This window comes from Phyllostomus hastatus, unplaced genomic scaffold (assembly GCF_019186645.2).
Source record: "Phyllostomus hastatus isolate PE091 unplaced genomic scaffold, TTU_PhHast_1.1 phas_contig_86, whole genome shotgun sequence".
Classification (NCBI taxonomy): Eukaryota; Metazoa; Chordata; class Mammalia; order Chiroptera; family Phyllostomidae; genus Phyllostomus; species Phyllostomus hastatus.
Window position 1 is genome coordinate 45,876,569 of NW_025333977.1, and position 288,358 is coordinate 46,164,926.

The following is a 288,358-nucleotide window of genomic DNA, read 5'->3' on the forward strand; positions in this document are numbered from 1 at the left end:
ATTAACTAGTATGTATAAACTAATGGATCTGATTTGTTAATTAAGAAAATAGATGTATTTAATTTTCTTCTATATCACTGATAACTTTTCTTGTAAGCCTCTCCATATTACAATTCTCTGCAAGTTTTTTGTTCTTAAGTTTATTTTTTTTCTTTTGCATTCTGAGGTTGTTGTTTATACCTTTCTGCTACTTTTGTGCTAGACCAAAATTCTTTGTAGAACATAGCTTTTAATAAACTTCCCCCTCCTCTGACCCGTAGCCCACCAAAGGGGTGGTAAATTTTTCCCAGAGATCTAGAGAAAGGGCTTCCAGTGGAGAACTGGTGACTCCACCCTCCCCTCTACCTGCAGATGGTTAAAGAAAGCCTGAAGGATACCAGACCAATGTTTGGGACAGCAGCTCTCAGACATTCAAACCTGCACTCCCCAGACACTGGCTTGAGCTTGTGCTGCTCTAGTCAACTGCATACTTTTGGAAGAAAGTAAACACTCCTCTCTCCCAAACGATTGACATTCCCTAACGGAATACTGCAAATGCCACCATTTTTTCTTAATGTGTCTCCTATGCCTCTACAGTCCAATCTGCCAAGAAATTAAGCCCTACAAATTGGTGAGATTTTGCCATCCTGCTGGTAATGAAAGAAATGTGTAAAATTTTGAACTCATCTAGAAACAACAGCCAAGGGAAGTTCAGGTTCTTTTTCTATGTCAAAGTTCAAGGAAATGCAACCCAATCCTCTAAATCAGCCATTTTCAACCGGTGTGCCATGAGAATTTTTAAAACATGCAATACTTTACTATTTAGTCAGGTGCACTGACCTCTCTCCCCTTAGACTGTCAAATAAAAAAATGACAACAATAGCTAATCGGGTGTGAATGAATCAAAATTACACCTATTTTTTCTGTCAGATCAGCAAAAAAAATATGTTTTTTTTTTTGGTATGCCACAGTGTTTTAGTAATTAGTTTACATGTACCATGAAATTAAAAAAGGCTGAAAATCACTGCTCTAAATTATTTCAGATCTACAATGTAGGGATTAAAACAGAGTTTAAACCAATTTTAAAGTTTTACGAGATGTTTTGCTCCTCCTTCTAAAGTATTTAATTTTATTAGAGAAAATATTCAGAATGTAAAGTTTAGAAATAAGGATAATTTTCCAAGCCCCCCAGGGTTTGGGGCGGGGGAGTTGTGGTGTGTGTGGCTGAGAAACTCTGGACTCTCATGGCTCCTTCTAGGAACAGTAAATCTTCAAGGATCTTGGGGTTCATTTTCCAAAACTCCCTACCACCAATTGCACTGAGCATTATCAATTCCTCACAGTTCTCCCCGTTGTTCTCTCTTCCTTAATCCACTCCCCGTCTGGGCTGAAAAGTCATTTGTAAGAGAACTACATTCATGTGCCCGTTTGGTCAAAAAAGAATGTGTTGACACCACCCAAAATAAACTTTTCTCCACTACCAGTTTTGTTTCCTAATCATTTTATCCACCTTGTTTAAGAAAAAAAGAAAAAATAAAGAGAGAGAAATGTGTATCTCACATCTAATTGTCTTCTATTTAACCAGCAACTGGCAATCACCCGACATTAATTTATACGGTTTGTACAAATACCTAAGCTATTTAAAAGGCTCCTCTGGGTCGTGTGTGGCAGGGAACATCTATCTGGTGAATAGGCGGTGTCACACGGTAGCATGCTCCCTTGTCAAGGCCGATTGTGTTTTAGGCAAACATTTGCGCAAACATAAAGGCAAAGGTCAAGGACTGTTCAGTCCCAGTATGTGCTAATTCACCTAGCGAGCCAATGGGGCAAAAGTTGCGTTTTATATGCTCTCCCTCCAGCCCCAAACACAGGAGTCGCGCCTGCTAATGAAGAAAATCGTCTCGAATAAAGGATCAACTCCCCTGTCAATTTCTCTCCGGCTGCCCAGTCAATGGCTCCTTCAGAAATAACTGGCAAACACGTGTTGGCCCACATCTGGATCAGCTCTGCTCAACCTCTGGCGCGGCACAAGTTCCTTCCACGTTCTTGAGTAGGGGAGCACCGATAATAAATAAAACCTGCTAGCAGGTCGCTGTTTGGCGATTAAATGAACACCCACTCCGCACGGGTGCCCAAATAGCCATGCCGTAAAATACACAGCAGACAAAATAACTTTAGAACCGAATCCCAGAGCCACGGGTGAGTGGCAGGAAAGGGTATACAAATATGTATTTGTAACACACGTCTGTAGAAATGTGTACGCGCGCTCTGGGATCCACCTTTCGATTTTCTTTGAGGCCACTTTTCTATAATTCAGCGAACACAGGGCACCACTTGGCGAGAAAATATGCCTCTCACCTAGTATGTCTGCACCATAGCCACAGATGACTTCTACCTATTTTCCCAGCCCCTGAAAAAAAGTACAAACGATTTCGAGAGGATGTCAACTTGAAGCAACTCGGAAGTGGAATACTTTTAGGGTTAAACAAACGCTCGCGCGCGTGCTCCAACCCGGAGGATTGGAGGATTTACTTTGCATCAATAATCATCTGGCGAGAACCAATGGCTGACTTTTTCCAAATCGTCCATTTAAAGGAAGAGTTTTTTCCCCTGATAAACCCGAGGTTCACAGCTGTGCGCGTCCACATGCAAGTAGTTTACTCGTGCAAAAATCATTCCTGAGAATTAGGCGATCCACTGGCTCAGCTGCGGCGCGGCGCTCGCCCGGGGCTAACAGCCCAGGACCTGTTGCCTCTGCGCCAACCGCGGCTCTCCAAACCCCGCTACTCTAGGCTCTGCGGCCTTAGGGGCTGTGATAACAAGGCTTGGAATGCAAGTATCTCTGTAAAACATCCGCAAATCCAAAGCAAAGTCGCAGGACGCACCCCTCCCTGGTGGGAGCCTGGAGTTACTTTCTCATCCCTAGAAACAACAGAAAACTCTCCCGAAGTGCATTTTCACTGCATTCCAAAACCAAAGAGAAAACAGGAAAAAAAATGTAAACTTACCCCACCTGCCACAATACTATATTTTGAGCGTCCTTTTAACACTTTTGATTCTTCCTTTAGTGCTGAAGGCTTTTCTTTCCTCTTGCCAGAAACCGTTTCAAACTAGCTGTGGCTTAAAAAAAATTTTTTTAACTAAATAAAACCGGGTTTTACACTTCTCACATTTTGCTGGCTAGAATCAGCCTCAAATACTTCTTCCTTCATTCTTTCTTTAACAAAACTCCCTAAACACCACCTGGGCAGCTTCATAAGACTTAAAGTTTGTGTGGTTTGTGTGCATTAGTGTGCTAGTGTGTGTGAGTGTGTGTGTACGCACGCGCGCGCGCGCGCTCCCGCTGGTGTGAGAGTTGCTTTTAAAAAGACGTCGTTGTCATTCAGAGCAATAAAAATGTGACCCCCATCTTTGGGTGTGGGTTTTTACGTGCGCCTCTCATTTCAGTTAATTTTTTTCGAGCTGAGAAAGCTGCTAGCTTACTTTCGGGAGACTTGGCTCGTTATTCATCTATTTAGTCTCCTCAGAGGCACAAAAGCGGATCCACAGCGTTATGAAAAATGGCCTGGGCGCGGAGAATGTCACAGTGGTCGGCGTATTATTTTAGCCTTCTTTAAAAAAAAACTCAAGGAAAGTTTGCTTTTGATGAATTCAATAAAAGCAAAGCTGCAACGGAAGAGATTTTCAGCTAAAATCATACAGCATGGGGCAGAGCTTAAAACAGCCAGATGGCCAAAGGTAGAGGGACCCTCTCCATTTCAAAACCCAGATCTAGAATTCCAAAGGGCTGAGCTTCTTAACTTATTTAATCCCGCATGTATCTTTATTATTTTTTTTTCAATTGATTTCCCCGCCCTTTTTTCCACCTCTCTTTTGGTCCCCCACCCTGCTCCCCCCTCCCCCAGAAGTTGCTGGTGGGCCCCTCCCTTCCTTTGGATTTGCAGAAGTCACTTTTCAATTTACTCTTTGATAATAAGCAAACTTTGGAGCTGGCGCAGCCGGGTGTGAAGCTAACTCTGAAAGCCATAGGCCTGTTCTTTGCGAGCCATCATTGGGTTCTTGGTTGAAACGTCTGGGCCTTTGACATCTGGGGGCAGCTGGGGCTTTTGAATATAAGTACAAATGTGTTCCATCAATCCACCCTCCCCACTCCTCCCCACCCCACCCCACCCCATGTAACCAAGGAAAATCAGAAGATCATGTTCACCCCTCAGTCTCACACCCTCATGGCTCAATCCTTTTCAATATCAATCAGCAGAGCACTATGTCACCGATAAATTTCTTAAGGGACCCCTATAACATTCTTAGGGTGAGAGACATGCAGATATGAGTGGCCACAGTAGCTCCATCTCAACTTTGGAATTAGAGTTATGAAATTAATATGCATCCTATTTGAGCCACATTTCTTGGAGTCAGATATTGGCTAAGAAGAGAAAAGGGGTAGGCAAATAAAAACAGATAATGGGATTTAACACCTGGGGCGCTGCCTCTGGAGATTGGGGAGAGGGTGGGAAGCCACCCAGGATCCCATCCCTCAGAGTTAACCCTTACAGGATTTAGTCCAGTCTCCGAGTTTGGCCACCGCCACCTGGAAGGCCTTCAGTTGGACTCCACCCTACCCTGACTACAACTATCCAGACTTGGAAACTGGGTGCCGTGAAGGGATGGGGTTTCAGAAAGTTTTGGAAATTTAGCCTTCCAAGCCCAATTCTAAACCCAGAGGACACCTACCTGTCAACAAGGGAGTGTGGAACGTGGCTAAGAAAGTGGACTGAGAGATCAGTGAGAGCAAGGATTAGCACTGGGTGTCTTATCAACTTCGGGAGCCTGCGGCATGGGCGGGGGGGGCAGAAGGGGAGGTAACATCGGAACTGCCCCAACCTTTCCTTAATGGAGATGCAGCTGGAGGAAAAAGAACAGTGGGCCTTTTAGCGGCATGCTTTTTCAAGTACCTGCTCTGCCACTTTCTGGCTAAAGGACCCTGAACAAAGTCCTTTACCTCAACACTCTGTTTTCTCATCTCTAAAATGGGCACAAAATAAAACGTGTTTCAAGTGGGGTTTTTTGTTTGCTCGTTTTTTTTAAGTAAGACTAAATGCAAAACGGGTATGAATTGGATGAAATAAATATGTTACTGATGTGCTGTCAGTGTTATCACTGCTGTTGCTTTTACTATAAATACTGGCATTTGCTCTGCCCTTATGGTACATCTTGACCCAGGCTCCCAACAAGCGGTTCTTAAGACCCATGCCCTAATTCCCTTGGCTTTGGATATCCAAACATGCCCAGATCGGTACACTTGACACCCGACAGAAATCCCGATGGTTCCTCATGAGAACAGCTCTCTCTGTCCAGCGCAGCCTGACCCCAGTGGGTGCCTAGGCACTCCCTTGATCTCTCTGTGTGGGGCTTCAGAACCCCAGGTATCTCTGGGGAGACCTAGAGTATTCCCAACCCTAGTCCCTCAAAGGTGACCTGACCCTGGAAAAATCCTGCAAAACCAGACTAGAGAAGATTTGGGGGGAAAAGATGCTCGCTTTTATACTTTTTGGAAGCAAAGGAAAAACAACCAGAGGAGAACTGGAGGAAGATGCCCCACTGGCTGAAAGGGTCAGGCCAGTTACCCATCGCACTCCAAGTTCACCATTGTGGTCTTCCTGCCCAAGTTTTTTTTTTTTTTTCAGAGGATGCCAGGAGGAAACCTTTTCCTATTCCCCAGCCGACCTGCAACCTGTGACCTGCGGGGTGGGGTGGGTGTGGGGAGAGGAAGGGAGTATGAATGTGTCCCTTGAGTGAGAGTCAAAAATCCCCCATTGTTCCAGGGCCTTGGAGGAAGAAGACTGTAGCAGCTCAAAATCTAAGACATATCTCTGAAATACGCTGTCAAAATCAATGTCCTCATCTTGTAGGGGAAACAAGCTAAAAATCTCTAAGACTGGGGCTGACCCATATCAACCAGTATTTACTGGCATGTATGTGAGTTCTTTGTCACTTGAAGTTACCCACTTAGCTGAGATGTTTGAAATGCAGTAAGGTGATGCCTGGTCTCCACCCAGTTTGAGGACCAGACTTTCTGTCAATGTTTTCACTGCCTTAGGCATTTCACCCCTCAGCGCCACATTTGAACACTGCCTGACACCTGGTACAAAGAGGGCAGGTCACCCGTGTCCTCAGGAGAAGGGGGGTACCAACAGTCCTCTTGCTCCTGGACTGGACCGGAAGCTGGAGTCAGGGTATGCTGCCTTAGGGTGCAGTCCAACTCCCCCTGTTTCAAAGTCTCTTTAATGTGAGTGTGACAGCATTTCCAGCTGCTGGTCACTTAGAATAATTTAGATGCTCAAGAATAGAAATGAGAGAGAACGACGAATTCCTAGAGATAAATTTGTGTCTTGGTTGTTTGTAAATGGCGGGGGGCGGGGATTGCTAGGGTTTCACCTGAAGGTTTCTGTAGTTTTACCTTAGAAAAACAAACTGCCTGTGGACAGTAGATGTGTGTGGAGGTAGAGAGCATCTCATTTAAATAGCTGTCTAAACACACCCCTGACCTTCTGAGCTAACGATTTTTTACAAGTAATGAATGGGCTTTGCTCAGCACTTTATCATTATAATTTATCTAATAGGGACTCTGCCCACTTAAATATGTGACAGGAATTGTCATCTGTCCAAAGCAGAAGTTTTGCCTCAGCTTTTATAGCATCCCAGTCAAACAACTCTGTTGGGCAAGAGTTTGCCCCTGACAAATCCCACCCCCACTGCCCCACCCTGGACATCTTTCATTCTCTCGTAATTCTCATTTGTTCTTGGCTTTCTGAGTTGGGCAAGTATCATTTGAAAGGAACTTGGGTGCAGGGTGGATGACATCCCCACCCGAGGTGGAGCTTTCCCATTAATTGTCCCAATAAATTGAGATATAGTGTGTATAATGCAATGGAGCAATGTGGTTAGTTTATGTGTATGACTTAATTAAGCTATTTGCAGCTCGATGCTCCCAGTCTATGGGTGTGCAAGTGGATTAACAATTGCCCCCTCCCTGTCTTCAGGATGGTGCATAATTATTTTACTAGCAGTGCATATCAATTTTTGATGATTGTGGAAGCAATACTCACTTCACCAAGAAGCCGCTTAATAATTCTCCATCATATATTTTTTTAAAAAAATAGTGTTTGGAAATATTTTGAAGTCACTCTTAACATTTTTATAGGTTTTGATTGAGGCCCTTAACAGGCTGCTGTTTTATTCCTGATGTATATTTCATAAAAGGGCAAAGGCTAAACTCTAAGTCCGAGCTTCAGTAGAGAAATGGAGTCCCCCTCCAGAGATTGCCTTGTGCTTAGGCTCCAGCCCAGTTGGCTGGAGAAAATGTAACGGACCAGTGTAAAGGCTTGCAGAAGGGCATCCAGCCACCTCTAAAATGCTTGTTCTCTCTCCCCCCCTTCCTCCTCCTCCCTCTATACACACCTTACACACACATTTCTGTCTACTTAAAGATAACCCAGGGTGACTATGAATGCCCCCTCCTTCAGGCAGCCCCTTCCCACCACCACAAATGCCACAATGTCCCAAAGGATGCAAGGCTAAGGGAAGAAAAACGTCTGATGGACTGAGAGTGGAGGGGGAGTAATGTGTACTAACATGGGTTGATAAAATTTGCAAGAAAGCTAATAAAATTACCCAATTTGATGGCAAAGACATTGACATTACAACTTCCTGGGCTCTTTGCCCTTTGTTTAGAATAACATGGTACCAAAACACCAGCTCATTTTTACCGTGGCTGGAGATGAATGTCAAAGATGTGCATTTGTTCCATGTGATTTACTATTTGAATGTTAAGTCAAAGCTGATCGTTTGACCTCTGTGTATTGAACTAAATTCATCACCTATAATTTTATTTAAAAGCCCTATGGTTATCAATCATAATGAGAGCATGGGGAGTCAATATCTTTCAGGAAAATGTATCAACCTCACCAACACGAGACACTTACACCATCCTTTCCTGTCCAGGACTAAGCAGGCATATAACTAACTGGATTTTTTCTGAGGATCCAGGGTCACTGCAGCACCCAGTCAATGGGTGGTGGCATTCTGGAAAAGGAGTTCTTTGCTTGCCTAGGACTAGAGCCGGCTAAGACGATGCCCATCCCCTGATTTAGGCCAAGTCTAAATGAGCCCTCTGCCTTTGGACTAAAGAGGTGGTTTATGAGCTGCATGTCTGGCCTCAATCCAAAGGAAATTTCATAAAATTCCAAAAAGTAAAATCCTGAGAGCTGCTCACCCTTCTTCTTGACAGCGCTACTGTAAGTCATGTTGAAATTACAGTGTATCTCAGCTGAACCTCTGTGAGAGTATCCATGTGATTGCCTGATAGTAAAATAAATGTAACAGCAGACTCATTAAAAAATTTGAGAAGGGTAAAATTTTCCACTGATATTTTAAACCCAACTCGACATTAATTCTTAAAACTAAGAAAATTTCCTGGTTGAAGTCGATTTGTTCTTGTACCTGAAGCAGGTGATGTTTCTACAGAGACATCTGAATGACAGCAGGAGTGAAGGACAAATCTAATAAAGCCTAATCAAGCACAAGCGTCAAAATGTCATTAAACTTACAAAGATGAGACTCAGAATCACCAAAAAGGTAAATGTCTTCATTAGTCTGATCTCCAAAGACTGTCGAACATTTCATTAATTTATAATTTATGATTGTTTGACAAATATTGAAAAGTATGTAAATATGAGCAGGATAATGTCTTTTCTGCGGGAGATGAGGAAATGACCCAAACTGTACGTGCCTGCAAGATTACACACAGGACCCAGCTCTCTGTTATCAAACTGTGCCGCCCCTTTAGCCAACATATTGTGCAAGTGACAAGTGAAATAGTGCAGATAAACCAATGGTTTAAAACGTAATAAAGACAACAGCCATTTGCATTTTTTACATTTTATTACAAAGGTAATTTACTATGACACATTTCTGAGTGTAATTTATGAAAACATGTTAAAGCAATTACATCATGTGTACAGCCCTCAGAGCTACAAAAATCAGATAAATAATAATATTATAGATCTTTAGAGAGTTTCACTTTTGAAAACATACAATAAAGAGAATCCTTTATTTCAAAATGGATTGTACATGATAAAACAATGGAATTAAAATTTTAAGTTAACAATAAAATCCTGAACAATAGCAAGCAAATGAATAATATTCTTTGTTGGGGTTGCGAAATTAATTCTTTATAATTACAAGATTTTTCCTTCTGAAGTCAATGTTAGGTACAAAGTATTAAAGGCTTCTTGGGAAGAAGATACAAGAAAAATGGATGTGTGTTTTGTCTTTCAAAACTTCTGATCTCATTCCTTTTCTCCATGTCTCCTTTCTAAAGCACAGGGCTGTGCCAGCCTTGCAAAATAAAAGAGAAATTCATTACCAGAAAGTCAATATTATCTGAATGCATTATTCTTCAAGCATGTTTCTATACCAGCCTGCCATAAGTTACCAAAATGGGAGAAAATTCCATGGGGAAAAGAAGGAGAAAAGTTGACATAATAGGGCATGATATAAAAAAAAGACAGATATTTGATTTCTCCTCCCATTTCCCCTTATGTTAATTTATTTCATAATAACTTCATAAAGTATGATTAGATTAGATACTTTAATTCAGCCTCCAACTATTCTTATCCACTCTTGGGGTGGACAAGAACTTTCCTTCTGCGTTTATAGGTGCAGTGCTTTGCAACTGTTTTGGCTTTAAAAGTCCATCATAAAGCATTAATAAAATGGGCCCTTTTCCTACCTGTGAAGGACACACCCTGGGTTTATTCCACTACCTGAAACTACCTGAAAGGACTTCTGTATGTTTGCTTGAAAGATCTTTCAGGGAGTGTTCAGACTTACAGCCACAAACCTCCTCCCAGCCCTATTAAATCTTTCCTACCTAAGAAAAAAGGTCTTCAACACAATTCAAATCCGAATTTGTGGGCCACAGGGAGCATAAAATAATTGTCCTGGCATCTTCTCTCTCAGTTTGGGGTCCTAGTAGCCCACAATAACTGGTCCCCAAAACTCCTCACTCTCCCCCAGTTCAAACACCCAACACCCCAAGTTGGATGTAGAGGTTCTGGGGCTTTTGAAGTGTGCCCATAGAGCCTCCAGTCCAGCTACAACAGTACATCATCACAAACGCGGCCAACTTTCTCAGAGCAGTGGGCAGGTGAGCCCCGGGGCATAGTGACCAGTACTTCTGAAGTCCCTGCCCAAGAATTTTCGTTCAACCCTGCCTTCTGCTAGACATTTGGTGTCATAACCGACCAAAGGGTTGACACTCCTAACACTTTCCGCGAAGCTAGCGCCGCTGCTCTCCCGCTAAAGGTCCCTCAGGTCAGCATTACTGGCTTACAGACCGGCAGCTCTATGGGCTTTAGCTTCGGGACGGAGGGCTAACCCCTACCCTACCCCTTCAGCAGTGTGGGTCTTTCACCCTGCTTTAGAGCAGATTCTCACTTTAACGCCAGGAATCGCCTCCACCGATCCCTACCCCAGCGAGGGTTAGGGCTTAATTCTACTAGCCCTGGCACTAGCCGCGCCTCCGCGTCTCCGGTTGCCTCCAGCGTTGGACTGGGGCTAGGAGGCTGGCTGTGAGTTAGTTTTAACCAGGGTTAAGTCAGTCCTCGGCTCCAGCCTTTGTCTCTGTTGGAATGTTTAGGGGCTGCATATGCTTTTGTGTTACAAACAGCAAGCAGGGTCCCCAGGAGTCCCTGACCCCGTGCCTCGCTGGGAAAACGGTTTCCCTAGACAACTGTGACTGAGACGGCCTCCAGGCGGTGGTCTTGCGCAGGCACGCTGCCATGCACCCCCATGGCAGTGCAGACATCAAGCGTCTCCCGCACTTACAAAGAAAGTTGGGAAAGAGAGGGAGAGAGGGAGAAACGAAAGAGAGAGAGAGAGACAGAGAGAGAAGGATGGAGAGGGAAAAAGTTGCACTTGCACTGATGGTGAACTACCTAAATGTGTGGACTAGATGAAAGAAGAAATAGGAAAGAGAGGATGGATTAAGAGAGGGGAGGAGACTAAAAATTATACCTGCTGATGTATCAATTTCAATGGAAAAATAATAACAAATGAAACAATGAAAAAGAGCTGCAGTTTCCTGTTAAGCTCTCCATACATGGCCTTGTTTAGATGTGCAAAGCTATGTTTTGATGACTTACAGTATATGCAAAAACAAACTTTCCCGCGGTGTTTTTTTTTTATTCTTCTCTGCTTGTCAAGCTTGTCTTTCCGAGCAGTCAGATGAATTGAAAAAGAAGGCAAAAGAGAGGAGGAAAAAAGCCTCCACTAGCATCACCACCCAAGAAATGATAAATAGCATCGCATAGCTAATCGCTGGAGGGCGCGTTTACCAATTCATAATCATTTATTCTTGGTGATGTATGGCTCTTACTCTTAAATCTGAAAAGCTTCTATTTGAAGGTGTAAATAGCTTTTTTTTTTTCCTGCAGTAAACCTTCCTGCGTTAGCAGTGATTGATCTCATGTACAATTCGTCCCAGAGTGCTATTTTACAGGGGGAACACTAGCTTTTGGAGATTAACTGGGGAGTCTGTTACATATTAATGAAGCTGGGAGATATACTAACGTTTTGGTAATTTAGTTATTTGTGTCTATAGCTATCGTTGTTATTTTCTTTTAGACCCCTGCGGTTGTCATCCATCGAATTAAAAAGTGGTCCTTAGAATTATTTTTTTTTCCACTGGCAACTAAATGCCATTTAATGTGAAAAACAAATGTTGACTTCTCTCTTGAAGGAAGTGTGTTTCTTGGCAAGACATCAAAGTGTTTAAACTGTATTAGTGGGTTATGTTAGTTTTCTTACTCAGAACCTGCACTAGAGTAATAACTAACAGAAGGAAAAAGAAGTCTTAGACTGCCTCTATCTTAGAAAAAAAATTACTTGGTCTTCTATGAGAAGAAAAAAATTAAAAACTCTAAGATAAAAGTGTTTCTAGCAAAAGGTCTCCCAAAACATGATAATTAATAATATCCCACCAAATGAGACATCAGAGTCATTAATGCCTGTGTGTTCTTAGAGAGAAAATTTGAATGAATTGCAATCCTGAATACAAGCCACATTCTGCAAAGAGGTTGCTTCATAGCCCCGGACAAAATGGCACTAATTCTGTTTTCTTGTGGTATTTTTGTTTTCTTTTTAAAATGCTTTGGCTCCCCACAAAGGATCTGCCGGCTTGTCTGCTTGTCTGGGGACAAGAAACCTCTCCAGATACCCTCTCCTAATTCCCCAGGTTCTGTGGAGGACACAGAACCAATGTTGCTCCAGGGGTGGACTGAGGAGAAGAGAAAAGCAGTTTTCAAATGCTGTTTTTAGAGAAGAGTGAGCACCAGCATCTGCTCTGTGTAAAATACGAGTGGATCGCCTGTTTCTAGTCCCACAGAACCCCAAACTGCCTGCTGAGTTCTGGAAAGGCCAGGAAGTAGAATAACACCCAGAGAGACACATCTGCCCCTAGGTCCTGACCACATGAATCTTAGTCCCCTGGTGCTTCTGATAGCCTACCGTAGGCGGGCTCCTACCCCCGTCCCCCAAACAGGAGTCCCTCATACAGTTTCCTCCCACAGCCATTTACCACCCTCCTCACAGAAACCTGGGGCTGGGTATCTAGACTGGGGCCTCCTAGCCCTGTGTCTGTGAGGGCAGCTTCAGGAAGCAACAAACTTTCCAGAGCCACGAAACACTGAAGCGTGATGGCGCCAGTTGGCTGGGGCGTGCCCCTTTTGTTTTGGGGGGGCGATTTATGTTCTTTATAAATATGTGGTTTGGAGAAATAGAAAGAGCCTTGAAAACATTGTTACAATGAAAAAGGGACAAATTAGAAGACATTTTCCGTGATCAAAGGCGGGAGGCAGAGCGCGCATGGGCATTCACAAAGCTTGACTTATTCACTCCCCTCTTTTGCAAGCCAGGGCAACAAGCGTGTCCCCCATTGACAAGGCACCCTATTCAGACTGCAGGTGCGAAGTGGGCCGGCGCACTCGGCCACATTATGTCAAGGTTGTTGGAGATTAGTGTTCGGCCTTAATAACTAAAGCGCTTGATTTACATTGGAAAAAAAAGCCCCCTCAGCCGTGAAAAAAAATCGTTGAAAGCGTGATCATTGCGAGGGCGGCCGATATCCTAATACTGGCATTGTTCTCAGCTGGGCCCAGAGGCACCAGGCCTCCACCAGGCCTCCTGCAGGCCTCCTGAGCAGGACCAAGGCCTGGGTTGCTGGCCAGGGACTAAATCCCTAATCACCCACACACCCTAACCAGATTCTCAAGAAAAAGGTGATGGCTGGAAGTTTTACTAGGGCCTAACAAAGATAGAGTGGAGTCTTCCCTGAGATCCACCTCTGGGATCCCAGCCTTGGCAAAACCTGGATAGAAGAATTAAGGAGGACCCAGACCCTCAGATAGGACCAATGGTCTAGTGTCTTGAGGCTGGAGTGGCTCCAGCATTACTTTTCCTAGAGGGCTTTGAAGTGTCCTGGGCAAGAACAAATTTACCCACAAGTGATGGTTATTTGAAGGTAACTGGAGAGCTGAAGAAAAACATACAGACCATGACACTCACTGACTTGGGTTTCCTTGCCTCCAAGGAGGCAATCATGTTCAGACAAAATCTCTTGCTTCAAGAGGAGCCCATTTCAGAAAAGTTGCAGAACTCTTTGCAGTCCCTGCATCTCTAGTTCTCTTCACTTTCCCTGTTATATTTCCCTAAGGGTGGAGGGAGGTCTACCTTGGCCTTTGTTCTGCTTCCCTCTGTGTGGGTATTTGAGGGCAGATTCCATTCCCCATACACTAACCATGCCTTCCAGATACCATTCCTTTGCCCATGAGAAAAGATCCAGAGGACTAGAGCTCTATGGTTGGGACCTAAAAACAGGCATATCAATATGGATATGTATCTATTCTAACTTGCAATATCTTGTGGCAGTCAAGCTACTTATGGCAATTTCCATAAGATCTGTCCTAGAAGAAAAGGTTCAGTGGGGACAAGGTGAGAAAGCTGTTAACTATTGTTTGGCCCTAAAAAGGTCCTAAGTCAACGCCTTGGTAGATGACCTGTCAGAGGAAGGTATAAAGGCTTTATTCATGCAGTTGCTGCAATGTTCCCAGCTCTCACAAAAGTGTTTATATGATTCAATTTTCTTACCTCTTTTCTTAATTAAAAAGCTGAACCATTAGAATAGCACCTGCATCCTGTCCTGACAGTGCCTGCATACTAATTCCAGGGCCTTTACAATCAGTAATTATAACATAAAATCAGAGATTGAATAAAACAGGATTTTGCTTCCAAAGCCCTGCTAATCCCCTTTTAAAAGGGGCTGGTGAAATAATTCAAAACAGTATCCGGAAGTTGGATTACCGCTCCTCCCCCCCCCATCTTTTTACAATGAAATGATATTTCACAGTTAAAGAAAGCTTTGTTTTTTCAACAAGTTTTTATTTTTTAATAAGAAAGTTAGCAGGGTTCTCTCTCTCTCTTTCTCTCTCTCTCTCTCTTTTTTCTTTACCAATAGAAAGAATTTGACTATGGAATCTTTGCTTACTAAATGCAGTGGCAGAAAATGTAGGGGAAATTTTTATGTTATGTTTGAAACACATTTTCTCAGGTGAAAGTGAGTATAGTGTGATTCAGAATTGTGTATGTGCATTGTGTATCAGGTGACTCTCCTCATGTCAGAAGAAATAAATAAGAAAAGCTTTTGGGGACAAGTGCCTATTTTTTTATAAGTCAAAATATGGATATTTCAGGCCAAACACTTTTTACTGAGATGCTGGTGTATTTTCTTAACCCTTAATGAACACATTGATGAGCACAAACATAGAGGCCTTCACTTACAGCATGAGTGAGGCTTTGCAGTGGCCCAAGCCAGGGACCTAGAGCTGTCTGCAGTTTCTCCTCAGTTTTGGCAAACAATACTATCTTCATCTGGCTCATCTGATCTTGCGTGGGCCAGTCAGCATTCACAGACAAGAAAAAAAACTAGATTATTCTTCTGATATTCTGTGTAAATCATCTGATAATATTCTTTTTCTCCCCCCTCCTTCTTTTCCTCATTATTCTACAACTTTGCAATACAACCAAACCATAGAATTTTGTTTTTTTCCTTCTGCAGACATTTTTTCAAGCCTGCTGATTCACTGAGGTACAGAGCCATGCACATTCCTCTTCTCCTTTTTTAATTAATCAATGTTCTTGTCCTATTTGTTGCCTCACACAGAGTCTACATAGGTCCTAAGGAAGTCATAAATGCTGAACAAATCTCAGGTCCTCCTCTCTGGTCATTTACATTTGGTGATTTTTCACCCTGAGGTAACTTTTTTCTTCATCCTTTTTTTTCTATGCAGTTGTGTTGGATGTTTGCAAAGCCATTGGAAGATTCAGAGGCAAACCCCAAAGCTCCCCTGAACTGTCCATTGTGTTTCTCTTCTTCCTGCATAGTTTTGGGATTCAAACTTGATAAACTTCCTTAAAAATTCTCAAGCATTTTCCTCATTGAAGATATTTCATTAAAAAGGTAAGCCCCCCCACACACCAGCCCATGCCTAGACATAAAGTTGGTGACAAATGAAACATATTATTGTGGGATCCTCAGCCACTTGGTGACTAGGATGTTATTAATTTTCCCAGACTGAGGATTCAGTATCAGAAAACTATTATTATGAAACAGGTGCTGATGCCATTCTGGGAAGAATGTGCTTTTTATGTCACTTTTGCCCAAATGCTCTATACTTGGTCAACCACCAAACCCCCTCCACACCTGGGTCTTTAAAAACCCAACACAGGACTCACACTAACCATAGAGAATTATAATAAAAATAAACCAGCACCTGTACTGACCAGGCCATTCTATTTACTGCAGTGCTAGTCATGGGGTAGGGGGTGACATTAAAATAATCAGGTTTTTCTAGCTTCTTTCTGTACCCCAAAACACTTGATTCCCTGCACTTTTTCTTGAACCCTTTAAATATAAATTGTCTCTGCTTCAGTGCCCTACTGCACAGAGATCTGAGACTCTCCCAGAACATAAATTCAGGAGGTTTCAGGACCCTCAGCTAGTCTCTGGGCTCCCTGTAGAAACACACCCTGTTACAGAGCTTGAGGTCCCTGAGAATGCCACATTTTCTAGGAAGGCCTCAAGATCTTATTCAGGAAGATGGTAGGACATGTGTCTAAAAGATGGAATCATGTAAACAACAACAAGCACTTAACATGTAGATTCTAAATGCTTCAAGGGTTATCTTATGTAACCATCAAACAAACTTTTAAATTCTATTTTACTAGATAAGGAAACAAGCAAGGGAATGTTTCACACTTATCCTGGAGCGCAGAGCCATAGGTGGACAAGCCTGAGAGATTGGCCTCTAGCCAAAGTCATCCCACCGTGCCAGCCTGCAGTTCTACCTGGAACTCTTAATCTAACTAAGCAAGAGGAGAGGCCCAGCAGAAATCTTTAGCAGGTGAAGATTTCCCCAAACTGCCCTCGGTGCTGCCACTGCGGGGTGAGAGGTGTGTAACTTCCCCCAAAGAACAAGGGAATTTGTCTCTGGGGTAAGGCTAGCCAGGGGCACTTGAGAACCAGTGAATTCAACCCTCTGCCAAAGGTTATACCGTTCAAATCTCTGCCAGAAATAATGGTTCAAAGGAAGTCTGAGCTCTCCTGGTGCCTAGGGGCGCTGAGGCATCCCAGAGCACTCCCTTTTCCTCTCTCCCCTAAATCCCTTGATCCCACTGTCCCAACTTTAACTAGAAAGGTTCAAAGGCAGACCTGTGCATCTCCAAGGCCAACGCGGAGGCCCGGCAACTGCCTGCCTTCAGACTGTCTTTTCACCCCACTTCGGGAAATGGTCGGGACCACCACTCCCGGTCGCCCAGGCAGCACTGCGCTGTGCTGGGCGGGATGGAGAGGGGCAGGTGGAAGGACTGGGATACAACTACCGGCGCAGCCTGTGGACCCGAGGCAGCCGGGCCGAGAAGCAGAGAGCCGAGCGGGAAGAGCCCTGGCCGGCAATGCCCGGGTTACCTTCTAATTCCTACTCGCTCCCCACCACACCCATTCTGTCCGGGAAAGCGCCTTAAGGAGAGCGCTCTCGCAGAGGCCAAGTCGAGGACACCAACGCAGCTGGAGATGCCTCCTCCAACTTGTCCCGGAGCCAAAAGAGTGGGCTCCCTTCAGCGACAGAGACCGAAGGGGGCGCTAACCCCAGCACTAATGTCCAGTGACCTCCTCCCTCGTGGCCCCCACCCACCCGAGGTGTCTCGGCGGCTCCAGGGGCCTTCCCCTTGAGGCCGCTCTTTTCACACCCTCACGTCGCCCTTTCGCCTTTGCGCACTGTGGTCCCTCCCCCCACCCAGTCTTCGGCACTGCAGGCTCGGAGCTAGGAGCTGGGTCTCCAAGGTGTTCTAAAAGGACACCCAGCATTCTGACCCCCAAGTGGTCATCCTTTCACTAAGTGCAGCGGAGACCCCAGCCAGGCCAGCGGGAATCTAATTCTCCGGAGTGGCACACCGACCCGGGCGCCGGACTCCGCGCCTGCGCAGTGGGAGCGGGGAGCGAGGGTTGCAGGGGCCTCAAGGCTCCCTGACCGCCGCAAGGTGGAGGAATCCTGTAGTGATTCTGGTGGCTCTGGAAAACCTGAGATCGTTCCTCTGGTGGCAGGGTCAGAAAAGAGGGCCCCTGCACCAGATGCTAAACCCCACTGAGGATCCCAATCGGAATCCAGGAAAGGGTCGCGAGGGCTGTAGCTACAGAAGCTCAGGGCTCGGCCCTTCGCAGCTCTCAGAATGCCCGCTACTCCCCCACTCCCGGAGGGGGTGGGATCCAGCTGGGACCCCGCAGCCAACCGTGCACGCCCCACGTACCCCTTCGGGGATTAGGCAGGGATTGGATGCAGCCTGCCTGTGTTTTTCTTTCCTTGTTTTTATTCCCGCCAACTACGAGGCTTTTCTCCGGAAAGGCAGAGGTAGTTGGTGAGAGGGTACCCCGGGAGGCAGCCTTTCCCGGAAGACACTGAGAGCATTTTGCCTTTTTTCTTTTCTGTAATGGAAATCGGCTGATGAGTGCCAATGTCACTGGGGTGAAAGTGGGGGTAAGAGAGGTCTCCTCCATGGTGTCCACTTTGGTGGATCTCTCCGGTTTTCTGTCCTGAACGATTGGGCTTCCGAGATGTTCCGGTGAAGCCCTGAGGGAAGGCAGGGAAGAGGACTGACTGGTCGCAGTGAGAGGGCCCCAAATCTCCCGGGATGATGAAGCAATAGCAAGACACTCAGATTCAAAAGACGAAGAAAAACATCACACTCTTTATTTCCAAAGAAAATAGCAAAATGGAGCTCCATGTACACAAAAGTCTTTGGAGGGAAAAACAATCACATTTTAATTTATTTTTACATATTTACAGCAAGATTAAGCCACCACTTTCAACTGTGTTTTCATTTAACAAACACTTTCAGTCAAGTACTATATAATAACTTTTTTTGTTTCCAGTTAGTTCATAATTTAGGATGCTAAAGGGACAGATGATAAATCACAAACAGCATGGATAGAGAGGGTACTAAACAGTCTAAGGTTTCAGCCAGGTCTTTGCATGTGTGAATTATGACTACAAAACATTTGACTGTCTATATAATTCACATTTACTGTAATCATTACATTTTTCCCATAAATTAACAATATAAATAAACATTTGGGGACCTCGAGTAAGAAACTAAAAGTCAGTATAAGATACAACATGTTGTTGTAACTATAATAACAGCATGGGTTACAGCTCAGGGAAACTTCTTTACAAATCATTTAGTCAGCACACGAAGCAGAAAGACCAGAACATCCTTGTTTATTTAAACCACCTCTAAAACCACGTGACGGAGGTTTGGGAAAAACTGGACAGGGTGAACGTTTCTTTCCTGGGCACAATATAACATGAAGAACTGCTTACGTGGATGGGGGGGGGCATTTGCATGCATTCTAGGGGCACTATCTTGTAAACTGAATCTTCTGAACTCCAATTGCCAAGATTCTGAAGAAAACAGGAAATTATAAAAAATGTCTCTCCCTCAAGCCACTCTCCATTCTATTAATGGCAGATAAAGCTTGCTGATTGCTGCTAGTGAGAAAAAACACAAACTGATTCTATTTTTAGCAGAGACTGTCTTTTAAGGAGTAGGAAATATTAACAATAACTTGGGCAACCTTAGGTTCCAAGGATCACGGGCAAGAATATTGGGAGCCTGAGGAGTCCCTATAGGAGGCACAGGTGACCTGACTTGGACTGATTGAGTGCAAGCCACAGCACACAGAAGCCTACATGCATGTGTCAGAGACTTTGCAAAGGGCCCCTCAACATCTGCACACCTCCACAGGCCTTGGACCTTACGTCTCTGCATTATTTTTGTTTTCTCCTTAGTCCTAAAGTTATCAGTTAGTGTGCATGTCTTTTTTTTTAAGAAGTTTGATTTTTATCTCTTTAGAAACGGTTTGAAACTAACGGGGCAGACGGAGTTTGACAGAGAGGAGAACAAATCGCTGACAAAGAACCTTTTACGTTTCATCAGCGTTGTTAGGACGACAAGCAGGAATGTCTCAGATAATAACTCCCACTTCAAAGATTTCTCAACTCAATAGAAAGCGGACCATCCTTTTTATTCAACCACAAGGACTGGCACTAAAGAAGACTCCACTGTTTGATTTTTTTTCCACCGTGTTTATTTTTCCCCTATTCACTGGGGTACTTGGATAAAATAAACAACATGACAATTAAGGAAACATGGACTTCTAACTTTCCTGCTATCTTCCCTATTCCCTTGGCTTTGTGCTCTTGAGCTCGTGCCCAGGGCCAGCCAAGGCCTGAGGGGTACCATACACACCACTATAGAGAAAAGTAAGTTTGGGGGGCCCCAGGAGACGTCTGGGATAGAGGGTATGAATGGGCTGTGCTGGGGCCAAAGTGGAAATGTCCAGAAGCCACAGTCTGAACTTTCCAGACTTATCCAGGGTGGCTCTCTCGCCCTGCAAGTCCCATTCAAATTCACGCCTCCACCTTGTTCAAGATATAGAGAGGTGCTTTGCGCAGAATGAGCTGGGGATGCTCATTTGTTCAGCTTCTGAGGTTGCCCTAAAGTTATTTGCTCCTGACCTTGCAGCCTCTTTGAGGAGCAGCCAAGGTATATTGAGTCCGGCTCCTCCCTTTCCTGCAGTCGTCCCTGGCACCAAATCGCCCACCTCCATTAACATGCAGGAGGAACCCCTAAACATCGGTGAGGCAGGTCCTACGGGGGAAGTATACACTGGAGAACATAGTGACAGTATTAAATGGCGTGAAAGCAAAGGTCAGTGCGAATGTATCTTAATAGAGTGTCTGTAGTGAAGTGTGCCGCCTTTGAAGCGGCCGCTCCCCGCGCGCATTTCCATGGCGAGCCTAACGCGGCATGCTGATGCACCGTCAAACTCACACTTTCAACCCCAAAACCCAACTCTTTGAACAACCCGAGCTTGATTAGACCTTTCTCCTTTTCTTTCCCTCTTACAAACCATTTCCTCGCCTTTAGAAACTCGCCATCAAACCCAAATGCGCCCTCTGATCACCGCAGAAAGCAGAAACAAAGGGGGCTGAGCGGCAATTCAAGCGCCCTTTTTCTTCCCTCACATTATTATCCATTTTTATTATGATCGGGAACAAGTGCCCATTCGCGTGGGTTTTGTTTACCGGAAATTAAATGAAAATGATTTAGTCCGCGTCAAACAAAAATATATACTTGTATACACAAGAAAAAAGGCCTGTTAGACGTAAATATTATGTCCTTAATGAAAAGCCTGGACGGGCTCCAGGCTCGGCCTTTCAGGATTTCAGTGCGACTTGCCCATTGCCATAGAAATCCTAACTTACCATGAAGATGCACCGTGGCGAAGAAACATTGCTTTGTGCGCGGGCCCTTTGATGTCGCAAGCGTGAGATGCGGGCTCTCAGCTGCGCTGGGCCAGATTACCTTGCGAGCAAGGAGGTGGACATCTGTAACAAGCAAATGAAAAATTAAAGGTGATTAGTGACCGACCAAACATTTTTATTTCATTTTATTGTTTTGGATGGGAGTGGGCGGAAAAGTAGGGTGTAGAAATAGAAGAGAAAGAAACAAATCCAGTGTGGGGATGGGATAATTTTTAAACATCATCAGAAGATGCAAATTCCCCAGATGCCCTCTGCACATAGGTGGAGACCAAGGTTTGCTGTCCACCCAGCCCTTGACCAGGCAGTTGCTGAGCCCAGTTGTAGTGGGGCAAAGAGGGGATTGTAGTCCCCCTTCCACAAGGACACTAAAGATGTACTGGGGATATTTTTTTAAGGGATAATGAAAAGAATCCCATTACAATCGGGAAATTATTTATCTGATGGAACTGTGGGGCTGTTGGGCAGGAGTGAGAATTGTCTAATGTATCTGAAGAGGAGAGAGTAGAAAATCCAACAGAGTGGCCAGGCCAGGACTGGTTTCCTGGGCTCAACTTTTAAAAGTAAGCTGTTTAGGGGCTCCCCCTAGGTGAGAATATCATAACCCTATTTATATCCAAATTCTTAGGGGACTAGGATGGGTCTGCTCAGGACTCCCCCCCCCCTCCTTTTCTTTCCTTATTCCTCTAAATCTCAAGTATTTCTGGGAAGCCTCATCCTTCCCAAAGGTGGCAGACTGGAACATAGGCTCCAATTTTTCATTATTGGCAACAACGGCAAAGGCTTTCATCTCCCCTGCCCCCAATATCTGGTTCTCTTTCTGGGGACTGAGAACCCAGCACATAAAATACACATACAATCTAGACCCATTAGGTGTTTGCCTTTACAACATTTATTATTGCAGTTCATCTCTTAACCCCCTTCTTCACCCTTGAAAAAAAATAAGACCAATATTGTGCGATTTTTGACCATCACAGAATCGTCGCGATTTATCCAGACACTGTGGACTTGGTCAGATGCCTTCGCAATGGAGACCTCGGATCAGTGACGTCATCGGCTCACTGCACTCCACCCCAGGCAGCCACAAGGTTCCACAGGCGGAGAATGGACAAGGGTGGAAAGTGAAGGGAGGATGATTGGTCTGGGGAAGCCCCAGAGCCTTGAATATTAAAGCCCCTCTAGCACTCTTTTGTCTGTATTTCCACCTCCTGCCCCAAGTTTGTAATGTATACAAGAAGCAAGTGGACAAGTAGTCGGACGTATCTGTGCGCTTGGGCCAGTTCATGGGCAAAGGCATGTGAACTCAAAGGGCGATGCTGACACATTCTTTTCTCCTTTACAGAAGTAACTGGAAATATTTGAATCTGAAACTTGTGTATCTTTGTTTCAAAGGATAGCTGGGAGATGGGGAATTGTAAGGAAGCAAAAGAGGAAGGAAATAGGAAGTTAGATATAAGTGATCCGAACTTCGGACAAGGCTCCAACTGGGAGCTGGGAAAGGAGTGGGGGTGTGGCAATCCCAGCGGCCCAAGCCTCAAGGAAAACAGTTCCCATCCTCTGAACCACAAGGACTTTGTGGTCTTAGGTTTGCCACCTGAAATTTCCACGATTGCACATAAACTCTCCTAATATATATTTTTCTTTCTGCCCGTCTTTATCCCAACACTAGTCATGACAGAGCCTGTGTGTGTGGTGGGGAGGGGGGGTACTGGGTGTGATTGTAGAACCACATTTAAAATGTAAATATGAGTACCATATCCACATTTTAAAATAATGGACATTTGCCAACCAGCATCTTCAATGAGCTCTATTAACTGTAACAGACCTTCCTTCCTTCCTTCCTTCCTCACCTTCTCTTCAAGCCTCAAGGACCTGGCCTAGACTAGCACTCAGTGTGCGCAGAACAGCAACCACAGCAGCAGCCCTAACACTAGAGGCGGCGGCGGCAGCGGCAGGGCCAGGTGCTGGCGCATGGCTTGGGGAAGCGGCTCAGGCAGTCGTGACCCGGCCTGCGCCTTGACACACATACCATTCGCTCAGTTCCGCGCCACGGGCCGCCACCGCCACCGAGGAGGCCACCGGGAGTTCACGGCCGAAGTCCGAGGAAGGAGACACCAAGGTGGATGTCGTGGCCGAGTCGAAACCAGAGCTCGGAGGCGGCGGTGAGCGCCCGTGCACTTTCATGTGTTTACGAAGTGAGCTGGGGTGCGTGTAGCACTTGTCGCAGCCGCGTACTTTGCACGTGTATGGCTTGTCGCTCGTGTGCACGTGTGAGTGCTTCTTGCGGTCGCTGCTGTTGGCGAAGCGCCGCTCGCAGCCCTCGAACTCGCACCTGAAGGGCTTCTCCCCTGGTGGAGGCAACGCAGAGACATTAGTGCGTGGGAGCCGTGGCCCGGCTCGGCCTCACAAACCTCCCCAGATTTCTCTTCCATTACGTGGTAAAGAACCAGTAAAGATTTTCAGAAACCTTTGTGTTTGGCTCCTCGGGCCCGGCACCACCTTCAAGGCGCGGAGGGCGCCTCCTGTGCGGCCTCTTGCAGACCTCTCCCCCTCCCCCTCTCCTGCCTGGGTCTGCGGGAGGATATGGAGGAGGAGCGAGAAAGACTCCATCTTAGTTGAGTTTTCACCCTGAAAAATTCCGATCTATTTCAATTGTTTTCCTCCAAATTTTCTCCACTCGGAGGCAGAAGCTCGTCTGCCCAGAGAACAGAGTTGACTGAGGGCTCTCATCTGCTCAGTTTAAAGTTGTTCCAGCCAAAGGTCTATTTCCTGCCCAAGGGTCCACCCCACACATACCCTACTCCTAGCCCAAAACTGTTTCCTAAAGTAGGTTTTTCGTAAACGACAAGGTGATGGAATGATTTAAGGATGCGCAACCGATTCACACGGCATGTACATAATGTGGATTCTTGCAGTAGAAAAGGGTATTCTGAGCAATGATTCACTTCAGAGGCGAGTTTTACGGGAAATGGAGCCTCCTCCCCCTTCCCTTCGACCCCCTGAGGGCAAACATTTAGCAGCATTCTTCAAATCTTGCCTGAACCATCCGGGATCCCGCTACCTATGCGCGCCACGAATACTATTTTATTATGCTGCTCCAGCGGCCTCCTGGAGAAGCTACCGCGAGCAGCCAGCTCTCCCAGTCCCCACTGCCTAAGAGGTTGACTGCCCCCCCCCCCAGGCCACCACACCCGGGAGTCCGGCCTCGCCAGCCTCAGTGAAGAGGCCCGCGCGGCAGGATCCGCCCGGGACGGGCATGCTCCGCAGTGTATCACGCAACCGCACGATCAAGGCGGCTTCGGTGTGAGAGCAGCTGTTGCAGCCAGGCCAGGCACGTCCCCACGGACCGAGGGCCAGCGGACAGCCTGTGTAGCCCCGCGAGGGACGCCACTCCTGGTGCGATGCTCTGCAGAACCGCGGGAAGGCGCGAGCGCACATTAGGGTGGAAACACTGGCCCACGACCAAGCTCCCATCCGGAAGCTCAGCGCCGGCTGGTTCCGCAGGCGTGTGGGGGAGGAAAGAACCGCGAGAGCCCGGAAGCCCGGGTCGCGGCTGGAGCTGCAGATGTGGCGGGATGGAGGGGAGGAAGTGTCCAGGCACTTTAAACAACTGGATGTCGCCCGGCGCTTCTGGCTGAGGAGAAAGGTACACGGCTGGAGAACTGTTGCCTTTGTGGTGGCTTCTCCGCGACTTCCAGGAAAGCCAGGAGCTCTGGGGACAGGTTTGCACAAACAAAGCCCCTGTTCCCTATCCTCGCCTACGCTCAGGTTCAGCCAGAGGTTTGCGCACAACCCTCGCCTCTTTGCAGCAGAGGTTTGTGAGTGGGTCGCTGCGCCCTCCTCCTGCAGGACTAGTTCTAGTGCAGCGGCGCACCGAGCAGTGCTGGAACCTGCTGTTTCTGGGACGCCGGTACAGGTTTATTCAAGAAATAAATAAATAAGCAAGCAAAGTAAATCAGTGTCTCTATTGACCCCTCGTTTTCGTCCCTCTAATCCCTGCCAAACTAAAACTTTTCTTCCTCCTTTTTTCTTTTCTTTCTAAAATCTTACAAGAACCATGCATTTCAGGGCCTGCCAAAGAAAATAAGATTTGCTAAGAAAACAGAGGAGGACTGGAATTTAAGGTTGATTGTGCTCCCCCCCCCCCCACTTATCCCATCTTGTGAGTGCCTCGTTGTACATTCATGTTAAACAGAAGCAGTAATTTCGTCCCAGACGAGGAGTAGAGGCGGAAAAAGGCCGGGCACGGAAGGTAATTCGGGCAGCCTGGAAGTTCCGGGACCCCTGGGAGGCCAAGTGAGGCTGCGCCCCAGCGGCCTCGCGGCCTCCCCCAGTGGCTGGAGGCGCCCGGGTCGCCTGGTCCACACTCGCCCTGAACCTCCGCCCCCGGCACCGCCTTCCGCTCGCTCCCTTTCGCCACGTCTGGGCCCCGAGCCCTGCGGGTGCCTGTGGGGAGGCCGAGGGAGTCCTGGCCCCTGCAGCGTGACCCGAGCACCCTGGGCTTGGGGCTGAGCGGTGAAAGGCCCGCGGTCTCCTCCCAGAAGCCTAACTACGGAGAGAGGCCCCTTCCCAGCCCCGAGCGGGTCCTGCAGGACAAAGTTCGGTGGCTGCGGCGGCGGGGCAACGCGCTGGCGCCATATTCCCGCGCCAGTGGCTGAACCGGGTCGTCCCGCCCCCGCGCGGTCTCCGCTCTGCCTCGGACCCCCAGCCCTGCCTCTCGCTCAGTCCGCTGCCTCGGTGGCTGGGCGAGGCCGCAGCGCGGGGGCTGGGAAGGGCTCCGGGTGCGGGGTGCGGGGTGCAGGGCCGCAGGCCGGAGCGAGCGGCGGCACCATTGTTCCGGGGCTGCAGCGACCGCCGCGGGGCGAGCCCGCCCGGCCCGGGATTCGGATCTGGAAGGATTTTAACTCCGGAGAAATCTTCAGCTCCTCTTCGCCACTTCCGCGATTCGAGGAAATGAAACGCCATTAATATTTGAAAAGGCAATTATTTTCCTGTTGAATCGAGAACTGTCTTCATGAATAATTTGTAGTGAGGTCTATTGCCATTTGAAAAACATTTTGTTGGTTTTCTCCGCCCCCCAACTTTTCATTATTTAGGAGGGGGGTTGAGAGAAACGCCTGAGTAGACCAAGAGAGACTGTAGATTTTTTTTTAACTGCAGCGATAATGAATCAGGACTGCCAGTGGAAAAGACGTAGTTAAAATTCTGTCCTGAATAGAAGTAAGCCTGAGCCAGCCCGGGCACACTGAACTTGCTTCTCTGCTGTAGGTCGATTGCACTAAGAATTTAACCATTTTCTGCTTCACGGACTTCAAACAGTAGGCCGGCAAAGAGCAGTACAAGTTTGTTTGTTTAAAACTCCCCCGTCATTAAAAATGAGTTCCTTCTCTGGCTTAGGACAGCGTGTCTACCTTCGCGACGTGGAACGCCGGCTTGCAGAGAAGCCGGCCTGGGGGCGGTGATCAGTTCCTTGCCTCTTCCCGCCTCTCCCCTCCCCCCACGAAACTTTGAGGTGGGGGCAGGAAGGGAAAATGCTCGGGAAGGGGAGGCATCCTGGAAATAGCTCCGGGAAACAATACGTTTCCAGACATGCTCGGAAATAAAGTGGGAGACTGACTAAACGTGGACTTTGGTCTGGCCTCCGCGTGTGCCTGGGTCCTGGCCACCGACCTTCCCCAAGATGGCAGGGTTTGTAGCAGAATGCGGGATTTCGCAAGCTTCTTTCCCAAGCATTGCCAGCCTGAGGGAGCTTTTTTGGTTCTAATAATTACCAACAATTTTCACTAATAATAGAGGTGAGTAAAGCAGAGTCCAGAGAGTAGAAGTGGGGCATTAGGCTAGAACAACGGTCCCCTTACCTCACCCCCAATTCACCCACCCCACTGCAAAAAAACCAAAACAAACAAAACAAACGCACAAAAACAAACAGGGGAGGGGAGATGTTGCTCAAACTTGGGGTGGGAGGGAGCAAGAAAATCCTAGCTAAGTAGAGTACAAACATCTGGCTGCTAAACTAATTAATGTAACTTCACAGTCTGTTCTGGGAAGTGTGAAAACTTTCTCCCTGCAATCGCATTAATTAGAGATGCTTCTGGCCGGAGAAGTTCAACTTTGCAGGCTCTTGCCCTGGCTCCTTTTCTTTCTGTTAACTAGAACTAACAGATGTGGTTGACACATGTCCCCATTTCACTTAACAGCTCCGTAAATGACATTTAGGGTGATGAGTCTCCTTGGATCTCTGCTAATGCAGAAGGGAGAGTTTCTCAAAGGTCCCAAGTGTCGAGTCATCGAGACTCCAAAACAGGGCCAAAGGCAGCCATGGACCCCAAATCCTAAAGAAGGCGCCTAGGCCCGGATGACTCAGTTCAGGTGGTGGTCAGGTTGTTAGGCTGGAGGAGTGCTCGCCAAAGAAACCAGGAAAAAGTTAAATTGCTCCTATGTCTTTAAGACTTTGGGAAACAGTGCTATTTTAAATACCTTAAAATCAAACTCAACCAGTAGCAAGCAGACATTTGCACACCCAGAGACCCAAGCACGTTCATCCTCGCTCCCCAGAGCAGAAATCCCGTATTATCCTCCTCACTATCAGCTTTGAGGACTTCTGTGACTCTAATAGAAGGGTGTAATTAATTTTTTATGAACTTGGCTTATGGAAACACCAAAATATCCCCCCTCTCCTCTGGTGGAACTTGACGAAATCCAGCCCGAGGTCCCGGAAGAGGCCGCCTGCTTCCCCAGAGGATTCGCCTGAGATAGTACCGAATACTGACCTGTGTGAGTTCTTTTGTGTATTTTGAGATTTTCTGATCTAGCAAAGACCTTCCCACACCCCGGGAAAGGACAGGGAAAGGGCTTCTCGCCCGTATGCACGCGGATGTGATTTACAAGTTTGTATTTGGCTTTAAAGGGCTTGCCCTGGCGCGCACACTCCTCCCAGAAGCAGATGTGGTTGGCCTGCTCCGGGCCGCCGACGTGCTCCACTGTGACGTGCGTGACCAGCTCGTGCATGGTGCTGAAAGTTTTGGAGCAGAGGAGTCGGGGCGCGGGGCCCTCCGCAGCCAGCCACTTGCAGATGAGCTCCTGTTTGATGGGCTGGCGCATGTAGCGGAAGAAGGCGCCGGGACCGTGGGGTGCTGCGAGGTTCACGGTCAGGTTCATGCTCCCGTAGCTGTGCAGGGCCGCTGCAGCGGCCAGGGCATCGCTGCGGGCTACGGGTCCCGGCGCGAAGGGTTCGGGCCGCGCGTACATTTCTCCGGGGAGCCCCAGACGCAGGAGTCCGTTCAAAGTGCTGCTGGAGGAGGCCTGGGGAGGTTGTTCTTGAAGGCCAGGGAACACCGAGGGGCTGGAGGCTGCACCAAGCTGGGGGCCATGGTGTCCGAAGCTACTACCTGTTGTCGAGACAAACAGCGAGAGTGAGAACCGGGAGCAAGAGCTGAGCGTTCCACCTGGCCCCGGGGGGCAGGCCCAGCCCAGCCGCACCACGGCCCCTGCCTTCAGCGCCGGGACCTGGAGCCAGACAGCGGCGACTGCAAACTGGGTAGACCGCGCGAGGCTGTGCGCCTCCGCTGAGGTTGGGCTGGATGGCTGTTGGGTAGAGCCCCCTGGCGCTCCATGAACCTGAGAGGGATAGGTGGTGGCGGCACAGCAAGTGAAAAGGACGGTGGGGCGTGCAGCGCTGAGTCTGAGGGCTGTTGGGAGTCCCCGGGCTCTGCTCCAGGGAGGTCCGACCTGCTCGCCAAGCGCACTTCGGCGACCAACTCTCTGGGGCGCTCGGGGTCCCAGCGCTCCGAGTGGTAGTGGGGCTGAGGGCAGTGGGGATGTTGTACTTGGTGGTGATAGTGCTGAAGCGCCTGGGCCATATATACTAATTTCAGCGCCCAGCTCCGCTGGGAGTGGGCGGCCTGCTGTATCCGGGCTTACACTCCCCGGAGCTCTCCACGTCGGCCAGTTCAGGCCACCATCACCTGACAGTGTGGAGGGGAAAGAACAACCACGAAAAGCTTCTGCGAAGTTTCCGCACCCCCCCCCCCACTCAAGTTTTGAATTGTGTCTTCCACCCAACCCCCTCTCTCAGTCTTTAAAGCCTACTTGAAACCCGTACACTACAGAGGCAGCAGCGGGGCGCGTGAGGGTGTGAATGGAGATTCGGGCTGCTGCCGGGGCCCGCGGAGAGGAACAATCGTCTAGGTCGCCCATTGGCCTGCCGCCCGGCCCGACGTCAGCGATGACAGGTCTCGCCGCACCCGGACACAAACGCGCGCGCGCGCGCGCGCACACACACACACACACAGACACACACACACACAACTCCTGCTCCTCCTCCAGCCTCGCCCTCCTTCGCCCCACAGCGAGTATTGCTTCTATTGCTCATGCGCTCTGACCCGAGTACGGACGCTTTTCGGTCCTCCCGAGCCTCCTCCCCCTCCGCTGCCTAAAGCTGGGTGGGTCTGCTGTTGGAAGTGAGTGGGTCTTGATTATGCCTTCATTCTCCACGACTTTGGGGAGGAGTGTTGCTCTGCACACCTCCTCGGGGCAGCCCTAGTGCACCCAGCCTTGCCTGGGCTGATGGGCAGCACCCGGCCACCTGGCGCACTGGGCAGGTTTCGGCGGTTTGTCCAAGGGGCAGGGAGAAAAGATCGCTGCAGCACAGGCGGTCGGAAGCAAAAGAGCTCCTAGGCTAGCAGCCTTTGAGCTTAATTTTATTTTCTTTCTCCGAAGTATCTCTTTCTCTCTCCCCTTCTCTTTCACTCTCTCTCTTTCTCAAAAAGACACACTCACCCCTCTCCCAAAGCCCAGACCACACCACGCCTTCCAACTTGTATCCTTTCTTCTCCCCTCCCCCCCCCCCTTCCCCTTCCCATTCCTTTTATCCGCTTAGCCTTGGCGGTGCTTCCTCCCGGTGCCTGGCGCTCTCACGGAGGTTTGAACCCAAAAACCGTGCCCTGACCAGAGCCAGGAGTGGGCCAGAGGAGGTGATGACCTGCAGAGCCTGACTTCAAACCCACACAGACCTCCAGATAGGAGCTAAGAATCGTCCCAGCCACAAACCACACAGAACCGTGGGCGGACTGGCCAAAGAAACAAAGGGGAGGGTAGCAAGAAGGAACATTTCCTCACTTCCCTGTTACTGTCTGTCAGGTCTTGAATTCTGTAGACCCTTCCGCCAGACAGAGCCTTTGGGAAAGGGGACTTAGGGGCCACTTACACTCTCAACCCCTGCCACTTGTTGCCCGTGTCCAGAGTCTCTGCCTTCTTCCTGTTTGCTTCCAGGGCTCTAAGCAGAGTGGACGCCACGTTGCTGGACCTAGGCTGTAAAGAGGGACTGAGGGTCCATGTCCTCCTATGGCAGATGCACTCCCTAGCTTCAGGTTCCACAGTCTTGGTGTGGGGGGCGGGGTGGCAGGTGGGAAAGAAAGTTCAGTTCTGGCCCAGCCCTGTGTGGCTAGGAGGGATGAATCCTTTATTTGTGCTGACCCTCTAGGGCTGCCTATATTGCCAGGCAATTTGAAGGCCTGCTGGCCTCGACTCTTGCCTTGTCTCCAGCCAAAAATGCCAACCTAAGTATTTGGGCTTCCCTGCTGGCTATTGAAAGCACCCCAACTCAGAGAAAAGTTTTTTTAAGAGAAGTTTAAATGGTTGAGTAAAAGATCTTGAACCCTTAGTAAAGGTGAAAAGTTTGGACAGATTGCAGGGAACTTGGACTCAGGGTTTATCCAGCTGCCCCACCCATTGTCAGCAGCAAGGACTATTCTCATACAGATCATGGTCAGTGAATAAATATTTCTTTTTAAAAAAGTAATGAACTAATTTATAATGGCTGGCAGGTTCTTTGAGATTTTCTTCACCTAATGCATTGTTCCCCTTTGGAGCGCATTTTGGTGATTAACTTTCACAACAGCTTCCCCTGGCTTTGACAAGTGCAGGTCTTTCTGCTGCTCTAGCCAGAAGAGCTTAAGCAATGCTACCCAATAGACACTGTTAACATAAAAAAAAAAAAAGTTGAAGGAGAGCATTTGACAACCCACTCCTGGTCTGTTCTGGAAACCAAGGGCTCCCACAGAAGTATTGAGACTAGACTTTGAGGGATTTGTCTGCTTTCCTGGCCTTCACCCTCTCCCACACTCTCACTTTTTGGGATTCACCCCTCAGCCTACAGGCCCCTCCTCTCTTTGGTCACCTGCCCTGTTTTTCTTTCCTCTAAGCCGGGTCAGGTGTGATCTCTACCTCTTGCGAGGTGTTCTTAATGTCAGTGAGTGGTTTCAAGGCTCCCCACTGCTCAGGTGTCTGTTGAATGATGCAGTTTTCTAGGCCAGTGGGGGCTGAACCCATGCAGGGCTCCAAAAATAACAAAGATCAAAACCAAAGACCCAAGCGTGTGTGTTCCTCCCTGGGACCCCGTGGCCAGCTGTTTCCCCTAAGCATCCCTCAACACAGAGCTTAGTCATCTCCTCCTGCAGCACTCAGGCTTCAGCACAAGGCGCATCTGCAGCAGCTCAGCAATTAAAATATTTTATTTCCCACCTGAACTTAGCTGATCGACAACCTACTGTTTAGATGTTTGTCAAACTCACCCTCCACTTTGACTACCATTAAAAATCTGATTTACACAAGTATGTATCTCTTCATATAAACACCTTGACCCCACCTGCATCAAAATCTTTGAATAACTCTACAGAACAAAGACATTTAAGTCATTTTAGTCTGCATATCCTTTTGGGACCCTGGTAAATCTAGTGAATTTTGATATTACTGTGTTTCTTGCCCACATTTGTAATAGAATAAAGTGATTATTTTCCATTAAAAGGTGGTGAAAATAAAGATGCTTTTTTTCCCTCATTCAAATTTGCAGTCCTTGAATTCTAAGCATTGAGTCTGTGGACTCCAGGGATAAGAAACAGGGGTTTTATACACAGGAACTGTTAGTACACTACATGCTCCCTTTTAATAACTTTACCCTGAAAAACTTTGAACATGTGTATGGTTTTCTGTGCCAACAGCAAAAGGGTAGATACATCTGATTCAGCCAAATTCACCGACAGTTACCTGGCCCCATGGAACTCCCTCCCAGATGCAGCCTTCTCTTGAAGCACTGAAAACATCTGGACTCATCCTGGGTTGATGCTTCTTGAGTAGTCAGGGGTCAGTCAACCTGCAGGTCAGTGAGATTGCCTGATCCTTGCAAGTTCCCCGGAGCCACAAGGTTCACTCCTTGGTTGGCTAAACATAGAATGGGACCAGACATTCTCTAGCAGGGACATTTCCCAAGGGACAGAGATAGGCAGGAAAAAATTTATTTTACCCACTAATATTTCTAAACAGGGAACTTTGCATAATTGCATGAGGGTCTTCAAGGCTTATCTCTGAAAGTACCACTAAAGCAGTATCCAGCTAACCACAAAAGACAGGTGGGGCACCAATGCCAGGGAGGCATATTTTAGTTTTTATACACACTCCTTTTAGTTTCCCAGTGCTCAGGTATCAAGGAGTTCAGGTGTCACTGACTATTTATTGGGCAGGCTGAGGAGTAGTATCCCCCTCAGTGGTCATCAGAATTTTTCTTTCAGAAAGTTATCTCATCACACTTACTCCCAATATCAAATGCTTGGCTGGAACATTCTTTTCCTAACAATTTTGGAGTTTACAGCATCATTCAGTCTACTTTCCAGCTTGATTTGCATTTTAAAAAGACATTCTTCAGTCCAGAGATCTTTCAGCAGAGGTCAAAGAAGCTCTGGAGGCTTTCTTGGGTACCTGTTCGAAAAACATTTCACCAACAGATCCTAAACATCCCCCCAGTGCCCAGAATCATGCCCTCACTACCCTTGTTTGTCCCAGCCAGGCCAATGCAACAGCATAAACTAAACTGATTTTCTAGTCCTGTTGTATAGACATATGACATTTGATGATGCTACCATCTGCCAGAACTCCTCACATCAGTGGCTTAAATGAGAAAAATGCCTGACTTCTCCCTTGGAAAGGAAAGAAATGGGGGAAATTTCAGAACCATAACTGGGCTATTTTTCAATTTTGTTCTTTTAAACAATGCTAAATAATGATGATCTGTTTCAGGTTATATACTGGTGTGAACCAGTATTCTATTAGCTGAGGGCCATTGCACAGAGCCTGGCCAAGCATAAGCCATTTTGTATGAATGTTCTGTATCTAGATCTGCAGTGACTTGTTCAACCTCTCCCCCCCCCCCCCCCGCCTTGTTTCTGACCAGGTTACCATCCAAAAATGAGGGCCAAATCTCTTCATAGGCTATTCACAGACAGACTTCAGGATTTCTACATTGAGAGTTTGTCTCTTTTCTTATGGCAAAATAATAACTTAAGATCCTAGGAGTCACTGTATGTCCAGGCCCAGATTGTACAAAGAAGATGAGATCTATCAGAATTTGGAAGACATTCCTTCCCTTTGCTATGCAAGTTTGGGTTTGGTTCATCATTGATGGGACTGAATATGCAAGAAAATATACTTGGATAGAATTTAATTTTCAAGCAATGGTTCTATAAAACATCTTTTAGCAAAAGATTAAAAGCATGACTAAAAGATCTTTCAGAACAGCATTGAGGAACTAAAATAACTGAATTTACATAATAACCACATTTCTCTTGGGAATTCTGCCATCAAATCAACCCAAAATAATAGAAGAGAGCCATTTCCTGAGTTGTCATTTAACTTTTGTTAAGAAGGTTGCTTTTCCTATCAACAAAGAAGCATCTTGGGGGCAACCGTCAGCTGGTGGTGTGGTTGAAATGAGGAAAACTATATGCCTGGAAGGGGAAACACCCAACCCTAAATCATATGCTTATTCTAAATGGAATATTAAATTAAATTGTTCACAATGAAGGCATTCCTGACCAAGCGGCTGTCAGTCACTCCCTGTTCAGACACCACATTGTGGGAATGTCATCACCACCACATTGCAGAAGGCTGGTGTCCCTGGTAAAGATGATGCATATCATGTAAACCCCATCACCAAGATCAAAGTCTGCTTCTTTCATGGAAGCCAATACATGTCAAACCTTATTCCAATCAAATCGTCTGGAAATGAATTCAAGATGAATATGTCATAGAATAATGTGACAGTGGAACTGCAGAAGGTCAGGGGTGGTTGTTTCAATGAGAGAGTCATCAAATATTAATTCTAGAATGTCCAGATGAGTAGGCATTGAGGGAGGTTAGTCAGATGCTGGTGGGACGTTGAGTAGCTGATTTGTGTGCAAAAGCATGAAACACCAAGATGTTGTTCGAAGTTTCATTTGAACTCAAGAAACATCCCTAAACTCACAACCAACATAAGCAAAAGATAAAACCAAACTTCCTACTTAAAAAAAAGTAACTTCAGCAAAGCAAAATTCAAAATAAGATTATAACTTACTTGACTCTTTCAGAGCATTTCGGTAAAGTCTTAATCGTTTCCTCATCACCAGAGAAGTCTTGTATCTCATTTTCTTACTTTGAGCCTATTAGGGAAAAAAAAGAGGGTCAGTCACTAGGTGAATAATTTTATACATGTTTGTATGACAAAATTTTGTAGCCTGCATGTGTGAGTGAAAGAAAGTGTTGATTTGAAGTCTTTCAGTCTGTCTTTGAACATTTTCAAATTTGGCATTAAAAGAGAGAGAGAGAGAGATCTCCTCTTATTTATTGCAAAACAATGTATCATTGATGATAAAAAAATAGTAAAGTCATAATCTCCCAATAAGATTTTTGTCTAAAATACATGTATTGATCTCCCTTACGTGTAGAATTAAGCACCCTTTCGGCCAGTCAGTGTTCAAACATCTCTAACTTTTAGAATTTGAATTTATTTTATGAGAAGCCTTCATTTTTTTTTTTCAGTTTATGGAGTTTAGTGAGATGTAATGGGAAAGGCTGGGAGGTTAGCCGATTAAAAATTGTGTTGTAACTATTGAAACTGGGAGTAAAGGAATTTCTTTGCAAATGTCTAGATCCTGTTCTACCCTGGTGGTATGCAATCCCTTACATGGCTTCTTCCTCCAGAATTCATCACTGCTTGATTTTTCAAAGTTAATATAAAATTCCCCACATGGGGGGGGGGTATCATTTCTATCATCTGGCCCTGGCTGTCTCATTTCTTATTAAAGAAAGTCAGAAACAACCTGACCCCTCCCCTCAAGATATTTACATACTTTATCAGATTCACTTTGCTAATAGAACCACTGAGGCTTTGGCCATCTTAAAGCCTGAAACCCACCCCAGCGACCTCTGCATCTGTCAGGAGAGGAAAGGCATCAGAGCAGCAAAACACAGGCAATCCACCCATCCCCAGCCCTCAATTTGGCCTAGAAAGACAAACAGTCATTGAAAAGGTCTCAGGCTGGACAAACACAGCTAGCCCTCTGTCAATGAGGAAGTCTGCTTGTCTTGACACTCCAGCCCACAGAACAAGCAGTTGTTTAACTTGTTGAACCACAGGCTAAATCCAAGCGGGGCTCTGCTATCTCAAAGACTTTCCAGTTCTCTATGTTCAAAGATCTCTTTCCCTCAACCCCCAAACCAGGCTTGAGATAGCTTGGTGTTTTCACCCTTTCCTCTCCCTTCTTTTCTAGATCTAAGCCTGAGGGGTAGGGGCTGGGGTAAGGGTGTAGACTCACCGGTTCCCAAAGGGTTTTATTTATTTTCAATTCTCTTTAACCAAAAGGCATTCGTCCCCAAAGGTATTAAGCTTCTTCCCCGCACAAATCAGGAGAGAAAGGAGGCTCAACTTTACATTCTTACAGAGTGGCATGCTGGGTGCCTTTACTCTAAAATTTCCTCATGGTAGGATATCTGGTGTGAAAAATGTCCTGGTTGGTTGGAACTAATAGAATTTACTTTTTGCTTCTGAAGAAAATGGGTGTGAATTTCCCTGGAGAGTTCTGTCCACCCACAATGCTGCCCAAACCCTGCATTTAAGAGGCCTGTGTCACTTCCATTCCCAGGTCCTGCAGTCTTTTGTGCATTACAAACCCACAGGCATGCAAACAAGTGTTGCAGTGGCTGGACTTCAGGCAGGCAACTGGGACCTTAAGCTGCTCTCTGTAACAGCTCCATCACCAGCCAGAGCAGGGAGCAAGGGTAAATATCTTCTCCTTTGGTTCATACTCCGACCCTACTTAGCAAGCTACTCATCCCATTGAAGAAGGGGTGAGTGAATTGGGAGCAGACCCTGGGCCTCTAGACCTGAGATCCCCACCACTGTAAGAATTTAAAAGCCTTGAAAATGCTAGGCTTGATTATCCCTCCAATGACTCCTGACTTGTCTTCTCACACCAGCCCCAGCCACTGAATCAACAGTCAGGAACACAATCTGGAGATTTATTAGAATCTCCCTGCTTTTCCATACCTTGAGAGGAGGAAGAGGTCCCAGCAAGCCCAAGTAAATTAATCATGCTGGTGGAAAGCCAAGAAGGTAGGCCAGTGGGTACATGCAAAGGCACAGTTTTTCTTGTGAAACACAGAGGCTGCATGTTGTGGGTTTACCTTAGCATGTGTGGCTTATTCAAGGTCTGAGGTCACCTGCAGCCTGCTTCTCAAGCTAAGCACTCTAGTCCCCAAACCTTCAATGCTGCTCCACACTGATTGACCTGCAGGCTCTCCCAAGAAGCAGCCATGCTCCCCTGTCCGCCACAGCTCAGCAGATGCGGATGCAGAGCAGGTGCCCTTGTAGACGGCCCAGGAGCTCCAAAGCCAAAGCCAAAAGGTCTCCCCACCTTTGTCAGCTGCACCCCGCACCTCCCTGTCTCTCCTCTACCAGGCTCTCCAATACCAGGAAGTTGGGGTGCGAGGATGGGTCTTGTGGTGGCCTTTTCTTATTCTTCTGTTTCCTAGAGGGAAGATCTCGGGTTTCCTCAGCCCGGGGCTGAAGGCTAGGCGACTTCCCTGTGTCCACAGTAGAGTTTGTATTAGTCGCCTGAAGCACCAGCCTGAATATTTAACTATCCCTTGGAACCACCGCCCCCCCTCCCAATCTGCCCACGGCTAGATCGAGGAAGGGAAGGTGGTACCTCCCTGTGGATTGCTGTGCTGCCAGTGCAGTCGGAAATTTTCTCCCCAAGGGAGGAGAAATAGGACCTTGAAATCCAAAGGGGTTTCCTGGCAGATGGTGCCAGCCAAGGTGCAACTTCCAGCTCCCCTTCTCCATTCCTAAGATCTAGCTAGGTCCCAACCGTCCCCATGGACAATTCATCAACCCCAAGCTTTCCCCGTCAAGGCTTTGATGTAGTCCTGGTTTTCACAGCCGACCCCGTTCGGGCCTCCTTTCTTGTAATTTACAGTGTCCCGCGTTGTCTAGGGCAGTGCCCAGAATCATAGGTGGCTGTGGCCTGCTCCCAGGAGAACTAGTCCTAGCCTTCGTTTGCACTTGAGAGAAAGAAAGCCAAGTCCCAAACCCGGCAGGCGGCGCGCAGAGAGCGGATCTCAGCATTCAGCGTCCTGAGGCAGGACCGGGAACAGCGAGGGCAAGGATCCAGCCTCGCGGCTGACCCAGCCAGAATCCGCGGTCACGTTGGGGCGGAGAAGTTCCATCATCTTTCTGCCAGCCAGGCTAACTTGGCTTCTTTGACCCTGGGGAGGAGAAGCCGAGTTCCTCCAGCCATCCTCCCAGGGGCAAAGCAGAGAAGCTGCCTTCTCGGGCCCGCTTACTCGGCGCGAGGGAAGTTCAGGGCCACTACTCCCATTCCCGTGCTCACGGTGGGACACCCAGGCAATTTACAAGGAGATGAGGTAGGGAGGGCGGGCCCGCAACCAGCTGCTCTTGGTCTCCTTGCTAGTGGAAGCTCCATTCCTTCCCCTTGCCCCCCTCTCCTGGGGAGAAGGAATGGACTCATCCCCATCGCTGCCCCCAGGCAGAAGAGCCCCCTCCTCCCCTCCCTGTCACTGGGGTGGGGCCAATATCCACGGTTGGGGGGCTAAAGAGGGAGGGGATCAGGGGAAAAAGTCTAGATGGGCCTCCCCCCCAGTGGGGTTTGGGTGCCAGTGGTCCCGATAAGGGAGCTTGTTAGCCAACTGCTGAGGGTACAAGTCCTGTCTGCCCCGTGGACTCACGCACTTACCTCGCTCCACCTGTTGCTGGGATCGCCTCATTTCTGCACATCACTTTGGGGTGGCTGAGGGGGGACCATACACCCCTCCAAGCCTCTCTTTTGTGGTTCCAGTGAGGCAGTCATCCTTCATTTCTCTTTTTCCAGCTTTCGGGAAGCAGTTAGGAATGTATGATGAAGCAGAAATGAGCCGTCAGGATGATATTTTAATGGCTTATATGTCACGTTGGTGCATGTGGCTTTGAACTGGAGCCGCTTTGGTTTCCTGCAGAGAGCGCCGCAAATCCCACTTGATAACTTCTACAACCCACAACTTTTCCCCCCTCCCCACGCATTCACTCGTACCCTGAATATTTGGACTCTTTTCCTAAAAATACTCTCTTATCAATGTCCCCATTGGATTTTTCACGGACTGGAGAGGAGAAGACTGACTTTTCTTTTTTGAAGAATTATTTTTTTCTCTCTCCCTCCCAATGGCTACCCTTCCCCCTCATGTTCCCTCCCTTGTTTTTTTTTTTTTTTTTTGAGAGGGAGGAGAGGTGGGTTCAATATTTGTTCTCCCTAGTGAGAGCAGTACAGCCTCTAGAGAAAACTTCTAGCAGATAAGGTTTTTATAACTGCATTGGAGTAAAGATCCAACCTCCCCTTGTAGGCAGTAGAAATCACTTGGTTCAAAAAAAGATATATCAAAGCTACTCAAAGCGTATAATTTTTTTAAAAACCACCCCTCAAGCCTGAGCCCTTTTCTATCATTCCCCATCCCTGGTCCAAAGTTGGTGGGGAATGCTTGGCTGCTGCGCTCCGACTTGTTGCTAGGAACAGAATATTTGATTTTTTTTTTCTTGCTTCAATGTCTCTTTCCCAGCACAAGCACAAATGCTCCCCCAGGTCCTTTCAGACACGGGGAAACCACCCCAGATACACAAGTCGAGTTTTGATCGGGGAGAGCCTAGAGAAGGGAAGCTCAGCTCGCCAACCCCAGGCAAAAGTCTAGTTGATGAAAAGACCAGAAAACCAGAAAGGCTAAGAACGGCCAGCTCCGATCCTGCCTTCCTCCAGCCTGTGCAGCTAGCTAAGGCGGGCGACCGGGCAAAACAAATTCATTTTCATTTTCTTCTCTTCCAACCACTGGTGAGTTTTTTAACTGGGCTGCCTGTGAAAGGATGAGTTGAGATTTCTTTGTCTGCGAAAAGAGTTTAGGGCTCCGATTCAGCTGCAAATAAGCCAAATGAAGTTAGAAACAAAGGGCAAATTGAAGGATTCCGACTCTTGGCTTTTTGTGTTTTCCTTACTAGAAAATAATTAGACCTAATGAATATGCAGACACTTGGACTAAACCCTCAGGCCGGGCTGCTGGGTTTTAAACAGAGCTGCGGAGAAATGCAACCTTTATCCCCCCCAAACCCCCGCATCCGTGTGCATTTTTTGAAATGCATAAATGTTACTCGCCTTAATTGATTGAGTCACGGATTTTTTTCCCCCTGCTTTTAAGTGCCATACTCTTCTACCTTTCAACAATCATTTTAATATATGGTCAATGGCTCTTTGTGGACGGGACAAAAAGCAACTACGCGCAGTTGTTGAATAGACTTTGCGCTGGGCAAAGACAGGTTAATCGAGGGCCGCATCGCGAAAACAAGCGAGTGTTGTATGTTTGCACTGAATCCAAATGTCTGCATTTTCCTAACTAAATCAAAGGGAGTGTTATTTCTTTTTCTGCTCACTCATCTGAAGGTAAGTAAATTTTCTCTGGCGATCAAAAGCCTGGTCGGCAACAAAGACCGCGCCCGCTTTTTCCACCGTCCTGGTGTGGCGAGTTGCGGAATTTCAATAACTGTGACAAGGGTGACTGATTTGTGAACTAAAAAAGGTTTGAATGTCACAAAATTTACATTGGTTCTATCTATCGGGGATTTAAATGCTAAAAAAGTATTCGGGATTTCTAGGGAGCTTTGGACAGTCCTGAAGAACAATGGCGCTTTGGGAAATTTACAGTTTTACCTGAATGAAAGGGGCCCCGGTTGGGAACAGGAGTGCAGAAGGAGAGGGTCATTGGGGGCAGACGAGGGAGACTAGGGAAAAGGGAGAAAAGAGAAGAATAACACAGGAGAGGAAAAAAGGAAAATCAGCAACAGTGTTTCCAATTTGCCATTTTAAAAATAAACACCCCAATAATCTGGAAAGTTAAGAGCTCTCATCTACCTGTGCTTATTTGGGAATGGGGGATAGGATGGATGCAGGAAACCTGATTGATTTGATAAAAATAAGAAAATCAAGGCCATTGGTTATCCTGAGGAATCCCATTTCTAGAAAAGAGAGAGCGGAGTGTCCATGTGTTCCGAGATCTTAAATTATAAACAGGAGGGGGACGAGGCATGAGGGAGGAAAACTTCAAAAGGAGCAAATAACAAAAGCCTCCTTTGCAGCCCTTGAAGGAGGGGGGGGGGGTGCGGAGAGGGGAGAACCAAAGAAAAGAAAGTTGCTGAATCGGGACATTCTGGAAGTGTCTTTGCTGTGTTTACCAACCCCATCCCCGCCTCCTGCACTCCTGGACGCCCGAAGTCGCTAACCGCCCCGCAAGAGCAGGTTTGAGGAAGGACAAGATAGATATAAGACAGGGAGAGAGAGAGAGAGAGAGAGAGAGACAGAGAGAGACAGAGAGAGACAGAGAGAGACAGAGACAGAGAGAGACTCGGACACGTAGAGACAGAGAGAGAGGAGGAGGAGGAGGAAGAGGGATAAGGAGAGAGAGAAAACGTATGTGACTGCGAGATGAAAAAGGAACGTAGCAAAAAAAGAATTTTTTTTTCATGAGAAGAGGGAGAAAAATTTTTCTTTTGGCCAAAAAAAAAAAGTTGCTACTCCTGGCAGCCGGGTTTGTCAAAAGAGGATGTCAAGTGCTTTACAATACCTGGGATTGATGAGGCGGGCGGGCCAATGAACTGCGCGCGGCGCCTCGGCGCGCCCTCAGTTGGCGCGGCGGCTGCGGGCAGGGGGGAGTGCGGACGCACCAATCGGCGCCCTCGTCAGCAGCACGTGACACCTCCCCCTGCTCCCATTCATCAAGGGGGGGACGGTGTCTTCCTTTCAATTCATTTATCTGCAGGAATGATTGCTGCTATCAGTCTCGCGCTCACCGCCCGGCTGAGGAGGTGAAAGTTTCTCCCCAGGAAGATAAACCGCAAAAGACAATATTGTGCATGATTTGAGCCTTTTCTTTGGCTTTTTCTTTCTTGCTTTTTAGCTCCCCCCTTTTCATTATTATTATTTTATTATTATTATTTTTTTGGCAAAAAGCAGAGGGGAGAAAGGAGAGTGAAGGAGCGAGAGAGGCGAGCCTGAGAGAAAAGAGAGAGAAAAGAAAGAGCGAGGGGCTAGTGGAGAAGTGAGGAGGGGCGTACGGCGCGAGGCGGAGAGAGAGCGAGCAGTTGCGGCTCCTGCGCTCACATTCCTCTATGCTACAAATCCGGGAGGAAGTTTTTTGGGGGGGCTGAGATGCTCCATGGTTTTCCCTGGGCAGCTTTGACGCGGGGCACTCTCGGCAAAGACTGAGCGGCGAGAAAGTGCAAGCCCGGCCGGCAGGGTCTGCTTGGCGGGCAGAGCCCGCCTTGCTCGCGGCCCGCAGCCGTCCGGCTTCCCCGCGCTCGGCCAGGCGGGCTCCCCAGCGCGCAGCGCAGCTGCCTGCGGGCTAGGACTTCGCGAGGTGGGTCGACTCCTCCTCCCTCCTCATCTTCTTCCTCCTCTTCCTCCGCCTCCCATTCCTCCTCCTCCTGCTTTTCCCTTCTCGGCGGGCGAGGGTGGGGGGGGCGGGGGAGGCCGGGGCTCGCCCGGAGCAGCCACGATGCTCCTGGACGCCGGCCCCCAGTACCCTGCAATCGGCGTGACCACCTTTGGAGCATCCCGCCACCACTCCGCGGGCGACGTGTCCGAGCGCGACGTAGGCCTGGGCATCAACCCGTTCGCCGACGGCATGGGAGCCTTCAAGCTCAACCCCAGCTCGCACGAGCTGGCTTCAGCCGGCCAGACGGCCTTCACGTCTCAGGCGCCCGGCTACGCGGCGGCCGCAGCCCTTGGCCATCACCACCACCCGGGCCACGTCGGCTCCTATTCGAGCGCTGCCTTCAACTCCACGCGGGATTTTCTGTTCCGCAACCGGGGCTTTGGCGACGCGGCGGCAGCAGCCAGCGCTCAGCACAGCCTGTTCGCCGCTTCGGCCGGGGGTTTCGGGGGCCCACACAGCCACACGGACGCCGCGGGCCACCTCCTCTTCCCTGGCCTTCACGAGCAGGCGGCGGGCCACGCGTCGCCCAACGTGGTGAACGGGCAGATGAGGCTTGGCTTCTCGGGGGACATGTATCCGCGGCCCGAGCAGTACGGCCAGGTGACAAGCCCGCGTTCGGAGCACTATGCCGCGCCGCAGCTGCACGGCTACGGGCCCATGAACGTGAACATGGCCGCGCATCACGGCGCTGGCGCCTTCTTCCGTTACATGCGCCAACCCATCAAGCAGGAGCTTATCTGCAAGTGGATCGAGCCGGAGCAGCTGGCCAACCCCAAAAAGTCCTGCAACAAAACTTTCAGCACCATGCATGAGCTAGTCACGCATGTCACCGTGGAGCACGTCGGTGGACCTGAGCAGAGTAACCACATCTGCTTCTGGGAGGAATGTCCACGCGAGGGCAAGCCCTTCAAAGCCAAATACAAACTGGTCAACCATATCCGCGTACACACGGGCGAGAAGCCCTTCCCCTGCCCCTTCCCAGGATGTGGCAAGGTCTTCGCGCGTTCGGAGAACTTAAAGATCCACAAAAGGACGCACACAGGTACGGAAACCTCTGTCCTTGACCCCCCCGCCCCCGTCTCCCTAAGGGTCCCGGACATAACACCCGAAATCCAAAAGTCAGTGGTCGGGGCGCGAAAATCGGGCCTCGGTTGGGTCTGGGAGTTAGGTTCCAGCCGGTAGGCAGAGAAAGTTACGCAGATTCGTGCTTAGTTTCGTGCTTAAATTATGAAAAAGCATAAAAGGAGCGCACAGGGAAGATCCTGGAATATAGACTTTTAAAGGAGGAATATAAAAGCCGGGAGAGCCAAGAGACACACCCGGTTTGCAGAGCCTTGGCGTGCACGAAGCCGGGAGAGGTGGCTGATTCCCGGAGGCTCAGGCAGCGGCGGCGGCGGCGGAGGCAGCCTCCGCAGCTCCAGCTGCAGACAAATCTAAATCTAAACATTTGCTTCCGGCCCACGTCCCCCTCTGTGCACCTTAGTGAAGTCTTTCCCAAAGGAAAGACCTGAGGAAATTGAAGGAGATCGGGTGAAGGGGCACCAGAGAGAAACAAAAACAGAGAGACAGAAAGGAGAAAGGAAGTGGTGAAAACAAGCAAGGCGGACCAGAGGAGGCTTTTGGAGGCTGGTGCATATTTAAATCGTCCAGTTTTAGTAGTGACCTGTTTGTGAGCAGTCTTGAGGAGTCGGGAGTGTCGAAGAAAGGCAAAGATGTCTTTTTCTTTCTTTCTTTCTTTCTTTTTTTTTTTTTGGCCAACTAAATCCTATGAGGTGGTTTTCAAAACTCCGAATCCCTTACATCGGCCTTTAAAATAGAAACTGGTCGGGAACAGTTAAAAGAAAAGTTCGCGGCGAGCTCATGACTGTAGTCTGGGTCAGGCAGGCCATCCTGGGCCCGCTGCTCCAACAACGCTGGGATCAGGTCTGCTTCCCTGTTCTGATTTTCCCGGGTGACTTCTGATAACCGCATATGGATCTTTGGGTTTATCGTCGCAGCCAGGGAAGAATTTTCGGCGCCGAGCTCTGGGCCCAGATTACATTATAAAATGTGTGTGTAAAGTGTAGGGTGGGGGAGGCGAGGAGGGGGTGCAGAGCGTCAGAGAGGGGTTTTGGGGGAGGAGAGAAGAGCAAAACAGCAGGAGAATCAGCCCGGAATGTGAAAATTAGAAACCAAAAGGTAGGTGCTGGCTCCCGAAGTCCTTTGGATAGCCACCAGCAGAAAAACCTGCTAGTGCTAAGGGATCTTAAAAAAATAAAACAAAATAAAAATCTAACAGGAACAATAATAATAAGAGCAGCAACAATAATAAAAATATAGACTTAATTGGATTCGTAGTTAAAAATAATTAAGATATTTATAAATCTACTGCATATATATGACTTTACTGAAGATCCGGGTGTTTGAGCTTGCAACCTTTTTAATTTTTTTCATTTGTTTGCATGAAAAAAAAATGCAACCACAGGTCTTGTTTTAATCAGTCCTGTCTCTTTCTCACTTTTCACGCCAGGGGAGAAGCCCTTCAAGTGCGAGTTCGAGGGCTGCGACCGACGTTTTGCCAATAGCAGCGACCGCAAGAAGCACATGCACGTGCACACCAGCGACAAGCCCTATCTCTGCAAGATGTGCGATAAATCCTACACGCACCCCAGCTCGCTGCGCAAACACATGAAGGTAATCGCCCAGCTCCTGCCACCCGCCTTCGCGCCAGGAGCCCACTCTGCTCCTCGGCCGGGACCGGCAGCGAGTGGCAGCCGGGAGGTGGCAGGAGCCGGTGGAGGCTGAGAGGCATCGGTTCCACGCTGCGGTGAGGGGCTGGGCAGAGAGGGCGGGGGTAGAAAAGAGGGTGGGAGGACCCCAGACCGTTCTAAATGTTTTATTTAATAAGAAAAGCAAAAAGGAAGTGAACACTCGATCAGAGGCAGCGACTGAATTTGAATTTGGCCCAGACCGGGAGCTAGGGCTGCGCCAGCTGGAGGACGCGGCCGAATGTGTCGCCCTTGTGGCTGGCAGCGTTGGCAGAAGAGTTGGGGTCTTGCCCGCAGATCTGAGCGAGCAAAGCAGTGGCTGTGAGGTGGGTGCGGGGACATCTGCTGCTCTAGCCTCAAATTCAGTCACCTCCTTCGCAGGTTTGGTTTTCTTTTGGGAGCCCCCGGGTCACTATCGCTCTCTGGAGAACTGCCTCTGCCGGGCCGGGGCAGGACGACCCAGCCCAAGTCAAGTCCCGCGAGCGAGGCCTCCGCGGAGGTCGAGGGGTTGCAGCGCTCCCTGGAGAGGCGGCGCGCTGCCTTCGCGGGTCCTGGGCGGCTGCTGCTCCGGGTCTTCATCTCCTTAAAAACTCGACTTTATTCCCGCAGGTCCACGAATCCTCCTCGCAGGGCTCGCAGCCTTCGCCGGCAGCCAGCTCGGGCTACGAGTCCTCCACACCGCCCACCATCGTGTCTCCCTCCACAGACAACCCGACCACCAGCTCCCTGTCGCCCTCCTCGTCCGCGGTCCACCACACAGCAGGCCACAGCGCGCTCTCTTCCAATTTTAATGAATGGTACGTTTAAAATCAGAAACAAAACGCCGATCAAAAACCTATTTAAGAGACTGAACACACGTATGCAAAATGTTACTGAAAGAACCCTGCGAATCAAAACAGCTCCCCCATCCCGCAATACTATTTTTTTGAACCTGCCAGTAGACCCAGGACCGAGTAAGAGATAAAGCACCAGACCTTTAATTTCCCCTCCTTTTTCCATTTTTCCCCCCTTTTGGCAGTGGCTTGGTAGCCAAGGGGCGGGATGGGGGTCGGGGAGAAGGCGGCCGCCTGACCAAATGCTGCCAACCCGGTAGGCCAGTTCCTCATCAGAATTGGAACAGGCTCTCTGGGCTTCGGCTTTCTTTTTTTCTTCTTTGCATTCTTGTAAATACAGAATTATTAGCTTAAAACTGTACTGTTGGATTCTGTAAATAGTTATATCTCAGTTGGAACGGGCGGGTGGGATCGTGGCGTTGTGGTCTTTGCATTTGGGGGGAGGGGCCGGGAGGGCGGGGTTGGGGGGAAGGGTGGGCGGCCAAAAGCCAACTGTTTGTACTGAATGGCAAGAATGTTCTAGTAAATGTGTACCAAAATGTGAATTACTTTGTACGATTACAGTCTCCACGTCGACCTAACAGAATATTATTGGTATTAATGTGGTTTTTTTTTTTGTATAAAGTGCAAACATTTCGTCCCAAAGTCTAAGTACTTTAGTGCAGTAAAATGTTGTTTCACGTTCTGTCAAGATTTCGTATAGTAGGAGCCTGGATCTGCGTGTCAAAACTGTTCCATTTGTTTATGTAAAGTGATATTAAAAAAGATATAAACTATAACTGTCAGTTGCTTTTGGCAAAAGATACAACCACATAATGTATATAATTCCTAGTTTCCATATTTATCCGCATGTAAAGGGCCGGTTTATTCATGTTACAGCTATTCAATATTTATGGCTAGAAGAACTCGTTATGTACACTTTAGTTTCCAGAACTGTTTGGTAACCTTTCGTACCTTATTAAAGATTCTTAAATCTCAGTGATTGTGGTAGGAATTTCTTCTTCACTCTTCCTCTCCCCGCCACCCCAGCAACCTGCTGCCTCTTCTGCCAGCCTTAGCAGTCCTTGGGAAAAAGCTCTCCAGTCTCCTTTGCCTTCCCTTTCTGTCATCGCAGGTTGTGTAAACGTGATAAATGAATGCTACCCTGCTGGCTCTCCGAGAGGGTGTAATTAGTATTTATATCAAAATTTATGAAACAAATTTTAGGCTGCAGTATAATTTAAATGACCTTTGCAGACGTGGAATAACAACCATAAAAATAACAGAAATAGATTGCACAGACGACATCAATATTAATGTAGACGAATTGTCAGAAGCTCAGGGCTCACTCTGTAGTGTTGCAAATGAACTTGCAGCAGAGGGTTCGACTGCCCCCAAATTAAATTCCCCAGGCTGAAACCAAGTTGCAGATTTACAATATCATATTTTAAATTGCTGTCTTCAATTAAGCCATTTATGGCTATAACTAATTTTCAGGATGTCAATGCATGCTTTTCCAGACCTTCCTTCTTTGTATAAAAGTAAATGTCCTTAAAGCGGTTTACTTATATTTCTTTAAATGTGATGCTAATTTAAATTAATTACTTTCTATGATATGTTATTATTACTGTAATTTTACTGCTGTTATTAGTTCTCTCAAAAATACATCTAGGGAAGAGAATTATTTTATGTAATTTTATTATCTTTCTATCTCTTTTATTTATTTCTCATTTACTTAAGAAATTCGTTCCATTGGCTGGCATTGATACAGTAAATTTGTAAATGAGGAGACAATATAAAAAATCTAAATTACTTGTGCTTAATGACTGTAGCGGAACGCCTTTTCTCTAAATCAGATTGTCTTTCTTGCAGTTTAGTTTGATAGATTTGCAAGCTTTGCTGCTCCCTCTAAGTTAGCTGTGCTGGTAGGAATGGGAGCTTCTTTGTCTCTGGTTGTAGCTTGCATGATCGCCCCATTAAGCAGACAACGTAGCTGGAGATTACAAATCAGGGCCTTGGCTGTGTCAGAGCAGGAGTCAGATATGGACTCACTATGGACCAGGAGGAATCTGGACCTGCTTCTTTAATACACTCTGTGAGTTCAGGAAGTGACTCTGAGGAGAAAAACAAGTGGGGAAAACCCATGAAAGTATGATAGGCCCTTAAGATCTTCACACCTATTTAAAAGTGACAATTTTTAAGAGTGTGCAAAACCAAAATGTTAAATTCTCTTTAAAAATTATTTGTTGACTTGTACTTTCATCTTCCTATTTGCTATTTGTCACATTCAGCCTACAAAGTTTTGGTGGCTGAGGGGACTTGGTGAATTTTTGTAGCTCATTAAAAACTGGAAATGGTAGTGTTTAACTTTTAAAAAATGTTATTGTGATTATAAAAGTAAACATCTACCTTTCACGAAAAGAGCGCCACCTTGCAAGATTTTGCCAGAATTAAGGAGGTTGAACACCTAAGCAGGAATTGCCGCTCACTCCAAAAATTTGTGGAACCTAAAGCTGTCAGTGTAGCATTTGAAATGATCCTAGACGTTACACCAATAATTAACAAAAATAGAAAGAGAAATAAAGATAGTTCATCTCTCTAGGAAAGAAAGATAAACACCTCAGTTAATACTCTGTCCCCTTTCCATTAGAGATCAGACTGTCTGGGAGCATGATATGAGTATGATAATAATAACCATAACAACAACAACAATAGTACTTTTGTAACTTTGTTAGTGTTTTTAGAAAGATAGTAAATGGGGGCATTTTTCTACATCTAGTTTATTTCAAATTTGAAAATATGAATGTCTCATTTATGTACCCAGTGCCTTTTTAATTTTAATGTCATAGTAGTGATTAAAATCATACTATGATACATGATTTAAGTAGGATATTTTAAAGATAAATTTTAGGGGTAAATGTATTCTTCAAAAATACTTCATATTTCAAACATATTTTTAAGACTTTGAAGGCCAAATGATTTTTTAAAAGCATTTTGAGAAGTACTGTGCATGTGTGTGTTTGTGAACAATCTCACTCACAGAAAAGGAACTTTTATACTAGAAGCCAATATTTATGCCAACCCACCTTATACATTCTCTTCTGTAACACCCACCACAAAGAAAAAAGTCATTAATGATGTAGGTCGCCTAAAATCATGCTTCAGACTTCAATGTAGTCTATTATTTTTGCTGGTACCTTTAATGTCTGCTTCTTGAGATGTATTCTTCATACTTTTCTTCATGGGCTATTAGGTTCTGAAATACATGAATGTGAACAGCAAAATATATTGTTAGACCCTATTTAGCAGAAGCTGAAGATGCTGCAAATGACTGGTTTCTGTGTGTAGCTGTGGATTTTGATTTAGGCAGAAAGCCGTCCTGGTTCATATTTTGACTGCATTGTTTTCTGGGTACTGTCAAATGATTAGAATAGCTAATAAGTTATTAAAAAGTTTTATTGTATCAACAAAAATGCCTGAGTACAAGCAATCATATTCAAGAAATGAAGAGGGATGAGCTGTCGTATGTATGTACATTTACAGAGTTAGCATATAAATATACAAGCACCATTTATATGGAGGCTAAGTAATTTTCAAACATTTCAGACCCTTTGTTTTGTTCTTCAAAAGCTACCCCCAACTGCTTTAAGCGTTTGCAGCTGATGATTTTGATTTTTTAAAGTCAAGCATTCAAGTTAACCTTTAAGAAGCAAACCACCTCCAAAAGAAAGATGTAACCTTTCAATTGCCCCATATGCTTATCCTTTTTTTTTTTTTTTTTGCTTTAGCTGACAATGAAAATAGCACTAACCTTCTTTACTGATGGGCCTGGCATTTAGATGTTTTTATTTGTTGATTGTGAAATTTTCCCAGAACTTTTAAAGGCCTGGCAACAGAACCATACCCTCCACGTACCTTGCCCAGCCCTGAACCTTCCAGACATTCCCTTTTGAGGCCAAAATGTAATCAGTGTCCTGGGCCCCTTGTGAGTCAGTGCTGGCAGTGTTGGTACCTGAGCACACTGCCATCCAAGAAGCAGCCTAGAGAAGGCTCAGACCCTTAAACATCATCAGTTTATGATAGGTTGAAAACTAACCATACGTGGTTTGACAAACTCAAAATGAACATACTGAGCATGTATTTTGGACCATTTGTGAACTAGATATGAAGCCATCAGATTTTAGACATTTCCTACTTATATTTCTTTTTTTCCTCAAGTTGAAATTACATATTTATCTTCTCTCTAAGCACAGAATTCTCACTTCCTCCTAGCATCAAGTATAGATCCTAGAACTATATGTTCATACTAGGGAAAAAAGCGTTGCTTTCATTAAGATGGTTACAACTTATATTCTCTGGTTTTAGAGTTCTTGGAAATAGAGTCACAATGGAAAGATGTGTCCATTCTATGCTCATCAAGCCACTAAATATTCATATTATTTATGGTGTTTTATTTATCTGCTTTTTACAACCTATCTCAGCCTTAGTAATATGTACCCATTTAACTTGGTTAGATATAAAGAGTAATACGTTATGGGGGTAACTATAAAGTAATCTATTTTTTGGGACAAGAAATAAGAAAACTGTTAACTTCCTGTACCATATCACAGTTGAGCCTTTTCCTCAAAGTTTATTGCAACTATAATGGCATAATATACACAAAATATGGGCAATGTTTTCCATTAATCTATGCAAGGCTGGTTCACTCCAGAGTCTCTGTCTGAGCAAGAGGAAACATGATAAGGCTAAGCCAGGGGCTATTTTTACCATGCATGCTGAATTCTGGCATTAGTTCCTAACATTTATTTCCACTTTAGAATGAGGAGCTAAACTAGTATAAAGTTTCCAATTGATGCTACACTGGAGATGGGCTTTTCTAGAATAAGAAATTGGATTTAGCAATCTAGAATGGAAATTACATTGGCAGTGAAGATGCTAGAGACTTAAGACTGTCAACAATGTTTTGGCTGCCTCTGATGGTTTGCAGAGCATCTCCACAAGCATATGCAGAATTCATGGGCTGTGAAACTTACACAGTGTAGGAATTTTTACCTACAGCATACTTAAGAATCAACTATTAAGTGTGAATATAAACATAAGGGAATCACATCTTTTTAAAAAACACCCCAAATTTAGAAGGCAAGTGACCTTAGCAAACAGATATAAAATGTATCTGTTTTTTGTGTAACAGTTCCCATTAAGCTATAGAAAACATTAGTATCTAAAAACGGTGAGAGAAGCTCACATCTTGATTCCTTTAAAAAATTTTTTTAATGTTTATCCGGGAAAATCCTAGCCCCTGGAAAAGAAAACTAAAAGTTGTGAGGGGTAAAACCGCGAGAAAGGGTAGGGGCGGGTGAGGCTGTAAGTTAAGGGAGATTTTTTGTCCTGGAGAGTTTCTTGAAAATACATAAACTCAGGCTTTGGGTGTGGGTGTGGTAGGGGGAATAGCATGACTTCCCTAGGGCACCTCCACAGAAGGCCGGATGGTCAGCTTTTGAGAAGCCCTCTGCGCCAATCTTCAGCTCGGCGGAGTGCTGTCCAAGTCCTTGCTACCCGCTGGAGCTGCTGCTGGGAGGGCAGTGCGCATGCGTGATTCGCGACCCGCGGTTCCACGCGCTTATGAATATTCATACGGAGCCCCCGGCCCACGGGTGGCAAAGGGAACAGCTCAGAGGCTCTGGTCTGTGAAACCCGCTGGTCCTGCTGCCAAAATAGTGTGGCGATGAAGCTGCACGTGTTTCTTTACAAACCGCGTTGGTTGAAGTGACTTCACAATGCCTGGCAGACAGCGTGGGCTGGAAAAATTTGCAGCTCCAGCCATCCAAATCGCGAGCCCGAAGGGCCCTCCCGACTCCCCCGTTCCAAGAGCCGCGGACTGCGAGGTGCGAGAGCCTCAGTCGACCAGGAGTCAAGGCACCGAAAATTCCTCTTCCTCCTGTACCCTTCAAAGTTGGAAATGGCACTGTGGCTGTTTTTATATCCCTTAGCTCCTTGGAGAGGACTTCCCCTCCCACTCACCTGGCACCTAGACAGAGCCCAAGCCTGAGGTGTGCGTAAGGAGGGGTGTGTGTGGCACTCTAGGCAAACACCCCAGTGCCACCCTTCTTCTTTGCACAGGCCCAGGCCTGAGTGTCCACCTGTCGTTATTTCTCATCTATGTATCATCTATCTACTAGAGTATCCATCCTTCTATTTGTCCATTCATGAATCCACCCATCCACCCAGCTCTCTCTCTTTCTCTCTCTCCTTTTACTTTCTCTCCTGGTTCCTGTTCCTGTCTCTGGCTGTGTCCCAGGCTTCTCTAGGGTTTTCACTTGACCCTTCCCCAATAATACTTGTCAGCTCTCAGGCTTGTGAACTGGTGTAAGCCTGTCGAGCTCAAATGCGCAGGTATGTGGTGCAACCATGATGACTGGTGGAGGAAGGGTCCTGACTTAGAAACCTAGGTACTGGGGGATTGGAGGAGTTCAGGTGCCAGGCTTTTGCCTCTTCTCCTGGTGACATTTTTTTGGGGGGGGGGGGGTTCTGCACATTGCAAGATATTTTGTGGCCGATGTACTGACATTTCCAGAGCAGTGTATAATCTGTATGATGGGATTATCAACCCTTCTAAACAAAGGGAAGAAATGGTGGTGGGTCCCTGGGTAACTCTAGCTTTGCCTTTGGGTATTTTAGTCAAAATCCTAGGACCAAGGCATCAGAAAATGGCTGCTGACAAGTTTCAATCCTCCTCTGGATATTATTTTCAACGGAATGAGTAGACCCATTCCATGGTGCCCACCCACTTGTTCCCCCCATTGCCAACAGGAGAGGACTTGTGTCACTGCCCAGTTTGCACTGCAGTTTAACCCAGGGCCAGCTCCAACCTGGCCAGTTTCAAGGGCCAGAGCATCATTTCACTTGACAGCCACCACCTGTCAAGTCTTCAACTTGGAACCAGAGGGTAAGGCAGAGGGCTTTTAGAAACGTGCCTGCCAGAACAAAGACTTTCCTCCTACACATCCTCTGAGTTGCAGAGAATGGTCCCAAAAGAACCGTCGTCGGGACCTGGGCTCAGGGAAGCTTGGCAGAAGCTGCTCATCCCCACTCCCTTGGACCGGCCTGAAAGGTGAAGGGAACACAAGCGTTCTCTTGTCCAGGGCACACAGATCGCAGGGCGCAGAATCCTTGTACACCAAATCCCTGCCAGAAGGGCCACCCTTCCGGGAAATCTCTCCCCAATTTAGGTCCTTTTGTGTTTGAATATGTTGAGGAGGTTGCGATCTAGACTCTAGGGACTCCATGCTAATGACGAAGACAAGAGTCGGGCTCGCTCCGGGCAGAAAGAACCAACTCAGTCTGGGTTCCTGCGTTCTTTCCCAAAAGGCCAAGGCCCCAAGAACCCTTTTCATTTGGCGAGGGGTTTGAGGAAAGGGAGGGGCGGGGGCGGGGGCGAGAGCGGGCGGGGGTCTGCAAGCTAGCGGACGTGGCCGCCAGTATCCGAACAGGAGGTGCGGTTGCCCTCTCCCGGACCGTAGAGTGGGGACGGTCCTTCCCGGCTCCCCCCTCCGCACCCGCGTCCCTGGGGATGGCGCCGGAGCCCCGAGGCTGGGAGGCTCCAGCTTGATGGCGGCGAATGGGGCTCTGGGGCCTCCTCATGCCAGGCCATGTTTAATCTGCGGAGGCGACAGCTCGGGGCGCAGGCCGGGGCCAAGGGAAGAAGGACCCCCAAACCAGACAGACACTCTCCTTCTCCCCACTAGCGCCTTAGTCCCTGCCCAAATTGCGTGTTTCCAGTAGGACTGATTCTCTTCCCGGCCTCTCTCTGCTGCCAACCTTGCCAGAAACCTAGACCCCAGACGTGGTAAGTCTCATTCTCTCCCCACCCCGCCCAGCCACCTTCCCAGCCGACTGGGCCCGCGACTGAGTGCGCGCGCGTGGCCGCAGCACGCGCCGAGAAGTTGGGCTGATGTGGAGCAGCCACGCCAGTCTGGCCTGTGAGGTTGGTGTGCATGAACACCGAGGACCCCAAGGTAGTCAGAAATGTTGCGGGGCTCTCCAGTGAGGCGGGAACGCAAAGGGTCCAGCCTCGCTCTCCTGGATCCTCTTTGTCCCTGTGGACACTAAAGCTGCCTTTTCTTTCCGTTGGTCTCCAAAGTGTTTGGGGGGGGGGTGAGGAGGAGGTTGTGGGGGCGGGGGGGAGAATTGTCCCTGTCCCTGAGTAGTTTCTAATCCCTAAGGTCTCCAACAAAGCTTACTCACTGTTTTCATTTCAATTCTGCGAAGTTATTAATTATTATTATTATTACTATTTTAAGTGAAGATTTCTAAGAGCCACAACTTCTGAAATATTTGTGCTTCTTGAGGACATTTTGACAATTACTTTGTCTACTAACTCCAATCCCTTCTCACCGGAAAAAAATAAACAATTTTCCAGTAGTTTCCTTAGGATACATCGTTTACATGTCACTAATGTGAAGAAAGAAGGAAAGAAAAACAACCTTGGCATTTCTTGTGGAAACTCTGTGTGCTCTATTATAGAAACGTGAAAGATGGATTAGTGTGAGGGGGTGGGAGGCAGGGCGCTGGAAGAGTGCTTTTGAACCGTGCTGCCCTGTTGCACAGGGCTGACCTTTGGCTGACACGGCCACGGAGCGAGCCGTTAGTTAACGAGGATTTGATACATTAGACATTTGAGCTGGGCGTGTAAACCCACACTCTGAATCCAGATTTCGCTCAAATTAGTGTACTAGGAAATGATCTTTTTAAATCCTGAGGCTTAACCAAGTGTCAGGAAGGCCAATCCCCACCTGAAAAGGCCAGTGGAGGACACCGGGTAAAAGGGACATTACTAGCTCCTTAAAAACAAACAAACAAAACAAAATAAATATCTTTGAATAATTCCTGAAATCCTCCAAGTTGCCACTTCTAGGCAATGTTATAAATAAGGCCAATCATCTCATTCTAATTAATTCTGTTGTGTTAATTCCTAATGCCAGACAGGGATGTGAAGACAGTGTCACAGTATGGCAATACTTTTTCTGTGAATGAATATATGTATATATGCATGTATATATACACATACATACATGCATATATATTTTGTTTTACTTGCTGGAGATACTAGAGTATGACGATTTATATCAGACAGGCATATACAGAGGGGCATATACAGAGGGGAGCATCACTAATACTAAAGCTGGCTCAAAGTTGACCTCTCTGGATTTAATTTGGCTCAACTTGTCTCCAGACTTTGGAGCCCAGACAGGGAGGGCAGGTGGACCACAGGAACACTGGCCTGGTGCTCTCGGCTGAACCTGCAGCTCCTTGGCCTCACAGATTAGGCTAGAACTGGGAATTTCGCTGCAGCCACGGAATCGGAGGCCACTCGAAGGGTGCGGCAGCTCCCGCAGTATTTATTGACTGGTTCTGGAAAGGTGTCATTTTATTTAAGTTGACATTAAAGCTCTAAGTTAAAACACACACCCACACAGACCCCTAGAAACTGCTTTTCTTCTCTTTCCCCCAGTAACTGAACACGCTAACTGAACACGCTGCTCTCAATTGAAGAGGGGCAGAAATTCGCTCCTGCTCGAGTTCTCAGCCACACTTAGAGTGCAAAGGGGAGGACGAAGCGAAGTCAAGTTCTTGGTCTGCGCCCCGCAGACCTACAGCCGCCGACTTCCTTCCGCTTCCGTCCGGGAGAGCGGAGCGCAGCGGCAGTGGCAGTTTTGTGCATCTAAGTGTTGGCTTTAGCCTCCGGGTTTTGCTGGAGCTGCACAGGGGCTTTTCCTGGGACCCAAATTTATTCCAGGAGAAATGTAACAGGAAACAGTTTTTGTCGTCAAATCTCTGCTCAGGAGAATCTGCCTTCACTTTCCATTGTCCTCCAAGAGTAGATGAAAGGATGGAAAATTACACAGGAACGGTACCTACTATCATGAAAAAAGCTGAAAAATAAGGATTCTAGGGGAGAGAAATAATTGTCCAGGAGCCGAGGTTGAAAAAATTCAGATAGGACCCAGCAGAGCCACAGGACTTGTTTCCTACCGAGTTCTGTAGTCTCGGTCCCACGCACAGGCCCACCGCTCTCCAAACACGGGTCCCCGACCCTTAGGACAAGGGCAAGTACGCGGGTTGAACACTTTTCTGAAAGACAGCGGCCCGGGCCGCCTTTTGGAAAAATCACACCTTTCCATAATCTTGAGAACTTCCTAGCCTTGAAATATTTGCAAAAGCTGCTCCAAGGGTGCAGAGGAGAGTAGAGAAAGGAGGAAAATGTTGGGAAAGGAAGGAGAGAGGAAAAATTGTGGCGATATGGAGTTCACTTTCCCCGGGGGCGGGCCCCAGCACCCCTCCCCCACGTTGCGTTCTCCAGAGACGGGTGTACGGGGAAGGAACTCCCCAGGATCACCACCTTCCAAGTTGTGTCAAGTTGAGGTAGGTGCGGTGTATCTATTTCTATCTAAAACCCACTTTTTGGAGCCAGTGGAAACAATACAACGTTGATTCTCAAAAGAGCGGAGGGAAGAGAGCGCTCACTGCTTGCAGACTTACACTGAATTTCTTTGGCTCTCTTCTCTAGAACCGCCCCCCCCCCTTGCCTAGCCCCCGGAAATACACTTGGGTTTGGACCTTCAGACATGGTCCCAGGTCTGGGGTGACCTCCAGTTCCTCGGAGCCGAAAATGCGGCGGTTCTGAGATTGGACTTTTCGGTGGGCATGGAGGGAGCTCCTTTCTCCCTCTCTGGGGTCTCACCCAGCCCTGTCCCGGGATCCTTCCCTGCCGCCCCCACTGTCCAAGTCCAGGCCACCCGGGGAATGCTTGGAAGACCTGACAGAGGCGGGATGGGGGCAGCTGACGTCAGGTGCTCAGGGTGGCCAGAACCTACAAGGCATGAGGCACGGGCATCATTAATTATTAGGCACCAAATGCCGAAAAGAAAGCCCAGTTATTGAGATTCATGTGGGAGCTAATAAATAAATAAATAAATATATATATATTTTCAGTGGGGAAAAGGGAAAGAAAAGTATACATGGAACGAGAAACAGCGATTCGATTTCTCAAAGCAGTTACTAACTTCGCACCCTCCTGCGCCCAGGTTAGTCTCCTGGGCCCACTCATTTGTAGGTCTGGGCTTCTCACTTCGCACATGATTTGGGGGATTCTTGGTGGAAGTGTCAATATTTGTTCATGTGGGATCCTCAAATCACTATAACTTCCCTGTAGATTCAAGCTTGAGGGAGCTTAATCAGCTCCATCAACCGAGGGGGATGGGCATTGCTTTATAAAGCTATACCCATCTAGTGTGTTCATGTCACCCTTTCTGTTCGGTCAGATCCTAAGCCTGAGATCTGATATTATTATTGTTGCTGAGTAGAAAGGAAGGGGAAAAATACCCCTGTGTACACCGATAGGGACAAAATAAATGAACAGTACAATTTGGTGTCAGGAACAAAATCTTTTATTTATAACATCAAAAGTAGCTTTCCTTTTTTCTTTTGTTTTAAAAGGAATTATATTTTTATATGGCTTAAAATAGAATTTTAAGCATCAATAACTTCTTCAAAATCACAACAGTTCTTGGCTCTAGGTGTAACACATCTTCAAACTCCTCTCTCTGAGTGTCACTGTGGAGTAAACACAGGGCACAGCAGGGTCATTCTGAGGAGAATTGTCTCCTGGGCTTTTCTCTGCAAAAGGAAAAAAAATCATATCACATATCAAGGAATTCCACAAGTAATAGTGAAGTGACTTTCCAGAAAAAAAGTGAAATTAGATTTAAACTAAAAACCCACTCAAATTAAGGCAATTTTTATGTAAATGGAACAATAATCCTCAAATTCAAATATTGAATTTTATCTTATTTGTTATGAACAATTTTCCTTGAAATTCCTTAACTGAATCAGCCATTTGGGAGGTCCTCTATATAAAAGTGAAACTCACATGTATCACAGCATATAGTCCGTAAATAGCAGCTCTCAAAAATATGAAATGTTCTTCATACATGTGAATGTAAAGTGAGGTTGTCAATACTCACAGGGTAGGAAACAAATCTCTAGTCATATCTAAAGGATTTAGAAACATCCTGAGAAGTACATTAAAAGGCAGATAATTTGTTTAGTATTTCACATACAGAAAAACAACCAATTGAACTTTAATTTTTTCTTTTGGAACTTTCATAGCCCTGTAGGTAGCTTTTGATTTAGAACTGTAATGGTGACCATTTTATTCTGAAATTAGCAACTTATTTTTAACCAATAATTATATGGTAAGCAATTAACAAATATATACTGATTCCTCAGAAGTGTGTAATAATTATTTTATAAGATATGAGTAAAAATGGAGCTCATTTTTTACAAAGTATAATTATCTTTGTAGTATTGAAATATTTATGAAGGTGAATTGAAAGTTTAAAAGGTCACACTAATAAATACAATGAAATTCTACAGATATGTACCAATAAAAATGTCAAGGAGTGTGTTAAAAATATTAAGTAAAGAGATAACTACACACAAAGAATATTGAAAAAGAACCTCACTTATGGTCAATAAAAATAAAGAAACAAGGTACAGGATCCAAAACTGTTTTTTTCTTTGACAATTATTATCTATTTTGTGACTTATAATATCTATACTTATTTAAAATCCCAGAAATGTGTGTTAATTACAATAAAAATATTTGGAGTTGAGGACAACAGTTAATCAGTATTCAACAACTTTAGTGCTGTTTTTCTATTTTATGTACTACTTTTACTATATACTATAAATCATTACAGATTGCTCTGATATTTTTGGTACAGCAGGGTAAAATTTATGGGTCTAAGACATATTTCAGACTATGTTTATAATGCTGTGGCAGAGAAAAATCTCAGGATATTTATTATATTTAAAAAGTTAGCTAATATTACTATAGTTTCTGAATCAATAAATATTTAAAGAAGTTGGGCAATAATTAAATGGAAGTGTCAAACTTCAAGTTCATTATGTGTGTGTATATATATGTTCAAATAAGTGATTTGTTCAATTTGGACAGTATTCTGTGGAGGTTATGTGATTTTTGGTATTGTCTCAGTCATAGTTTCATTTGCTGACCTAATAAAGTCAGTTGATAGCCTTGGCTCTTGGCTTTTTCATTTGTTAACATCAGTGCTCTTGACAAGATGCTCACTGAAGTTTTATATAGTTCTCAAAGTAGTGATTTCAGTTACTCTTGTCTATAGATAAAAATCAAAACCTTCTAATGTAAAATTTTATTTAAATCAGGGAAATCTACTTAACTGATTTGGCTATAAATGCAATTGACTAACAATTTCTATTGTGAAATATCATTTTAAGGTTTTTCATTTCTGAGAGTTCTGTTTCAGAAATATGCATTCATGGAACAAGGGAGGATACAGGAAACCTATCTATCTTAGTTTGAAAAAGAAATAGAATACCATTCTATTGTTTTGTTTATGTGAATTATGAAGAATATTTTTATAAACTGGGAGCAGAAGGTGCATAAGAGATGGAAACACCATTAAATTCAATTGTTTAAGTTCACTTGGGAAATGTGAACTTTAAGTTCTGGTCACAGGTAAATAGGCATAAAATATATTTTCTATATGTATTAATTCACTGACAACTACACAAATCCCACTATGTAAGGTAACAAAAATAAGGAAAGAACACAATTCTTCTATGTTCTCTCATTGCTGGATCAGTGTGAAGAGCCGAATGTGGAGCCTCTCACTCAATCTACAGGTTCTGCAGCTGTTGCATTTTACTTACCTATCCAGTGCTTGCACTTGAGTGGACTGATTAATTAATTAACTCAACCAATATGTAAGACAAATATGATCATTGTTATAGAGACTATGATATTTCAAAAGTGAATTCCAAATGCTGTCTTTCCTTCTGAAATATAAAAAGAGAGACACATACAGTTTAATAAAATATAAGGTGAAATATGGTATTGGTCATAAAAGAAGCAGAAACAAAATTTAGGGAATGTTTAATTTTTTGATTCTCTTAAGAAGATATTGAATGACAATTGCTGATTTAGAAAATCAAGACAAAATATCCTAGCACAAATTTTTCCTTCTTTTTCCTTCATGCTTTCCTCTCCTCCTTCCCCTTCACCTAAATTCCTTCTTTTTCTCTTCTTTTCTCACTTGCTTTGGAACCTAAGACTGTATGAAATTTTCAAAAGAACTTTCTCAGGGTAATGGCAGTGGTGTGAGTTGGCTGCCTGAATCCTCGCTAGGCCTTTGTCATTTGAGGGCAGTTTTGTCCGAATGCCCACCTGCAGTCAGCTAGCCTGGGCTTTCAGAGGCCGGCTTAAGCTCTGTAAATTCTGGGCCTTGGCGTTGGTCAGAACTTTTTAACAACTGGGCATTGATTTTTATGGCTGAAGTGGATCAGACTATCCAGAGATCAGGTTCTGATAACTCCAGGCTAATATTTAGAAAGATGGCAGTGATCGTTGAGCAGGACTTTTATAGTTTGTAGAACTGTTTAGGATTCCCCACTCTTCTACTTCTTGTTTGATCTAAATACAGAGTCCCTTGTCACTAACAAGTAAGCCTTTTTTCTTGTTTTTATTATGGTTCATTTGTTTATTTTTTATTCAGTTTCAAAAATATTTACTATAAAAGTATCAGCATACCATTTTGTATGTGTATGTGTGTATATTTTTTTTATCTGTTCTGAAATAGTAAGCTATGTTTTCCTTTTCCCTGAGGTTAACTTGATTTTCTGGTAGTATTTTTCTAAGGAAACTGTATGTCCTCCTTATAGTGTTTGATAGTCACCCATGAAATCAAGGAATAATTCATGTCCTCTGAAATGGGTTGCATTCAGAAGCTCTAAATAGGACTCACCTGTAATTAATTAAAGAGGTGGAAATAACTGACCATTTATATATTATTTAGGTTCCTGTATGCTGATCTTTGCTGTTGTTCTTTGGATGAATTGGAAAGTGGTGCAACCCAGACCAGTCTGATTAGTACTACTTACTGGCTGTTTGGATGAGTCGATTCAGACAGGAGCAGTTGCAAAGTGTGTTTGAGGACTTTGTTGTGTCATTTTCATGTGATTTCCATTTTGTTTATTAAAAGTTTTCATTCTAAACAATTTCAAACATATACAAAAGTAGAGGATATAATGAAACTCCATCATTTCATTTCAACATTCAACTTTTAAACAATTCAGTTTTATCTATACTTTCACTTACTATTCTTCCTTAAGACTATTTTGAAGCAAATCCTAAACATCATATTATTTAATCTGTAAATATTTATTATTTAACTAATATATAGTTACTGTTTGCAACAAAGCAGAATGGCTTTTTTCAAGACAATTAGTGTACTTTTCTGAAACACTGCATAGTTTGAGCTTTTAAGTTGCTGTTCTCAATCCTTTAACAGTTTTACTTCTAATACCAGAGCCTTTATTAGCCACTGGAATACAGAGGCTTCAAGAAGCTCTATAGCTCTCAAGAGGAAAAGAATAATTCAGTTGATTACCATCACAATCAATAAAGATAGAAGTTTCAAGTGGGAAATCTCACAATTCTCAAAGAACAGTAGTCATAATGGAATCAGAATAATTCACTCAAAAGTTTCTGAGTTTGGAAAAATGTGATGACTAGGAATTCCTTTTATGAAAAAATAATCACATGATCCTATGCTTGTATAAAAAAATCATTGCACTTCCAAAACTGTCACTAAAACACACTGAGTTTCAGCTTCATACCACCCAAGGAAATCTCCCAATTATTGATAAAATAGTAAATATGAAAACATGCACTGTGATTTAAATGTATGTTTTCTTATCTAATTAAGTTATATGAAGCCATAATTTTTTTTAAAAAGAGTACTGATTATTTGGAAATCAGTGCCAAACTATTATTTATTGATGAGATGATATATGTCTGTAAGTTGCTCGAATTAACCTTTGAGGGGGTGAGTGAGTGAAAGAAGAATGAATATTGTTATTGCTGGACAATGGGTAATTGGGGTTCATGATAATATTCTACTTTTGTATATATTTTTGAATTTTTCTTAATAAAATTATAAAAAAGACAGGAAAAGTCCCATTGAAGTGTGTGTCTATCATTTATCTATCATCAAAGAAGTCAGAAGGTAGAATGGAAATGAACTTTAAAATTAAAAAGATAGATGTTTATTTCTTCACCTTGGACAACCTATGTATGCACTTGGGAAAGCCAATGAATTTCTCTCAGCTTTGGTTTTCACATGTTCAAAAACATTCTCTCTTGTTTAAATAAACCAGATAATATTTTTCCAGATACTATTATATATTAGATATCAATTCCTATCACCTTGTAAGCAAAAATGTTGCTTAATAATTAAAACTTGTAATTACTTGCAATTTAATTGTTCTGGTATCTATGGAAAGATCCAGTTATTATGTTCTCCTTGTAGTTGTTTTGTTCTGTGCATTAATTATGATAGAACTTCTCTCAGCATGTGGGGAAAGTAATGATGGCTTTAGATTTTTAAAGATTATTTATTTATTTATTCATTTATTTATTTTTATAGAGAGGACAAGGGAGGCATAAAGAGAGGGAGAGAAACAGCAATGTGTGGTTGCCTCTTACCTGCCCCCTGCTGGAGACCCAGCCCACAACCTAGGCGTGTGCTGTGACTGGGAATTGAACCAAGGACCTTTTGGTTTGCAAGCTGGTGCTGTATCCACTGAACCACACCAGCCAGGGAAGATTTTTAAGTAAGATAAGGTAATGCTCAGTTTTCCACTTTCCTGGTGGCAGATATAGACTCTTGGAGGTTCAATGTTACCTACTGACTTATTGTTTTTTCTTCCATAACACATCTGCCCTTCAGACTTCATTTCTGGGCTATTCCTACTGGAGGTAGAAAACAAACCATCATCCTCAGCTGTAATTCATTATGGAACTTGAAACTCAATCATGATTTCCAGACTTGGGTTTCATAGAGTCCTCTATTTTTAGCTTATTTCACCCTTCCCCATCTTCTAACCAGATCTGGAATATTAAAAATGAAAATATGTAAATCCTTCAAAGTGACAAAATTATCTTCTGTCCAGCCTGTCCTGCCCACAGATTAGAATTCTGTCTTAGTTTTCTTCCTTTCTTTATTTTCCCCCAAATTTCCCTTAGGGTACAAAGCAGACTGTACCATGAGACTAGGACATTAGAAACACTCTAAGTTTTCCCCAACCTCAGACTAGATGTTGGTCTGTACATGTTCTGACAGCACTCAGCAATGACGGCTTTTCTTATCTCTGTGTTGTGTTTGTGGCCATGGACCTCTCTGGGACCAAAGGATACCTGAACATGCCACACTTTGGATGCCATCCACTGAGCTCACTGTCCATCCCAGCCCAACCTGTACAGTGAAGTCAGTTCTCTAGCCCAGTGTTTTTCAGAGGATTTCTAACAGAGATATTATATTTGTAAATATTTATACTCCTAGGCTTCACTTTAGGTCTAATAAATCAGAATGTCCAGGTTAGGGTGTTAATCAGGAATCTGTATTTTATCATAGTAAAGTTTAAAAATCATTGGCTAAAGCCATAGACTGTGCCAAAGTTTTCTTTTTTCTCCTGCTCTATTACCGTAATTTTAAAAAGTTATTGTGTTTTTTTTATTGTGGTTTGTATTCAACACTATTTTGTATTAGTTTTGGATATACAACATGGTGGATAGACCTATTGCTGTGCTTTTAAACTGCCTGATGCCTACACTTTCTAGAGTCTAGACGTTTACAGAGTTTCAGAAAAACAAACAACATTCAACAGTATCAACAACAAAAACACAGGAGTGGTTCTTAGCAAGGAAGTCTGGTTGTCTCAAACATACAAAGGGGGACCCCCCAAAACCTGGAATTGTCTTCTGGAGGGCAAGCCCCTTGTAGTATAGGCTTCCCCCGCTAGTGGTATGTGTTAGGAACCCTTCTGTATCAGTGTACCTGCTGGCATTGTTGTGAGACACTGCCTTCAGCTTCAGTGAATTTTTTTGAAGACTCTTTCAGTGTGTTTGCTTACTTCATGATAAGTGATTTACAAGCACATTTCCCCACACCACACTGAGTGTTCAGCAGTTTTTGACCAAAAATTGCATGAACCCCGTATGCCCCACCCTTTCTATACACCCAATCTCGCACACGGAGACTTTTTTTGTTTGTTTGTTTCCCTGGATGAAAAAAGTCCTCAAAGGAAAACATTTTGCTGAGGTGGAAGAGATGAAACAGAAAATGGCAGAAGCACTAAAATGCATCAAAATTGACAAGTTCAAAAACTGTTTTGATAAGTGGGAAAAATGTCTCAATAGGTGTATTGCATAAAATAGAGAGTATTTTGAAGGTGACAAGTTTAAATGTGTATGAATACATACACATTTTTTAAATAAATAAATTCAGGGGTTTTTGGTGTCCAGCAAATGACCTGCACATTCAAAAAACATGAAGGCATTCTGTGAATCTGAAGGATATTGAACAAGGGGAATAAGAGGAGTAAGGTCGGAGATTAAGAGATGCTGGGAGTTGCAGCACTAATTATTCAGGTTCTTGTTAACAACTTTAAGGCCTTTGGCTTTTACCCTCTGTGAGGTAGAAGACATGGTAAGGTTTTGAACAAAGCAACGTGACCTGACATACAATGTTTTAGGCGGATCATTGTAGTTTCTGTGTTGAGACTAGTCTGAAGGAGGCTGGCAGCAGTCAGATGTTAGGAGGCTGTTGCTCTGATTCAGACAAGAGAGCACAATGACTTGGACAAAGAACTAGGAAAAAAAGTCGTGCGTAGTCAAGATTCTCGATTGATTCTGGTGGTTGATTCAACAGAGATTTCTTCTGGCTCAGATGTCAATGTGAGTAAAAGAGAGAAATCAAGATGACAATAACTTTTTGACCTTGAATAATTGGAAGAATGAAGTTTTCATTAACTGAAGTAAAGAAGATTGTGGAAGGGGAAATTTTTTAAGGTATGTGTAGGTTTGTGATAATTAGGAAATCAGTTTTGGGAATGTTAAGTTAGAGATGGCTTTAGATGTTTACGTGAAGTGGTTGAGCAGACAGTTGGATTTGAGTTATCATCATAGTGATGATATTTAAAACATTGAGACTAAACTTGAACAACTAGGAGTTAATGTAAAGATAGTAGAGAAGAGGTATGAGGGCTCTTTGGGAGGGACCCCCAAAATGGAATTTATTTATTAAAAATTGTGTATTTATCTTTACATGTTTAAACCTCAGTCAGCTTCAAAGCATTTTCCATTTGATGCAGTACACCTATGGAAACATATTTTCCACTTATCAAAACAGTTATTGAACTCATCGATTTTGGTGCCTTTTAGTGCTTCTACCATTTTTTGTTTCACCTCTTCCACCTCAGCAAAATGTTTCCCTTTAAGGACTTATTTTATCTAGGAAAACAAAAAAAAGTCATTCGGGGCAAGATAGGGTGAATAGGGAGGGTGAGGCATTGGGGTCATGCCATTTTTGGTCAAAAACCGCTGAACATTCAGTGGCAGGTGTGCTCATAAGTCACCCATTATGAAGTGGGCAATTGAAAGAGTCTTCAAAAAAAAAATTCACTGAAGCTGAAGGCAGTGCCTCACAACAATGCCAGCTGGCACACTGATACAGAAGCATTCCTAGAACACTCCCCTAGTGGGGAAAGCCTGCACTACAAGGGGTCCAGCCTCCAGAAGATAATTCTTTTTTGAACACTCCCATGTTTAGAGGTCATGGAGACAAGGAAGAACTGGCAAATACAATTGTGAAGCAGTGAGTGAGAAAGGAGGAAGTCCAGGAGAGGGTTGTGTTCAGAAGTCAGTGAAGAAAATGTTACAAGAAGGAAGGGGTGATCAGCTGTGTCAAATATTGATGACAGAACAAGTCAGATGAGGTCAGAAAAGTGATTATTTAATTCAATAATAAGGAGCTTATCAATGATTTGATATGAACAGTCAGGGAGTTGTGATGGTAGATATAAAGATCTCTTTGGAATGAGTTTGAGGAATACAAAAACAGGAAAAGAATTGAAGTTAATGATTTATGGAATGAATAAAATGATAACATTATGTATTCTGCAATGTTTTTATGGAGCAGTATGTGCTAAGCAGTCACACTATTCTTTATAGCTCTGGCCCATATCTCTTAATCATGCCTAGTTTTAAATTATATGAATGACCACAAGATGCTTAAGATCATTCTCTAAATAGTTATTAGCTCTTCTGTTTTAGTACCAAGAATATCAATCATTCCCACCCCAAAACACTAATATAGATGAAATGTTCAGTTGAAATCCAAAGATTGTGAAAGAGACCAAAGCATTTTGAGTAGTCTCTGTGGACATCACTCGGGCTGTGGTGATTTCATAGTGGAAACTAGTGGGAAATAAAGTCTCTGAAAGTGGTTTTTGATAACTCTTCTTTTGCTTAGGACCGACTCTACGCAGGCAGTTATTTGCCTCGCAGGAGATACCAGTTCAGTCCACAGATACCTTTACCAGTAATATTTTTTCGAAATATGTATGTCTCTAGAAGTTGGTTATGAGGCCAACTACAGCTTCCCATTTCCTTTGTGCTGAAGGGTGACAGTTTATGAAGCTTATAATTAATGAAGATTTTGCTAACAATCACAAACCCAGTGATGTTCCTGGCTTGTTGAAAGAAACAGGATGGGTAGCAGTCATTAGGCTGGGGCCTTTAAATATGCATTTGGCCAGTGAGCTGCAGATTAGCTATTGTCTTTTTTAATAAGAGAACTTATGGGAGCCCTACTGATAAAGTTCAGAATAAATTACTTTGGGATATGTGAAATGATCCAAAATATAGAAAAACTGTAGAGTAATTTTCTGAATAGAATTAGCTGCTTCTGTTGGGCCTATTTTAAGGTCCTCATGAATTTCCACATTAATTTTCTGGCTTTGTTGATTTCTATGTTCTATTGTTTATAGAATGACAGTGTTTGTAGCCAACTTCACTTTCATATTCTGGTGAAGAGCGCTTGACCTAGTAGTACAAAGGTTGAAAAGTCAAGTATCTGTAGGAGGCAAACAAGGAACCAAGCAGAGCAGCCCAGCCTTAGAAATCACTGGGAAGAGGTCAATGGCTGAGATGAACCAAAGAGAGAATATTCTGCTCCAGTCAATTGTCGCCACATGAGAAAATTTGCCTACTTTTAATACTCCAAGTTGTTTAAAAGAAGCAAGAAATCTGAATTTTAACATGCCATCTTTCAGTTTGGAAATACTGGAAACAAACTCAAAGTTTTAAGAAAGCCCACTGTAACCCAGTACATTGCAGGCCAAAGCAAATGCATCTGTGGGCCGGATCCAACCTCAGGCCACCAGTTGGTGAATTCTGGCCCAGAAGGCTCAGTGGTTATTGCAATGATTTGGGGCTGGTTCTTTACAGAGATGTAAAACACAACTGGTTGCTAATGATTGAAATGTTCTCAATTGGTTCTGTCCATTTCCTGTTTTTGTAACAAATCTTAAATCACATTAGACTTGTATTTGAAACCTGATGGTTAAAAGTAGAAAGACCATAGAACCTGGACTGCCTGGGACAGCACTGGCTTAGGCCTGGAGCAGTTATAGTTTTTAATAGTGCTGCCTTTCATTCCCAACATATCCCAGTTTTGACAAATTACAGAAACACCTTAATTAGACATCTCTATTTTCCCCACAATCCATTTTTCAGTTATTGTTCATTTGTTTTTAATTTATTTCTTTTTTACAAAGCTATCTGAGAGCATGTTAAATATATAAAAAAACAGGACAAATATCGCTACAAACCTCCATGTAGCCATCATCCAATTTCAGCAACTATCCACTAATGGCCAATTCTCCATTCCTTTATTATCTTGAAGAAAATCCCAGATTTCATATTATTTCTTTCATCTATAATTTCTTATGACTTTTAAGTCAATATTATTCCAATACCAGTCTATCAGTAAAAATATTTAATTTTAGCTAGTTTTCCTTCAAATTGTCCTTACATTTTTCCAGTAACTTGACTTCTCTTTCTTTCCCCACTGTCCACCATGAGCCTGCCCTCTGGTTCCTGAATACTAGTACTGAGACATTTCATTAGCATTTCTCAAGAACTTTTCAAGAGTTGTTAAGTATTTGTTGTGCTTAAGGGAATAACATATTTTTGTCTAAAAATATTGTCTAAAATATTATTCTATTTATTATTATTACCTCTATTATTATTATATTACCCTTTATTTTTTCTGGCCCTTCAACTACCTCCATCTTTTCAAATGTTGATTTGTCCATTGGTTTGCCCTTGAATAATTTTTGGTGAATTTATCTGATTTCTCTTGTCTATTGTGGACTAATCCTGGGGCCTAGTTTCAAGGTTCATTTTATATTTCTGTTGGAAAATGTATATTCTGGTAACTTTATAAATTGCAAATGATCATAGAGCAGGCATAACTGTTAAACTTTGATAATTTTATTAAGGACTCAAAATATTTTATTATGTTAAAATTTTCTTCATAATTTAAATTTTTGGATTAACACCTATGGATACACATTATGTAATACACATATGAATAATTTTGTAATACAAATAACTAATTCATCAAATAAGCTTATTTTGTTAGCTTGCATTTTATGTTTTTGGGAACTTTGAGTGAAATGTATTACATTTATATTCCCTTTTTATTTCCTTTGGTGTTTTATTTATATTTTTATTTCTTATTTTTTAAATAACATACTAAGAATTTTTCTTCAGTTGAGTCTTATGTTGTTGTTTTTTTTCCTTATACTTTGGTAATCTTCATCTGCATTTTTCCCATCATTTAGTCTTCATTCAGATCCAACTTCAACATTTTCTAGATACACGTACTTTTTAAGGTTAAAGCTGAAGACTAGACTACCCATATTAAGCCCAACTAACTGATTCAATGTATCTATCTATTTATTTATTTATTCATTTACATTTATTTAACTAAATTTACTGGGGAAGAAATTGAACAAATGTATGCCTAATAAACTTATATCTCCCATCCTAGATTGAAAGCTCTTGAAGACCAGAATTCAATCTTTTATATTTCCTTATCAATGTATCAACATAGAGTTTTAGAATGGTGGAGTCTCCAAATATTTGTCAATTTAAAATCTACAAAGAAAAAATATCATGTTTATTATATGTTTTATATCCTTGCTGACCATAATATTAATAATTACATATGTAAGTGACATAGTCTTATGAGTTATACATATTTAAAACATTAGCAACATTAATGGAGTTCTAAATAAAGTATAGAAAAATTTTAGCCAACCACAGAACAAATATTCCAAAAAGTTATATAGAACAACAAAAAAACTTGAATACCTTCAGCAATCTTTTTAATAAATGTTTTATTTATTTATTTATTTATTTTAGTTTGAGAGAGAGGGGAAGGGAGGGAGAAAGAGAAGGAGGGAAACATCCATGTGTGGTTGCCTCTCACATGACCCTAACTGGGAACCTGGCCCACATCCCAGGCATGTGGCCTGAGTGGAGATCGAAGCAGTGACCCTTTGATTCGCAGCCCATGCTCAATCCACTGAGCTACACCAGCCAGGGCAGTAATCTTGAGAAAGAAGGACAAAGTTAGAGATATCACAATAACTAATATTGATACCAAACGATACTACAAGTCCATTATCATTAAAACAGCCTGGTACTGGTTTAAGAACAGGAATAGAGATCAATGAAACAGAACAGAGAGCCCAAAATAAACTTATGCTTTTATAGTTAATGAATATTAACAAGGAAAGTAAGAGCATACAATGGAGTAAAGACAGTCTCTTAAGCCCTGGCTGGCGTAGCTCAGTGGATTGAGCATGGACTGCGAACCAAAGTGTCGCAGGTTCAATTCCCAGTCAGGGCACATGCCTGGGTTGCAGGCCATGACCCCCAGCAACCGCACATTGATGTCTCTCTCTCTCTCTCTCTCTCTCTCTCTCCCCCCCCCCACTCCCTTCCCTCTCTAAAAATAAATAAATAAAACCTTAAAAAAAAAAGACAGTCTCTTCAATAAATGGTGTTGGGAAAATTGGACAGGTACATACCATTAAAATCCTAAGAGAAAACATGGACAGTAAAATTTCAGATATTTTTCCCAATATATTTTGTAAGTCGGGGGAACAAAGGAAATGATAAACAAATAGTACTGTATCAAATTAAAAAGCTTCTGCACAGCAAAAGAAACCACCAACAAAATGAAAAGGGAACTCATTGTATGGGAGACCATATTTGCGAGTGATACATCCACTAAGGAGGTAATTGTCATAATATACAGAGAATGTAAATGACTCAACACCAGGATGACAAAGAATCCAATTTTAAAAAATGGGCAAAGGACCTGAATATACACTTTTCCAAAGAGGACATACCAATGGTCAATAGACATATGAAAAAATGCTCAACATCACTAATCATCAGAGAAAGGAAACTTAAAACCACAATGAGATATCACTGTACACCTGTCAGAATGGCTACCATTAATAAATCACTAAACAAGTGCTGGTGAGGATGTGGGGAAGAGGGAACCCTAGTGAATTGTTGATGGGAATGTAAAATAATGCAGTCACTGAGGAAAAACAGTGTGGAGTTACCTCAAAAAATTAGAAATGAAACTGCCTGTTGACCCAGTGATTTCACTTCTGGGAATATACCCTCAGAATTCCATAACATTAATTCAAAAGAATGTATGCACTCTTATGTTCTTGGTCATATACAATAGTTAAGATCTGGAAACAGCCAAAGTATCCATCAGTAGGTGAGAGGATAAAATAAGCTGTGATACATTTATACAATGGAATACTACTCAACTGTAAAAAAGAAGGGACTCTTACATTTGTGACAGCATGAATGGACATGGAGATTATTATGCTAAGTGAAATAAGTTAGACTGTGAAAGACAAATACCATATAACCTCACTTACATATGGAATCAAATGAACAAACTAAACGGGTGAACAAGATAGAAACAGAGGCATGGATACATGGAACAGACTGACATTTGTCAAAGGGAAGGTGGGCAGGGGGACTTCATGAAAGAAGGAGAAAGGATTAGCCAAAGAACATCTATGCATGACCCATAGACACAGACAGCAGTGTGGAGAAGGCCTGAGATAAGGGAGAGCTGGGGTTGCCTAGAGGTAGTCAAAAGGGGAGGATGAGGATATATGTAATAGCACAAACATAAAGAAAAAAGTTTTAGCCACAATTTCCCCCTTTCTTTTACCAACCTTCTTTTATTATCTATTTTCGTTCCAAACTGATACTTAACTATAAAGGCAAATAATTTCTACACAGTTACAATTATTGACATATTGCATTTTAAAAGCCAACTTTTTTAAAGAATAAATTATATACAGTGAAATGAACCTGTACTTGGTGTACATTTTGAAAAAGTTTCAAAAAGTTTTGACAAATTTATATACCTATATAACAACCTTTAAAACTGAGATATAAAAGGCCTTTCATGATTCCATCCCACTCAGTTATTTATTTTTTTTTTACAGCCCTGGATCCAGGAAAAACCTGATGAATTCTGTGTTAGTATAGATTAATTAGCTTTGCCTTTTCTTGAGTTTTATATCACTGAAAACATAAGGTATGCATTTTTTTTTCATATGTGGCTTTATATGCTCAGCATAGTGTTGCTGCTTATACCAGTAATTCGTTCTTTGTGGTGCTGTGCAGTATTCAATTGTATGGATACACAACAAATTGTTTCTTTGTATACTTGTTGAAAGACATTGGGTTGTTTCCACTTTTAGGATTTTACGAATAAAGCTACTATGACTATTTAGGTACAACAAATCTTTGTTGGATAGATGTATGTTTCATTTCCTTTGGGTAAATACTTAGGAGTAGGACTGTTGGTTGATATCATAAATATAAATTTTATTTTGTATTAACTATAAAAGTATATACCATTTTAATTTTCTGTCAGAAATGTAGGCGAATACTAGACTACGTCCTCATATGGAGCATAATTATTTTTATTTTTTATTTTCATTTTAATATAATTTTATAATTAATTTTGGCCTTCATAGTTAATCTTTATATTTTGAAAACAATATACATTTAATTGGAAAGGTGTTAGAAGGTAAAATAATTATTTTTTTCTGGTTATTGCTACAAGTGTCTATAGCCTAACTGTACCTACACTTATTTTATGGCCAGGACTGGCCCAAGGTAAAATTTGAAAATAAGTAAATATTTTGCTTTTAAATTTCTTCTTTTTCCTTGAAGTCTGTCCCTGCTTTCTACACCTCTGTTCCTCAGTGGCCTGTCATTAATAAGTCATAGTTCTACCTCAGTTTTGTCATCATGTTTTTAAAAATATTTTATTTATTTTTAGAGAGTGGGGAAGGGAAGGAGAAAGAAAGGGAGAGAAACATTAATGTGTGGTTGCCTCTCTCATATGCCTCCTGCTGGGGACTTGGCCCCCAACCCAGGCAGGTGCCCTGACTAGGAATCAACCCATGACCCTTTGGTTGGCAGACTGGTGCTCTTTATTACTTTTGAGACAGGCATTTTTATACCTTAGACTCCTGATTTTGTGTGTTATATGCTAGTACCTTCAGTGGTAGTGATTTTCAGTGAAACAGATAAATATTCCTTAATTATGTGTTGTTTGAAGACACCCCTTCTATTGATAAAGTTAGCTCTGAAAGTGCTTTTGGTAATTTCTAGGTTTGCTGTGACTTTTGTGGGTGTCCAGTTTCTATCATGCAAAGAGGATATGAAAGGACAAAGCAGTGTGTGTAAGTGTGTGTATAAGTGTGGTATGATACCTGTCTGGAAAAATTCCAGCCATTGTTAATATAATAAGAAACAGTTTATGTGACATTGATATAACCTGGCAACCAAAGATGGTGGGCTGGAATGCAGAAATGTGAACAACGATGACTTTACTGTAGTCAGTGGGGGCTGTGGATGAAGTTGAGTGAGCATGTGTACTGTGTGGTTATCAGATTCAAAATGACTGAGCAAGTAGAGCAACAAATCTGCATCAAATTTTGCATTAAAGTCAGACCATTCCACCATGGAAACTATTCAGATGATTCTGAAGGCTGCAGCTATTGTCAGTCAACTGGTGATTGGCAGCTGCATCACAAAAATGCTTCTATTCATGCATCACATCTAGTGCAGAATTTTGTAGCAAAACATCTAATCCCCCAGAGGACTAAGTCCCCCTACAGCTCAGATTTGGCGCCCTGTGACTTCTGGCCTTTTCCAAAACTAAAATCACCTTTGAAAGTGAAGAGATTTCAGACCATTGATGAAATTCAGGAAAATACAATGGGGCAGCTGATGGCAATTTGGAAAACTGTGTGAGGCCCCAAAGTGCATACTTTGAAGGGGACTGAGGTGTCATTATCCTATGTACATGCTTCTTCTGTCTTGCACCTTCTACAATAAATGTCTCTATTTTTCACATTACATGGCTGCATACCTTCTGCATAGATCTTGTATGTGTGTGTTTACCAATGTGTGCATTATTGCCCAGGAAAAAAGGAATATTTATCTCCAATATACTTGTATATTTTGGTATAAGATGAGTTGGGGAGACTTTCCCACTTTTTGAATTTTTCTAAATTATCTAGTGCTTATATATTCCCTTCTTTTCCTGGCTGGGGATAAAGTGTGAGCTTGAAGTGCTTCCCTGCCAGGGTGACCTTTCATTTTCTGAAGTGGCTTGAATTAGATACTGTAGTCCTCAAACACTAGATCACAATTCTTAGTCACAAGCTGGGTCACAGCCAAGCAGTCAGTCTCGATGGATCAACCTCATGTCCAAATTCAGCTCCTTAGTACCAATCCGGTCTGTGTATTGTTTTTGCTAGCAATGTTGTATTGAGACTGCAGGATTTAGGCTGTTTTAAAAAAATTAATCTCCCCTCCACAAGTTTTTGACTGTGTAATAACTGTAGAGGGATGGATTTTGGAGTCATACAGACTCATCTGTGTCTGTGTCATTTTCTTCCTTCCTTCCTCCCTCCCTCTTTCTTCCCCTCTCTCTTTCTCCTTCCTTCCTTTCATTTACATTTGTTTGTTTATTACTGAAAAGAAAATAAAACCATGATAAAATTTAAACAATTTAAGAAAGTATGTAATGGAAAGCAATTAAGCAGTTCCTTTCTCAGGTCTTTTACACTCCTTTCCCAAAGTCAGCCACAGCTGGCATTGTTGTTACATATTTTTCCATACATTTTAATTCATTATCAAACGTATTTGTATTTATATCCTTTAATTTATATCCTTTTACGAAACTCCGATCTATCTTTATTATTTTCACTTAAAATATGTCTTAAATATTGTTCTAGAACAGCAGATACAGACCCACCTCATTCTTTTTAAACACTGTGGTTGTCAGCATAGTGTTCTATTGTGTGGGAGTATATATTTTATTGAACTAACCTCCTATGGAGGGACCTTAAATTATTTCCAGTTAAAATTGTTTTTTTGTTATTAAAGATGATGTTACAGTGAGCATTCATAAAGATCTATGATGCTAGTTATTGTGTCTAAGAATTTAAATTTTGATAGTTATTGCCAAATTGCCCTTCAGTGAAGTTGCATCAACTTACCTTCCCACTAATAGCAAGTGCAATGAAACTGACTGGTTTCAGACTATATGTTATGGAAGTTTTCAATCTTTGCCTACAAATTAGTTTTTTTCCAGTTAGTGAGAAACAGTTTCTTTCCCTTTCTCCACTTCTCTGCCACCTTTAATTTTCTTTTTTTATTATAGAAACAGACAATGAAGATGATAATTTATTAGGAATAACCATAAATTCCAAGTGTTGACTGTAATCACATAGTGATTATAAGAGAGAAAGGTGTTTCTCTGGGCCTACATTCAGTTTCCATACTTCAATCCCTCTTTGCTTTAACTTTGCACACATGCTGGTGCATGGCAGTGTTAATTGGATATTCTACTTTTGGAATCTCATGTAGATTGTACCTCCAACTCATTTACTATAAAATTAGAAAAGAATGAAGACAATGAACACAGCTATTATAGTTGCTGTGAATAATTTGAGTTAAATGTAAATGCAGAAACAAAATAGAAAAACTAGTATTAAGTAAATCTTGCCCTCCTCAATGGAATAAAATACAGATTTAGAATGTTATTTTAACCTTCTATCAACTTAAAAGTTGTGAGGTTGAAATATGAATATATGAAGTATTTAAATACTAATTTATTTTTTAAATACACTTTATTAAAATATCACTGTGCACATTTTAAATTTAAAATTCTGCACTATGTAGATGTAGAGCTAAAATCCCCATTTATTGTCCAGTGAATGTGAGGGAAATTGGATTTGTCATGAAACTGATTGATATCTCTGAAGTGTTTTGTTTTCAGTGACTGGCACTGCCGAGTTACAACCATCTATCATCTAACAGGTAATTAGTCAGATTTCTCATCATGAGCCTTCAATCCTGCTGTTTTATTATTGAAATACCACAAACCAGTAGGCAATTTGAATGCAGATAAAGTTCTCTGTCATGGTTGCTGTAAAGACAAAGACAAGATTTTGCAATTCAGCAGTAGAGAGTTTGAATAAAAGTCACTGAAATATAATTTTGGGTCTTACAAAACCTAAATATATAAATTTACATTGATACCCCATTTATTGTCTAAAGTGACAACCAAGAAATTTGCTTTTACAAAGCACCCTAATGTTTTAATATGAACTTAATTTTTCAAGTAGAAAGTTAAGTGGAAAAACATTGATATTATAAAAAGATGATACAAATGAACTAAGTCTTGAAAAGGAAAAGGTCTTTTCCTTTTTCCAAAATATTTTGAGATAGCAGATTAAAGTAATCTGTAATTAACAATAAGTAATATGAAAAGTTTACTCTTTTTTTCAGTTGCATTTTTTCATAGGAAAGTTTAGAAGTTAAAGTAATCAGAAACTCAAAAGATGAAATCTTTGGTCATTGTTTCACTTGCTTTGTATTAAACAAGACACGAAGACACTTTTGGAGACTTCTGTGGTTTATGTATTTGAGGCAAATCATTGATAATTAAATATAATTTTCTTGACTGAATTCAAAACCATTTATATGTTTTAGAAAAATGGTTTTCAAAATAGTTCAGCTTTCCAAAAAATCATAGTGTCACAGGCGGGCACAGGTAACCAGGTTCTTGGTGATCGGAACAAAGAATTGAGCCGAACACCCAGAGTTTATAGCAGAGAACATGGGAGCAGGCCAACTCCAAGCAGAGATTGACCTCATGGGCTGGAGGGACTCTATTCTTATAGGGTGGATCCTTCCTGGCTAATTTTGGTGGGCTTTTACTGAGCACATATAAGTAATTGTATTACTTTAAAGCTACTGCACATGTGGGCTCCCATGATTTTCCCTGATTGGCCGCCAGGGAAGAGGGTCCCACAATGCTACTGAATTGACCCCCCTTTCTCCTGGGGTCCCCCTGTACTAGGTTCACCTTTCCCTTCACCAGAGAATTGTAGCTCTCCATGTTAGAGATTGGTGAAAAGGAAAGGAATTATTTATTCAAATTATACAGACTTAAGAGTAATGACTTATGTCTTCATCAAAATCCCAAAGTCCCTTAAAACACCCACAAATACACACAGTCCTTCCTTCCCCCCTTTGCCCAGTCTGGGGTACTGTATCTCAGGAAAAGAAATAGAAGTTCGTGGCTCAGGCAGCCCCCGGTTCTTCCCAGTAATCCGTGCTCGACTGGGAGGTCTCCCTCAGTTCCCAGCACCATCAGCTGTGTCACTTGGATCTCCAGCTAAAGCTGCGTGATGGTTCTCTGCTAAAACTGCATGGTGATTCTTCTCATGGTTGGTCGGGGGTCCCCACTCTGCCAAAAGTTCTTGGTTCACCTCACTGCCACAGCTGCATGGTCCTCTCTTCAATGGCTGCCAATTCTGGGTTTAAATCCCCGCGCCAATCTTCCTCTGTAGCCCCATTTCTGACTCCTCCACAATTGGCTACACTTGCCAGCACTCCCATATCCTTCCTGCTTTACTGGGCTGCCATCATGAGTCTGGGCAGGGGTGGCCCCATGTCGTCGAGCCAATCATCTCCAAGCTCTCATGCAGGCGCTATAACTAGGGGAAGTTGCCTCCCAGTTACATCTTGGGGGGAAGTTCCTTCCATCCCCCTTGCTCAGAGCCTGGCCACAGCTATTTAACATGTCTATGCAACCAGTTAAGGGTTATAGATGTTTTAAAATGACCACACCAGAAGTTAGCTGTAAAGCTGTTGCTATGCAAAACAGCTCTCAATGGCCCTGCTCCATGTGTCCTTTCCCCCAACTCACATCTGTGGTGGAGCGTGAGGACATCCTATATATGTTTCTAATATTTCCTGGACACCTTGAGTTCCGGACCCCATTACAAATCCTTTTGGGGGCCCCCTGGCTGCACCCTCCTACAATAGGACACCACAGTCACTATTTCTTAATGAAGTATGAATAGAATGTCTCTTCTGTCAAACTCTTCGATATAGCAATAAATATTGGGTTGTCCAAAAAGGTTGTTTACCTTTTTTTGTAAAATAAAATAAACATTTTTTATTTTCACCAATAATTTTATTTATTTGAATATTTGAGTATGTCGACCATCCTGTCTGGTATAACATTAGTTGTTCTCAATTAATGTCTCAGTTTGATTGTTATCAATTTCTACTGCTCTACCTGATTGCAAAGCACCATCCAACAAAAAATCACCAGCACAAAACTTTGCAAACTACTTCTGACACATTTGATCAGTTACAGCACCTTCTCCATATACTGTGCAAATCTTTTTTGTTTTTCAGTTGTGTTTTTACCTTTCTTGAAATAATAAAGCATAATATGCCCAAAATTTTACATGTCTTCTTCCGTCTTCAACATTAAGATGGCCAAACAAAAATTCACCAATTTTGATGTATTTTCTTTTAAATGCACACTGATAAGACAGCTGTCACAATGCAATCTTACAAAATTGTTTCAAATGAAGTTAAAGACAACTAAGTGCTATTAGAGTCATCTTACGGGAAAACCCGAACAAATTTTTTGACCAACCTAATATTTACATGCTTTCTCAAACCTTAAATAATAATTATCTATACTCAGCAAAGTATTACATATGTACCATATACACATTAACATTAAAAGATTAAGAATTTTTTTAGATTTAATCTTTATTGTATATTTTTTCCATTACCCTTTAGTCCCCTTATACCCTCCTTCCTACCAGCAGTCACCACACTGTTGTCCATGTCTGTGAATCCTTTTTCCTTTTTGCTCAGTCATCCTACCTCCTAACTCCCTCTCTCCCACTAGCTGTCATCTGCTCTTCATCTATGAGTCTCTATGTATTTTGCTTGTTAATTCAATTTTTTTCATTAGATTCCACATATGATTGAAATCATATAGTATTTGTCTTTCTCTGATTGGCTTATTTTGCTTAGCATAATGTTCTCCAGGTCTATACATACTGTTGTAAAAGGTAAATTTTTCTTCTTTTTTATGGCTGAGTGCTATTCCATTGTGTAAATGTACCATAGTTGTTTTTATCCACTCATCTATTAATGGACACTTGGGCTGCTTCCACATCTTGAAGATTATAAATAACAGAACACAAGGGTGCTTGTCTTCTTTCAAATTAGTGTTTTGGGTTATTTCAGGTATATTCCTAGAAATGGGATTGCTGAGTCAAAAGGCAGATCCAGGAAGCAACCTAAATGCCTACCAGTAAATGAGGGGATAAAAAAACTATAGTACATTCACAATGGGATACTATGGAACAGAAAGAAAGAAACAAACTCCTACCCTTCACCACAGCATGGATGGAACTGGAGAGCATTATGCTAAGTGAAATAAGCCAGGTATAGAAAGACAAATACCATATGCTCTCACTTATAAGTGGAACCTAATCAACAAAACAAACAAGCAAGAAAATATAACCAGAGACACTGAAATTAAGAACAAACTGAGAGTAACCAGAGGGGATTGGGGAGAGAGATAATAGGGGAAAATAGGGGAAGGGCCATCAAGGAACATGCATAAAGGACACATGGACAAAACCAAAGGGGGTAGGTTCAAGGGTGGGAGGCAGGGAGAGGAGGGGCAGAGGGCCAAAGTGGAGTGAAAATGGAAAAAACTGTACTTGAACAACAATAAAAAAGGCTGACCCATTTTTTAATTTTTGACATATCTCCATAATGCTTTCCTCAGTGGCTGTAGCAGTCTGCATTCCCACCAACAGTGTCAAAGTGTTCCTCTTTCTCCACATCCTCACCACACTTGTTGTTTGTTGATATATTTATTTATTTTATCTTATTTTTTTAAAATAAGATTGATTTTTTAAAGATTTTATTTATGTATTTATTTTTTTTAGAGAGGGAAGGGAGGGAGAAAGAGAGAGAGAAACATCAATGTGCGGTTGCTGGGGGCCGTGGCCTGCAACCCAGGGATGTGCCCTGACTGAGAATCAACCTGTAATGCTTTGGTTTGCAGTCCGCGCTCAATCCACTGAGCTACACCAGCCAGGGCTGTTTGTTGATTTATTGATGATAGCCATTCTGACAGGTGTGAAATGATATCTCATTGTGGTTTTTATTTGCTTATCTCTGATGATTAGTGATATTGAACTTTTCATATGTCTATTGGCCATATGTATGTCCTTTTTGGAGAAGTATCTATTCAGGTCCTTTGCCCATTTCTTTAATTGTTTTTTTGTTTTTTTGCTGTTGAGTTTTGCGAGTACTTTATAAATTTTTTACATTAACCTCTTATCAGATGTATTGGTGAAATGTTCTTGAATTCTGTGGGTTTTCTTTTTATTTTGATGATGATTTCCTTTGCTATGCAAAGAGTTTTTAGTGTGATGGAGTCCCATTTGTTTATTTTTTCTTTTGTTTCTCTTGCCTGGGGAGATATACCTGATAAAAAATTTCTAAGAGCAATGTCTGAGATTTTGCTTGCTATGTTTTCTTCTAGGATTTTTATGGTTTTGAGTCTAACATTTAAGTCCTCAACCTATTTTCAATTTATTCTTGTGTGTTGTATAAGAAGGTGGCCTTGTTTCATTTTTCTGTATGTATCTGTCTAATTTTCCCAGCACCATTTATTGAATAAACTATCTTTAGCCAAATGTATGTGTTTGCTTCCTGTCAAATATTAATTGACTATAGAGTTGTGGGTTTATTTCTGGGCTTTCTATTCTATTCCACTGATCTGTGTGTCTGTTTTTATGCCAGTACCATGCTGTTTTGATTACTATGGCCTTGTGGTATAGTCTGATATTAGGTAGCATGATTCATCCAACTTTGTTCTTTTTTCTCAGGATTGCTGTTGCTACACAGGGCATATTGTGGTTCCATATAAATTTTTGAAATATTTGTTCTAGTTCTGTGAAATATGTCATTGGAATCTTGGTAGAAAGTATGTTGAATCTATAGATTGCTTTGGGTAGTATGGGCACTTTAATGATGTTAATTCTTCCTAACTATGAACACACTATGTGCTTCCATTTATTCGTATATTCTTCAATTTCTTTCTTCAGTGTCTTATAATTTTCCATGTACAGGTCTTTTACATCCTTGGTTAGGTTTATTCCTAGGTCTTTTATTTTTTTGAAGCAATTGTGAATGGGATTGTTTTCTTGATTTCCCTTTATGCTAGTTGGTTATTGGCCTATAAAAATGCCACTGATTTCTGGATATTAGTTTTGTAACCTGCTACTTTGATAAATTAATTTATCAGTTCTAGTAGTTTCTTGGTGGAATCTCTGGGGTTCTCTATGTATAGTATCATGTCATCTGCAAATAAAGAAAATTTTACTTTTTTCCAATTTGGATGCCTTTTATTTTTTCTTCTTATCTGATTGCTATGGCTAGGACTTCCAGTACTATGTTGAAAAGAGAGATGAAAACTGATATCCCTGTCTTGTTCCTGATCTTAAGGGGAACACTTATAGTTTTGACCCATTAAATATGGTGCTGGCAGTGGATTTGTCATATATAGCCTTCATTATTTTCAGTTATGTTCCCTCAATTCCCACTTTGCTGAGAAGTTTTATCATAAATGGGTGCAGGGTTTTATCAAAAGCTTTTCCTGCATCTATTGGTATGATCATGTGGTTTTTTATCCTTCATTTTGTTTATGTGATGAATCACATTTATTGATATGTGAATGTTGTATCAACCTTGCATTGCTGGAATAAATCCCACTTGATCACGGTGTAAGACCTTTTTGATGCATCTCTGTATTTGGTTTGCTAACATTTTGTAGAGGATTTTAGTATCTATGTTCATTAGGGATATTGGGCTATAATTTTCTTTCTTTGTAATGTCTTTATCTGTTTTGGAGTTAGAATAATGCTGGATTCATAAAATGAGTTTGGGAACCCCCCTTTTGAATTTTATGAAATAGTTTGAGGAGAGGTGTTAGTTCTTCTCAGAATGTTTGGTAAAATTCACCTGTGAAGCCATTTGGTCCAGGGCTTTTGTTTTCTGGGAGCTTTTTGATTACTGCTGCAATTTCATTAGGTGTAATTTGTATATTCAGATTCTCTGATTCTTTCTGATTTATTTTTGGAAGGTTGTATGTGTATAGGAATTTATCCATTTTGTCTAGGCTGTCTGGTTTATTGACATATAATTGTTCATAATATTTTCTTACAATTCTTTGTATTTCTTTGGTGCCAGTTGTAATTTCTCTTCTTTCATTGCCAATTTTATTTATTTGGGTATGTTCTATTGTTTCTTCATGAGTCTAGTTAAAGTTTTATCTATCTTGTTTATCTTTTCAAAGAATCAGCTCTTGGATTCATTGATCTTTTGTATTGTTTGTTTTAGACTGTGATAATTTATTTTTGCTCTGATGGTTTTTATAAAAGGTTTTATTTATTTATTTTTATAGAAAGGGAAAGGAAGGGAGGAAGAGGGAGAGAAACATCAATGTGTGAGGGATATATTGACAAGTTACCTCTCACACATTTCTAACTGGGAACCTGGCCTGCAACCCAGGCACATGCACTGACTGGGAATAGAATGAATGGTTCATATGCCAGCACTCAATCCACTGATTCACACCAGTCAGAGTTCTGTTATGATCTTCATTATTTCCTTCCTTATATTCACTTTAGGCTTTACTTGTTGTTCTTTTTCTAGTTCCTTTAAGTATGAAGTCCCATTGTTTATCTGCACTTTTTTTTTGTTTCTTGAGATATGACTGTAATGATATGAATTTTCCTCTTAGGATTCTTTTCCCAGTGTCCCACAGATTTTGGATTGTTTTGTCCTCATTTTTATTTGTTTCAAGGTATCTTTTGATTTCTTCTATGATCTTATTGTTGACCTATTCATTGTGCCATAGCTTCCATGTTTTTGCCTGTTTTTTTTAGTGTTCGTCATGTGATTGATTTATTTCCAGTTTCATAGCATTGTGGTCAGAGAAGATATTTGATATGATTTCATTCTTTTTAAATTCAATGAGACTTGTTTTGTGACCTAGCATGTGGTCTATCTTAGAAAATATTCCATGTGACTTGAAAAGTATGTATATTCTCCTGCTTTGTGGTGAAATGCTCTGAAAATATCAATTAAATCCATTGATATAGTGTGTCATTCAAAGTCATTGTATCCTGATTGATTTTCTGTCTGAAGATTTATCCACTGAAGTCAATGAAGTGTTAAAATCTCCAACTATGACTGCATTTCTATGACTCCTTTTATGTCCATCAAAATTTGCTTTACATATTTACGTGCTCCTATGTTGGGTGCATAAATGTTTACTAGGATTATATCCTCTTGTTGGAATGTTCCCTTTATCATTATGTAGTATCCTTCTTTGTGTCTTAGTACAAGCCTTGGTTTTAAAGCCTATTTTGTCGAATATAGGTACTGCTACCCAGATTTTTTTTCTTTTCCATTTTCATGAAATATCTTTTTCCAACCCTTTACTTTTAGTCTGTGCGTATATTTTGATCTGAGGTGGGTCTTTTGGAGGCAGCATATATATATGGATCTTGTTTTCTTATCCATTCAGGTACCCTCTATCTTTTGGTTGGAGCATTTAAATTATTTATATTTAAGGTGATTACTGATAGTTATGTATGTAGTACCATTTTATTGTTAAACTGTTTTCCTTTGTTGTTTCTTCTTCCTCTTCTCCTCCTTCTCCTACTCTTACTCCTACTCCTTACTCCTCCTCTTCCTCTTTCTTTTTCAAACAAGCCCTTTAACATTTGTTTCAGTACTGGTTTGGTGTTAACCAACTTTTTACCTTTTTCTTGTCTGGGAAGCTCCTTATTTCTTCTTCAATTTTACATGATAAACTAGCTGGGTAAAGTAGCCTTGTTTGTAGGTCCTTGTTTTTTATCACATTGAATATTTCATACCATTCCCTTCTGGCCTGAAATGTTTCTGTTGAGTGATCAGATGCCAGTCTAATTTGTGTTCCCTTGGAGGTAACTACCTGTTTTTTCCTTGTGGCTTTTAGGCTTCTCTCCTTGTCTTTAAAACTTGTCACTTTAATTATGACGTGTCTTGCCATAAGCCTTTTTGGTTTGAACTTATTTGGGACTCTCTGAGCTTCCTAGACTTGTGTGTCTTTTTCCTTCACCAGACTAAGGAAGTACTCCATCATTATTTCTTCAAATATGTTCTCGATCCCTTGCTTGTTCTCTTCTTCTGTTACTCCCATGATGGGATTGTTGTTATGCTTCATGTTGTCCAAAATGTTTCTTAAGCTCTTCTCATTTTTTAAAATTCTTTTTTCTTTTTGCTGCTCTGTCTGGGTGCTTTTTTCTACCTTATCTTCCAAAACACTGGTTTCACCTTCTGCTTCATTCAACCTACTCTTTATTCCTTCCAGTGTATTATTTATTTCAGATACTGCATTCTTTATTTCTGACTGGTTCTTTCTTGTGGTTTCTATGTCTTTTCATGATGTTGAGTATTTTTATAACTATTATTTTAAACTTTCTATCTGATAAATTGCTTGCCTCCACTTCATCTAGTTCTTCTAGAGAATTGTCTTGTTCTTTTATTTGGAGTCTGTGTCTTTGTTTTTCCATTTTGTCTGCGTCTTTGTATATTCTGGCTTACTTGTTAAATTAATCAACCAAAAAACTGATCAGGCATTAATCTAATCAAGCTGCAATAGGCAGCCTGGCTTAAGCACCACAGTGTGAGGCAGAGTAATTCCTGTGGGCAGGGCTATCACTTAGCCTCAGGCTGATGCCAGTTTGAGAGGAGTGCTCACATGAGAAAGATGGCTTCTGTGGATGGGAAATGACTCAGTACAGGAATCCTGGTAGCTGTTCCTTCAGTTTTCTCTCTAGAGCCAGTAGCCCCAGACTATCCTCAAGCATCTCTAGTCTACACTGCCCTCCCTCTGCCAGAGCCCAGGTTAAGTGGCTGCATATGAAGTTTTGTGTGTTGATCTTGTAAGAGGCTCTCTGCATCTCCAGCACTTTCTCCCTGGCAGACAGAAACCCTGTTGCTCTTCACAGATGGATGTTATCTAGGTTCCTTTTCAGTGCTTATGCTATAGGCTATGGAGCCCAAGTTGGGGTTTAGACCCCACACTTCTCAGGACAAACCTTCTGGCCACTGGAATGTCTCTCCAGAATCTGAGCTGCTGCCTGTGGGAGCCCAGTCAGTCTCTCAACACCTTTTCCACACTGCCTACAAGTCTTGTGTTCAAGTGGTTTTTTCTCTCTGTCCTTGCTTATAATGCTTCTTTCCAGATGATCTTCTGTTGTTTTTTCTGGAGGATTTCTTGACAATTTAGTTTTAATTTCAGATTGGTCTTGGGAGTAGGTTAGCGTTGTGTACTCCTCTGCCATCTTGGATCTGGGTCAAGCAATGTTTTAATGTTATATAGTCATGTCTTCTGGTGAGTAATACATTTTTCGAGACAGAAAGTTTTTTCATAGTTGACTTTACTTTTGAAAACATAAACTAAACTCTAGTATTGTATGAGGGTTAAACCCATAATTTACATGTGTGTGTGTATAAAATCTCCTTACCAGAGGACATTTTTTTTTGTTGCTTTTAGAGAGAGGGGAAGAGAGAGAGGGAAGGAGATAGAGAAACATCAATGCAAGAGAGAAGCATCATTTGGTTGCCTCTTGTAAGTGCCTGCCCACCTGCCCAGGGATTGAATTTACAACCTAAGTATATGTCCTGACCAGGAATCACATCCACAGCCTTTTGGCTACAGAATGACACTCTAACCAACTGAGCCACACCAGCTATGGTGAGAGTGATTATAATATTAAATAAGCAATTTTGTTAAGTAGATAAATAGAATCTTACATATACTATTGCTCAGTGTAGATAGAACATGTGATAAAGTTTCCAAACCTAGAAAAATATCAACAAATCTCTATTATCACAAAAATTCATTGTTACTAGTTGCTTGAGAATTTTATTTAGATAATATTTACGTAACACTAAATAAACATAAACTGAAACCTTACATCAAATGTCTAGGCTTTTGCAGGCTTCAAGATGAAGTACACACATACTGCTGGCCCACGGTGCCTAAGCATTTTAAATTTTGTGTCTGGTTGTAAGGGAATGAAAAGTTTAAATGTCTATATTAGCTACTTGAATACATCATGGTATAATAAAGTAGCTGATAGTAGCTGAGACTTGTTGAATGCCATGTTATATGCTAAGTAAGTTGGTAGAGCTGGAATTTGGACCCAGGTACTTTGGCACCGACCTTAAGCACTTAAGCATGTTGTCTCACGGCTTGCTAATACTGAAGCAAATGTATCTCTCATTCTAAGCACTGCTCTGTTCAGTCATTCTGAAGAGACAATGTCTCATGACATTCTTTATCTATGGGCACTGAAGAATGACCTATGGAGTCAACATCTTTGACATGTCTTGACAACTACTGCCTGCAGGTCTTGCTCCTATATACTTCCTTTGGTTAGCACTGTTGTTTTTTATATACTGCCCTTATCTGAAGTTGAAGCCCAAAAAGATGAAAAAAAAAAACCCCACAAGAATATCATACAACTGTTAAATGGTAGTGTGGTATAATTCATCATGAGAAACATGAATAATTTTTTAGATAATCTATATTTTATTTAGAATATATGAAAACAATGTGGTATATTGGAAATAAAAAATATTTTTTGAGCCAAAAAGATCTGGGTTAGATCTATAAATTCTTCTCTGGCTGTTGTGGCTTGGTAGATTGAGTGCCAGCCTGCAAACCAGGGAATCCCAGGTTTGATTTCTGGTTAGGGCACATGACTGGGTTTCAGGCCAGGTGAGGTCCCCAGTGCGGGGTGCCCGAAAGGTAACCACACATTGATGTTTCCCTCCTTCTCTTTCTCCCTTCCTTCCCTTCTGTCTAAAATAAATGAATAAAATATTAAAAAAACTATAAATTCTACATGTTAGTAAGAAGGTGCGTGGGGAGTTCCAAAAACATGAAACTTATTTGTTAAAAAATTGTGTATTTATTATTACATGTTAAAAGTTTAGTCACCTTCAAAGTACTTCCAATTTGATGCAATGTGCCTATCAAGACATTCTTCCCACTGCTCAAAACAGTTTTTGAACTTGTCAATTTTAATGCTTTTTAGTGCTTCTGTCATTTTTGTTTCACCTCTTTCACACTGGCAAAATATTCCCATTTGAGGACCTTTTTTATATAGAGAAACAAAAAAAAGTTGCTTGGGGTGAGATTAGGTGAATAGGGAGGGTGGGGCATGGGGGTCATGCTATTTTTGGTCAAAAAGTCCTGAACATGGTAAGGGCAGGTGTGCTTGTAAATCAGCCATCATAAAATGAGCAAATGTGTTGACAAAATCTCAAAAAAAGTCGCTGAAGCTGAATGCAGCTTCTCAACAACATCACCAGTTGGTACACTGATACAGATGTGTCCCTGTACTACAAGTGGCCTGCCTTCCAGAAAATAATTCCAGTTCTTTTTGCATCTGCCCTTCGTATACCTGAGTGAATAATCTGACAACTCTGAACCTCGGTTTTCACATCTATACATTGGAGTTTTATAATAATGTCTGTTTTAGCTATCCTGTGTGTCTGGCATGTGCAGGTGTTAGATAACATACTATCTTCTCATATGCCCCCATTTTCTCCTGTTTGAAAGCTACATGAACTCTTCTTACTCATATTTCAGTAGCTTTAGACACAGCATTAAAACAACAGGAATCTTTATTCTGAGTTCTTTGAGAGTTTAACTGTTAAACTGTAGTCAGTAAATTCTTTATTCTCATGTATGGTCCACTTAATCAACTGGTTAATATTCATGAGATTTTAAGAAGATAGTTAATAATACCCAGAGTTTTAACAACAACAACAAAACAAGGCCTGTGGAAACATTTGGAGGTGACGGATATGATTATGGTATTATTTGTGATGATGATTTCATTGGCATTGACTTACATCCAAACTCATTAAATTGTATATATTAGGTATGTACAGATTTTTGTACATCAATTATACCTCAACTAAAGTGGTTGAAAAATAATTTTTTAACAAAGTCACCTGTAAAAATGGTAGGTGGTGCATCAAGATATAATTTTACATTGCTTGATTCTGGTATATTTCCTGGTATTTCTTAATAATTGTACTCCATATCTGATAAAAAATCACTTAAGTTAGAATTACTTGCAGTGCTTAAAATTCAGATTCCTGGGCCCTACATGGGAGCTATTGGATTAGAATCTGTGGAGAAAAGGACCAAGAATCAATATTATTCAAGACATGATATTGTATTGATTGACTTCTTTGACTACACTTCACCTGCATCCAAGTATGGGAGCTCATAGCATAATGAAAATGCCAGATACAAAAACAAATTCTAAAACACACTAAGGGTTAAAACAGAGGTATATAAAATGTATGCTAGAAAAGCATAAGGGAAAAATGACTCATTTGGCCACCTGAGAATATCAAAGAGGATTGTTTAACTTTGGCAGGTGAATTGGGTTTTTGAAGATCAGTAGGTTTTAACCAATGAGAGAGCTAGAGTTGAGGACAAAGAAAATATTCCAAGGAAAAGGAACTGTAAATAAAAATACAAAAAATATGAGAATTGGATTTTGAAGGAATACTTTTATATATAAGTCTTGGAAATATAAATTGTTATAGACTTTTTTGGAGGTCATGTGGGCAGGAAAATAATTTTGTACAAATATTCAATCCTGTGTTTTCACTTTTTTATCATCATCTGAGGATACATTTTTTGATTTGAGAGAGAGAGAGAGATCTGAGAGAGTAACATTGATCCTCCCATAGGCACCTGGACCAGGCAGGGATTGAACCTGCAACTCTTCTGTGCATGAGATGATGCACCAATCAAACTGAGCAATCTGGCATCAGGGCTGCTGCATGCTTTAATAGGATCTTGCTGATGCTGTGTAGACCACAGATTGAAATGGGTGGGGATGCTACCAGGAAGTCAGTTAGAGGCTATTGTAACAATCCAGATGAGTTGAGTGGTTAATGTGGTGAGAAGAGTCTGGAGGTGGATATAGGTGTATGAAAGATAAGACCACTAGAATTTCCTGACAGATAAGATAGGGGGTGAGAGAGAGAGAGAGAGAAAGAAGTCCAACAGGACTTTGAGGGCATTGGCCCGATCAGCCAGAAAGCAAGTGAAAGCAATGGGAAAAGTCAGGGGCACAGGTGTTGCCATGGTAGCTCTCACATCTATTAGAACCTTGTTAGGGATATGAAGTAGGCAGTTTTACATGTGAATGTGGCATTTAACGGCAAGTTTCAGCTCAGAAACATAAATTTGAAAGTTGTGAGGCGAAAAAGGTCCCCAGTGATTCCATAATTGGGAATAATATTCAGAAATTAAAAAAAATAAGAGAGATCACCTTTGATTACACTAAAAGCTAATACATACAGAGCTTATGCCATAAAAGGATTTGTGTTCAAAACTTACAAAATCCTATGAGAGAGGTCATACTATTCTCATCTTTCAGATGAGAAAACTGAGGCAGCGAGAAGACTAAGGAACTTGCTTGAGATTACACATGTGATACACATGTGATTTGACTCTAGGCTTCCTGTTCTTAATTACAGGCAAGATTAAGTACAAATCAATTGCAGAATAATGCTATCACTATGATATAAATATAAAGGCCTCAAACGCCACTTATTTCTGTATGTGAATAATATGAATATAATTGCAAAGGAAAAATCAAACAGAAATTAGAGGTTTGGGATGACTCAAAGAACCTCAAATTCATTAGCAGTAATAGTTATAACTGTCTTTTAGAAAATGAAGAATCACTTGGGCATGTGTCAATTTCCTGATAAATAAATAGTGTTTATTTCCACCTTATTTAAATCTCTTGAACCTAAGTAGACTGTTACATGAAAAGATTTCTTGGACATCAGTTAGAAAAATAATGCTTATTTTCAGGTGAATTCAGGTGAAGAATATTGATTTAGGTCAGAAACTATTGGACCAATTAGTCCCATATTTTTCATATAGTTTTACTGTAATGAAATGTCATCAAACATGAATTTGTCATAGATGAACTTTAGCCTCTATAAGGCATTACTTGCTTATTCACTCACTAATTTGGATTAGTATTATCTCCTAAGGTATGAACAATTTTCACAAATGGATTTTTAAACTTCACTCCAATATGCTCCATTCTGCTAATATTTTAAATATCTTGTGAAGGGAAATACTAATTCAATCAAAGCATATTCTACTGCTTAAAACCTTGCCCATGCAAATATCCTTTATTATTAATTCATTGACTCATAAATAAAATATAAATTAAATTAATTTTGACTTTGCATTCAGTTTCATCTTAAGGCCACATTCTGCCCTTTTGCATACCAGCTGATGTCCTTGTGAAAGGTTTGCAGCTGTTTCTATAACCAGCACTGTAATGACTCACCTACCAGACCAGTGCTGTACTCCGTGTGAGAGCCTGTTGGCAGAATATTGATTTCTTTAAAGGCTACTAACATTCTCAATGATAGGGATGTGAAGGATGAAGCAAAGGGAGATGGGAAGAAGAAACCTTAGAGATGCTCAGATAATTCTTCAAAATGGGAGTGTAAAAATGTTAATCTGCTAGTTATCTGACCTCTACACCTTTGTCTAATACAAGCCTGATCTGAAAAATTGCTTTATATTAAAGTTCCTGTGAGATATGGTATCTTCTGCTTCAGTAAAACATTACATATGTGTATATATATATATATATTCACTGTTTCTCACTACTCTTTTCTTTCTAATGACATATTTATAGTAAAATGTCTTCAGAATGTCCTTATATTTGGAAAGAAATCTCATTAGAGGTTGTTTCAGCACATGGACGTGATACTGTTTGGTTATCTTGTTTCTTCTAAGTTGATGAGTTAGGTGAATATTTATTTAACATGAATGCTAAACACTATGCTTGATGCAGGGTATACAAGGGTGAATAAGCCATCACCTGCATACTGATGAGGCGTGGGGAAACGGAACACACACGATAAATACTATCCTAGCATATGAACCAAGATGGGAAACCTCCGAAGGTAGTGGGGACTAATTCTCCTTTGAGCACAGTCAGAATATTTGTTTAAAAAGTGATGACATTTGAGTTTAGTTTTGCATTCATAGAGGTTTAAAGCAAGGCGGTGATCAGAGCTGTGTGGGAAATCCACAGACATGGCCATTTGTGTAAGGAAAATGGCTGCGACTGCTGTGTTGAGGAGGAATGGAATAGTTGAGAGACTGCAGTGTGTGGCTATTGTAATGTTATAGTTGAGAGATGACATGGGGCTGTATTTTGGCAGTGTAGGGAAAGGAAAGTGTGAAAAAGGGAGAGATTTTGGAGGCACATCTTGTGGCACATGGTGAACAGTTAATAATGGAGGTTGAGAATGGAAGGAAGGTGGAGAAAAATAAAGATTTACTCTCAGTTACCTAGTATATACTATCAGGTTTTTTTTTTTTTTGAGGGAGAGCCTATTAATTATAGGTTAAATTTTGTACACATGAAGTTTTGGTTGTAGCAGATTATTCAAGTGGAAATGTTGTGTAGGAATTTTAAAAATGGGTTTGGAACTCAGGAGGGAAGAACCAGTTCTGGAATTGTATTAGGAGTCATCAGTATATAGCTGATTGCTGGTGTCTCTGGTTGATGGTCCCTAGAAAGTCACTCTTTCCTGGTTACCTCTCTGAGCCTCATTTTCTGAGGCTCAGTTATTCATATTCACTAAATATGCTTTATATCAGTAAAAAAGGAATAGTAATAGCATTTAATCTACAGGATTTTTTTTGTGAGAAGATTGATGAGACAGAGCATACAAAGCATTGTGCCTAGAACCTAGTAAGTACTCAATTATGTCAGTCATCATTGGGGTTGTTGTTTTTATTTGCTTAAGATCAGAGGTAGTAGAAGGCTGGTGATGATGAGTTAAACCACTCCTGCAAGACATATAGAGATGACAGGCATGAGAGAAATGATAAAGCCTTAGAGGGAACACTTTTTTTAATAGATGGAGAAAAGGGTATATTTGTAAGCTCATGTGCATGAGGGGAGAGGTTGAAGATACAAGAGAGAGCTGAAAAAAATCTTGGAGTTAGGACCAGAAGGCTTAGTGGACTTTTTCCTGGGCTTAGACCTGGGTCTGGCACACATGATTGGAGGCTTGAAGGACATGATGAAGATTTAGAAACAGCTCCAGTGGAGAGTGAGAAAAGGGACTGTCATGAATGACTTTCTTGGTTGATCAGTCTTTAAGGTTCTATTGATTTTTACCAGAACCTAGATTTTCTTCTCCATTAATATCTTAGTTTAGTCCTATAATATCATACTCTCTATTCATGACCTACATTATAGTTTAGTTTCTAAATAGTTCACTATGTATATCTTTAAAATGTATATATTTTGATACATCTCTAGTTAAACATTTCTTATATATTCCCATTGCCTACAAGAAGAAAAAAATATCTTGATTCTTTAAAATGCTTCTTTTTCAAAAATGTATTTATTTTTATTTTTGATTTTAAAGAGAAGGGAAGGGAGAATGAAGGAGAGAGCGAGAAACATTGATGTAAAAGAGAAATATTAACTGGCAGCCTTCTGTATGTACTCTGACTGGGGACTGAACCTGCAGCCCAGGCATGCTGTAACCAAGAATCGAACCGGCAACCTTTTGGTTTGTGGGATGATGTCCCACCAACCAGCCAGGGCTTAAGATGTTTTCTTTATTCTCACTCATATTCTCTAACATGCTTAAGGTTCCATTAATTCTGAACTATAGTATGTCCTTTCATTAGGTTGACCATAAACTGCATTATTTAAAAGATAGCATTTTGTCCTGGCTGGTGTGGCTCAGTAGATTGAATGCCAGACTGCAAATCAACAGTCATGGTTCGAGTCCCAGTCAAGGCACATGCCTGGGTTGTGAGCCAGGTTCCCAGTAGGGAGTGCATGAGAGGCAACCACACTTTGATGTTTCTCTCCGTCTCTTTCTCCTTCCCTTCTCCACTCTCTAAAAAAATAAATAAATAAAAACTTAAAAATAAAAAAAGATAACACTTTTAAGAGTGAAAGGGAATGTTACTAAGTAATTATATCAGGGCAACAGGTAAATATTGGACCCCAGTGTTTATCATCCCCTTGATTTCTCACATTCTGTTTATTTTGCTTAGAATACTCTCTCTGTTGTCATACCATTCTCTCTTCTGTGAAATCCTATCCATCCTTCGAAACCCAATTTAATTGCCAAAAGCCAGAAGTAAGCAATCCCCTCTGATTTCCCTATCTAGCTCAAAATTTCTCCTCTATGCTTTTATAGTGCTTGTTTTATGTACCATCACTTCATTCCTTGCAAGTTATTTTTTTTTAACTTGTTAACTTGTATATCTGCCTTTTCCATCCTAGGATTCAGAATACTGGTGTATATTTGGCACCTGGTACAGTGTCAGGCTCATAGAAGTCATTCCATATTCCCTTGAATTGTCATTATCATGTGTTTCAATTTCCTTATTAGATTATAAACTCATGGAGAATTTGATTGCTTCCAGTTTATCTACTTTTTATCCACTCTAGCACATTTTCTTGTAAGTTATAGGTCCTGAGCTACATTTGTGGAATGGGAGAATGAAAAGACACTGAAAAAAAAAAACACTTAAGTTTCAGGCTGTTAGTATATAATTCTGAAAACCTGTTCTTGAAGGAATATAGTATTTTATAGACATATCTCTTGTTAAATGATTTCTCAACTAAATTTTCAGCCTGGAGATAATTTTCCAAAGGGATTATTTTATGGGCAATGGTGATTTAAATCTTGTAATATGTTTAATGCTTGTACAAGCAAATCCTCTTAACATTAGTATAATTTAAGTATACAATTTCTTCTTATTTCATTCCCCAAATACAAATTATAGCAACCTGTATCGTAGGACCAATCCAGTTTCCTGACTTGGCCTTTATTGTATGTATATTGAGAGGTCGTGGAGTGCTTCCTGTGAAATATTTGAGGAATTATAATACTGATATAGGAAGAGCAGATGCTGTTTTGGAAACAACAGGCATATTAGTTGCTTTCTACAAATTATCTTCCAAGGAGAAGCCAAAAAGAAGCCCTTGCCTTCTGATGGGAGAAACAAACTGCCTGGGTATCTGCCGGCACATTTGGGAGCTTCCAAATGTTCTCTGATAGTATTTGTAGAGTTAGCCTTTTAGCTGGTCTGCTCTCTACTAGTGGGGGTATCAAGGTAAGATAAAAAACACAAGGGAGCATTTTTATTTTGGAGCAGTTACTGCCAGAATCTTCAAACTATTTAAACTGGTTGTTAAGTGACACTATTATATGAAGTAATTTAGACTGTCAAAGGCTGCAGCTGTCCTTTCCATAAGCAGTTACCACTTTAAGGTGTCAGAGACCAAGGCAATGGTGATTTTTTTGTTAGCTTGTGTCAGTCAGTCATGCTGATTGAGGGCTGACACTAAAGTCAGTATATAATGAGATGTCATGATTGTTACTTTTATGCATTCACCTTGGGGCAGTCATTATACCAAGTGAACAGCTCACAGCATCTCTTCCTGTGGCTCCTACTGCTGTCTCTGGGTCCTGCTGTTCTGCAGTCATCTTTCCCCTCTCCTGCCTGCACTGTATCTAGCCAGGGCTTTCCAGCTCACTTTTCTCTGCTATTGCTGATAGCTCCTGGCCCCTGGTGGGTCAACTAAAGTCTGAAGCTAAAGGCTGCTCTGTCATTGAAGTATTGTTTCCCAGAGTGTAGCAGAGACTGTGCACAAATTATTGGGAAAAGAGACATCTGCTATGTGCTGGCATGTTCCTTCTTCCACTGCAGACAACCGAGGTGCAACCCATTACAGCTGGTCAAATGGTACTCAATGAATTGTGATGTCTACTTGTATAGCAATTTTTAAGTATCATGGCACCTTGAAGACTTTTAAAATGGCTGCTATTATTATTCCATATAAATCCCAATTGGAATGCTTTCTAATTCTTTGTTTCTTGCTGTGGTTTTTGGCCATATAATATTTCCTATGATAATCATTACAATAAAAATGTGCTGGTGCCATAGTACATTTCTCTTGCCTATCAGTACTAGAATGAATAAATGAATAGGTGTTGGTGATTACAAATAATGTTGCTATAAAAATTCTTGTCATTGTTTTTTAACCAGTAAATATTTACACATTTTTATTGGCTATATATCTTGGAGTAGATTTGCTGAGTCAACAGGCATACACATGTTCAGTTTTAGTACATACTTCACTTTTTCAAACATCCTACCATTAATATTTTATTTATTACTATGTAGTTTTAATACTAATTTTTAATAGTTATACAGTATTTTAGAAATTGGTTATGGAGTTACTTAGTTCTTTTCTCACTAATTCAGCATTTTATTAGCTTGATATTTCAGAACTCCCTAAAAAGAGTTTGTAAAATATTTATTAATTTTGGGTATAATTATTTTTACTTTATTTGTAGAATTCCTAAATGACATCCTAGAGATGATAGTCATAGCACCCATAAGCACTTACTTACCATCTAATTTGTATCAGGAATTCAGACAGAGGCTATACTTAGGATGAAATAAACATGGTCTTAAGCACTCAAAATAACTTATTATCTTGCAGCTGGTAATCATTTTTTTCTCTCACATCTTTTTAAGCAAAATCATAGAATAATATACACTTGCATCATACTTTGATATTTTACATTTAGTAATACACTTGAAGATTTTTACTATTAATGTTGAATTACCAATTAATGTATTACTCAACAAAATAAATATACCAACAACTATATTGATTAACCAATAACCAAAAATTAACATATGATCTATAAGATCCAAGATGGTAATGAAGTAGGTGGATGTTATATTCACCTCTTTCCAGGACCACACTTGAATTACACTTAAAGTATAGAGGAATTGACCTGAATAATCAACTGAAGACTAGCTGAAGAGAAGTCTTATAACTGAGGGTTTACAGAAGAAGCCATATTGAGACTTTTAGGAAGGGGAGTGGTACAAAAAGGGCTGGCGAGCTTTCAGGGCAGCGGCTTATATTCCAGAGGGCTATCTCAGATGCAAAGTTTTCTCCTGAGAAGTGTGGGGTCTCAACACCAAGTAGGGATCCCCATCACCAGAGGTGGGAGAAGGTGTCCATGTGACATTTGGCTGTGAAAATCAGCAAGGGTTATCTCTGCCAGGGAAAGAGGAAAGTCTACTAGAGACACAGGCACCATCTTTTTTTTTTTATTAAAGATTTTATTTATTTTTAGATAGGGGTGAAGGAAGGGACAGAAAGAACAACATGCTTCTCACATATCCCCCATCGGGGACCCAGCCTTCAACCCAGGCATGTGCCCTGACTGGAAATTGAACCAGTGACCCTTTGGTTCACAGGCCAGTGCTCAATCCACTGAATCATACCAGCCAGTACACAGGCACCATCTTAAAGGGCTAACACACAAAATCTTGTTTGCAGCCACTCACCTTGGACTCCCACAGAAGGAGGGCAGAAGAGACTAGAATTGAGGATGGGCTGGGGTTTGTGGCTCTGTGGAGAGAGCAGGATGGACAGCCACCAGGATACCTGTGCTGAGTCACTCTCCCATAATGAAGATGCCAACTTTCTTGGTGGAGCACTCCCCTCCATATGACATCAGTTTGGGGGAATGTAATAGCCCCACACACTGGAATCCCTGTAACCCCACCCTGTGGAGCATGTACTCTTCTGAGGAGTCAGCTGTCTGGGTCAGAGTGTAGAGGTCTGGGCAGACTCAGGGGCTCTCAATGACTGCGTTGTGTGGCTTTGAAGCAAGGATCACTTCCCATACCTTCTCTCAAGTCTGACCTGCACCTACCTCTCAAAAGAGATCCACTAACCCCATCCTCCCAACTCCTCCTAGCTCTTGTCTGATGAGATTGGGCTCTGGCTAAATCTGGGACAGACTGAGTTGTATAGCTCTATAATAGGGGACATTTTTCCCTTACGTGCCCTACCAGTACAGAGCCTTTTTTTCACATAGCCAAATCTTGACCTGTTTGGGCCAGATAAACTATGTTGGTCTTGCCCTGGATAACTCCCTGAGACTACTCCCAACCACAAAAGTGTGTAAGCAAGTAGCTGATGTCAGCTAGACTTGATATATTCTGGGATATTTGTTGAGTGGCCTCAGACCAAGCACTAACATCAAATTTGAACCTCTATCATCCTGGTGAACACTGCTGGATCTTGCCTGATGGTTAACTGAGAACCTACCTTATACAACTTGTATATCACCAGAGATTCTTTCAGTGACCGAGCCTAACAGACAGCCAACAGGTGAAGAAGGCAAAGGCAGATCTCCAGGTGCCTTTGGACTTTTGTTGACCTGCCCCAGGACTTGGTATTGGTAAAAACTGGCCTCTGTGTGCAGTTTAGTCCTGCCCACACACACACAGGTCCAGCAGAGGCAGCCATAAATTCCGGGTCACTTTGTAGCTTCAGACAAGTTGCCAAGGGCCAGTCACAGGCAGTATCTTGACATTGATTTGCACCAGAGTGCCTTCCACGATGCCCCAGATCCAACACACCCTGTGGCCAGCTTCAGAAAACACCAGAGCAGGTTCAAATTAGCCTCACAAGTAGCACATACAAAGAGAGATCTCAGCAGACACCAGACCCTGCTGAGGCAAATTTCACATCATATGGACAGCACCTGCACAGCAGCAGGTAAAATGAGGTATGGATGGATGCTCACAGTCATAAAAATTGAGCATTGACACAATGCATGAACAGGCCTATAGAAATCAAGACTCAGTTACAGTAGGAGGGCTTACATAACCCACATAAGGGACATTCCTAGAACATCAAGCTCAGGTGATCAAGGAGATTGCACCCCTGGATCCCATAAGACACCTACTGCATAGGGTAACTCTTTCAAGTCTGGAAGTAATAGAAGACCTACCTAATAAACTGCCACAAACTCAGAGAGGCTGCAAAAATAGAGATACAAAGAAACATTCTCTAGTAAAGAACAGGAGAAATATACAGAAAAAGATGTAAATGAAATGGAGACAAGCATTTTTTGAGATACAGAGTTTTAAGAAATGGTTGTAAGGATGCTCAAGAACTTAGAACTTCAACAAAAAGACAGAAAGCATAAAAATCACATAGAAACCATAAAAAAGAACCAGACAGAAATGAAGACTATAACATCTGAAACAAAGAATGCAGTAGAAGAAATAAACAGTAGATTGGATGAAGCAGAGGATCAAATTAGCAATTTGGAAGTCAAGGAAGCAGATAAATCCCAATCATAGAAGCAAAATGAAAAAAGAATAAAAAATGAGGATAGTTTAAGGGGTTTTGGGTCAATATAAAGTGTAAAAAAATCTGAATCATGGGGTAGGTGTGAAAAAGAAGAGATTGAGCAAGAGATCAAGAACCTATGTGAAGAAACAATGAATGAAAACTTTACTAACTTGGTGAAGAAAACAGACACACAAGTCCAAAAAGCACATGAAGTCCCAAACAAGCCCACACCAAGATACATCAAATTAAAACAGCAAAGATTAAAGACAAAGAGAGAAAGAGAAAGCAAGAGAAAGATCATTATGTACAAGGAAGATAAGCCTGTCAGCTGATTTCTCAACAGAAATATTTCAGACCAGAGGGATTGATGTGAAATATCAAAGTAATGAAAAGTAAAGACCTATAACCAAGACTACTTTACCAAACAAGGCTATTTAAAATTGAAGGAGAAATAAAAAGCTTTCTAGACAAGAAAAAGATGGGTTTTGTTACCACCAGAGAAGTATTATAAGAAATGTTGAAGGTCCTTTTTTAAGAAGGAGAAAGAAGGGGAGAAACAACAGAGGAACATAGTTAAAAGAATAAAATGGAAATAAATACATACCCATGCAAAATCACCTTAAATCTAAATGCCTTAAACACTGCAATCAAAAGACACTGGGTAGCTCAATGGATAAGAAAACAAAACTGGTATGTATGTTGTCTAAAAGAGATCCACTTCAGAATGAAAGATACATATAGACTAAAAGTAAAGGGATGGAAAAAGATATTTCACATAAATAAAAAGAAAAAAAACTGGGGTAGTAATATTTATATGTGACAGAATAAACTTACTTTATAGCCAAAGGCTGCAGTAAGAAACAAAGAATGACACTGTATAAGATGAAAGGAGTGACCCAAAAAGAAAATATAACCCTTATAAACATTAGTACACAACATAAGATCAACTAAATGTGTAAAGCAAATTCTGATGGACATGATGGGAAAGATTGACAGTAATATAGTAATAGTAGGGAATTTTAACACCATGTTGACATCGATGGATTGATTTTTCACACAGAAAATTAACAAGGAAGGAGTAGCTTTAGATGACACACTAGATAAAATGGATTTAATTGATATCTTTAGGGCATTTTATCACAAGGAAGTAGAACAAAAAAGTCTTTTTAAGTGTATATGGAACATTTTCTAGGATAGACCAGTTGATAGGACACAGAACAAGTCTCAATAAACTTAAGAAGCTTGAAATCATATCAGGCGTCTTCTCTGAGCACAATGGCATGACTAGAAATCAACCACAAGAAGAGAACTAAAAAACACACAATAAACAAAGACTGGGTTAACACTGAGATCAAGGAAGAAATCAAGATAGATGGAAACAAATTAAAATAAGAATAAATCAACCCCAAAAAGATGGGGTACAGCAAAAGCAGTCCCAAAAGGAAAATTCATAGCATTACAGGCCTATTTCAAGAAACAAGCAAAATTCAAATAAACAATCTAACTATGTACTTGAAGGAACTTGAAAAAGAACAACAAACAAAACCCAAAGTTACTAGAAGAAAAGAAATAATAGAGATCAGAGTGGAAATAAATGAAAAAGAGACTAAAAAATACAAAAGACCAGTGAAACCAAGAGCTGAGTCTTTGAAAATATAAACAAGATTAAGAAACATTTAAACAGATTCATCAAGAAAAAAAGACAGAGGACCCAAAAACATAAGATCAGAAAATGAAAGAGAAGAAGTAACAACTGACATCAAATAAATAAAAAAATTGAAAGAAAATATTCAAACAGCTGTATGCCAACAAATTGAACAATCTGGAAGAAATGGGTAAATTTTTAGAAACATAAAATCTTACAAAACAGAATCATAAAGAATCAGAAATTTTAAATAGACAGATGACAGCAAATGAAATTGAAACAGTAATCAAGCTTTTTGTCTGACATCTTCTCAGGTAGCAGCAAGATTCGATGCTCCTTGAGTTTTACCATGCTGCCCAAGGACAACAATGATGGGGACACCAGCCCTCAGTGTCTGTGGTGTTAGGATGAGATGAGATAAATTCACATGAACTACCGAGTGCTGTGGAGAAAAAGGGATGGCATGGCTACTCTCTCAAGGGGAATGTGCCTCGGAGTGGCCTAACCACTCTCTCAAGAGGACAGGGCCCCTACCCTTGCCTTGACAGGCTTTTATTGACTTTCAATTTGCACAGGAATACAGGTAAAGCTCATTAGTCATTGTCAGGCAGTAAGGATCAAACAATAGATAACATACAGAGAACTATGAGGACTTATTCTGAGTCAGGGTCTGTTAGCTAAAGGGCTACAAAACTTTGGGGAACAAACTCGTTTCCTGCTTGGACCCTTATCATTTAATTGAGAGCATTCTTATCAAAGCAGGTTTCACAGGATTTTGTGTATTCTTTCTTAGGCTTGATCACCCGGGGGAACCCGCCCTTTCCAGCACAGGGCTGCACCACCCTGTCATTGTTTTAGGCTTAAGTTAGTCAGGGGAAGTAAGACAGCCAAGAGATTAGGAGACTTCTCACAAACAGAATGTGGACACAGGCTATGTCAAAGTTGAGGGGCGAGGGTCCATGACCCCCTTTTGCGATAGCCCCCCAAGTCCTTCCCTAGGGGCTCTCTGTGATCATGCTTGTCTTAGGTGGTCCCTCCCTTGGGGAATCTTACCTGTCATTTGCTAACTGATCAAACACTGGGGACCAGGCAGGGTAAAGTAAAGGGAGCAGAGGCAGCATCCCTGCCAGGGAGATAAGCTTTGTCTCAGTGTCTTATAGTCCCAAGGTTGCTCACTCAGCCTTAGCCCTGGGGCTGGGGGCAGGGAAGTTCCCAACAAAACAACATGGAAGAAAAATGCTGGAAAGTCTGCCAAGAAAGAAAAAAACACAGTGAACAAATCTGGGAGCAAGGCCGAAAAGAAGTGGACCAAAGGGAAAGTTTGGGACAAGCTCAATAACCTAATCTTGTTTGACAAAGCACCATATGATAAAGTCTGTATGGAAGTTTCCAACTACAAGTTTGTAACCCCAGCTATTGTCTCTGAGCAACTGAAGATCCACAGTTCCTTGGCCAGGGGAGCCCTTCAGGAACTCCTCAGTAAAGGACTTATTAAACTAGTTTCAAAGCACAGAGCTCAAGTAATTTATACCAGAAACACCAAAGGTGGGGATGCCCCAGCTGTTGGTGAAGATGCATGAACCACAGGTCCCACCAGCTGCACATTTTGAAAAATAAAATACTATTAAATAAAAAAGAAACAGTAATCAAGATTAAAAAACTCCCAAGAAACAAAATTCCTGTAGATGGATTTACAGGTGAATTTTACCAAGCATTCAAAGAAAAATTAACACCTATGCTTAAACTATTTCAAAATATTCAAGAAGGGGGAGGACTTTCAAACTCATTTTATGAGGCCAGCATTATCCTAATTCAAAAACCGGGTAAAGACACCACAAAGAAGAAGAAATCATTGGTTAATATGTCTGGTAAGCGTAGATACTCATTTTCTCAACAAAATATTAGCAAACCAGAACTGCAATACATGAAAATGATCATATTGAATGGTTAAGTGGAATTTATTCTGAGGATGAAAAGTTGATACAATATCTGCATATCAACAAATGTGATACACTGTATAAACAAAATGAATTATAAAAACATATGATCATAACAATAGATGTAGAAAATGCATTTGATAGAATCCTACATCTATGTATGATAAAAATTATAGCAGAGTTGAACTAGAGGAAACATACCTTAATGTAGTTAGGGCCATATATAATAAACCCACAGTCAACATCCTACTCAATGGATAAAAACTATAGTAATTTTTCTTAAGAGTGGGACAAGTCAGAGATGTGCATTTTCACTACTCTTATTCAACATACTGCTGAAAGTATTAGTTACAGTAATTAGACAAGAAGTAAAAATAAAAAATCCAAATGGGAAAGAAATAAGTAAAATTGTCATATTTGCAAATGACATGAGACTGTATATAGAGAACCCTAAAGATTCTGCCAAAACACCCCCTACTAGAACTGATAAATGAATTCAGTAAAGTAGCAGGATAAAAAATAAATATCCAGAAATTAGTTGTATTTTTAAACAACAATAATGAAGTATCAGAAAGGAAAGCAAAGAAAACAATCCCATTAAAAATTGCTTCAAAAAGAATAAAATACCTAGGAATAAATTTAACCTAGGATGTAAATATCTGTACTCAGACAATTATAAGACACTGAAGAAAGAAACAGCATATACAAAATATGGAAGCATATATCTTCTATAGATTCATCACAATTACTATTAAGATGCCAATGGCATATTTCACAGAACCACAAAAGACCCTGAATATTCACAGCTATTTTGAGAAAGAAGAACAAAGTTGGAAGAATCATGTCACATGTTATCAAACTATACTGCAAGGACATAGTAATGAAAATGGCATGGTACTGGCATAAAAAACAGATACATAGATCAGTTGAACAGAAATAGATCAGAGAGCCCAGAAATAAACCCAAACTTTTATAGTCAATTAATATTTGACAAAGGAGGCAAAAACATACAATGGTATTAAGACATTCTATTCAATAAATGGTGTTGGGAAAATGGACAGATACATGAAAAAAATTAAAGTATACCACCTTCTTATATTATACATGAAAATAAACTCAAAAAGGATAAAGATTTAAATGTTAAACTCAAGATCATAAAAATTCTAGACGAAAACATAGTCAAATCTCAGACATTTCTTATAGTAATTGGTTTTTTCAGACATACCACTTCAGGCAAGAGAAACCAAAGATAAAATAAACAAATTGGGCTCCATCACACTAAAAACTCTTTGCACAGCAAAGGAAACCATCAACAAAATGAAAAGACAACGCACTGAATGGGAAAACTTACTCCCCTGTGATACATCTGATAACAGTTTAATATACAAAATTTATAAAGAACTTATACAACTCAACACCAAAAAACCCAAACACCCCAATGAAAAAATGAGCAGAGACCTGAATAGACACTTCTTCAAAGAGGACATACAGATGGTCAATAGATTTATGAAAAGATGCTCATCAGACATATACAAATTAAAACTACAATGAATTATCACTTCACACCTGTCTGAATGACTATCATCAATAAATCAACAAACAACAAGTGTTGGGGATGAGGTGGAGAAAGGGGGACCTTAGTGCACCTTTGGTGAGAACGCAGACTGGTGCAGCCATTGTGAAAAAGAGTATGGAGTTACCACAAAAAATTAAAAATGGAATTACTTTATTACCCAGAAATTTCGCTTCTTGGCATATATTCAAAAATCTCAAAACACTAATTTGGAGGAATGTATACAACACTATGTTCATTGCAATGCTACTTATAATAGCCAAGATTTGGAAACAGCCCAAGTGTCCATCAGTAGATGAGTGGATAAAAAGCTGTGTTATATTTACACAATGCAATACTACTCGCCTGTAATAAGGAAGAGAATCTTACCTTTTTTGATAGCACAAATGGACCCGGAGAGAATTATGCTGTGGAAAATAACTCAGTTAGAGAAAGACAAATACCATATGATTTTACTTATATGTAGAATCTATTGAACAAAATAAACTATCAAATCAAATAAAAACAGAATCATAGATGCATAGGAAAGACTGACAGATTTCAGAGGGGCTGGTTGTTTAGGGGCTGGGTGAAAAGGTGAAGGGATTAAGAAAAACACCCATGACAGACGCAGAGGAACGTATGCTGATTTTCTGAGGGAAAGGAGGTGGGGGGAGGTTGAAGAGTGTAAAGGGTGGTTAAATGGTGATAGAATGAGACTTGACTTTGCATGATGAACACACAATATAATATATATATTACTATTAAAAAACACATGCCTGGGTTGCAGGTTGGTCTTCTGTTGAGGAACATGGAAGGGGGGCAGCCGATTGGTGTTTCTCTCATGCTAGTGTCTGTCTCCCTATCTTTCTTCCTCCCTTTTGTCCTCCCTTATCCTCTCTCTGAAGCCAGTGAGTGAGGATAAAAAGAGAAAAGAAAAAGAAAAAAAAAAGAAAAGAGTTGTCCCTGAACTGAACTATAGGTTTAATTTAATCCTAGTAAAATCTTAGCAGAATTTTTCTTGTGGAAATTGACAAACTGAAATCTGAAATTTATGTAGAAATGCATAATATAACCAGAGACATTGAAATAAAGAACAAACTGACAGTAACCAGAGGGAAGGGGAGAGAGGGATAATGGGGGAAAATAGGGGAAAGGTCATCAAGGAACATGTATAGAGGACACATGGACAGCGCTAAAGGGGGTAGGCTTGAGGGTGGGAGGCAGGAGTGGGTGGGGCAGGGGGCATGGTTAGGTGAAAATGGAGCCACCTGTACTTGAGCAACAATAAAAACAACTAAAAAAGAACTTAAAAAAAGAAGTGCAAAGGGCTAAGAATAGCGAGGAAAATGTTAAAGTACGGAGCTGAAGGGCACTTATTACCACATCTCAAGACTTGTAAAGCTACAGTAGTCAAGACAGTGTGGTACTGGTACAGGGATAGACAATATACCAATAGGACAATAGAGTATCAGAAACAGATCAACACATAAATGAATGTTGATTGATGACAAAGAAATCGTCTTTTTAATGAATAATTCTGACTCATTGGACATGCATAGGGAAAAAATGAATGTTGACACCCTTTACACTGCAGACAAAAATCACTTTTTGGAATATTACAGATATGAAAGGTAAAAGAATAAAACTTTTACATAAGAAGTATAACATCTGAATGTCCTTGGCATAAAAAGGTATTCATAGCAAGAACACAAAGACCATCAAAGTGGAAAAATCATCATGTATTACAATTAAAAACTGTTATCAAAATATTTACAAACCATATAACTGATACAAAGTTAATATCCAAAATATATAAAGAACTCCTATAACTCAACTGGAGAAAAGGAAATACAATTAAAAATGGGCAAAGGACTTGAACAGACATTTCTTCAAAGAAGACATTCAATAACCAACTGGTATATGAAAAGATGCAAATGAAAATGACAATGGGATATTGCCTCACATCTGTTAGGATGTCTAATATAAAAAAAGGTAAGTGTTGGTGAACATGTGAAGAAATTGGAACACCTTATGCAAGCACACCTGGAGATATTGCAAGTCTGTTTCCAGATGATTGCAGTAAAGAAATATCAAAATAGAGTCACACACACACACACACACAGCCATGATCTATAGATTTTGGTAGACTTTTCCACCATAAAATAGGCTTGTAAGTCAGTGAACCCTATTTTCAGCAAACATATATAGATCATCCTTACAAAGTGGCAAACAACTGACTATTTAATTTACTCAATTTTCAGTGACTGGTACCTTCATTGTTTATTTCTTTCAACAAAAGAGGAGCTAATATTATGGTGTATTATTCAATTAAACCAGGAAACACAGCAAGTGGTATGCAAGCCAGGATTACAGTTCAGGGGCTCTCCCCGTTTCATGGACTCCTTATTAAGTCATGTTTCAATTAGTGCATCATTTCATATTCCCTGGTGTCTCATGCAAATGCAAAATGTTTAAGTTAAAGAGATTATGTTTGTAAGAACTCCAAATTGCATTTGAGCATAAATTCCAGGAGGCAGACTCACCTGCAAAATAAAGAAAGATTTTATAAGAAGAGGGTAATGATGCAGGTAGATGTATTTAGGGTCAGAATGTCTGCATTTTGCCCCTCTTCCCTGAGGGTATTTGCAAGTGGTCCAGAGGCCCAGGTGCATAGCTCATTGTATGAAAATCTCAACCATGATCAAATACACTTGGAATGTGTCTCAGATTTAGAAGCAATACTTTTTCTCTTCCTCTATTATTCTTTGTAGTGCTGGCTAGGTGAATGTTTCTATAGCCACAGAATCTAACTCAGTGCAATGTACATAGCAGGTGACTCATAAATACTTGAGTCTTATTTCTGCTTACAAGTTTCTATTTTTAAGGCTTCATATATTCCATATCTCTTGGTGTGTTAGCTGAAAAACAGTTATAGATAGTATAACATGTCAAGACAAATAAGATACTTAATACTTAAGCTAATAGAAATATGTGTTAAATACTTGATCAACATGATATGCATAGAGAAATACTAGTATGGCTTTATTAGAATTTTTTAGCTATTGATTTAAACACATAAAAATGGATGAGTAGTAGTAAAGATTTTCTAACGCATCCACAAGCAATATATGTTCACACAATACACTATGTAGCCTTGTAAATCCTCAATGTACACAGTTTGCTCATGCTCAAGTTCACAACTTTTTTTAAAGTGTTTTTACATGTGAACACTGATTAAAATAACACTTTTTGATTAAAGTGTTATTTTAATCAAAATAAGTGTTTTGATTATGCTATCACAGTTTCCTTAATTTTTCCCCCTTTATGTTCCCTCCACCCTGCCTCCCAATCCTCCAGCATCCCCCCTTATTTCATGTCCATGGGTTGTACATATAGGTTCTTTGAGTTCCCTGTTTCCTATACCATTTTTATCTTTCCCTGTCTATTTTATGCCTACTAATTATGCTTTTTCTTCGCTGTACCTTTTCCCCCCAGACCTCCCCACTCCCCACTGAACTCCCTTTGTGTGATGTCTATTTCTCTGATTCTGTTCCTGTTCTGGCTATTTGCTTAGTTTTTGTTTTCATTATTTTTCTTTTCTTTTAGGTTCATTTGTTGATAGTTATGAGTTCATTGTCCTTTTATTGTTCATATTTTTGACCTTCTTTTTTCTTAGATAAGTCCCTTTAATGTTTCATATAGTAAGGGCTTGGTGATGATGAACTCCTTTAACTTGACCTTATCTGGGGAGCACTTTATCTGCCCTTCCATTCTAAATGAAAGCTTTGCTGGATAGAGTAATCTTGGATGTAGGTCCTTGCCTTTCATGACTTCAAATACTAATTTCCAGCCCCTTCTTGCCTGTAAAATTTCTTTTGAGAAATCAGCTAATAGCTTTATGGGAACTTCTTTGTAGGTAACTGTTTCGCTTTCTCTTGCTGCTCTTAGGATTGTCTCTTTATTTTTAATTGTGGGTAACTTAATGATGATGTGCCTTGGTGTATTCCTCTTTGGGTCCAACTTCTTTGGGACTCTCTGGGCTTCCTGGACTTTCTGGAAGTCTATTTCCTTCATGAGACTGGGGAACTTTTCCTTCATTATTTGTTCAAATAAGTTTTCAATTTCTTGTTGTTACTCTTCTCCTTCTGGCACCCCTATAATTCAGGTATTGGAATGTTTCAGGTTGTCCGAGAGAGTCCTCAGCCTCTCCTCATTTTTTTGGATTCTTGTTTCTTTGTTCTGATCCAGTTGGATGTTTATTTCTTTCTTTTGTTCCAAATCATTGCTTTGAATCCTGGTTTCCTTCTTGTCGCTGAATATTTGTGAATATTTGTTGGTTCCCTGAATATTTTGCTTTATTTCCTTTTGGGTATCTTTCATTTTTTCTTTCTTTCATTTTTTGACCAAGCTCAATCAGTTTTGTGAGCATTTTGATTACCAGGGCTTCACATTCTCCATCAGTCATGTTGGCAATGTCCTTGTCACTTAGTTCTGATGTTTTGTTGTGTCCTTTCATTTGGGCCATATTTCTTTGTCTTGGTGCCCCTGATAGGTTGTAAGGGGGCAGGGCCTTAGATATTCACCTCATCAGGGCAACCCTCTTTGCTGTGCTGCTTGTGGGGGAGGGGCCAGAGAGGGAGCAACACAGCTTACCTGTTCTTCTCTAGCACACTTTCCAACAGACTCTCTTGTCAGATTGGAAGTATCTCCCACCATGGCAACCCCAGCCATAGCCCACAGTCAGCTCTGAGTCTCAGTTTCCCCCTTAAGTCAGTCCCTCCTGTGCAGCTCCACCGAGCTTGGCAATCAGCCCCATCCCTCAGCCACCTCACCCAGTTGAGCAAAATGAATGGCTAATGTCACCTCACTCCCATTACTTCAGGCCCAAACTGTAGTCCTGAGTAAACACATCCAGTGGTAGAACATGATATCTGGAAAGCTAACTGCACCGGTTTCTGAGAAGTTTAGCTTTTAACTTTCTAGGTTTTGTACCATACACATGCATATTAGCAGGAGATTAGAAAAGACATTGAACAATGCGACTTATATGATATGCCACAGAAAGAATAATAATACATAAAATGCACTAATTAAATAACCATTAAAAGCATAAATTGGTGCAGCCACTGTGGAAAACAGTATGGAGATTACTCAAAAAGTTAAAAATATAACTACCTTATGACCCAGCAATTCCACTTCTGGGTATTTATGCAAAGGTATACAAAATTCTAATGTGATAAGATATATGTATCCTTATGTTCATTGCAGCATTATTTATAAAGGCCAGATATGGAAGTTACCTCTGTATCCATCAGTGGACAATTGGATGAAGAAGACATGGTACATATCTACAAATGGAATATTATTTGGTCATTAAAAAGAAGTAGAATCTTACCATTTGCAACAACATGATGGACCTAGAGGGTATTATGCTTAGTGAAATAAATCAGAAAAAGAAAAATGCCATATGATTTCATTTATTCATCAAATCTAAAAAAAACAAAATAAATGTACAAACAAAATAGAAATAGACTTGTAGGCATAGAGAACAAAGTGAGGATTGCCAGGTGGGAAAGGATTTGGGGGGCTGAGTGATCAGGTGAAGGGATTGGGATGTACAAACTGGTAGTTACAAAATAGTCATGAGGATGTGAAGTACAGCAAAGAGAATACAGTTAATAACATTGTAACAATTATGTACGGTGACAGGTGGATACTAGACTTATCAGGGGTATCACTTTGAAAGTTATGTAAATGTCTAACCTCTATGCTGTACACCTGAAACTAATACAAAATAACATTGATTTTCAATTGTAATTAAAAAATTAAAAGTAAAATTAAAAAAGCATAAAATGGCTGATATAGTTCATTAGTTTTATAATACCATATTCTGGATATTGATTTCTATTCACAGTTCTCTTTGCCCTTGAGTAGATGTTCAAGTTCTTAATCTTTTTTTGACATTCAAAGGTTCTGAAAGCTAACATTTCCATAACCATTTAATATTTTTTCTCCTATGACTCCTTAACACTACTTCTTTATTTCATCCTATAATACATACTTTGTACAGCCATATATCCACACTCACCTGGTGTTTGGAATTCTCTCTTTCTTTACTTTTCTATACTCATTTAATTTCTATCTAACTTTCAAGGGTCAACATAAATTTCATTTCCTCAGTGAAGTCCTTGTCAAGGACTCACTCCAAGCATTCATTCCACAACATTTTTTTTAAAGCACAAAATGACTAAGATGTGAGTTTTTAGTATTTGCTTTATAAACAGATTAAATGAGGTATAACTGATATAGAATAAGCAGCATATGTTTAAATGTACATTTTGATATTTTGACACATGCTTATACCATTGAAACCAAAAGTTTCCTCCTTCCCCAATTTTTCCAGTTTTTAAAATTGTGATAAACTACATATGACATAACAGGTACTACTGTAACCTTTTTAAAGTGCATGGTTCAGTGTAGTTAGGTACATTCATATTGTTGTATAATAATAATATTTTCTTAATTTTACTTGTTCTGTTATCTGCAAGTTGTCCTGCCTTCTGTATTATAGACATCTTTATCATCAGCAATAGAAATGGACTCTACTATCCCAATGACAATCAGGAATGCATCATGAAAAAAAACAAAGACCAGGCCGAAAAGTGAACAAAAAACAATGGTTAGATAGCTTACACTCCAGTAAATATTCGACTGGAAGAACAATCTTTGCTATGATCTCTCTTTAGCAGCATGGAAATTTGAACTCTACTAATCTTTAAATTTTTACGTTACTTGTTCAAGTCAAAATCCCAAATGTGGGGCTGTGTTTCTGACTGGGGAACCTCACTCAGGTGCACAATCACTGTCAGGAAAAGGGCAGGAAGAAGTAGTGTTCTGCTTCCCTGGATCTCCATGGTAAGTGAGGGCGACTACATCGAAAGGATGCTCTACATCACTAGCCATCAGAGAGATGCAATTTAAAACCACAATGTGATACCACTTCACAGTGGTCAGAATGGCCATCATAAACAAATCAATGAACAAGTGCTGGCAAGGTTGTAGAGAAAAGGGAACCCTAGTACACTTTTGGTAGAAATGCAGGCTGGGGCAGCCACTGTGGAAAACAGTATGGAGTTTCCTCAAAAGACTAAAAATGGAACTGCCTTTTGATCCAGCAATTCTAGTGCTGGGATTATATCCTAAGAATCCTGAAACACCAGTTCAGAAGAACCTATTCACCCCTATGTTCATAGCAGCTTTATTTATAATAGCCAAGTGGTAGAAACAACCTAAGTGTTGATCAGTACCTGAGTGCATAAAAAAACTGTGTTACATTTACACAATGGAATACTATGCTGCAAAAAGAAAGAAGGAACTCCTACCCTTTGCAACAGCATGGATGGAACTGGAGAGCATTATGCTAAGTGAAATAAGCCAGGCAGTGAAAGACAAATAGCATGTGAACTTACCTACAAGTGGAACCAATGAAAAAAAAACAAACAAACAAATGAGCAAAATAGAACGACAGACATGGGAATAAAGAACAAATTGAGAGTGATGAAGGGGGAAGGGAAGGAGATAACAGGGGAAAGAAGAGGAAGGGTCAAGTCAAGGAACATATATGAAAGACCCATGGAGAGAGACAATGGGGTGCAGATTGTCTTTGGGAATGGGTCTTGCACAGGGCAGGGGAACACAATGGGGGTAAGAATGGGGACAACTGTAACTTAACAACAATAACAATAAATAAATAAAAAAAGGAAAGGAGATTCCCCAGAAGGGGGTTTTGCCCATTGTTCACGTGTCTCCTGGTTCTCTAATATGATTATAAGGTCTTGCCTTGTATTTTCCTCATTTCTTCTGCAATAATTAGAAAAAAATTAGACATATTACAGGTGTCTGTATACATTTGTTGAATTAATTTAATAAATAAGATGTTATCCCTAAGTTTCTCAAAGCTTATTCTCACCAAACAGTCACTACTTCATTTAGTGAAAGAAAATAAATAAAAGGGAGAAAGAAAATAAATAAAAGGGAGTGAATTCAGAACTACTGGATGTCTTCTGTGCACAATCACATTTATTGAGTGGAGATTAAGTGATTAACCTGTGGCCTGTCTCATTTATGTTTTCAATCCTCAGTTTTCATCCACTCTTCCCTTCTCTTTCCTTCTATGATTTCACAGTTTACTTTGCACTGACAAGGACATCCACAATCAAAAGCACTACCTCTTTTTATTCCCCACCAGCGCTCCCTTTTTCACTCCAACCCACTAGTCACAGTCACATTTACTCAAGAAGCTTCACCAGGTTCCTTCAGCTTAAAATGCTCTTGCCTCACTTTCCCCCTTGTTTTGCTAACTTGTTTTCTTCAGGTCTCTGTTTTGGTTTGAGAAGGCTTCTCTGACAATTCTATTCAATGACAACTGCTTCTACCATCTCTTATTAGTTATTATCTAGTCCTTGTTGCCTACTTTATTTTTATAGTATTTATCACCATCTGACATATTTGTTCATTGTCTGTATCTCCCTTGCCTGCACCAGAGTATATGCCTCAAGTGAACAAAATTTTTTTCTGCCTGGTTGTGTGGTTGGTACACTACAGCCCATGAACCATATCTGGATAGATATCTGGATATATCTGGATAGCCATTTTTGTATGGCCTACAAGCTGACAGTGTACAGATGAACAATGACAACCAATTTGATTATAGAAATGCTAATTTTGAAGCTAAATCAAGCAAAATGTTATCTTTTATAAAAATAATTTTATTATTCATATTAGTAGATCTATATAAGAAAAATTATACTCAATTTTTATTATTAGATTTTTAATTTCATCAATAAAATTTGTGGAAATTTATTTTCTTTTTTGTTATATAAATACTTACATCCTAATTTTTGTCCCTTGGCCCAAAAAGCCTGAAATATTTATTATCTGACCTCTTACAGATAATTTTTTGACCGCTGGTTTAGTTCAAGCTGTACCAACACATACCAAAGAACCTGGTATAAAGAAGGTCCTCAATAAATTTGTTAAATAATACATAAATTGATCACTGCTGGGGCTCTTAAAACTTATGGAGAATGGGCTGTAAAGAGATTTAAGCATAGTTTTGAATCATGTATATGATCAGCTATCATGTTCAGAGATAGTAGTTGGAGATCAAAAGAATGGGCCAAATTCAGGAAGAAGACAAAAGACCTAGAGGTCCCCTAGAGGAGCAAGATTATCATTTGTTTCCCTTTTACATCATGGTGTAGTAGCATATGAAAGCAACTAGAAAGTAGTAAGAACTTCTTCATTATAGTTGCCCCTATTTTCCATCTTTTGCTCCCCTCCACCTAGCCCACTCCTTTCTCCCACAATCAACCTGCCTCCCTTCCCATTGTCCATGTCTGTAGGTCATTCATACTTATTCCTTGACTAGTCCCTTCCCCTTCTTTTCACATTTATCCCCCCCTCACCACTCCCCTCTGGTCACTTTCAGTCTACTCCTTTTTTCCATACCTCTAGTGCTATTTTGCTCTTTTGTTCATTTTGTTCATTAGGGACAATTGTAATAGAACAATAAAATACTCAATTTAAAAGAAGAAAGAAAGAATCAGTTGGGGTGCAGGGCCCTTCTGCAGGAGTCTAGGCAGGGGAGTCACCTGCCCTAGAAGAGAGATGGTGGAGGCAAAGGTAGTCAATGGATCTGAGTGCTATTTAAGAGAGAAAATCCTGAGGGGCATGCAGAGAGAAAGGACTTAATACTAGAAAATGGATTCCCCCATATAAACTTGGGCATCTATTATATACTATATACTGTGTGCTGCCAGCTATGAGGGAAAGCAGTGGAGTAAAAGGGGTGTCTAATATTTGAATTCTCAAATTCCTACTATGTGCCAGACACTGCCCCAAGCTTTTACAAACCATAGGTTAATATGAGCTTTGGAATAAGAATCTGTGTTTGTCAGCTATTTGACCTTCAACAATTTACTTAAACTTTCTCACCTATATAATGGGCTTAAATAATATCTTTTGCCCTGACTGGTGTGGCTAAGTGGGTTGAGGGTAGTCCCACAAACCAAATTGGTTTGATTCCTAGTCAGGGCACATGCCTGGGTTAAGGGCCAGGTCCTCAGTTATTGGTGTGCATGAGAAACTACTGATTGATGTTTCTCTTGCACATTGATGTTTCTCCCCCTTTCTTTCTCCTTTCTTTCCCCTCTTTCTAAAACAAACAAACAAACACACAAACAAAAGAAACAAACAACTCCCCCCAAAACCTTCTTCATACAGTCAAATAGACTCTGATTCGACCCAACTCTGCCAATATCGATATCAGCTCTAGACTGTAGCATGAGGTGAACCCTCAAAATCTTGTTTCCTCAACAGTTAAATAAGAGTGAAATTACTAATTACCTCATAGTATTGTTAAGAGATTCAAATAAAATAATAGAACACACTTAGAGAACACAATAAAAATAACTATAAATGCTTTATAGCTCTGTATGTCTTTTGCTTCATTTTTTTTTTTGTTCATTAACTAATTATAACAATGGAGCATGAGGTCTCAGTAGAGCAAAGGAAATTGATGACATGGAAGAGGAACACTCTAAGATGGTAGAATCAATAGATTGATTGTCCTGGTGGGTTAGATAATGAATGGCGTTTGGGTACCATTTTGAAAGATAGATTGTGATCAAGGAGTGGGAACTTTGAGATTCATTTTGATGTGCAATTATTGGTAATAACAATGTCTGAAGTAACAATGTGCAATGAAAAAATAAAATACAAGCCACATATGTATTTTGTGTTCTAGTTGCTACATAGAAAGCAAAAGAAAACATAAAATTAATTTTAATATTTTATTTAACATGTAATCAATAAAATTTATAAATAAAATATAGTACATTCTCTCCCTGGCCAAGTTGTCCCATGCAGGAAGGTTGAAGGTTCGATTCCTGGTCAAGACACATATCTAGGTTGTGGGTTCGATCCCAAGTCAGGAAGCATACAGGATGCAAGCAATCAATATTTCTCTCTCACATCAATCTCTCTCTCTCCCCACCTTCCTCTCTCTAAAATCAATAAATACATGTTAGTATATTCTTGGGAGAAGATTAGGAAACAAACAATTTAAAAAATATAGTGTGTAAAAGGTATCCAGCCATGTAATATGAAAAATAGAGACATTTATTGAAGAAGGTACAAGATACAAGAAACAGTGTTCATAGGACAATGATACCCTAGTCCCCATCAAAGTAGGCACTTTGCCACCTCACACTGCTCTTCCAATTGCCATCAGCTGCCCTGTCATAGTTTCCTGAATCTCATTAACAGTCTGAGATCTCTTCCCTTTCAAGGATGGTTTTAGTTTTGGGAAAAGCCAGAAGTTGCAGTGTGCCAAATCTGGGCTGTAGTGGGGTTAAGTCACCTGGATGATTTGTTGTTTTGCAAAAAAACTGCATAAGATGTGATGCATGAGCAGGCACGTTGTCATCATAAAGCCACTAATTACCAATTACCCATAGCTTCAGCCTTCTAAATCATGTGAATACTTTCCATGGAGGAATGTTCAAGCTTAATGCAAAATTTGATGTGATTTGTTGCTCTACTCGCAGTCATTTTGAATGCGATGGCCGCACAGTACACAGGCTCACTCAATGTCATCTACCAATCCCACTGACTAGTACAGTGAAGTCATCAAAAAAAGATAATGCGCTCCAATTACAGCCAAGTGAGGAGTTTGAAAAACAAAACAAAACAAACAAACAAACAAACAAACAAAGAAACAAACAGCTACTGCTCAAGAGAGTTGCAGTACAAAGTGATTTTCAAGGAAAATCCAGGCAAGAGACTGAAGGGGCCCCTTAGAAAATAAATTGAGAATAAAGGGAATATTTTTGTTAAGAGTCATCCTAATGGGTGTGAAGTAACATGTCACTGTGGTTGTGATTTGCATTTCCCTAATGACTAATCATGTTGGGCATTTTTCATGTTTTTATTTACCATTTGTATATCTTCTTAGGAGAAATGTCTATCCTAGACCTTTCCACATTTAGAAAATCTGGCTCTTTGGCTTTCTGTTGAGTTGTAGGAGTTTTTTATATGTTCTGGATATTAACCCCTTGTGAGCATTATGATTTGCAAATATTTTCTCCCATTCTGGGAGTTGTCCTTTCATGCTCTTTATTTGTTTATATTTATATTATTGTTATTATTATTATTTTATTTTTATTTTTTTAGAGAAAGAGTAAGGGAGGGAGAAGGGGAGGGAGAAAGACATAGATGTGAGAGAGAAACATTGATCAGTTGCCTCTCGTATACGACCGGGAACCCAGTCTGCAACCTAAGCATGTGCCCTGCTCAGGAAACAAACCTGCGACTTTTACTTTGTGGGACAACGCCCAACCAACTGAGCCACACTAGTCAGGGCTCCTTTCACACTCTTGATATTGACTTTTTGTACACCAAAATTTGAATCTTAGTGAAGTCATTTTATTTATTTTTTATAAACCTCTGTAAAAGTATGGGTTTATTTCTGGCTTCTCTATTCTGTTTTATTTATCTATTTGTCTGTTTTTATGCCAGTACCATGCTATTTTGATTACTATGGTCTTATAGGGAAATTAATAACACAATCACTTTCATAATTGCTTCAAAAAGAATAAAATACCTAGGAATAAACCTAACCAAGGATGTAAATGACCTATACTCAGAAAATTAGAAGACACTAAGAAAGAATTTGAAGACACAAATATTGGAAGAATATACTGTGTTCATGGATAAAAAGAATTAACATATTAAAATGTCCATATTACCTAAAGCAATCTATAGATTCAACACAACTCCTATCATATATTCCAATGGCATTTTTCACAGAACTAGAACAAATGTTTCAAAAATGTATGTGGAACCTCAGAAGGCTCCACATAACAATAGTGATTCTAAGAAAAAAGAACAAAGTTGGAGGAATCACATCACCTACTATTGATGATTTTTGAATTAAGACTTGCATTTTGATCACTATACATTTATTCTTGCTGATCAAAGACAAAACAGCTATCAAAAGAAGAAAGAAAAACCAGATGGAAATGTGAAAAACAGAATGGGAAATAAACTGAGAAAAAAGTATCTCATTCCAAGTTTATTAGTCAATTATGTGGGTTTTAAAACAAACACATTTAAAACTTCTTACTAATTGTAAGATAGCACAGATATATCAGTTGTCATCACTTAGACCCAAGAACAGAATTTATTGTGAACAATATCAGTTGACAATGATTTTTAATTCTGAAACTCAAATGGAAGATGTACTTTGTAATAATGGAAAAGAGGTAATCTTGTCATTTTAAATCTACCCAGAATGTATAAATCAGGACATTTTCCAACTGCTGTTATATGTTTATACAACATGGACAAAATAATTGAACATTAACTTTAAAACTATGTACATGTTTCCAACACCATGGTAGATACTGTTCAAGCAAGTACATAGTTATGACCATAAGGATTGGAAACCCTAAATTTTTCCTGAGCTTAAACTACTTCTGACTTAATTAAAGTGAATATATGGGTGCAGGTTGTGGGAGAAGGAGAGGGGAAAGGGGTATCAGGAAGGTGTCCTGAGGAAGTCACTGATCATGAAGGAGGGCACAGCTGCCAGCTGCACCGAGTCTGAGCCATAGGGAATGGTGTGCAGCTATGGCTTGTATATTGGCCTCTAATGGGTGGACTGGAGCTACTTGCTGAAGAATGTCATTTTAGGAGACTCCTAAACAAAACATCACTATAAGCAAACTATTATATTTAGTATATTTTCAACCTTTTCTATTATTTCTTCCAATTCATTGTACCTTGACTTTTCTTAGTCTTTAATCTGCCCTTATTGTTACCATTTAGTGGCTTCATACTCATGTCTTATTACTTTGATGACTTCTTCCCAGGGTTCAGAATTTTCTGCTCTATGCAGTCTTATCTTTATCTCTGCATTTGACTCATGCAGCAATAGACACAAATTTCCTGAATCACTTCAATTTTGCTGAGTTAAATTTTGAGTTCCTTTCAGGCATGGATCAACCACCACCCTTCCTTAGATTATGCAAATACTTTGAACATCATAATTTCCTTCATTTCATATATTTCACTTCTTTACTTCTAGCACATTTTATACTATCTGAAGGTGTTTATTCCCCTCATTATGCCTTTGATATGTTTATTTCTTAGTTGTTTCTTAATATGTTTCCTGCTTCATGCCTTAGCTGTTACTACTCCTTCTCTTCAGAATATTATTCACCTATTAAAATATTCTGTATCATCCAAAGATCATTCTGAATGTTGCTTACTTGAAGCTTTCTCTTATCTCTTCAGTTACAAGTAAGAAACTTTACATTTACAAAATACTTTCATCTACAATATTCTATCACAACCACCTTGTGAGTTCCGCTATTTCATCCATTGTCAGGGAGCTAGGTGGCCAAAATGGATCTATAGATGAAGTTTACTCCTTGTTTAGTGATTTTTTATGCTAACCTGGCATTTGAAAAGCAAATACTCAGAATTTGTTTATAATATCATTTGCATTATTCAATGGCACTTAATAGATAGTGGTTTATTATGTCCGTATCTTTTGTACATGCATCTTCTATATTTTAGGCTCTGGATATTGTCTTAACTTTTCAAAATCCCAACGCAGCTATCCCAGTGCCTTAAACATGGGAGATGCCCAATATATATTCTTCGAATAGATGAACAAATTAATCAAACAACACTACAAAAGAAAGAATAATGGAAGCCAGAGCCAGGATGCAGAGCAACATGTTTTCACAATACTATTTTGTAAGTAAAACAATTGAGGCTTAAGGAGGGCAAAAGGTTTCTTTTGGGTCATATCACAAATTAGGAACAGAATTGAAAGGTAAACAAGAGGCCTTGAGGTTTCTCATTCTGCTGCTTAGTCACGGAATCTTTTTTCTTTTCAGCTTTCAGTCATGGCTATCTCTCTAGGCTGAAAGATTCACTTATGGAAAATGGTGCATACAGTGTGACAGGGAATGAGAGTCTGGCCCCATGACATTTCCATACACCTTTAACAAGATCAGCTATGTTTAGCATCTTTATCGATTTTCCCACTTCATGATCTCTTAGCTTAAAATACTGTCCTTACTTCAACTGATTCCTATAAATATGGGGATGTTGTAAAGATTAGTGATGCAAGACACATAATTTCCTGCAAGCTTCACAGAGGAAAGGTATTATATCCATTCAAAGCATGATTATTTCTGTCACTAGCAATAGGACTGAGCTTACCAACACACAGTTCACAGGCTTCCGAGCCACCAGCATATGATAATATATATTACATGAATTAAAGCTTTCATTTGGGATATTTTGGACAGTTTACTCCACTTAAGATTTTTTTTTTAAGGAGATGGGGTGGTGGTGGTAGACTGAGAGGGTTAGAAGTGAGACTAACTTTATATTAAAACATGCATAAAGTGCTAAACCTAAAAATCAGTATAAAGAAATGAATATAAAAATGATATTAACATGCCAAAAATGTGGCTTTATTTGTCCCTTGCTTGTATTTCTTGTGATGCTGGGTTTATTTTGAAGTGAAGTACAATCAAATGTACTGAGTTCATTTGGACTTAAATAGAAGAAGAAGGGGCGTGAGATCTTTTGGGAGAACTCTCTGCATCAACAGAAAGACGATATAATTTAGAGTTGATTGTAACAAACTATATTTTATGAAAATACTTTCTTATAAAGTCAGTGATATCATTTGATTTATAGTTATTCACACTTTCTTATGTCTGGAAAAATGTGATTCCATGACTAAAAGATCAAATAATAATATTAAGTGGGATATTTTGTCATTTTTATATAAACTAACTTCACACCATATCCACAGTAAAAAGGGGAACCTTCCACAGTCTGATGACTTTATCTGATGGCTCCAGGAGGTGAATGGCTCTAGAATGTACTTCCAGGAAGACTGACTAGGTAAAGTGGAACTCATTTCTTTTTTTGACAAAGATATGCTCCTGAAAGTAGGATAGTGAATACTAAATGTCTTTATATATTTATTCCATGTGTTCAGTGACCTGGAGACTCACTTGCAGCTAACTCTGGCATGGAAAAGCTAAGCTGCTCAGAATCATTCAACTCTTGGAGGTGCTACTGAGGTTTTTCTGTGGCTAATGTGAGCAACTGGAAGTCTGTTTTGCACAGTTCCCAGGTTGATATTAGATAATTCTGTGGTGTGAAAACCTGGCATCTTAATTCAATACTTGTCCAGTTACTGAAAGTGAACCCACTTGTTCCCTGAGGGGAGTCCTGGCTTTGCCCCTTCCATGAATTGGCAGATGAGCCTTCTGTGGAATGAGAATCATGGATAGTTTTTCAGGCGTTATAAACTTGCAACAGTTTTACCTGTTCATCTAGGATCCAAGGTCTCTTATATTTTTGCAACAAGTATGCTTTTTCCAAGGCATGTGTAAGATTTTTATGTTATGCTCCTATTTTTCACATCTGTATTTTAACTAAGGAAACTGAGGTTCAGGGAAGTAAAATAAGTTGTCCCAAATGAAATAGATTGTCAAATCTGGATTTCTTTGGTTCCAAAGCCTGTCATCTTTCCCATAGGCTACCCTTCATCTGAAGTCTGAGTGTGAGAAGTGAGTTTCTAAGAGACAATCAAAGAGCCTGTTCTCCACCAACTTCTGTGAATACCTGTATTTTGTCATTTGACCCCATTTGAAGACAAATGGCCATGAGATCTACATGTATTAAGTTTAAACCTGGTGGAATCACCTTATATTTCTGTTTCTATTCTCTGTCTTTTTTTGATAAAGATTTTATTTATTTTTAGAGAGGGGGAAGTAGGGGAGAAAGAGAGAGAAACATCAATGTGTGGTTGCCTCTCATGCACCCCCTACTGGGCACCTGGTCCACACCCCAAGCATGTGCCCTGATTAGGAATCGAACCTGCAACCCTTTGGTTTGCAAACTGGCACTTAATCCACTGAGCCACTCCAGTCAGGGCTCTATTCTCTTTCTTTCTCAAATATCCTAGATTAAATCTCACAGGAAAATTAGGATTTAGAGTGTAAATGTTAGAATTTGCTTTTGTAAGAATTGGTATGCATTCTACTTTCAGTGAATAATTATACACCTTTACAAGTTTCTTTTTGCACTGACTCTTACAAAGCTCAGAGTTAAATTAGATATTTTGGCATATGAACCATATAATCGTTTTTGGCTAAAATATTTATTTTTTCTCTTCTCCTTGGTTCTGGTTTTCTAGTTCATTAAGTGTAGTATTTTGCATGTTATTGACTTAAACTATCTTAATCCTGTCAATAAATAAGAGTAAATACTTTTATAAAGTTAATAGAACTTAATGATGCTTTTACCTGTTATTTTTCTTAGGCTGTTTCCTTGAGTGTTATTATATGCTGTACAATATGTATTTTGATGGAAGAAGATCAGATGTTAGGTAAAGATACTAGAGAGAATGAACATATTGAAGATAAAAATTGCAATGAAATGAATCCAGTGCATTTTCAGTACAGACTATGTGTTAGGCACTGTGGTATATTTATTGTAAGCATTAATATAAATGTAAATATAGCCTCTGAACTTTCCGGCTCACAAACTAGAAAATAACAAAAATGGCACAAAATATAATTAATTTTATAAAAAGGTAAAAAGAACTTAAAGAAATGAAAAAAAAATGTCTAAAGTGTGTTTTACGAGAGTTTCATTTTAAACATGAACCCATCCAAGGTAGTAACTTAAAATTTCTATTTTTGAAACTATACAGGAATATCTCAGGAACCTATTCTGAGTAATTAACCTTGTGTTCCATTAACATCATACTATGCATAGGCAATTGCATTGATATTGCAGTCTGTGGATGGTGTACCATTTTTTGGCACAAAAATTCACTCTCCTCTTTCTCACTCAAGAAAACAGATTGAAATAGAAGTGAAGATAATATTATTCTAGGGATATTCTTGAATCTGATTTCATTTATATGAAAAGTGAATTATTTGCAAACCACAACCTAATTATAACAACAATATGTGAAGAGGATTGCTATGTCACACCAAATGGGGTCAAAATTAAAAGGTTTTAATTTTACTCCAGTTTTGAATTATTAATACTTTATTGACATGAAAAATACTTGATCACTGTCTCTTTTAAGAGGTGTTTGCTTCTTAAACTTAATTGTTCAAGTTTCTTTTAACCATTGCTTATGTCTTATTTTTATTGCTAAACAGCTCAATTAATAGTTACATGTTAGTAACAAAGGGAAGACAAGAATCTACTAGCATTTATGGAATTGTGAGCTTCTATCTAAATTATCCACATTGATTGCTGGCATAATCAATTCATTAGATCCTGGGTCTTGTTTATGTGATTTTTGTTGATAGTAAGAAAATAGGACTTTGATATTTGAATATATTACTTTGTGACTTTGAAAAGACCTTTAACCTTTTATTCTCCTCAGGATTCCTGATATCTCTGAAATTTATTAGTTATAGAATAATACATAATTTTAGGATAACATAAAAAATTCTAATTATACATATACATATTTGGTTGGTGGGAAGGTTTATGATTTTGACTGGGCTTTTAGAAAATTGTTACCTTAATAATACAACACAAGAATGATCTACTGTATTAGTCAAGATAGATTAGGTTATGTTAAAGTAACAAACAACCTCTGAGGCTGAACAGTATCTTTACATATCAGTGCAGGTTGTTGAGGGTGGAATCTTCTCATAACCACTCAGGGGTCTCAACCTGAGTCCTATCATATTATGATGCCTCCATTCAACAAGAGTCTTCAAGGTTTTTCATTGTAATTATAAGGAAGCATTATTGGCTTTTAAATAACTCCATCTAAAAGTAGATTCAATGCAATTACTATTAAAATACCAATGACATATTTCACAGATCTAGACCAAATATTCCAAAAATTCATGTGGAACCAAAACAGACCCCAAATAACCTCAACAATCTTAAGAAAGAAGAACAAAGTTTGAGGGATCACAATACTTGATATCAAGCTGTACTATAAGGGCATTGTGATCAAAACAGTCTGGTATTGGCAGAAAAACAGACATAGAATTCATCGGAACAGAACAGAGAGCCCAGAAATAAACCCACTCCACTCCCTGTGGTCAATTAATATTTGACAAAGGAGGCAAGAGTATGCAATGGAGCAAAGACAGTCTCTTTAATAAGTGGTGTTGGAAAAACTAAACTGATGTGAAAAAAAAAATGAAACTAAACTGGCAACCTACACCATACACCAGAATAAACTCAAAATGGATAAAAGACTTAAATATAACTCGCAATACCATAGAAATACTAGAGGAAGAGATAGGCAGTAAAATTTCAGATGTCTTGCATAGCAATATTTTTGCTGATACATCTACTAGGGCAAGGGAAACAAAGGAAAAAATAAAAAAATGGGAATACATCAAATAAAAATGCTTCTCTATAGCTAAAGAAACCATCATCAAAATTAAAAGGGGATCTATTGTATAGGAGAACATATTTTTCAATGATACATTGGACAAGGGTTTGATCTCCAAAGTACATGAAGAACTTATACAACTTAACACCAGGAAGATAAACAACCCAATGAAAAAAAATGGGTGAAAGACCTAAATAGACACTTCTCTAAGGAAGACATACAGATGGCCCATAGACATATGAAGAAATGCTCAACATCAGTAACATCATAAAGATGCAAATTAAAAGCACAGTGATATCACATCATATCTGCCAGAATGGCTAGTATTACTAAATCAAGAAACAATACGTACTAGTGGCGTTATGGAGAAAAAGATCCCTAGTGCAGTATTGGTGGGAATGCAGGCTGGTGCAGCCACTGTGGAAAATAGTATGGAGTTCCCTCAAAAAATTAACAATGGACCCAATAATTCCACTTCTTGGAACATATCTTAAGAATCCCCAAAACCAATTCAAAAGAATATATGCACCTCTATGTTCATAGCAGCTTGTATACAATAGCCAAGATCTAAAAGATGCCTAAGTGTCCATCAGAAGATGAGTGGACAAAAAAGTTGTGGTGCATTTACACAATGGAATACATTGCAACTGTAAAAGAGAAGGAACCCTTACTTTTTTTGAAGTACATTTTATTTATTTTATTTTTTTTTATGTTTGAATATAGTTGTCTCCATTTTCCTACCACCACTCAGCCCCATCCTACCAACCCCCACCTCTCACCTTCAATCCTACCCCCCTTTATTGATTATGCTATTACAATTGTCCCACTTTTTTCTCCCTCTGCCTTGCACTCACCCTCCCTCCAGCATCACTCACCACTGAATTAGTTCATGTCCATGGGTCTTACATATAATTTCTTTGGATTCTTCATTTCATATACTATTCTTAGCCTCCCCATTTATTTTTTGCCTACCAATTATGCTTCTTATTCCCTGTATTTTTTCTTCCATTCTCCCCGCATCCCCTCCCTGCTGAAAACCCTCCATGTGATCTCCATTTCTGCGATTCTGTTCCTGTTCTAGTTGTTTGCTTACTTTGTTTTTTGTTTTTTTTAAAGGTTCAATTGTTCATAATTGTGAGTTTGTTGTCATTTTACAGTTCATAGTTTTGATCTTCTTTTTCTTAGATAAGTCCCTTTAACATTTCATATAATAGTGGCTTGGTGATGATGACCTCCTTTAACTTTACCTTATCCAGGAAGCACTTTATCTGCCCTTCCATTCTAAATGATAGCTTTTTCTGGATAGAGTAATCTTGGATATAGGTTCTTGCCTTTCATGATTTTTAATACTTCCTTCCAACCCCTTCTTGCTTATAAGGTTTCTTTTGAGAAATCAGCTGATGTTTTTTATGGGAACTCCTTTGTAGGTAGCTCTCTGCATTTCTCTTGTTGCTTTTAAAATTCTCTCCTTATCTTTAACCTTGGGTAATTTAATTATGGTGTGTCTGGGTGTGTTCCTTCTTGGACCCAACTTCTTTGGAACTCTGAGCTTTCTGGACTTTTGTGTCTAGTACTTTTGCCAGATTGGGGAATTCCCCTTCATTATTTTTTTTCAAATAAGTTTTCAATTCCTTTCTCTTTCTCTTCTCCTTTTGGCACTCCTATGAGTCAGATGTTGGAATGTTTAAAGTTGTCCCGGAAGTTCCTAAGCCTCTCCTTATTTTTTGGAATTCTTGTATCTTCATTCTGTTGAAATTGAATGTTTATTTCTTCTTTCTGTTCCAAATTGTTGATTTGAGTCCCAGTTTCCTTCCCTTCACTCTTGGTTGCCTGTGTATTTTTCTTTATTTCACTTTATATAGCCTTCAGTTCTCCCTTTATTTTGCATCTGCACTCAATCATTTCTGTGAGCATCCTGATTACCAGTGTTTTGAACTCTGCATCTGATAGGTTGGCTATCTCCTCGTGGCTTAGTTCTTTTTCTGGAGTTTTGATCTGTTCTTTCATTTGGGCCATATTTTTTAGTCTAGGCTCACCTGTTACATTTAAGGGTGGAGTCTTAGGTGTTTGCTAGGGCAGGGCATTCCCAGGTGACTGATAATCAAACCAGTGACCTTTTGATTCACAGGCTGGCCCTCAAGCACTGAGTCACACTAGCCAGGGCCTAGCCAGCAGTTTTGAGGCTTCAGTTTCCCATGCTGGAACCCTGGGTTGTATAGTTTGTCTCACTTCCCAGTTGCTCCTCCCAGTTTATCTGTATGCAAATGTGGGATATTCTGGATCACCAGCCACTGTTTCATTCACCTGATCTGCCAGTCCCTGCCTGGAAATGTGTTGTTGTCTTTGTCCCCCATCCCTGTTTTCATCTCTGCCCCTCCTACCAGTCTGGATGGATGTTTCTTCTTTAATTCCTCACTTGTTGGGTTTCCATACAGTTCTATTTCCTGGAAGTTCTTGTTGCATTTTTGTTTTTGTTACTTAGTTGTTATTGTTTTGGTTGTGTGAGGAAGCAAAGTTTATCTAGTTACACCTCCATCTCAGCATCTTACTTTTTGTGACATCATGGGTGGACCTGGAGACTATTGTGCTAAGTGAAGTAAGCCAGTCAGTGAAACACAAATACCCTATGATCTCACTTATATGGGGAATCTAATGAACAAAATAAACTAGCAAGCAAAATAGAACCATATTTTTGTCTCACTCCCCAGTTGTTCCTCCCAGCTTATCTGTATGCAAATGTGGGATATCCTGGATCACCAGCCACTGTTTCATTCACCTGATCTGCCAGCCCCTGCCTAACAACTGGTATAGAAACATGGGACAGACTGACAACTGTAAGAGGGGAGGGGAAAGATCAGACTGGTTAAAAGAAGGTGAAGGGATTAGCCAAAGAACATACATACATGACTTATGAACGTGGACAAATGTGTGGGGATTGCCTGAAGGAGTGGGGGCAGGATGGGTGGAGGTGAACAAAGAAAGAAAAATTGGGACAACTGTAATAGCATACACAATAAAATATTTAACCCCCCCAAAACATTGTGAAATAAAATAAATAAATAAAAATTACCTATCACTTCTGCTCACATTTCATTTGAATCAAGCCCCATGGTTATGACAAACCTCAAGATATAATGAAGTTTAATCCTCCTGCAAGCTCAAGAAAGAAAGGAGTAGTAGTAAGATCTAGCATACTTATCAAGTTGATTATGGAATTTACTTGTGTACAAACTGTGTATATTGTGTAAGGAAAAAAGTATAAAACTATGCTTAAATTATTTATGGGTATTTCAAAATATTCTAATAAATTTACCCATATCACATCACAGAAAAGCATGATACTACCACAATCTACCACCATCTGTTGGCCATTTGTGTGTTTTTAAAAAACTGTCTGTTCAGGCTCTTTGCCAATTTTAAAAATTGGGTTATAAAATTTGGGTTATTTGCAGATGTTTTCATTATTGAGTTGAATGAGTTTATTTTTATTTTGGATTTTAATCCTTGTTAGATACACAATTTGTAAATATTTTTTCCCATTCTACAGGTTGCCTTTCATTTTGTTGATTGCTTCCTTTGTCATGCAGAAAGTTTTTAATTTGATATATTCTCACTTATTTATTTTTTCTTTGTTGCATGTGCTTTTGTTATCACATCCACAAAAACCATTGCCAGGTCCCATGTCAAAGAATTTTTTCCTATGTTTTCTTCTAGAAGATTTATGGTTTTAAGTCTTATGTTTAAGTCTTTAATGCAATAGGAGTTAGCTTTTGTCTGTGGTATAAGAAAAAGCTCCAGGTTAATTCTTTGACATGTGACTATTCAATTTTCCCAACACCATTTATTGAAGACAGTATTATTTCTCCATTGTGTATTATTAGAACCCTGTCATAGTTTATGTGCCAAGATATGTGTGAATTTATTTCTTGGCTCTTAATTCTATTCTATATATATAATATATATAATATATATATATATATTATATATATATAATGTATATAATATATATATATATATATTAATGACAGTACCATACTGTTTTTATTAGCATAGCTTTGCAATGTAGTTTTAAATCAGGAAGTATGATGCCTCTAATTTTGTTTTCAGTTCTGAAGATTGCTCTGACTAGTTAGGGTCTTTTGTTGTTTCATATAAATTTTAGAATTGTTTTCTATTTCTGTGAGAAATGCCATTAGAATTTTCATAGGGATTGTATTGAATTTATAGATATTTGATTAGTATGAACATTTTCACAACATCAGCTTTTCTAATCTAAGAACATAAAATATCTTTATTCTTTCAAACAATTTATTTTATTTTATTTATTTGTTTTCAGAGAGGGGAAGGGTAGGAGAGAAACATTGATATGTGGGAGAACTATGGATTAGTTGTCTCTCACACATCCTCAACCAGGGACTTGGCCCACAACTCAGGCATGTTTTGTGACCGGGGATCAAACTGGTGACCTTTTAGTTTGCAGGCTGGCATTCAATCCACTGAGTCACACCAGCCAGGGCAAGAACATGGGGCATCTTTCTATTTATTTGTCTTCCTTAATGTCTTTGAAAAATCTCATATAGTTTCCAGATCTTTCAAGACCTTGGCTAAATCCATTCCTAAATATTTTATTCTTTTCATACAATTGTAAATGAGATTGTTTCACTTAATTTTTTGATAGTTCATTTTTAGTGTATAGAAAAGCAACAGATTTTTGTATGATGATTTTTTGTCCTGCAAATTTACTGAATTTCTTTATTAATTCTAGTGGACATTTTACATCTTTCTGTCCTTCTTGTCTTTATTTCTTTTTCTTGCCTAAGTTCTTGGGCTAAGACTTCTAGTACTATGTTGAACAAAAATGACAAGAGCAGGCAACTTTGTTTTGTTTATGATCTTAGAGGAAAAGCTTGCAGTTTTTTAGCATTGAATATAATGTTAGCTGTGGGCTTGTCATATAGGGCCTTTATTATGTTGAGGTACATCTTTAATTTGTTTGAGAGTTTTTTATCATGAATGTTGAATTTGTTAAGTGCTTTATCTGTACAAATCTTGAAATAGCCATATTATTTTAATCTTCTATTCTATTAATGTGATGTATCACAAAGATATTGAGCTATTTTTATATCCCAGGGATAAACCTTACTAGATCATGGTGTATGGTCCTTTTAATATGCTGTTGAATTTTGTTTGCTAGCATTTTGTTGAGAATTTTTACATCTAGGTTAATCATGGATATTGGCCTGTAATTTTTTTTTTCTTGTGGCATCATTTTCTGGCTTGGTGTCAGAATAATGCTAGCCTTGGAAAATGAGTTTGAGAATATTTCTTCCCCTTTAATTTTTCTGCAAGGGAATGAAAAGGATTGGTGTTAATTCTCCTTTAAATATTTCATAGAATTCATTGGGAAAGTCATCTGGTCCTGAAGTTTTCTTTGTTGGGAGTTTTTTCGTCATTGTTTACCATTGCTGGCCATTGTGAATGCTGAGTTACAAAATCTTCAACAGCTGCAGCTCTTACAGCTACGGTCCAAAGATGATAATTCCTGCTTCAACAATCTGTTGTGAGATAAATATTAGATCTTGGATGTAAAGAATCTGACAATGCCTGACACAAATGTTGGTTTCTTTGATCTTGGATGATTTAACAAGTGAAGTCTACTTTATACGGATTCAGAAGAGAAGGAGTCTTTTGAAAAGTCATAAAAATTCAACCTTTTGTGGCTCCCTTTGTGTTTTTTAATATAAATTAAGTGATGCAGTCCATGTCATTTGTGAAAGTTAATACTTTTAAAATTATTAAAGATGGAATGAAAAAAGCATATACTCTAAACACAAACATTGGTGTGAAATATATCATTACTTTGCTTGCCATTAACCTTGATGCTGACATCTGTGTGCTCAGAGTTTACGGGCCTACAGGACCAGAATTTTGGGTCTTATTATGAACCTTGCAGGTAGACTTCTACTCAGCTGTTGAACAAATGAATGTGAAACAAGAAAATGAATACAACTGAGCTGGCTACTTAAAAAAAAAAAAACACCACCACCACCAGGCACTGTAATTATCTCTGTCTTTAGCTTAGGGGTACACCAAATGTTTACAATCACTTATTTAGTAAACTAGTTTCCTTATATTCCTTATGGTTCAGGAGTTAAAACTTTATGCTACTTATGAAACAGGCTTTTCTAGGACACAAAACTATTGATATTTCTGTCATAGGAAATGCTTACATGGGAACAAAATGCTCTAGCATCCCTATGCTTCCTTGGCATAATAAAGAAGAAAAATTCTGATGTCATATAATACACATTAATCAAAAAGAAAACTTTTCTGAAAAAGACAGAGGTTTCCAAATACTGCAGACTAATGTCTTATTTTGCCACTTCATAAACATTTATCATCATTAAACTGAAATACGGATAGGAGCTATTGAGTTGGCCAAGAAGTCACATTTTTTGTTTTCATCAATAACTTCACTGATTTGGATATTTTGCATATGTTGGTTATCTCCCACATGGTATATAATGTTGATTGTTCTCAATGTCTCAATTTAATTTCTATCAACTTCAACTGGTCTACCTGACTATGGAACATTGCCCAGCAAGAAATCTCTAGTACGAAACTTCACAAACCAGTTTTGACATGTTCAATCAGTCACAACAACTTCTCTATACACTGCACAAATCTTTTTTTTTTACATTTCAGTTGTGTTTTCACCTTTCTTGAAATAATAAAACATACTATGCTGAAAATGTTGCATATTTTCTTCCTCTTCAATATTAAAATGGTTACACAAAAATTCACGAGCTTTGATTAAGATTTTAAAAAATGCATGCTGATATGACAGCTGTCACAATACAATCTAGCAAAAATGTTTTGAATTAAGTTAAAGACAACTTAGCACTACTAGAGCCCTCTTATGGGAAAAAGAACAAATGAATTTGTGGCTAAACCAATATACTGCAGATATTGTGTACTTTTTAATCTATGGAAATTTCCATTTTATTTTAATCAATTAAAATAAGATTTGACTTGGATTAGGTTTTAGGAGTTGTGCCATGTCAGAACAGATCATGAAAAGTTGGACTATGTTGTCTAGGTGATGCAGAAGTATCTAAAGCATTTATTTTTTTTTAAAAAAAATATGTAAGTTGAGGTTTTAGTACTTAAGAAAATATCTAATCATTTTTATGTTTGCAAACTTATGCTCCCTTTTATCTCAAATATAATTTTATAGCAGTAGTTGACACTATTATTATTTTAAAGGCTTATTTCACAGTTATTTTGATCATTTTCAATGAAAAAAAGGTCAGCTATATTACATGTAACTAAGAAACTTTCAAAATACGATCCTAACTACTGTATGGAAATATTAGTCAATATGTTTTGAAACATACAATCCAGTCTTATGTGATGAGTGATTTAATGTAAATGTTGAATCTTTTTACCAAAATTCATCTAAATTTTTCAGTTATTCAGAATAAAAAAATTGTTTATAATATTTTTTGCAAAATATACTCTTGAACAAAGGTGAAAAAAATCATAAAATCACTGTGTATTTTGCAATTAAATTTTAGCCTTAAGTTACTAGAGGGACTATTAAGTGACCCCTGGAATACTTCTTGTTTAAATAAGGCATGATTGAATTAAATTATCCAAAGCTAGGATTTAATATTATCATCAAACATTTTCCCCTGAGTGTTTAAATTAAAATACTTTTGGATTTTTCTCTCACTCTGAAAAAGTAAGTAGCAGAGTTACAAATTTCATGTAAAAATAAGAATCTCTATTTAAATACTTACTTTTAATAATCACTGCAAGTAAATTTATAAAAATTAATATTTCAGATCTTCTCCTCTTCCTGAATACTATGGGTATTTAAATAAAAAAGATGAGATATGGTACTTTACCTCCAAAGGGTCAACTAAGGAGTATTGGGCATTGCAAAGCACATGGCTTCCAGTGGCATGGATTTTATATTTGAACCTATTAGTGGTAAAATTTCATTTTCACTACTGGAGGGGTACACAGGTTTGAACATGCTATGTTAGTTGCGACCAAAAAGAATATAAAGTTTTGTGTTTTTTCCCCAGTACACTTTGAGTTGCACCTGGAAGTAAACAGCTAACTAGAATAGACTAATGATGTGCTCAGTGTTGCCAACAGCTATGGAGTAAGCATCTCTCTCTGTCTGGGCTCTCCAGTGAACTCTTAAACCATTGGCTTTTAATTCAGTAACACACTCTGAGGAGCCTGTCCCCTGCTTTTTATTACATTTCAGGGGCAGCTCCATCAAACTGTATTGCTGTCGCTTAGCACAGCACTTACCGTCTCTAATAAAAAATCACTCCAGGTGCTATATTGAATGGATTATTATCAACAGAGGATTCCAAAATTTAGTTTATGTTCCACTCTTTCAGGACTCAGAGCAGCCTGAGGTCCCAGATAAGTTTATGAGCACCAACATGACAACTGAAAAAGATCTGGCCTGATGCATGAAGATGGTCAAGAGAGAGCTGTATTCTGACCCAACATTCCATATTGTTGGCTTACAAAATCATTTCAGGGGAAACAAAGATGGTTTGTAAGCCTATATGTGAAAATGGCATCGAAGGCAAAGAAAAGACTGACAAAGATAAAAAAAGAAACCACGCTATGAGAGCTAGAGTATGCCAGCAGGTGAGAGAACATTAACAGGACCAACATGGTAAAAGAAATAATTATTTAGATACAGTAGTTACCTTCATAAAATATATAAGAAATACCTCATTTCTTCCTAAATGATGGGATCCATATTTACTCCCAAGATTATTTAAGAAAATTATTTTAATATTAGTCAGAAAATAATCAGATCCTATAGTACTAGGCAGTATGTATATTGTTAATGATAAATCTTTGCCTCATTAAAAAGATTTCTGTGCACATAATAATTCTTCAAAGCCAAAGACTAAAGTTTAACATGGTATACCGTGATCCTTTGTCTGCTGTCTCTTTTCCTCCTTTACTTATTGTTTCTTTTAAGTCTTTCTACTCTCATATTTCTATGTTCCATTAGCAGTTAAGTTTCTATTATTCTCACCACTTACTTGTTTTTTTCCCATTATCTCTGTAGCTTTGCATATCATCTCTCCTGTGCTTGGAACTTCAGCCTCCTTTTTCATATATCTAATACAAGTTCATTATTAAGGCTCAGATCAAGGGTTGCCTCCTCTGGGAAGCCTTCCTTGATGTCTTCACCTCCACTCAGCATATCTCTGTGCACCCTTAATACCCACTGCATTTATCCATTGTTTTATAATTGAATTTTTAATGTTTTTTTCTTTTTTTTAATCCATAATACTTTAGTGGTCACCTCTAGTCCTATGCTTGGTTGGGCAGCTCCAGGGATGGGTCATCATTCACTGCTCAGATAGGAATATGAAAAGGCCTAGGACTAGCCCTTTTGGGTCCCATACTGTGGAATATGAAGTGGCAGATCTGGCCTTTCCTAGGCCAGCATGAGGCACCAGGTAGGGGTCAAGAACCCAAGCTTGGTGCTTGTTTGTCAGCCTAGTTGTGTTTGGAGAAGTATTCCTTGCTGTCATGTCTTGGGCTTGATTGTGTCACTGCCTGGCTTCCAGCCAGCCAGACAGACTTCCCCATGCTCATCTGTGTACTGAAAGGCCTGGACCAGCCAAAGAGCCTCATCTACGGAGCACCCCACAGGCAAATCATTGACAGTGATCTGGGGAAGGTCACCCTTGCCATTGATGATAAAGGGACCCCTGTAGACAATCCCCTCTTTTTCTTCAGCATGCCATAATCATGGGACGAGCTTCTGGTTACATCAGCCAGCAGAGGGATATTCAGGGGGCTGAGCCTCCCTCCTTCTGTGGGATGTTAATCCAAGCCAGGTGGGTGAACTTCGAGTCTACAGAAACTCCCAGCACCTCACAGCCCAACTTGTGGAAGTCCTTGGCATGCACACTGAAAGCAATGATTTCCATGGGGCACACAGAATTGAAGTCCAAAGGGTAGGAAGTGTTGCTTTCAAAGGGCCAAATATAATTTCAACTCCTTAACAGTTAAGGAGTAGTTACATTTATATAGTCCTATAATTATTTTGACCCTTTGAAGGCAATGGTGAGGTTGATGTGGCCCCTGGAGTAAATGAGTTTGACAACCTGGTCTCGAAAATAAGATTGGATTAGAGCATATTTTGTCTCTGACAGCTCACAAACTGGTTATAAGTAATATTATGGCTTGCAGACTATTGTATGGCAATGAAAGATTTTGAGTGATGAGAATTGAGCCTATGTAGAAAAAATATTAAAAGAGAAATAGAAAACTTCAGTCAAATCTGCCTATTGAACTGGCACAGATGGGGAAAGCAAGGTGGCAGAAAGGGCAAACCACAAGTTCTGAGGAAGCATCAGGGTGGGTAAGAGCTCAGATTACTGTGATATATTTTGCTAAGAAGGACTTCCATGGAAGAAAGGGAAGGAGACAATGAAAAAGACTGCCTGAGATGGATGATGTTGGTAGAAGTAGAAGAGTTATAACTTTGTTTCCAGCAAGCTTGTGACACTGACATGAATTAAGCTTCAGTCTCCTCATCTGTAAAATGGGTATAGAGCAAAAATGAGTGAAGCATATAATTCTTGTGCAAAAGCAAAGTAAGAATCAGACAAAAATGCTGTCTGTTTCTTTTTACAAATCAAAACAGTTTTTAGCATGCTTTCTTGCATAGACTATAAATACTGTGAAATGCTCAAATGGGTATTGTTTGGTTTGAGCTGCAGTGTCCCTGACAGAAGATCCTCTGAGGCCCCAGACCAAGGAGAGCTCACTGAGCAAGGCTCAGAGAGATCCTGAGCAAAGGATAGCTTTCCATTCTCTGCATTTACCTTCCTTTAACCTTTTATTGTTGTCTTAACAATATTTTTATGTTTAATTTAATGGTGAATCACATTAACATAGTTTTGACTGGTATGTCAGAGGGCTTAGAAACTGAGTTCAAGTCATTCTAAAAGCTAAAGAATTAATCAGATCTGTTGTTTAGTTGAGATGACTCAGACAAGTGTGGAGGTGTTGGAGAGATGGTGCAGAATGGTATTCCATTCATTCAGGATTTAAGGAATGTAAATGGACTCATAATAGAGTTTTTAAAAATATATTTTACTGATTATGCTATTACAGTTGTCCCATTTTCCCCCTTCACTCTCCTCCAACCTGTACACCTTCTCCCACCCACATCCCCCCCTTTGGTTCATGTCCATGTGTCATACTTATAAATTCTTTAGCATCTACATTTCTCATACTATTCTTACCCTCCCCCTATCTATTTTCAACCTACAATCTATGCTACTTATTCTCTGTACCTTTGCCCCCTCTCTCCTCCTTCCACTCCCCTGTTGCTAACCCTCCATGTGATCTCCATTTCTGTGGTTCTGTTCCTGTTCTAGTTGTTTGCTTAGTTTCTTTTAGTTTTGCTTTAGGTGTGGTTGTTAATAATTCTGAGTTTGTTGTCCTTTTACTATACATGTTTTTTAAATCTTTGTTTCTTAGATAAGTCCCTTTAACATTTCATAAAATAAGGGCTTGGTGATGTTGAACTCCTTTAACTTGACCTTATCTGAGAAGCACTTTATCTGCCCTTCCATTCTAAATGAAAGCTTTGCTGGATAGAGCAATCTGGGATGTAGGTCCTTATCTTTCATGACTTGGAATACTTCTTTTCAGGCCCTTCTTGCCTGTAAGGTCTCTTTTGAGACATCAGCTGACAGTCTGATGGGAACTCCTTTGCAGGTGACTGTCCCCTTATCTCTTGCTGCTTCTAGGACTCTCTCCTTCATTTTTACCTTGGCTAATGTAATTATGATGTGCCTTGGTATGTTTCTTCTTGGGTCCAACTTTTTTTGGGACTCTCTGAGCTCCCTGGACTTCCTAGAAGTCTATTTCCTTTGCCAGAATGGGGTAGTTCTCCTTTATTATTTGTTCAAATATGTTTTCAATCTGCTGCTCTTTCTCTTTCCCTTCTGGTACCCCTATAATTCAGATGTTGGAACGTTTCAAGATGTCCTGGAGGTTCCTAAGCTTCTCCTCATTTTTTTTTTGAATTCTTATTTCTCCATTCTTTCCTGTTTGGTTGTTTCTTTCTTCCTTCTGGTCCACTCTTCTGTTTTGAGTCCCAGTTTCCTTCCCATCACTATTGGTTCCCTGTGCATTTTCCTTCATTTCTTTTATGGTAACCTGCATTTGTTCATCTAATTTGCGACCAAAATCAACCAATTCTGTGAGCTTCCTGATCACCAGTGTTTTGAACTGTGCATCTGATAGGTTAGCTATCTCTCGGTCGCTTAAAAGGATGAGTCCTGGGGCATTGATTTGTTCTTCTGTTTGAGCCATCTCTCTCTTTTTTTTTTTGGTCTGGTCACTCCTGTTATGGTGAGAGGCGGAGCCTTAGGTCTAGTTCACCAGGGCTGGGCACCGCAGTTGCTAGATTGTGACATTGTATGTGGGGGTGGGGTTAAGAAGGAACAATGGTGGTAGCTCTATTCTCTGTGGGACCTCAGCCACTTCTCTGGGATCCTGGGTTGTGCGCTCTGCCCTGTTCCACAATCGCCACCTCACTGAGTCTGCCAGCTGCCGCTTGCGTACTCAGGGTCTACCCACTGCGATCTTGTGTGCCCCGGATGTCTTACATGCCCCTGGTTGCCTTATGCACCCAACTCTCTCTGCTCTCGGAGCTGGGACCCACGCCCAGCTGCTTGTCTCCACCCCTCCTACCGGTCTGGATGAACGGGTCTATTTCAACCTCTTGGCTTTCTGGCTTCCATTCAGATAAATTTTCTGTCAGTTCTGGGTGTTATTCTACCTCTAAATTGTTGTTGTTCCAATCTTGATTGTGTGTGGAGGTATGGTGCATCCACCTATGCCTCCATCTTGGCTGGAAGTCCCCCATAATAGAGTTTTTGTTCCATATTAACTACAGTTAAGAGGATAATTTATCCCTTTTATTAAGAACATGAACCAAGGCAAAAGTGCTCCTATAAAGCAACTAATTATATATTATAATAAAATCAGTTTCTGAAGGATATGATCATACCCAAATATCACATAATTTAGGAAGCATTAGTGAAATTCTGTATTTCCTTACATTTCATAAATGTATCATAGAAATGAAAAACAGGTATGCATTTACCTGTATTTGGAAGTCACACAAGATCTATCCAGAAAAAGTCCAGCCACTGTTAATGTAAGGATAATGGTTTGAGCAAATTGATGTAACCTGGCAGCCAAGGGAAATGACCAGAATGCACATGAAGCCATGCGAATGAAGCCATGTAGCGCATGTGTGAACAATAATGACTTCACTGTATTAGTGCTTGAACATTCCCCTGAGGAAACTATTGGATGATTCAGAAGGCAGCTTCATCAGGACACTGTGCTCACTTATGTATCACATCTCATGTAGAGTGTCTGGTGGAACATCAACTCACTCAGATGATTCAGTCCCACTACAGCCCAGATTTGGTGTCGTAGGATTTCTGGCTTTTTTCCCAAAGTAAAATCACCTTTGAAAGGGAAGAGATTTCAGACCGTTGATGAGATTCAGGAAAATATGATGGGGCAGTTGATGGTGATTGGAAGAAGTGTGTGAGGTCCCATGGTCCCTACTTTGAAGGGGACTAAGGAGTCACTGTCCTATGTACAATGTTTTTTATGTTTTGTACCTTCTTCAATGTATTTCTCTACTTTTTACGTTACATGACTGGGTACCTTCTGGACAGACCTTGTATATTTAAGGGTAAAAATTCCATTTGTAAGGTTTTTATTACCAAAGGCTTTGTTTTTATAAAATATTTTTTATTACAAAATAGGTATTTAAGTAAGAAAAATATAATACAAAAAGCAATTGCTACTACTATTGGTATTTTGATATATATGACTTTTTACTCTTTTCTGTGAATAATATTAGGATATCAAAACTGCTGAATCAAATACTTTCTAAACTATTGGGAGCTTAACAAAATAGCTGACTTCTAACTCCAGAGAGTATTGCCAGCAGTGGGGGTGTCAGTGAGTGCAGTGGTGCTCTGCTCCATGTAGCCATTTAGGGCAGTGCTGTTATTCATGCCTGCTCTTGGAAATTCATGGTCATCGGCCTCCAGCCCGGAAGTAGAGAGAGAGGATGGCAAGTGCGATGTTTTTACATTTCAGACCACAAAAAGGTGCCTTTCCACTTATACTGGGAAATGGAGGCTAGCTATGTGCCTGGCCTGGAGAGAAACCACGTTTGTTGTGCACATTGCCTTCTTCGCCACAGCAAGTATACATGCAAGCAGACTCACATCCTAGACAGTTTGCTGTGTGTAATACTGTCCACTTACTCACCCATGGATCTTAAACTTCTTTCCTTATTTTATCACCGTTAGTTGATTTTATGACAATTTTTTAACTTAAGTCAATTTTTTTGTTAAACATTTGGGTTATTTCCAGCTTCTATGAATGTGTGCAAAATCTGCTAACATTCTTATACCTTTGCATACTATCCTGGTTGCTTCCTTAAAACATTACAAAAAGTAGAATTGTTGGGACAATGTGTACATACATAAAAGACAAATAGAAGAAGGACTTTTGACATATTACCTAATTGACAGTAGAAAATTTTAGTATCACCAGCAGTGAGGGTGTCAGTTGATGACCTTCTTCTCTTGGGTAGTGGAGTCTGTAGGTGGATGCTGAACACTGAGCTTCCAGTGTTCTTTTGATTTTAGTGTGAATTGAAGAATCAATTATCAAGTACTTGTTGAACATCTAAAAGTGACTGGTTTGAGCTATGAGTAGTTCAAGAAAGTAATTAGGTTGTTTTTATTGGGGAACAGTACTCTATTCTATGTATTTAACACCACAAGAGACTTTCAGTTTTCTGCCTCTCCCCACTTCAGTAACTGATACTTTAGTTTTTATTATGCCTTTTAGGGAGTAGGGAGAGGTAAGGGTAGGGGTATTTCTTAAAAATGACAAATTCAAACATCAAAATAGGGTATGTTAATATTTATTTATTTTTTGTTTGTTTGTTTATTTATTTATTTATTTATTTATATTATTGTTTAAGATGTTACAGTTGTTCCCAGTTTTCTCCCCTTACCCGGACTCAGTCTCTTCCCACCGCAAGGCAATCCCCATATTGTTGTCCTTTTCCTTGGGTTGTGCATAAATGTTCTCTGGTTAATCCCTTCACCATCTTTCATACTGTTCCCATTACCTTCAACCTTTTTGGCAACTGTCAGTCTGTTCTATGAATATATGCTTCTGTTGTTATCTAGTTTGTTAGTTTACTGTGTTAATCAGATTTCACATATAAATGAGATTATTTGGTATTTTTCTTTCACTGACTGGCTTAATTCACTCAGCATAATTTTCTCCAGGCCCATCCGTGCTGCTACAAAATGTGCCTTCTTTTTTCTGCTGCATAGTATTCCATTGTAGAAATATACCTCAAATTTTTTATCCACTCGTACAGTTATGGGCACTTAGGCTGTTTCCAAATCTTAGCTATTATAAATAGTGCTGTTATAAACATAAGGGTGTGTATAGTTTTTTGCTGGTATTTCAGGATCTTTTGGGTATTATCCCAGAAGTGGAATCACTGGTCAAAAGAGAGTTCCACCTTTAATTTTTTAAAGACACACCATATGGTTTTCCACGGTGGCTGTACCAACATGCATTCCCACCAACAGTGCACTAGGGCTCCCTTTGCCCCACATCTTCGCCAACACTTGTCTGTTGATTTATTGATGGTAGCATTCTGACAGATGTAAAGTAATATCTCATTGAAGTTGCAATTTGCATTCTTTGGTGATTAAAGATGTTGAGAATTTCCTTCATATGTCTATGGGCCCTCTGTATGTCCTCTTTGGAGAAGTGTCTATTTTGTCTTTTTTTAAAAGTATATATATTTTAAAGATTTTTATTTATTTTGAGATAGAGGGGAAGGGAGGAAGAAAGAGAAGGAGAATAACATCAATGTGTGGTTACCTTTCACGCACCCACAAGTGGGGACCTGACTTGCATGCAACCCAGGCATATGCCCCGACTGAGAATGGAATTGGCTACCCTTTGGTTTACAGGCCGGTGCTCAATCCACTGAGCCACACCAGCCAAGGCTTTTTAAAGTACATTTTATTTATTATACTATTACAATTGTCACAATTTTTCCCTCTTTGCCCCCTTTGTCTGGTACCCTCCTTACCTCTAGCAGTTTTCCCCCTTAGTTCATGCCCACGGTTTGTGCATGTAAGTTCTTTGGCTTCTCCATTTCCTGTGCTATTTTTAATATCCTCCTGTCTATTTTGTTCCTGCTAAGTATGCTTCTTAATCCCTGCACCATTTCCTCCATTCTCCCCCTTCCTTCTCCCAGATGATAACCCTCCAAATGATCTCCATACCTATGAGTCTGTTTCTGTTTTGGTTGTTTGCTTAGTTTTTTTTTTGTTCTTTTTTTTTATTCAGTTGTTGATAGTTGTGAGTTTGTTGTTATTTTAATGTTCACAGTTTTGATCTTATGTTTAAATAAGTTCCTTTAACATTTCATGTAATAATAGCTTGATGATGATGGACTCCTTTAGCCTTACCTTGTATGGAAAGCACTTGATCTGCCCTTCCATTCTAAATGATAGCTTTAATGTATAGAGTAATCTAGGTTATAGGTCCTTGCTTTTCACACTTTGAATACTTCTTGTCATCCTTTCTTGCCTGAAAAGTTTCTTTTGAGAAGTCAGCTGACAGTCTTATGGGAACTCATTTGTATGTAACTCTCCACTCTTCTCTTACTTTTTTTAAGAATCTCTCTTTATCTTTACCTTTGACATCTTAATTATGGTGTGTCTCATTGTGTTCCTCTTTGGGTTCAACTTGTTTGGGACTCTCTGTGCTTCCTGGACTTGTATGTCTATTTCCTTTGCCAATAAGGAATTTTTATTTCATTATTTAAAAAAAATTAATTTCTTGTTCTTCCACTTCTCCTTCTGACATCCCCCTATGATTAGGATTTTGGCATGTTTGGAGAAGTCCCAGATTTTTTTATACTGTTCTCATTTTTTTGTTGTTGTTGAATTCTTATTTTTTCTTTCTGTTCTGGTTGAATGGTTATTGCTTCCTTCCCTTCACTGTTGGTTTCTTGTGTATTTTTCTTTACTTCACTTAGTGTAACTTTCCTTTCTTCCTTTATGTTTTTTGCCATACTCAATGAGTTCTCTGAGCATACTGATCACAGTGTTTCAAACTCTGCATCTGATTGGTTGGCTATCTCTGTTTCATTTAGTTCTTTTTCTGTCCTTTTTTTTCCTTTTCTTTCATTTGGGCCATATTTCTTTGTCTCCTCAATTTGGCAGCCTCCCTTTGTTTGTTTCTGTGTATTAGTTAGAGCTGCTTTTGCATCTGGTCTTAATAGCCTGGCCTGTGTAGAAAAGGCACGTGTTAGTTGTGTGGGGCAGAACCCTAGGTAATTGCCAGGGTGGAGCAATCTGCTTCACTGCTCTGTGGCTCTGTGTTGGGGGGAGGAGGACTCAGAGTGGGAACAATGCCACTTTCTGGCTTCTGGACCTTTGCTTGTCACTTACCCATTTCCAGTCACTTCATCCACTTCCTGTATTGACTGGCAAACCTTCCAGCTGCTGCCCTTGGGGTAAAATTCAGGGTGGGTGGGTTTGCAAATGTACTAACTCCATGTGGGCCTTTTAAAAGGCAAAGGTCCAGCGTTTCTTCCACTGGCTGCCAGAGATAACAGAGATTTATCTTCCTCGTGCTGGAACCCTGGATTTGCGTGGTCTGGCGTGGTCTGGCGTGGTCTGGGATTGCTCACTCCCAATGTATTCCTTCTGATTTTTATCCATCATATGTGACTGTGAGACCATCTGATCTGCTGCCACCTCTCCATGCCACACTGCCAATCCACCCATCTCTGCAACTCCACCCCTCCCACCTGTCTGGATGAATGTGGCTTCTTTTAATCCTTTGTCATCAGATTTCCATACAGCTTGATTTCCTGGCAGTTCTGGGTGTTAATAATTTTGATATCTGCGTGCAATTCTTTCTATGTTTGCATGAGGATCCTGACTTGACTGTATTCAGGTCTTTTGCCCATTTCTTAATTGGGTTGTTTGTCTTTCTGGCATTTTAGTTGTTATTGGCTCTTTGTATATTTTGGAGATTAAACCCTTGTCAAATATATCATTGGTGAAAATGTTCTCCAACCACTGGGTTCCTTATTTGTCTTGCTGATGGTTTCTTTAGCTGTACAGAAGTTTTTTAATTTGATGTAATTCCATTTGTTTATTTCCTTCTTTGTTTCCAGTACCTTAGGGGATATATCACCAAAAGTATTTCTACATTTAATATCTGAAATTTTACTCTCTATGTTTTATTCTAGGAATTTTGTGGTTTCATAATTTACATTTAAGCTTTTTATCCATTTTCAGTTTATTTTTGTATATGGTGTAATTTGGTGATCTAGTTTCATTTTTTGCATGTACCAGTCCAGTTTTACCAATGCCATTTTTTGAAGAGACTCTCTTTGCTCCGTTGTATGCTCCTGTCCCCTTTGTCAAATATTAATTTCTTATACAGGCATGGGTTTATTCCTGAGCTCCATCTTCTATTCCATTGATATATATGTCTATCTTGTACCTGTACCAGGCTACCTTTATTGCAGTGGCCTTATAGTGTTGTTTGATACAGGAGTTGTGATACCTCCAGCTTTGTTCTTTTGCAAGATTGCTGAGTCTACTCAGGGCCTTTTTTGGTTCAATATAAATTTTTGGAGTATTTGTTCTGGTTCTGTGAAGTATACCATTGGTATTTTAATAGGTATTGCATTGAATGTATAGATTGCTTTGGGTAGAATGGCCATTTTAATGATGTCAATTATTCCTATCCATGAACACAGTATATGCTTTTACTTATTTGTATCTTCCTTGATTTCTTTCTTCAGTGGCCTATAGTTTTTCTTAGTACAGGTCTTTTACCTCCTCGACTAAATTTAAAAATTATCACTTTAATAAGTTCAAAATGGTGTTCAGGTACATGTGAATACTATTTACAAAATTAGGCAGAGGCAACACAAACTGGAAATGACTAGAGAGATTCTTCAAATTATGCCTCTCTTTGGTCATGAATTTTTTGGGAAAAACAGGGTATATAATTAGATTAATATTGGCATTGTTGTTTATGAATTCCCATGGTCAGTAGTAGACAATGACAATGTTAAATTTTAAATGACATTTTAAACATTAAGAATATTTAAAGAGGTCTAAAATTTGAGATATTTTGTGAGATTTTTATTTTTTCTTATTATTTTGATGGTTCTTTTCCAACTAGCTAATCATCATTAATGTTAATTTAAAAATACAGTGTTTGGATGAACTCTGAAACTATATATTGATTTTATTTCAATATAATTATTATCTTTCTTTTTATTATTCAAAATTATATTTGGATTTAATTTTTAAAGTGATGAATTTCTCAGATTTAGATTTATTGCTGTATTGATATATTAAATGGAAGTAATTTATTACAAATTTATTAATTAGATTCTTGTTCTCTGATATAAAATTTTTTAGCAATTAAGACCTTGTATCTTCCTGAGTGTCTATAGAAAAGTTATTTCCACAAAATGGAAATATAGTCTGTGTTAGTAGATACATGAGTTGTAGGTATGTGTATATATACCTCTATGATGTATAAGCACTCCTATGAACATATAAAATAATGCATGTTGTATATAATCTTGACACTTTTCTGATAGATATTCCAATCTCTAAATATTCAGAACAGTCTTGATGGATTTCAAAAGATATAGAATAGTTTTACAAACTAATATGCATATATGCTTGGAGTTGAGATAATAATTACAAACAATAACAACAAACAAATCACAAGACAATTAATTTGCATTTCCTTTAAAATATCTAAAACAGAATTCTCAGGGTCTCAATGTGTCTCACAACTACTTGTTAACATATAAAACCTTTTTTTATACTTATGCTTACCTAAGGCCATTGACTCAATTAATTTATCAAGCATATGCTGCGTGTGAGATACACAGTAAATTTTCCTTAAGACTTCCAAGCAGAAGTAAGACTTCCTCATTTGCTGGGGAGAAAAACAAGCAAACGGATCACAATTCAAAATGAAAAATTCACCTGGGTTTTCTGGAAACACACAGAAAAGAGAGAATGTGGAATACTAAAGAAGGATTTCTGAAGGAAAAGATCAGAGGTCAGAGACTCTTTTATATTTTCATTGGTACTAGCTGTGTTTGGAAGCATTTGATAATTTGTTAATTTTGAAAATTTCTAAGTGACTTATCACTGTTGCTAAGGACACTTCTACCCATTAAAGGGGAGCAGATTTAGCTGTACAAGTTTCTGAGTAAGTAAAATAAAAAGTTCTGGAATGCAGTCTTCAATGAACCATACTGGTCCCTTTAACTTCTCATCTTCAGTTGTTATTGATCCTTCTATTCCAGACAATAATACCTCCAAATCTCGTTAAATGTACACATCCCAAACTTAGGAAAATTATACGGCATGAATCTTAATGATTATGATGATGTGAAAGAAGTTTTAATTATTTAAAGCCAATCCTATAATTTTACAAGTAATCATAATCTGGTCCAAATACACTAGAAATGGCTTTGGTCAAGGTAAATTTGGGACTTGAATTGGCCTGAGAGAATGTCAAAAAGGACCAGAGAATATGGGAGTGAGTAGCTTAGGGTCAGAGTTGCCCTAGGTCAGGAAGAGGCAGTCTCTGTAAAAGCCTCCACCAGCTGGGTTGTAAAAGGTACAGCTGGAGCAGCTGGAAGGGAGATTGGAACGGCCTGAAACTGCAGAAGAATGAGGGTGAAATGAGATGTGCCTTGCTCAGGACAATAAAAGAAAGGCAGGAACAGCTGCAGGGTTTGGATCTGAGATGTGCGGCAAACCCACTTGCAGAGAAAGTGCAACTGAGCAGCAATGAGAAAGGCACATGTATGTATATATACATCTGAAGATGCAGAAAACAAATGCTTAGGACAAATTAGAGTGCTTAGAAGATTCTGAATGATGAACTGGAGGAAGGACGATTAAAAGCAGAGATAATTGAATTGACAGATATTTTGATTATGCTTTCAAGTTAGCAACATACTGTGAATACCTTGCTGAGAAATACTTGGGATTCTACACTGGCCACCAAAACCTTATGTTCTAAGTGAGTCTGGCATACTGCAAATCCTTCATTATAGCATTTAAAAAATTCCTAGTCTATTTATACATGGATTAATTGGATATCAATTTAACTTTCTATACAGTAGTTTAAAAATATTTAAAAAATTCTATATTTTGGGAAATTTCTCATCAAAATTATAATAGGGGGCAGTAGTTAAATTAATTTTTTTCCTTCATTATTGACAGAGAGCCTGTATGAAGTTGGTGCTTGGTGTAAGAGCTGCTTTTCTATCTTTGGCTTATTAAGTTTGCTGATTTGAATATAAAGGGAAAATAATATTAAGTCCCCAAAATATCTTTTCCTCAAATTATGTGGCATTCTCTTTTTTCCCTTTCCTTTTTTTTTCACTGCATAATAAGTAGTCTGACAAAAAGTAAGTGTGATCTTAATTGTTAGACTTTGTTTATTCCAGAGAGGAACCAATGGAGCACCTACAGTAATTAACATGTTTTCTCTGGTTTTCTCATTTTGCTAATGATATCTTATTGAAGGCTGTGAAGTAATTACTGCCCACTGAGGTATGTATGCTGAAACAAATTAATGGCCAATGACCAATAATAATTACACTTGTAATTATCTATTGTGAAGTACAGGCAGAAAAAATGGAAATTAAAACAATATTCTTTGAAGCTAAAATTAAACTATATTGATAAGCTGCAATAAAAATCATATTAACAAAGCAATGATATTCTATGACTTTATCACTGTGTGTGCCAGTTTTGAATCAGTTACAAAAGACTTTTGGTTTTGCAACATTTTCCAGTTTCATCCTGTGGGATACAGAAGTAAAAGTGTGAATAATAGGACATATGCTATGTTTACTTGCAAGTACCATGTTAGTTATTTGTGGCACATTTATTTTAACATGAGAAGCATAATTCACAGTGATTTCAAAAAGTTGAATTTCAGTATCAGAAAATATTTCCTTCATCCTTCTCAAGATTGTTTTCCTCCCACTGGCTTCTTACTGTATATCTGTGCTTAAGAAATTCCAGGTTACTTAGCACTTTAGCACTTTAGCAATTTCAGTACTCTTTAATACTCACTTTATCTCATGCGTTTATAAAAATAAAGAGTAATTTTCCTATAACACCATCCACTATAAGCTGGGATAGACAGTGGTGGGATTTATACAATTTTCATATGATACAATTTGATTTTGTGAAGTCCAGCAGTGAATACTCCTTTCTTTAGACTTCAGCATATGTATTTCACATGTAAGAAAATAGTCATAAACCTTAGCTGAGGATTAGCATAGTACAGTAGTGGGGCTCTGCATTGTGGAACCCAGGCGACCTGTGACTTCTGTCTGCGTTTCTAATTAGCTGACAAGTCACTCATTGTCTCTGGGCCTTGGTTTTCTGATCTGAGAAATGGAGCTTTGTATTAGATTATCTCTAAGGTTATTCATAGGCTTTAATGTCTGTGGAAAACTATGTAATAAGGACCACAAGAGGTTGGGAATTACCTCTCATTTCTCTGCTTAAATTTTGTGAAAACCTTATTAAGAGTTTTCGATTATTTTAATTATTTGGAGTTCAGTTTACAAGTCAAATTTTCTTACCTTTAATTCTCCAGCCTATCAAATACATGGGATATGGAATAGAATTTTAAATATATACATTTCAAGTAAACTTTAAAAATAATATTTAGATAAATCTGATTTTTCATTAAAATACTGAATAAAATGTAATGGTTTTGTTTATATTGTTCAGTTTCTTATGAGAATTTGAGCCTCTGTAAGATCAGAATTGTTTTTATATATTTTTTGTACCAGAATCTTAGCACATTTTGGTATTCAAGAAATATTTGCTAAAAGAAAAAAATAATTATCAAAATATGTTTGTTTTTGGACCTTCTGCCTCTTTCTATGTTGTTTTAAATTGTTTTCAATATCAAATATCTTTTCTCCCTCAAATAGGAAGTTGGCTTTCTATATGACAACTTACATGTTTTGCAATGAAGCAATTAACATTTGATTCTTTGAGTTAAGTTTTATTATTTGGATATGGATATCATGGTGGAATTATGATCTCTTTGTTGTAAGTTGAATATTACATCCAAATTACTTTTTTTACATGTGAGGAAATTGGGCATAATGAGGATGTAAATTGCTAGATTATTATTATCTAAAATCTCTGCCCTGGAGATTTTAGTTGTTTTATTAAAATTTATTAATGTCTTCTTTAGGATCCCCTAGCAAAAGATGAGAAAAGTTGTTATCCAGCTTTTAAGAATTTTCAGGACCTCTGGCTGTGTTTAATTTTTCTTTTCAGTTCATGGGAACGGGTCCTGTACGCCTGACTGAACTTGGTTTAAATATTTGACAGTTTTTTATTTGCATCCCATTTGGATGTTTTTCAAAATGTCCAGACTATTCACATTACATTTGAATAAGCACTAGTCAATGGTTTAATTCAAATTGTCTGACATACCTCTAATTAGTATTTTTAAGGTTTACAGATTATTCTTTATAAAATAAAGTTTTGTGGACTTATTTTAATAATAACACAATATAATAAAAATAAAATTAAATATCTTATCTTTTCAAATAAAATATTTTAAAATAAAAGTAATGTATAAATTATTAGAGGTTTTAAAGGAAAAAAATAAGTTTAAAAAACTGACTTTGACAGAAAACTTTTCATTGTGGTAAAATAAGAAATGACAGAGTGGGCAAAATAACTATCTCTGGTGATATAATTCTCAATCTGAAATAATCTTGAAATCATCTATTAAGAATTTAGACTTAGCAACATGGGCAAACTGAAGGTTACAGAGATGTACATAGGGAATACTTTGCTGCTAGACTTGTTATACTAATTATTAGCAGTAAATTTTATGTCCAAACCCAGTATAGGTTTGTATACCTGTAAGTATTTTGGCAATCATAAAAGGCAGTTTGCTACAACATTAAATTAGAAAATATTCTCTAATTTAATCAACAATGAGTGAGAATCCAACAACAGGATCTGAGAAAATTATTACCTAAAAGTGTGCTGAAAAAATAAAATATTCATTACATGGCTATATTCTTCCAGCTCTAAATTCATTAAAGGCTTCTGTTTATTCTGCTCAATATCACTTAAAGAGAGTTATTTAAAAACTAAATAAGGTGAGAACAGAACACTTATTTAATTAGAAAAATTCGAGACTTTAAATAAGAGACGCTGTGGGCATCACACTATTGCCTTGTCTATCTAAGCTACTTTGTGAACACAGGCAGGCCTATCTGTCATTTGGAGGCTCATTTTCCTCATCTGACAGTCTATATTTTCTTGTCTGGAGCATCACTGAAGTCTTTTCAGAAACCATGGGTTATGTGTATACTGGTGTTAATGGTTTATATGTATACGTATATAAAATTATAAATTCTCTTAAAATTTGTATGAACATTTATTGTTTTTAAATGTAGGTATGTGAATACCTTGTATATGAAAGAAAAATAATCCAGAAGAATCAATTACATTATTTTGTTCACATATTTAAAACAATTCTTACCATGTCATTTTCTTCAGTGATGTGTATATTGGCATTTTGGTTATAAGAATATTATGTTCATTATTTTTTTGGACACATTTCAATATCTCTGTTCAAGGACTGACTGGATCATGTTTACAGTGGCTTTTCAAGGCATCTGTTCTTAGCCACAGCTGAGAATGGGGCCCACCACGCAGACTGGAAGGATCCACCTAGAATTTGTCGAATTAAGTTCTTGCACCTGGATATAATTGTCATGCTGCTGTGCTGGGGTTTTCTTAAGCTACTGGTAAAACAAATTAGATCAATTTAAACTGGCATCCAGTAGAGAAACAACAACTCACCTCATATAATGTTTTTCAAATAATTATTTTGCATTGCCAGCTTTACCTCATGAATATTTTCCTGGGGGCTGGGTGAGAAAAAATAAAGCTAAATGAGAGATGTGATAAAAATGTTACTCATGTATAGCCTTTAATATTATTGCAGTATAATTAAAATTTGGGTAAATATGCAATTATAATTTCAGTTCAGATAAATCGTTTTCCCCACTAAACCAAACTGAACCAAATCTGAACCCACTAAACCAAATCTGAAGTATAAATTCAGATACTTAGTTGTGAGGTAGAATTTATGTAATATTCTTATATTCAAATTTCATAAACCATTGACAAATTTGTTGTGGCTTTAATGACATAAATTTTTTACAGATAGAAAAGATACATGTGAGAGTCATGTTAAATAGGAAACAAAATTTATTTGTTTGTCAATAGATTTCATGGAACTCAATTGGTTTTTCATTTTTGAGTCATTTATATTTGGTAACCAAATTCACATGTTTCCTGGAAATTCAATAAATTCAAGAATGGGGCTAGTGCTTGTGCTATTATGGGGCTAATACATGTATGTATTTCTTTGTACACTCATTACTTATTCACTTGATACAAATTTCATGGGCATCAATTAGGTGTCAGGTAGGACACAGCAGGGAAACATGATTAAGTCCCTGCCTTCCTGAAGTTTACACTCTAGTTTGGGAGATAGACAAAAATAAAACATAGAAACAAAGTAAGAATTAATTTCAGTTAGCGTTAAGTCTGTGAAAAACATAATATAGCCCCAGTTGGTGTGGCTCAATGGATTGAGTGCTGACCTGTGAACCAAAGGGTCGCTGGTTCAATTCCCAGTTAGGACATGTGCTTGGGTTGCAGGCCAGGTACCCAGTAGGGGGCATGCAAGAGGCAATCAGACATTGATGTTTCTCTCCTTCTCCTTCCCTCCTTTCCCCCCTCTCTAAAAATAAATAAATAAAAATATTTTAAAAAACATAATATAGACTAATTACAGAGTAGTGAAAAGATACAATTAGAGTGGTCAGGAAGACTGCTCTGAGAGTTTTCATGTTGACATATATATCAATGAGCATATATGCTAACTGAATTAATACATGCATTTATTTTTTAATATGCCTTTATATTTCCAGCTCCTTAGACAGTGCCCAGTATAAGATAGGATAAAAATACCCTACCTGATTTGAAGGACTAGTGTTTCCCATGACGAAGTAACCACTTGAGCTAAAGCACACCCTGCCTACTTGATTTGAGAAGGAAGGCATTTGCATTTAGAAAAGTCTGTGCATACATAGTAAGGTTATATATATAATCTGTTGGAATTATTTTTCCCAGCTATAACCTACAAAACATAATAGATCAATATTATAACATGATTTATTACAAAGGTTTGGATGTAAAGCCTTATAGAGCCTTACCTAACCATTTTTTTTCTTCCAACATTGTTACTCTGACCCCTGTCATAATAACTTGTACATTTTCACTTGTAGTACACCCCACCAAGCATTGCCATTACTGGTACACCAGTGTATTTTCCTTTTCAGATTTTACTCCTTGACAAGGCTTTGTGTTTGATTTGTTTTTGTATTTCCAGAGCCTTACACCAAGCCTAGAAGGAAACGAAATGTGTTTTACTCTGAATGTGAGGTAAAGGAATTCAATTGCATTTTAATTAAGATGTTCAGAATTGATTAAGTAGAAAAATTTCACTTATATATTGATCTGAGAGGAAAATATTATATTTAAGTGGCAAAGATTAATTCCAAGTTCCAGCAACCCAGCTGGCTCACTTGCACTTATTGCTGGCAGCAAACATTGCAGCCAAGTTGTATTCACAATGATGAAAATACTGCTGCTGATGGAAATAACTGTTTCTAATGTCAGTTCCTGGCCACTATGTACATTGTCCTACCAAATTCTGAGAGTTGTGGTATGAGGCAGGTGCTATTGACCCACTTTATAGATAAATAATTAAAACTCAGAGAGAATGAAAAACTGCCCAAGCTTGTCATAGATCAAAATAGATTATAATAATGTGTATGTCACATTATATTTATGAAACACATAATGCATAATAAAATAGTAAAAAATTCCAAAATAAAAATTTATAAAATGGCAGCTTTATGTATATAATGTGTGTGTTGTTACATGGTAGTGAAATAGTTTTTCAAATATTCGGTGAGGAAAAGGTGTGAGGTGGTAGGAATATGTATTTTGGTGAAGTTTGGGATGGTATGTATGTGTGTATGTGTACCTATATACATATATACATCATATACATAGATATTTACAGAGTTATTTGATACTATTAGATTGGAACCAACTTGCAATCCTTGTGCTGCAATCTCCCCAACAAGAGGAATTTTGGACAGGGCCATCTTTTTTTATCTCTGTGCTCCCAATGCTTAACACAGTGTGTGATCCAATGTAGGCACCTACTAAATGCTTGTTTAAAAAATGAAAAAATAGAAAAGCAATTTTATTACTATGATGATTCATAACATAGTATCACCTAAGATTTTTACTCCTATTAGCTTTAAAACCAACATAAACAATGGGGGATAAAACTGTTACTTTTATTTTGATTCCTAAAGCTCAGTGGAGGTTTTTATTATTATAAGAATTTGTCTATTTTAATATTATAGTTCTGAATTAGGCAGTATGTTCAGAAATGCAAAACTTGAGAAAACCAAATATATGAAGTCTGTTCAGAAGGCATCCATACAAGTAATATGAAAAATAGAGAAATTTATTGAAGAAGATACACAATACAAAACCCATTGTACATAGCACAATGATGCCTCAGTCCCCTTCAAAATAGGCACCTTGGGACCTCACACAGTTCTAATTGCTATCAGCTGACCTGTCATATTTTCCTGAATCTCATTGATGGTCTGAAATCTCTTCCCTTTCAAAGGTGATTTTAGTTTTGGGAACAGGCAGAAATCACAGGGCACCGAATCTGGGCTGTAGTAAGGCTGAATCACCTGGGTGAGTTGATGTTCCACCAAAAACTCTGCACAAGATGTGATTCATGAGCAGTCATGGTGGTGAGGAAGCTGCCAATCACCATTTGCCCATAACTGTGGCCTTCTGAATCATCCAATAGTTTCCTCAGAGGAATGTTTAAGCTTAATGCAAATTTGAAGCAGAATCATTCCTCTCTTGCTCAGTCATTTTGAATGCTATGGCTACACATTACACATACTCACTAACAGTGTCTCTTGCCCTCACTGACTAGTCAAGTAAAGTATTATTGTTCACACATGCTCATTCTAGTCCATTCTCCTTGGCTGCCAGGATAGATGGATATTGCGCATACTGGCCTCGTTATATTAACAATGGCTGGATTTCTCCAAATGTATCTCATATATACAAAAATCTAGCAACTGTTTATCTTTTTATAGCCTAATGTTGGGCTGTAATAAACAAAACAAGCAGTTAAATAAGATATTTTATAAATTTGAAGCTAATGATGACTTATAAATATATTCACTCCGAAGATCATAAGATTGACTGATACATGTGTCTTAATACATCATTCACACACATACATGAAACTCAAAAGAAAGCTGCCACAGAAGGTTAACCAAACAATATATTCTTTATAGTTTAAAGATTCTTTTGTTAGCATATGAAAAAGGCAGAAAAGAGATTTAGATGAAAAATTTGTAACCTGAAAATTAGGAGAAATATATATCTTTAGAGCTAAGCCTTTTCAGAAATATAAAAATAACATAGGTTCAAAATTAAGTAAAAAGGTATTTTAATCTCCTTATGGGGTGATGGAAGTGAAGGTCCGTCCTTATCTCTGGTAATTTTTCTTATATTTATGTGTCTCTAGAGAGAGTAGAAGTCACCCAAAATCTTTCTGGGATTTTAAGCACAAAGCCTATTCTATACAGTTCAAAGTGAGGAGATGGACTGTGTATACAGGGATGTGACCTGAGTAAACAATTTCACTTTTTGTATGATTATGCATTCAGATGTTAGAAAAAACAAGACTGTGATCCCCTATTTAATGAGTTCAATTTCTGTAATTAGCAAGTACAGAGTAAAAATAATCTAGTCCTCAATATCTATGATTTAGAAATAGAAGATTTCGGATAGACACTCCTTGTAGACTATGTAATACAAGCGTACAATTCTCAGAGTTAAAGGGGGACCTCCATGATGATGTGCTTCTTCTCCTACTTTTCCTAGGGCACCGCTTTCAGTTCATTTTTGGAACTGGAACCACCCAGGAAGTAATCCCTCACAGAATTACATGCTGCCTCAGGCATCCCAGTGTAGGCAAGGCTCTCACAGTTTCAATATTGTTCTTAAATTAGTATTTAGACCAAAATGTGTGTGACAGGATTTAAAATTCCAAAATTTTCTGATCTAATTTTAGTGTTTCAAATGTTATTCTGATGAAAAATTAAATTGTTTTGTTAAAAAATAAGGTTGTATAGACTTAATATAAGGCTCACAGGGGTGTCCAACCTTTTGGCATCTTTGGGCCACCCTGGAAGAAAAGTTGTTTTGGGTCACACAGTAAATACACAAACACTAATGAAAACTGATGAGCAAAAAAAAAAAGGTTTTAAGTAAATTTACAATTTTGCATTGGGCCACATTCATAGATGTCACATGAACTGCATGCATGTGTCCCATGAGCCCTGGTTTGGACACCCCTGTAAGAATTTACCTGTCAGTTACAAAAGATTTGTTTTTATAGGACTGGGTGATAGATTGTTGATTTCAGAGAAAATTCTATATTTTTAAATTTTTGATGTCCCAAATTTAATTTTACTTATGTACACAGAGACTGGTTATGCTAACTTGATATACAGGTAGGTAATTGGAAACGTAGGGGCAAACAATAATCTAGTCACTTCAGACAAAAAAGAAAGAGACATCTTTGATTTTTTCTCACTTTTCCATTAGTGAAAATGGTGTCTATATTCTGCTTTCAAAGTCAGTATTGTGATTTTTATTGAGTTTTCTATACCTCTACTAGACCCAGTCATTGTCTTCTGTCACCTGGACTATTGTGCTGGCTTTCCTGCCCTCTGCTTCCCACATTAGACACTCTAAAATCCATTCTTTATGCAGGAATCAGACACAATGGAAAAAGAAGTGTGAATCAGATCTGTCAATCCTTCTTTAAAAGTTTCCGTAACTGTATTCATAATTGCCAAACTGAAAACAACCCAAATGTTTATCAACCAGTGACTGGATAAACAAATAATACCTTCATACAATGGAATTCTTTCAGAAACAATGAATAAGTGGTACATTCAACAACACAGATAAGTGTGAAAGACCTTATGCTAAGTGAAAGGAGCAACATACAAAACACTGCATGATTCCATTTATATGAGATCTTAAGGAGCTATAGGGACAAAATCTGGTTGCTTGGGGGTGGGAGACACAAGGGAAGTTTTGAGGTGATGAAATGATCTATTCCTTGATTATAGTAGTTATATAACTTTATGCATTTTCTATAATCATTAAACTGTTACACATGAAAAAGGTGAAGTTTATTAAATTCATACATATAATGGTTATATAGGATATATAAAACCATCATATATAAAATATAATTAAAACATATATTATCTTATTTATTCTCCATCTCTCCCAATTCTACAGAATGTACTGTCTCCTTCAAAAAATATGAGAATAATCACATCTTTCTAAAGTGTCTCCCTTTAACTCTGAGAATTGTCCATGTGTATTATAGAGTCTGTGGGGAGCTTCTATCCAAATTATATATACATGAGGTCAATATTATTTCAATAAACATAACTTTAAAAAAAATAAGAAGATATTCTTTGGCCCCCTCTGGTACTTAGATTAAAAATCCGCACCACTGATTTGGGCCTGGAGAGCCCTTTGTGAACATGCTTCTGCCTGCCCTTCACTCATCTTTCTCCTTGCCTCACGTTGTTCCAGACTGTGTAGGGAGTTTTCTTAGGCATTTTAAGAACAATAAAGCATTAATCTCTAAAATAACATTTACTTATTTTGAATGAGAATTTAAAGTATAAAATTATATATTAATAATTCTTTGGCAGAATATCCATCCAGTCTTAGTTCATGGGAAAGGAAGAGAAGAGGTGGCAATTAAAATATCTGAGATTATGTCTGATTATGTCAGTGGCCAAATTTTCTGTCATTTAAACATGATATAAAAAAAGATGAATTTAGATTGATAAGGACAGATACTACATTTATCTTAGCCAAAAGGCAGAGAAGCAGGGCTGGGTGAAAAAGGTGGAGAGATTAAGGAAAAAAAATCTCATAGACACAGACAGCACTCATATGGTGATTACCAGAGGAAAAGATGAGTGGGGGGAGGTAGAAGGTAAAGGGGTAATGAATGGCGATGGAAGGAGACTTGATGACTTAACTTAAGATGGTGAACACACAATACAAAATACAGGTGATGTATTACAGAATTGTACCCCTGAAACTATATAATAACCTATTACCAGTGTTACCCTGATAAATTCAATTAAAAAGAAAGAAGTAAAGACATTAAACAATTGAGTTTGGTAATTAAAAAGATGTATTTATATTAATTAATTAATTAGTTAAATATTTTACAACTATTATGTAACAGGGTATTCAAAGGGACCATATTTTACTTTATACAATATGAAAATTAAATTCTATTAAATAATAATTTCTCCTGCTTTGCTTACAAACCTACATTTAACAAACATTTAACTATAAATATTTCAGATATACACCTTATATGTTAAATGTAGGGCAACACACAAACATAAGGAGGGGTAACATATGAAAGGATAGAAACTATATAGAAGAAACAACATCTCACTCCTCCCCCCACATTTTATTCAGTTCTTAGCAAAATGTGCTTTTCTAATAGTTGGATCATATAGAAGTAAAAATTCTGTTCACATATTTAAATTAGATTTACAAAACTTCTATAAATGTGTTAAAATAGATTCACATAAATCACTAAAATGTCATTAGAAAAAAAAAAGGTTACATTTATTATCTGATAGTGCTTCTCACCACATCAGTCACATTTACATGTTATGCACCCCAGGAATATGTTAGGACTAGAAAATATTTTCAGCTTATCTAAGAAGTAGCAAAAATACAAACTGATTCTATTGTGGGATTATGGGACTCAAATTTTATGTTTTTTAATGAACTTTTCCTTTTCTCCCTCTTTTCCCTCTCATCCTTCCTTACTCATTGTCTCCCTCCCTCCTTGTCTCCCTCCTTCCCTCCTTACTTTCCTTCTTTCCTGCCTTTCCACTTCTCATTTTTCTTTAGACTTTCTTTTCTTCTTATGTTCACTGAAAAGATTATGGTTATTGCAAGAAGTTCCCAGTTTATGGCTTTAGGATACTTTGAATTTACATTAAAAATTTGCTGTTAAGTATGAATTTAGACAATATAGATTACTGTGAGGCTGAAAATTTTTTTAATTTTCATTTAATTTCCTTTTAATTTATCTAAGAACAGGATGACATTATCCAGGAAACATCTTGTGCAATGATGCTACATCCATCACTTGACTAAGAACTTGTTCTCAACTTTATAAACCAGCAGGGTGACCTTCTGTTCCCAAGAGAAGACCTAAAATGCACTGGGCAAAGCTCTAGCTCTTTGAAATAGCTGTTCAGTGTTACAGATGTTGAGGTGACTGACTGATGGTTTCCCTCTTCCATAAGACAGCCCCTGGGATGCTCCAGGATGACTTTAAATTGGAATGACTCTTGGGAGCTAGGTTTGATATGACAAAGCATCCCTGGCCTAAAGTTCTTCCAGAAAGTCGGGTAAGTTCTAGAACTTCCCTGGAAACAAATCCTCTCTGTCAGCACAAAGAGAGAAACATAGAAAATGAAAATGTCAAGGTCAACACCTTACTTCGTGCTTTCTGAGTATAGTATAACAGTGGTTAGAAGCTCCAGCTTTGAGGTTGAGGTGCTTGGTTACGATGAATAGTTCTATCACGTGACCAGAGCCTCAGTTTCCTCATTAATAGTAGCAATGATAATAATAATAATATTTAATGGAATTGTAAGGATTAAACAAACTAACACAGTGCTAGCCCAAAGTAAACACTTAGTGTTATATATTAGTATTGTTGGTATTGCTATTATTGTCCTAAGTGTCAGCAGTTAATTTGGCTATAGCTGAGTGACTGCTGGGGCTTTTCTCATTTTATCAATTATGAGAATAACTTATATAACAGTTGTGATAAATATGTATAGAGAACTAAGTATATCGATAAGTAGAATTCAAAATACAAGCAGATGCTTTAGTTTAAATATTCATAACCAGTTTATCTAGAGTAAGGAAAACTTTGTAATTTGAATCAATTTACTTTATTCAGTTTTATGCAAAAACCTCTCATTTCCTTTGTTTTATAACTAGATATAATATTTAAGGGCACCTAAATGTTACAGCTTAGGAAGTAAATCAATATACATTATATTTTTCTGGTATAACATTTCTGTGAAATATTAGGTTAAGGTAAAAGAATGAAAACCTCCTCTTAGAGTTCCTTCACATTTTGTGTTTCTTACACAAAATGTTAAAACAAATAAAAAAATACTGTTAATTTATTTTTATTGCACAAAATTACTTTTGGTAAATTCTATGCCATGTCTATGAAGCTAATTATTAAAAAATACATCTTCCAGCAAATAAATAGGTGATATTATTATATCATTTTAATATGAAATTCTAGATGAATTTTCAATGGAAAATATTGAACATTTTTGTAATATCTATTTCCTTATCTTTTGTCTCAGTATTATTACTATTATTGTTGTTATTACTACACCAAAATGACATACTACTAAATGCCAGTGAATATTGAAAGAAGGTTGAGCAAAGTTATTTTATGCAAGAAAACTCCCGATAGAAATGTAGAAAGATCTTTTTCTATTTAATAAATACACTATTTGTATAGGTTATTTTTACCTGCTGAGTATTTCCAGGCATTCAAATAATAGGTCTTTTCAATTGTCTCTTCTCATGTCTTAGCCAAGCTAACCCCCAAAGGACAAGCAGCTCAGAGATCAGTGAGTGCTTCTGTCCTACTGAAGTGCTGGGAGCCAGCCTGAAGAGTTTCCCAGAAGGCCTGATCGGATGCAGCCGTTCACTAGAAACAGCCCTGGATCATGTTTGTTTTGGATTCATCTTCTGGCTTTATGATCTTGGGCAAGTTATTTCTTTCATTGTTTCACATGCAGAACAAGAGGACTAATACTTAACTTACAACCCCTTTTTCCATTCTTTTTTTGATGTGAGAAACAAAAATGATAATGTTCATAAAATGATTGCTAAGTATAAAATACTTATCCCATTTAAATCTATTTCAGCTATTAAGTGTGCCATTAGTTTGAATCCTGTCTCTCAAATGAGGATAGTAATTGTATTTACTGCTCAGAGTTGTTGGGTGGGAGCTATACATACAGTATAAAACAGCTGAGCAATTTGAGAGACATTTTCATGCTTTTTTATTATTAATCCACTAACTTTTGCTTTACTAAGAAGCAGACCAAATGGACATACTTGATGGAAATTGCAAGAATGAAAGAAAATGAGATGAATTTTTTAAAAGGCAATGAAAAGAAAACTAACCATGCAATGTATGTGAATATGAAACACTTAAGTTCTACATATAATGTGGTAGCATTTCAATTACAACAAAATTAACAGAAAGAAGAAATTTTGATCACTTGGGTTTGTATATTCCTTGGACAGGCTCATGTGAGTACAAAGTGCTTACATGAGTGCTTTAGAAAGTCTACCACCTGGTTTTGCCTGGAAATACTGTTTTTAATTGAGGGCGTTTTGTGTGACCTAATAGAGTCTAATTTCTTTAACATGTTTAGTAATTACTGCAGGGCACATTAGCTGGATGGCTTTTGAACATTCAGAGATAGTCTTTGTCATCTTAACTAAAAAGATTGTGTTTTATAATATATGTAAATATGTGAGCTCATATTGCTCTTAAGATGGGATGAAAGGGCGTGGTTTTATTCTGCATTAGAAAAACTGAGTTAGTGCTTCCTAAATATTAACAGGTACGATATAAAAGCAAAGTAAACTAAAAGTAATTCACTGGTCAAATTTTAGAGACAGTAGATTAATCAAAACTCTAAGACTTTTATTGCAGCATTTCTCAAATTTTTACTATATAATGTATATTGAGAATTTCTAAGGATGACAGTACTATGTTCATTATGTTTGTTAATATTATTTGACAATCAAATTCTTTTCTTGAGGAGCTATTGTTAGGTATATATTTTGGAAAGTGCTGGCCTAGAGATTATTGTATTTCTTGTCTTCATTTTCAAATAGAGCAAAACAAATTTTGTATAAACCCCAAGATGGCCGATGAATTTAGAATTTTCTACCACATTTCCACCTTAATTATTCAACTCCTTTGGGGACATCTTTGTAAACCTAGCTTACAAAACAATTTCTAGGAATAATAGACTGTAGCTCTTGGATTCTTTTTGTTCTTCTCCCATTTTAAAAGTAAAAATTGTTGTCACAGTTCAGATAAAGAAAAATGTTGGTTTTCCTTTTGTAAATATCTGACACTGAGAGTGTAGGACTAGACCAAATTAGCATCTATGATTTAAAGTACCAGGAGGAAGAAAGTACACTACAAACAAAAGCTGATACCCACAAGAGCATCCTTGGATCTTTGAAATATTATTTTAGAGGGAAAATTGAAGGCATCAATTAAATCATGATAGTGATAATGATGATTATTTTATTGTGGGTTTTACCTGTCCTACTCCATGAAGAAGGTAAACAATAGAGAAAGAAAATCTCAATTGAGAATTCTATTTTTTTGTATTGGTTTAGTCTTCCAACCTTGAATCCATTGATGTTTTAGGCCAGATAATTCTTTGCTGTAAAAGGTAGATGTCAGTTGCACCTTATTCCCTCCCTACCTGTGATAAACAAGTGTCTCAAAATGTCTCCTGGGGGCAAATCACCAGTTGAGAACCATTGATATACTATTTTCTTTGAATTTTCTCCCTTTACTATGAAAAGATGAATATAGAAAACTGAAGGACATTATACTGTATATATTCATGTGAATAATACAATAATACAAAAAATAGAATTGTTACTCTAAAGGAATAACAATTCTTTAACAGGTTTCCTGTCATCTTCTGTATCACTCTAGAAGTACGGAATCGTTTCCTAATCTCCTGTTAGCTGACTTACTTTTCATCCTTTTGTCCTAACTGACATTTATTTCCATGAAAAAGAATATTAGCAAAGAAATCCCTTTTCATCTTAAAATGCTTAAGAATGAAATTACTAAAACCATGGTTTAAAATATCTCCTGTTTGATGTAATCTTTCTGGAATTAACAAACACTAGTTTTTAAATGAAATGAGAAATTGCCAAATATGTTAGTTAAATGTATAAACCAAATGAAATAGAATGCCATACAATCCCTTGCCTATTTATCTTTAAATTCTTTGGGGCTATAAATTCACACCTATTTCTCTGTCTTCCAAAAGTTTCCATCTTTCATAGTGGTATTTGGGTATCTGTTATCCTGGGGTGCAGGGGAGTGGTGGGAGGAAAATGCAGACAACTGTAATTGAACAACACTAAAATAAATAAATAAAAAAAGACTATAAAGCTGTCCATGATGGGTTGGTAAAGAAAGTATCTGAAAATAAGCTTGTGGTTTTCTAGCACAATCATGGCTAGAAATGTGCATTATAAGATTATTATTTTAGCTATCATTTATGTTTATTTTTTGTAACTCTCTGGGGCTGAACCTTTACTTCTGCAGAGGAACATGGCAAATTTTAACATTTACATCAACTTATATGTGACCTGAGTAATGCCTTAAATAAAATAAGAAAAAAAAATAACCAAAAATGAAAAGAAGGCATGTATGTCCTAATAACCAGTTAGATTCTCAAAGCATATGTTCTTGCTGTATGCAGGAAATAATTTAACATTTTGACATAGCATCTTCTGTGTAATTAATATTTAAAATATGTTTTCAAGTTTTAAATAACCTATATAGTTATAGCATAGGTAGAATGAAGAGCCCTAAAGGAACCTATATATTAATAGCAGAAATATTATTGTTGTTTTTTTTCTAAAGTTTTTTTTGAGTACAGAGTTTTACTCAAAATAAATAAATAAATAAATAAATTCAGTCAAGTTATTCTTAGTGCTTATATTAGCCTTAAATCATACAAAGCTTAAAGTCCATTTTTCTACTTTTGAATTTTACATATGATTAAAGGTAATCTTCTTTGTTTTATCCGTATAAAGAAGGATACTTTGTTACCTCTGTCAGATTCCATTAGAAGATTTCAGTGACATTCCTGTACCAGAGAAACTGCAAACACTTCTGCAGGCTGTGTATTTATGCAGCCCCATGCCATAATCCTATTTTTATGAGGAATGAATAGAATTTATTCAAAAATAAAAATATCTTACTTAAATCATCTATATTCTCAGTCCAATTTAAAAGAATAATTTTAAAGCTTTTTGCAAACATTTAAATCAGATAAGTCAGCACAATCCCTTGCTAAAGGTCAAAAAGATTTCAGTAAAAATTCAAACAGAATGTCAGCTGGGACCTGACAAGGCAAAGACAGTGGATGAGTATATATAACAGTTGCTCATCTTTTTGCTCAAGAGTCAAAATAGAATTATTCTGGAATGGAAATTGTGTCTATCTGACCTATTGTTTAATGTGTGTTTCCAAACTGGTTTATGATTGCTAAATTAATCTCACTCAGATAAAAACTTATTTGCAAAAGCTATGTGCAAGTATAAAAAGGAACATAGCACTTTACCTGCATCAATACAAAGCACTGCATAACAATTATTTGTTTTTGTCACTCTTGTGGCTTTGGGAACAAGTAAATATAAACAGCAGGAAATACGAATACACAGGCAGTGCAACTGGAGGTTGTTAGGGAGCAGTATGGCGACTTGAGGAGCTGAATTCGGTCTGAAATAGGCTTTCTCTCAATATGCGTAAGATGCTTTGGCTCTGTATCAGACCTCTGGGGCAACCACTCAGCAGGACAGGGATTATCCAGCATGTTACTATAGTCTGTGCTTCCCAATTCATAGAAATCTTGCCTCCCTGTCATACTCTTACATTAACTCACTAGGTACTGACTTTTTCATTTATTTTTTTCCCTTCTAGGGTTTTAGGTCTTTTGGCCAAAAAGAGTAGCACACGTGAATTCAGAATCTTAAAAGTATTTCATGAACATTATTGAGAAGATATGAAATGTGTAACATCTATAGATAGTAAAAAAGTATAACCACGGGTAATTTGGCAAGCTGAGTGATTTGATACCTGTTTTCTGAAGATGTTTCTTTTCTATCGGTGGCCCTACCAAAAATGTTCTAAGCACAAATTGACTGTATTTTAGTATACTGCTGCTCACTCAAATGAAGTTCCAAGTATATTTCTATTCCAACAATGAGATGCATTCTTTTTATTTCTCTTCTTCCCTCCCCCTCTCCCTCCCTCCATCCATCCATCCCTTCCTTCCTCCCTTCCTTTTCTTTCCTTCCTTTCCTTCTTTCTTTAGGGCTTGATAGGGTTAATTCGCTTTAGCTGTGAGACTTTGCTGTGGTGGAAACCCTGTGGTTATTCCAAAAGCAGGACCATATAAAAGCCAGATTAGCTGAGTGAGGAGGGAAAGGAAACTGTGCACTTCCTGTCTCTTAATAAAGCTAAGATATCAGTAGTATTTAATAACCATTGTGAGTTTTAATAGGAAATTGTATGAACACTTTTGGTAATTCCCTCAATCTACAGTTACCATTTGGAGATTGTTTTTGTTTAAACTAGCTTAGAGATCTAGAAAATGTTGTAAAACCAGGATCCTATTACCCATAGCACTGCTAAGTAATCAACTATAAAGACATTAAAAGTTCTTTTTGGATATCTCATTTACACTGAGCAGAGTGACTTATACCACAGCTAAGGAAACAACAGCAATTGTTTTATAAGCACCGAAAAGGCAATAAAATGTGGATTCCTTATGTAGGTCCAAATGTAGCAGCTGGATTTGGCTTTATGAACCATGAAAAATAGTTCCCATCTGGAAGTTGATGTTGAATAAAGATGAAACAGTAAGACAGCATTTTACATGAAACATTTTATACATGTCTAGCAAAATTTTTGGTATTTTCTACTTATAATGAGAAAATAATGATTCAGAATCAGTGAGTTTAACATCAAATACCCCAAACTTTCTTAATTTTGGAGTGATGTTTGTTTGGTTTGTTAAAAACAAACCAGGAAACAGAAACCTTATCTTTAAATTTTCTTAATAAATACTATGTACTTAGTTGACATACAATTAAAAGCACAGTCACTAACTCCAAAGTTCAATATTTCTTTGGTGTTGATGGTAAATTCTTTACTTATTGAAAAATGTATGGGGATATACAATCCACTCCCTCATTAATCCAGCATATTATAAAGTATTAGTTTTTTATGTGAATAAAGTTTTTATTTAGTCTTCCATGCAGCTAGTATTTGAAGTTATATGTATGAGCGGAACCTAATGAGGTCATTTCACTATCCCTTTGTTTCTGATAAGAAATATCTCAAATACAAAGTAAACATATAACCATGAACCCAATTTGATAAGACTGGGGTGATGCTCATCAACATTCCTGAATGTCCTCCTGAATTTATTATGTATATAGGTAAAAATTACTATTTACTACCAACTCATTTTAGTGGATACAGTATTTTGTAATTAGAAAGGACAGACATGATTTCACATGATTTGCTCCCTTTTTGCACTTGTTTTGGCCATATTAAAATTGAGAGACTGAGGAGATAATAAGAATGTTGACAATATTTATAAGCTTTAATGTATCATTTGATATGTAAATACAAATATATAAGAGCTAAATTCAAACATGTTATTGTTTATGTTTTTGTACATTGCTTCTTTAAAACAAAGACTTTAAGTTATTAAACCCTCTACTTTTTTAAAAAAGTGCATTTGAGTTACTTAATGATTTCAGATAAAACAAAGCTTACGTTTATGTTTTTGTACATTGCTTCTTTAAAACAAAGATTTTAAGTTATTAAACCCTCTACTATTTTTAAAAAGTGCATTTGAGTTACTTAATGATTTCAGATAAAACAAAGCTTACTTTAGTATATCTGTAAATTTTAAAAAATATTTGTAGAATATTTTGAGGTTCAGTAAAGGCTATGTGACATTCTGGAAAAGGCAAAGCTATGGAGGCAGTAAAAAGATCAATGGTTGCTAGAGGTGAGTGGGGAGGGATAACTAGGTAGAGTACAGAGGATTTTCAGGACAGCAAAATGACTGTGTATGGCACTAGAATGGTGGATATGTGTTTTTATACATTTGTCAAAAACCCATGGGATGTACACCAGCAGGAGTAAACCCAAATGTACCTAATGTAAACTAATGTAATGGACTTTTGGTGATAATGATATGACACAGTAAATTCATTGATTATAACAAAAGCAGTACTCTGGAGGGGGACTTTGAGAGTGAGGAGGGTGTGCATTTGTACAGGTAGGGGGTATATGGGAAATCACTATATTTTACATTCAATTTCTCTGTGAACCTAAAACTGCTTTAAAAAATAAAATCTTTTAAAAACAATCTACAAAAAGAAAATGTAAGTAAAGAAGGATACAGACAAAATGGATGGTGTCAATCTATTAAAATTAATTAAAATGACAAATTATTAGATATTTTCTTAGACTTTTGTATTTTCTAAATTTATCTATCAACATAGAGGGGCATCAGTAAGTTTTAGTAAGTTACTTTTTTTCCAGAGTTCCGGCCGAGATGGAGGCATAGGTAGAAACTCTTCACTTCCTCGTACAACCAAAAGGAGGTTAACAACCAATCTAAAATTAATAAACAACCAGAAGTACCAGAAAATCAAATTGTGTGGAACTCTGACAACCAACGAATCAAAAAAAAAAATCTACCAGAATAACCAGACCAGTGTGCCAAGACAAAGAAATATGGCCCAAATGAAAGAACAGAGCAGAGCAAAGCTTCAGAAAGAGAGCTAAACAATGAGGACACAGCCAACCTATGTGATGGAGAACTTAAGTCCCTGGTAATCAAAATGCTCATAGAACTGATTGAACTTGGTTGAAAAATGAAAACACAAGTGAAAATTGTCCAAAATGAAACAATGCAAAATATTCAGGGAACCAATGGTGACAGGAAGGAAACCAGGACTGAAAACAACAATTTGGAGCAAAAGGGAAAAGTAAACATCCAACTGCAACAGAAGAAACAATAATTCAAAAAGGTGAAGAGAGACTTACAAACATCTGGGACAACTTTAAATATTCCAATATCTGAATTATAGGGGTGCTAGAAGGAGAAGAGCAACAGCAAGAAATTGAAAACTTATTTGGACAAATAATGAAAAAAAAAAACTTCCTCAATCTGCCTAAGAAAATAGACTTCCAGGAAATCCAGGAAGCCCTGAGTCCCAAAGAATTTGGACCCAAGGAGGAACACACCAAGGCACATCATCATTTAGTTACCCAAGATTAAAGATAAAGAGAAAATCCTAAAAGCACCAAGGGACAAGGAAAGAGTTGCCTACAAAGGAGTTCCCATAGGCTATCAATTGATTTTTCAAAAGAAATCTTACAGGAAAGAAGGGGCTGGAAAGAAGTATTTGAAGTCATAAAAGGCAAGGACATACATGCAAGGTTACTCTATCCAGCAAAGCTATCATTTAGAAGGGATACACAGATGAAATGCTTTCCAAATAAGGTCAAGTTAAAGGAGTTCATCATCACCAAGCCACTATTATATGAAATGTTAAAGGGACTTATCTAAGAAAAAGAATATAAAAACTATGAATAATAAAATGACAAAAAACTCACACTACTATCAACAAGTGAACCTAAAAGAAAAGAAAAACAATGAAAACAAAAACTAAGCAAACAACTAAAACAGAAACAGAATCAGAGAAATGGACATCACATGGAGGGATTTCAGTGGGGAGGGGGAAGGGATGAATTGGGGGAAGGTACAGGGAAGAAGAAGCATAATTAGTAAGCATAAAACAGATGAGGAGAGACAAAAGACGGTATAGGAAACACAGAACTCAAAGAACTAATATGTACAACCCATGGACACAAACTAAGTGTGTGTGGGGGAATGCTAGAGAATTGGGGTTGCAGGGCAGAGGGGGAATAAAGGGGGAAAATTGAGAAAACTGTAGTAGCATAATCAATAAAAAATACTTTTTAAAAAGTTGTTCTTTCCCAAAGTAACTTTTCTTCATATGAAACATGTTATGTTCACATGATTAAAAAATTTCATCTTTTCACATTTGTTATCTGCTAGAGTAAATGGAGGATAAAGAAAAATAATTGTAAAGTTCTTTAGGTAGTATCTAGACTTATGGACACAAAATTTGGTCTAAAGGACCAGTTGATAAAGAATTTGTCTATTAAAGTGTAATCACCTTTGTTTGGGATGTTAATAATTAAGATTTATTTACTTATTTAATTTATTTTTATTGACTTTATTGGGATGGCATTAGTTAATAAAATGATATAGATTTCAGGTGTCACATTATCTGTATATTGTATTATGTATTCACTACCCTAAGTAAAGGCTTAAGAACAATAATATTCAGAAAGCTAAAGGAATTTTGAAAATTAAAACAGAGTAATAATTGCTGAGTATAATATGAATTCTATCTAAAGGAAATTAAAAACAAACTACCCAAGACTTTATGTTCTATTTTCAAGACTATTCAAAATATTGATCTCTTAGCTTGCTTTGTGCTAAGCTCAAAACTCAACTTAATATTTCTTGAGTAAATTACAAAATACTTCTTTAGACTCTGAAAATTGTACAATTAAAACTTGAAAGATAAGTGAATGTCAGTAGTTATAGACAATACTTTCAATCTCCCAATATAATTAAAACATAAATTCTTTTAAAAATGAAAAGAGAATAATCCTTTCTCCATTTTATGAATTGTTCTTTCTAGAACAATTGTATTACCTGTGCCTCTGCAAAAAATGGCAAAATGATTTTTATGTTTATTCAGTATTTTCTCTCCAAACCTCTATCTACATGACATTCCATTATGTATACATATATACACATTATATATATACATTGTATATATACATATACATATATGCACACATATATTATTTATGTGTAGTTTTGACTTTATAACTTTTGGTTCTTTAGATAATCATACAAGTAACTCCAAGTACATTGTAACTTCATGAAAAGCAAATATGGTATTTCTACAGTTTCACAGCTCATAATTCACAGCTTTGTGATAGGCACATGATATATATTTGTTGTTTTTCTATCCCTTACCAAGATTCCCACCAGTGATTCTCAGTCAAAGGTGGTTTTGCTCATTCATGGACATTTGGCAACATTTGGAGAAATTTCTGTTTTTCACAATTAGTGGAAGGCGGGTGGGTTATGGAGGCACAAAAATGCTATCAGCATCAGGGGAAGAGTCCAGGAATGTTTCCAAACATCCCACAATGTACAGAATGATCCACTTGCCCCTCTGTCATACTCTTACATAAAGCCACCAGGTACTAAATTTTTAGTTTTTTGCCTTCTGAAATTTGAAGTCATTTGGCAAAAAAAGTAGATCCTAAGAAAACCAAAATTTATAGACCCCAGCCTCCACAGCACAAAGTTGTAAAATGCTGAATTATATCAAATTTTATGGTCACACAGCAAACAGCAAAGGTTTAAAAAGAATCTTGGTGGGAAAGCAGAAATCTTTCTAAATAATATATGTTCTTTTTCCTTTGTCAAAAATTTTACTAAATCTAGGCCCTCTGTATGTCCTCCTTGGAGAAGTGTCTGTTCAGGTCTTTTGCCGATTTTTTTAATTGGGTTGTTTGTCTCCCTAGAGTGGACTCATGTGAGTTCTTTATGTATTTTGGAGATCAAACCCTTTTCAAGATGTCATTGGCAAATACGTTTTCTCATACAGTTGATTCTTTTTTTCATTTTAATGCTATTTTCTTTAGCTGTGCAGAAGCTTTTTATTTTGATGAGATCCCATTTGTGTATTCTTTCCTTTATGTCCCTTGCTCCAGAGATATATGAAAAGATTCTCAGCATCACTAGCCATCAGATAGATGCAAATTAAAACCACAATGAGATACTACTTCACATTGATCAGAATGTCCATCTTTAACAAATCAACAAATAAGTGTTGGAGAGGTTGTGGAGAAAAGGGAACCCTAGTGCACAGTTGGTGGGACTGCTGACTGCTGCAGCCACTATGGAAAACAATATGGAATTTCCTCAGAGAACTAAAAATGGATTTGCCTTTTGACCCAGCAATTCCGCTGCTGGGATTATATCCTAAGAACCCTGAAACACCAATCCATAAGAACCTATGCACCCCAATGTTCATAGCAGCACAATTTATAATAGCCAAGTACTGGAAGGAACATAAGTGCCCATCAGTAAATGAATGGATTAGAAAACTATGGTACATTTACATAATGGAATTCTATGAAACAGAAAGAAAAGAAGGAGCTCCTACCCTTTGCAACAGCATGGATGGAACTGGAAAGCATTATGCTAAGTGAAATAAACCAGGTGGTGAAAGACAAATACCATATGATCTCACCTTTAAGTGGAACCTAATCAACAAAATAAACAACCAAGCAAAATATAACCAGAGACATTGAAACTAAGAACAATCTGACGATAACCAGATGGGAGGTGGGAGAAGATAATGGGGGGAAAGTGGGAGGGTTTTCAGGAACAACTATAAAGAACACATGGACAAAACCAAGGAGGGATTGAATCAGGGGAGGGAGGTGGGAATGGCTGGAGTAGAGGGCAATGGTCGGGGGAAAATGCAGACAACTGTACTTGAACAATGATAAAACAATTTAAAAAAGAAATCTTAAGGGCAGTTGCCATATCCTCCATACTGGAGGATGGTCTTTCTTCTACTCCACACATTTCATATTGCTGAATGGACCTCACCTGGAACCCAGACACCTAGTCTTTTCTGCATTGTGCCATCCCTCCCCAAGGTGACAGTCATTCTGCTATCAGTGGGAGTGGGGAAAGCTACATTTACTGGAGGAGAAAACATCCTTGCTGTCACACAAATGCCTGAAAATAAAGTTTTGGATTATTCAAAAAAGTTTTTTACTAAATCTAGTGTGGAATGTGAAATATTGCATCTTTTTACTTACAGAAATTATATGATCCTTTTTCATAAATATTTATTTAATGAGCATACATTTCACCAAACATTTTACAGTTTTACCAAGTAGTTTCTCTTCTGGATTGAAAGCAGAAATATATGAAGAAAATTTCAATAAAAAAATCTTTGGAATCATATGTATTTTATTAGGCAGAAAGAAAAAATATGAGGCAGGTCTTTTATTTTGCATATCTTAGAAACATGATTCATTATTTTAATTGAATTTATGGGGGAGAAATTGGTTAAAACCAAACAGCTTTCAAGTATACAATTCTATACATATCTGCATACTGCATCATGTATCACTGCCCAATGTGAAGTCTCTATCCTCCCCTATTTATCCCCCCTTTGCCTTCTTCCAGCTTCCCTCACCATCCTGTCCTACTGGTAATCATCCTACCATTGTCTGTATCCATTTAATTAATTAATTGATTACCTGATTAATTGCTTAACTTGCTAAATTGCTTAATTGCTAAACCCCTTTTTCTTTTTCAACCAGCCTCCCAAACTCCCTTCCCTCTGACGGCTGTCAGTCTGTTTTATTTCTCTAAGCTTCTGTTTCTAATGGTTAAATTTATTCCTAGGTACCTTCTTTTTGTTGTTGAAATATCAAATGCTATTTTTTCTTAATTTCTCTTTCTGATAGTTCATTATTGGTGTACAAAATGCCACTGATTTATGAATGTTAATTTTGTGTTCTGCTACTTTACTAAATTCATTTATCAGCTCAAGCAGTTTTTTTGGTGGACTCTTTAAGGTTTTCTATATACAGTATCATGTCATCTGCAAATAACAATTATACTTTCTCTTCCAATTTGGATACCTGTTATTTCTTCTTCCCATCTGATTGTTGTGGCTATGACTTTCAGTACTATGTTGAATGAGAGTGGTGAAGCAGATATTCTTGTCTTGCCCCTGATTTCAAGACAAACCTTTTTAGTTTTTGCCCATTGCGTATGATGCTGGCTGTGGTTTGTCCTTATGACCTTTATAATGTTAAGGTATTTGTCCTCTTCCCACTTCCCTGAGAGTTTTTATCATTAATGGGTGCTGGATTTTATCAAATGATTTTTCTTTTTCTATTGATATGATCATTCAACTTTTATCCTCATTTTGTTTGTGTGATATCACAGTTATTGATTTGTGAATATTGTACCAACCTGGCATCTTAGAATAAATCCAACTTAATTATGTTGTATGGTCTTTTTAATGTATAGCTGGATGAAGTTTGCTAAAATTTTGGTGAGAATGTGAACCTCAATATTCATCATGGATATTGGCCTATAATTTTCTTTCTTTGTAGTGTGTTAATCTAGTTTTAGAATTAGGATAATATGGGTCTAGTACAATGAGCTTGGAAATCTTTCTTCCTCTTGAAGTTTTGGAAAAATTTGAATAAGATAGGTCTTAGTTCTTCTTTGAATATTCAGAAAAATTTGCCTGTGAAGCTGTCTGGTCCAGGACTTCTGTCTACTGGAAATGTTTTGATTACTGCTTTGATTTAATTAGTTGTAGTCTGTCTATTCAGATTTTCTGATTTTTCATGATTCAATTTTGGAAGATTGTACATTTCTAGGCATTTATCTATTTTGCTTAGTTTGTCCAATTTGTTGACATATATTGTTCAAAATATTTTCTTATAATTTTTTGTATTTTTCTGGTATCTTGTTATTTCTCTACTTTTATTCCTGATTTTATTTATTTGTATCCTTTCTATTTCTTTCCTTTCCTTTTCTTGATGAACCTGGTTAAAGGTTTGTTGATTTTTTTCATCTTTTTAAAGACGCATCTCTGTTTCTTTGATCTTTTATGATTTTTAAATCTCTATGTCATTTCTTTTTGCTCTAATCTTTATTATTTACTTTCTTCTACTCACTTTGATTTTTGTTTGTTGTTTTTTCTAGTTCTTTCAAGTATAAATTTAGTTTGTGTATTTGAAATTTTTCTGTCTTCTTGAGGTAGGCCAGGAAGTCTATGTATTATTCTCTCAGAACTTCTTTCACTGTGTCCCATAGATTTTGGGATGTTTTGTGTTCATTTTCACTTGTCTCCAGGTAATTTATTATTTAATCCTTGATCTCATTGTTAACCCATTAATTCTTTTCCTTCACCAGGCTAGGGAAGTTTTTAGTCATTATTTCTTCAAACCAGTTCTCAGGCCCTTGTTCACTCTCTTCACCTTCTGGTATTCTTATGATGTGGATGTTGTTGTGCTTGGTGTTTCCCAGAAATCCTTAGACTTTCCTCCTTTTTAAAAATTCTCTCTCTCTTTTTTTGGTCCTCTGTTTGGGGCCTTGCTATTATTTTGTCCTCTAAATTGCTGTTTAATTCTCCTCTTTATTTAACCAGATGTTGATTCCTTCATGTATTGTTCATTTCAGATATTATATTCCTTATTTCTGATGTGTCCTTTTTATGATTTCTATGTATTTTTTCATGATTACTATCTCTTTGCTTACGTTCTCACTGAGATACCTTGTTTTGTTTGTCTCTGTGTATTAGGTAACTCTACCATGTCTCCCAAGTTTGTTGTGAGAGCTTTCTGATGTAGGTGTTTTGTGGGTCTCACTAGCACAGTTTTTAAGATTTCCTGAGTTAGGTGCTCCAGAAGTGTTTCTCATGTAGGTTATGTGACCCCCTCCTGTTGTTTAATATTGAATGTTCTTGACCTAGGAGTTAAACCTCAGGCTGTCTGAATATAAGGATAGACCTTAATCACCATATATGAGTCAGGGTTGGTATTCACCTGTCGGCTACTCTGCCACCTTTTAAACATGCCTGGACTTCCTCTAGAGCCTTCTGATGAAAGATTCTGATGTAGAGTGAGCCCAAGCTTGCTGCAACTCATTGATTCTTCCACATGGTACAAACTTGTAAGGTGGGGTGACCAGGGTTGGGGGGATTGAGCTAGTGTATCCCCTACTTGGTGGAAGCATGGTCAGGTAATCAATGGTGAGTATGTGCCTCTATTCCAGAACCATAACACTCAGTCTCTGCCAGAGTCTAACTCTATCTCCTTATGTGGAGTATACTACAGGTAAATGTAGGGTGCAGTCAGCCATCCCCACTGCAGGAACAAGCTCAGGAGGGCATAACCACTAAGACTCAGGAAGGCAGATTAAAAGAGTCTCCTGTTGGGGGTGGCACCAGCAAAGCCCACAGGAAAGGGGCAAACTCTACACTCCCTCTTAGCTTCCAGCTGCACCATCAGAGTCCCAGACAGGAGGCTCTGGGTAAGACACACTCCAAAGGTCCTACCTCTGAGTGGCACCCTCTTTCTCCTGTGGAGATGAGTCTGGTATGGTGGGGCCACTAGGACTTGGGAAAACAAATCAAGGCAGTCTGCCATTGCAGGTGGACATCAGGGCTGCTACCAACTGAGCCCACAGGAAGGGAGGACGTTTTATATTTCTCCTTAGCCTTGCAGCTGTGCCTGTCAGAGGCCAGGACAGAAGGCTACTATGAAGGTCCTAGATCTGAGTGGCACTCCTTTGTCCCTACAGAGCTGAGCTATATGGGTCAGGGCCACCAAGACTTTGGAAAACAAATTAAAAGTCTTCCATTGGGGTTGTGCTTTCCAAGCCCACAGGAGGGCGGCAAGCTCTGTGCCTCTCAATTTCATAGCTGCTTGCTGTCAGAGTTCCAGACTGGAGGCTCTGGGGGAGACATGCTCTGAAGGTCCCAGCTCTGAATGGCACTCCCTTCCCCCACAGAATGGAGCTCAGCAGATGGGGACACCTCAACTTGGGTAAACTGATCAAAATAGCGTCTTATTGGAGATGGTGCTGGCCAAGTGTGCACATGTAGGGCAAGACTGGCTTTTTTCCAAAGCCACACAGCTCAGTGACTGAGAGTGCCTATAGCTTCTCTATATAAAAGGCACAGCAAAAGTCTGTGTTGCATACAGCCCACGGACCTTTCTGCTAGACTCAAGCTTGGCAGGGTGGTGTCATCAGCAGTTAGAGGACCAGATTAGTGCTAATGCTGTACAAGTAGGAGTGCCCAACCCTGGGAAGATGGCACCTGAAGGTGGTATGGAATATTGACTCAGGACCAAGATCTTAGTAGCTGACCCTCCAAATCTCTCATAGGGGCCATGCCACCCAGAATTTCTCTTATGACTCCTGTACCCTCTGAGTCACTTTCCCTCTACTGGAGCCCAAGTTGATTGCTTGAGAGGAAGCTTTTGTGCATTGGCCCTATAGGAGAGAACACCTCGGTTTCTAGCAGACTCCCTCTTTTGCCATTTGGACAGAATCCCCACTGCTTTTCACTGCCAGATGCTATGCAGGTTCTTCTTCCTGGCCCTGGTGTTCTGGGTTGGGGGTCCTGGCATGGGGATGAGACCATATACTCCTCATGGGGGACTTTTACAGCTGAGATATCCCTCCAGCTTCTCCCCTGCATGTGTGCAAGGCCAGCCCTCTCTGTGTCTCCCCATCCTTCTTATCATTCTCTACATAGCTGCTTCTGTATATCTTTGGATATAATACTCCTACACAGCTGCTCTTCAGTCTATCATTTGGGTTGATTGCTCTACAATTCAGCTGCAAATCTGATTTAGTGCTGGAAGAAGGTGAGTATATCTCCCAGCCATTCCACAGTCTTCTGGGAATCCCCTGAAACATGACTAATTTTAATATTTTATGCTGTAATACTTTACCTACTTTTTTCTCTCCCCAATTGAAATATCTACCTATCTCTTTTACAAATTGGTGGCAAAGACTCCATAAAATTCAACTGTATTGGGGCTGACTATAAGTTTCCAAAAGACAGGTCCACTGGCCTATTTTTTTTTCTGAGGAAACTACCTTTCATAGGAAGGGAGTGTTACCTTCCTCCAACAGTGTTTAGTTGAGATTACAAAGTGTAGTTCTGAGGGAAGCATAAGGCATTTACTCATTTTGTTCTCAGTCCCCACCATTCTTTCTCTTCTTCCCTACACCCTGAGACCCAAGCCAAAACCCTGGGGAGAGCACCTGCCATGATGGCCTGTGTCCATTTGGTATAACAAAGTCTGTTGTTTTTGTAACACTGGGCAACATGAACTGGGGAAGGGAAAGGGCCATAACAATATTCAACTCTTTGTTAATATTAGTGTGTTGTGTATTTTGTTTTCAATATTTGAAGGTCTCTTAATTTGAGATGTGGAAATATTAGGAGTCTCCCAAGTTAATCTAATAAATATCTTTCTATCTCAGTTTTGGAATTTTTTCATATATCTCTGTAAATATAATTAGATAAATTTTAGTAATGGTAATTTTTCCAAGAAGCCAGGTATAAATCCTATGATAGTTGTAGCATTTAAATACATCTTCAGGGTCCTCAGAAAATTAAAATGGAACTGCCTTATGACTGAGCAATTCCATATATATATACACACACACAGAGAAATGGAATATATGTACAGATATAGATATAGATATAGATCCAAAGAAACACAAAATGTGAATTTGAAAAGATCTATGTACTCTTACATTCATTGAGGCATTATTTACAATAGTTAAGATGTGGAAGAAACCTAATGGCTCATCAATAGATGAGTGGATACAAAAATTGTGGTACATATATTTAATAGAATATTACTCAGCCATAAAAAGGCATGAAATCTTATCATTTGCAACAGCATCTATAGACCTAGAGGGTATTATGCTATGTAAAATAAGTCAGTCAGAGAAAGAAAAATGCCATAGGATTTCATTTATATGTAGAATTTAAAGAACACATTAAGTAATGAAACAAAATTGAAACAGACTCATGGATACCAAGAACAGATTGATGGTTGTGAAGGGAGGTGTAAAAAGGTGAAAGGATTGAGAAATACAAATTTGTAGTTACAAAATAGTCATGGGGACATAAAGTATACTATAGGAAATACTACATATACTACCAGGTGGGTACTGGAAATATTAGGAGCGGCACTCTGTAAAGTATATGTAATTGTCTAATTGACCTATATACCTAGAACTAATAGATAGTAATATTGAATATAAACTTTAATTTAAAAAATAAAAGTAAAAATAAATAAATAATTTTTAAAATTCTCATATTTTCTTTTACTTTTTGTTTATTTTTAAGTATATTTTATTCATTATGCTGTTACAGTTGTCCCAGTTTTTTCTCCCTTTTATACTTCCTCCACCCTGCACACCCCCACCCTCCAGCATTCCCCCTGCACCTTAATGCATGTCCATGGGTCATACATACAAGTTCTTTTGCTTCTCTATTTCCTATACTATTTTTAATCTCCCTCTGTCTATTTTATGCCTACCAATTATGCTTCTTATTCCCTGTTCCTTTTCCCTCTCATTCTCCCTCTTTCCCTTTCCACTGATAACCCTGCATATGATCTCCATTTTTGTGATTCTGTTCCTGTTCTAGTTGTTTGCTTAGTTTGTTTTTATTTCTATTTTTGTTTCTAGGTTCAGTTGTTGATAGTTGTGAGTTTGTTGTCACTTTACTGTTCATAGTACTTGATCTTCTTCTTTTTCTCAGATAAGTCCCTTTAATACTTCATATAATAATGGTTTGGTAATGATGAACTCCTTTACCTTGACCTTATCTGGGAAGCACTTTATCTGCCTTTCCATTCTAAATGATAGTTCTTCTGGATAGAGTAATCTTGGGTGTAGGTTCTTGCCTTTCATGACTTCAAATACTTCTTTCCAGCCCCTTTTGAGAAATCAGCTGATAGTCTTATGAGAACTCCTTTGTATGGTACTCCTTTCCTCTTGGTGCTTTTAAGATTCTCTCCTTATCTTTAATCTTGGGTAACTAAATTATTATGTGCCTTGGTGTGTTCTTCCTGGGGTCCAATTTCTTTGGGACTCTCTGGGCTTCCTGGATTTCCTGGAAGTCTATTTTCTTCTCCAGACGGTGGAAGTTTGCCTTCATTATTTGTTCAATTAAGTTTTCAATTTCTTCCTCTTCCTCTCCTCTTTTTGGTATCCCTATGATTCAGATGTTGGATCACTTAAAGTTGTCCTAGAGGTTTCTAAGTCTCTCCTCATTTTTTTTTGAATTCTTGTTTCTTCATTCTGTTCCAGTTGAAAGTTTATTTCTTCCTTTTCTTCCAAATTATTGATTTGAGTCTTGGTTTTCTTCCCTTTAATGTTGGTTCCCTGTATATTTTCCTTTATTTCACTTTGTGTAGTGTTTATTTCTTCTTTTATTATGTGCCTGTACACAATCATTTCTGTGAGCATCCTGATTACCAGTGTTTTGAACTCTATATCAGGTAGGTTGTCTATCTCCTTGTTGCTTAGCTCTTATTCTGGAGTTTTGATCTGTTCTTTCATTCAGGCCATAATTCTTTGTCTCAGTGCACCTGTTATGTTGTAAGGGCAGAGCCTTTGCTATCACCAGGGTGGGGCCACCATCTTTGCTGTGTTGTGGCACTCTCTGTAGGGGAGTGGTCAGGGAAGGAACAATGCAGCTCACTAGCTCCAGTTTCCAGCAAAATCTCCTGTAAGACTTGGAGTTTCCCCACTTTCACAACCCCTTCAGGATTTTACAGTTAGAGGTTTTGAGTCTTTAGTTTCCTGGTCAGCCTGCCCCTGCCTCGCCTGCATGGTCCAGCACCTTACCTGTGCATCCTCTCTGCCCAGCTCCCCATCTCTACCCCTTCTACCAGTCTCAATCAATGTTTCTTTAACTCCTTGGTTGTTGGAGTTCCATGTAGTTTGATTTTTTATCAGTTCTGGTTGTTTATGGTTTTTAAATTTGTTGTTATCCTTCTTTTGGTTGTGTGAGGAAGAGAAGTGTTTCTACTCATGCCTCCATCTTGTCTGGAACTCAGAATTTCTTTTTTAGAAAAGAAATGGGAAAGCTTTGGCTTAGTAGACCGAGGATGTAGTTTGCATTATACAGCAGTTTAAAAATTTTAGGTCGGTTTTGCACTCTGGAAATATTATTAGTACTTTGTTGGAGACCAAACTGTTATAAACATATTTTAAATTTCAAAATAATACTTACTATACATTGAGTCATCTCATGGTTGCTAAGATACTGTCAACACAGAAAGTTTATACATATGGTTTCATAATACCATGATTCAAAAAAAAAATACTGTTCAGCTTCTCTGAAAAACAATCTCAGAAGCCCCAACACAAGAGATGCATTTATTTAGATACCAAACTTTTATAGTAAATGTCCACATTAGTTCCTAAAATCATATTAGGTATTTGTAAATTAGCTGTTCTTAATTTTTTTTTAGTTAGTTAATTCCTTTTTCTGGTATTCTTTATTCTTACAAATACCCACTCATACTTAGAAAAATATCATTTGCAAAATTCATTGAAATGATTTATTTCTCCCCTTTTCCAGTTATAATTTTACATATGTTACAAATAAACATTAAGTTGTCTTTAAAAATATTTGTCTCCATTTTGAATTTACTCTAAATGGGAATGACCAATGAATAACTGAAATTGTGCTTTGAAGTATGGTGGCTACCATTTATCATTCTCATTGGATAATGAGTCCACTGTTAAATTATGAAAAGTAGTCCCTATTGCTCGTACACATGGAAATGACTCACTATTTTGTAAATCATCTGTCATACTCCTAGTGAGTCTGGTTTGGCCCAAACAAAAATGTGAGTAGAGAAAAAAATAATGTGGACATCCTCAATGCCCAGTGGCATTAGACTTTCAAAAGGACTCACTATTTAGGCTGTAGATACTAGAAGTAGAGAGTATTTAAAGTTATTGTATTAGAGTGAGAGGACAGATAATAGATAAATCTAGTTACTTTAAGCAATTTAAAGACAAACAAATAGAGAAAAGATATAGGTAATATATATTAAGCTAACTCTTAAGTTCTTTCCTTTTTATTTTTATTAACTTCAGGAACTTCTCACTAACTAGTTGCCTTTTCTTTCTTTATATGCATAACTCTCCAAGGAAACTATGAACTCTGAGGGAAGAGATTAAATTTTATTTTTTTAACAAATAAAATTTATTAGGGTCATACAGTTCCCTAAACTGTATGACCTGAAGGAACAGATATATTTATTAGAATAATCAGAATACATGAAAAACTATGGAAAAATAGTGATTTTGGAAAATCATGACTGAACTTTAAAAAAATACTTAAAAATATTTCAAAGTCACAAAACAATATGGAAATACTATAGCAAACATTAATGTAGCAAACATACAGATATAACCAATATTGAAAGTTTGCCATAGTTACTTAAGGTTATTTTATTTATATTTTAAATTTAATCTTTATTATATTTTTCCATTACCATTTATCTCCCTTATACCCCTCTCTCTGCTGCAATCACCACACTGTTGCCCATGTCCATGAGTCCTTTTACCTTTTGCTTGATCCCTCCACCCTCTAACCCTCCCATTAGTTGTAAAAAGTAGTTAAGAATTCCTTTTTTATTTTCTTCAATTTTCTTCACATTCCTTCCTCTCCATAGGCAATTACTGTTCAAATATTGGTGTGTTTACCTACTTTTCATATTTTCAAATACATTTTTAAGACATAAGGTATAAACAGAACTGTGTATTGGTTTTCATGTTTAAAATTTACATCAATAGAATTGCATTGTATGTGTCCATCCAAATCTGGTAAATTTAAAGTGCATAACATTTCATTTTATTGTTATTTTAATTTACATTTGCCTTTCTCTAATTTCTAGTGAGACTGAGCAAAGTAACATATGTTTAATTGGCCTGTGAGTTTTCTGTTCTATAAATTGTCTATTCATATCCTTTTCCCATTTTTCTACAAAAAACAGACAAACCCTCCAAGTTATTTGCTTTGCCAATATCCTTGTCCTATCTGATTTCTATATAAGTATTTATAGTGCCTTTATTATACATATATTTTCATTTTAAAGCAGATAAATTTATCAATCTTTTTTGTTTTATTTAAACAAACTTTATAAATTGAAGTTCATAAGCATTTTTTACCATATTTTCTTCTTTTCACATGGAAGAGGTGCATTTAAGTCTTTTCCAACTGCAATCTATTTTGATGTATTGAATGTGTTAAGAGATTTTATTTTATTTTCTCTCACATGGATAACCAGTTTTCCTGGCCTTTTTCCCTAAGTAGAATAACCTTTATTCATTGCACTGTAATGCCATATGCCAAGTTTCCATGTATGTGTGGGGTTCATTTTGGCCTCCCAATTTTGTTTCAGAGGACCTACTGATCCATTTGTGCACCAATGTCACATTATTTTAATTAATATGTTAGTATATTATATTTTGATATATACTAGAGCAAGTTCTACCTTTTTATGTGAGCAATTTTTGGCCATTTATCCTTTTATATGAATTTTAGGATAAGCTTAATATATCAAACTTGTTGGTAGTTTAATTGGATTTACATTGGATCTATAAGTTAATTATAGAGAAAATGGCATTTTGATGCTACTCTGTCTTTCCAACTTTGAACATTATCTCTCCAATTTTTGAAGACTTTTTATTTCATTTCTTAGAATTTGATAATTTTTATCATATCCTTCACACTTCTTTTGTTAGATTTATTCCTAACAACCTTATCAACTATACTAGTATTTTACTACTACTACTACTACTACTACTACTATATTCTCACCCAAGGTTATTTTAATTATTAATTTTAGAGTGAGAGAGGAAGTTAGAGAGAGAGACATAATCATTGGTAACCTCCCTTATGTGCCCCAACCAAGGATTGAACCCCTAATTTAGATATGTGCCCTGACCAAGAACAAAATCTCAGAACTTTTGATGCATGGAACAATGCTCCAACCCAGGCACCAGGCCAGGGTGACTATGCTGGTATTATTAGTAGGATTCTCGAGTGTAAAATAGAAAGGATTTAAGGTCTGGGTTCTGGATCCAAGTGCTTGAATTCAAATACTGGTTCTATCACTTACAAGGTGTGTCTCAATTCATTTAACTCCAATTTGGGCCCAATAATACAATATGAATTTGGACACACATTTAATATGGTTATTGTTAAGAGTCATTGAAATAATATATGCCTAGAATATTGCACTGAATATATTTGAGTTATTAGCACTATTCCATCTTTTTATTTCCATACTTTAGTTTTGGCTGTTAGAAAGGATGTTTATTTATGCATGTTGCTCTGTAGTTAATCTTGCATTTTCCTGATAGAAAATTGTATTGTGCATAAATGATGACTATTTTATTTTTTCTTTTTAAATTCTTATAGTTCTTATTTCTTCTTCTTCTCCTGTTGTGTTAGCTAAGACCTCTAATATAATGCTACATATAAGCACATTGTTACATCTTTACTGAAATAAATTACTTTTAGAAAACATTTATGTTCATTTTCTCTTTTGTCAATAGTTAATTACCATAGAAGTTGCAATCTACTCTTTCTGCTTATTTTGAAAACAAAATAAGAAATGGAATCATGCATATATCATGCTTTTCATTCTGTCTATAATGTTATTTCTCTGTCACGTTCATCTTCCTAAATACTTTGCATTTTCAAGACCAGTTTGAATGATACCTCTTCCATAAAACTTGTGGCTTCTCCTAACTGGAAGTGACATTTCCAGCCCCCTACCCCTTATTGATTCACCAAAATCTCACTTGTGTTCACTGTAACTTACATTATTGGTTATATACATGTTTTATTATCCCTACACAGAACCTAATATTTTTAGATCAAGATCAGCATAACTACATTTTGTTTCTTTTTCTGCTACTACTAGCAGACAGAATTCATACTGAACAAATAGTAAATAAATAAATAATAAACAAACACTAGAAAAATGATATAAATTTTATTAGGGAAAAGGTACAAACCAAACCACGTTCTTTTTCATTTGTTATATCTTGCTATTATTACTTTTCATTTGTTATATCTTGCTATCATTCTTTTTGAAAATATGTGTGGCCATGAGTACACATACATATAATTAATATTCTGTAGCAAAATAAGAATTTGACTATTACTGTGATTTTTGATTAATTAACTCTTCTAGAACATGTGACAATAGATAGTACAAGAGCACCCTCATGGGGACAACAAGGATGCACAAATAAGTGTCATTTATATATAGTTAACAGGAAACTTGAATATCTATCCAGCTTTATTTTCCTCAGCTTAATCTGGGTCATTTCAGGGGAGTTCTTTGGAGAAATATTCTTTAGAAAGGTGTTTGTAAATACGAGTCTTGATATTTCCTCCTGTCTTTTTTGATGGGTTTTTAATTTTGTTTTGTTTTCAACTAGGAAAAATACACTGATGAACAATATATTGTAGTGATCCCTATCATCACTGACTTTGAGTTTTCCATGGTTGCTTCATTCTGTATACATTTTACCCCTTTGGAATCTCTAGGTTCTTAGTTTCTAGGCTAGCAGTCATAACAAATACAAAATGTTAGCATAAATGGCAGGGTGATTCTTCTTTGAGGAGATATAGAACCCAAACTTTTTTCTTGAACCACACAAAAGTTTATACAAAAAAGTTTTAAATATGTACATTTAAATATCCTAAAGGCAATTGTCTTAAGTTCTTAATTTATACTCTCTCTGTTTTTTGCAACTTGATCTCACTTTATTTCTCAAAATATATCTGCAGAGGTCTGCAGAAACCTATAGGCCAGCATCTGCTCCTGGAGGCCAGGCTTCTAGCTTGCACTGACTTTCATGATCTTTCTTCAGGCAAACACCTGGAGATAATCATCTGCAGATGCCAATCTGCAAGCAGATGTATATGAGTAGGACAGCAGCACTTTATGCCATTAGAACAGCTGGTAGGAAAAGAAAATGAATGTGTTCTGCTTTTCTTTGTGTCATATAAAACTCCCTAAGAGCATTCTCACCTGGAACCCATTTTCCTTTTCTTCTGGTCTTGGCTTGTTTTGTTAGGAAGAGAAACTTGCTTCACTCATCCTTCCAGATTAAGAGGAAGGTTTTTCTTCCTTGACATTAATCACCTTCATTGAGAATGTTGCTCAGCAAGCATTCTTACGTTTTCCTAAAATGTTTTCTTTTCCAGAAAGTGAGCTTCCTGAAGGGATTACCACTGACTCTCCACTTACTCTACTGTACGGTGCCTAGTAAAACTTTAAATAGACAGAGACATTCATAAATAATTTAAATTTTCAATTTATAGCTCAAGTGCAGATGAAAACTTAGTTTAATTTTATCATTTAAATATACATTCTATATATTAAAATATTTGGTTTAAAGATGAGATTTATTTGGAGAAAGTACTATTTAATTTGATATTACACTTGAGAAACATCAAATTTTCTCAACTTTATGCCTTTAATCAAATTAAAAGTTCCAATTGCACCCCAACTAAAGTCTTCATTATTGAATTGGACATTATACTTGATACCTGCTTTTATCTTTCCTACTTCATTCAGTTTATGGCAATGGACTTCCGTTGTTCCCTAGTTTCTCAATATAGTAACCTCTATTTAGCAGAAAATCAGAGGGAACCTGGATTTTGAATAAAGCAAACCATATATTTAATTTAAATGACAGTCCTGCCATTTATTAGCTCTCTGATCTTGCCTAACACCTTCACAACTCAGTGTCATGAGCTTTAAAATGAGGACAATAATATGCATCTATTCATCAAGAATTTGGTTTTCAGGAACTACTATCAAGGACACATGGACAAAACCAAGGGGGAAGGTAGAAGCAAGGGAGGGAGGTGGGTTTGGATAAGGTGGAGGGGAGTGGTGGAGACAAAATGCAGACAACTGTAATTGAACCACAATAAAGTAATTTATGAAACAAATAAAAAAATAAAAATGAAGATTCTCATGTAAAAAAAAAGAATCTAGTGGGAGGTAGAGTGATGAAAACAAGAACCAGTTACTATGGAAACATATTAAAGGATCTAATTGTAGCATTGTGAGGAAAATTAAATATTGTTTATAGAGAAATTGATGAATACCCCCCAAATGGTAGATACTACCAACTGACTACAGATCATTATAAGATTTTTTTTTAGAACTTCTGAAATATATCTGAATGGATAACTTGGAAAGTGAACTCAATTTTTAGAAATGTCTGAAGTTATTTGTTGCCTAGGCTAGGCAGGTAAGGTAAAGATATGGAAAGAAAATAGCCTGTAAGTCAATGAAACTGAGCTGTTCTTAAGTAACTCTCCTGAGACCTCAGACTTGAGGGGGAAGCCCATATGAATACATATATTCTGCTGTATTTCTCAAAAGCAACCTACTTCCCACTTGATTTTTTGAGGCAGAGGTGATATTGTGTCCACTGTTGTATCTCCAATGCCTAGAGAAGGGATTGAAACATGACATATACTCAGCCAATATTTGTTTAGTAGAAGAATATTACTGTTGTCATTTTAAAACTTATAACACTGAATTTCAAAGGGGTTAGGCAAAATCAAAGATGAATAAATAAAAGAACTATCATTTAAATTAAATATATGTTCTTTTACTATATAGCAATATGCAAACAAAATAAAACTTTCTTACATTGTATACAAAAATAAGCTCTAATTTCAAGTGGATTAAAGACTTTATGTACAACCAGAAACTATAATACTCCTAGAAAAGAACATAGGCAGTCAACTTTTTAACAATACAGTCTAAGTAATTTTTTTGGATGTATCTTCCCAGGCAAGGATAACAAAATAAAAAATAAACAAATGGGATTACATCAAATTAAAAAGTTTTTCACAGTGAAAGAAAACATCAACAAAACAAAAAAGTGACCCACTGAATGGAAGAAGATATTTGCAAATAATATAACCAATAAGGGGTTAACATGCAAAATATGTAAACAACTCAACATCATAAAAACAAACAATTAAAATGTAGGAAAAGGACCTAATTATACATTTTTTTTCCAAAGAAGACTTAGAGATGGTCAACAGACACATGAAAAGATACTGAACGTTACTAAACATCAGGAACAGACATACCAAAACCACAATGAGATACCACCTCACAACTGTCAGATTGGCTATTATGGAAGGACAAGAAATTACAAGTGTTGGGGAGGATATGAAGAAAAGAGAACCCTTGTGTACAGCTCTTAGGATTGCAAACTGGTACAGCCACTGTAGAAAACAGGAGGTTTCTAAAAAAAATAAAAGTGCCCAATAATACGTCAATTCCACTTCTGGGTAACTGCCTGAAGAAAATGAAAACAATAAATTCAAAAAGATATATTTACCCCTATGTTCATTGCCCAAGGTATGGAAGCAATCTAAGTATTCATTTATGGATGAATGAATAAAGATATCTGGTGTGTGTATTATAATATATTTATATATTTAATATAAAATAAAATATTTAGTCATATTAAAAATTAAATATTGCCATTTGTGATAAGATGGTTGAATCTAGAGGGTATTATGCTAATTAAAATAAGTCAAACAAAGAAGTACAAATACCATATAATTTCACTTATATTTAGAATATAAAAAAACTCAAAACAAAAAAAAACAAACAAGAACAGAAACAGACTTATAGATAAAGAAAACAAACTGATGGTTTGCTTGCCAGAGGGGAGGGCTGTGGTACAAACTTCCAGTTAGAAAATAAATAACTCATGGGGATTTAATGTGTAGCATATAGAATATAGTCAATAGTGGAACTTTGCATAGGGACAGATAATGATTAGCTTTATTGTGATGATTATTTCTTAAGATATATAAATGTTAAATGATTATGTTGTTCACCTGAACCTCATATGATATTGTATGTAAAGTATACTTTAATAAAAAATAATATATGGTTTTTCTTATTCAAAACCCAGCTTCTCTCTCTGATTTTCTGCTAAATAGAAGGTTTCTATAATGAAGAGGTAGGGAAGAATGTGGGCTACTGCCATATTAAATGAAATACCCAGCTCAGTGGATTCAGAAGTAAAATTAAGTCTGACATGTATGATGATAACAGTAGGCACTTGCAATAACTTTATATGGCTTTGTGTGGTATTATGCATTCATTAATTAGTCTACATAATACTTCATTATGTGAGTCTTCATCAGTGAACTTTGAGTACCCCAGAAACAACACTGAATTAGCAATTAAACTAAGCCACATGAATTAACAGACACAGTAGGGCATTTTATAAGTCAAAATGAACATTCATGTTCTTGAGAGTAAGAACTCAGAAATCAGGCTTTTCTTTATATATTATAAATAAAACTATTTTTCCCCTTCTCTTGGCCATAATTTCTCATGAAGCAGCCAGACAATTCAATGAAGAATTGAAGTTAATTGATTTTTACATTTAGGTTAATTTTGTTAAGTATCATTTTTTTGCCATTTATTATATATTTCTATTTACTTGCTTCACAAAAGTACCCTGTATTACACATTTCTCCTTAAGGAAACTTTAAAGAGCAGCCTTTTTTAGTGAATCCAAATATATAATTAATCTTTTGTACTCAGTATTATTTTGTATTAGATTCAATTGTATATTTTAGTGGTTAAACAATCATATCCTTAACGTTTGAAGTGGTCCCTTGGTGAGGATGTGGAGAGAAGGGAACCCAAGCACACTGTTGGTGGGAATGCAGATTGGTGCAGCCACTGTGGAAAACAGTATGGAATTCCCTCAAAAAATTAAAAATTGAACTGCCTTATGACCCAGTGATTCCACTGCTTGGAATATACCTAAGAATCCTGAAACAGCAATTCAAAAGAACTTACGCATCTCTATGCTTGTAGCAGTGCTATATACAGGGTCTGGCACAAGTAACACCACTTTTATTACAAAGTCATCAGCATGTAATTCTGTAACATTACAACATCATACTCAAGCACACCATATGACATTGTAGGTGAAATGTTTAAATTAAAACTGTAAATTATTACACCCATATTATTACCCTACCAAGAACACTTAAGCAGGCATTACTTTTGCCAGACCCCGTACAATAGGCAAGTGTCGGAAACAGCCTAAGTGCCCATCAGTAGATGAATGGATTAAAAAACTGTGGTATTTTTACACAATAGAATTCTATGCAGTAGAAAAAAAAAAAAAGGAATTCCTACGCTTTGCAACAGCATGGGTGGAACCGGAGACTATTAGGGCAAGTGAAATAAGCCAGTTAGTGAAAGAAAAATACCATATGATTTCACCTATAAGAGGAATCTAATGAACAATATAAACTAATGAGCAAAATAGAACCAGAGACATGGAAACATGGAACAGACTGACAGCTTGCAAAGGAAAGGGGGGAGGGATAATGGAAGGAAGGGGAAAGGATTAGTCAAAGAACATGTATGAATGACCTATGGACATGGACAATAGTGTGGGGATTGACTGTGGGATCAGGGGTGGGCTGGGTGTAGGAGGGCAAAGGGGGAAAATTGGGACAACTGTAATAGAACAAACAAGAATTAAAAAAAAAACCCAAAGTGGTCCCTCCAATATTTCAAGTACCCACCTGGCACCGTATACAGTTATTACAACACTATTGACTATATTCCCTATGCTGTACTTTACATCTCTGTAAAAAGTAGTTACATTTTGTAACTACCAATTTGCTCTTCTTAATTCCTTCACCTTTTTTACCTAGCCCATCAAATCCCCTCCCATCTGGCAACCATCAGTATTTCTGTATCTGTGAGTCTGTATCTATTTTGTTCATTTATTATTATTTTTTTAGATTTCACATGTAAGGGAAATTATGTTGCATGTGTCTTTCATTGTCTGAATTATTTTACTGAGCATAATACCCTCTAGGTCCAGCCATGCTTTCACAGATAGTTAGATTTCATTATGTTTTTGGCTCAATGATATTTCATTGTATATATATCTCTACCACTATTTTTTTATTCACTCATCTATTAATAGGCACTTGGGTTGCTTCTTTATCTTGGCTATCATAAATAACTCTGCAATGAACATAGAGATGCATATATTCTTTTTAATTTGTGTTTTGGGTTTATTTGAATATACACACAGAAGTAGAATCACTGAGTCAGAAGGCAGTTTCATGTTTAATTTTTTGAGGAACCTCCATACTGTTTTCTATAATGGCTTCACCAATATGGATTCTCACCAGTAGTGCATGCGGATTCATTTTTTCCACATCCTGGCTAACACTTGTTTGTTGATTTGATGATGGCCATTCTGAAACATGTGAGGTAATATCTCATTGCAGTTTTAATTTATATTTCTCTGATTACTGAAGTAGAGAATCTTTTTATATGTTTATTGGCTGTCTATATACCCTCTTTGGAGAAATGGTTATTCAGGTTTACTTCCCATTTTTAATTGTATTGTTTGTTTTTTAGGTATTGTGTAATACGAGTCATTTATAAATTTTGGCTATTAATCCCATATGGCAAATCCCTTCATCTATTCAGTAGGCTGTGTTTTCATTGTGTTGATGTTTTCCTTTGTTGTGCAAAACCTTTTAGTTTGATGTAGTCCAGTTTTTTATTTTTCTTTGGTTACACTTGCCCAAGGAAAAACATCAGGAAAAATATTACTAAAAGTAAAATATTACTAAGAGATATCACTGCCTATTTTTTCTCCTAGTAATGTATGGTTTTGAGTCTTTTTTTTAAGCAAAGAGGGAGCTCGGTAGTTTATTTTATTTTATTTTTTAAAATATATTTTAATGATTATGCTATTACAGTTGTCCCATTTTTTTCTCCCCTTTATTCCCCTCTGCTCTGCACACCCCCTCCCACCAGTATTCCCCACCCTTAGTTCATGTCCATGGGTCATACATATAACTTCTTTGGCTTCTCCATTTCCCATACTATTCTTAACCTCTCTCTGACTATTTTGTACCTACCATTTATGCTTCTTACTCCCTGTATCTGTGTGTGGGGGAGGGGGGCTCTGCCCGCAGGGCCCCTGTGGCTGCCAAGGATGAGAATAAGTCTACCAAGACATGATCTGCTTGGGGAGGAAAGGTGGCTGATCTCTCAAAGGAGGAGGGCTGGGAACTTGTTCCTCATTGGGCTTTTATTGAGTTCATTTGCACAGGAATACAGATAAAGCTCATTGATCATTGTCAGGCAGTAAGGATCAAACAATAGATAACAAAAAACTCTGAGGGCCTATTTTGAGTCAGGGTCAGATAGCTGGAGAGCTGTAAAACTCTGAGGAACAAACTCACTTCTTGCTTGGACCCTTATCATTTAATTGAGAGCATTCTAAACAAAGCAGGTTTCACAGGATTTTACATATTCTTTCTTAGGCCTGATTGCCCAGGGAACCCACCCTTTCCAGCACAGGGCTGCACCACCCTCTGTCATTGTTTTAGCCTTAAGTCAGTCAGGGGAAGTAAGGCAGCCAAGAGATTAGGAGACTTCTTGCAGACAGAATGAGGACTCAGGCTTTGTCAAAGCTGAGGAGAGAGGGTCCACCACACCCTTTTGCTGTAGCCCCCCAAGTTCTTCCTTGGGGGCCTTCCACATGATCATGCCTATCTCAGGTCATCCCCTGCTCTGGGGAATCTTACCCATCATTGGCTAACCGACCAAGCACTGGGGACCAGTTATGGATGAAGTAAGAGGAGCAGAAGCAGTGCTACCATCAGGGAAATAAGCTTTGTCTCCTTAGTGGCTTATGGTCCAAGGTTGCTCCCTCAGCCTTAGCCTTGGCAGGGGTTACAGCTTCTGAAATCAGGCAGGGTGGTTCCCAACATGTACCTTTTCCCCCATTTTCTCCCACCCTCTCCCTGCTGATAACCCTTCAGGTGATCTCCTTTTCTGTGATTCTGTTCCTGTTCTGGCTGTTTTCTTATTTTATTTTTTATTTTGTTTTTGTTTTTATGTTCAGTTGTTGATAGTTGTGAGTTTGTTGTCCTTTTACTGTTCACATTTTTTATCTTCTTCCATTTCTTAGATAAGTCCCTTTAACACTTCTTATAATAAGGGCTTGGTGATGAACTCCTTTAACTTGACCTTATCTGGGAAGCACTTTATCTGCCCATCCATTCTAAATGATAGCTTTGCTGGATGAAGTAATCTTGGATGTAGGTCCTTGCATTTCATGACTTCAATTATTTCTTTCCAGCTCCTTCTTGCCTGCAAGGTTTCTTTTGAGAAATCAGCTGATAGCCTTATGGGAACTCTTTTGTAGGTAACTTGTTCCTTTCCTCTTGCTTCTTTTAAGATTCTTCCTTCATCTTTAATCTTGGGTAACTTAATGATGATGTGCCTTGGTGTGTTCCTCTTTGGGTCCAACTTTGGGACTCTCTGGGCTTCCTGGACTTCCTGGAAGTCTATTTCCTTTGTCACATTGGGGAAGTTTTCCTTCATTATTTTTTCAAATAAGTTTTCAATTTCTTGCTGTTGTTCTTTTCCTTCTGGCACACCAATAATGCAGATATTGGAATGTTTAAAGTTGTCCCAGAGGTTACTAAGCCTCTCTTCATTTTTTTGAATTCGTGGTTCTTCATTCTGTTCCAGTTGGATGTTTATTTCTTCCTGTTGCTCCAAATCGTTGTTTTGAGTCCTGGTTTTCTTCCTGTCACTGTTGGTTCCCTGTATATTTTCCTTTATTTCACTTTGGGTATCGCATTTTTTGACCAAGCTCAATCAGTTCTGTGAGCATCTTGATTACCAGGTTTTGAACTCTCCATCAGATAGATTGGCTATCTCTGTGTCACTTAGATCTTTTACTGGAGTTTTTCTCTGTTCTTTTATTTGGGCAGTAATTCTTTGTCTCGGTGCACCTGTGAAGTTGTAAGGGAGAGGGGCCTTATGTATTCAGCAGGGTAGGGCAACCCTCTTTGCTGCATTGTAGTATTGTCTGTGGGGTTAGAGAGGGGACAATGCAACTCACTTGCTGGGCTCTAGCCCTACTTTCCAACAACTTTGTCTGAGACTAGGAGTTTCTCCCACCATGGCAAACCCCACCTTAGTCCACAGTCAGCTCTGAGTCTTAGTTTCCCATTCAGCCAGCCCCACCCACATAGTCTGCATCTTTGCTATGGGGTTCTCTGCATCCTCCCATCTTACTGGTCTGGTTGGTCTGGTTGACTATTTCTTTAACTCCTTGGTTGTCAAAGTTCCATGCATATTGATTTTCTGGCACTTCTGGTTGTTTATTTTATTTTTTTTTAGATTGGTTGTTTAGATCCTCCTTTTGGTTGTTCGAGGAAGCAAAGGGTTTCTACCTACGCCTCCATCTCGGCTGGAACGCACTAAGGTTTTGAGTCTTACATAAGTCTTTAATCCATTTTGAGTTTATTCTTGTATATGGTATAAAAAGGTGGTCTAGTTTCTTTTTTTTTTTTTTGCATGGATGTGTCCAGTGATCCCAACTCAATTTATTGAGTAGACTGTCTTTACCACATTGTATGTTCTCACCTCATTTGTTAAATATTAATTGACCGTGTGGGCATGGGGTTATTTCTGGGCTCTTTATTCTGTTCAATTGATTTGAGTCTTTCTTTTTTTAATGCCACTACCATGCTCTTTGACCCCGTAGTATTGATTGATATCAGGTATTGTGATTCATCTAACTTTGTTCTTCTTTCTCAAGATTATTGAATCTATTCAGGGTCTTTTGTTGTTCCATATACATATTTGGATTATTTGTTCTAGTTCTGTGAAGAATGCCATTTGTAGTTTGAGAGGAATTGCATTGAATCTATAGATCGGTTTTGTTAGTATTAACATTGTAATGATGTTAATGCTTCCAATTTGTCATCATGGTATATACTTTCATTTATTTGTATATTTTTCAATTTTCTTTACAGTGCCTTATAATTTTCTGAGACCAGGTATTTTACATCCTTGGTTATATTTATGCAGAGGTATTTAATATTTTTTCATGTAATTGTGTATATGATTGTTTTCTTAGTTTACCTTTTAATAGTTTATCATGGGTGTATAAAAATGCACATGATTTTTGCATATTTATTTTGTATCCAGCTGCTTTACTGAATTACTTTGTTAGTTCTAGTATTTTTTTTTGGTATAATCTTTAGAGTTCTCTATATACAGTATCATATCATGTGCAAATGACAGTTTTATTTCTTTCTTTCCAATTTGGATGCCTTTTTTTCTTGTCTGACTGTTGTGGCTAGGACTTCCAGCACTATGTTGGATAAGAGTGGTTAAAGTGGACATCCCTGTCTTGTTCCTGATCTTAAGAAAGCACCATTTTTTGTCCTCATTGAATATGATTTTAGCTGTGGGTGTGTCCTATGTGACTTTTATTATGTTGAGATATCCTCCCTGAATTCCCACTTTGCAGAGAGCTTTGATCACAGATGGGTGCTGGATTTTATAAATGCTTTCTCTGCATCATTGATGTGATCATACATTTTTTTATCTTTCATTTTGTTCATGTGGTATTTTATATTAATTGATTTGCAGATATTGAGCCATCCTAGCCTCCCAGGAAAAAATCCCACTTGATATGGTGTATGATCTTTTTAATATATTACTGTATTCAGTTTGCTAATATTTTGTTGGAGATTTTTGCATCTATGTTTATCAGGGATATTGGCCTATAATTTTTTAAGTAGTGTCTTTGTCTGGCTTTGCAATCAGAAAAAATAATTGCTGCACTTTGAGGTCATCCATCTTCTTGTATTTTTGAAATTGTTTGAGAACGATAAGTGTTAGTTCTTTAAATGTTTGATAAAATTCATCTGTGAAGTCATTTGGTCTTGGACTTCTGTTTGTTGGGAGTTTTTTGATTACTGCTTCAATTTCATTGCATGTAATTGCTCTGTTCAGATTTTCTGCTTTCTCATGATCCTGTCTTGGGAGATTGCATGCTTCTAGGACTTTATGCACTATTTTAAGATTGTCCAAGTTGTTGGCATATAATTATTCATAGCACTTTCTTACAATCCTTTGTATTTCTATGGTGTCAGTTGTTACTTCTCTTTTATTTGTGATTTTATTTAATGGGGTTCTTTCTTTTTCTTGATGAGTCTGTTTAAAATATTATCATCATGTTTATCTTGTCAGTTTATTTCTCCTTTGATCTTAATTATTTTCCTCCCAGTACTTAGTTTGGTCTGAATGTTTTGCTTTTTGGTAGTTCCTTCAAGTGTAAAGTTTGAGTGTTTGATGAGGCCTGTATTGCTATAAAACTTTCTTTTAGGCCAGCTTTTGCTATGTCTCATAGGTTATTTGGTGTTTACATTTTCATTTGTCTCATGGAATCTTTTGATTTTTTAAAGTATATTTTATTGATTATGTTATTCAGTTGTCCCAATTTTTCTCCCTTTGCCCTTCTATCTCCAGTACCCTTTTTCCCTCCTGCAATCCTGTCCCTTAGCTCATGTCCATGGGTTGTGCATGTAAGTTCTTTGGCTCCTCTATTTCTTATACTATTGTTAACATCCTCTATTTTGTACCTACCATTTATGCTATTTATTCCCTGTACTTTTCCTCTTATTCTCCCACTTCTACCTCCCAGGTGATAACCCTCCAAATTATCTCTGTACCTATGATTCTGTTCCTGTTCTGCTTGTTTTCTTAGTTTGTTTCTTTGTTTGTTTTAGGTTCATTTGTTGATAGTTGTGATCTCTCTTACAGTTCATAGTTTGATCTCTTTTTTAGATAAGTCTCTTTAACATTTCATATAAGGGTTTAATAATGATGAACTCCTTTAACTTTACTTTATCTGGGAAGCACTTTATCTGCCCTTCAATTCTAAATGATAGTTTTACTGGATAGAGTAATGTTGGATGTAGGTTCTTGGCTTTCATGACTTCAAATACTTCTTTCTAGCCCCTTCTTGCCTGCAAGGTTTCTTTGAGAAATCAGCTGATAGTCTTATGGGAACTCTTTTGTAGGTAACTCCCTCTTTTGCTCTTGCTTCTTTTAAGATTTTCCTCTTATTTTTAAAGTTGGGTAACTTAATGATGGTACATCTTGGTGTGTTCCTCTTGGGTCCAATTTATTTGGGACTTTCTGAGCTTCCTGGATTTTTATGTCTAGTTCCTTTGCCAGATGGGGGAAATTTTCCTCCATTATTTTTTCAAATAAGTTTTCAATTTCTTGCTGTTCTTCTTTTCTTTCTGGTACCCCTATGATTTGAACATCGGAACATTTAATGTTGTCATAGAAGTCCCTAAACCTCTCTTCATTTTTTTGAATACTTGTTTCTTCATTCTGTTCTGGTTGAATGTTTATTTTTTCCTTTTTGTTCCAAATTGTTGGTTTGAGTCCTGGTTTTTTTCCTTTCACTGTTGGTTCACTGTATATTTTCCTCTATTTCACTTTGTATAGTCTTCACCTCTTCCTTTATTTTTTTTTGCATCTGTACTCAGCCATTTCTGTGAGCATCCTGATTACCAGTGTTTTGAACTCTGTATCAGATAGGTTGGTTATCTTCTCGTTGCTTAGTTCTTTTTATGAAATTTTGATCTGTTCTTTGATTTGGGCCATATTTCATTGTCTCAGCCCACCCGTTATATTGTAAGGGGTGGAGCCTTAGGTATTTACCAGGGTGGAGCAACCCACTTTGCTGTGTTGTGGCACAGTCTGTATGAATGTTTCTTCTTTAACTCCTTGGTTGTTGGACTTCTATACATTTCAGTTTTTTGGCATTTCTGGTTGTGTTTGTTTTTAAATTGGTTGTTCTTCTTTTGGTTGTGGGAGAAAATGAAGTGTATCTACCTATGCCTCCAACTTGGCTGGAAGCCCTAACCTTTAGCATTTTTAATTATGATGTGTCTTGGTGTGGCCTTCTTTGGATCCAAAGTATTTGGGACTTTCTGTGCTTCCTGGACTTGTATATCTGTTTCCTTTGCCAAATTAGGGAAGTTTTGTTTCATCATTTTTTTCAATTAAGTTTTCAATTTCTTGCTCTTCTCCTTTTAGCATCTTCCTATAATTCACATATTGGCACATTTAGAGATATTCTAGAGTCTTCTTATAGTCTCCTGAATGTTTTAAATTCTTGTTTCTTCTTTTTGTTCTGGTTGAATAGTTATTTCTTTCTTATGTTCCAAGTAACTGATTTTAATCCTAACTTCCTTCCCTTCACTCTTGGATCCCTGTGGATTTTTCCTTATTTCACTTAGTGTAAGCTTCATTTCTTCCTTTATGTTTTTGCCATACTCAATGAGTTCTCTGAGCATCCTGATCAATAGTGTTTTGAACTCTGCATCTGATAGGTTGGCTATCTCCTCTTTGCTTAGTTCTTTTGGGCTATATTTCATTGTCTCCTCAATTTGGAAGTCTTCCTGTGTTTGTTTCTGTGTGAGTATTAGGTAGAACTGCTTTGACTCCCTGTAAAAGACACCTATGAATTAGAGTGGAGCCTTAAGTAATCACCGGCATGGGACAACCCACTTCATTGATTTGTGGCTCTCTGTGGGGGGATGTCTCAGAGAGTGGGATGTGCCAATGCTTGGGTTTTGTGGGTTTGCCTGGCATTTGCCCCATTTTCAGTCACTTCACTCATTTTATATATGCAACTGGTGCCCTTCCAGCTGTTGCCCTGGTGTTGAATCCCAGAATTGGTGGGTTTGCATAAGTTTTAAGACCATGCAGGCCCTGTAAGTGAAGTTTCCAGATAATTCAGCAGTTACTTCCACTGTCAAACTCACACTAGTTTTTATATCCAGAAGTTATGAGGATTTATCTTCCCAGCACTGGATCCCTGTGCTGTGTGGTCTGGCCTTGGGCTTAGATCACTTGCTCACAAAGTGTCCCTTGCAGTTTTTATATACCACATGTGACTGTGAGGCCACCCATGGCCATTCAGCCACTGCTGCCTCTCTGCACCACACAGTGTCTCCTTGCTTCTCCTCCTCATCTCAGCATCTCTGCCCCTGATACCTGTCTGGACAATTATGGCTTCTTTAAATCCTTGGTTACTGAACTTCCACACAGTTTGATTTTCTGACAGTTCTAGGGGTTATTTGTCTTGACATTTAGTTGTAATTCTTTTTGTGGTTGTGTGAGGAGGCAAGATGTGTCTACCTACACCTTCATCTTGACTGGAAGTCTGATTTTTATCCTGATCTGATTGTGAGTCTATTCATTGTTTAGTGACATGTTGTTTAGCTTCCCTGTGTTTGGGTGCCTTTTTATTTTCTTCTTGTAATTGTTTTCTAAGTTCATGCCATTTTTGATTAAAGAAGTATGCTTGATATACTTGCAATCTTCTTAAATTTACTGACTTATTTTGTGGTCTAATATATTGTCTATCCTAAGAAATGTTTCATGTGCACTTAAGAATAATGTATATTCTATTCTTTTGTGGTGAAAAGCTCTTTGAATATCAATTAAATTGATCTGATCTAGTGTATCATTTAAGGCCACTGTTCCCTTGTTAATTTTCTGTCTAGAAGATCTATACACTGATGTCAATGAGGTGTTAAAATCTCCTACTATGAATGTATTACTCCCCATCTCTTTATGTCCATCAAGCGTTGCTTTACATATTTCGGTGCTCCTAAGTTGGATGCATAAATATTTACTACTATTATATTCTCTTGTTGGATTGGATTGATCCCTTTATCTTATAAATGTCCTTTTTGTCTGTTATTGTAGGTACTATAATAAAGTCTGTTTCATTTGATACAAGTACTGCTACCCCATTTTCATGCAATATATTTTTCCACACCTTTACTTTCAGTCTTTGCATGTTTTAGATCTGAAGTGAGTTTCTTTTAGACTATATTTTGACATATGGGTTTGTTTTTTTTCTTCATTGCTAAACCTCATGTTTTTTAATTGGAACATCTAAGCCATTTACATTTAAAGTGATTATTCATAAGTATGAAATCCTTGCTGATATTTAGCCAGATGTTATGTGGGATTTTTTCTGGCACTGGTGTTCCAGGCTGGGTAGCTCAGTGTGAGGTGGGGATCCTTTGCTCCACATGGGAGAATTTTTTTAAATTTTAATGATTTTTTATTTAAAGATTTATTTATTTATTTTAATTTTTAAAATCTTTTTTTAAAGATTTCATTTATTTATTTTTAGAGCGGGAAGGGAGGGAGAGAGAGAGAGAGAGAGAAATATCAATGTGCTGGGGGCCGTGGCCTGCAACCCAGGCATGTGCCCTGACTGGGAATTGAACTTGCGATGCTTCGGTTCACAGCCCGCACTCAATCCACTGAGCTACACCAGCCAGGGCTATTATTTATTTATTTTTAGAGAGGGGAAAAGGGAGGGAGAAAGAGAGGGAGAGAAACATCAGTGTTTGGTTGCCTCTCACATGGCCCCCACTGGGGACCTGGACTGCAACTCAGGCATGTGCCCTGACTGGAAATCCAGCTGATGACCCTTCGGTTCTCAGCCAGTGCTCAATCCACTGAGCTACACCAGCCAGGGCCACATGGGAGAATTTTGCAGCTGAGATATCCCACTAGGATTTCAACCACCACATGTGGATGTAGGGCCAGCTTTTTATCCTTCTCCACTCTTTCTACTATTCTTAGTGTGATTTCTCTATATCCCTAGTTATAAGATTTCTATTAAGCTAGTGTTTAGTTGGTTATTTAGGTTTATTGATGTATAATTTTAGGTGTAATTTTGATTTAGTTCTGGCAGGGGGTAAGCATAACACTTACCTATTCTGCCATCATCTTAGATCTCTCCAAGTAAATTACATATGACTTGAGGGAAATTAGTCAATCACAATTTCATTATCCAACTAATTTATTTCTTATAAAATTTTCATTTCTGGCAATGAAAAATAGAATATATTTTTAAAATGTATTTTTAATTTTAGCAGAACTTTCCTAATTGAGAGTAAAATAAATTCAACCAAGATAGATAATTTACTTCAATATAAATAGGTAGATTAAAGGAAAAAAAGTTTTAAAAAATAGTAATGATGTTTTGAATACTACATTTGAACAGTGTTTACTGTAGAGTAAATCATTTTAACTGTACCTTTCAACAACTAAAGATGCTTTTAACTGTGAAATGTTTAAAAACCAGTTGAAAAAAGAGTCACACATTTCTCCTCTTTAAAAATTTCCTGTCAAATTAGTGATAAAAAAGTGCAAATTAAATAAGCTAATTTGTAAGTAATTGATTCAAAACAGAACATATAAGGCAATCAGATGTAACTATGGTCTACTCATCTGTTTCACTATTAAGGCCAGATTTTTGTACCATTTTTATAATTTTTTAAAAATATTAAACTTCAGAATTGCCTACACAAAATGTGCATCAAAAATATTTTAAGCCACAAACAAAGCAACAAACAAGTGTTGGAGAGGTTGTGGGGAAAAGGGAACCTTAGTGCACTGTTGGAGGGATTGCAGACTGGTACAACCACTATGGAAAACAGTAGGGAATTTTCTCAGAAAACTAAAAATGGATTCACCTTTTGACCCAACAATTCCACTGCTAAGTTAATATCCTAAGAACCCCGAAACACCAATCTAAAAGAACCTATGCACCCCAATGTTCATAGCAGCACAATTTATAATAGCCAAGTACTGGAAGCAACCTAGGTGTCCATAAATAAATGAATGGATTAGAAAACTATGGTACATTTACACAATGGAATTCTATGAAAGAAAAAGAAAGAAGAAGCTCCTACCCTTTGCAACAGCATGGTTGGAACTGGAAAGCATTATGCTAAGTGAAATAAATCAGGTGGTGAAAGACAAATACTATATGATCTCACCATTAACAGGAACCTAATTGACAAAACAAGCAAAAAAATTTATACAAAGACACTGAAATAGAGAACAGGCTGACAGTGACCAGAGGGGAGAGGGGAGGGAATTTCAGGGGAAAAGGGGAAGGGTTTGTAGAAACAAGTATAAAGGATACATGGACAATAACAAGGGAGAGGATAGAAATGGGAGGAAGGTGGGAGGGCTGGAATGGGGATAAAAGGCAGAAAACTGTACTTGAGCAACAATTAAAATAAAAAAAAGAATTCACATATAAGTGAAATCATAAAAAAATACCACAAAAAATGTAAACTTTTCACTAAATTCCAGCTAGATACTTTTGAATTCTCAGTTCAAGGCTTGACTGACTCTTTGTTACAAAGGAAGATTAGTAGATGTTACAGAGGTGTTAAGGCATATTAGCATGAAAATGAGACTTTCTTCTTGTCAAAATCAGTATTATTAAAAGATAATGGAAAAAAAATTTGTATTGCTCAAGTTACTTAATATAATTCCTGCGTACTACATAAAATTATTTCCTCCATGCCCCAACTTGGAATATACTAGAGTAGAAGAAACTTCAAGTTGAATTGCTTGAAAAAAAAAGCTGAGGGGAAAATCCCACAAAGGAGGTATCCTCATGTTATCAAAAACTTCCTTACCTTGCCTTGGCTGGTGTGGCTTAGTGGACTGAGCACCAGCCTGCAAACCAGGGGGTTGCAGATTTGATTCCCAGTTAGTGCACATTTCTGGGTTGTGGGCCAGGTCCCCAGTAGGGGACATGTGAGAGGCAACCACATATTGATGTTTCACTCTTTCTTTCTCCCTCCCTTCTCCTCTGTCTAAAAATAAATAAAATTTTTTAAAAAACCCTTTAAGGAAGAGAAGACAGGCCCTGCCTTTGGCAACACAAGAAGCTTATTTTTGTCTTTAAAGTGTTCCTTGAAAAAAGTCACCCCCCCCAAAAAATAAAACCCCATATATGCCATTAAAATAAAATATCTTTGTGTTTTGAACAAATAAATTTTCAATGTTTGATTGATTTTATTTTGTTCAGAAACCTAGGATATTTTTTGAAGTATGTCAGGTCCTTATTTTATGCCCTTCTAATTTCTGATGTATGGATATTTTGCAAGTGTGAGCATATATTTTTAAGGCATGTGTAACCAAAGGAATGTAAAGCAGAGACTGTGAGCAACAACAACAACAACAACAACAACAACATTAAATCTTGAAGAAACAGGTTCTTACCAGGCATCTTTTCCCTCCAGCAACCTCTTGATTCAATAACTTCTTTCAACATGTATTATTATTATAATAATTTTACTTGCCCATTTCCTCAAATACACTGTAAACTTCTCAAGGACAGGGTCTATGCTTTGTCTCTCTGTATTCTCAGATTTTAGTATAATTCTTTAGGTAGTGTAAGTGTTCAAAGTTTATTTGAATCAACAAATATTTATTAGAATTGGTTGTTTCAGGGAGTCATCAAATGTTTATTAGATTTTGCTTCAACATGAATGGTAAAAGTAAACTAAGTGTTTGTCTGTAATAAATACTAACACCTAAATATTTGTTAAGTATACCTAGCTCCTAAAATTTTTGAACCATATGTTACCTTTATAAGTGTACTGGAATATTTTTCTATGTACCTTAAAAACTTTATATTATTCTGTGCACATAGGAATTATTGAATTTAATTTCTTAATTTCTTCGCTTTTCCTCCTTTTCTCATATCCTTTCCCCTTCTTCTTTTGCTCCTCCATTTCTTTGTTTCTTTTAATATTTTTATTGAAAATTTGTAACATACTTTCAGAAAAAAATGCATATAATAGTTACATTTTAATGAATAATTATTAAGAAAACATAATACAAAATAACCACAGACTACTTTCAAAAAAGCATCTTTAGTAGTTACATATATATATTTATTTTAAATAAAATTGTTTATTTTTCCATTTTTCTTTGTTTATGCTGGTAGAGTTATTCCCACTTTTTCTCTATTTTCCTTCCTCCACCCATCCCCACCCTCTCTTCTCCCTAAGTCATTCTACATATTGTTGTCTGTGTCCACAGTTTATGCATAAATGTTCTTTGGTTAATCCCTTTATCATCTTTTATCTTTTCCCTCTGGCAACTGGCAGTCTGTTCTATGTATCTAAGCTTCTGTTTTAACTTTGTTCATTAGTTTATTGTGTTCATTAGATTCCACATATAAGTGAGATCATGTGGTACTTGTCTTTTACTAATTGGCTTAATTCACATAGCATAATATTCTCCATGTCCATCCGTTTTGTCACAAAATGTGAGGGTTTCTCCTTTTTTACTACTGCATAATATCCCATTGTGTAAACATACCACAGATTTTTTTATTCACTTATCTGCTGGCGGAAACTTGGGCTGTTTTCAGATTTTTGCTATTGTAAATAGCACTGCTATGAACACAGAGGTGCATATATATGTATTTTTGTGTGTGTTGGTGTTTCAGAATCCTTAGAATATATTCCCAGTAGTTGAATTTCTGGGTCAAATGGGAGTTCCATTTTTAATTTTTTGAGGATACTCCATATTGTTTTCCACAGAGGCTGTACCAGATTGTGTTCGCACAACAGTGCACTAGGGTTCTGTTTTCTCCACATCCTCGCCAACACTTGCTGTTAGTTAATTTATTGATGGTAGCCATTCTGACAAATGTAAGGTGATATCTCATTGTCATTTTAATTTGCATTTCTTTGATGTTGGTGATTTTGAGCATTTTTTCATATATGTCTATGGGCCACCTCTTTGGAGAAGTATCTTTTCAGGTCTTTTGCCTATGTCTTAATTGGGTTGTTTACATTCTTGATGTTCAGTTGCATTAGTTCTTTGTATATTTGGGAGATTCAGCCCTTATCACATGTATCATTGGCAAAAATGTTCTCCCATACAGTGAGTTCCATATTTGTCTTGTTGATGGTTTCTTTAGCTGTGAATAGTTACTTATATTTAATGACTATCTTTTATAACTACAGCCCTGTCAATACACAGACCATTGTATGCTGCTTCTTTTGCTCAATACTTTGTTTATAAATTTATCCATATTGTGGTGAATAGTTCTAGTTTATTTATTTTTATTGATGTATAGTATTTCATAGTATATTTTTTATTCATTATATCACTGATGGATAGTTATTTTTAATATTTAACTAGTGACAACATTGCCAATATGAACATTTTTGTGTATGCCTCTTAATGCATGATTGCATTAGTTTGTTTAGGCTATATAATCAGAAGTATAATTTCTGAATAATAAAATACAGTATCTTTAACTTGAGTAGGTAAAAATAAACTTTTTAGTGTGGTATACTCTTTTACACTCTCACCACAATGTATGAATGTTCTTGGATGTTGCAAATTCTTTTTGTGTTAAAAACTTCAAGAATTTTGTTGTATGGTATAGCAGTTATGTCTCGTTGAAGTTTTAAGTGGTATTTTCTAATTTTTTAATTTGATTGAATCTTTTTCCTTACTTTATTGTCCCTTTACTATATCCTTTCCCTTTTGTGTTGACAGACTAGGATCTCCTTTAAAATATTGAATAGGTCCTGGCTGGGTAGCTCAGGTGGTTAGAACATCACCCCAATATGCTGAGGTTGTGGATTCTATTCCTGGTCAGGACACATAAAAGAATCAACCAATGAATGTGTGAATAAGTAGAACAACTTGATCTCTCTCTCTTTTTGTCCCCCTCTCTTCCTTTCTTGCTCTCTCCTTCAAGTCAATAAATAAAAAAAAAATTAAAACTATGTTGAATAGATATTCTGACAGCAGAGATTTTTACTTTTACCTTTTTCTTCAACTCAAACAGAAAGCTTTCAAAGCTTTACCATTTAATACAATGTTTGCCATAGGTATTTTCAAAGTACCCCCTTATCAGGTTAAGAAAGCTTGCTCTGCTCCTAATGTGGTACAAATTCTTATCATCAATCAATTTTGAATTTTGTCAGTGTGTTCTCTGCATCTGTTGAGCTAAAAATATGTTTATCTCCTTTTGTATGTTGGTGTAGTGGTGAGTTATATTAATTGATATTTTAAAATATTAAGCCAGCATTTTATTATGGGCTAAAAGCAAGTTGGGCATAATATATTATTTTTTTTGTACATTGATGAATTTAATTTGATAAACTTTTAAAAAGAATTTTATTTTATTCAAAGTAAAACTTGAAACTGACTTAATTTTCCTTCTTTCTTGTGCTGTCCTTCATATTTGATGTAAAGTTGATGATAAAATGAGTTGAAGGATAAAGCATGTTTTTCTGTTCTCTGAAATGACTTATATATAAGTTAGGGCTCCATCTGCCATTATACCTGTCTGAGTGGCTTAAGCAATGTAAATTTATTTTCTCACAATTCCTGAGGCTGAGATCAGGGTGTAGTGTGGTGGGTTAGGGTGAGGACTCTTCCTGTCTTGCAGAGGGTTGCCTACTCACTGTGTCCTCACACCAGTGACAAAGATGAGAGAGAGAGAGAGAGAGAGAGAGAGAGAGAGAGAGAGAGAGAGAGAGAGAGAGAGAGAGAGAGAGAGAGGGAGGGAGAGGGAGAACACAAGTTGTCTGGTGAACATGATCACCACAAACCCATGCTTATACTGCCATCATTAGGGCCCTACCCTCATGACATCATCTATCTCCCAAAGACTCCATCTCCAGATACCACCATATTGGGTGTTAGGACTTCAACATATAATTGTGGGGAGTACACAACTTAATCCATAGAAATCTGGAAATCTGAAAGTTTCTTTGGTGACTGCTTAGAAAACTCGTTTATGCAGCTATCTGGGTCTGTAGTTTTACTTATGGGAAGATTTTCAAAATATATTTTATTCAATTTCATTAAAAGATTATTGAGGTTTTCCATATATTCTTGAGTCATATTTTTGTTAGAAATATGCTTTCTAGAAATGTATAAATTTGTTCATAATATCACCTTTTTATCTATTCCTTGTCTGCAGTGATTTCTCCTATTTATTTTTTTAAAGTATATTTTATTGATTATGCTATTACACTTGTCCCATTCTTTTTTTCCCATTTATCCCCCTCTGCCTGGTACCCCCATTCCCTCCAGAATTTTCCCCTTAGTTCATATCCATGGGTCATACATATTAAGTTCTTTGGCTTCTCAATTTTTATACTATTGTTAACTTCCCCCTGTCTATTTTGTGCCTACCAATTATGCTTCTTATTCCCTGTACCTTTTCCCCCATTCTCCCCCTTCTGTCTCCCTGGTGACATCCCACCATGTGATCTCCATTTCTGTGATTCTGTTCCTGTTCTTGTTTGCTTAGTTTTTTGTTTTTTGTTTTTTAGGTTCAGTTGTTGAAAGTTGTGAGTTTGTTGTCATTTTACTGTTTATATTTTTTATCTTCTTTTTCTTAGATAAGTCCCTTTAACATTTCATATAATAAGGGTTTGGTGATGATAAACTCTAACATTACTCTATCTGGGAAGAACTTTATCTGCCCTTCGATTCTAAATGATAGCTTTGCTGGATAGAGTAATCTTGGATGTAGGTTCTTGCCTTTCATGACGTCAAATACTTCTTTTTAGCCAGTTCTTACTTGCAAGGTTTCTTTTGAGAAATCAGCTGATAGTCTTATGGGAACTCCTTTGTAGGTAGCTCTCTCCATTTCTCTTGCTGCTTTTAAGATTCTCTTCTTATCTTTAACCTTGGGTAATTTAATTATGATGTGTCTGGGTGTGTTCCTCCTTGGGTCCAATTTCTTTGGGATGCTCTGAGCTTCCTGGATTTTTATGTCTAGTTCCTTTGCCAAATTGGAAAAGTTTTCTTTCATTATTCTTTCAAATAAGTTTTCAATTTCTTGTTCTTCCTATTCTCTTTCTGGCTCCCCTATGATTTGGATGTTGGAACATTTAAAGTTGTCCCAGAGGTTCCTAAACACCTCATTTTTATGAATTCTTATTTTATTCATTCTGTTCTGGCTAAATGTTTATTTCTTTATTTTATTCCAGATTATTGATTTGAGCCCCAGTTTCCTTCCCTTCACTGTTGATTCCCTATATATATTTTCTTTATTTCACTTTGTATAGGCTTCACTTCTTCCTTTATTTTGCATCAGTACTCAACCGTTTCTGTGAGCATCCTGATTATCAGTGTTTTGAACTCTGTATCTAATAGGTGGGCTATCTCTTTGTCACTTAGTTCTTTTTCTGGAGTTTTGATCTATTCTTTCATTTGGGCCATATTTCTTTGTCTCAGTATGTGCATTATGTTGTAAGGGGTGGGACCTTAGGTATTTAGAGGGTTGGGACAACCTACTTCTGCTTTTTGGTGCTGTATGTGGGGGAAGGGTCAGAGAAAAACAGTGTCAGTTGCTTGACTTTTACCTTGCTTTCAAGAGACTGGCAGTTCTCCTGCTACCACAGTCTCCACAGGTTTTTACATCCAGAGGTTCTGAGGCTTTATTTTGCCCATGATGGAACCCTGGGTTGTGTATTCTGTCTCTCTTCCCAGTTGTTCCTCCCAGTTTATCCCCACATGAATGTGGGACTGCCTGGTTTGCCAGTTGCCACCTTGCCGTGTGTCCTCTTAACCTTGGCTACCTATCTCTGCCCCTCCTACCAGCCTGGATCAATGTTTCTTTTTTAACTCCTTGGTTGTCAAACTTCCATACAGTTCAATTCTTTGGCAGTTCTGGTGGTTTTTTGTTTTTAAATTGGTTATTTCCTTCTTTTGGTTGTACCTACACCTCCATCTTGCCCAGAAGCTCTCTCCTATTCATTCTTAATATTCTCCTGCTTCTTTTCCTCCTTCTTCCCCTCCCTCTCTTCCTGATCAATCTTACCAAAGGACTTATCTTCTCAAATATACAATTCTAGATTTGTTGTTCTTCTCTACTTTATGTTTTTAAAACATTTTATTTATTTTTGCTTTTACAATTTTCCTTCTGTACATTTCTTTGCTTTTATTTGTGATAGTTTTCTAAATACTTTAGATAGATATTTAATATACTTCATTTATTTTCAAATTTTTTAATTATATGCATTTCTTTTTCTAGATTTTATTTATTTATTTATTTATTTTTAGAGAGACGGGAAAGAAGGGAGAAAGGGAGGGAGGGAAACATTGTAGTGTGAGAGAAACATCCATTGGTTGCTCCTCACATACGCCACAACCAGGGACTGGGGACTGGGATAGCAACCCAGGTGACCTTTTTTGCTTTTCAGGACAATGCTCAATCAACTGTGCCATGTTGGTCAGGGCTTATTATGTTATACCTTTTTTGCTAATAATATTTTTTCTGTGGATTTAGATGACTTCTATCAGCTTTGCTATATAACATTTTTATTATACATTTCAAAATATTTTCTAATTTCTTGTATAATATTTCTTTGACCCATATGAGATTTAGAATATGTTCTATAATTTCTAAAAATATGAGACTTTTTAGTTATCATTTTCTGCACAATTTTTTGACATAAATACATTGTGGTCGGAGAGCATATTTTGTATGGTTCAGATCTATTTTAAAAATATTGTGATTCATATTAAAATGTTAATCATATAAATTAGTACATAAAACACAGCTACATAGCTTAACAAATTACTATGAAGTGGCTGTTCATGTTATTACCATCCCTGGTAAGCTATAAAACTGGCAAAGCCACAAAAGTTAACTTGTGCCCTTTCTGTTTTTCTTTGTGGTTCCAGTCCTTTGATATCTGTTGACATGTACTTTATGGCACAGTATATAGTCAAAGTTCTAAATGTTCTATGTGTGCTTGGAAAATATGTATTTTACAATTGTAAGATATCATGGGTATAAGTCATTTTTTTAAAATTATATTTTGAAAATCTTCTATAGTCTTATTTAATTTTTGTTTGTTCTACCATTTACCATCTACCATTTAAGGAAGGTATATTGCAATCTCTCACTATAATTATGGATTGTTTTCCTTTTTATTGGGAACTGCCCTGCCTGGTATCAGAAGCTGTAACACTCCCCCCCCCCAACCCCCACAAGGCTAAGGCTGAGGGAGTGGCCTTGGACCCTAAGCCAGCAAGGAGACAAAAGCTTATCTCCCTGGCAGGAGCACTGCTTCTGCTGCTTCATTCATAACTGAACCCCAAAGCTTGGTCAGTTAGCCAATGATGGGTAAGATTCCCCAAGGGGGGAACCATCTAGGACAGGCACAATTACATGGGAAGCCCCCAAGAAAGGACTTTTGGGGCTACAGCAAAAGGGGATGATGGGCCCTCGCTCCTTAGCTGTGATATAGCCTGAGTCCTCATTGTCTGGGAGAAAATCTAATCTCTTGGCTGCCTTACTTCCCTTGCTCCACCTAAGCCTGAAACAATGACAGGGTGGTGCAGCTCTGTGCTGGAAAGGGCGTGTTGCCCGGGTGATCAGGCCTAAGAAAGAATACGTAAAATCCTGTGAAACCTGCTTTGTTTAGAATGCTCTCAGTTGAAGGATAAGGGCCCAAGGAAGAAACTAGTTTGTTTTTTAAAGTTTTACAGCTCTTTGATCTGGACTCAAAATAGGCCCTCAGACTTCCTGTTATCTATTGTTTGATCCTTACTTCCTAGTAATGAGTAATGAGCTTTTACCTGAATTCTTATTCCAAATGAAACCAATAAAAAGCCTCTCTGGAGGGGAATGAGGCGCTCTCCCCACCAGGGAGAGTGGCCATTCTCTTTCTACTTCCCCACAGGACTTGGTTGTCTCTGTGTATGTTTTTAGCATGTTTTGACAAACATTTGCAACCAAGATGGATACTGCAGGCCAATATCCACCACACCTTTTTTGGAAGTAAATAAGTTTTATTATCCAGTTATTTTAATTTCCTTAAAATCCTGACATGTTTGAACCTCTTCTATTTAAAGATGAAACATTTTAGCACACACCAAAAATCTCAAAAGAGGGCACCAACTAGACCACGGAGCACTGATGAAAGAGGTTAATGTATTTCCCAATTTTTTCATTAGGATATAAAAGCAATTTTGAAAGAGTTTCACTCTACATCAAAGTTACTTGTCTCCTTAATAAAACATCCACCCTAACAAAATATAATTTAATTAGCATGTGTTCGTATACACAATAATGACTATGACTCAAAGAAAAATATATTTGGTACATTTTAGGGGGTTTGTCATAAAGAATTTGAAATAAGCCAGTATTTAAAAACAAGGATTTTTTTCCTTAAAATTTCTGGTTTAATAGGGATGTGTTTATTTGGAGAAAAAAAAAGGCTCCACACATCAGGTTGTTCATAAAAAATAATCCACAGTATCAACTTTAGAAAGCAAATCTCAAGACTATTATTACATTAATTATTTTCCTGAAGATGCATTTGACATGCAACCCTCATGCACAAACGTACATGGTTACATTTGTGTTTAACAGGCCCACAGAACACTCTTATGTGGGGTTAACAAATATACCTCTAACTCAAAGCTGCTTTCAGGTGCTACTCAACTAATAAGATTGCCTTCGCAGTTAGGGAAGCAACTACTGAACTCATATATGAATGAAAAGAATTGAACCCCCTGCATGGCAAGAGATTATTTTGGAGACAGTTGATAAAAACCATGCATCCTTTTTATTATAAAGTCATAAAGAGACATCAAAACTTAAAGCAAAAATTACAGGATAGGATAACTACTAGGCGAGTCAAAGGAAGTGAAAATGGTAGTAGGCACAGGGCAGTATGAATTAATGAACATAGCAGAAACAAAGATGGGGAGAAGGGTGAGCATGTGCTGGAAGATGCTAGGGGAGAGGATCTGATAAAAATTTTGATCCCAGACAAGTGCCTAGGTAAAGAAATAATGGGACAAGATTTCTAAACTTCACTATGTGAGTCAGTTGTCCTTGCCATTGGCGCTCTCCCTGTCATCTTCTCCTTTCTCAGTCTCTTTTTAATCATCCTTGATCAACTCCACCTGGTCAATTCCCCAATCTTTATTATTTTCATCATCCAGTAGGTCCCCCGCCTCAGCATCATGATCTGCATCTGCCTCAGACTCCATCTTTGCATTGGTCACGTCTTTCTTCAGGGAGCTACTGCTCAGCTCTTCTTCTGACTTATTCTTCATCTCTCCTTGTTTGCTCTGTTTCTTTTTAAAAAATTTCCAGGCTTTCCAGTAGAGAATCCACTTTTTGTTTTATATTGGTCAATTCCTTGTTAATGTCTTGAAAGTCATCTCCCTTCAACTTTCCAGATTTGGAAGATCCTTGTTCTCTACTCTTAGAATTAAAGCCACTTTTGCCCCTTCTTGAGGTGTTTCCTGATACACGCTGGCATTTTGAAGGCACTTCAGCCAGAGCAATAAGAAGAGGAGGGGGAACACGTGCTGGGTAACTGTACACTCTTTCATAATAATCCCATTGAAAGTCAGAGTCCAAGTCAGAAGAGGAGCCATACATCTCCACTGCAGATTGTTTCAGACCAGCTTTTCCTGGGTTCACTTTGGACTCTGCGGCCAGATTAAGGTCTAAAACCTGGCCAGAAACTGTTCTGCCCTCTTCTCACCAGGCCAGACATTTCTCTCATTAATATTTTGAAAGAACACAAAGCCCTTATGAACAGATCAATCCACAATTTTGTCATATTTTAAGAAGATAGCCTCCATATCAAAATTTCTTGACCACAAGAATATTGAGATTCTCAATAAGTACAGGGGAATTTATGGGCTGAGGATCTGTCCTTGTGGTTACATGTTGGCCTTTGATGGTAAGGTTCCTCATGAAGCTGAAATGTAGCTGAAGATCAAAAAAAGTCTCCCTGGAGGGAGAAGGGAGAAGAGACTTGATTCTAAGTCTCCTAGTCCTGTTTCTACGTAGAGAAGACAACTGCTGCTGCTGGAGGTCTGAAAGTGGCGGCAACCTTCGGGTATTCCTCTCTTCTGGTTTTGTTCCTTCTGCTACTATCAGTATTAGCTTTTTTTTTTTTTGAGACTATGTAATTAGGTACATACAAATTTAGAAATATTACCATTTCCTTCTGGAATTTTCCACTAAATCTTCTTGTCTTTTACATTCTCTTATTTTTCCATGTTTTAATCTCTTTTTGCAGCTTTCTGGATACTTTTGGTGACATTTCTTTCAGTTTTCTACTTTTTCCTACTGTACTAATGTTCCTAGCTTGCTGCTAAACACATCCAATGAGCATATTTTTAAATTTTATTTTTATACTTTATTTAATTGTATTTATTTTTATAATTATTTTACATTTTAAAGTTTTATTGCATTATATTTTTGTAAGTTTTATTTCTTCAAACTGCATTTGGTTATTTTTCAAGTCTATTTTGTACTGTTTCTAGTTTCCTATACTCTATAGATATTTGTGAGTTTCTTAACTGTTTCCTTATGCACAGCAAGCATAATCATGTTGTAATCTGTTGGTGATAAGGTCAATATATCAGGACTTTTTTTACACTTCTTATTCTTACAGATATTTTTTCCCTTTTGTGAGTGTGTTGAATTATCTTTGACTCTCATGGCCCTTGAAAAATCATTTTGAGATTCCCCAAAACTTACAATGGGAGATACCTGAATGGGTGTGTATATGAGTGTGTAATAATTTGCTTATATTCCAGTAGGTGATAAAAATCTAAGATCACCTAAAACTGATTTGGAGCTTGAATTTACAAAAATGCACAAAAATTAAGGCTGAAACTTTATAGTGGTAGATTTCTTAACTGCTGTGACATACCATAATATGCCCTTAATAGTATGTTGAAAAATAAAATGATGTGCTTCCAGGAGTTCTGTGGTAAGTGTACTTTGTCCCTAACAGAAAAGACTTTATTATGCAGTAGGAAAACAAGTATTTTTAGTAACAGAAACATTAGTAACAGTAACAGTTTTATACATTGCTATGACAGTCACTGCTAAACCCTTAATATAGAACATATTATTTAATTCTTAACATATATTATCTTCATTTTGTTGTGAAAGAAACAGGTTACATGAAGTCAAGCAACTTACCCAGCTTCACAATTGGCTGATAGTAGAGCTAAAATTCATTTACAAGTCCCTCCAAACCTACAGCATCACACTGTATGACAAATTTATCTCCACTTTTTTTGAGGCAAAGAGATTTATTCTACATGTGCAGATAGAGGAACTTTTTTCTTTTAGGAACATATAGGAAGAGAGGGAAAAATGTCCATAATATCATCTTTGGCATTTTCCCAAAAAGTACATTAGCATGTTAGCATAGAAACAGTTGTTGGCAAGGAAAGTACTTAAACTGTACCTTGTCTTGCTGCCTTACTTAGACAGTTAATTTACTTTATTGAGTCTTGAGTAAATTTTCATGGTGCACTAAGCTACTTTTATGGGTGAAAGTCCATAAAATACCTTTGCATATTTTTGGATTTAAAAAAAAGGTAAAATACATTTTACTGATTAATGTTGCTGCTGCATGAAGTACTATTAATGACATTTGAAACTGATACAAGTGCCATTTTTATGTATTTTTAAAAAATAAGAAAGAGTAATTGAGAAAGAAAAATGTCAGTTCTTTTTATTGTTCAAGTAGAGTTGTCTACATTTTCCCCCACCACTCACTCCTGCCCCACAGACTCCACCTCCCACCTTCAATCCTACCCCACTTTGGCTTTGTCTATGGGTCCTTTGTATGTGAAGACTTGTACAATTGATTTTCAGTTTTAATGGAGGGGCATAAGAATAAATAAACAAGTTAACCTAAAAATATAAAAACAGGAGATATATATGATTTGTTAACAGAAACTGCATTTTGTGAGTCAAGAGTCTTTTTCTCCTTTTTGTGTTTTCTTTTGAGAGGGGAGATAGAGTTTTGAAATTTTGAAAAATCTTATTTACATTGCTGCATTGAATTGTATTGTTAACACTTCAGTACAATTTTTAATTTACAAAATCAGATGCAGATTTATGTACCTCTGTGCTCAGAAACTCAACACTACTTTTGCTCACTAGTGTGTATTACTTCTTTTGAAAATTTTATTGTTGTTTACCTGAATAATTTGTGACAATATGTTCAGAACTAACATTCCAAATTGTAAATTAGACCACAGAACTCCCTTGCTTAGAATCCTTTAGCAACTTCACTTGCTTATATAATAAAACAGAAATAATATAACTGGTGCACAATCTCTTTCCTCTTTGCCCTCTGGCTAACTCTTCAGTCTTACTTGAAATTCACTCCATGCTGCCTCTGCCCTTCAGCTTAGCAAATTATTTGCTGTTCCTCAAATGGGCCATGTGGTGTCAGGTCTATGCATTCACATATGCCCTTTGTTTGTCTGTATGCCCTTTATTCCTGATTTTCAGGTACTGTCCATCCTTGACAACTTGGTCCACCTATCATTCCTTATTTGGGGCTCTCAGGTCCATCTCAACAGAAAGCTGCCACATTGCCAGTCTTTAAAGTCCTCCTGCTTCTATGTTAGTACTTTTCCATTGCATTCTATTTATTTACATGCTTAGTACTACTTCAGCATTAGGCCTTAAGCTTGACACAATAGTGAAAGCAAAATACATTTTGTTGAATAAAGAAGTGCCTGGATGATACCTAACTCATAAAACTGTTGCAAAAACAATATAAAACAGTGGATATGAAACCCTTTGTAAGCCATCAAGCACTGTAGAATTGCTATTTATGTAGCAATTCTACATAACCCTTTGTAAGCTATCAGGCACTATAGAATTGCTAATTTATTGATTTTCTAGCCATATGATCAGCATGTAAGTCAGATCAGATCACTCCATAAAGACATTTTGAGGGAAGGTTGAAAACTATGTATTTTCATGATTGAGTTTGTAAAATGTGCAAAAACTATGAAGATAATTTGGGGGTTAGAGATCACTCTCTGACATCAGAAAGACTATTATTTACATTTTGGCACAAGACAAAAAAACCTCTTGAATAACAAATTGTTCAGGATTGCATATGAGTGAGTGGGCTTTTGGTTCTATAGGAGCTGCTACTGAGTGTCCAGTGGGAAGGCCATTATGAGGAAGTCGATTTTGAACTAGGTCTTAGGGGAGAATGAGATGTGGAAGGTCACGGCCTTTTAATTGAGGAGAGGCTGCACAAAGGCCTAGGAAGAAGCTGCTGTGCTCTTTTTAAATTAAATTGGGTGTATTGCAAACACAACTTCTCCTTTGAAATCTCCTTTTTCATGGATTTCTTTGACTTGACCACATGAAACAATTCTATAAATTCTTTACCTGTGGGAGATTTTTTATTTTTCTCTGAATTTCCAAAAGTATGATATTATTTAGGATCAGGTTCAACTTTATATAACAGAACATCCTTGCACGCTGCCTAATAGCCTAAGAAATATAGATGTTTACTTTTTTTAATGACTCCACAATCATCAAAGACTCAGACTTTTAAATTTTTCTGCTCCTTCCTAGCCTCCATTCTGGATTATTTCACCATTCAAGGTGGTTGCTGGAGCTCTAACCATCTTGTTCAAAGTTAAACAGCAGGAAACAAACAAAAACAGGACAAAAAGGATGTGCCTCTATGAAGAGCTTTCCAAAGCATTCAACTCAACTTTGGGTTTCATTTCATTAACCAGAGCACTTCATGGCCACATCAGCCACAAGTGAACTTAGTATCAAAGCCTTACATAACTGCAAGGATGGCTAAGAACATTGAGACCAGAACAACACCAGAGTCTGGAATTAAGAGGAAGAGGACTTTGAGTATTGTGTGAGTAGCTTCCAGTCTCTCCCACAAGCACATTCTTTGCATGTTTCTTGAGACTTTTTATCATTATTTTCTTTTCACGCCAGTGATGTGGGACAATGTTTATTTCACTCCACCAGATCTTAATTCTTTGAGGAGAAGGAATAGCTTATGAATGGTTAAAGGGAATTAATTAAGTGTGTGAAGACAGAGAACTGAATGGAATCAGAGTGTGTGAGTGGTGGAGTAGTAGGTGACATGAAATGCTCTGTACATTGGGGCCAGCTTATAAAAGTAAGGAGTAAATAAAAATACCATTATTAAAATTATAAACATTTACCTTAACTTCTAAGGGTCATTAAAGAAATAAAAGAAACTTAAATTTAGTTTGAAATTTATATAATAATGCAGTAAAAACTAGCAGACTCCTTATTTTCCCAAAAGAAATAAGTGGCTATACTATTAAACAATCCAAACCAAAATGGAAAATTATTTATACAAAGTCTGATTATCAGAAAGTCCACAGAAATAAATGACTAAAAGCGAGCTTCCATATGCAACACTTCCTTCAAAGAGATAAAATGGAGAACAAACAAAACAACAGAAATTTTACACATTTGACATATTATACAAAATTTCTCCTTTTTGAAATCTGAAAAAATATGGTATGATATTTGTTTGCTTTATTAAAATATGTTATATTAAACCTTCATAGTAAAATCTTTTTCAAGAGTGTTTTAGAATTTTGGTTACCCCTCTATCCACTGTGGGTGATTTGTGACATGTTTAAGTTGTTTATGGTATCAAAAAACAAATTTGTTGCAAATTAACCTATCTTCCTCAATGATTGTCTTTAAGTTTTAAAAATGATGGACCTTATGGGTAAAACATTTAAAAAAAATTCTCCCCAACATGTTAATATTTATTTCTAAATTATGGTAAAGCTTATTGTGTATGTTATAAAGTATGATCCACTATTGAATTAAACAAAGAATGATGTAAAATATGTGTAATTGAAATTCCATGATTTTCTTCATACCCCAGAATGGATCATCTTTTGCACTGCATTATATAACAGAAAACAAATATTATTCTGTCCCGTTGCCACCACCTTGACCCTTTACCTCTTTCCTTTTCTCCCCAGAGAGTTAGGAAGACTAATTGAGATTAAACACCGGTTTTCAAAGTTTTTGGCCTCAGGACCCATTTACACTCTTAAAAATAATTGAGGACCTCCCAAAACTTTCATTTTGTTGTATCCTACCTAGAAATATTCATCATATTAGAAATTAACCCTGGCACATTTAAAATGTTTTCATATTAATTCATTTAAAAATAGTGTTAATAAACCTTTACGTCTTAAAATAAATAACATCTTAAGAAAATATCTGTGTCAGGGGTGTCCGACCTGGGCCACACTGGAAGAAGAATAGTTGTCTTGGGCCACACATTAAATACACAAACACTAACAAAAACTGATGAGCAAAAAAAGTCTGTGTATAATTTTCATATCCGCCACCACAGATAAACAAAAAAAGTCTTCACATAATAATCCCAATTATGCTGTGCCCTTTTTGATATGCTTTTAAAATCATTGAGTAGGTTCCGAGTTTGTGATCACTAATATAGAAAATGTACATATCTAAGTAACAAAACATCATTGATTTTTTAATATATTTTTATTATTAAAATAAAAGAAGAGGGCAACATAAAACTGGTGGGATATTTGACATTGTATTTGAGAAACTAGTGCATCAATACATGGTTTGAAAGAAGCAGTTGCAATTCTCAGTGAGTTCTAAAGGTACTCATCAGATATTTTGGTTCTAATTTTACTCTTAATGGGTTCATTCTTGAAAATAGTTGCTTGAAAATGTAGGTGCAGAGAAACAGTGATGGCATGAATAAGGCATGATTGTAAAGCAAAAGCTACTTTTCTCTGAGAAGATAGAACCTATAAAAGTCCAATAAAGAGACATGATCAAATTTTTCTTTAAGTTGAATGTCAGATTGCAGCTCTATGCATTCAATTTGAAAATTGGCAGGTAACATATTTATGTTAACTGAAAATGGAGTCATAAATATGGCAAAATATTTATTATTTTCCCAGAAATCTTGAAAATCTGTTTTCAAATTCTTGTATCAAACTGAGATGCAAAGTAGCATATTTTCAGCTGTTCAAAGGACTATGTTTAGCCATGTCAAAATTCATAAAAATTTTTGCCTTAATTTGAACTTGCCATAATTTCAGTTTCATTTAGTACACTGTTATGGTTTGAAACATGGTATTGGTAAGTTGGTTTTCACTTTGAGGATACATGGTTAATTCATTTAAAGGAACAGTAAAATCCACTAAAAATGATAAATCTATAAGCCAGTTTTCATCATTAAGTTCCAACACCAATTTGTTTTTTTATACCATAAATGACTTCATAAAATGTTGCAAATCATAAAATCTTTTCAACCTTTAGCCTCAGCTTAGCCATCTTACTTCTTAAAGGTAAGTGATGTCACCATAATTAGCATCAATATTTTAAAGGAATTCCTGAAATTGGTGATGATTCAATCCCTTGGCGCTTATGAAATTTACAGTATTGATGATTTGCATGACATTATCCATTTTTAAAGCTTTTGTGCATAAATTTTCTTCATGTACTATGCAATGATACTTCATCAAATGTGAGTTTTGGATGGCAATCTCATTGTTTCCTATTAATTTTACAAGTCCTTCTCTTTTACCTACCATTGCTGATGCATCTTCAGTAACTATACCAGCTGTGTTGACAATGGACAAAGAAAATTGCTTTAACATATTTTTCATTGCTTTGTATAAACCTCTTGATTTAGTTGTGTCTTTTAATGGCACTAAAGAAACCATTTCTTCAGTGACATTATATTCATCATCATTGAATCTGATAAAAATGGCAAGTTGAGCCATATCTATAGCATCAGTGCTATCATCCATTGCCAAAGCATGAAATTTAAAATTAGCAGGTTTGCTCTTCAAACTTCTTTTGACAGATTTTCCAATTTCTTCAATTCGCCTGGCTATAGTCTGGTGAGATGAACTGATTTTTAGAAATATCCCCCTTTTTTTTTTCAGGGCAAATTATCTGCCACACTTCCTGTACATTGGTTAATAAAATCACCATCAGTAAACGGTTTTGATTTTTTTGCTATTACATATGCTACCACATAACTAGCTTCTACAGTGGAATCTGCTTGAGTTGTAACTTTTTGTAAACATTTTTGCTGAGAAGACAGACTTTTTTTCGGTTCTGCTATTTTTGTCCTTATAACACAATCCTTTATATGCATTGAGTTTGGCACCATGATTTTGCATATAATGCCTTTTCAAATTATAGTCTTGGAAAAAGTGCACAAATTCCTTACAAATTAATCAGAGTGCCTTACTATTTGCCTTGATAAAAAAAAGTAGTCACCTTGCCTTGGCCGGTGTGGCTCAGTGGATTGAGTGCCAGCCTGTGAACTAAAGGGTAGCCAGTTCAATTCTTAGTCAGGACACATGCTTGGGTTGTGGGCCAGGTCCCCAGTAAGGGGTGCATGAGAGGCAACTACACATTGATGTTTCTCTCCCTCTCTTTCTTCCTCCCTTCCCTTCTGTCTAAAAATGAGTAAATAAAATCTTTTTTTAAAAAGATTTCATCTATTTATTTTTAGAGAGGGGAAGGGAGGGAGAAAGAGAGAAAGAGAGAAACATCAATGCACGGTTGCTAGGGGTCATGGCCTGCAACCCAGGAATGTACCCTGGCTGGGAATCGAACCTGCTACACTTTGGTTCGCAGCCCGTGCTCAATCCACTGAGCTATGCCAGCCGGGGCTTAAATCTTTTAAAAAATGCAGTCATCTCCACTTTTTACTGAACAATCTTCTTTTATCCATAATTCTTTTTGCGGGAATCTTATTTCTTTTGAGATGTTGTAGAAGCCATGCTGGGATTAAAAAAATAATAATGGATGAGGGACTTTATTTATTTTATTATGAAAATTAGTTGACAGGAAAGTAGATAGCAAGGTTTGGGCTCTTCCACAGCCCTCTTGGTTACTGATGCAGGGCGAGGCGGAGGGCTAATTATAAAGTGTGACAGGTGAGGTGTGAGGTGCCGCTGAGGTATGGAAGTACCTTTAATAATCAAATAAGAAAGCTTACCTGACTTCTAAATAACATCAAACGCCTAACATTGCAATGGTTGGTTGAAATATTGATAATCGCTACCTCGCTAAGTCACCACGACACATGTAACGTCTAATGGTGTCAATTCTATTGTCTGCCCTTGGAAGATAACACACTGGAAGCCACACATCATTGTAAAACTGAAGCTACACATGTGTACAAGTAGTGAGAGTATGTGTACACTTATTTAACATGATATTGCAACACATACTCACAAACAAAATCTCATAACATTTTAAGTACGTTTACAATTTTCTTTTGGGCAGCATTCATAGGCATCCTAGGCCACATGCAGCCTGCTGGCTGCAGGTTAGATATGCCTGATCTATATTCAAAATTAACAAAATTTAGTGACGAGAGTGTCATTTTTTTACACTTTTGCAGTTTCTTTAATGTCTGTCAAAACTGAAGAAATTGATTCACATGTCTGCTGTGCATCCAGTATGCTGAGAAATTTTATTTAGGTTGAAGTATGTTCAGAAAATATCCAGAAGGAAAACGGGCATATACTTCAAAATGAATATAGAATAGGGGAGACCTCTTAAAGCACTTGTAAAAAGCTTAGGGACCCCTTTCAGAGTTTTTAGACCATAATGAGAATTGGTGAGATGAAGTAATATGTGGCTACAAAGTATTAAAAAGTAACAAAAGAAAATAGGATTCTCTTATTGTGAGAGGAAAAATACTTATATAAATAAACACATTATTATTTTGAAGATTCAATTCCATAGCTTATAGAAAATATTTTGTTATACTGGTGCCTGTATTCTTCTGTTTAAAATGAACCATAATGCAAGGTTTGCTTATATAATTCTAAGAAAGAATAGAGTAATATATTCAATATTATACATAAATCTGTTGAACACCCACTGCATGCTTCATTTTAGAGAAGAAACTACCTTTATATAAAAGTCATTTCATATATAAACGTGATAATGAACGTGACAGTGGTCAACTTCTTTATTTTAAGCTTTATTTATTTTTTAAAAGATTTTGTTTTTATTTATTTTTAGAGAGAGGGGAATGAATTGAGAAAGAGAGGGAGGGAAACATTTATGTGTGAGAGAAACATCCATAGAGAGAAACATTCAAGCCTCTCACATGTCCCCAACCAGGGATGTGCAGCCCAGCCATGTGCCTGACTGGGAATCCGAATCAAACTGCCTCTCTCTTGCTTTGCAGATGAGAGTGGTTTGGATGACCAAACCACTCAGCCCTGCCAGTCAGGGCTCCACTTCCCTTCTTCTGATAACCCCTCTGGGTAAAGCCTTTCAGAAAGAAAAATAATGTTTTGAGGAGAGGCTTCCCTTGTTATTACAAATATATGTAAATATATACACACACATCTACACTCAAATACTGCCTTAGGAAAAACACATTTTTTGTTTAACTGACCTGGTAGTCTCTTTATGGAAGTTATGATTCAGTGTAGTTTATGCAGCTGAATGAGGCTCACTGTAGGAAACAGAGCCTGGCAGAAGACATAACATTTCATGAATCCCTTGGAACCCCATGGACCTTGGATGCTGGAGGTAACCTGCTAATTCTATGTTTGAAGCTACCACCATTTTGAAGGGACATGTGACTTGTTTAGATATGTCAAATTGCATTCTATGTAGCAGAGGTGAGGGAATGTTTTTAATGAAGTCACACAATGTCATATCTAGTTTATTAGTCTTTTACTGCTGCTGTAACAACTACAAATACATACTTTAGTGGCTTAAATAACACAGATTTACTGCTTTACAGTTTTACAGATCAGAAGCCTAACACAAGTTTCATGAGGCTAAAATCAAGGTGTCAATGTGGTTGTCTTCCTCTATGGACACTCACTTTTCCAGCTTCTAGAGGCCACCTTCATTCTTTGGCTCATGTTCCCTTCTTTTACTTTCAAAGCCACAAAAGAAAGAGGTTGTGCATCCACCAAGGACCTTGTGACCCAGTGGGAGATATTTCCTCCCCAGAGCAGGAAGGTGGCTCTGGTGGCCACAAGGTGGCTCTGGTGGCCACGGTGCTGAGTGGCCTGGCAGTGCCCCTGGCCATGATACCCTTTGATCAGCCCACAGGTGCTTGAGGCAAAACTTGATTTTGAGGGGATGAGGGATGCTCTGCGGCAGATGTCTTAGACAAGGGCATGTCTTTGCATGTACAAGGGTATGGAAGCCTCCTACTTTTGCCTTGCCCCCATCTTCTGGGACTAGCTGAGCATCCTCCAACACACCTACACAGAATAATGAGAAGCCATTCATCCTCAGTCCACAAAATTGACAAATCTTGGATACCTCTGTCTTCATCACTATGTCCTGGTGACTTCTGACCAGGTGACCTTTCATCCCTGAGGGGAAAAGGGAGACAGGAAATCAATCCAGCTCTGTTTTCTCAAGGTTGAATCACTACAAGTTTTCCTTCCTTGGGTGTCACTTTAAAACTTTTTAAATGCCCTCTTTTACAGTTCATACTCCTCCTTCAAGGTTGAACCAGTCACTCCAAAGTCTATTTCCTCCCTTTCTCTACTGACATCTTTGGGTCCCTTCTGATTCCTTGCAAAATTGAAACTCACCCTCCAAGACCAAAGGGGATTGAGGAGATTTGGGTGTCCTATTAGATTAAAAAACACAGAGATTATATTGGTTATAAAACTAGTTTATTTATGAAAAAAAAAGGAGATTAAAAGAGGGGAAGAAATATGTGGGAAAATAACCTTCATGTCATTAACTGAAGTTTGGGAAAACATAGTTAAAAATCTATTACCCACATATATTTAGGTTATACCAATAGAATTCCATAATCAATTGTGTTCATCTTATAATCAGTTTTTATTATAAGAAATAGAAATGTCTGTACTTCATAGTCAGCTCCTGCACATTTGATTCAGTGGTTGCTATGGAGATATAGTAACTATTAGGTAGTCTATGTATCTGAAAAAGACAATGTGAAGTGAATAGGCATATGTCCTGATATCCTTAAAAACCTTTTGTTGTTTTCTTAGTTTGACCTATTACCTCCTCCTCTTTTGTTTTATAGAATTTTTGGAATATTAGACAGACATACCTTTTCTTTACACATTAACATGTTTGTAAGAAGAGGGAAACTTCATTTCCTGATTTTGTTCAGATTGTTGAAATCAATATAAAAACAAACGTTCATAGTCAAATTTTAGTAGATTATCTGAAGTGAAACAACTTTATTTATTTATTTATAAACCTTCTTTCTTCTTTTTTCTTTTTTATTGAATTTATTGGGAGTGTCATTGTTTAACAAAATTATACAGGTTTCAGGCGCACAGTTACACAACACATTATCTGTGTACTCTATTCTTTACCCCATGCTCCTCTATCAGCATTTATCCCCCAATAACAAAGGCTATATAGTAAGAGACAAAGGGTACTGCATTACAACAAGGTGAGCAATCCAGCAAGAGAATATAAGCCTTGTAAATATTCATGCACCCAACATAGGAACACCTAAATAGGTAAAGCAAATTTTGATGGACATAAAGGGAGAGATTGTCTGCATAATTCTTTTTTTTTTGTATTGTCAACAGTTGCATACAGATAGAGGTTTCCCCTACTTCTCCCCATCATTTTTCCCTCTCCACCTAGCCCCTGCCCCTTCCTCAGCCGTCACATTGTTGTCTGTATTCATGTGCAATGTATACATTCATGTATGTTTTTGGCTAATCTCCTCCAGTCCTCTCTCCCACTCTGAGATCTGTGAGTCTGTTCCATGTATCCAAACCTCTGGTACTATTTTCTTGTCAGTTTATTTTGTTCATTAGATTCCACATATGAGTGAGATCATATGGCATTTGTCTTTCTCCAACTGGCTTATTTCACTTAGCATAATACTCTTTAGGTACACCCATGCTGTTACAAAGAATAAGAGCTCCTTCCTTTTTATCAGCCATGTAGTATTCCATTGTATAATGGAATGTACCAGAGCTTTTTTATCCACTCATCTACTGATGGGCATTTGTTTTGCTTCCAGATTTTGGCTATTGTAAATAATGCTGCTCTGAACATAGGGGCGTACATTTTCTTTCTGCTTGGTATTTCAGGATTCTTAGGATGTATTCTAAGAAGTGAGGTCACTGAGTCACATGGAAGTACCATTTTTTGTTTTTTGAGGTAACTCCATACTATTTTCCACAGGGGCTGCCCTAGTCTGCATTCCCACCAACAGTGCATTAGGGTTCTCTTTTCTTCACATCCTCACCAGTACTTGTTATTTGCTGATTTATTGATGGTAGCCATTCTGGCAGGTGTAAGGTGATATTTAATTGTGGTTTTAATTTACATCTATTTGATAGTTAGTGATGCTAATGATCATTTAATGATAATTATATGCTAATTGATGCCAATTAGCATTTTTCATATATCACCAAGCTATACATTAGATGTTTAGAACTTACTCATTTTATAACTGAAATATCCTTTGGCCAACATCTCATTTTCCTACTTCCCCTGCCTCTGGTAAACATCAATCTTCTATGAGTTTGACCTTTTTTTTTTTAACTCCTCGCATAAATGATACCATGAAGTAGTTTCTCTTTCTGTTTGACTTAAATCACTTAGCACAATGCCTTCCATATTGTTGCAAATGGTAGGACTTTCTTCCTTTCAATGTATTTTATTTATTTAATTTTTAAAAAATAATTCTTTGCTATGGGGCTGTCTTTTTTTAAAAAGATTTTATTTATTTTTAGAGAGAGGGGAAGGGAGGGAGAAAGAGAGGGAGAGATACATCAATGTGTGGTTGCCTCTTGCACGCCTCCTACTGGGGACCTAGTTTGCAACCTAGGCATGTGCCCTGATTGGTAATCAGATGGGTGACCCTTTGGTTCCCAGGCCCACACTCAATCTATTGAGCCACACCAGCCAGGGCTGTATTTTAAATGTTACATACTTAATTTAATAGATCTAAGTTTTGCATGTAGTTCACCAGTATAAAAATATTATATTAATTTGCCAGATGTATTGTAACAGGGAATAAATGCACTACACTTATATAAAGTTACCTATATTAATCTTAGTAAATATTAAACCCATTTTGTTACTCTAACCTTATTTTTTCTCAAAGGTAGAGCTTACATGTGGAAAGTTTATTTTCTAAATATCCCTTACTAGAATCAACAGGTTCAATTCCTGTATAAACCTGAGAAACAGACTGACCTTGGAGTTTCACTGACTCAAGGATACTGACCATAAAGATCCATGTGGAGACCTACAAAGGTAATATCTGCATGTCTACAAACCCTCCCCCTGAGCTCCTTGTTCTGCTTTCCCTCTCTTCCCTCTGTGTAAAAACCTCTGCCTGCATCAAGATGTTAACTTGTAAATCTCCCACCTAGTAATCAAGTTATGTCAACCTTGTGCTTCAGTCACGCCAGCTGTGTGATATGCTGGCATCAGCCATAAACAACAGGTGTCCTGGGAAGAGAAAAATGCTAATGCAAATAGGGAGATAATACCGGAATGAAGGGAGTGAGCTTGGGAAGAAGCTCCCAGCTCTCCTTTCAGTCCTCCTAGGAATTTCCCCTCTTCTGAATTCCCACAAACTCCATATAAGTATTGATATCTTCACCAGAGATGGGAGGATGGACTTTGAGATATGAGTTCCTCATCTTCCAGGTGACTCACACCTGAATGAACTATTTTCCTTTATACCAGCACCTATCTGAGCATTGGCTTTCAAAGTGGCAGACAGCAGGATCCATGTTTGTTTACTGTATCAGGTATACACCATGAATAAATTATAAAACCATTGTTTTTTATAGGTAAATTTTATAATTTTTAAAATTTATTTTATTTTTAATTAAATTTATTGGGGTAACATTTATAAATAAAATCACATAGGTTCAAATATACATTTCTATGATACATGATCTATATGTTGCATTGTGTGCCCACCATACACAGTCCAATCATCTTCCATCACCATGTATTTAACTCCCTTTTCCCTTTTCCCTTTCACCCCCTTCCCTCTGGTTGCCACCATACTATTGTCTGTGTCTATGAGTTCAGTTTTGTATCCCACATATGAGTAAAGTCATATGGTTTTTAACTTTTCCTAACTGAAATATTGCTTAGTATATCTCTAGGTCATCAATGTTGTTGAAATGGCAACATTTCATTTTTTATGGCTCAGTAGTATTCCATAGTATACATGGACCATATCTTCTTTATCTAATCTTCTATCAGAGGACACTTTAGTCATCTCCATGTCTTGGCCACAGTGAATAATGCTGCATTGCACATAAGGATACATATATCTTTGCAAATAAATGTTTTCAAGTTTTTTGGGTAGTATCCAGAAGAGGGCTTGCTGGGCCATATAGCTACTTTATTCTTAATTTTTAGAAGAATTGTCATAACACCAAACAAATTATCCAATTAAAAATGGGCAGAGGATTTGAACAGACATTTATCCCAAGAAGACATACAAATGGCCAACAGATTTGTGAAAAAGTATTTTAACTACACTAGCTATTAGGGAAATGGAAATCAAAACTATAATGAAATATCACCTCATAATTGCTAAAATAGCTATATCAACATGATAGGTAATAACAAGTTTTGGAGAAGTTTTGGAGAAAAGGGAACCCTCATTCACTGCTGGTGGGAATGCAAACTTGTACAGTCACTATGGCAAACAGAATGGTGATTTCTGAAAAAAGAAATTTATTGTTAATGCAGACATTATTGTCATACAAGTTGAGGAATGTAAGTGGGAGCAGGTTACCAAGATCCTCTGAGTAAAATTTTAACATAAGTTAAAGTAGCTTCAGTAAAAAAGACCACTCATATATACATTAGGATATTTGGTTACTGGGCAATCTCAAGTTTTACCACCTCTGACAACCACCCACCCGACAGCACTGACTATCTTAGTTCTAAATCCAAAATATCCTGGGGAAATGACCAATTGTCCCTGCTTGGGTCAGGTGCTCTATTGATGAGAAACAAAGGCAAAATAAATTTGAGGAGAAGGTAGTGAGGAAAATAAGTTCAGGAACAAGGGATTGAGTTGTTTTTTTATCTGTTGTTTTTGGATACAATTTAATTGGCAATATTTAATAAGAGGGTGGAAGATAGATCATTAGGTACATAGGTAATAACTAGCTGGCTCTGAGGGCAGATGATATAGAAATTATGATGAGTGAATATTTGAAAGGTGATGGATAACTGAGAGAATGTAGGACAAGAAGATTAGACATGATCCCCCTTAGAGACCTGGAAGACAGATTAGTAACGCTTTTGGTGGAAATGCTCTTACCATACAGCTCTGCATAACTGCAAAGTATAATACATACAGAATAGTGTATAAAACATAAAACAGTAAAATAATAATAAATCAATAGTAATTTATTAATGTAACCACTTCTTAAGAACAAAATTGAGTTTTTGATCATCCAGTAGCTACTTACATGTCACATCTTGATCATTTGTTTTTTTTATTTTAATCACTATGCTGAACCTTTTTTATTAAAATTTTAAGATTTACACATGAATTTTAGAACATTCTAGTTTTCCCTGTCCTGTTTTCAAACTGTATGGGAATGGAATAACAGTGTAAGTATTCTTTGGTCTTTTCATGTTTCATCCAGCATTAGGTTTGTAAGATTCATGTGTGTTGTGAGTAAATTAAAATTGTTCATTTTTACTGTTCTACAAAAAAGGGGTCCTTGAACGACTATATATACAAACATTTATTTATTCATACAAACGTTAATTTATTCATACTACTCTTGATGGATTTGAGTTGGTTTAGGTTCACATACTTTTTTTTTCCGGCATGAACACCAGGCTGGAATTTCTGCGTTACAGTGTATAGAGCAATTCTCGTAATTAACTACACGAAGCCAAACTGCTTCCCAAAGTGTTTGTGTCGACTACACTCATACCAGTAATGTATGATAGTTCATATTCCTCCATGTCTTTGCTAACATTTGATATTGTAGGGCTCTTAATATTTTTCTTATAATCTGATTAGTATATAATGTTTTTCATTATAATTTTAATTAGTGTTTCCCTGATTTCTAATTGACTTGAGCAGCTTTTGTTTCCTAGTCATTTGTACATCTTATTTTATAAAGGGCACATTGAGGTTATGTGCCCAACTTTTTATCTAGCATTTCTTATTTGTAGTTATTTACATTTTATGGATACCAATCTTTTTCCTCTTAGGTTTGTTGCAAGTATCTTCTTCACTGATATGAATTATCTTTTACTCCCTTAACGGTGTCTTTGAAAAGCACAATTTATAAAATCCAAGATGGCAGCGGTATAGTATTTGCTCTCAGACACAGTCAGAACACAGAGTAGAGAGTGAGTAAAAGCATCTGTGAGTGAGAGTGTGCACGGAAGAAAGGGTGGGGAGTGGGCAGGACCATGCAGTACCTGACCTGCCTACAGGGAGCCTGAAGGTGATGGCTTAGGCTTTCCAGACAGATTGCCACCACTGCCCAGCTTAGCACTGTTGGCTTCACAAAGTTGGGGCAGCTATAGATGGCTCAGAACTCCAGAGCTATCAGGATGGTGAGAGAAGGCCTGGGAGGTGCGGGCTCCTGAAATAACATGGCAGGAACAGGCAAGCCCAAGTGGAAGACATCTGGAGGGAGCAGGAATAGCACGCTCTCACCACTTTGTGTTATAGTAGAGTGAGGGGATCTTCCTAATGCCATCTGGGACAGATTCAGAGAAAAACTTTATCAAAAATTGTCAGAGGCCCTCCAAGGAGATGGCCAGCCTTGACCATGAGAGACTGTGATTTTGGGGGAGAGGGAGCACGTGGAGACCAGGACCCCCACAGATCCACGCTACATGTGGGTGCCATAGGGGAACTTTTAAAAGGGGAGCTAAGGCATACCAGTGGCTTGGCAGTGACCCAGGCACGCAAGCCTGTGTGAGCCGGTGGGACACAGCAGTTTTGCTAATAAAAAATTCAAAGGAAGAGAATATACTGAAGGAATAGGAGTATGGCTCATAAACAGAGGGTAGAGTGGAGAATTTAGGCCAAACCTCTTGCGAGAGAGCCTCAGACTAGGGTCTGGAAGGCAGGAGCTGAATGCCTGAAATTTGCTCTAGTCAGCCAGAGCCTATCACAGACAAGTGAACCCAACCCCCACTTGTAGGATTATAGGCTCCTCAGAGGGTGAGGTCGGGCCAAGGAGTTTGCTGCTCTGTAAATGTTCTCAGGGGAAAGAAGAAAATATGGGGCTTTGGCCTTTCACCAGACACTATGTGCTACATAGCTCCTCAGGCCCCAATTTATTAAAGCCAGCAGAGCAAAGAAAACAGAGAAAGGTGTAACAAAATGCTATCTTCTCTCTGGCAAAGCTGTTTAACATTCATTTCTTATCCTTCAAGTTTGGGCATAATATGGCACCAGGATTTATAATATAGTTTACTTCAAATCTCGTATATTGCTCTTCCTTTTTCTTGCTCCATACTACTTCCTTCCTCCTCTTTCATATATTTGTTTTAAATTCTATTTTCCGTCTTGCTACCACTTGTTTCTATTCCACGCTATTACTATTGCCTCCCTCTCCAGCCTCTCAAAACCACTTGTGAATGGCCTTAGTTATATCACATTCCTACTCCCATTCTTAAAATACTTTTATTCCCTTTCCATCTTTATCAATTTTTGGTCATAGGTAATGGATAAGGTGGTTGTTGCTACAGTTCTTCAATCTTACTTCTAAATAGTGACTATCTTTGTATTTCAAATTGCAGATTTCACTGTTTTCCTCTCCTACTACATTCTGCATTCCTCCTACCCTTACCTTTTTCTGTTTTAAATGTTAATTTTCCCTGTCTTAGCCATGTTTTCATCCCACACTCTTAGTAGTTCTTCTCCCTCTATCTTCTAAAAATAACTTCTCTTTCCTCTAGACATCTCTTAAGCTCTTGTTTCTTTCCTTGTGCCTTCTTATTCCCATTCTACCTATATAAATCTAGGATCATTGGCTGTTGATATCACTGTGGTGATTTTTCTGCATTTAGGGCCATATATATATATGTATATATATATACATATATACATATATATATAGTTGTCATGGAAGTCTCTTTTTTCTCTCACTAGATATATACAAATATATATATTTTCGTTAAATTTCAGTTTTAACCTAATACTACATTTCTCCTCTCTTACTACATTCTACTTTTTCTCCTCCCTTTTTTAGTTATGGAATAAATTTTATTTTCTTTCCCACTTTGCCTACTCTTATTATTGCCCATCCTTCTACCCTCACAAAATCACTTTTCTTTCAGTTAGTCATCTCATATTCATTTTTCCATCCTTTTTTGTAAAAGATATTATTGATTTATTTTTTGATAGAGAGGGAGGGTGGGAGAAAGAGAAGGAGAGAAACATCAATGTGTGGTTGGCTTTCATGTACTCTCCAACTGGAGACTTGGTTCACAACCCAGGCTTATGTCCTAGACTGGGAATCAAACCAGTGACTCTTTGGTTCATAGGCTGGTGCTCAATCCACTGAGTGACACCAGCCAGGGCTCATTTTTCTTTTCTTATAATAGTCTTAATCTCTTTACACCTTTATTAACATTGGTGTATTGGCTGTTGATAGCATAATTGAGGGTGGGGAATATCTTTTCAGGTGTGGATTTGTTTCCTGAGTTGTTTGATTTTTGGTTCTGGTTATACCTGTACAACAGTATAAGGATGTGGAGGGGGAAGTGCCTCTCAGTCTGTCAGCTATAGAGAAGAAGCCACCAAAGAATGACTCAATAACAGTCAAAATCCGATTACAACTACATAAAAGACATAAAGGGAAACAAAAAAGCATCAAACACAGGTGATCAAGGAGAGTGTATCACTGAATCCACAGGTCTCCTACCACAGATCACACCATGAAAACAGGGCTTCAAAGCAGATAAATCTAACAAAAAGAGAGAAAAACCCAAGAAGAGTCATCTAAAATTAGGAGACAAAGAAACAACCCCCCATCAAAAAGAAAGGAGGAATTCCCACAAAGACTGCTAAACAAAACTGAGGCAACCAAACTATCAGGAATCTAATTCAAAATAATGGTTATAAGAACACTTGAGGAACTCAGTAAGAACTTCAAAGAACTCCAGGGAAGCTTCAACAAACTTACTGAGATCCACACTAGCATAAAGAATGATATAGAAACTATTAACAAGAGACAGGAGGAAATAAAAAAACACAATATCTGAAATGAAGAACCAGTAGAAGAAATTAAAAGCAGGTTAGATGAAGCAAAGGATTGAATCAGTGAGCTTGAGGACAAGAAAAAAATTCCAAGACAGAGCAAAAAAAAAAATGAAAAAAGATTGAAAAAGAATGAAGAGGGGTTAAGGAAACTGCAAGATAACATGAAGTGTTAATAATATCCATATAGTAAGGATACCAGAAGGAGAAGAAGAGGAACAAGGGATAGAAAACCTCTTTGAAAAACTAATGACAGAAAACTTCCCTAACTTGAGAGAAAAAGTCACATAAATCCAGCAAGCACAGAGCATCCCAATTAAGATGAACCCAAAGAGGCCCACTCCAAGACACATCATAAGTAAAATGGCAAAATTCAAAGACAAAGGGAGAATCTTAAATGCAGCAAGGGAGACACAGAAAATAACATACCAGGGAGCTCTGACAAGGCTGGCAGCTGATTTTGCAACAGAAACACTATAAGCCAGAAGGGAATGGCAAGAAATATTCCAAGTAATGAAAAGTAAAGGCCTGCAACCAAGACTACTCTACCTAGCAAGGCTCTCAATTAAAATTGGAGATGAAATAAAGAGTTTCCCAGACAAAAGAAAGCTGAAAGTATACACCTCCTTCAAACCAGCATTGCAAGACATGCTAAAGGGACTGCTTTAGGAAATCCATTTAAGAAGGTGAAGAAAAATAGTGAGAGAGGAAAGGACATGGGTACAAAGGGAAAAAATGGCAATGAATAAGTACTATCAATAATAGCTTTAAATGTAAATGTATTAAATGCTTCAATCAAAAGACATAGAGCAACTGAATGGATAAGAAAAGATGACCAGAATATATGTTGCCTACAAGAGACCCACCTAATGATGAAAGACCTATACAGACTGAAAGTGTAGGGTTGGAAAAAATATTGCAAGCAAATGGACAGGAAAAAAGCTAGCACAGCAATGCTTATATCGGACAAAACAGATCTCTAAACAAAGCCATAAAAAGAGACACAGAAGGACACCTCATAATACTCAAGGATAGAATCCATTATAAAGACAAAAACATTGTAAACATATGTGAACCCAATATAGGAGCACCCAAATATATAGGGAAAGTTTTGGAGGACTTCAAGAAAGATATAGACACCAACACATTTATAGTAGGGAATTTTGACACCCCGCTGTCAACAATGGATAGATCTTCTAAACTAAGAGTCAACAAAGATATTGTGACACTGAACAACACCCTAGATGAAATGGACTTAACTGTTATGTACAGAAACTTTCACCCCAAAGAAGCAACATATGCATTCTTTACAAATATACATGAAACATTCTCAAAGATAGAACTCATGATAGGACACAAAATAAGCCTCAACAAATTCAAGGAGATTGAAATCATATCAAGAATTTTCTTGGATCACAATGGCTTGAAACTAGAAATCAATTTTGAGAAAATACTCAAAAACAGTCAAATTCATGGAGACTGAATAACATGTTAATAAATGATGAATAGGTTAACAATGAGGTCAAGGAATAAGTCAAGAAGCTTCTGGAAGCAAATAAAAATGAACATACAATAGTCCAAAACCTATAGGATACAGAGAAGGCAGTACTGAGAGGGAAGTTACAGTGATACAGGTCTACCTAAAAAAGATAGGAAAAAATTCAAATAAACAACATAAACTTGCAACTATAAGAACTGGATGAACAGCAACAAGCAAAGCCCAGAGCAAGTAGAAGGAAGTAAATAGTCAAGATCAGAGAAGAATTAAATGACATAGAGACTAAAGAACAATTCATAGGATCAATGAATCCAGGAGCTGTTTCTTTGAAAAGATAAAGACAATTGATAAACATTTAACCAAACTCATCAAGAAAAGAGAGGACCCAAGTAAGTAAAATCAGAAATGAAAGAGGGGAAATTACAACTGATACCACAGAAATACAAAGGATTGTAAGAAATTACTATGAACAAAGCCTGAATAGACAGATAACAGCTTGTGAAATTGAAGCAGTAATGAAAAAACTCCTGTCACACAAAAGCCCTGGACCATATGGCTTCACAGGGGAGTTTTACAAAACATTTAGGGAAGAGCTAACCTCTATCCTATTCAAACTATTCCAAGAAATCCAAGAAGAGGGAACACTCTCAAACTTTTTATCAGCCAAGCATCATCCTAATCCCCAAACCAGACAAAGACACAATGAAGAAAGAAAACTACAAGCCAATATCACTGATGAATATAGATGCTAAAATCCTCAACAAAATATTGGCATACCAGATCCAGCATTACATGAAAAAGATCATATACTACAATTAGGTGGGATTCATCCAGGGATACAAGATTGGTACAATAGTCACAAATCAATAAATGTAATACATCACATAAATGAAATGAAAAACAAGAACCACATGATCATGTCAGTAGATGTGGAAAAAGCATTTGATAAACTACAGCACCCATTGATGAAGATACTCAGCAAAGTCAGAGGAGAAGAATCATTTTTCAACATAATAAAGGTGATATATGAGAAACCTACAGCCAGCATCATACTCAATGGGCAAAAATGGAAAGCTTTCCCACTAAGATCAGGAACAAGACAAGGATGTCCGCTTTCCCCAGTTCTATTCAACATGGTATTGGAAGTCCTAGCCACAGCAATGAGACAGAAAAAGAAATAGAAGGTGTACAAATTGGAAAGGAGGAACTAAAACTGTCACCGTTTGCAGATGACATGATAGTGTACACAAGAAACCCTATAGATTCCACTAAAAAACTACTTAACCTAATAAGTGAATTTGTCAGAATAACGAGATACAAAGTCAATATCTGGAAACTGAAGGTATTTGTGTACACCAGCAATAAAATATCAGAAACACAAATTAGGAAAAAATCCCATTTACTAAAGGAACAAGAAAAATAAAGTACCTAGGAATAAACTTAACCAAGGAGGTAAAAGACCTGTACTCAGAAAACTAAACAACACTGAAGAGAGAAATTAGGGATGATACAAATAAATGGTAGCACATACCATGTTAATGGATTGGAAGAATTATCATTAAAATGTCCATACTATCCATACTATCCAAAAACAATTTATAAATTCAAAACAATCCCTATTAAAATGCCAAATGAGATATTTCACAGATAAAGAAAAAATATTTCAAAAATTTAAATGGAACCATAAACAACCCCAAACAGACTTAGCAATTTTGAGAAAGAACAAAGTAGGAGGAATCACAATACCTGATATATAACTATATTACAAGTCCATTATAATCAAAACAGTCTGGTACTGGCATAAGAACTGACACATAGATCAATGGAACAGAATAAAGAGTAAAGAAATAAACCCAAGTCTCTATGGTCAATTCATATTTGACAAAGGAGGCACAAGTATAAAATGGTGTAAACATAATCTCTTTAATAAACAGTGCTGGGAGATCTGGGCAGATACACGCAAAAAAAAAAGGAAAAAAGAAAAAAGGAAACTAGACTGCCAACTTACACCATGCGCCAAAATAAAATCAAGATGGATAAAAGACTTAAGTGTAAATCTTGACACCGTGAAAGTCCTAGAGGAGAACATAGACAATAAAATTTCTGATGTCCAACAGAACAATATTTTCACTGATATGTCCTCTAGGACAAGAGATACAAAGGAAAGAATAAGCAAATGGGACTACATCAAATTAAAAAACTTCTGCACAGCTAAAGAAAACATCAGTAAAATAAAAAGGGAACTAACTATATGGGAAAACATATTAGCCAATGATAACTTAGACAAGGGTTTGATCTCCAAAATATATAAGGAACTCACATGACTCCATACCAGGGAGACAAACAATCCAATTGAAAAATGGGTAATGGAGCAGAACAGATACTTGTCCAAGAAAGACATACAGAAGGCCAATAGGCATATGAAAGTATGCTCAATATCACTAACCATCAGAGAGATGCAAATTAAAACCACAATGAGATACCACTTCTCGCCAGTCAGAATGGCCATCACTATTTTTAAAATATTTTTTAAATTTATTTTTAGACAGAGGGGGAGAGAGGGAGAAAGAGTGGGAGAGAAACATTAATATGTGGTTGCCTTTTGTGTGTCCCCAACTGGGGACCTGGCCTGCAACCTAGGCATGTGCCCTGACTGGGAATTGAACCTGTGATCCTTTGGTTCGCAGGCCTGCACTCAATTCACTGAGCCACACCAGCCAGGGCGGCCATCACTATTAACAAATCAACAAACAAGTGTGCTAGTGAAATTATGGAGAAAAGGGAACCCTAGTACACTATTGGTAGGAATGCAGACTGGTATAGCCACTGTGGAAAGCAGTATGGAATTTCCTCAAAAAATTAAACATGAAACTGTCATTTGATCCAGTGTTTACACTGCTGAGATTATACCCTAGGAATTCTGAAATACCAACTCCAAAGAACCTATGCACCCTATGTCCACAGCAGCATCATTTACAATAGCCAACTGATGGAAACAGCCTAAGCGTTGATCAGTAAATGAATGTATCAAAAAAGTTTAGTACATTTACACAATGGAATATTATGTAGCAGAAGGAAAGAAGAAGCTCCTACCCTTTGCAATGGCATGGATGGAAATGGAGAGCATTATATTAAGTGGAGTAAGACAGGCAATAAAAGGCAAATACCACATGATCTTACCTGCAAGTGGAACATAGTCAACAAAACAAACAAGCAAGCAAAATATAACCAGAGACATTGAAATAAGGAACAAACTGACAGTGACCAGACTGGAGGTGGGAGGGACATAAAAGGGAAAAAGAAGGGAAAGGGTCATCAAGGAACGTAAAAAAGACCCATGGACAAAACCAAAGGGATGTGGGATTGAGGGTGGGAGGTGAGGGTGAGTGGGTGCGGTGGGGAAAAGTGGTGGTAGGAAAATGGAGACAACTGTATTTGAACAACAATAAAAAATGATAAAAAGAAGCTATAGGTCCATTTTTGTCTTTTTTTAATGTTCCTCAACATTTTGAAATGTTTTTGAAGTCTTACACATGCTTTCTTAGATTTATTCCCAGTAGTTCATAATTTTATTCTGCTATAATGGTTTTTTAAAAATTCTGTTTTCTGTTTATGGCTGATATATATAAAATGCATTGAATTTAGATGTTAGTGTTTTTTCAGCAAATTTACTAAATTTCTTATTAATTACAGTAATTGTAAATTCTATTGGCTTTACTATGTAAATAATCACAGCATCTTAGAATAATGACACACTTACTTGTTTCTTTTCAGTTTTGAAACCAGTTAATTTCTTGTTTTTGCTTTATTATACTGGTTATGACATAATTTAAATGTTGAATTGAGGTGTAAATAGAGAAAATCTTTGTCTTATTTCCCAAATCAAAGTGAAAATTCACAATTTCACCACTTATGGTATTTGCTGTAGGTATTTTGTAGATATTATTTTTTTATCATTTCAAGTTCCCTTCTATTTTAGATAGTTAAATTGTCTTTTTTAAAATCATGAACAGATAATAAATTTTACCAAAAGCATTTTCTAAATCTATTAAGATGTGTAATTTTAATACTTTAATATGTTTATAAGGTAAATTACATTGAAAATCTAATGTAAATCAGTTGCACATTCCTCAGATAAAGTCGCTTTGGTTATAATGTATTGTCATTTTTATATAATTTGTTTTCAGTGTTCCAACATAGTGTTTAGACTTTTTCCTAATTATGTATATGAGTGAAATTAACCTTTAATTTTTCTTTTTTGGGCTGTCATTGTTAGAGATTTGCTGAGCCCATAAAATTAGTTGAGGTGTGTATTTTTCTATTCTATGGAAGAGTTCTATAAGTTTAAATTTATTTCTGCCTTGAGTCTGTGGAAGAATATAGCAGTGAAGCCATCTAGATCTGACTTTTCTGTGGAAGTAATTGATTAATACAGACTTGATTGCTTAAGCAAATCAGCTTCTCAAACTTTTCTAGGAATTAGCTCATTTCATTGGGACATTCACACTTACTGCTATTTAGTTACTTATAATATCTTCCTATAATACTGTTTTTATTCTATTTTCCCATTAACATTATCCCCCTTATGCCCTTTTCCACCTCTATCTCCCCTCTGTAATGACCATACTGTTGTCCATGACCATTAGTCCTTTTTTTTGTTTGCTCAGTCACTCCAACACCCTCATCCCCCTACACCTAGAGCTATCACCCTGCTGTCTATCTATGAGTCTGTCTCTATTTTGCTTGTTAGTTCAGATTGTTCTTAGATTCCACATATGAGTGAAATCATATGGTATTTGTCTTTCTCTGACTGGCTTAGTTCACTCAGCATATTGTTCTCCAGATTCATCAATGCTGACACAAAGGGTCACATTTTATTCTTTATTATGGCTGAGTAGTATATCATTGTGTAGATGTACCATAGTTGTTTTATCCACTCATTTACTGATTGATGCTTGGACTGCTTCCATATATTGGCAATTATAAATAATGCCGCAATAAACATAGAGGTGCTTATATTCTCTCAAATTAGTGATGGGGGTTTCTTTGGATAAATTCCCAGAAGTGGAATTGCTGGCTATAAGGTAGTTCCATTTTTAATTTTTGAGGAAACTCCGCACTGCTTTGAACAGTGATTGTACCAGTCTGCACTATCACCAACAGCGCAAAAAGGTACCTCTTTGACTACATCCTCATCGACACTTGTTGTTTTATTGATGATCATCCTTCTGAGAGGTCTGAGGTGATATCTCATTGTGGTTTTAATGTGTATTTCTCTGATGATTATAGGCATGGAGCACCTTTTCATGTCTATTAGTCATATGCATGTCCCCTGGAGAAATGTTTTCTAAAGTCCTTTTCCCATTTTTAATTGGGTTGTTTGTTTGTTTTTGGTCTTGAGTTTTGTAACTTCTTTATAAATTTGGGAAGTTATTAACCCCCTATCAGATGTATTGGCAAATATATTCTCCTATTCAGGAGGTGCCTTTTTATCTTGTTGATTGTTTCCTATGCTGTGCAAAAACTTTTTAATTTGATGGAATTCCATTTTGTTCCCCTTTCCTGAGGAGTTTATCAGAAAAAATATTGCTATAGACAATGTGTGAGATTTTAATGTCTATGTTTTCTTCTAGGATTTTTATGGTTTCTGGTTTAACATTTAAGACTTTAATATATTTTGAGTTTTTTTTAAGTTTCATACTTTTTTAATTTTAATTTTTTTTTTTTTTAGAGAGGGGAGAGAGGGGGAGAGAGAGAGAGAGAGAGATCAATGTGCAGTTGCTGGGGGTCATGGCCTGCAACCCAGGCATGTACCCTGACTGGGAATCGAACCTACGACACTTTGGTTCACAGCCCATGCTCAATCCACTGAGCTACGCCAGCCAGGGCTTATTTTGAGTTTATTCTTCTGTTACACGTAAGAAGGTGGTCCAGTTTCATTTTTCTGCACATATCTGTCCAATTTTGCCAACACCACTTATTGAATAATCTATCTTTAGCCCATTGTATGTGCTTGCTTCCTCTGTCAAATATTAATTAACTATAAAGACATGGGTTTATTTCTGGGCTTTCTATTCTGTTGCATTGGTCTATGTGTTTGTCTTTATGTAAGTACCATAATGGTTTTATTACTCTGGCCTCATAATACAGTTTGATATGAGGTAGCATGATTCTTCCAACTTTGTTCTTTCTTAAGATTGCTGTAGGTATTTAGGATCTTTTGTGTATCTAAATTTTTGAATATTTGTGCTATATCTGTGAAACAAATCATTGGCATCTTAATAAGAATTGCTTTGAATATATGGATTACTTTGATTAGTATGGACATTTTAATGATATTAAGTCTTCCTATCCATGAACATGGCATGTGCTTCTATTTATTTGTGTCTTCTCCAATTTCTTTCTTTAGTGTCATATAACTTTATGAGGATAGGTCTTTTACATTTTTGATTAGATTAATTCCTAGGTATTTTATTCTTTTTTCTAACTTTTATTAAAAATATTTTTATTGATTATGCTATTATTGTTGTCCCATTCCCCCCCAATTCCTTTCTGTCCTGCGGAACCCTCCTATCCACATTCCTCCCCTTTAGTTCATGTCCATGAGTAGTACATATAAGGTCTTTGACTTCCCCATTTCCTATACTATTCTTAACCTCCCCCTGTCTATTTTGTACCTACCATTTATGCTACTTATTCACTGAACCTTTTCCCCTTTTCTCTCCTTCCTCCTCCCCTGCTGATAACCTTCCATGTGATCTCCATTTCTGTGATTCTGTTCTTGTTCTAGTTGTTTGCTTGGTTTGTTTCTGTTTTTGTTTTAAGGTTTGGTTGTTAATAGTTGTGAGTTTGTTGTTATCATTTTACTGTCCATAGTTTTCATCTTTTTCTTAGATAAGTTCCTTTAACATTTCATATAATAAGGGTTTTGTGATGATGAACTCTTTAAACTTGACCTTATCTGGGAAGCACTTCACCTACCCTTCCATTCTAAATGAAAGCTTTGCTGGATAGAGCAATCTTGGATGTAGGTCCTTGCTTTTCATGACCTTGAATACTTCTCTCCAGCCCCTTCTTGCCTGCAAGGTTTCTTTTGAGAAATGAGCTGATAGCCTTATGGAAACTCCTTTGTAGGTAACTCTCTCTTTTTCTCTTGCTGCTTTTAAGATTCTCCCCTTCTCTTTAATCTTAGGTAATGTAATTATGATGTGACTTGGTGTGTACTTCCTTGAGGCCAACTTCTTTGAGACTCTCTGAGCTTCCTGGACTTCTTGGAAGTCTATTTCCTTTGCCAAATTGGAGAAGTTCTCCTTCATTATTCTTTCAAATAAGTTTCAATTTCTTGTTCTTCCTCTTCTCCTTCTGGTACCCCTATGATTTGAATGTTGAACCATTTAAAGTTGTCCTGGAGTATCCTAAGCCTCTCATTTTTTTGAATTCTTATTTCTTTATTCCCTTTTGGTTGAATGTTTCTTTCTTCCTTCTGGTCCAAACTGTTGATGTGAGTCCCAGTTTGCTTTCCATCACTATTGGTTCCCTGTATATTTTCCTTTATTTCACTTTTCATAGCCTTCACTATTTTCTCTATTTTGTGACCATACTCAACCAATTCTCTGAGCACCTTAATTAGCAGTGTTTTGAACTGTCCATCTGATAGCTTGGCTATCTCTTTGTCACTTAGTTGTATACTTTTTGGAGCTTTGATTTGTTCTTTATTTGGGCCATTTTTTTTTTTTGGTCTGGGCATGGCACACCTGTTTCCTAGTAATGGGTAGAGCCTTAGGTATTCACCAGGGCTGGGCAACCCACATTGCTGCCTTGTGGCTCTGTATGTTGGGGAGGGGTCTGAGAGGGAACAACGCTGCTTGTTCAGCTCTGCTGGCTTTCAGTCACTTCTGCAACTACCTCAAGCAAATTGGGCCCTTTTGGTGCTGATTTCCAGGTGAGTGGGTTTGTGTACATTCTTGGACCTTGTGGATTTCTCCAACAAACTCTCCTGTGAGGCTGGTAGTTTCTCTTGCTGTGACAATCCTCACAGGTTTTTTTCAGTCAGAGGTTTTGAGGCTTTGTTTTCTTGTGCTGGAACGCTCGGTTGCATGGTCGGTCTCACTCCCCAATTGTTCTTCCCAGTTTATCTGCATGCATATGTGGGACCACTCACTTCTCCAGCTACCGCCTCACCTGGTCTACAAGCCACTGCTTTGCCCACTCCAGTCCTCTAGCCACCTTGCCAATGAGTCCTCTCTGCCCTGGCTGCCTGTCTCTGCCCATCCTACTGGTCTAGATGAATGTTTCTTCTTTAACTTCTTGGTTGTCAGACTTCCTCTTCCATATAGTTCAATTTTCTGTCCATTCTGGTTGTTTTTTTGTTTTTAAATTTGTTTTCCTTCTTTTGGTTGTACAAGGAGGCATACTGTGTCTACCTACACCTCCATCTTAGTTGGAAGTTCTCAGGTCTCTATTCAGTTCCCAGGCATTTTATTCTTTTTGAAGCAATTGTTAATGATGTTGTTTTCTTAATTTTCTTTTCTGATAGTTCATTATTGACATGTAAGAATACAATTGTTGGACAAAACCAAGGAGGTGTGGACTCAGGGGGGGTAGGTGGGGATGGCTGGGGTGAGGGGAGTGGTGGGGGGTAAATGCAGACAACTGTACTTGATCAACAATAAAATAATTTTAAAAAAGAATGTTGTTGTTTTCTGGATGTTAATTTTGTGTTCTGCTACATGTATCAGTCCTAGTACTTTCTTGATGGAAACTTTAGGGTTCTTTATGTACAGCATCATGTCATCTGCAAGTATTGTTTATGTGGTTCTTATCCTACATTTTGTTTATGTGGTGTATCACATTTATTGATTTGCATCAAACTGGCATTCCTGGAATAAATCTCACTTGATCACCATGTATGGTCTTTTTGATGTAATGCTATATTTGTTTTACTAAGATTTTATTGAGTATTTTAGCATCTATGTTCATCAGGGATATTGACCTATAACTTTCTTTCTATGTAGTGTCTTTATCTGGTTTTGTAGTTAGGATAATGCTAGCCTCATAAAGTGAGCTTGGGAGTCTTCCTTCTTCTCGAAAATTTTGTAATAGTTTGAATAGGTATGTTAGTTATTTTGAGTATTTGTTAAAATTTGCCGGTGCAGCAATCCAGTCCAAGACTTTTGTTTGTTGGGAACTTTTTAATTATTGCTTCAATTTCATTAGTTTTAATCTGTCTATTTATGTTTTCTCTTTCTTCCTGATTTAGTTTTGGAAGAGTGTATGTTTCTAGGAATTTATCCATTTCATTCTGGTTGTCCAATTGTTGGCATATAGTTGTTAATACATTGTAACATTCCTTTGTATTTGGTGTTAGTTGTTATTTCTTCTCTTTCATTTCTGATTTTATTTATTTTGTTCTTCTTTTTTCCTTGTTGAGTCTGATTAATGTTTTGTTGATCTTATTTATCTTTTCAAAAAACAAGCTCTTGGATTCACTTTATGATTCTTTTGTATCTTTTTTAGACTCTATTTTGTTTATTTATGCTCTGATCTTTATTATTTCCTTCCTTCTACTCACTTTGGACTTTGTTTGTCATTCTTTTTCAAGTTCCGTTAAGTGTAAAGTTAGATTGTTTATTTGAGTTTTTTCTTGTTTCTTGAAATAGGCCTGTAATGCTGTGAATTTCCCTCTAGGATTAGTTTCCCAGTGTCTGACAGTTTTTGTATTGTTTTGTCTCTATTATCATTTTTCAAGTTATCTTCTGATTTCTTCCTTGATCTCTTCATTGATTCCTTCATTGCTCAATAACATGTTATTTAGCTTTCATGTCTTTGTGCATTTTACAGTTTTTTTTTTGTTATTGATTTCTAGTTTCATAACATTATGGTCACAGAAAATGCCTGATATGTTTGTAATCTTCTTAAAATTGTTGAGACTCTTTTTGTGTTCTAAAATGTGGTATAACCTGGAAAATGTTCTATGTGCACTTAAGACGAATATATGTTCTCCTGCTTTGGGATGAAATGCTCTGTGGATACCAGTTAAATCCATTTGATCTAGTGTATCATTTAAGACCCCAATATCCTTTGGAATAATGGGCCTTTCAATGGTCTGGAAGATCTAGCCATTGATGTCAATAGGGTGTTAAAATCTCCTACTATGACTGTATTTCTGTTGGTATTTTCCTTTATGTCCATCAAGATTTGCTTTACATATTTAGGTCCTCCTATGCTGGATGCATAAACATTTTCTGGGTTTATATCCTCTTGTTGGATTGTTCCCTTTATCATTATGTAGTGTCCTTCTGTGTCTCTTACTATAGTCTTGGGTTTAAAGGTCATTTCATCAAATCTAAGTATTGCTACCTCTGCTTTTTTAAAATTTTCCTTTTGCATGAAATATCTTTTCCCATACTTTTGTTGTTAGTATGTTGTGTATCTTTAATTGTGAGGTGGGTCTCTTGGAAATAGCATATATGTAGGGTCTTGTTTTCTTATCCATTCAGCTACCCTATGTCTTTTGATTGGAGCATTTAAACCATTTACATTTAAAGTGATTACTGACAGATACATACTTATTCCCTTTTTATTTTTAACTCTTTTCCTCTGATTCTTCTTCTTCTCGTCCTTTTTCTTCCCCTTTCTCTTCCCATTCCCTTTCCCCTCCCATTTCTCCTCCTCCTCTTCTTTATTCTTTCTATAATATGTTCAATTATTTGTAGAAATAATATGTGGCCTAAGACCATTGTGTCTTCTCCAAGAAAGGGCTTGCATCTTGGCTTACCTCTCTGATCTCAGGGACTCCTATATTTTGACCTGGAAATTCTTCTTTTTCTAATGTGATGTTTTTCAGAACATATTTTAAAAGTTTATTTCTGCCATTTTAGATGTTCTCAGCAAGGTTGGTCTGAGTTATCTTATCTACCTTTACTGAAATTATATTTTTCTGTCCTTCAGGTGTTTACATTTTCAGCCCTTGTAAATTTTATACCTACCTTTCCCTTCTTTATTTTTTCCCTTGGCAGTTATTACTATCTAATAAATGATGGGTTTTGCTTATCATGTTGTTTATTGCTTATCTTCCTTCTTGTCTACCTCCTTCCATATTGTGAAGTACTTAGAGTTCTCTTTACTTCTGCTCCCTACCATATTCTCAGTAACTAGTACTGTACTGTGATTGGCACATATTAGAAGCTCACTAAATTATTGTTGAATGAATATAGAAAAAAAAACTGGTCTTTTCTGTTCAGGAGCTTTAAACTTAATTCATTATGTAAATTAATTCTGTGACAGGCCCTTATAGTTATGCTTTGCAGTTCACCAAATCTTGGTGCTAGGAAGCTATCAAGAATCCTCTACTTCTTAGATTTTCTAAATAAGAAAACAGAATTGTAGAGAGGATAAGACTAATTTATTTTAACTTCAAGAAAAGAGGTCTTACCCTGGCCTGCTGTCTTGGTTGGTTGGAGCATCATGTCATACACCAAAACATTGCAGGTTTGGTTTCCTGTTAGGGCATGTTTCTAGGCTGCAGTTTTGCTTCCAAGCCAGGAACATGTGGGATGAGTAGAAAGTAATCCATAAAGTTCTCAGTGAATTCAGTACCATTCTTTTTTGCTCAGTCTTCTTTTTTGGGAGGAAAGGACTCTGAAACTGGGGATTGCATACTCATGGGATTCCTTGATATAGGTAGAGACTTGTGCATATAATGGGATAATATCTGTGAAGCCCTTTGAAGTTGTCTTGTTATTGATCAGGGCTAGTGGTTATGGGTAAGGAGCCTTAGGATCTTTATAGAATTTCAAATGCCATAGTGGAGAGGAGCTCCAAACTGTAACCACAGAATTCTTTATCCTTTTATCTTTGACATTTTTGTTCTTTTTGTTGTATAGGTAACACATCTCTTTCAAACAGATTTGTACTAGATCTTTCAAACACAATTATGCCACGTGTAATGTATACCTTTGGACACAGCAAGTTAAGGTTTTACTAGCACTATATATTCACATTGATGTCTAGGATACTTATGATACAGTTATAAAAAAAAACACCCCAGAACAATAACAAAACAAACAATGTAGCATATATGAAGCATGAACATTTTCTATGATCATTTTTTCTAATGACAGGAATACATCAAATATAAGACAAGATTAATTCAAGTGATTCATTTTTTTCCTTTTTAATTTTTCATCTTAAGAACTGTTGAGTCAGTTCTTCCTACTGTGTAATGGATACTTCCATCATATGAGAAAGCAAACACTGCATTGGGTACTTTGAGTGAGACACTGGCCCCTAAACTTTCGCCGTCCTTTAGTAATGATCTCATCTTCAATTCCATGACCCTTTCTCCCTGCCCTTAATGACTCTGCATTTGTGATGTTCTTGGATACTGCTGGATAGACCAGGATTCACTTTTGCAATGACCCATCTCTTACATCATGTGACATATCATTTAATTTTAATGTAAGGAAGTAGACTCAGAGATAGTGTGGTTTACCCCAGGTAATCTACTGGATGCTTCATGCTTTTAAGCAAAGCATATTTTATTTTGTTATTTCATTATTTCATTGTTTGTTTAGCATATACTATATCTTGAATTTTATTCTAGACATTGAAATGATAAAGATGAAGATGTTCATGCTCAAAAAGTTAGTGCTCCAGTTGAGAACATAAAAGATTGTGTAAATACACACAGTAACACATGCTATGAGAGAAGAAGGGATGGACTGGTTCTTTGCCATGGTTGGGCTAGGCCAGGGATGGCACCTGGATGAGAAACCATTTTAAGATGGTCTTTGAAGACTGAAGACATATTTAAAGACAAAAGACAGGGAATTGCCATTCCAGAGAGATGAAATGGCATGTGCAATAGCTCACATCCAGAAAAGAGTAAGGACTTAAGTGATATGGGAAAGGACAGTAAGAGATAGATTTAAGGGACATTTTGGGACTAGAATTGATAAAACTTGCTGTTCATTTGAATGTTGACAAAAGGATGTTGCCAAAGATGACCTTTAGATGTGGAGTTTAGGGGAATGTTTAATTCAGAATCCACTTAGCTCTTGAGTTGGATATATAAAACTTATGTGAAGGTATTGTCTGAGCTACTATAATTCTAGTATGAGATTCAGTGGGGGTGTGCTACTAGAGATTTGGACTGCTTCATGTGGTTATGGGCCCTAACCACATACTTGCTGTCAAAGACAGAGCATCTGAGTGACTCTGTGTCAAAGAGATTGAGCAAAAAAGAAAAAGGACTCATGGACATGGGCAAAAGTATGGTGATTGTTGGGGGAAGAAGGTATAAGGAGACTAAATATTAATGGAAAAATACAATAAAAATAAAAATATTACTGATCAAAAAGCATGATAGAGCACATTTACTCTACATTAATTTAGGTTTTTAAGAAAATATATATTTTTTGCTTTGGAAATCATCATATTAAAGAGAAATTCAAGAGAGAGAAGAAAGTATAGTATATGTATTCCCCCTTATTAAGTATACTTTAAACTAAAAAGAGGAATTTACATAAAATTATTTGAAAGAAGGGAAATAGTGCAGTCAAAATAATTCATGGTAGAGATGGCATAAACCCCGTATTCTTTTTTTCTCCAATAAAATATATTTACTTATTTATTTTTAAATGCCTGTATTCTTTTACCACCCCTGTATTTTTACAAAATTTGATGGAATAACAACAACCAAAAAAGCTAAGGTAATTTGGGGGTAATATAATTGGTGATTTTGCTGATTTTTGGAGGATGAAAATAAATTACTTGCTTACCCACAGAAGACATACAAAAAGGGATATCCTCATTAATCACAAGGGGCCTTGATATTATCAGAATTTTCACTAAACCTTTTATTATTGGCTTGATATCATTTCAGTGGGGTTTTCCCATGTGTTGAAGACTCTAGCACCAAATTTAAACAAAATTGTGTATGTTTTACAGAGGTATAATTATGGGAGCTTCTGTGGTGTTGATAATGTTCTGCACTTGGTCACAAGTGTATTCACTCTGTAAGATTCATCAAGCTGTACACTGAAGGCCTGTGAGTGTTTATGAGATATATTTTATACATTCATAAAATGTTTACTAAAAATATAACATGTTGCAGAATTATACAATGTGGTTATTTCTTATACTTCCATTTTAAAGTACATAAACTAATTTGATTAGAAATCTTATATATAATTATTCAGTTTTTTATTTTCGATTTGTGTATGTTTTCAGGTGGTCACATAAAAATTACACCAAGAAAACTGGTTTAAAAAATACAGAATGTGCTCTATGTGTGGCAGGTGATTTAAGGTTTTCCAAACAGTGTTCAAAGATTCCATTTTTGTATCCAAATTGCAAATGAAAACTTAGAAAAATGCTTCCCTGAGGTGAAGTTAACTTGCCGAGGACAGATTTTTTAAAGATGCCAGTTTGCCCACTGTATGGCCCAAGTGTTTATTCAGCTGAGGCTTGGATGAAAGCTCCACATCAATGTCACAGTCTCAGCACATGTGAGGAAAATACATGTGATACATAGCAAATTAGGTGTCATGCTCTGGGAAGGGCGGAATGGGATTGATTTGCTACTTTTAGCAATGCTCTTTTACTGTCAGCTGTGGTTTTGAGGAAAGCATTAGAGATTTTTGTCACAGATGTTTCTTTCATAAACTGCTGTGGGAGAATGACATTCTGCAAAAATGGTTTACTACTGTCTTTCTTCTCTGGAAGAAGTAAAGTAGGCTCTCTATCCTAGCCAAATGGACTCAAGGAGTGCTCTTCATTTATACAACAATAGTATTAAGGATGATGATATTTACATAGTTGATTTTAGAACTTCGTTGGCAAATACAGCATTGAAGTATTTATTCAACATATGAACCATTAAGGAGGTTTTTTAAGACTCATTATGGGAGAGGGTGGAAAACAGCCCACTAAGTGTTAAAACTGGACTTTAAAAATGTTTATAATTTTTTATTTAAGATTTCACAGTTGATTACAGCAATTAATCTTTTTAGCATATGGTACTTGACACAAGTTACCAAATTATGAGAAGTTAAAAATTCTTTCTAGCTCAGCAATTTCTGTTTATAAGATGATGAAATTTATGAAGAGCAAAAATATTTGTATAAAAAACATGGTTGATAGTATTATTTGATGGTAATTTTTAAATTAAGGGATAAGAACTGCTTATCCGCTGAGAATTTTAATTCATCACTTTCATTTGGTATAATTTTCACTGAAAATTTGGTGAGCAAATGTAAACATTCTGTACATAAGTATTTTCCTGCTGAACAAAAATGCAGTTACTATAGCAACTGCAATAGTGCATGAGATCTAAGAGATAGAATATTTTTAAAAAGCGTTATCCATGTGTCAAATCAAATTTTCTACTTTATACCATGTACAAGTCAGAATATTTTTTTGATACAATGTGGATATCCAGTGTTTAATCACTCATTTGTTTTTCTCAAATGTTCTATACTGCTTACAAAAGTTTTTCTGTTGTCTAAATATATATGCACAGAAATTGGGGTATGTAAAATGACACTTGCCAATTTAGATGATGAAGGTTAGAATAGGAAAGGCATTTATTTCTTAAGTGAGTGGATTATCATTTCAAATTTAAATGAAGAAATAATTTACTGTATTATTTTGAAGTGTAAGAAAAGAAAACTATGTAGGGCAGGTCATACTTGCTGATCGAACACTTGTCCTCTTCTACAAGGTTGAAACATAAAGTCTTAAATGTTTATTTTGAAAACTTCCTCTCTCCTTTACTGATGGGGAAATTTTTTTCATTTTGAATACACAATTTAAAAATTGTATTTTCCTAATTTTTTAAACATGTACACATCACAATTTTCTCATCTTAATGTCTGGATGCAGTCCTCTATGAGGCAGAAACCTGTTGTGGAGCTTTTCTGTATAACTACTTCTTAATCCTGTGTTTCATAGTATCTGGTTTTTTTTTTTTCCAGTTTGGAGTTTCTACAGTGGAAAGGGTAAGGGCATTTTCCCCGAATCAATTTTACAACTGTTACTTTTGTGAAACAGGCTGTGTCCTTTGGAAGTTTTGCTAGATAACAGGTTCATGGAACTAGTGTCAAGTAATCCTATTTTTTTTCAAACCTTCCTTTGTGAATTCCAGATTCACATGGTTTATTTACGTTCATGGTTTAGAAACTGAAGGTCACTTAGGTGAGAATGAGAGAGGTGTTTGCAGTAGCTCTTCTCTCTTTGGACCTTTAAAAATACTGTAATATTTTACTCACTGGAGATTCAAACTGAATTTAAATTGTTGGAGCCACAAAAAGCTTTTAAAAAATGGAGGCAATGGCTATAACATAAACTGAGGGTTATTTTTGATGAAAAGTGTCTTATAAGGTTTGGAACATATTTAGAAAATTAAAAAAAGCTTATGTAGTTATGAAACACTCATTAAATTGAATTTGTGTGCATGTTATTTTTCAAAATTGTGTAGATTCATAATCTAAAACTGTACATTAAAATAATAAATTACATGTTTATTTCAGGTTCTACATCAATAATGAATCACAATCAATTGCTTATGTGTTGCAGGTCAGCGTAACAGGAGCAACATTTTAAAAAAATGTATGTTATTGACTATGCTATTGTACTTGTCTCAGTTGTTCCCCCTTTGTTCACCTGGGCACAGTACTCCCCATTTCCTCCAGCAATCATCCTTCTTAGTTCATGTCCATGGGTCATTCATATAAATTCTTTGGCTTATATGAAAGTTCTCTCCATTTCCTATGCTGTTCTTAACATCCCCCTGTCTATTTTGTACCTACCAATTGAACCTCTTAATCCCTGCACCTTTCCTCCATTCTTCCCCTTCACCCTCACAAATGATAATCTTCCAAAGTTGACTTCCATATCTATGATTTTGTTCCCATTCTGCTTGTTTGCTTAGATTGATTTTAGATTCAATTGTTGATAGTTTTGAATTTATTGCCATTTTAATGTTCATAGTTTTGATCTTTTCTTTTTCTTATATAACTTGCTTTAGCATTTCATACAATAATGGTTTCATGATGATGAACTCCTTTAGTTTTACTTCGTCTGGGAGGCACTTTATCAGCCCTTCCACTTGAAATGATAGCTTACCTGGATAGAGTAATTCAGGTTGTATGTAATTGCTTTTCATCACTTTGAACACTTCTTGAAACTCCCTTCTAGCCTGCAAAGTATCTTTTGAGAAATCAGCTGATTGTTTTATGGGAACTCTTTTGTAGGTAACTCTCTGCTTTACTCTTGCTACTTTTAAGATTCTCTCTATATCTTTAACTTTTGGCATTATAATTATGATGTGTCTTGGTGTGGTCCATCTTGTTTGGGACTGTCTATGCTTCCTGGACTTGTATCTCTATTTCCTTCACCAAATTAGGGAAGTTTTCTTTCATTATATATTAAATAAGTTTTCAATTTCCTATTCTTCCTCTTCTCTTTCTGGCACACCTATGATTCTAATGTTGAGGCTCCTTAGTACATCCTTGTTTTTTTGAATTCTTTTTCTTCTTGCTTTACTGATGGAATGTTTTCTTCTTCCTTATGTCCCAAATCCTTAATCTGATTCTTGGCTCTTTTCCTTCCACTGTTGGTTCCCCATAGATTTTTATTTATTTCACTTAATGTAACTTTCATTTCTGCCTGGGTCTTTTTTATGCTGTTGAAGTACCCAGTGAGTTCCTGGAGCATCCTAATAACCAGTATTTTGAACTCTGCATCTGATAGGTTGCTTATCTCCATTTTGTTTAGTTGTTTTTTCTGGAGTATTGTTCTTTTCTTTCATTTGGGCCATATTTTTTGTCTCCTCACTTTGGCAGCTTCTCTGTGTTTGTTTCTGTGTATTAGGTAGAGTTGCTTTGACTCTCTGTGTTAGTAGCATGGCCTATTGCAGAAAAACATACCTGTAAGTTGTTTGGGGTGGAGCCTTAGGTAATTGCCAAGGTCACCTGTGTTACCACTCTGTGTCTCTGTGTAGGGAGGTCTCAGAGAGGGGACAATGCCACTGCCTGACCTCTGGAGTTTTCCCTTGGAGGAAGCTATCTTTTGGCACTCACCCTGTTACCAGCCACTCAGTTTCTCCCCATATGCCATTGGTGCCCTTCCAACTCTCACCCTGGTCCTGAATCCCAGAGCGGGTGAGTCTGCAGAAGTCCTAAGTCCATTGGGGGCCCTTTAAGAGGAGTCTTCACAGGATCCCACAGTTTCTTCTGCTTTCCCAACTCCCACTGATTTTTATAGCCAGAAGTTATGGGGACTTATATACTTATTGAAAAAAATCAATGTTACATAATACCATAAACATTTTTGTCTTTATATGATGAGGTACTTTTGTGTATGAGAATTAGAATTTTAATAGAATTCCTTCAGCTTCTGCAAGACCTTGAAATATGGGTAATTTGCTTTCTATCATTTTTTTTTCTATCTTGTTAGTGTTTGGCAATAATTAACAAAAGTGGCCAGGAGACCACAGAGGCATTGCTAGAACTATAAATGATGGCAAAAAGATGAAACAGATGAAGTTTGAACCAAGTAGTCTTCTAATTCACTTTTTAAATTTAAGTCTGTTTTCTTAGTTTTTTTAATTGTTGTTCAAGTACATTTCTTTCCCATCACTCCCCCCAACCCCAGCCATTTCCACCTCCCACCCTCAATCTTATCCCCCATTTGGCTTTGTCTATGTGTCCTTTATACATGCTCCTGAATAGCCTTCCTCCATCTCCCCCCATTATCCCCTCCTACCTCCCCTCTGGTTACTGTCAGTTTATTATTAATTTAATGTCTCTGGTTATATTTTGTTTGCTTGTTTGTTTTGTTGATTAGGTTCCACTTATAAGTGAGATCATATGGTGCTTGTCTTTTACTGCCTATCTTATTTCACTTAGCATAATGCCTTCCAGATCCATCCATCCCGTCGCAAAATGTAGGAGTTCCTTCTTTCTTTCTGCTATGTAGTATTCCATTGCATAAATGTAACATAGTTTTTTGATCCACTCATTTACTGATGAACACTTAGGTTGCTTCCAGCACTGGGCTATAGTAAATTGTGGTGCTATGAACATTGGGGTGCATAGGTTCTTTTGAATTGGTGTTTCAGAATTCTTAGGGTACAGTCCAAAAAGTGCAATTGCTGGGTCAAACGGCAGTTCCTTTTTTAGTTTTCTGAGGAAATTCCATACTGTTTTCCACAGTGGTTGCACCAGTCAGTTGTATAAGCTGTATTACCAGGAGTTGAAATACAAATGCAATTTTAAAAATAGTTGTGTTTTACAATGATTCTGTAGTTACTAGTGGGTACACTGCCTCTTATTAGAATTTTAGTATACCATATTCAATCAGTAAATTTTCAGACAGGTATCAGGAGATTTAAGAAAGTGGTTTAGGGAAGGTGGAAATAGTAATTAAATGAATATAGAATGCACTTGTTGGAGATAAGTTGAGAGTGAGGGCAGTTTAGTAACAGAATGCAAGGCTGTTTCAGAATGCTGCCCAATTGTTTTTTGCTCTTGCAGAAATTCCTGCTGTAGATTCACATTCCAGTAATTGCAATCAGCCAGATATTGTGAAGACTTCTTTGTCATATATTTGCTTACATGCTATGGCTAAGTGTAGTCTGAAAAGCAAATAAGCATTTGTATTTCTTAAGAGATCATTGAGTTTTTTCATATTTTTGTTTCCATAATTTAATTGGTTAAATAATAGTACTAATTTTGAACATAAATTGCATTTCTATAAGATTTAATAGAAACAAATGTATGACTCAATATTCCCTTCCACAAACAATGATAGTTCCCTTCTGAACTCTTGTGGCTCTACTTTATCCCACTCACATGACATCTATCACTAATCACTTTGTCTGGAATTTATCCGAGCATTAACTAATCTCCCTTAAAATATTTTAGGCTTCTTTGGGACAGGGAGAATGTTGTGTTTATCTTTGTGTCCTGCCCAACTTTTGACACAGTTTCTCATGTATAAATAATCCTTCAGAAATATTTCTATGTATAATAAGTAGATAAAAGACATATTTATCAGTGGGCATAGGTCACTTAGAAAACCTAACAGTGCTATGAGAGGAAGTCTAAATGACAGGGAATCAGAATCATCTTTCCCACATGTGATGGACAGTATCATCTTATGAAAAATCATTTTTAGTATGTAAAAAGTAAGTGATATTGAAATTACAAAAAAGTGTAAAATAAACATCTCCAGAAATACTGTTGATTCTGTAAACCTAATATGTACACATTACAAGATGTCTGGGATAAATTCTACAATTATGCTATTCTACACTTTTTAGCCTTGTGAAGATTGGGGATTATCTGAGAGCTAAAACCAAATTCTTTTCTTAAATATTGTCATATATATATATGTGTGTGTGTGTGTGTGTGTGTGTGTATAAAATCAGGTACATAGGTTCAAGGTCATGACTAGCTGCACATTTACATGTGACTGTTAAGCCATAACGTTTAAGCCATCAGTTTGATTATAGCATGTGTTTTGTAAGGATGTGAGGTATTTAGCAAATTTATCTCAGAGATACTACAAACTCTAAAGTTACTTTAAAATAAGTGTTGTGTGTTTTCTTTTTTCACTTACCATTGAAAATGGCTGAAAAATATATTGATTGGGTAATCCAAGAGATGAAGAACTTCAGTAAATGCTACTCAAATCTGATAAGAATGATAGAGTCAAATGTGAAAATAAAAATGATTTAGATTTTCATTTTCACATTTGACTCTATCAGATTATGTGGAAGTTAGTTCAGAAGATTTGGATACTGAGCGAGATATTTTTAGTGAAGGAAGTAAAGATGAATTAGGCATGAATGGACATTAGTTTTTTGAAAAGGATAGAGAATCAAAATGAAGGAAAAATCCAATAAGAAGACAAATTAGAATATTTTGTGTTAACTTCCATCAGTTGATCAAATGAAAAAATGCCAAGACAAAATTTGGAACCTAGAACTGCTTTATCACAAATGATATTTTAGATCTAATTTTATTATGTACAAATAAATACATTGATTCTATCTCAAGCTAGTTTTCACAAGAAAGAGATGCTAAATGAATAGGCAAAACCAAATTGAAAGCATTTTTAGGTCTCTTATTATCTAGTTGGTTTTCATCACAGCAATTGGCTAAATTTTGAGGATTTATAAGCTAAAGATGGTACTGGGATTGAACTTTTAGAATTATAATATCTTTGTAATATTTAGATGTATCCACAATTGTATCAGGTTTGATAACAAATTTACCCACTTAGAATACCTGAAAGTGGACAAGTTAGTGGCTCTGAGAGACATTTTCTCAGCATTTGTAGAAAATTGTAAATTATATTACTCTATGGAACAGAATGTAAGAATACATGTCCATGAATTTACAGGCAAATGTTGATTTAAACAATATATTCCATCCAAGCCCAGTAAATATGATATAAAATTTTTTGCTGTGTTTGATTCAAAAGTGTTTTACACAGAAGATCTTGAAACACATGCCGGTAGGCAGCCTGATGGTTCTTACTTGATTAGTAATAAACCAACAGATGTAATTAAGATATTTTCAGGAGTCATTTACTCATCAGGATAAATATTGCAGCAGATAACTGGTTCACTGATATAAATCTTATCTCTGACTTGAAAAAGAAGCAACTTTCATATGTAGTACTGTTTATAAGAATAAACCCTAACTACCCTCTGCATTCGTGTCTTCTAAAAACAGGCCTGAAAAATGCAACTTATTTGCTTTTGTGCAGATTGCACACTTGTATTTCATAAATGCAAAAAAGGAAAAATATAATTTTAGTTTCAAGTATGCAGTTTGATTATGCCATAAATTTAGGTTCTCAAAAGCCTAATATAGTAGAATATTGCAACCAAACACAGTCAGGAGTTGACACTGTGGACCCAATGATAGGTGAATATCATTGGGCCAGGAATACCAGAAGATAACCTATGGTTATATTCTACACAATTTTGAATGTTGCAGGAATAAATGCTCAGACTATTCATATGCTGAGCAGAAATGTGAAAATAAGGTGCAGAATATTTATTAAAAGTCTTATAACAGTGTCAGAACAAATAAAAAAAGCTTTTAGAAATCTCTACAGGTGTGTACTAAGTCTTTATACAAGAAACTTCATCAGTTTCAAATGCAAATTGAAGGAAGTTCTAATGACAACATAGATACGGCTCCCTGGACAAGCAGAAAAAGAAAAAGATGGCTTAGGTACTATGCATCTCGTGAGTCACTCATCAAAATATTTTTGTAAGTGTTGTGAAAACTATTTTTGCCTTGAGCATAACAATATTATTTGTGATGACTGTTACAAATGTTTTGTAAAGCAAACTATTGAAGATTCCAATTAATTAATGTTAAAGGCATTTTTTGGTTGTATTTTTTAGCATGATCTGTTTCTGTTATTTGAAAAGAAACTTTTTTTTTATTCTTAATATTTTTATATTTCTTTGTTTAATAATTTCTGGATTGTAACAAAATAAATAAAAATAGTGTATTTTATTATATAAATGTAATAAATGCAAATTTACAGTGCTTTAAATTTTTTTTTGCATTTTGGCACAAACTAGTAATGAATATATCTCTCTGATACTTGCATCCTATGCTATATATTTTTTTGACTGTGACTTCTATTAATGTGAATTTTTTATGTTTACCAAATTATTTTAAACGAGTCATTATTTAGAAAAAAATTGTGTTACTATTATTTAAAGAAGGAGCATGATGTACTTTGAAGCTGAGTTAAAGTATAAGCACAGAGGAATTGTAACAGAGTCTGTCTCTTATATCACCTAACATTGCTACCAAATCCAAAATGAGTCTATTAGTATTAACAGAATGCACTAAGAACATAAGAGACAGAAATTGTACACAACAGACATTTACAACAATATCTTTTTCTATATCAAGGTTTTTTGCTTGATTTATTTTTTAGTGTTTTTTTCCATTACCATTTTTCCCCTTATACTCTCTTCTCATCAATTATTGAGCTCATTCAAGAGAACTTTACTTTCAAAGGATTTTGATAATACAACATTTTGTAACAATGTCATTTAAAGGTCTAAAGGTAAAGTGTTCTCCACTGCTTGCCTATAAAATGAAGTGAATATTATTTTGATAGACACCAAGTAAAAAGAAAAAAAAAACTCTCATTGTTTCCACCTTCTGTATCTCCCATCCCTGTGTATGTTTCTTACTTTCACACTACTACCACACTTGCACAGTACACTTCGCTTGTGACACTTCTGGTCACTGAATGTGTGGGTTCTCCTGTCCCTTACCACAGTAGGCAAGTCTTTGAGACCAGCTGGGTGTCCTATAATTTAACTCAATTCAGAGAGTCATATCCTACAGATCAAGGGCTCTAGTCCCACAAGACTGACCCTCCCCTGATTTCAGATGCCAGTTGCAAGCCCTAAATATTTTCTGTGCTTCTGACCAACCGGTAATAGATGGGAAGTTTCAACAATTCTTTTCTATATACAGCTTACAGACTAAGGGAAACTCTTGCATTTACAAGTTTATTAAAGAATATGATAAAGGATACAGATGAATAGCCAGATGAAGAGATACATAGGGATGAAGTTTGGGAGGGTCCCTAGCACAGTAAAGCCTCTGTCCTTGTGAAGCTGGGGTGTGTCACAATCCCAGTGTGGATGTTTCACAGCCTGGAAGCTCTCTGAACCCCATACTTTTGGTGTTTAATATGGAGGCTTTATTATGTAGCCATGTTCAGCCCTTCTCTCTTCTCAAGAGATTGGGGAAAGGGGCTGAAAATTGTTGACTTCTAATCATAGTTTGGATTTTTTAGTGACCAACCCTAATTCCAGAGCCACCCAGGAGCTCACCCAGAGTCATCTCAATAGGACAAAAGACACTTCTGTCACTTATAAAATTACAAGGGTTCTGGGAGCATTGTATCAGGAACCAGGGTCCAAGGCCAAATATTAGAAAAAGAGATGCTGCTAGCGCTTTTATCACTTAGGATATCATAAGGGTTTAAGTAGTTCTTTATAGGAAGCAGGGACAGAAATCAATATATATTTTTTCTACCATTTCATACCAAGGAAATAATTTAGTAAATGAAATTATCTAGTGGTATTAAAAATATAATAATGCAATTCAAAAGCATTCAAAATAATGAATACTTATATTCTTTTAATAACAAGTAGAGTTTTATTATAATTTGCTTGTTTAACATAAATTGGTTTTAGTCTAGGTTACTCTTCAATGTCATTTATCATGCTTTCTATAAACTAGACCAGAATGCCTTTTTTAAATAGTGAAAATCCATGCCCAGGAGTCTCCCTCCAGGAGGTGGGGAGGGTGTGGATGTTGATTGTAACATGCACCTATGTGGTCAGGTACTGAGTGAAAGTTAGTGGAAACTCTGCCTGCAGCCTCCAGTCTTGGCACATCTGTAAACTTCTTTACAAATGGATGACACAATGATGGTGGGCTTTCCAGGAGTCCTGTTGTTCTCTTTAGTCTGTGACTTTTATAAAATTATGGACCAGAGAAAAACTGGACCTGAAATTGATTAGATTAGTCTCCAAAACTGACTGATGAATTGTGAAAAATTTATTAGAAACTCTTCATACAAGTTATAAGAGGAATGGCTTAACTACCAGGCAATAAATTTTGAGAAGAGTCCTATAGTTTTGTTTTTAATATATCTATAATGTTAATAACTTTGCTTTTGATAACCCACATGGAGATGAATATATTAGCAAAATAGACATGATATTCTCTTTAAATCACAGCTTTAATACATTTTAATTAAAAGCACCAATTGACATTAGTTAGGGGCAGAACCTTTTTTTTCCAATAATGATTAATTCTTAACGATTAATTCTTTAACCACAAAAAATTGAATCAAACAGATGTTTTTAGAGAGGCAAACCAGATGCCATGATTTAAAATGGCTAAGAATAAAGGAATTCCCTGACTACAGTAGACTTACTTTTGGTTAGTTTTGATATACACAACAAAATGCCATTTGACATACAAACAGAGTTTTGAGATTTAAAATTGACAATGAAGAATATAAACAACATTAAACTCAGTTTTTGATGCATCTGGTTTTCAGTAAGGAGAGAGCAGAGACATAAGCCATTCCATGTTGAGGTAGAAGTATTTTCCAGTGGGTTTTTATACTTTAATAGAAGGTATCTGACATATATTTTGGGATGTGGGAGACGTGGAGCTTACAACAATATAAGTCTTTGTAATCTTTGTTTCCTTCTAATGGAAAGACCCAGAGTGCATCCAATAAAATCTGCCTTCCTAGCCAAAATTTGGTCACATTTTGATGAAAAGGATTTTCCCAGAGTGGGACTAGTAGCACTCAAATTACAGTAATTTATTAGAATTTTATCCTATAAGACACATAAAATTATTTTCCAGTACTACATTTATTTCCCTCATCTCTTCCATTGCCAACTATGAATCATTTAAGTTGTCAAAGCATAAACAGTATTCTGCCTAGAAATAATTGGATGATCTCATAGCTGGGTTTTGTATTTTTGGAACCATTATGACATGGTTCTAAAGAAATCAATTTTCCAGAGTCTTATTCTGGGTAACTGGACTGATGTTCACTGAAAAAAAAAAAAACCATCTTATTTATATAAAATAACAATACAGTCATCATGTAAATGAAACTAGTGAAATGTAGTTAGTCAAATTATCTTATACTACTTTTTAGTGACATTCAACATTGCAAATCTATCTTTTCTTTAAGTACAAACTATCGCTCTAAATTAGGAGAATTGCTATTTAAATAATATTTTTCAAATCCAAGAGCAAACAAATAAATAATATCCCCTGGATTTAAGATTTCATGAAGCTGGCAGTGATCTCATTACAAGACCAGGTTTTGTTTATTTGCTTATTTATCCATCTGTTTGTTGATAGTTACTTGACCTTTTTCCCACTGTTTTGACTACTATGAATCATGATGCTATGAATATTGGATTGTGGTGATGGTTATACATCTCTGTGAACTGAGTAAAATAATTGGTTTGTACACTTAAAATGGGGAAATTTAGTGATACGTAAGTAATAAATCAATAGTCATTATTAAAAGCTAGTTTTAAATACATCTAGATTATATGGCTCTAATTGATTATTTGTAAGATTTCAAGAAAACTTCCTTGCCCAAGAATATCTTGCTCACTTAACTTTATTAGTGTCTGACATTTTGCTATTAGAGACTTATTTAGATTATAAACTTGACTACACTTCAAATGCTACTACGAGGGATAACACATGAAGGTTAATAACTTTGTTGTGGGAGGCACAAAGCAGTGATCTGTGAATAAATTAAAAATGCATAAATGGATATAGTCCAAAGAATAACTTTGTAGGATGTTGATAAGAACAGAACATGAAAGGGTTGTTATAAAGGTCCAGAGCAGGGGAACTTCTCAGGAAGAGAAGATGTAGATTGGGTACCACCTAGGAGGTCCTGGAGCAACAGAAGGACATTAGTATCCCTGGGGAGAGTATACCAACTTGTAGAGAAAACATTAAAAAGTCACGGCAAAAGGTTAGTCTCCTTCCAGAACTTTGCCTTGCTTTATAATTTAACTTAACCTTTCTCCTGGGTATTTAAATCACAGTACTTACATGTATAGACATTTACAAAAGAGTAATAGAGTCTCACAGTAAAACAGTGGGCTCTGCCAGCCTATGGCGATGGTTGGATTCAAAGAACCAAAGAGATGGAAACGATTCCTGTAGCAAAGCAGAGAAAGCTAGTTATTGGGTAACCTTAGAAAAGGGGTCCAGCATGTCTGAATAAAAAAGAATATATTTGTGCATTTTTAGGCTTTTTGCTACGTGTTTGAATTCATAAGGGTGTTTATTGATTGAAAATGGGACAAATATTCTATTAGAATAGTTTTTTGATGGTATAATAAATTATGTTCCACACAACAGTGTTTCTGATGACATTTGTTATTGCTGATTGTGAAGTTTTTTCTAAGGCCAAAATTTCTGTTCAGGCTAGTTTTTCATGATGAAGCTGCCTTCTATAGTTACCTGTTTTGTAATAGATTATTTCCTCCCAGCACAAAGAAATCATCTTTAAATACAAGCTGCAAGCTTAAAGTCACTGGATAACTCTTTCTAGTCTTGTATAGTCAACACATTTCTGTTATGATTAATAATTTTAAAACAAGCATGAGAGATTGTATTGGACAGAGAATTACTTTTTTTTACAAGTTTCTCTGTTATTATTTTATCAGAGCAAAATAAGGAGGGGGCCAGTTGTTGAGTTATTCACGTAATTCAGGAAAGAAATGCCACTCTACTCCCTGAACCCCTACAGAGTTCCATAGATTTACCAAAATATTTTGTAGATTTCTATTTTTTCAACTTAAAAATATGGAAGGATATGAAGGATAGGTCTCCTTCAAAAGTCAAAAAAAATTCAATTTCATTGCTCAGCATGTAACATTTTTTTCTGTGTTTCAAATTATGTTGTGCAAGTATATCTAAGTATATCTGTCTTTTTTCATACAAAACTTAGTATTGTACATTGAAAACTATCATACAATAGGAGCATTCAGCTTCCTGTGATTATGCTTTCATATTTAAAAATAACTTTTTTATATATCTGGTAAAATGTTTCTGTGAGCAATGTCTGAGATTTTGCTGCCTATGCTTTTTAATAGAATTTTTATGGTTTAGGGTCTAACATTTAAGTCTTTTTTAAAAAATTTCTGAACTTTATGGAAAAAATCAATGACAATAAGCCAAAAATGAGCCTCCAAATGAGTCTCACTCCATGCATTCTCCTGTAACACTGGCTGGCTTTGGGGTCCCCAGGGTCACAGTTCTCACATGTTCTGACCATCTCCCCAGCACTGTGTTCTGAAGGGTCCACATGCAGGCAAGTCAGGTGAGAAGCCTAAAGTAACTAAAGCCCTTGTGCACAGGGAAAGCAGGAAAAGAAGAAGCCATGGAGCACTGGTCTGCTTGGGGCAGGAATTTGCAGAAATGATGGCAAACAGGAGGATCACAGGAGGAATTGGTGCTCTCCCGTGAAGTGCAGACAAAGTGGATTTCAGTTCTCTTCAGGCTTGTTGGCTGACAGTCCACAAACCTGCAGCATCTTCAACAAGATGAAGCAAAATCTGGTCCACGGCATTTGTTTGTTGTGAGTTTTCTGATGACTGCTTCAATTTTATTAGGTGTAATCTATCTATTCAGATTCTCTGACTCTTCCTGATTTATTTTTGGAAGAATTGAATATTTGTAGGAATTTATCCATTTTGTCCAGGCTTTGTCTGGTTTGTTGGCATATAATTGTTCATAATATTTTCTTAAAACCTTTCATATTTATTCTGTGTCAGTTATTTCCCCTCTTTCATTTCTCATTTTATTTATTTGGGCCTTTTCTCTTTTTTTTTTTTTGATGGATCTGGTTTAAGGTTTGTCAATCTCATTTACTTTTTTAAAGAACTAGCTCTTGGATTCAGTGGTCTTTTGTATCATTTTTTATACTCTATTTCATTTATTTCTGTTCTGATCTTTTTTATTTCCTTCCTTGTAATCACAGTGAGCTTTGTTTGTTGTTCCTTTTCAAGTTCCTTTAAGCATGAAGTTAGATTGCTTATTTGAGCTTCTTTTTTTTTTGAGATAGGCTTATAATACTGTTATTTTCCCTTTTAAGATTGATTTCCCAGTGTCCCACAGATTTTGGATTGTTTTGCCCTCATTTTCATTTGTTTCAAGGTATGGTTTGATTTCTTCTTTGATCTCATTGTTGACCCATTCATTGTCTAATAACATGTTAATTAGCTTCCATGTCTATGCATAATTTTCCAGTGTTCTTCTTGTGGTTGATATCTAGTTTCATAGCATTATACTCCAAGAAGATGCTTGATATGATTTCAGTCTCTTAAATTTGTTGAGACTTGTTTTGTGTCCTAGCATATGGTCTAACCTAGGAAAACGTTCCATGTGCAGTTGAAAAGTATGTATATTCTTCTGATTGGGGGTGAAATGCTCTGAAGATATTAATTAAATCCATTTGACCTAATGTGTCATTTAAAGCCACTGTCTCCTTGTTGATTTTCTGCCTGAGAGACCTATCAATTGAAGTCAATGGGGCATTAAAATCCCTAACTATGACTGTATTTTTGTCAATCTGTCCTTTCACGTCCATTAAGATTTGCTTCACATATTTAGATGCTCCTATGTTGGGTACATAAATGTTTCCTATGGTTATATCCTCTTGATGGCTTGTTCCCTTTATCATTATGTTGTGTTCTTCTTTGTTTCTTACTATAGTGTTGGATTTAAAGTCTATTTTGTCAGATATAAATATTGTTACACAGCTTTTTTTCTTTATCATTTTCATGGAATTTCTTTTTCCAGCCCTTTACTTTTAGTCTATGTGTATTTTTTGATCTGAGACCTGTCTCTTGGAGGCAGTATATATATGCTTTTTTTCCCCTTATCCATTCATCTACCCTCTGTCTTTTGGTTGGAGCATTTATACCATTTACATTTAAGGTGATTATTGATAAACATGTATATAGTGCCATTTTATTGTTAGACTGTTTCCCTTTGTTTTTTTTCTTTCTTCTTCTTCTCCTTCTCCCCCTTCTTCCTCTTCTTCTCCTTCCCCTCTCCTTCTCCTTCTCCTTCCTCCTCCTCTTCTTCTTCTCCTTTAAGCAAGTCCTTTAACATTTGTTGCACTATTGGTTTGGTATTAACAAACTCCTTTTGCTCTTTCTTGTCTGGGAAGTTCTTTATTTATCCTTTGATTTTAAATGGTAGCTTTGCTGGTTAAAGTAGTCTTGGTTGTAGGTCCTTGCTTTTTATCACCTTAAATATTTCATGCCACTTTCTTCTGGGCCTGAAATATTTCTGAAGAGTAATCAAGGCAGTCTAATTGGTGCTCCCTTGTAGATAACTATTTGCTTTTCTCATTTGGCTGTTATGATTCTCTCCTTATATTTAAGCCTTGTTGTTTTAATTATGATGTGTCTCAGTATAGGCCTCTTTGGGTCCAACTTGTTTGGGACTGTTTGAGCTTCCTATACTTCCACAACACTTTTTTTCCCACTAGACTAGAGAAGTTTTTGGTTATTATTTCTTCAAGTAAGTACTCAATTCCTTGTTCACTCTCTTCTCCTTCTGGTAGTCCCATGATGTGTATGTTGTTATGCTTCATGTTGTCTAAGATGTTTCTTAAGCTCTCCTTATTTTTTTAATTTTTTTTTCTTTTGGATGCTCTGCCTAATTGTTTTTTTCTGCCTTGTCTTTCAAAGCACTGATTTGGTCCTCTACTTCATCTAACTGTTTATTATTTCCAGTGTATTATTTGTCAAATATTGCATTCTTTATTTCTGACTGATACTTTTTTATGGTTTCTATGTCTTTTTTGATGCTGTTGAGTATTTTTATACTCATGGCTCTAAACTCTCTATCTGATAAATTGCTTACTTCCATTTCACCTAGTTCTTCTGGAACATTCTTCTGTTCTTTCATTGGGGGTCTATTCCTTTGTCTTCCCATTTTGTCTGCTTCTTTTGTATTTTCAGCCTTAGGTGTTAAATTAAATATCCATTAATCTGATCATTTGTTAATCTGATCAATATAATCATCTGTCAATCTTAAGCACCACAGAGTGGGGCAGAGTAATTCCTGTGGCAGGGCTATTGTTTCCTCTCATGCTGATGCCATTCAAACAGGAGTGTTCTAAGAGAGATGCTTTCTGCAGTATGGGGGATGACTCAACACAAGGATCCTAGCAGTTTCCTCAGTTTCTTCCCCCAAGCTACCAATGCCAGACTCTCCTCAAGCATCTCTAGTCCACTCTGCACTCCCTTTGCTGTCACCCAGGGTAAGTAACTACAAAGGAAATTTTGTGTTTTGACCTTTAAAAGGCTCTCTGCATCTCTAGCTGTCTCTTTCTGGCTGACAGAACCCCTACTGCTTTTCACAGCTGGGTGTTATCTGAGTTCCTTTCTGGTTCTAGTAACGTAGACTTGGAAGACCAGCTTGGGGTTTAGATCCCACACTTCTCAGGCGGAACCCCTCAGCTTATGAAATATCCATACAGCACTTCATCTGCCGCCCATGGGAGCCCAGCCAGCCATCGCAGGCATCTCCTCCACACTCCCTACCAGTTACATTGTGCTGAAGTGTTTTCTTATGTCTGTCCATAGTTTTAAGGATTCTCTCCAGCTAGAGTTCAGTTGGTTATTCAAGATGATTTTTCTACAATTTAGTTGTAATTCCAGATTGGTCCTGGAGGAGGTTAGTGTAGCTTTCACTTACTCCTCTGCCATCTTAGATCTCTCTGGGAGAACATTTTTGCCAGTGATATATCTGACAAAGTTTTAATCTCCAAAATATTCATAGAATTAATACAACTTAACACCAGGGATACAAACAACCCAATTAAGACATGGACAAAAAAAAGGATTTCTCCAAAGTGGACATACAGAGGCCCCAGAAAAAGACATATGAAACAATGCTCAACATCACTACTCATCAGAGAAATACAAATTAAAACCTAAATGATATATAACCTTAGACCTATCAGCATGTCTGTCATCAATAAATCATCAAACAAGCATTGGTGAGGATGGGAAGAAAACAGAACCCTAGTGTATCATTGGTGGGAATACAGTCTTGTAAACAACTATGGAAAGCAATATGCTGTATCCTTAAAAAATTAAAGATGGAACCCCTTTTGACCCAGGGATTCCACTTATGATAATATACCCCAAGTGTCTGGAAACTCTAATAAAAATATATATATGCACCCCTATGTCTATAGCAGCACTGTTTACAATACCCAAGATTTGGAAACAGCCTAAGTGCCCATCAGTGGATGAAGGGATGAAAAGCTGGGTTACATGTACACAGTGGAGTACTATGCAGCAATAAAAAGGAAGAAACTCATATTTTGCAACAGCATGGATGGACCTGGAGAAAATTATGCTAAGTGAATTAAGATGGTCTATAAAAGAAAAACAACACATGGTCTCACTCATATGTGGAATCTGATGAACATGATAAATTAACAAACCCAACAGTAATGGGCGCTTAGATACATAAAACACATGACAGGTGATAGAAAGGAGGGGGGAGGGGGTGAAAGATAGTGAAGTGATTAACCAAAGAACATTTATACACAACCTATGGACACAGACAACAATACGGGGATTGGCTTGGGGATGGGAGAGGGTGGGGCTAGGTGGAGGTGTACAAAGAGAGAAAAAGTGGGAACAACTATAACAGCATCATCAATAAAAAATAAATAAAATTAATGTTTCATATCCAGCTCTCTGCTATGGTCCACTGGATGGGTAAGCGATTCGCACAGTCTTGCTCTGTTAAACACTTGAGAGTACAAGCTGTTTTGCTGCATCTCTCAATTTCTCTTTTCCTTTCCCTTAAATTGGTACTGAGGGCAGCCACACTAGATCACCTTACAAACAAAAATTCAAATGGGAAAATAAGATGTCAGATTTATCTGAAAATGTTTAAGAGGTTCTCTTACATACCTCCTCATCTGGCTCTAAGTGAGAGGTGGGAAGATTTCACCACTTTGATGATCCTCTTTGATTCCTCTCATATTATTATTATTTATTATTATTATTATTTTAATTTTTGCTATGGTGTGGTGTATGTAAGGGTAGCTGAGCAGTTCTGCATCTTCTTGGGGAGGACTTCAGGGAAGTATTTGGTGATTCTCTTTTAGTTTGTGAGTCCACTTAGTTTCCACTGTTCTTTAGCATTAGAGTTTGGGTGGCAATTCTACAGAAACAAGGAAGATCCTCATTCAATGCCATGTAAACAGATAGTGGGTTCCTTCTGGGTTGTAGAATGTAAGTATTAGAACACCATTAGAACCAGGAAATCCATAAAATAGTACTACTATTCTCAAATACAGTTTTAGAGACCTAAATAATGAAAACAATATAGCAGTACTCAGTTTAGCTTTTGGTACAATTGATACTCATTCAAGTCTTATTCATTAGCCATGTTGGGATTTGATTCTTTGGGATTTGTTTGTGGCATTCTGATAGGGACCCTCTGATTAAATGATTTTGTACTGTTAGCCCACTGAAGATTTAACTCTTGCCATCCATTCTCTTTTAGGAATCAAGGAGCCCTGCAAGAATTGACTATAAAATATGGAGAGTTGAAAGTCTGTGGACAGATGATGTGTGGACCAACAATCTACAACTTAGCTCAGGGTTTCCTTATTCAGATATACTGTATTTAATAGTATATTATAAAGTTTTCTCCCTATGTTCTTAAAAACAGTAACAACAACAAAAAGTTCTGCCTTTGTACTTTGTATCACCAGTCTGGCAAAGGAAATAAGGCAAGTGAGTACATCTTATATTTGTTTAGTGCTCTGTTACCATTAAACCAAAATGAGGTTTAGCAGTTAATTTTAGATTTTTAACTTTTAATTTCCATTAATATTGAACAAAGCCAATGAGGATTCAATTGTAGCAGGAGAGGTTTAAGTTGAAGGGAAGAAAGAGTGAGAGAAAAATTATATATCTATGGATGATCACTTACTTTATATTGTCACTATGTTAAATACTTTTTATATTACTTTACATAGGTCAGTGAGGAAGTACTAAAATTCTGATTAGTTTATATTATTATTTAGAAATATTTTATTAAGCATCACATTTATGTACAAAACATATACCAGAAGGTAAAGAGAAGGTAAAAAGATATGCACATATACATCTTTTCTCTCATTATAGGAGAAACCTAATTACCCCAGATCATCTTTGAAAGAGGATGAGTAGATGATGACATTATATCTGATGTCACTTCTAATTCCATAATTCTATGTAAGTCTTGTTCCACTACCAATACAGGAATAAATACATAACCACAATGAAATGCTATTAGATGCATAGTTTTCAACTATACTCCTCTAAGAGGAAGGCTTTGCAACATTTTGTCCTCAAGAATGATTTCATTTAGGGCTTTCATTCAGCACCTATAAAGAGTTTGTGGACTTATTTCATGTCTAACATACTGCTGGATAGGACTATAGAGTTTAACAAGGTGCAATTCCTGTTCTCAAAAAGTCACAGTCTAAAGAAAATCAGAAATGCTGACACAATTTATGATACACTTTGATAACTCTTAAATTAGAAACTTTTAAACAAGAAGAAAAAGGCTTTAACTCCACCTGAACAGTCAAAAAATGTCTTGCTTCAAAGGGGAGAGTAAGCTGAATTGAGGAATTTGCCAGAAAATTACCAGGTAAATGTATGAAAGCACAGACAAGACAGAGAAAACAACATATGCAAATACAAAAAAAAATGCCAGTTTGTTCCAGGAACTCTGAGGCAACCAGCACAACTAAGAACACAGGTTGGCTCTAAAGGATAAGCTGGAAATAAGGATGGAAGGGGAAGATGAGAGACAAGTAACAAGGGGTTTGGCCTTTATTATTATTTAGGTAAGAGCTTCTCAAACTTTCATATGCACATGATTCACTTTGGATCTTATTAAAATACAGATTCTGATTGATTCAGTGGCTCTGGGGTGGGACCACAAATTCAGCATTTCTGATAGACTGCCAGTCATTCTGCTGGCCTCCAAAGTTTAGTTTGATTAGCAAGAAGATGGGTGCATGTTTATTTGTTTTGTTGTTTAGGTTCCTGTATAACAAAACAAACAAGCAAGCAAATATAGACAAAAACACTGAAATAGAGAACAGGCTGACAGTGACCAGAGGGGAGAGGACAGGGGATTTCAGGGGAATTTCAGGTAAGAATGGGAAGAGTTTACAGGAACAAATATAAAGGACACATGGACAAAAACTAGGGGGGGAGGAAATGGGAGGGAGGTGGGGAGGGATGGGTGGGTGGGCTGGGAAGGGAGTAGAAAATAGAAAACTGTACTTGAACAATGATTAAAATAAAATAAAATAAAAAATAAATAAAAAAGAAGATGGGTGCATGGTACAATTCTGAGATTGTAGAGGGTAGAGGTTCAATTAGATGTTTACTTTAGATGGGAAGCTCTGAACATAGTGTGGAATGCAAATATATTAGAGTGTTGTCACTGAGATGTTTTATTCCAATGGAAACGTTAATACCTGTATAAAAAAATTTATTAACAATGTAGAAGACATCTAAAAATAAATTTCACCAAAGACATGTATTTTAAAAAGGATTTTCAGATCACTGACATATACAATTTAAATAATTAGAAGATTGTTTCTAATATTTTTTCTATTTTTTAAAAGTTTTTATGTATTTATTTTTAGACAGAGGGGGAGGGAAGGAGAAAAAGAGGGAAAGGAACATTAATGTGTTGTTGCCTCTCATTCTCCCCTTACTAGGGACCTGGACTGCAACCCAGGCATATTGCCTGACTGGGTATCAAACCAGCGACCCTTTGGTTTATGCGCTGGCACTCAATCCACTGAACCACACCAGCCAGGGCTGTTTGTATTCTTTTAGCACAAATTTATTACAGGTTTGTTTTCCTTTACCCCTCTCTTTTTTTCTCTCAGTGATATTTTTTCTATTTGAAATGACATAGTTAAACATAGAGAAACACAAAAATAGTCTCTTCCTTATCCTACTCTGACTTTCTTTCTCCCTCTTACTTTTCTTTTTCATAGTTGACAAAGCAACATCAAAATAGTGATATGATGAATATTTATTGAAAAATGTGAACAAGCCTCTGGTCTTAAGGAGCACACAATCAAAAGGGGAGAATATTGTTATTGTTGTTGTTATTATTATTATTTTAAATCCTCATCTGAGGATATGTTTGTTGATTTTAGAGAGAGGAAGGAGGGGTGTGGAGAGAGAGTGTGTGCATGAGAGAGAAAGAGAGAAAGAAAGTGGGAGAGACATTGATGTGAAGGAGGAACATCAATCCTTTGAGCCTCCACCTGGGATTGAACATGCAACCTGAGTACATGCTCTGATAGAGATCAAAACCCACAACCTATTTGGTGTACAGGATGATAGTCCAACCAACTAAGCAACCTGGCCAAGACAAGGAGAAAGTTATTTTTGTAAGGCTATTATCTCAAAAAATTAAAAATGGAACTGACTTTTGACCCAGTGTTTCCATTGCTGGGAATATACACTAAGATATCAGAAACACCAGTTCAAAAGAAGTTATTCACCTCTATGTTCATAGCAATGCTATTTGCAATGACCAAGTGTTGGAAACAGCCTAAGTACCCACCAGTAGGTGAATGGATTTAAAACTTAGTACATTTACACAATGGAATACTATACAGAAGGAAGAAAGAATATGAAATTTCTATCTGTTGTGACAGTGTGGATGGAACTGGACAATATTACATTAAGTGAAATAAGTGAGTCAGTGCAAGAAAAATACCATATGATATAACTTATAAGAGGAATCTAATGAACAAAATAATGAGCAAAATAGAACCAGAGACATGGAAACATGGAACAGGCTGACAGCTGTCAGAGGGGAATGGAGGCATGGTGGAAAGAAGGGGAAGGGATTAGTCAAAGAACATGTATGAATGTTCTTTGACCCATAAACATGGACAAGGGTATGGAGATTGTGGAAATTGGTGGTGGGCTGGGCAGAAGAGGGAAAATGGAGAAAAATGGGAACAACTGTAATAGAATAAACAATAATAAAAAAGAAACATAAATTATAAATACTACAGTAACATCAACCCCACAGACATGATCACATTTTAGAAATAAGTTCTCAAAAACAGCTGGTCAACTCTGAAACATGAAGTGATTGTAAATCACAAAAACATGACCTAAAAAAGGGTCAAACATAAAACTCTTTGGAGGAATGTTTATGGTTAGGGGGTCTATAGTTTTGCTTACCCATTTAAATTTAGTTATCTCCATGGTAATTATCTCTTTGGAAAGGGAGAAAACTTCCCTTCTCAAGGTCAGTGGCTGAATGGTAAAATAATTTGGGACATTTTTAAATAATACCAGTGCTCCCCCAAGAAAAACAAACAAACCTGTAGACACAGAGAACAGAAGGTTGATTACTAGAGGAAAAGGAGGTGAGGTAATAAAAGGTGTAGGGGGATAAACACTAAAAATGACACTTGACTTGGGGTAGTAAACACATGGTACAATATACAGATGACATAGTATTAGAATTGTACACCTGGAACCTATATAATTTTATTAACCAATGTCAACCAAAAAATTCAATAAAAAAGGGAAAAAACAATATAAATCTTAATAGTCCAAGAGATTATCAGCCAAACCACAATACTAGGTTCCGATGAATACTTTTAAGACTTTCGATTTCATCTACTCTGGCACCTCTGAAAATTCAAAATTGGCTCACTGGGTCCAAGCAGCTCTGACTGATTTTTTCCATCCAGTTCTCTCCAGATATTTGGTGTGGATCAACAGCTCATGAGCAAAAAATGAGTGAAGGGGACACATGTATTACTGACAATGAATTACCCAAAAGCTTTAAAATGGGGATATGAAATAGTGGTAGCTTTACCAGGGCTGCTCTGTGAGGAAAGGACAATCCATGAGAATGAGATAAAAGTACACACTGAAGAGGGAGTTTGCAACTAACTTAGGAAGTTTCCTGCCCTCTCTAGGGTCTTCTGTTAGGAAACAAAATAAAAATTATGCAATGCAATTTTTTCTGTGCCATTCTCTTGCTCAGAATTAAAAATCATCTACTGAAGACTTTCTCATTTCAAAACCCAGTCAGGTGCTTTCTACTAATAAGGAAGGTGTCTGAAGAATAAATTGCTTCAATCAGAAATAAAGTCTTTAGTTCTGCCACAAGAAAATTAAAATTAAAAAATCAAAAATACCAATTCCCAAAGCTCTATCTCTAGAAGTTCTGAATTTATTGGTTTTCAATGGAGTTACAGCACTCATAATTTTTAAATGTTTCTTATTGAAGTATAAACATATGCCTTTAGAAGCATACACATACATAAACAGTGTAATAAATTTTTGTGAACTAAAAACACCCATCATTCAACACCCAAATCAAAGGTAGAACATAACAAGTCCTCATAGAAGCAGCCAAGAATGAGATCGCTGATCTGGCTGATCACTATACAAAGCAATGAGACTTCAAAGAAAGGGAGAGATTCTTTCAGAATAGGGTGGGAAGATAAAGAAAAAATATTTGCTCATTTCATGGAGGATGTGAATTCTAAGATTTGGCTTGAAATTTGGAGATGTGAGTTGGAATAAGCTTATAAATAGACTTAACTGAATGAAGAAGATTGGCAGAAGGTGAATGTGAAGTTGGAAAACACGGCATGTTTGAATTTGGTTGCACAGGGGAATGTGTGAGGTAGAAATGAGCAAGCAAGGGATAAAAGGGAGAGTATTTTAGAATATACCCAAATTAATATGGCAAAGGACATCCCACATGACATAACATTAAACTGTTTCACTTATGGAACAAAAGTAAACTGCATCCTAGCATATTTATGAATTTAGATATTTGTAAGTCTATATTTAACAACACAAGAAGAGACTATAATTAACATGAACCATACATTTAATCTGACACACTTGACTAATGAATTTTGTTTCACTTTAAACTTTTTACTTATTTACTCATTTTGAATAATTTACATCAAGAAATTTTCAAAAATACTAAGAAGGTGCTAATTTTAACTTTCTTTTTTTGAAAAAGATTCTCCAAGCCTTACCCTAAGTGCAATATTTTCCCATCTTCCAGTAGCATAAGGAGGAAGTGAAAATCATTATCATAAGCAAAAACAATCTTTTATTTCAGGTGTATATATACTCTGAATATAAAATTCATCATAATATAAATAATTAGTCTTGTCATTTAAAAATGATAATTATCTCATTTACATGTCTATGACTTTTAAAATGTGTCATACTACTTCAATAAATTACATTCTGGATTATATCAGTATCTCTTCAAGAAAATGAAGTCAAATCTTTGCAGTAACCAGCAGCTTAATTTTCATTAGGCCAGCTATTTGATAATTAGTCATGCACCATAAATCAAATCCCCAAGTTTTCTTCTGGTTTCTTAATTGAAAATTATTGTTTCTTGGTTCTCTGGTTGAAAATGCAGCAAGTGTGAGTGTGATCGATGTGGAATCTGGCACAAACAGTTTGAAACAGTCAGAACTTGACAGATCATTGCCCTGAAGGGGCTTGTAATGGTGGGTGTGCAGAAATCTCCAAATTAAAGATTTACTTTTAAAATTGCAAATGCAAAGACAGCTCTGGTATATCAAATCTATTTTGACATTTTTTATTCCTTTCCTTCCTTCCTTCCTTCCTTCCTTCCTTCCTTCCTTCCTTCCTTCCTTCCTTCCTTCCTTTTGTTAGTTACAATCTGTCATTTGTACTAGTGACTATGGAGATAATAGAAAATTATTGGAAATACAGCTTTTTGTTTAGGATAAAAATATGAAAATATTACTCATTAATGTCATGAACAAATATTGAATTTTTTGGTACTTTAAAGCAATTTGAAAACATTGACTAAAAACACTCTACTCATCTGACAGCTAATCTGAGAGAACAGATGGCTACCCAAATATTGCCCCCAGTCATAAAGTCATTTCAAATGTGATACAGTTGAGACTAAAAACACTTTACAAGTTATAAGGAAAATATTGCTTCATTGAAAGGCTGAAGCTTGTTGCCATTTTTTTCTGACAATCTAGCAGGATTTGCAGGGAACTTTGGCTATGTTTGTGGTTCTTTAGTTAAGAACAGCCAGAGGGTTTTCCAGCATTCATTTCTTTTTTCCTAGTGGCCTGGCAACCAGGACCGATGAGGCCCACAGCAGGGAGTACTGTGAAATGCACCATAAATTTCAATGTGTGAAGTCAAAGAGCTTAAAAAAATATCTGGCCACAAGAACCAGATTTGGGGTTTGGAAATTACTTGGGCAAATGCCCCTGAAATAAATTTAGCATTTTACTAGTTCCACATAGAAAGTGAAGTAGGTGGTTAAAGGTAGATGTCTTGCCAATAGTTCATAAAGACTAATGTGGATATTATTTTTTCTTTTTATTTATTTATTTTATCTTTTATTGTTGTTCAGTTATAGTCATCCTACCTTTTTCCTCATTGCTCTCTTTTATCCTGTCACCCTCACTCCCGCAGTCAATCCCCTCCATCGTCCGTGCCCATGAGTCCTCTATTCCTGTTCCATTGCTTGCCCCTTTCCCTTCTTTCCCTCATTGGTATTATTCAATTCTGAGTAACCACATTACGTTTATGTGTTTGAGTTACATAAAACCTTCTGAATGGCACATTAAAATAATTTTGGTTGGTTTTATGAGAGAAATTTAAATAAAGTTTTTTTTTTAATTATGGTTTGGACTAGAGTAAGAACTAGCTAGAAAGCCTGTGGAGATATGATACCTAACCATGAATTAGTTCTTAGAATTTGAAGAATTCTACCACATTTCAAAGAAAATCCTGAAATAATTATATACATATATTTTACTATCTTTAAGACTGAACAAGTTGTTAATCCTCTTTAGACATGAACTACCTTGTCTATGAACTGATAGATTTGTGATCATTAAACTTCAATATCCTTTCTTATTCTGACATTATTTGTAGAAAATTCATATATGAGGCTGAATTTCTCATCTTGATGAAATGAGTTTTAGCCTGGGGAAATAAACAAATCCATTCCCATCTGCATAAGGTGGCTGTATTTGGGTGTGTATATAGGGTCTGAGTAGATAGGTTCACCAATTAGCTGTATGGAAACCTGATTCCATCAGTAGATGTTTTCGTTTGCCTCACACAGTGTTTTAAAAAAATCTCCATAGTTGCTAAGATTTCAAAATCCAAAAATGTTACATAGACATCTGATTTTTGACATCTCAAACACAGAAAATAAAGAAATGCATGGTTACATAAGAATAGTTACCTAGAACTGAAGAGCAGTTTCTTTTTCCCATATGTTAGTTTCCCAAACCTAGTTTTCTTGTCTCTGCTGAGTCTGGGTGTCACTTATGACTTTTCTGTGTTCTTTCCCCACTATACAGTTTTCTACATCTGCTCTTCACTCATTTATGTTATATATTATGGGACCATGCTTAGGCCATGTACAAGGAAAACTTAGTAAGCCTGGTGGTAATACAGAATATATTATGTAAAAATATAAGTTAAGTACATTAAATGTTTTTTCACTTGGTAATAAGGTCAGCCCTTTAGTACTGGCATGCTTCTCTTCCCTCCATCAGCCCAGCCACTACAAAATTTAAAAAAAAGAAGAAGAATTTTTTTTTAAATGGTGAGCTTGAGGTTCTAGAGTTCTCTGATCTGCCTGGTTCCTTGCTCTGTAAGTGCTGCCAAGCCTGTTGAAATGTGGACATGACTTTGATGATTCAGGAAAACAACAGGAGTTGTGAATTTATGTTCTTGATGAGGGGATCTTCTTTTTGCATTTTTTATTCTCTGGACCAGAGGTAAACTGAAATTAAAGCAAGTTCAATGGGATTTGAGTCATAGTTAATGGCAACCTTTGAACCTTGACAAGCCTTATAAACTAGACAAATGCACCTAGTTGGTTAGTGTTCTAGATACTATATGGATACTATACTCCTGTTGCTGTGTTAGTGATACTGATAATTTTCTCCAAATGCCTATACTTCTTTCTAAAACAACCCCCCAACCATAATAGTCCGAAAAGGTCCAGTTTTAATGTACCAGCTAACTTCATTGTTGACATTGACCATGAGAGCTGATTTGACCAGGCCAATCAGATACATTGTCTCAGGAAATGGGAATGAGGCATGGTAACTGAGCCATATAGTTGTGGTGAGTCAAATTAGATGATCCTGAACATCTAAGGCTGACTGCCATTTTGGGAGGGGATTGATTTGGTCATGAGAAAGCAGAAACACATAGAAAGACAGAGCTAAGTCACAAAATATGGCTCAGTGAAACTTGGATATCTTTTCAGAAACTGTGTTCTAGATTTCTTGTGATCAACTTCCAGTTTGACTTCCAACTTAATGTTCCTTAATTCAATAGATATACTGAGATTTTTCTAGGTAAACATCTATAAATATAATGACTAAACCAGAAGTTTGTTTTTTTAAGGCTCTTCAGGTATATATTTCTAAATCGTTCTTTGGAAATGTTGAACAGTTTACCTTTCTACATGAGGATGTAAGACAGCAGCTATTTTCCTGTACTGAAAACATGCTTCTGAGGAAGTAAACAGGGGATTGATACTACCACTAGTTGTGGCATTGTACTGAATTTTCCTACCAGTAAATACTTAAATATCTTCATAGGTAGTGAAGATATCCTTAGTCCAATATTTTTCTGGAGATAAAAATTGTATGAAGTCTCCTGTAACTTCTGGGGCTCACCTGAATATTTAATAAATAATAATACATGTCCTTCAGTTAAACATGGCAAACCAAACACACATACTAACGGCCCTTCTCTCCTCATGTGCAATGTCAGACATATAAAAATTACAAATTCATTAGGCAAAATGTGAGGGAGAAAAAAATAACAGAGAGGATGTCAGCAGATTTTCTGATACTGGAAAGCAGGTAATAATTGACTTAGCAGGGTGACAGGAGTGGAAACCTAAATGCCTGCAAAGGGGGATAATTATGAGCAGTGTGGTAACCTATGTACCATGCAGAAACTTTGGAAAAGCTCAACATTTGGACACTCCAGGCCCCACAAAGAAGGGAAGAGTTGTCTTAAAGATGTTAGGGCTTCCCATGACAACAACAAAAAAATGGTAGTTTCACTAATCTTTAATCTCTTCTTGCTAAAGCAGAGCTTCTAAACTTCTTGGTGACTCTCTTTTAAATATGATGAAGAACTAAGAATCTACAGACATTTGAGGGAAACCTAAATTAATGCAATACAGAAGTCAAAACAAACAAACAAACAAAAAGTGAACTAGAGAGAAACAGAGACAAATAAGGAAACAAGAAAAAATCTAATTAATAACATCAGTGAGACAAAGGAAACTATTGCTCTCAGAAAACAAGAACAGGATTTTGTTAAAAGGAAAAAAAACAATCAGGGAGTGAAAAGGATCTCTTAGGAATTAAAAACAAAAAAATAGAAATACAAATAGAAGGAATGAAAAATAAAATGAGGTAAATCTTTGAGAAAGTAATAAAAAAGGACAAAAATTAGCATTAGGAAGTAAAAGAAAATTAGAAAACTTTACAGGAAATCCAGCATCTAGATAAAGAGGAGTTCTAGAAAAAAAAAAGAAAGAGAAAATGGAAATCTAATACAAGAAATTTGTCAGAACTGAAAGAGCTGAAGAACGTGAGCCAACAGTTTGTAAAGATCTACCAAATATTTAGTACATGAATTTGATGAAAATAATTTCAACTTTAAAATCAATATGCAGCCAAACTCCATTCACATAAAAGGAAAGACATTTTTAGACATGCAAGGTTACAGCAAATTATCTTCCATGTGTTTTCTCAATAATGTGCTGTAGTTCTACTAAAAATAGAATTTAGCTAAGGGAGAGAAATAAGTGGGTTCTGTTACAGAAGAGAGGCAAAGAAAAGCTCTCAGGTGACAGTCTGAAAAAGCCCCGAAGAGGAAAAATAACAGGGTTCACAGGAAACCAGAGAATGCCAAGGGGAGAGTTTATGGGAGAAAATATTTTTATTTGATTTTATTAATTTTGACCATCTGGACAATAGTATCGAGATAAATATCACAATTCTTTTGAAAATTTTAGGAGTTAACTGTAGTCAAATAGTACAACAAGCAAAATAAAAAAGTCAAATATTGACTCTATAAAACATAACAGGTTATACAAGAAAGGAAAAACAAGGATAGAACATTTGGCTATGACTTGACTCAGCACAGAACAATATTTATATATCCCAACACATAAATCTTACAAGTTATGTAATCATAAAGAAGAAAGTATGGGGAGTGCTTGTATAAGACAATACCATAATAGGAAGTCAATATATAATATATTAAATGTTTAGATAATGAATTATAAGTGTAGTGAAGAAGCAAATATTATGTAAAATTAAGTGTTCTTGATGAAAAGAGGCTAACAGGTTAGGAGATATGAGATAGAAGGTTTAGACTTTCAAGATTAAATGCATTCTTTTAGTAAAAATTAGAGCATTTTAAAAATTGATAGAAATTCAAAAAGAAAAAAATCTTATCTAATAGTCTAAATAATCTCAAATATAAAAATATGTAATTATATATTTGTTTTATAGGAGTATTAGTAAACTATTTACTCTCTTCTTCAACTTAAAAAATAAAGATTGCTATTTGTCTAGTTTCTTTTTAATGGCTTCCCACTATAGTCTTTTATAAATTAATCCTGGTTTTTGACAATGGACTACCTCCTTTTAAAATGAATGTGTTCTTATGTAATGAGCATATATATATATATGTGTGTATATATATGTAAATTGTGTAAAAATTAATTTCATATGACATGAAATTTCAATACCCCAAAAGTAGTAAACTCTCTTAAAGGTTGAATAAGACAATATATATATAAAACTACTTAACATAGTGCCTTGGCTAGGTGGTACCATTGCTTGGAGCATTGTCTAGTGCACCGAAAGTTTGTGGGTATGATGTCTGGTCAGGGCATATACCTCAGTTGTGGGTTTGACCCTAGTTGGGTGTGTATAGGAGGCAACTGATCAATGTTTCTCTCTCTCTCTCTTCCTTCCTCTCTCTAAAAATCAATAAAAAACATCTTCAGGTGAAGATGAAATATACTTAATATGTTAATTTAATTTGTAAATGCTGAATAAAAATAATTTTTAACTGAATACTCACTAAAATAAGATATTATTTTATCTTTTGTGTAAATTTTGTTTCTGCAAAATGGGTTTGCCTATAAAGAAATATCATATGATAAAATGTTCAATGGTATTGGTAGTGTGTTTTATAAATACACAGAGCTCAGAGGGTGACATGAGGAAATCACAATGTATTTACTTTTGAGAATAAAGTGGTGAAGGGGACTCTCTTATTTGAATAATTTTGTAATTAGTAGTTTCAAAATATGGTTACTGCATATATTCAAATGGAAAATTAACAATTTTTAAAATTCTGTATTTAAAATGTCTCAGTGTAGCCATCTAGTAAGAAAAGGCTTTTTTATTTTTTGAAAAAACTTACTTTTTATATACAGAGCAAGGAATCCTAATTCTACTACTCTATTATAATTTGTGTCTTTCTCTTTTATTTTTTTGAGATAATAAAGTCTTCAAGCACAATCAGAAATTTTATGGAACATAATTATTTTGTTACTTGTGATAGTCAAGTATCACTTTTGACTACAAGTAGATTTTATAACACTAATATTTAAATTGGAAAGGAAGTCAAAAGCAATTTGGATGGGCTAATGCAAATTTGAAGATTTAGGAGGCAATATAAATTACATGATTAGAAACTATAAGGAAGAAGATAAAAATAAAACATAATTCCTGAGCATATGAATGGCTGTATAGTTTGAATGAAGTGAGGGGAATTCTCACACACACACACACAAAAGTGTCTGTAAGTGGGTTGTTACTGAAGACAGTCAGGAAGAGGGTGGGCAACCCTCCACAAGGTGAGCACCACCTGGTTGGCCCCTTAGAGAGGCTGGCCTGGGGAGGAGTGTTGTGCTGTGCAGAGGGTGTCAGTGGGTGATTCAAGGGTGACCTCCATACCCCAACCAGCTCCCCATGATGTGGAACCCATGTCCAAGCAACATGAGGCAAGCTGAGGGCTGCAAATCTCCAGGTTTCCTCACGAGTCCTGCAGTGTCCTCCCCACTCCTGGTGACGCCCATAGCAGAGACAGTCAAGGAGCCCCAGGGAGTGTCCCTCATTGTTCAAGATGGCTCAGGAGGAGCTTCTTAAACTGAGCCCACCAAAAGCTAAATAGATGAATGTGTAGGGCCCCAGTGTAAAAATAGAAAGATGAATACACAGAGCTCTAGTGCCAAAAGCTAGTGAGGTTACTAGATTTAAAAAGCCCCTCCTTTTCCTATCTTATAAGAATCCTATGGGTGGTGTTTGAGAAAGGAGTCCACCATCCTCCCAGGTCCTGCAGGCCCTGAGTAAGCCTCTTTCCTTTTGCACCAACATCCATGCTGGCAGGAAGCCAATCCTGAATTTAGGTTGCAATTTTAATCCCATTTAACAAAATGTATTGCATATTTGTCATGTGAACACAAAGTTATGGTCTTTGTGCTTATTGACATAATACAGTAATACCTTGTATAAGGTATAAAGTAAAATGAGGACATAAGTGTGGGTCCACATTTAAGGTTTAAAAAACATACATTCAATGGAATGAAATTATGTATTATGTAAAAGAGAAAACTAATAATTGTTTTGAAATAATTTTATCTCTATAGATCTATTTCTATACCCATACTTAGGTCTGTCCCCTTATCTATATTGATATTTGATTTTTGTCAATTTATAGTATACATTCTTTGTATACAATAGTTTATAAAGTTGATATTACTGTTTTTTTCTTCACTTTACTAGAGAGAGAAACAAGCTTGGTAGAGAAAAAGAAACAAGATCACACTTAGTGAGTGTTGGAATTGAGACACTCCATCACATTTTGAACATGTTCTCAACAGCATTGTCCGATAGGAATTTCTTCAACAGTGGAAATATTTTACATTTGAGTAGTTCAGTTAAGTACCACTAGCCACATGTGACTACAGAGCACTTGCAATATGTCTAATGACATATTTTTATTTTAATTCATTTTAATTTAAATAGCCCTTCAACCTAGAGAAATAGTGGAGTTGCAGAAAGAGGAAGGGAAGAACTGAAGGAGTGAAGTTTTGAAGAAAGTGTGGAAGATAATGCCTAAACCTGTGTGAAAGAATTGGACTTAGCTGGGAAAAGAATATCTTTTCCACTGTTAGAGGAGAAAAAAAGGAAAAGATGGATGCACATGGAGTAGGTTAGTTGGGTGAATGGGAAAATGAGTGACAATGGAGTATACAACAAAGCCGAGAGTGAGGGACAGAGGAGCAGATGGATATTGAGATACCCAGCTCAAAAGCTGAGCAGCAGCTTTTGTGTCTGATTGTACTTCTTGTGGATCCATAACAGACTATGATGGGACACATATAATTTACATAGGTTACCTGAATAGGGGAAAGACAGTGGGCGATGAGCTGGATAGATGGAAAAGAATTTTTACTTGTTTACATTTTAATTTGTATTTGATTTTTGAGCCCCTGTAAATTCATTGCTCTTTTAAAAATTAAATTAAAAATTTTTTAAACATAAAAAAGAAGACTTAGAAGTAAATTTACCATATAACAATACCTAGGATTGATGGAAAGTGTTGAGGACTCTGCAAATTTCAGCTTCTTAAGGAAAGTACAGAGAATAAGAAGCATAAATGGTAAGTACAAAATAAACAGGGGGAGGTTAAGAATAATACAGGAAATAGAGAAGCCAAAGAACTTATATGTATGACCCATTGACCCATGAACATGAACTAAGGTGGGTGAATGCTGGTGGGAGGAGGGTGCAGGGCAGAGGGGAATAAAGGAAGGGGAGAAAAAAATAGGACAACTGTAATGGCATAATCAATAAAATATACTAAAAAAAACATAACCAATGTTTTATTTTTGCTTCTCTTCTTATAAAAATTTGTTTCCTAGTGTATACTGTTATAGAAAATACTGATTTCATATGAATAACACCAACAAAAAGTTTTACATGACAAGATTTTTTTTAAATTTATTAAATATATTAGGGTGACATTAGTTGATAATATATGTTTCAAGTGTATGATTTTCTAACACATCATCTGTATATTACACTGTGCTCTCACCATCCAAAGTCCAGTTTTCTTCTGACACCATATATTTGACCACATTTACCTTCTTCATGCTCCCTCCTATCTCCCTTTCTCTCTGGCAACCACTCGTCTGTTGTTTGTGTCTATGAGTTTGTTTGTTTGCTCATTTGTTGCTCTATAAAGAGCAACCTATATTCCAGGTATGAGTAAAATCATATGGTTCTTGTTCTGACTTATTTTACTTAGCATAATAGTCTCAAAGTCCATTCATGTTCTCATAAATGTCAGTACTCCATTATTTCTTATGGCTAAATAGTATTCCATTATATTTATGTACCATATCTTCTTTATCTAATAATGTATCAAAGGACACTTCAGTTGTTTTCATATCTAGGTTACCATGAATAATACTGCAATGAATATGGGGGCATATATATCTTATTTTAAAGATTTCATTTATTTAATTTTAGAAATAGTGGAAGGGTGGGAGAAAGAGAAGGAGAGAAACATCAATGCATGGTTGCCTCTAATGTGGCCCGTATTAGGGACCTGGCCTGAAACCCAGGCATGTGCCCTGACTGGGAATTGAACCAGTGATCCTTTGGTTTGCAGGCCAGTGCTCAATCCATTGAACCACACCAGCCAGGACATATATCTTTATAAATAAATATTTTCATATTTTTTGGGTAGATTCCCAGAAGAGGCATTGCTAGGTCAGATGGTAGCTGTATTCTTAATTTTGGGGGGATTGCCATACTTTTTTCCACTGTGACTTTTTTCCACAGTGACTTTTCCAGTTTACATTCCCACCAGCAGTGAATGAGGGTTTGTTTTTCTCCACATCTTCTACAATGCTTGTTATCTCTTGTCTTGTTAATAGTAGCCATTCTAACAGGTGTGAAGTGGTATCTCATTTTGATTTGTATTTCACTTATAGTTAATGAAGCTGAATGTCTTTTCATATATCTGTTAGCCATTTGTATGTCTTACTTGGAAAAGTGTCTATTCAGGACTTCTGCCCATGTATTAATAGGATTGTGTGTGTGTGTGTGTGTGTGTGTGTGTGTGTGTGTGTGTGTGTGTTGAGTTGAGTTGTATGAGTTCTTCATACAAGGTTTGTTTGGGAAAAGTCTAGCCATTGTTAGTATAACAAGAAGAGTCTGCACGACATCAGTGTAAACTGACAGCCAAGGAGAGTGGACTGGAATGCACATACATGAACAATGATGGCTTCAATCTACTAGTCAGTGGAGATGGTAGATCCCATTGAGTGAGCATGTGTCCTGTGTGGTCGTCACATTCAAAATGACTGAGCAAGTAGAGCAGCAAATCTGCATCAAATTTTTTTAAATAAAGATTTTATTTATTTATTTTCAGAGTGGGGGAAGGGAAGGAGAAAGAGAGGAAGAGCAACATCAATGTGCGGTTGCTTTTCACACATCCCCTACTGGGTATCTGGCCCGAATCCAGGCATGTGCCCTGACTGGGAATCGAACCAGCATCACTTTGGGTTGCAGACTCATGCTCAATGCACTGAGCTACAGCAGCTAGGGAAAATCTGCATCAAATTTTCTGTGAAGCTTGAACATTCCTCTGCAGAAACTATTTGGATGATTCAGAAGGATTTTGGGGATAATGCAATGAGTGCTGTGCAAATAAAAGCTGGCACAAATGTTTCAATGATGGTCAAAAATCTGTTGAAAGTGATCCACTTTCTGAAAGGCCTGCAACAAGCAGAACACCTGAGAATGTTGAAAGTGTACAGGCCACAACCAATGAAGGTTGCTGACTGATAGTGAGAGAACTAGAAGCTGATCTGGGGATTCCAAAAACTACTGTGTCTGAGATTTTGACACAGGATCTTAGCATGAAATGTGTCCTAGCAAAATTTGTTCTCTGGCTTCTGCTACCAGAGCAGAAGGAACATTGTGCTGCACTTGCTAATGACTTGATTCAAACTGCTACTAATGAACCAAATTTCTTCAAGGTCATAACTGGAAATGAGGTCCCAAGATGACTGCTTTGAAAGGGACTGCGGTGTTATTGTTCTATCTACAACATTTCTTATATTTTGTAACTTCTTCAATAAATGTCTCTTTTTCATAGCACATGGCTAGATACCTTCTGGACAGACATTGTATATTTTGGATATTATCCTGTTATCAAAGGTATTGTTTGCAAATATCTTCTGTCATTCTGTCAATTGCCTCTAAGTTTTGTTGATAGTTTCTTTTGCTGTGCAGAAGGTTTTTAGTTTGATATAGTATCTTTTGCCTTGCCTTTGGGTTAAATTCATAAATTCTTCTCTAAAAGCAACATTCATAAACATAGTACCAATATTTTCTTCTATATATTTTATTGTTTCAGGTCTTATACTTTAGGTTTTGTTTCATGTTGAGTTAATTTTTGTATCTGATGTTAAGTAGCAATCTAGTTTCATTCTTTTGCATATACCTTTCCAATATTTGCAACACCATTTATTGGAGAGGTTTTCTTTTTTCCATTGCATGTTTTTGGCTCCTTTGTCAAAGCATTTGTTGCTCATGTGCATGTGGGTTTATTTCTGGGCTGTCAATTCTGTCCATTTTTATGTGTCTGTTTTTCTGCCAAGACCATGTTGTTTTATTTATCATTGCTCTGTCATATAATTTGAAGTCAGGGAGATTTGCTCTTTTTTTCTTAAGATTGCTTTGGCTATTTGGAATCTTTTGTGGTTCTATACAAATGTAATAATTTCTGTTCTATTTCTTTGAAAAATGTCACTGGAATTTTTTTCAGTATTGTTTTCTTTACTGTTAAGAGAAAAGTGAGCTCATTCTTTTTTAGTGAATTTCTTGGGGTGACAATGTTTAATAAAGTTATCTAGATTTCAGGGGTACAATTCTATGGGGATTGCATTAAATCTGTATATTGCATTAGGTAACATGGTCAGTTTTACTATGTTGATTCTTCCAAACCATGAACACAGAGTATCTTTTCATTTCTTTGTATGACAAGATATTTTGACAGAGTAATACAGTTAAGTAGATTCTTGTTAATAAATTTTTATATTTAATTTAAATTTGTTTTTGTATTTATATTAATATATACATTTATGGCTGTGGGTCACTGAAAGGAATTAATGGGGTGAAGATAAAGTAGTGATTGTGGGTAGGTCTAGTAACATTAAAGTGTATATAGATTATGGTTCTTTAGAAACTAGTTTTAAATGGGTTGGACTTAACAATTGGGCCCTACTGATAACTAAATATATTGTAAGAATATTCCATGGTATGCTTTGTATAAGTAGACATTGCCAAAGCCTCAAATTTTTGGATAATGATAGTGTACTCTCAGATAATTTTATGTTATAAAAAAATCATTCAGATGAATTCTGAAAAGCAGGATTTCTTCTGTGTTCCTGTTTCTTTTTACTGGCTGAAGAATTTTGTTTTCATGTTTCCTGAACCATCTTTTTTTTCACTTAATGTCTTCTATCACTAAGGACTCCGTTGTTTTAACAAAAAATAGCATGGCGGGCTCTGTGATACTTGAACTAGTACTTAGTAATCTCATTTCTGCAACAGCAAGATGGCAAGTGGAAAGGGAAAAATAGATTCTGCTTAAGTTCATATGCATTTTGCCTGTATTTTCAACAGAATGTGGCCTATGAGCATTGCTTGGCCTTCTCTTAATTCATCATTCATCTTTTTCTTTCCAACTTTCTGTGGAACTAAATACACTATCAGGCTCTGCACTATGAATGCCAAATGGAAGCAATATTAAAAAGAAAATATATTAAATTCAAGAAGAATATAGAAAATAAAATGTCTTTGTGGTCTCAACTCTACATTTATATGTAGCATTTAGAGGTAAATATGAATATGATATCAAAGAGTATTACATATTAAATTTTTATTAATATTAGATTTTATTGTGATCATTCTTCAAGTATCTTCTACCCAGAACCTCTGTACTGAGCAATAAACATTGCTTATTAATAAAACACAATGCTTAGCTGTCATGATGAAGTACTCTGCTATAAATACTTTATGTATGGGTTTTCCTCAGAGTCAGTAGAGAAATGTATAAAGAAACATGTAGCAACAACTGTGTAAAATTTTGAAGGATAGATTGGTTCGGTGCTCTGGGAGGTCTACCTATTTCAAGGAAGAATTTTCCCCAAACTTGGTGAGAGATTCTCTTCATTTTTGTTCACATGTCCTAGAAGAGATGACACAACACCTCTCCACCTTTAGGCCAAAATAAATATATCATGTTGAAATAGTAATTCAGAATACCCTATTGTTATGAAAGTGAAGTCTTTTTATTATTTAATATTCAACCTCAAACATACCCCGTATTTTAAGGACTTGCATTCTACAATTACCCAGTACCAGAAAGAGATCACTCCTCTACTTTAGGCTGTTGGCAGAGGGCCCTTAAAATGAGATTGAGAATAAAAATTAAACCTAACACGGATGTCTCTTCAAACCACTCTGCATAACCTAATATACTTAAACTCTTCCTGAAAAACCCTGCTGCTTTTCTTTGTTTGGTATTCTTACCATTTTTGAACCCTTGAACTCTGACAGAGAAGAGGGACTTGGAGAAGTTGTCATCTGATCTGTGTTAGAAGGCCAAAGAAATAGCTTTCTCTCTGATAGCACATCTTTCTACTTAACAGTTGGTGGGAGATTAAAATGATCTAGATGGAGAAGACTGGTGAAAGGTCTGGGGACATCGCTTTTTCGGTAAGGATTGTCTGCTTGTCAAAATCAGGCAGGGTTTATGTTTCCCCTCTTTTTTTTCCTGTCACATATTAATAATATTTCACTGCTTATTTATTTATTTTTATGATTTAGTCCAAGTCTTGAAGGAGAATGAATTCCTGTTATGCTACTGTCCAGCCAGGGTTGTGGTTAAATGCTGACATTTTGAATTCCAGCCATATTAATTGCTGGATAAAGGCTATAATCCTTCTCTCTTTGAAGCCCCAAGGCTGATTTTTAGGCAACACTTCAAAAGCAGAGCACAACTGAAAAGGCATATTTCCTACCAGCACTGAATTAACATGATTGACTCAGCTTGTCTTACATACTTGGCTACCTAACCAAACAATTTGATTTTGATATTAGGGAACTAAAGGAAATATGTTTTCTAATCTAAAGTGTGATCTACAACTCCTTGTGAGATATTCCACCGGTTGTTTAAACCACCTTAGAAACAGGAACACCTAAATCATTTATTTCTTACACTAGAAACATCATGCTTGAAAATACTTCCCCCCTCTTGTTTTGGCACAACATCATATAAATCATCAGTCTGAGTCCACTATGATTAATGACAAGAACCTATGTAAATAAGGCATTTCATAATCCTCAAGTTATTATAACCCTTAGAAGGTTTTTTCAAAATAATTTTAACATCAGCTATTTAAAATTCAACCCAATATATGTAAAGCAATTGTAAACAAGATTTTTAAATAAGGCACAAATATTCTGTAAAAGACTAAGCAAACAACAACGACTATTACAAAGTAATAGCAAAACAGAATAAAAAAAAGATTCAAGTAAAATGGAAACCTATAACCAATATGAAACTTTTTATCGGAAGGTATTTTACTTGTAGCTTGTTTCTCACTTGATCTGTACTATAGGGACTTTCTCATAAAGGATTTGCCAAGTATACTTAGTGTGCAATGTTTGAGAAATATTAACAGTAATTCGGATCAAAGGAGGACCCTGCTGCATGGTCCTAAGAGATTGTCATTCACTCCCATTATGGCTCATTTGCACAAGATTTTCGTGTAATATGAGCCATTGTTTTGATGGCAGTGATTTGACATAAAGACAGAGCTGAACTGCATCTCAGAGTCATCAGCAGTCAGGCTGGGGGGTATCTTGGTCCCAAAGAACTTGCCAATCATAAAAGACAACTGTTACTCAGTTAGGCATCAGCCCTCTCCAAACACTGCCCCCTACCCCCACCTCCTTGTTTTTAAGGTGGAAAACTTCTTGAATGTTCATGGATACCATAAAAATCAGACAATGCCTATTTGTGCTAGATTAGATACAGTTTAACCAGACAAAGTTTCAGATACCCTATTCTAAAGAGCAAGTTATGAACCATTTTGTGAAATGCTTTTGGCCATGCTTATTTTGGTTTTAAAATAACTTGACGTGGTGAAAAGTTATGCCTGAGTTACATGAAAACTTTTTCTTAAGCTATATTCATGGTTTTCTACTGATTTAGCTTCATGACTGTGCATAAAATATATATTTACAGTACTAGTTAGTAACGTTCTCTCCCTCTTTTCTGTAAATTAAAGAGAGGTATTATTGTTGCTTCAGTGGTGCCTGATAATATGATAATATGAATAAAAAAGAAATCTGTCAAAATCTGATAATCTCAAATATAATTTTCACTAGAGAGAATATCATCTTATTAACTCTAGCATAACTATAACAATACATTTAGATGTATTAAATATACACATATGGAATGAAAGTTTTTGAAGATGTTTATTCTGAGTATTAAATTAAATGTAAAAATTAAGAATGAAAACTGCATATAGAATATGATCTCCTTTTAGTGTCTGGTGTGAGTTTTCTAAGTTAATGCATTTTAAATTTAGAATTGTAAAAAGGGAAAGATTTATACATGACACTTATAAAACATTTATCATTTCTGGAAATATAATTTTATATAGCATGATTTCAATACAAAGGTGAACCTAAATTTTTAGATTTTTAAAATTTATTTTATGTTACAAAATGCCTTACATAAATTTTACATTTAGGATAAGATTGTAATTGTTTCATATTGTTGACTCCATTTTAAATATTTTACTTCAACCATAATGTCAAAAAACAAGAGAGGTAAACTCATATGATTTCATCATATTAAAAAATGGTTTAAAAACAGAGAAATCACTATTATATAGTAATTTTTCAACATTTTATAAAATGAAGCATATAAATTTGTGCATATAAATTGTGCATATACATTTTTTAAATTTTTTTCCTTATTCAATTTTAATCATTTAATGAAGGAAATGGTAAATGTATCATATAATCAAGATAAACTGTAATATTTCAGGACTGCATTAAAAGCTAAACATAAGGAAGCTAGCATAGACAATAAAATATTTAAAAATGTATATAAATCATACATAAAACCTAGAAAAATAATTTACAAAAATAACCATAAAAGTTAAAAATAGATTGTTTTCAGAATAATATCCCTAAGTTTTTAGTTTGAAAAATTTCACACAAAGAAGTTGTAAACACAATAGAAAAACACTCACATGCCCCTTACCCAGAACCAATGATTAACGTTTTTGCCACTTTTACCTCATTTTCTTTCATGAACCATTTGAACATGAAACCCCTAAAATTTTCAATATGTATCTCCTAAGCACAAGACTGTTCTTCTTACATATCAGAAAATTGAAATATTTTTATAAAATCTAATAATCAGAATGTTTAAAATGAATTAAAGATGTATTAGAAGTCAGGGACAATAAAAAGTACATATATCCTTAATAGCAAATACAACTTTAATGATGTGTTAGGTAAATATTTTTTCAGTTACTTTAAATTTAAATGCAGGCTTTATATGTTACTATTTCTATTGTAATTTATAAGCAGGTTTTGAAAAACAAATAATGAACTATTAGCTGAATGTGTTTTGTGTTATGAAACACTTTCAAAATACATGAACAACAGCGCCCTCTAAATTTGGATAGCATATGATAAAAAAGATTACTGGTTGAGAAAAGGAACATTTTACAATAATCACTGTGGTTTTGGGAGCAAATGATGTGATTGTGATCCATTACAAAGTTAGACAGTAATTTCTTCTATGATTTTACTGTATTTTAAACCATTGATTTAGTGTGGGAAATCAAAATTCAGACACTCAATATTGCACCATTCAGCAAACAAACTGACAGAAATAATAGTGAATAGGAAATAGAAGGCTCTCTAGAAAAATATATAAACCTGTTTTAATAATAAAGTTAAATAACATTATTTAATGGATTTTCAGAAATCAGTTGTTAATCATATTACTTTTCTTTCTTGCTTATATAAACAGGACATTGAGATGTTTTCAATTTCAGAGATGGATTGAAGTCTTTGTAAAAAAGCATTATACCTTTTTGGTATTTGAAGAAAAATACAAACTTAGGATCTCACAATAATTATGTTTGCATGAAATGAAATCAAATTATTGTTTTCCTTTGAAGGATTAAAAAATTAAGTTATAATAAAGTTATTTATGAAATTATAAAAGCATAAATTATAATTGATTTTTTCATATGCAGACCCTCATGTCTATAATTAACAAAACTATTCCCAATACAATTAGAATAGCATTCTAAATAACTAAGAAGTGAAAAGTTATGCTCATGTTATACATTTTAAAATATTGTAACACTTTTCTAGATCAGAATATTTTAGATATATATTTGCAGTCCTTTTAAAACTATAAACACTTTATTTTATGATAGCTAAATTTTAATTTCTCTCAGTAATCAAGTTGAGTAAAAAAAGTGCTAGAAAATAATAAAATTAATCCAATGCATGGCATTTGAAAGATTTAGTTTTTTATTTAGTATTGTTTTTTTCAGTGCAACTTTTTCACTGAAGAAAAAATAATGCTTATTTTACAAATAATGTTTTGCTTAAATATATACTTTTATACCCAAGTATTATGAGGCCTACAGTAAAAATCTTATGGTAAATTTTTTGCTAGTTGTCAGTTGGCAAGGAGTGCAGTAAGACAGTCACAAGCAGGTAACATGTTATTCTTCCTCATTTTAATGCAAGAGTTTCAATATCTAAGTCACTTTATTTAAATGGAAAACAATATCAGAAAAATTATAAATTAATAAAAACATTTTATGTTTTAAAAGAGTCAACAACTAAAATATCTAAAACAAACTCCTGCAGACTGCTTTGTACATTTTAAGTTACAACAACTCTGAATAATAATGCACCTTGGAGAGAAAAAAAAAAGAATGCTCTTTGAAATGATTCCTTTAGTTTTTCCTTTGCTTACAGTGCCATGAAAAATTCTAGAGCATGCTCTAAATTTATAAAGACAAAATGCCAATGACTCTGGGGATCATCTTGTTCATTTTAAGAGCAAATTAAAACAGTGAAAGAATGGTGCAAATAATTGTTTCATATGTTCTTTGCTTGTGACTGCTGTAATCATCGGGCCTGATTTACAAATGTAGACTTGAAGGTTTCTCAGCTTCCTGCAGGGTAGAAGACTGTTACTTTGGCACTCACCCTCTCGCCCTTGTAATCACCACTCAAAACTGTGCACTAGTACTTCCAATTTTCAGTCCTTGATTGAACACCTCATTCTGTGCTAACAAGGTGTCCAAGGTATTTGAACAGGGGCTCCAGTCGGAAAATTGTTAATGGTTTTGCTCATTAAGTGTTGCTGTACTAGTTTTGGTAATTCGGTAACTGCCTAAATTGCAAGTTGTTTTTCCTTCTTCAGCTTAAAGAAGGATGCTACATTTAAGTCAGTAACAGTAATACTTCGGTTTCAAAATTGACAGGGGAAGTTGAATGATGTCTGTGTTACTATGCAATAGTTTTCACAAAATTAATAAAATTATCTTGAGTGTCTAGGTTTATTCTCCAGTTATTTTCAAAGAATAGTGAAAGAAAAACCATATAAAGTTGAAAATTTTTAAAAAATCATAGAATACACCTATGAAGTAGCTAAGAATTCCTGGAAGCTTAAAGAATAAAGAAGAAGCAATAAAAATAATTTCTTTAAATATGTGATGAACAATAGAGTTATGACAGTGTTTTTAAATTCTTTATGTTTAACTAAATTTGACCAATTCTATTTTTGATACCTACTCTTTAAAAACACATATAGCTTATTTTAGTTTTTAAATGTAAAGTTAATTTACTTCATTTACTACTAGAAGACTTTTAATGATCATTAATTACAAAGACTGTTCCTATTAAAAATAGACAATTTTAATAGATACATTTTTCTACTAATTGGTTTTTAAAAATATAATTTCAGGTAGAATCTGGATGCTTAAAATTGGTTTTTACAAATACACATAAAAGTCCTGAAAACATTTTTCATGGGTTAAATGCATTTACCTCTATGGATATGTCCCTGACAGTGCCAAATTATTTTATTTATATAATGCATTTCTTTATATTGCTATACTTTGTGAAAGATATATTTCCCAAGAATAATTAAGAAAAAAACAATTTTATATATCCTTTGATTTAGTTTAAAACCTGTAATTTACTTTATCAATTTAGATTCAAAAGGGAGAACATTTCTGAAAAGAGTTTTTCTTACACATTCTCTGTTTTCTTCTTAGTCACGAAAGGCTTTACTAAGTTTGGCAGCAGTATCTCCAGGGATTTATTTTAAATTATTTTTAGTGATTTGGACAGTTGCCATTTTATCATAGAGATGAAAAGGTGGGAGATGAGATTCAGCTGCTGATGGAAGTTTCTCCCCTGTATCAAGCAAAGGGCTATTTTAAAGTGATTTGTGTGGCAGTTTTCTTCTGTGTCACCATTATGTCCCTGCTGCCCGAGTGTGACAACGTGATGCTTGCTAACATTTTGGTAATAATTTATTGGGATGAGATATTTTTTTGCCTGGAGTTCTGCCTGCAATCCTTTTAACACTCTGCTAAAAGGCGTAAGTTCTCTGCAGGCTTATTTATTTTTCACCCTGGAACTGTGCACTCACGCAAAAACCTGCCTCCATAAATCTGCAACTTTTTTTTTTGAACTGGAAGTTGAATACAGACCATGACTTGTGCATATAAAAAATGCAGAAGTAATGCCCCCCTACTGTGTAAGTATTTTTGTTTTTCATGAATCAAGCCCAAAGTTATTTAAATTATTGCTAGTCTCATCATTGTAATAGGATATCATATTTTTGCCTCTTAAAATACTAATGCATGAACATAATTTTACTGGTTATTTGATCAGGTTTTTCATACATTTTAAAATTCTGTAATACAAAGAAAAAAACAAATGGCTACAGCTTCATGTTAAGAGGCTTTAATCAATCAACGTGAAGAAAAAATTTTTGATGTTTACAAACCATTATATTGTTATTATGTCTTTAAAAATCTAGAAGATGAAGAATTTATTTATTTTTACCATGTGTTTACATTGAAAGCTGTGCAATTGATTAATCAATGAGGGAATCTCTGAAGTCTTGCTTGATATTCGGTGTTATGATTTGGAAATTTTATCACATCTAAGCTGGACACATTTCTATTAAAATAAAAGATCTGGCTTCTCTAAATCTTTGGCCATAAATACAATCAGATTAAAATGACAGTTTATTGTGCTATACCTAATGTTGGTGGTGAGTGAAAGATAAATTCATTTTTTTAATATTGAAATCTTCAACACATACTAATTTGATTAATCTTTCCAGTTGTTTGGCACAGTAGAGACTTCAATATACCCATGAATGTCTTATGGTAAATTTTGTTAATACTAGTGGCAAGTAGTTGGAGATTGGATTATTTTTAAATCTTGGGAGTAATGCAACAGATTTCTGCTTATTGACTTTCCTTGTCATGCATCTATAATTAAAATATCATGAAGCCAGAAACTGAAGAGATAACTATTAACTAATAAAGATACCAGGTTGCTGAATTACTTTAGAACTTTTCTATTGGCACTGTGATTTTCTTGACAAAACAGGTCTTCCACTTCAAAGAAGATAAAATTATTTTATAATCTTTGCCTAAATGATATCAATGTGTGTAGTCAATTTAGGTAATCAGTTTCTATACCTGGTCCTGGGAATCACTTGAAATTTATATTTCTCACATGGACAAAAGTATTATTAAATACAGTAAATGAAACTATTATTTAGCTAGTTTTAAAAAGTATTTATACTATTTTAGCATTTTTGTGACTTTCTATTATGTTGAATTTATTTTCATCATTTAAATTAATTTTAACCATTAAAAAACAGAACTCACAAAGAGGAGGTCACCATTTTTTGGGAGGGGTAATGTGAGAGCATATACTTGAATGTAATTCAGTGCTTAATGTATTATTTGATATTAATAATTGATGAAATTCATCTCATAGTTCACATACTTTCTGAAAGTAGGTAGTGCGTTTATTACTTCAAGGCTAATATCACAGTAAAATGATGATGAACATTTAGATATTGTTGTCAGCTTTATTTATGTTATTACAAATGTATTGTGATTATTGCTCTGATGTCTTATATCTTATGTCATAATTATAGAGTAAATCTAATAGTGTAGGTCACTAATCTATAAAGAAGACAAAACTTTCAATATGATATAATAATAACTTGTCTTTTAATTAATTAAAATATTATATATTTTTAGGCCTGTAAACATTTTGTCCAGAGTGAATTTATTCTAGTGTCTGAGAAAGCTGGGAAAATAATGATATTTAGGGGAATTCACATTTGCTTTATTTCATCTGTCACAGTTATTTAAATGTAAAAATTGATGGCAGTGTTGGGAGGAATATTAAAGGTCAATTTTCCAATGGGTAAAATGAGATAGAGTTATGATAAATTTATACATAATTTCTCTTTACGGAGCTTGAATCTCAGAATCAGAAAGACTCATTAAATGAATCAATATAATGGCTTCCTTTTAAAGATGAAGAAGTTGAAAGCAGGAGAAGTTCAGGACTTCTCCCGAAGTCCTATAACTAGTTAGCAGTCCCAGGACTAGAATCTGAGTTCCCCACTTCCCAGGTTAGTGATCTTTCTATCTCCCCAAACCTCTTGGTCATATCAACGTTAATACCTAATACAACATTAATGGTTGTAGTACATAGAAAAAAGTAACAGTTGTGGTGGTTTGAAGTTACTGAACTATAGAAGATGACTTGATCCTACTCATTGCCTATTCATTACTTGTTTAAACCCATTTAAGTCATCCTTATGCATTAATTCACGGTGCCAAGATGAGAAACCGGATCACAAGATAAAGTTTTGCTAAAATGACTAGCAAATTTAGAAGGCAAATAACTTGTGTTTTCTAATGAGGTTATCTTCAATATGAAAAATATTGAAGGAAGGAAACCACTTTTAAAGCCTTGATGCTGGCTTCATTTTCATGGTCCTTTCTTGCCATTGGGGATGATACATAATTTTGAGGAAAGACTTAAGTGTGTGTGAATGGGTTCATGTGTAGTTGGGTAAGAGATATAGTGTTCATTGATCACAGTCTATGCTACTGTCTAAAAACAGCTCACACAAGCCATGATTAGGAAGGCTAGCAAATAGTTGTAGAAAATAAATGTCTGTAATCTAGTCAAGCACTGAGGCTGCTATACAATTATGGTAT

The 288,358-nt window shown here is 37.4% G+C and overlaps 3 protein-coding genes and 2 pseudogenes across 4 annotated transcripts; 2 read left to right on the forward strand and 3 right to left on the reverse strand.

Annotated features, from left to right (window-relative positions):
- Nucleotides 1–20,784: 20,784 nt before the first annotated feature.
- On the reverse strand, nt 20,785–38,444 carry ZIC4 (Zic family member 4). 2 transcript variants are annotated; one of them, XM_045851607.1, is made up of 5 exons: nt 38,036–38,444; nt 34,357–34,441; nt 27,743–28,360; nt 23,002–23,320; nt 20,785–21,038 (listed from the first exon to the last, which is right to left on the reverse strand). In XM_045851607.1, coding segments are annotated over exons 2-5 (1,008 nt in total). In that variant the 5' UTR covers nt 34,427–34,441; nt 38,036–38,444; the 3' UTR covers nt 20,785–21,037. The 2 variants fall into 2 exon arrangements, with proteins under 2 accessions (XP_045707563.1, XP_045707564.1); XM_045851608.1 differs by lacking the exon at nt 38,036–38,444 and adding an exon at nt 36,328–36,407.
- Nucleotides 38,445–41,851: 3,407 nt separating this feature from the next.
- ZIC1 (Zic family member 1) lies at nt 41,852–45,803 on the forward strand. Its single transcript, XM_045851490.1, has 3 exons — nt 41,852–42,846; nt 44,314–44,477; nt 45,161–45,803. The coding sequence occupies exons 1-3, from the start codon at nt 41,865–41,867 to the stop codon at nt 45,356–45,358; spliced, it is 1,344 nt and encodes a 447-aa protein (XP_045707446.1). The 5' UTR covers nt 41,852–41,864; the 3' UTR covers nt 45,359–45,803.
- Nucleotides 45,804–55,662: 9,859 nt separating this feature from the next.
- On the forward strand, nt 55,663–100,360 carry LOC123827359 (40S ribosomal protein S25-like). Its single transcript, XM_045851883.1, has 3 exons — nt 55,663–55,785; nt 65,778–65,866; nt 99,984–100,360. Exons 1-3 carry the CDS (start codon nt 55,663–55,665, stop codon nt 100,357–100,359), a joined length of 588 nt encoding a protein of 195 aa, XP_045707839.1. The 3' UTR covers nt 100,360.
- Nucleotides 100,361–131,300: 30,940 nt separating this feature from the next.
- LOC123827360 lies at nt 131,301–136,922 on the reverse strand (annotated as a pseudogene).
- Nucleotides 136,923–205,472: 68,550 nt separating this feature from the next.
- On the reverse strand, nt 205,473–206,358 carry LOC123827361 (annotated as a pseudogene).
- Between the last annotated feature and the right edge of the window lie 82,000 nt (nt 206,359–288,358).

Coding starts and splice junctions, on each gene's coding strand:
- ZIC4 (XM_045851607.1), bottom strand. CDS start 34,426: ATGAGATACAAGACTTCTCTGGTGATGAGGAAACGATTAAGACTTTAC. Junction 28,361..34,356: donor AAATGCTCTGAAAGAGTCAA/GTAAGTTATAAT, acceptor TCTCGACAACAG/GTAGTAGCTTCGGACACCAT. Junction 23,321..27,742: donor ACACAAAAGAACTCACACAG/GTCAGTATTCGG, acceptor TGCCTCCACCAG/GGGAGAAGCCCTTCAGGTGC.
- ZIC1 (XM_045851490.1), top strand. CDS start 41,865: ATGCTCCTGGACGCCGGCCCCCAGTACCCTGCAATCGGCGTGACCACC. Junction 42,847..44,313: donor CCACAAAAGGACGCACACAG/GTACGGAAACCT, acceptor TTTTCACGCCAG/GGGAGAAGCCCTTCAAGTGC. Junction 44,478..45,160: donor CGCTGCGCAAACACATGAAG/GTAATCGCCCAG, acceptor TTATTCCCGCAG/GTCCACGAATCCTCCTCGCA.
- LOC123827359 (XM_045851883.1), top strand. CDS start 55,663: ATGGAGTTCACTTTCCCCGGGGGCGGGCCCCAGCACCCCTCCCCCACG. Junction 55,786..65,777: donor CCAAGTTGTGTCAAGTTGAG/GTAGGTGCGGTG, acceptor TCTTTTGCTTAG/GACCGACTCTACGCAGGCAG. Junction 65,867..99,983: donor GTAATATTTTTTCGAAATAT/GTATGTCTCTAG, acceptor GGCTGGGGGCAG/GGAAGTTCCCAACAAAACAA.